This window comes from Phodopus roborovskii, unplaced genomic scaffold (genome assembly GCF_943737965.1).
Source record: "Phodopus roborovskii unplaced genomic scaffold, PHOROB, whole genome shotgun sequence".
NCBI lineage: Eukaryota > Metazoa > Chordata > Mammalia > Rodentia > Cricetidae > Phodopus > Phodopus roborovskii.
The window spans coordinates 15,165,627-15,371,153 of NW_026126482.1; the positions used below are offsets into that span (position 1 = coordinate 15,165,627).

A 205,527-nucleotide genomic window follows, 5' to 3' on the forward strand; every position below is an offset into this window, starting at 1 on the left:
TCCTTCCTGCAGAGAAGGCCTCCAACAGATCACACACACACACACACACACACACACACACACACACACACACACGTGAATAACATTGTATGTGTGTTTTTAGAATATGGCATATTTCTGCTTTTAATTTTTGGAGGAAACCCCGTACTGTTTCTCACACGGGGGATACCACTTTTCCTTCCCATCAACAACATGCAAGCTTTCCTTCCCATTTTCACTAATGCCTGCTAACTCTAATCTACCTGACAATATGCCTCTTAAGGGGTGTGGGGTGATGGCTCATTGCGGTTTTGATTGATGGTTTGTGATGCCCAGCACCTCCCCAAACCATTGGTCTTTGGGGCGTATCTATTCAAAGCCTTTACTCAGCCCTTTCTTTTCTTTTCTTTCTTCTCTTTTCCCCTCCTTTCCTTCCTTCCTTCTTTTTTAGAGGGGACATACAGTCAACCTTTTTTTGTGTGTGTTCAGTTTTCATTTTTACACACTGGCCTACTTGCTAAGACCTGTCCCCCAAGTCAATATTCAATATTTCCAGTGTTTTAAACTCATTGGCAATCAGGACTTTGACCCACCTGAAACACATTCATAGTGAAATTCAAACAGGGTGCCCTTTCGCAGCTGATCTAGGATTGAATTTTCCACACTCATTTTGCTCTTTAGAGCCTGTTGTGCATTCATTAATCAGCTCATTTGGATTTCAAGCAGGCCATTCAGATTTTTCTGTTAAGTTGTATTGAACTCTAATTCCTTAAAGAGCTCAGAGTCCAGCCTGAGAAAGAGACAATTAAATCAGTGTATTACAATGGGCCCTGATTGGTACAGCTAACAATTAGCAAACACTCACTATAGGAATGCATCATTCTAGGCACGTTATATTGTGTGATTGCTAATTTTATGTGTATCAACTTGATTGGGTCACATAGAGCCTCAGTATTTAAACAGACATTTCTGGATGTGTCTGCAGGTGTTTCTAAAGGGGATTAAATATCAGAACTAGTAGATGGAGTAAAGCAGGCATTGCTCACTGCTGTGTGTAGGCACCAACCTGGGAGTTGGTGGGAGTCTAAACAGAGTAAAAGGCCAGGAGGTTGAATTCACTCTCTCTGCTGAGAGGTTGGGCCCCAGTCTTCCATCTCCCACTGACACTAGCTCCCTGTTCTCAGAGCCTCGCCCTTGGGAGATGCTTTCCTGAGTTTCCAGTTTGCATAGATCACATCACCAACTTCTAAATGTCCATGACCTTAGCAACTGATTTCTTAGAACAGACGTCTTTGATTTCATTGGTCTTGTTCTCTGGAGAGCCCTGACTTTATCTCACTTCATCTTAATAGTAATTCTGTAAAGTAGTCTTATTATTAGTGACATTTTGTAGGTGAGGAATTGAGACAGCAAAGTCAAGCAACTTACTCAAGGTCACACAGCAGGTTCATATCTAATGCTGACCCAGCAGGTTCATGTCTAATGTTGACACAGCAGATTCATATCTAATGGGCATGTGTACATACACCCACACCACCGTGATAAATAATTCAATATAAAACAAAGCAAAGAATACCTCACAAACAATCTGGGATCTTTTTCTATTTAAGGAGGGGTTCAGGGGCTGGGGAAATAACTCAGTTGAGCAAAATTCCTGATTTTGATTCATGACACCACTATAAAAGCCTGGTATGTTATTGTGAGACTGTAATAGCAGCACCAAGAAGGCAGGGAGTAGAGCATCCTTGGCACTTGCTGGCCAGCCAATCTAGCCAAATCAGTGAGAGGCATTGCCTCAAATATTAAGGTGGAGAAGAAGATGGAGAAATATCCCTGACATTGTCCTCTGGACTTCACTTGTGCAGCACACACACACACACACACACACACACACACACACACACACACACATGAAATTCAAAGTCATCCTTGACTATATAATGAGTTTTACTATAAAGCCTGGGATACATGAAACCTTGCCACAAACATGCAACAAATAAATGGTGGTTGTTCCTGAGCAATGCTAAACAAGGTATATATTGCTAGATCTTTCTACACCATGTTGGAGAGTCATTCGACATGCTGCTGACTAATGGTGAAGCAAGTAAGAATCCCTGGAGAAGGAAGCCAGGGTGGCTGGGTATCCAGAGGAGCCCAGGGCATGTGAAGATGAGGCAGCCTCAGAGATGAGCTTCCCCAGCCAGGACTTCTTCCACTTCATTGAATTAAGGTTCAGGAACTTTCTGAGGTCACAACATTTTGTCTGTGACCAGTGAGTGACAAGACGGTGAGAGAATTTCCATCCTTTGTCCCATGTTTTCTAGACTCCCCCTCTTCATGTCCTTCCTTCCCCCTTCTCTTTCTTTTTTGGATGGTGTGTTAATATTGTAGCATGGGATGGTCAGGAACTCATTATGTGGTCAAGTCTGACCTTAGCTATCCTCCTGCCTCAGCCTCCTAAGTGCTGCCTATGCCATTTCTTTGCTGTTGGCTCTTCCCTCAACCAACTCCTTGAACAACACTTTTCAAAACATGGAGAAGTTCTGAGACAACAGCAGATTCCCTTTCCTCTCACGTGGTTTCCCGCAGCTCCTCCTTTCCCGTGTTGCTTAGGCATGATTTCCACCTAGAAAGGAGACAGCAGGCAGGATCCCAGGAGCAGGAGTCCCTGGATGACCCTGGATGACCTCACTGCTTGTGTGAGGGTGTTGTATTTGTTTTTCTATCAAATGAATAAGAATAAATGAACCTTTTGGAACGAGTTTGGCAGTAGGCTAACACAGCATGTCTACTGAAGCTCACTGCCCACTGCTACCACACACAGGGACTCAAACCCCAGCTTTCAGTCTCCCTCCTTCCTCAGCCTCCCCCTACCCTGACCCTAGCCTGCTGGCTGCATACCCAAGCCACCTTGTCATTCATTCATTCATTTTTCTTTTGTGTCCGTTTGTTTTTCTGAGACAGGGTTTCTCTGTGTAACCCTGGCTGTCCTAGACTAGCCTTGAACTCAGAGATCAGCCTGCTTCTAGGCCCTATGTGCTGGGAATAAAGGTTTGTGTCATCACACTTGGTTGTATGCCCAATAGATTCAGTGTTACCAACACGTTCGATTCCTCTATTTCTGCTGCTCTCATCAGCAACCCCTTCCCCTCACCCTCACCTGACTTGACTGACACAAATCCATTTAGAAGACAAGATATGACAGTTGACCTTTTGTTCTCATATGGTCCCCATCTGTGCACTCAATCAACAGTGTGTTAACGTATCTTTAAAAAAAAAAAAAAACTGCATCTCTACTGAATACATACAGATGCTTTTCTTATTATTATTACCTAAGCCATACAGAATAGCAATGGCTTAGATAGGATGTTATATTAGACATTTGTAATCTACAATTTACAATATATAGGAGGGTATGGGAAGATGGGCTCAATTCTTAAAGTGCCTGCCGCACGACATCAGGGCTGGAGTCTGGGTCCCTAGAAGTGATGTAAAAGCCAGGCACTGTGATCCCAGCACTGAGGAAGCAGAGGGAGGCAGCGACAGGGGTTGCCCCAGGGCAGGGGAGGTGGGCAATGGGGGAGGCTGACTAGCTAAACTAGCAGGAACTGGGCAGCTCTGGTCTCACCAAGAGATCTGCCCCTGTAAATAAGTGAGAGCGGTTGAGGAAGATGTCCAGTGTCAACTTAGGGCCTCTACACTCACATGGTCACATGCACCTCCCCACATGCGTGTTCCCCCCCACACACACACTAATTCACATGCATACATGAATACCACACACACATACACAAAAATGAGAAGTGTGGGGGGGTTATGTGAAACCCTGTTTCACATAAATGAAATACTGTTGTTTTAGATAAGCAGGAGTTTGTGGAATCAGTTCCCCAGGGAAACAAGACCTCAGCACAGGACATCCCAAGACCAAGTTCTTAGTACAAAGATTTTCCTGCCCCAGAGGGACAGAGGGCATGGACTAAGAGACAAAGAGAAGAGGACCAAGAGGGAGAGGAGGAAAGGGGCAAAGGAGAGGGGACTGAGGGATATTTGTCCCAGAGGAACAAAGGGCTGTCTCTGGATAGAGAGGAGACAGATGTGGTTCAAAGGCAAATGGTGGTTTATAGAAGTAAGTACAAGGGGAAACCCGTGTTAGGATGAGGTGTTTAATTGTAATTGGGAGTATTAGAAATGCCACAAGGGGGATTTTGATTGCTGGACCTTGGTAGTCAGCCTCAGGAGGGGAAAGTGACCAAATAAGCGAACAGACCTCGATGATCAGCTTTAGAAATGCAATCTAATGGTTTAGCAAGGAAGAGGGATGGGGAGGAAGTAAGACAACACCATAGGTGCCATGTTTGCTGTGCTCTGGCCTGCCAGGGCCCCTTCAGTGACTGCATGTGCTGTACTAATTAGCTGGTACCTGGAAGTGGAACAAGAAGGTCAAATACAAAGAGCCCAAGGCAGCTGGGCTTCTTCCTTAAGATGGCCAAACCCTGACGGGAGATGTCGTTCTGTAAATATGTTTCTCTTATTGGTTAATGAATAAAGCACTGCTGGCCAATAGGAAAGCAAGATAGGCAGGACTAGGAGACAAGGAAGATTGGGAATAGATAGAGGAGATTCAACATGTAGGACCAAGAACTCTCTCCCCAGTAAGATAAGACCACGTAGAGATACTTAGATTAATAGAAATGGGTTAAGCTAGCCAATAAGAAACACTAGTAACAGGCCAACAGCTTTATATCTAATACGGCATCTCTATGTGTTTATTTGGGGCTGGTGCGGCTGTGAAACCAGGCTGGTGGGAAAACATGCTCATAACAAAACCCATCTAGAGAGAGAAAAGAAATTAAACATGCAGAGAATGGGATAAAGGGCCACATGGCTAAAAGAATGAGGGCAGTAATTAAAATTTCCAGCTGTCCAGTTCCTGGCTGCAGTGCCCTACCACAGAGATTCCGTCTCTCCACAGCTGCCAGTGTGAGTGTGCCTCCTGCGGCTTGTAGGCCAGAGATTTCCTGATAAGGATAAAGCTGTGCCAGTCCTTGCCTCGACAAAGCCCCTCAGCATCCCCGTATGGCCATTAGTAGGTGCCCTTTGCTGTCAGATGTGGGGCCTGATGGCGGTGCTAATGGACGTGGGCAAGAGTGCATAATGACACGAACTCTTTCCTTCATTTATTCAGGTGCTTTCCGAGCTCCTGGCTGATGCCTTCCTGTTTCATGGGATGCCAGTGAACTTTCAGATTGGTGGGAGTGTTTCTAGAACAACAGAATGAGGAACGAATAGAAAGTCATTTTTAACCTTTGCTCTGTGGGGCCTCTGAGAAGTTAATTAATTCCTGAAACCATCAAGAAGAAAAAATGTGGGAGACACTGCACACGAATGTGGGAGATACCAAAACAGAAGTCTGTGAGAGGGTGCCCAGAATGTGTGATAATTTGGGGACTTTTTATGCCACTAACTACTATAAAATTGCTTTATATTTCATAGAAATATCAAGAGTTTCATGGTTCAAACCAGAGATCCCGCAGGTGCTGGAAGAGGAAGCGACATCATCTAGGGTAGGAAGACAAATACAGTGTCTGAAGCACCATGTTGGAAGTATTGTGTCTATGGTGACAATGGCCCCAACACCAACGTGTCTCAGTTCTTCAGCACATGGCAAGTACTTATATTTGAACATGCAATAAACGGTATTTGAAAACGTAATAGACAGTTTGGAGGTTTCAGGCAGAGATGTGTGCATTAAGAACATGCCAAGCCCAGTAGCTATATATACCTGGACAAATACTTGGCAACCTGCTTGTTGAAACACAACCATTGTGGTTTATCCAGTTTTGATCATGTCAGAGATTGTAATCCTTTTGATGCTTATGGTAACGTCATCTCCCATAAGCTCTTGATCCTCAGGGTAACCCCATAGCATTTACCCTTATTCTTAATCAATTCCGTACCGCTTCAACAGTCTTCTTTTTCCTCTGTCTACCCCTCTATCCAGAGTCTCACTCGGAGTCAAAGCAGGTCTCTAACTCTTGTCGTCCTGCCTCCATCTCCCCAGTAGAACTAGAGGCATGTACCACTATACATGGTTAGTAACTGAGTTCTCATTGGGGCAGTTTCTAACCTGTAGCCTTCAGGTCAGAATAAAAATCCTGAAAGAAAGGCTTGTTTTGTTTTGATCTTTTTTCTTCTTACATTGGTTTCCTTTTGGCCAGTTCCAAAGCATTCTAAGAGTCCACATTCAAGAACTAAGGTTCTCTTTTATGAGGTCTACAGTCAAAGTAACAGTGTAGCCTGGTCAAGTTAGCACTCTGCAAGCATGGGCTACTCCACAATCAGAGTGTCCCACATCTAGGAAAACTGAGGGAGAATTCCTGTTTCCACTGCTCCAAAGATGGCTCATTGAAATCTGAGCCTCCTGGTGAGGTCTGTAGGTTTATGTGGCTACTTAGGACCTCTGTCCTAGGAGAAAGGCAGCCCCTGTCTAGATAAGCAGCTGGTCCCCTTTCAAAAGAGGGCAGGGCATGAGACCTGTGAAATAGACCTCCATCCAGGAAGGTCTCTAAGCCTTCTCCTTTCCTCCGGCTTAAACAGCCGGTTCTCAGGTGATTTCCAACATCTGACAGGGATGGAGGGGTGTCCTATTGACTGGGAAGGGAGGCTGAGGGGAATGGGGACAATGGTATGGGGAGGGGCGGGGCCTAGGAGTGACCTCCTAGTGAACTGCATTAGTTACCTTTTAGTTGCTGTTCCAAACCAGACAGAAGCAAAGACGCAATTTAAGGAAGGGAAAGCTTAGTTCTGCCCACAGTCTGGAGGTACAGCCCAAGTATGATGGGGAAGAGACAATGATAGTGGCTTTGGCGGTGGCAGCAGGAACGTGCAGCTGTCACACAGCACCCATTATCTGGAAGCAGAGAGAGATAAACGCTGTGCTCACTCAACTCGCTTTCCCCTTTTTGTACAGACCGGAACAACAGCCCACTCAGATAGTACCCCTCACCCCCATTCAGGGCGGGTTCCCTCCTCGGTTAAACCTCTCTGGAAACTCCCTCATAGACACACTAGGGGTGTGTCTCCCGGGTGATTCCGAATGCGGCCAAGTTGAAATTCACTTATCAGTTCCTAAAGCATTCCTTTTGTCTTCCTGCCTCTGCGCTTATGACCATGCAGACTGTTCTTCTACGGCTTCTCCTGCTGAACTTTATCCTCCAGTGGCAGCAGTCACAGTCCCAGCTGTCATTCATGGAACATCTGCTAAAACATTAGCCACCAAATCATGTTTTATACACATATGTTTCACTCAGTCCTCACAACGATCCAAAGGACGCCAGAGGTTAGATACAGAGTAAGAAAGCAGAGGGGAGAGGTGGAACTGGGAAGGGGAGCTAGAATATATAATTATGGAAAGCCTGGAGAGACGGAGTGGGAAGATTAAATGAAGATGGTGAGGGAAGAGGGGGCTTAGGGAGGGAATTCAGGGAGGAGCAACGAACACTAGGGACCATTTGAGGGGTCATATGGAAACCTACTACAGTAGGTACTAGGTACAGAAGCTTCTTAAAATATAAACATGTAAGAAAGAAATCTATTATTATTATTTTCTGAGACAGAGTTTCTCTGTACTGCTTTGGCGCCTGTCCTAGAACTCACTCTGTAGACCAGGCTGACCTTGAACTCACAGAGATCCACCTGCCTTTGCCTCCCAAGTGCTGGGGTTAAAGGCATGTGCCACTAACTCCCAGCTCAGAAAGAAATCTAAATGGTATCACCAAATAATAGGGGAGAGAGTGCCCCAACTAGACATGTTTTAGCACAAATTGAACCCTCCAGTGCCAGGAATGGGTTACATCTAATTGAGTTGTTGGCTGATGAGGCCCCATAGAAAACCCTCAAATAACACAGGCTATCACGAGGCAATAAGCTGCTCTCCACAGACTGATAAGGCTCTACTGCTGAAGACATCACCTGTGTAACTCATTTAATATTGATAAATGGAGTTGGTGTGTAAGTAGAGCTTTCACTCCTACTGAATAACGTCCACCATACTGGAAAGCATTCTGCACACTACCAGAAAAGAAAGGTGACCACCCACATAGCTGCAAAACCTGCATGCTACAGTGGAGACCTGTCTGCATGAAATGCTGATATAATAGTGGCAAAAACATTGTAGGAGTAACCAACCATTAGCTGAGTGAATTTAAGCCCCATTCCACAAGATGGAAACCCGTGCTTGACACTGCTCAGGTGGCCAAGAATCTGAAACTAGATAAGCTATGGGCCTAGGGGAAAACACAAATACTATTGTTCTGTTAAAGAAACATAGCAACGAAAGGACTTCTAATGACATTCTGCTGTACCATAGATCAGTGTCTCCCTCAAGCTTGTAAGAGAAGCTTCCTCTTGCAGGGTATGGGGATTAATACAGGGACCCACATCTGCACCATATGCAGAGAATGAGAAACTTCGGAACACTCAGTTTTAAATGGGTTATCCTCATCAAACTCCTCCTCCTAGGGCTCATGGAACTATTCCCAAGAGGAGGTGGAAAGTGTGTAAGAGCCAGGGGACACGGATGATGCCAAGGACACAGTGTCTTCCAGACACAACAGGACTGACACTCATATGAACTCACAGAGACTGGCAGCGTGCACAGGGTCTGCACAGGTCCAAGGCATGCATAAGCTCCAATCTCTAACCAAGAAGATATATTCAATGACAACTTCTGACAAAAGAAAAATTAGTTTTCTCCAATGAAGTCTCACGCGCATACAAACCACACTTAAGATCTGGCCTCATGGTCAGCAGTAGATGGACAGCACAAAATAAACTAAATGGTATTTATGTCATTTTGTTGTTGTTTTTGTTTTTTGTTTGTTTGCTTGCTTCATATTGGTGTGACTGGGTGCTTTTTAATCTTACTTGTCTTTTGTTTGTATATAATGGTTTCTGATTTTGAGCTTTTATGTGATAGGGGATGTCCTCTATGTGCCGTGACTATGTGTTTCCCTTATTGGTTGATAAAGTTGTTTCAGCCAGTGGACAGGTAGAATTTAGCTAGACAGAATTCCCAACAAAGGGAGAAGGAAGTCAGAATAAATAAATTCAGGTAGCAGCTGGGAAGTCAATAGGCCCGGGGCATCACCAGTAAACCAAGGCCTTGTAGTGATACACTGATTAATAGAAATGGGCTAATAATCAAGAGAGAGCTAGCTAGTAAGAAGCCTAAGTCATTGGCCAAACAATTATAAATATAAATTATCTCTGAGTGGTTATTTCATAGCAGCTGTGGGGACCGGGTGGGTGAAAAGAAACCAGTCCAGTGGGACAGAGATTGATGGAGAAAGTCCCCCTCTACATTTATGAGTTTGTGTGTGTGTGTGTGTATCTTGTGCTTTTTCTTTTTAATTATGATTTTCTTTTACCTGTTTGTTTTATAAAGAAAGAAACAAGGTGTGGAAGAACTTGGAAGAGATGGTAGATCAGAATATACTATATGAAAATGTATTTTCAATAAAAAATTGTATGCCTAGTAAACAGATTTTCAGATATTGCTGTAGAAACTATTGAGTAAAGTTTTCACTATTCAGGAATAGATGAAGAGTCATCACTGAAGACTTGCAGCTGACAGGGTACTACTATGCTCACCTCTGCTGCCCTGCTGTGAGGACCAGCGTGAATGAGAAAGGTAATGGCGTCAGGAAGATGAGTTTCAATAATTCTCATGACATACATTAAATTTTGTTGAATTAAATATTGTTGAAAATGGCAACATTTGTTGAATAACGTTCAGAGGAAAATTAATTGTCAAAACATTAAAAAAGGAAACAAATACTAAAGTCTTTGGTGTCTGTTGTCGGCACAATGTGAAGAGACATTGAGTGATCTTTTCTTTTCCTTCCCTTCTGCACCAAAGCCAGCATTGTCTCAGCTAGGACAGCAGAGCCACACCCTGTGGTGATGGAATGAGGTACTGAGCTTTGCTTTTGAATCCACCAAGACTGGAAGCTTGCTGGTCACCACAGAGAACTCAGCCTAGACGGATGGATACAGTTGCTTAAGCTAGATTTATAGAAAGCCTCTTAGGAAGTATTTGCTTGCCCTGGGATTACCTTTTGATTTTCTGCTGACTTAAGCCATTAGCATTTTTTAGGTCACCCAGACAGCCCACTATTGACTGAAAAAGCTTTTGAATGTAGTCTCTCTCACAGAAATCAGGTGATCTGAGAGTCCCTGATGCTTGCTGTCAGTTGTGCTCAGAAACCACAGCCTCCCTGTTTCTAGAGTAAACCTGTACCAGCTAAAACTTTCCAGCTCATAAGTATATGTAAGAGCTTGTAGACAAAGGCCATCCTGCTGGCCAGTTCACATCTGCTACAATGGTTGGTCATGGTGGGCTTTAGGATATACACAGGTGATTTTGCAGAATGTCTGGGCCAGGTTGAGTTATGGAGAGCATTCACTGTTTGTCTCATAGCTTACTCCGGATCTAGGGCTTCTTTGGGGGGAAGACTACCTCTCCTCTACCCAGCACCCTGTGATTCTAAGCTTCCTTTCTTCAGACTGAATCAAGAATATGCTATTTATCTGTCCAGCCCCTAGGTCAGTGGTTCTCAACCTTTCTAGTGCTGCAAACCTTTAACAAAGTTCTTCATGAAAGAAAGAAAAATATAGTATGCACTCATTCATAAGTGAATACCAGACATAAAAGAAAAAGGTACTCAGCCTATAATCTACAACACCAGAGAAGTTAGAACCTTCTTCCAGAAACAGATGGAAGCAGATGCAGAAATCCTCAACTAACCATTGGGCCAAGCTCCCAAAGTTTAATCAAAGTGAGGGAGAGGTAATAATATGAACGAAGGAGTCAAGGCCATTATGAAGAAACCCCAAGAATCAGCTGACCCGAGCTACTGAGAGACAAGTCTGACAAATAGGGAAACTACATAAGACTGAACTAGACTCCCTTAATTAGGTGACAATGGTGCAAATGGGACAATATATGAGGCCACTGGCAGTGGGTCCAAGATGTAACTCTAATGCATAAACTGGCTTAATGGAGCCCATTCTATGTGGAGACATACCTTGCTTAGCCTAGATACAGGGGTGTGGAGGGTAGAGAGGTGCCTTGGTCCTGTCTTGGCAAGGTGATGAAGCAGATAGTAGACTTCCTAGAGGAGGGAGGCCTTATCCTCTCTGAAGAGCAAATAAGAGGTTGGGGGAGGGTACTGGGGGGAGCAGGAGGAGAAGAGAGAGGGGGAAGTGGGGTGGGAATATAAAACATAAATTAATAAAAAAAAGTGCCCAAAATTTTTTTGAAAAAATGTGCCACTGATCTGAGTGAGCATTTGGCCAGAGTGAGGGTAAACACCCTCTCCATCCCTTTGGAACTTCCTGGGATGGCTCTATGCATACTGAACCCCCCCTATCCATGCATGACCACCTTGAGCCTGCACTCACCTGATCTGTTGCCCCCATCATCTGCCCTCTGCCTGAGGTGAGTCAGGGACCAGCTCATGCCAAATCCCCCCACATTCTTTCCTGGGAACTCCCTGGGTTAGCTCTGCATCTCGCTGCCCCCTATAACCTTGGCCTGGGTGGTTCAATGCTGGGACTGTGGTCCATACACCACCCAGAGCCTACCTTCCTCTCATTCTTGGCCCTGCTGGGCCCATTGCTCAGGGTGAGCATTTAGCCAGAGTGCAAGTAAACACCCCCTCCATCCCCTTGGAACTTCCTGGGTAGTCTCTAAGCATACTGGACCTGCCTATCCACATGGGACCACCTTGAGCCAACACTCACCTGATCTTTGGGTCCCATCACCTGCCCTCTGCTGGGGTGCTTGAAACCATCCTGAGCCTGCCTGCCCCACATTATTAGCCCTACTCCGGCCTCTGCTTAAGAGATCTCCAAGAAAGCTCAGATCATCCAGAGTTACAGACACAGAACTCCTGACCCACCTACACGAGAGCTGGGTACTGAGAGAGAGACTTCACCTGCATGCACCCACTGGAAGAAGCAATGGGAAGACAGCAATACAAGAAAACACCCAACAATAGAAAGACCAGTATGACACCACCAGAATCTAGGAACTCTACACCAACTAGACCTGACCACACCAAAGCAGATGAAGCAGAAGAGAACGACTTAAAAAATAACTTCATAAAAATTATAGAGACCATCAAAGATGATATGAGAAAATCCCTTAAAGAAATGGAAGAAAAAAAAAACAAACAAAAAATTGGAAGAAATAGAGGAAAAGGCCAAGCAAAAATGCAAGAAATGAACAAATCTCCCAAAGAAAGTAAGAAAGGTCAAGAAAACAATCAAATAGATGAAGAAAACAATTAAAACAGTTCAAGATCTGAAAACTGAAATAGAGGTAATAAAGAAAACACAAACTGAGGGAATGCTGAAAATAGAAAAACTGGGTAAATGATCAGGAACTACAGATGCAAGCATAACCAACAGAATGCAAGAGATCGAAGAGAAAAATCTAGGCAGTGAAGATAAACTAGAGGATATAAATTCATTGACCAAAGAAAATCTTAAAGCCAACAAAACATTCAGGAAATGTGGGACACCGTGAAAAGGCCAAACCTAATAATAATAGGTATAGAAGAAGGCAAAGAAGACCACCTCAAAGGTGTAGAAAGCATATTCAACAAAATCATTGAAGAAAACTTTTCCAATCTGAAGAAGGACATGCCTTTGAAAGTACAAGAAGCATACCCAACATCAAATAGACCTAAATAAACAAATAAATAAATAAATAAAAAGTTCCCTTGCCACATAATAATCAAAACACCTAATATACAGAATAAAGAAAGAATATTAAGAGCAGCAAAGGAAAAAGGCCAGGTAACATATAAAGGTAGACCTATCAAAATTACATCTGACTTCTCCATGGATACTCTGAAGGCCAGAAGGTCCTGGATAGATGCTCTATAAATACTAAGAGTCCATGGATGCCATCCCAGGGTTCTATACCCAGCAAAACCCTTTATCATTATAGAAAGAGAAACATGATATTCAATGACAAAGCCAGATTTTCACAATACATATCTACAAATCCAATCCTACAGAAAGTTCTGGAAAGAAAACTCCAAGCCAAGGAAGTTAACTTCACTCACAAAGACATAGGCAATAGATAATTCCACTTTACCAGAACCCAAAAGAAAAAGCGGGGCAAATATACTCATAATACCATCACCCAACAACAAATCTAAAACAAACAAGAATTAACAATCAATGGTCCTTACTTTCCCTCAATATTAATGGTCTTAACTTGCCTATAAGAGACACAGGCTAACAGCATGGATATGAAGACAGAATCCATCCTTCTGTTGCATACATAAACATATCTAAGCTTCAAAGACAGACATTACCTCAGGGTAAAGGGTTGGGAAAAGATCTTCCAATCAAATGGACCCAAAAAGCAAGCAGGTGTAGCTATCCTAATATCTAACAAGTTAGACTTCAAACCAAAAATCAATCAAAAGAGATGAAGAAGTTAATTTCATATCCATCACAGGAGAAATCCATCAGTACAAAGTCTTAATTCTGAACATCTATGACCCAAATTCATAGGCACTCACATTTGTAAAAGAAACGCTACTAAAACTCACATAAAATCTCACACTCTCACAGTGGGAGACTTCAACACCCCACTCTCACCAATAGTCAGGACAACCAGACAGAAACTTAACAAAGAACAAAAGAACCAACAGAAGTTATGTCCCAATTGTGTTTAATAGACATCTATAGAACTTTCCATCCAAACACAACATAATACACCTTCTTCTCAGCTCCACATGGAATCGTCTCTAAAACTGACCACATACTAGGCAACACAACAAACCTCAAAAGATTAAAAAAAAATGGAATATCCTCCTGTATCTCATCAGACCACCATGATTTAAAGTTGGAATTCAACAACAACACAAATTGCAGAAACCCTACAAACTCATGGAAACTGAACAATGCTCAATTCTACCATTACTGGGTCAAGGAAGAAATAAAGAAACTAATTAAAGATTTCCTAGAATTCAACGAGAATGAAGACACAACATACTGGAACTTAATGGAACACTTTGAAAGCAGTGTTACGAAGAAAGTTTATTGTGCTAAGTGTCCATATGAAGAAAACAGAGGACAGTCACATTAGAGAATTAACAGCACAACTGAAAGCCCTAGAACAAAAAGAAGCAAAGTCATAGACTCCAGGAAATAATCAGTTTGAGGGCTGAAATCAATAAAGTAGAAACTAGGAAAACAATACAATGAATCAATGTAACAAAGAGTTGGTTCTTTGAGAAAATCAACAAGATAGACAAATCTTTATCCAAACATTCAAACTAACCAAAAAGCAGAGAGAGAACATGTAAATCAGCAAAATCAGAAATGAAAAGGGGGACATAACAACAGACACTGAAGAAATGCAGAGAATCTTCAGGTCATGCTTTGAAAACCTGTACTTCACAAAATTTGAAAATTCAAAGGAAATGGACAAATTTATGGATAGCTATCACCTACCAAAATTAAATCAAGAACAGATAAGCAATTTAAATAGACCTATGTCCCCTAATGAAATAGAAGCAGTCATCTAAAGCCTTTCAACCAAAAAAAAAAAAAAAAAAAAAAAAAAAAAGGACAAGGGCCAGATGGCTTCACTGCAGAATTCTCCCAGAAATTCAAAGAAGAGCTAATACCACACAATAGAAGCAGAAGGTTCATTACCAAACTCTTTTTATGAGGGTACAATTACCTTGGTACCCAAGCCACACAAACACATAACTAAGAAAGGGAACTACAGACCAATATCCCTCATGAATGTTCATGCAAAAATACTCAATAAAATACTGGCAAATCGAATCTAAGAACATATCAGAGAAATAATCCATCATGACCAAGTAGGCTTCATCCCAGGGATGTAAGGATGGTTCAACATACGGAAATCTATCAGTGTGATGATCCACCATATAAATAAATTGAAAAAGGAAAATCATATGATCATCTCACTTGATGCTGAAAAAGCCTTTGACAAAATCCAACACCCTTTCATGAGAAAGGTCTTAAAGATCAGGGATAACAGGAACATGCCTAAACATCATAAAAGCAATATACAGTAAGCCAACAGCCAACATCAAACTAAATAGAGAGAAGCTTAAGGCGATACCTCTAAAATCAGGAATAAGACAAGGCTGTTCACTCTCTCCATATCTCTTCAATATTGTAGTTGAAGTTCTAGCTAAAGCAATAAGACAACAAAAGGAGATCAAGGGGATACAAATTGGAAAGGGAGAAGTCAAACATTCACTATTTGCAGATGATATGATAGTTTACATAAGTGACCAGTAAAACTCTACTAGGGAACTCCTACAGCTGACAAACATCTTCAACAAAGTGGCAGGATATAAGATTAACTCAAAAAAAAAAAAAAAAAAAAAACTCAGTAGCCCTACTATATACAGACAATAAAGGGGCTGAGAAAGAAATCAAAGAAACTTCACCCTTTACAATAGCCACAAACAACATAAACTATCTTGGGGTAATGCTAACCAAACAAGTGAAACACCTATATAATAAGAACTTTGTGTCTTTAAAGAAAGACATTAAAGAAGATACTAGAAAATGAAAATATCTCCCATGCTCTTGGACAGGCAGGATAAGCATAGTAAAAATGGCAATCTTGCCAAAAGCAATCTACGGATTCAATGCAATCCTATCAAGGATAATACTCAATTTTATATGGGAAAACAAAAGACCCAGGATAGCCAAAACAACCCTGTATAATAAAGGAACTTCAGGAGGCATCACAATCTCTGACTTCAAGCTCAACTAGAGAGAGAGAGAGAGAGAGAGAGAGAGAGAGAGAGAGAGAGAGAGAGAGAGAGAGAGAGAGAGAGCATAATAGAGGTTTGAAGAGAAAACTAACTCTAGACAAATGTACAGAGACCTACAAGGATGACCCCAACTAACAATCTGAGCAATAGCAGAGAAGCTACCTTAAATGCCCTTCCCTGATAATGAGATTAATAACTAACTTATATGCCATTTTAGGACCTTCATGTAATAGTAATTGGAAACAGAAGCAGACACCCACAGCTAAACACTGAGCCAAACTCCTGGAATCCAGTTGCAGAGAGGGAGAAGTGATAAGAAAAGGGGTCAAGACCAGGCTACAGAACTTCACAGAGACAGCTGGACACCCCCCCCCCCAGACTGATAGCTGGGAAACCAGCACTGGACTGACTCAGACCCTCTGACATGAGTCTCAGTTAGAAGGCTTGGGCAGTCTATGGGACCTCTGACAGTGGAATCAAGATGTATCCCTGGTGCATGAAAGGACTTTGGGAGCACATTTGCTTGTCCAGAGAGGGAGGGTTCCAATTCCATACCTGACATCCTGCATGCAAGAGCTCCATCCACCCTCACCACTCTCTAACCCTCAGGTCAGGATCCCCAAAGGGGAGAGTGATAGGCTGTATGAGGCAAGAATTATTGTGCTGAGATGTGTGTGGGGTCACGTGGCACAAACACAGCCATACAAGGAACAAACATTTAGAAAAGTTTGGGTGGGGGCAGATCTCTCCTACAACAGCAGCAGCAGTTCCAGAAGACTCCAGAGGGAGGTGAATGCCACCTGCAAATATCTGAAGGATGGGTGTGTACAGGAGGTAGGCTGGAAGTGTGGAGCTCTGACAGACAGCACTTAGAGCCCATGTGGTTTTGTAGAGGAACAAATTTGGTCCTTCACAGAGGCTTTCTCTGATGACAGAATTTTCCAATGAATCACCAGACTCTGCTTGAAACTGAAATTTCAAGAGGAAGATGGATGGCGACCTTGGGGGAACACTAAAAGAAAAATCTAGCAGATTTCCAAAGATACACTGCAGCTCTTAAAAGTCGTAATCATTTTTATTATGTTTAGTGTGTGTGTGTGTGTGTGTGTGTGTGTGTGTGCGCGCGCACACACACACGCGCGCATGCGTGTGCGCGTGCAGAGGTACATGTGACTGATACTCAGGGGAATTGATTCTCTTCTTCCACCATGTAGGTCCTGAGGATTGTACCCAGGTTTTTGAGGCTTGGCAGAAGACATCTCTTCCTACTGAGCCATTTCACTGTCCCAAAATATAATTCTTTTTAAATTTTCTTTTATGGACATGATTATTTTGTCTTCATGTATATAGGTATACCATGTGCATGCCTGGTACCTGCAGAGTTCAGAAGAGGGCATCAAATTCCCTGGAAACTGGAGTTACAGATGGTTGTGAGTCATCATGTCGGTGTTGGGAATCAAGCCTAGGTCCCCTGTAAGAGCAACAAGTGCTCTTAACAACTGAACCACCTCTCCAAGCCCCAAGAATGATCCTAATCCCTAATAAGTGAGGATAAGAGGCTCTGAAGAGCACCTGCGTAGCAAACTCTTCATAGAAGAGGTAAAGAGTAAGATGAAGTCATTCATGTCCAAGAAGACTGTAAAAGTAAGACGGACCACTTTCAGTGGACCTGTTTGGCCAGCGGCACTTAAATCACACCCCTCTCACCTGAAGTCCTCTTCTTACCCACTTATGGCCTTTCCTAAGTGTGAATTCCTTTGCTTTCTTCATGCCTCACATCCCAGGACTTGCTACATCACTCCACTTTCATCTCCACAGTAAGCTCCCTGCCTCTTTCTTCTGGTCCATTTGCAGTGCCATTGGCTTTCTTCACACCATCATGGCCTGTCATCTGGAAGCCTGCAACAGCCCTCTCAATGGAGAAAAGGCTGCAAATGGATCACCTAAAGAGATTGCCCCCACTGGGTCAGTGTCTGTTTCCAAACTTACTTCACTTAGTGTGATGGTGTGCTTAGACCCTGGGTTCAGTTCCCAGCCTTGCTAAAGATGTTCATGATCTAGCAGAAAATGAAAAAGAGAAATGGAAATGGATAAGGAGAACTCTCTCTCTCTCTCTCTCTCTCTCTCTCTCTCTCTCTCTCTCTCTCTCTCCCTGTCTGTCTGTCTCCTGAGACAGGGTCTCACTGTAACCCAGAGTGGCCTGGAACTTTTGCTGACCCTCCTGCCTTAGTGTCTGGAATTCTGAAATAATAAGTGTACATTACCATGTCTGGCTTCTTGCACTCATTTCTTACAATTGCCTTAATATGGCCAGGTAGTGGTGGCCCAGCCCTTTAATCCCAGGACTCAGGAGGCAGAGTCAGGCAGATCTCTGAGTTTGAGGCCAGCCTGGTCTACAGAGTGAGTTGCAGACTAGTCAAGGCTCCACAGAGAAACGGTGTCTTAAAAAAACCACACACACACACACACACACACACACACACACACACACTCACACAGACTGCCATTGTAGTGTAACACAAGCAAATATATTGTTTCCTGGACCTAGGGACTAGACTCCCAAATTCCAGGTGTTAGCAAAGTTGTAATTTTTCTGAAGCCTGCGGCAAAGAATTCTTCCTTGATTTTCCTAGCTTCTGGTAGCTCCTAGCAGTTCTCTGCATTTCTTGGCTTCTGTCCGATACTGTCTAGTCATCTTCATCTGTGTTGGCTTCCTTCCTGCACATGTGTGTGCCTGGACACACACATCTTTTTCATAATGGCGTCAGTCATTGGATTGAGAATGAATTCTAAGGCAGTGTGATTGCATCTTAACTTCTTTCTGCAAAGACCTTATTTCAAATGAGGTCCCATCCACAGGCTCTGGGAACAGGAGTTCAATGCATTTTAAAAATTAAGGACTTATTGTTTTTATTTTATGTGCATTTTTGTTTGTTTGCATGTATGTATGTATATATGTATGACAGAAGAGGGAATAGGATTCCCTGGAACTGGAGTTACAATTGGTTGAGAGCAGCTGGGTACTGGTCTTCTGAAAGAGCAAGTGTCTTTAAACCATGAACTACCTCTCAGCCACTTGGATGTATGGTTTTTTGGTGTTATTTAAAGATTTTGTTTTTATTTTATGTGCAGGGGTGTTATGCCTACATGTATGTCTGTGCCCCATGTGTGTTCAAGTGCCTTCAGAATAGAGACCAGAATCATTGGGAACAGGAATTACAGATGGTTATGAACTGGTTGTGAGATGCCACGTCTGTCATGTAGGTGTTAGAAATTGAACCCAGGTCCTCTAGAAGAGTGCAGTGCTTTTAAATGCTGAGCCATTTTTCCAGCCATGGATGTATCTTTTTTGATACTCAACACAATTGCCACTGTTGAAAAAATGCCAGAAAATTGTAGCTTAGGGAAGGTGTTTTGCTTATTAAACAGCTTTGGATGAAGTGAACAATTTTGAGAGTAACGGGAGGTGATATTCGATAGGGTCAGCCAGAGGGATTAAAAAAAGTACAAAAGCATACATAATCAAAGAATAGAATTTTAATCTCCTGGCTGGATACAGGAGAGTACAGGAAGTAAAGCTAGGAGTTTAGGGAAGAGGATATCTCAGTAATCCAAAGGTGAGACTGAGATGTCGAGCTAGACTGTGAGCCCCAAAGGCTTGTGAATCCCGTTGCAGAAATAACCCAGGGCATCTAGCCAAAAGCCTATAAAACTGTCCGTCCGTCCGTCCGTCCGTCCGTCCGTCCGTCCGTCCGTGTGTGTGTGTGTGTGTGTGTGTGTGTGTGTGTGTGTGTGTGTGGCCAGAGTAGGCTTGTAGCACCAGGAATGGAGGAGGCAAACTGTAGTAAGACCCTCCTAGATGGCCTGAGTTAATTGGTCCTGAAACAAGGTGGGGGTGACTAGGGGACACTTCCTGTGACCTGGAGGTGTGATTCAGTGGTCCAGCGGTAGACCGCATAAGCCAGTCAGTCGCATCTCTGGGCCCCAGTTGGTGACAGACTAAATCCCTCCTATTTACACCACCTGCCACACGTGGTTTACCATAATAAGTATCTCTCTGCCCTCAGTATGGCCTCTGCAGAACAGGGCGAACAAAGCTATTCAAGCTTGTGTGGTCTCTATAGCACCGCACACAGTGCGCGCTCAATAAAATGTCCCATAAAGCAGTTCGTGAATGAGTGAATTTGGACATTCACGCAAAAATCGAGATGCTCCGGAGCCAAGCACTGGCTTTTAGAGTTGAGCACGTTTCAAAAGGCCTGGCACGAAGTAAGCGCCGCCCTCCAGCACTTGTTGAACCAAACAGAGTAAATCTGCTTCCCTCAGTTCCGCCCAGGCAGGGAGGTCTGGCTTTGGCCAAAGCACCGAACGCGTTGTGGTTACATTCTTACGTAAGAGTTGGTGAAGCCTCCCGGCCCTCCAGACCCCTCCCATTACAAGGGAGCAAGGGAAAGAAAATGAGCGTAGTATTTACAAACACACGGTTTTGGTGGTCCACTTCAAATTCATTCCTAATCTTGGTTTACCACAAAGATCTTAAAATACCACTGCAAAGCTTGGTGTGGGGCGCCGAGGGGTGGCGCGCTGTGGATTTCTCGGGAGGCGTATGGATGGCGCGGATTAGGCCTGCGCACCGGGCACCGGCTCCAAGCCCCTCATACCGCCCCAGAGGCTTGGCTGTGAGGGTGACAGCGGCCCCTGAAGGTGACTCGAGCTCCATGCGGTGTCCTTAAGATCTCCGTAGGCTCGGGATCAGGGAAAGCAACGGTCCCCTTCTCCAGGCCCAACTGCCCGGAGCCCAAGACCGATCGCCTTTGCAGGGCTCCCCTTCCCGGGTCCCCGCTGCCCGGAGCCCAGGGCCGATCCTCTTTGTAAAACGCCCTTTCTCGGGTCCCAGCTGCCCTGAGCCCAGGGCCGATTGCCTCTACAGGGCCCCCTTTCCCGGATCCCAGGTGCCCGGAGCCCAGGGCCGATCGCTTTTGCAGAGCGCCCCTTCCCGGGTCCCAGCTGTCCGGAGCCCAGGGCCGATCGCCTTTGTAAAACGCCCCTTCGGCTCTCAGCTCGCGTTTGCAGGGGCTTTACATCCCGGGCGCGGCCCCCCGGAGCGGAAGATGGCGACGCTGCCCGGCTCCCAGCGGCCGCGAGGGGCCGCGGTGCTGCGCTCACGGCCCGGCCCGAGCAGCTAGAGCGGCGCCTGGGCCCGGGGCCTCCTCCCGCCGCCGCGCCCCGCCCCGCGCCCGCCCCTCCCCGGGCCCGGCCGTGCCCCGCGTCGCGCTCCCCCGGGATGGCCCGCGCGCCTCGGCGCTGCGTCTCGGAGCTCTCGGCGGAGCGGCAGCGGCCGCGCTCGGGGGGCGCGCGGCTGCGGCTGCGGCGGCGGCGGCGGCGCCGCGCTTGAAGGGGCCGCGTCGGGCGGAGCAGGGCGCCGCCAACATGTCGGATACGAAGGTAAAAGTTGCCGTCCGGGTCCGGCCCATGAACCGAAGAGGTGAGCCGCTTTCCCCAGCTCCTTTTGCATTTCTGCCTGGGCCGGGGGCGCGCGGGGGTGGGGGTGGGGGCAACTTTGCAAACTGCTGGGCGGCAGGGGTCGGGGACACCCGGGTGGCCCGGCGTGGCCCCGGGTGGAGGCGGCGCTCAGGCTCCGGCCGCGGCCACTGTGTGCCCGGGGCGCCGTCTTCTTGCCTGCCGGGACTGAGGCACGCGCGCCGGCAGGCTGCGGCCACAGATGCTCCACTTTGCAATGTCTCCCTGCCCCTGTGCTTTCAGAGCTGGAACTGAACACCAAGTGCGTGGTGGAGATGGAAGGGAACCAGACAGTCCTGCACCCTCCTCCTTCCAATACCAAGCAGGGAGAAAGGTAAATCCCACCCCGCCGCCGGCTCCTGCCAAGTTTGAGCCAGGAAAATCCGAGTGCGCTTTCCCATTGTTAGCAAGGGTGGCTTCAAGTTTGTCTCACGCTCATATGAGAAGCGGTTGCAAAGTGCAGGGTCTCCTCCGCTCCCTGTGTTCCCCCTCTTCTTATCCCCTCGCATGCAGAGCGGTGTCCTCCAGACAAGGAACCCTGGCCAGAGTCAGCACTTCTGGCTTGAGGCTCCCAGAACATGAAAGGACCGGATGGAGCCCTGGAGATGTGTAGTTCAGGCCACATTTTACAGATAGGAAAACCGGTGTCTGAAGCGTGCAAATGACCAACCCAAGGCCTTATTGATGGAGCCCAGCGCCTGCGATTCTTACACTGGCTTATTTGCCCGCTTTAGCAGAACTGCTGAGGGATGTTGTATGTGGAATGGGGGCCAGAAGCCGATAAATCAAACACCCTGGTACAAGGCTAGATCTTTAAAAGTAATTTTAGGTTTTTTGGAGGTGGTGAGTTGAGATGGTGTCTGAAAGTAATGCAGGGATTTTGATTTTCAAGGAAACAAATAGGGCCCTGATCTGGATCTGGTTAGACACAGGGATGGGGGATGTCTAAAAGGGGGTTGCATTTTCTAGATGGCAAGACATTTGCATTTGAAAAGTCGTAACTGTGGGATCCTTATTAATTCTGCTGTGTTCCATGCTACGGTATGGGAAAATGCCCTAAAATAATGCGAATATTTGGCATTTTTCTGGTAAGCCCCTGAGAAGAAATCGGTTAGAATTCATTCAGTATGGCATTGTAGGAGCTAGTAAAAATAGAAAAGAAAACCGAGATTCAAACCCAGCTTGGAAATGAGTTTGTCTCTGAAAATCACCTGTTGATTGATGTGCTACATAATGAGTGAAGTTTGCTCTTTGAGTTCCTGGAAGACAGACTGTGAAGTAGGACTTGTTACTTTATTGCTAACTGAGGCAGCTGCTTTCTTCTATAATCGAACTGCCATGCAGCCCTGCCTTGCTAAATTCGGGGTAAGATTGTTATGAGGGAGAAGATTGGGGATTCTTTGCTTGTAGTATTGAGCCTAGGGTGTTTCCATTCACTTTGCAAACATTCTGCTTTTCCCAGAAGAGTCTTATAGTGACATTTAATGGCTGAGTTATTTTAAAGATGTGTCAAATACTTTTATAGTAATGGATGTATCCTTGGACAATATTTTTAGACACGTTAAAATATTTTACAGTATATTTAGACGTATGAATAGCAGTGTGATGATATGTTTTCTGGTGGGCATAAGTAAATTTGTTGAGTAAACTATTTACAGATTTAATAGATGCCTCTCATGTCATGTTATTATTTTTTCAAAACTGGATCTTGTTATACCATTTCAGAAGACTTTCTTTGGCTCTGGTTCTTCAAGGCAGCCTGGGGAACAGGTGGGCTATTTTAGCTCCTACGAGGAAGCTAAAGCTTCCGTTTTGCTTCATGGCTTGGTACCCACTCATCACTAGTCCCTGTTTTTTAAATTTTTTTTTCCTTCGAGACAGGGTTTCTCTGTATTGCTTTAGAGCCGGTCCTGGAACTAGCTCTGTAGACCAGGCTGGCTCAACTCACAGAGATCCACTGCCTCTTTAAGTATTTTTAACCATGTATGTGTTTGTTTGTGTGTGAGCCAATGAATGTGTTGAGTGAATGTGTTCATTCATTCATACGTTCACTCACCCATTCATTTTGTGGTGCTGGGGATGGAACCCAGATGCATGCTGGGGATGTGCTCCCAACCACTGTCATCAACTCTTCTTGCCACTCTTAAACCCTAAGGAATGCTACTGCTCTCCACTGTTGAGTGAAATGAAGCCTCATCATTTGTGTAGGAAAAGTTTTAGTTTTGTGGGACTTGAAGAGAATTGATAACTCTGTATAGTCGGAGGTAAATGCTAAAATATACTTGGCCATTCTTAGGGCCGTTGCATTAGATATTTTAAGTGAAGACTTGTGGAGTGTGACCTGGGCATTTATCCATCGGCATGCTGACTCGGGTAGACCTTATCTGGAGCTATAAGAATTGCACCGGACTTTGGGGTGTTCTGTTCTTCTGGGCCGACAGATCCAACTTTTTTGTGTGGCGGGTGGTCGTCTCTGCCCAGGTACTTACTGAGATGAGATAACAGAATGACTGTCTTTGCCAGAATGAAGACACCAAGTGCATTTTGATGTCCACTCTGCAGCTGGTTTCATATTTCTTTCAGGAACTTCCTCTTAAAGCAACAGTGCCTTTAAAAATAGAAACAATTCCTCCCTTGGGCTGTGGCATGGAAATCACATCTGTGCTTTATGGTGTATTTGCCATTCATTTCTGTTGATCGTGTCCGTTTCCTCCTCCCCACCTCCACCGCCCCCCCAGAGCTCAGGCCACAACAAGGGTGAGTGGGTAGAGTACTGAGAATGTAATTAAATCTTCTGGGACTTCCCAGGTTTGAAATGTAAGAAATCCTTCAATAAATGTTGTCAGCTTGTTGTCAGACTGACTAGTAGTGTTTTTCTGAAGTTGCAAAAGATTACCCATGCATTCATAGATGCTCTGAGTTACTGGGTCAGTTTTTAGTTTTACCAGAAAGAATAACAAGGGAGAATAAATACATTGACTTCTAGGAAAGTTAACAGGCTTCACTTTCATACCTTTCTTTTATGGGATTGCATTAGCAGAGACCAAAAGATCAGAGGACTTCCCAGGCTAAAGATGTTTGTTTTGATGTTGCAATCCCAGTATTGTAATCCTGCATAGGTCCGGGTTCACAGCTGGCCTTTTGAACCATTCATCTACTTACAGTGCCAAGACTCGGGTGGGTTCTTGTAATGCCATGGCATTACTATTAGAGACACCCTTACAAAGTTCTTGCTAGTGCCAGGCTTGGCCCAGGGGAACCAAAGACAACTGCAGATCCGTACTTATGCCAGGTGTGGGAAGGAAGAAGAAATACTTCAAGCGCACTGTGATAATTGCAGAATTGTGCTTTGCCTTTGTGTACACCACCTTATTTGTCAATTCCCCACTTCTGACTTGCCGGAGGCTGTGCACTCCCTGAAGGCAGGTACCTCGCACTGGTTCTCCTTGTGCCCAAGTCCCCACACAGCACCTGACACATAACAGCTGCCATATGACAAGGGCTATAGTTGCCACCCAGGGTAGGCAGCCTGCTGAGGCAGCTGGCATCAGGCTGCTCTTATGTAGGTTTACTTTGCAAGATGAGGCCAAAGTCCTTTATTAAGGAAAGTGAAAGCATTCCTGCGACAGATTGCTTCTGGGCAATTTTCTGTGTAGGAATGTGGGGCCAGGAGTGGGATGCCTAGGCAAGGCAATTTGCCTCCGGTGGGGATTGAGTGAGAATCCCCAGTTTGTGCATGTGGGTGAAATATCCACACAGAATTTACTCCTCAGCTTTCCTGGCATTTCCCTACCCTTCCATCCTCTTACCCTATTTAGTTTACTTTATTTATTTTGGTTTGTATGAGACAAAGTCTTGTGTAGCTCATGCTAGCCTTGAATGTGCTAAGTAATGGAGGCTGTCCTTGAACTCTGGGTCCTCTCTGTTTTCCAAGTGCTGGATTATATGCCTGTGCCACCATGTCTGGTTCTTTTCTCATTTATTTATGATTCATTTTTCTGAAAGTATAGGAATATATCTGTAGATACACATAGAAGCATGTCTCTTGCTTATCTATATTTAAATAAATATTTTTGATATCTTTTAATATTGGTGTAGGAAGACTCATTTGTTTTGCCTCTACCCTGGACAATAATAGTAGTTTTTTAAAGATACAGGTTGTTGGGATATGAACCCGATTCTTACAGCTGTCAGCAAAATAATATAATAAAACACACTCCTTGGGAGATGTTTTAATTTTGTGTCAGTGAATTGGAAGTGAAGCATCATAGTGCAGTTCCTATGTATTCCTAGCTGAGAGAGAAAAGGGTATTTTGGCTGGGACTTTAATCCCAGCTCTTAGAAAGCAGAGTCAGGGGAGCTTTGTGAGCTTGTAGCTAGCCTGGTTTATATTGTGAGTTCTAGGCAAGCAAGGGTGAATGGTGAGATCCTGTGAGTAGAATATAGGCTCTTAGTAAGGGAGCATCAAAGTTGTGCATTTCCTACCCATTCTCCCCATATTGCAAGGTGCACAGTGGACCATGGAAAATGTGTGAACACTTAGCCGATTACAGTGCGTGTTCCAGTTACATTTCACATATCATATGATGGATGTTTCCAGAATGGTTCCTCTGTTCAAGAAATGTTAGGTATTACTGAGAGTCATCCAAAATTAGCAAGACAGATCCGTAAGAGTCAGTAGCATTCCACATCATGAAGTCATTTCGAGGACCTGAGTTCTGGCCTATTTGTGCTGTTACTTCTCTCTCTGGCTTTATCACAGAGTTGGTTATATGAGTGCAAGGTAAATTTAGGTACAGGAGGGGCACAGTCTTCTTGCATGATATTGGAGTCTGAAGGAGAATGACAATCAAATAATTTCATTAGCTGTCAACATGCCTAATTGGTTTTAAAATAAAGGTTCATTGACATCTTACTTTTTTTTTTTTAAAAAAAAGAAGGCTAAAAGCAATTATTATCTGGCATAAAAGTGATTTAAAAATTATTTGGGGGTGGGGCTGGGAGTGGCGGTTCTTAACTTTGAGTTTGAATCTGTTGTGGATTTCAGAGTGAGTTAGTCCCCTGGTCTGAGGTGAGACTGTCTCAAAAACAACCAGAATAATGGCTGGCCGGGGGACATGGCCCAATGGTAGAGGGCTGGCTTGCATTTGTGAAGCCACAAATTGGTTCAATTCCTAATACTGTCTCCCTCACTCCCAAATTTTATTGTGGTGAAGCCCACACTTCAGACTGGAGTTTGTATTATGAGCCTGTATGTACGGATGTATTGTAAGGGTTCGAGTGAGGACATTCTTGACGTGTCCTGGCCATCTTGTTTCCAGTTCTAATAAATTACAAATGACTAATTTGAAGAAACCAAACAAAACACAGGTTCAGTAAGATTGTGGCCCCTGATCTTTGTCTGCCTGCCTGCCTGCCTGCCTGCCTGTCTGTCAGAGATGGCCTTGCAGTGTAGTCCATGCTGGCTTACTCCTGCAAAGTGCTGAGCTTGCTGCCCACACCCACCTGCATTCTGAGAGATGTCTTCCAACACTTTGATCCTTTTCCTTTTCTGCCATTCCATATTATTTAATTTGGTCTGTTTTCTAGAATAGCGACTCGTTTGCTTGTGGTGTCTGTCTGAGGATGCCAACTATCGCTTGATGGCTTTCTCTGACTCCCTCCTCCACCGTGTGTCATTTTGTTTGTTTTGGTCCCTTGTGTCAAAGACATCTTAGGTATGCAGCCTTTCCTCATCCAAACTCTGGGGTCTGTGGGACACAGGGTCTTAGGTATGCAGCCTTTCTTCATCCAAACTCGGGGGTCTGTGGGACACAGCGGCCAGGCTGTAGCCTTTGTCTTTGTTTCCAGTGCCGTCTTCCTGCCTTCGCAGCAGCACACGGAAAGCCGTTGGTAAATTCTCTCTGCTGGTGTGATTATTTACTATCAAAGCTTTGCTTAGCCTCCTTTCTACTTAAGTGAGTGCATAGGTAAAGGCTGCAGGTGAGCACGGTGGCTGCTGTGCATAGTTCCTATTCCAGTCACCCCTATCCATGAGCACCGTGAGTTGTGCTTAGGATGAAATGCCAGGCAACAAAACCCCCTTTTCATCATGTTTTTGTATCACTGTTGCAGAAAAATTCATTAAGATGTTGTTTTATCCCTGTTAATTTAAGAGATGTGTGCCTCTTGGCCTGTAAGGAAAAACAAACAGACAAACAACAACAAAACAAAAAACCAAGATAACCAGATAAGATAATCAGAGTGACACCAAGCTGGCTAGTATACTGTTGTACCAGTCAGCCGTTTTGGGCAAAACGGAGAGATAAATTGGAAACTTGAATTGTTTTCAACTGTCAGTAAAAATTTTCACATGCCCTGTACTCACATACTGAAGGAAAATTACGGTAATTGGTTAAGTCTAATAGTAGATATCCCAGAGACATCAGCATTTTCCAGATTTATACAACCAAAGCTGCCTTCCCCCAGATCTTTCCTGGGAGCTGTAGCAGAGATGGTCTTTATATGTGTAGAATTTTTTTCCTTTTTTATTTAAATTTGAAACAAGGTTGTTTTACATGTCAATCCCCATTTGGGGCAGGGCCTAGGCCCTTCCCCATGTGTCTAGGCTGAGAAAGTATCCCTTTGTGTGGGATGGGCTCCCAAAGTCCATTTGTATACTAGGGATAAATACTGATCCATTACCAGAGGCCTCACAGACTGCCCAGGCCTCCTAACCAACACCTACATTCAGGGGGTCTGGGTTGGTCCTATGCTGGTTTCCCAGCTATCAGACTGGAGTCCATGAGCTCCCTCTTGTTCAGATCAGCTGATTCTGTGGGTTTCTCCAGACTGGTATTGACCCCTTTGCTCATCACTCCTCCCTCTCTGTAACTGGATTCCAGGAGCTCGGCTAGTGTTTAGCTGTGGGTGTCTGCTTCTGCTTCCATCAGCTACTAGATAAAGGCTCTAGGATGGCATTTAAGGTAGTCATCAATCTCATTATTGTGGAAGGGCATTAAAGGTAGCCTTTCCACTATTGCTTAGATTGTTAGTTGGGGTCATCCTTGTAGATCTCTGGGCATTTCTGTAGTGCCAGATGTCTCCTAAAACCTATACTGTCTCCCTCTATTATGGTATCTCTTTTCTTCTCCTCCTCTATTCTTTTCCTGTCAATCTTCCTGTTCCTTCATGCCCACTTCTCCCCTTCTGTTTTCCCCTTCTCTTTCTCCTAACTCCCTCTCCTCTCTCTTCACGCTCCCAATTTGCTCAGCAGATCTTGTTCCTTTCCCCTTCTCTGGGGGACCATGTATATTTCTCTTAGGGTCCTCCTTGTTTCCTAGCTTTTCTGGCAGTGTGAATTGTAGGCTGGTAATCCTTTGTTCTATGTCTAAAATCCATATATGAGTACATACCGCGTTTGTCTTTTTGTGATTGGGTTACCTCAATCAGGATGATTTCTTCTAGTTCCATTCATTTCCCTAAGAATTTCAGGATCCCATTATGTTTTTCCACTGAGTAATATGTACCATATTTTCTCCATCCATTCTTCAGTTGAGGGGCATCTAGGTTGCTTCCCAGTTCTGGCTATTACAAATAATGCTGCTATGAACAACATTAATGGTCTTAACTTGCCCGGAAAAAGACAGATGTCACCTCAGTGTTTAGAATTTAAAACTGCTTCCAGAACATTCTCTGCAAACGAAATAGACTAGCTGAGAAATGGCCAGGACACACTGAAACACTCAGATCACTTTGTATTTCAACAGTGTGAGAAATTAACTAGAACCAAGAGCAGAGTGGTCAATAAGGAAGCCCGTGCTAAAGTTTGTATGCAAACATCTTCAAAGAATCAAGAGTTGACTTAGTTAGGAGTGGCAGGACATGCCTGTAATCCCAGGGCTCTGGAGGTGGAGGCAGGAGGATTAGAGTTTTTAACCTATCCTTCCCTACACAGCATGGGTTACACAAGAACCTTCCTAAAAATAAATTTAAAAATCATTTTAAATAAACAAATGGGTTGACCTGTGAGATTCATCAGTGGTCTTTTAAAAGAAGACCACAATGTAAAATCTTTCAGGAAATTTACACTGGAAAAACATGAAAAGAGGTTCCTCTTTGGAAATTAGATTAAATGGCATTACCACCCAAGGTAGTTGCACATATAGAGTCAGGTTTTCATATCTTTCGCTACAATTTTATTTGGAAAAAGTAGTAAGTCTTGGATTTGTTGATTTAAGGTTCAGAATGGAAAGTGGGGTGATCCATGTAGATTCAGGGAAAGTGGGGTGGTCGGTGTAGACACTCAGGACTAGTATTTCTCTTTGGAGTCTCTGAGAATCCATTTGTCCTTCCTGGAAGTTGTCATCTCTCCCTGATCATTCTGTCCTCTTTGGCCCAGCACCCTCAATTCTAAGTTCTAAATGGAAGCCCCACCTAAACGGTCAAAATGTTAACAGCTCACTCTTTCTTCAGATTCATAGCACTCAGGGCAAGATTGCTCCCAAATACTGGCCTCTGAGCGGTGGTCAGCATCACTGATGCAGGCTAAAGATCCTGAGATTTCAGCAGTCCAAGCACCCTGTTAAACACAGTTTGTGTAGTTGCTATGAACAAAATCCCTGGCAGGAACAAGGGAAGAGAGAAAGTGTTTATATTGTGTAACAGTTTCGGAAGGTTGCAGTTGGTGTGGCAAAGGAAGGCATGGCAGAGGTCCCAGCAGCAGGGATGTATGGCAGGGTGCAGCAGGCGCTAGGGCCTGGGCTCTAACTTGCTTAGGCCCACCCCCAAGCCACCCACTTCCACTGGCCAGGCACCACTTCCTAAATCTCCCCTAGTAAATCGCGACTTGTGGCCTTCCTGCCCTACTTCTCCTTTCTCTGACCGCACGAGCCCTTTATGCCCCACCAGTCCCCCAAGGTGGAGCTTTCACACCAAACTCCTTTCTTCTCAATAATAAACCTTCCATTAATAAACCGATGCCTTCTTACCAACTCCTGCGTATCAAGTAATTGGCCTTTTAGTGGCCTACTTACTCCAATCACATCAGAGTATGAGATCTGAGAGTTAGCAGTCTAATCCCCTTCTTGGTTGTATCCAGGGATGATACCATGTTACCATGGTTGTTCAGTCATTGACAAAGTAGAATTGTTTCCCAGACCATCTTTACCATGGCTTTTCATATTAAAGCATACTCGCATGTTTCTATAGGATTGCTTCAGCCAAAGTTCCAGTCCTAACAAACCGGTCATTCTACCTTTATCCTTGCTTCTGTACACTTTTGTGATAAACATTTCGGAGTCCACAGTGCTAACCATTACACGTGGAACCTGTAATGAACTTCTCTTTCATTTGTACTTTGCCATGCTACATGGCTTTCGCAGTTTTAATTTTAATAATTCTAAGACATTGGTTCTTAACAGCAAGTGCACATTATACCCTGGGATGCTTACAAATAGATGCCTGCCATCCTGCCTTCTGAGCTTCTGCCTACATTCAATGTCTTAGTTAGGGTTACTATGGTTGTGATGAAACACCATGACCAAAAGCAACTTGGGGAGGAAATGGTTTATTTAGCTTGCTCTTCATCATCGGAGGCAGTCAGGGCAGGGACCTGGAGGCAGGAGCTGATGCAGAGGCCATGGAGGGTGCTGCTTACTGACTTGCTCTTCATGGCTTACTCAGCATGATTGCTTATGGAACCCGGGACCACCAGGAACCCGGGACCACCAGCCCAGGGGTAGCCTACCCACAGAGAACTGAGCTCTGCCACATGTATGAATCAATAATTAAGAAAGTGCACTGGCCCGATCTTAATTGAAGCTTTCTCTCAATTGGCTTCTCTCCTCTCAGATGACTCCAGCTTGTGTCAAGTTGGTATAAAACTAGCCAGAACAAAGAAATAATTTACCTGAGACACCCATGAAAAGGCTTTCCAGGCATTCTAGTGACTTTTGTTTAGCAAACCTCTTTCAAGCAGGCTGAACCAGCCATGCTGTTTCGTCCACGGATTCTGTAGGTCAGGAGTTGGAAAGGGCAGAGTGGATGTCGTCCTTGTCTGTGTTACTGTGTTTGGGGAGTGGCCATCCAAGCTCAAATGGTTGACTGTCCAAGGGAGTTAATAGCGTCAACAACTATCTTTAATCAAAAAACGCCTAATAAAATCGCACCTCCCTTACCTCACAAGCTTCTCACTTCTCATGAGTAGTCACTGTTGTAAACTAGCAGTCTAGTTTTACAAGCCATGTTTTAAGCCCAGTTTTACAACCCAAGGGCTCGCCAGCTACAAATCCATTTTACTTGACTTAGGGAGAAGGGGGAATTCTGGGTGCTGTGAACCTGCTGGATCCTTAATTGTGGGGGAACACAGGTTCTTTTTCCAGGTTCAGACTCATGGGCCCGTGCTCTTGGCTTCAGGACTTCTCTGGTGTTTCCAGTTGGGGGACAATGGTCAGATCTGCACTGTGGGGATGTGAGAATTCTAGGTGCTGACTGTACTGCTGTGATAGTGCCTGTATCTCTGGGCTAGCCTCTGATGGACCATGGTTGCCTCGAAGTCCCTTCATTGGTACAGTGGAAGTCTGGACTAGATCATCTGTAAGGTCATTCTGTTGTTGTTTCCCAAGTTCTAACATCCAGATTTGTCCGTGTACAATAGGAGAACCAAGTCAGACAAAGTAGGCGGCAGACAGCGGCTGGAATGGGCCGCCTTTTAATTTATGTCTGCATCTTGCTGGAGGGTCAGGAGTCCTGCGGAGGACAGGGAGGCTCAGTTGGTTTGTGGTAGCTGAGGCTCGAAGGTGTCAAGTGAAATGAAACAGCCCCTAGCTCCAGGCATGGAGGTTCTTATCAGCTAGCTGGCTGGGGGCCTAGGGTGCTTCCAGATACTCTTGTTCCTTTCATGGCTAGAAAGGTGGCTTTTCTGGGTGCCTATAGGGACATTATAAAAAATTTTTTTTTGATTTGAACCTTCTAATTAGCTAAATGCCTTCTTGTACAGGGGTGTGTGTGAGCGCATGTGCACGCAAACACCCCCCCCCCCCCGCATGCATGCACACTTCTATTTCTTTTTTTGTTTGCTTTGGACAGGGTCTCATGTAGCTGGAGCTAGCCTTGAGTTCTCTACGTAGTCAAGGCTGTCTTGAAATTCAGAGCCTATTGCCTGTACTTCCTGAGAGCTGGAATGAGAGGCCTTTGTCCTCTGTCTTCCAGAAGCAGGATGGAGGTTTTGGTTCCCTGTGGCCTTTATGAATCTGGCCTGTAGGTGCGAGGAGCTTTTCTGCTCAAGGAAGACATTCTGTGAGGGAGGAAGCAAGGTCTGAGCCTTTTTTTTTTTTTTTTTTTTTTTTTTTTTTGAAGTGGAAGGAAGCTTCCCAGGAAAGGGAAGCTTTTCTCTTTGCAGCTGTCTTTTGGTGCTGGCTCTGGGAGACACTCCCTAGACGTACACCCTTAACCAGTGACCACAGACATTCCCATCCCTCAAGCTGGGAGACTCAGAGGAGAAGCAGGGTGGGTGAATGCTGGTGATCTATGCAGGCCTTCTGTTTTGAATACTTTTATGAATAGATTTAGTCTAAGCTCTCTGGGTGCAGCCACAGATCTTCCTGTAGGTAGTTGAAAAAGGTAAACAAGCCTTTAAATACTTTGCCTTCTAATCTGGAGTTTGGTGAAACCGTTACAACTGATGCTCTTCTTACCTGCCCAATTGATGCTCTTTGTACCCGCTTACCTTACTAGCTCAGCGCCACAGAGAATGTTTAAAGATCTGTAGTTGAGAGCCACAGAGACAGCTCAGCAGTTCTGAGTGCTTGATAATCGTCCAGAGCACCCATGCTGTGTTGCTCACAATTGCCTGTCAATCCAGTTCCAAGGGATGGAGGGTGTCTTCTGGCCCTCTTAGGAAACTACATACACATGGCATATGCTCACACAGACACAGACACATGTACATAAACAAAAACGAAAAGTAGGAGCGACTGAAACGTCATCAGCAGTGAAGAAAATGTACGGGTCTTCCAGATGCTCCAAGTTTGGTTTTGTAAGACCCACTTTAGGCAGGCTCACAACCACCTGGAACTCTGGCTCCAGGGGAATTGGCTACCTCTGACTTCCTCAGGAACCTACACACATGTACACACCCACACACAGACATGCACATATACATAATTAAAAATAAGAAAGGTAAATCTTTTAAAAATGAATTAAAAATATAAAAAATAGACATTTGCAGAAGGCCAGAGTTCCATTCCCTGCATCCGATTTGGATGGCTCACACCTACTTATGACTTTCGCTCTAAGAGACTTGACACCCTCTTTTTGGCCTCTGCAGACACCTGCAGACACCTGCAGACACCTCCACAGACATGCTCGTATACACACAGACATGCTCGTATACACACAGATAGAACCCCAAATCACCAGAAATAAAATATAGTTTCCAGCTGCCCTTAAGTTGTTCCCAATAAGCAGCATTAAGACAAAAATGTCACTTGTCTTGATACCTCACTTACTGAGAGTAGCTTAATACCCAGAGAAGGGAACAGCCTTAGAATTTAACATTAGCCAAGTCTTCTTTCATTGAATTATTTTGTTTTGTTTTATTTGTTTTTCCAGACAGGATTTCTCTGTGTGGCTTTGGAGCATATTCTAGCACTCACTCTGTAGACCAGGCTGGCCTCAAACTTACTGAGATGTGCCTGCCTCTGCCTCCCAAGAGGAGGGATTAAAGGCGTGCACCACTACCACCCAGGTAGTTTTATTGAATTTAAAAAAAAATTTTTAAATTTTCTTATCTTTGGTGTTTTGAGACAGGGTCTCTCTACATAGCCCTAGCTGTCCTGTAACTCAATGTATAGAGCAGGCTGGCCTTGAACTCAGAGATCCTTTCCCTCTGCCTCCCAAGTACTGGCATTAAAGTTATGCAAGATTATGCCTGGCTCCCTTTATTGAAGATTTTCACATTCATTTTTTCCTCTTCTGGACACTGACGGGAACATCAGGGTAGATGTCATAGACTGTAGCTTGCAGTTGGTTTCTCTGGTGTCCACCTTATTGACCAGAGGAGTTTTGTTTCTTGCATTCTATGGGTCCTTCTGGCCCTTGCAGAATACACTGTTACTGGAGTTCACCCCCTTCAAACACTGACCAGTTTGGTGTTGTAGCACATGTCTGTAGTTCTAGCTACTCAGGAGTCTGAGACAGAAAGATTGCTGGGAGCCCAGAAGTTGGAGGCCAGCCTAGGTTTAAAAAAAAAAAGTTGAACATGGAGTTACTTTTATTCTGGTCTATATTGAATTTTCTTTTAAAATTTTACATTTACTTGTTTGTTTTTGTGTGTATGTGGCCTAACTCTGCATGCATATAGAGGTCACAGGGCAGCCTGGGAGAGTGAGTTCTCTCTTTCCATCTGTGGTATTGAAGCATGCTCATCAGGCCTAGTGATGAGTACCTTTACCCATCTCTCCAGCCTGACTTTGGATTCTCTTAAGAGGCAGGCTGTGTCTTTCCATTTGTAATTTGATGTATTGAGCTAATCTATCATTTGCAAAGTTAGCCTAAGCAGAACTTTAAATTTAATTTTGTTTTTAATTTTCTATGCATTGGTGTTTTGTCTGCCTGTATGTCTGTTTGACAGTGTTGGACCCCCTGGACTGGCATTATAGACAGTTGTGAGCTGCCATGTGGGTGCTGGGAATTGAACTCTGAAAGAGCAGCCAGTGAGTGCTCGTATCCTCTGAGACCTATCTCCAGCCCCTAAGCAGAATATTTTAAAAGCTTAAATTATTATAAGCTACCCATGGGCAGTTGAACATTGCTTGTTGAAAATGCTTGGGACTAGAAGTATTGCAGCCTCTGACTCTGTCAAACTGCAGAGTATTTATGTACAAGTACAGCCTTGCCACACAATGAAGAGATGGGTAAAGGTACTCATGGGGATGAGGCCCAGGTCTAGACACTAAATTCATTTGTTTCGTCTACACTTTATACACATAGCCTGCAGCTAACTTCATGCAGTGTTTTTACTGCACATGTGATCTGCCTGTGACCTGTCTCATGAGGTCAGGGGTGGAGTTGTCTACTTGGGACATAGCCACCCTCAGGTTTTGTGTTTTGGAATATTTGGATTTCAGCTGTTCAAATTAGAGCCACTTAATCTGCATCTGAGCCAAAGCTTTTACCCTGGATGAAGAGAAACTCCTTGTTTGTCTTTTGCAACGTTGAGATCAGTGAGCTGTAAGACAGGCCTTATGCAATGCCCTCAGGTGTGTGTGACCCAGTTGCATGTTAGCTTAGCCCCTGGAAGTGTGTTCAAGCTTTTGTCATTGTGTGGCAAGGCTGTCGTCTACAGAGTTAACCCCTGAGAACCACACAACAATTATAAGAAACATTCATATAGAAACGGTTCTGAGTTGGGCCGTGTTCAGTCATCCTTGCCACAAGCAACTGGAGGCAGGTTGAACACATCTGGGTCCAGGAGTGTGGACTTGGGAGACAGGCTACTTCAATAAGCCCGATTCTGCCACTTTCTAGCTGGAAAATCCATGACAAAATGTTAGCTTGAGTCTCGGTGCCTCAGTTTCTACAACCGAGGGGAGTAGTGAAAGTCTAGGCAGTAGAGGGCTGTGAGGCAGGCCCGTGAGGCATGCTAAGTGATGACAGTTGTAGTTTTACTACCCTGGGAGCCGTGAGGGTCGCCAAATCTGGCTTTGCTTCGCCGGTGGGTTCTTATTCATTTCATGCTTAAGGAAAAAAGTTCTCTAGTATCTAAAAATAGCAACGAGAGAGAAAGAGAGGCTCAATGTAGAATGGCCGGCTCCTGTAATCTAGGCACTGGGGAAACTAAGGCAGGGGAGTTGCTGCCAGCCCAGGGCCAGCTTAGGCCACACACTGAAACCCTGCTGTATGGGCCTCAAAATAAGGGTTGGGATGACTAAAGAGAGTCTCGCAATTTTGTTCATAAGTCTTGCAGTTTTCTGATATCTTTTATTTAGACAAAGCATGCATTTGTTTTATTATTTTTAATTAAGAATCAGTTTATTATTTTTAATTGTGTATATGTGTACGGGAATATACTTACTGAGCACTGATACCTGTGGAGGGTAGGGGCATTGGGTCCCTCTGGAACTGGCGTTACAGGTGGTTGTTAGCCGCCAGTGTGCTTAGCCACTGGGCCTTCTTCTTGGCCGACAGCATGCACTTTAAGGACTTCCGTCTGGTCTGTGACCAGGCACATTGCACTTCTCAGCTGCTAGGGTACCAGGCACTCGGCTCCCTCCAGACTGGCACAATGTGTGTGGAGAGGGACCCTCCTTGTTTATGTCTCTGTGGTGTTTGGCAATCATTCTTTCAGGTTGTGAATTTGTAGCTACAATCTGCATGTGAATACCTGCCAGAAGCAAGTGTTCTTGCAAAAAGACTGAAGCTGGGCGTGGCGGTGCTGCATAAAAGCCGTGGAAGAGTGTGGAGGGAAATTTGGGTGCACCACAGCCTGTTTGGTGTGCAAAGCACTCTGTACATGCATGTTAGGGTCTCCCTTTCATCTCTGCCATGTGCATTGTCTTGGCTGCATTCAAGCTTTGTGGTTTTGTAAATGAAGAGCTCAGGTGTACTGGCCAGTTTGTTTTGTTTTGTTTGCCAGCTTGACACAAGCTGGGGTCATCTGGGGAGTGGGAACCTCAGTGGAGAAGATGCCATCAGATTGGCCTGAAGGCCTGTCTGTGGAGCATTTTCTTGATTAATGATTGTTGTGGGAGGGCCCAGCCCACTGGGGGAGGTGCCACCCTTGGACAAGTGGCCCTGGATTGTGTAAGAAAGCAGATTGAGCAAGCTATGAGGAGCAAGCCAATAAGCAGCATTCCTCCATGGCCTCTGCATCAGCTCCTGCCTCCAGGTTCCTGCCGTGACTTCCTTCATGATGAACTTAAAGCTGTAAACAGAAACAAGCCCTTGCCTCCCTGTGTTGCTTTTGGTCATAGTTTGTCACAGCAATAGAACCCCAGCTGATAGATAGGACAGATGTCTGGCTCTTTGATTCATTTGTCCCTCCTTTCTCTGTCTGAGCTGTCCCTCCTCAGTCTCACCTTGGAAGCAAAGAAATAACCTGATGGGGAGTGGGGACAGAGGGTAGAAGGCAGAACATGGAAGGAAGGATAATTAAGGGAGAGAAGAGGCCTGGGCTTTGATGATGTTGACTTTCTAGCTGGTTCTCAAAGCTGCCATCCGTGGGCAATAGCAGGCTGGGCTCTGGGAGGTTGAGGTTGGGTTGTATCTGGTCCTGCAGCTCAACAGGGTAAGGCATCCACAGTTTGCCGTCGGATGTTGGGTTCCAGATCAGAAAGAGAAAACCTTGAACTTGTCCAGTTATCCTCACCAATTAGCTGCTGAGCAGTCTGTCAGAAACTGTTTCAAGCATGACACAGAATGCATGTGTATGTTTGTGTGGCCAGATCTGAGAGGACACCCAGTGGTGGTGTGGAAATAAATGAGTTTGATAGCTTATATATCCTCTGTGGTTTGTCTGTTCCAAAGACTTTTTTTTTTTAATTAATCAAACTGTAATCTCTGACATAACACATTTGCAACTTTGATAACTGTAGACATGAAGGTTAGTGATGGGAACCCCTCCCCAAGCCTCTTATTTGCTGAGTTCCTTCTAGTCAGGTCAACAGAAGGCTATGTGGGCACACTAAGCAGATAGAGCCGCTAAAAATCCATGCACTCATTCATTTGAGCATCACTGCGGCCCTCCTCCAGCCACATGGCCAAGCCCTGTTGCCTTTGAATAAAAGATGATAGCCCTCTCTATGAGAGAAGAATCCCCTTCTAGAGCCTCTGGCAGGTGGAATCACCTCTGCTTTCTCTCCCAGCAGTTGGTACACACATGCGCATAGCAGGTGCCTTTTCTAGATGCTGTGAGATGGAGTACGGTCAGCCTTACAAATGCTGTGCCCAGGACCACAGGTCTGTGGCGGAGTTATCCTCAGGCTGTCTGTCATGTCACTTGTGGCTCTACATGAGTATGGACCGTTGGAAGCCTCTAATTTCTGCATTAGATTATTACATAATAATAGGTTCTGCGCTGTTCTTTGATTTTCCTGGTCATAGCAGTGTGGAAGGCTGGTAGCTTCCTTAGGCTTTCTGTATTGCCGGGGATTGACTCCAGAGCTGTGTGCATGCTTGGCGAGCGCTCCACCACTGAGCTAGTTGGAACGCGGCCCTGCAAATGTTGCTCTAGAGCCTTATGCCGTTGACAGTCACTGCTTGGGTGACAGGCAGAGGCTGACACTGCTTAACACTCCATGATATAAATGATGGTTATTCCAGCCAAAAGGTTACCCAGTGTTTGGCAACAGTTCACATTGTAAAGGTTTACTGATTTCACAGCCTTATGTGGCAGCCCCAGCTTGAGGTTTATATAGGAACTAATGGGAGAGAATTGTGCTCTAGGCAAATTCATGAAACACAGGAATTGGTTTCCAGAAATGCCCAAGTCGATGATGTCTTCTGACCTAGAGGTGATATGTGGTCTCACACTTGGTGGGGCAGGGGCCTACATCTTTTTGGCTTGGGCTTTGAGGGGAAAGAGAGGGGAAAGAGTTGTCAACATGCCCAGCATGCTCTACCTGGAGTCATGGCCTGTGAATATCATGCCAGCTACCCATCTTCCTCCTGGGGGATGAGGGCATCCCTGGACACATGTCACCCTGCAGTTCCCAGGTAGCAGTTGGATCTATACTGCATATTGTGCTTGCAAAGTCAGCTTGTCTGGAACATGTGTGCCGGTGATGCTCCTGAATTGGTCACTCCCCAAGGTATTCTCAGCATTGTGAGAAATTCTCAACGTGTAGTCCAAAAGCGCACATTGGTGTGGAAGTCAAGTGAGGATGGCATGCTGCAGGAAGAACTTAGAATCTGTATTTGTATTCTTAAGAAAGTTGTTGGTAGACTTTATCAAGTCTTGGTTGGTACTTTACAGACTTGATCAAGCAGTTTTACATTTTATTTAACAAGCCCCTTGCCAGTAGGTTGCTGCTGATGCATTATACAGTGGTTACCAAGTGTAAGCAGAGTCCTATGGCTGGAAGTCACAGCAGGAGGGCAGAAGACTGACTGGCCAGCTGAGGGCAGGAACCACACTGAGCACTCTGGGAAGTAAAACTTGCTGGGACATGGTGGCCTGAGGTACATCCTGGGTACATCCTGATGGTGGAGACAAGTAAGCGGGTGTCTTGGCTCCTGGCATCTACAGTCTTTGTTATGCAGTCTTTGATTGTTTTTCCTCTGCCTGAGATGAATTTGATTTTCCATCTTTTCAGGGTGGTTGAGTGTCAGTTGGGATCCCTCTGTCTTCCCTTATTCCCAGCGCTTTTCAAATGACAAAGCAGTAAATGAAATGCTGTCGTTTGTTGTCCTACACTACAACTCTGGTCTTTTATTATTACTGTTGTTGTTATTATTATTATCATTATTATTATCACTAGTATTATTATTAATGATGCCTGAGTGACTTTTCTGGAACTCCCAGCTAACATCTGCCTGTACAGGGAATATGAATGGCACATCTCTCCTTTTTTTCTTTTAACCACAAGTAACTTTGTTTTTAAATGTCATTCGTTCTCATTATAATCATGGCACCTTTGAAAACTTACGAAATATAGGTTGGAGATAAAATACAGTTTTCGAATCGGACTGTCAACCATGTAATGCATTCCATGATTGATGTGCAGTAATTTATACCAGTGGGATGCATAACTCCTTTTCTTACAGCCCTGAGAATAGTTGCTCTGCACAACCTGTAGCTAGTAACAGTGTCTAGCCGCAAAAGACATTTCGCCTGAGCCACAATTCCAGCTCCTTGAAGTTTTCTCTCACTCTTTGGTTAGCATCTTCTTTCCATAGACTTTTCTTCTCAGACTCCTTTGCTCCTGAAAAAGTACTCATCCCACAGCCCTTGCCCTCGCCGAGCCGGATTGGGAGAACTGTTGAGGGGGGGGGGGTGTTGTTCTGTTGCCCCTAGTGAAGCAGGGTTAGAACAGTGGCCATCTGCCCACCTGGGTGTGACTCTTGATACGTGACCTTGCTTAAGCTGGGTGACCTCGGGTGAGCTGCTTCCACTCACTGTGCTGTCCTCTGCAACTTAAAGATTCAGCTAAAGCACCAATGGCTTATGTTGGCTGTTCTAGTGGTTCTAGTGACTTACTCCACTCGAGAACCAGAGCCCCGAGGCAGGGGATGACACAGAAATGGAACAATGGGAACAAAAATTCTTTGAAGTAACTTCTCACACTTACCAAGTGGGAGGATGCATCCAGGTGACTGTGCTGGGCCCTTGTCCAAACCGCCAGGCCTGTCATGTTTATAGTGGATGTCATAGATGCTCTGTTGATTAGTCACACTCTCCTTTTATTTTTAATGCACAGGTTGCTATGCTTGACCAATAAGACTCTTGTGTGTGCGTGCACGTGTCCTTTGTTTTTTTCCCCTTCTTCCCTTCTTCCTTTTCACCCCTCCCCTTCTCCTTCTCTCCTCCCTCTTCTCCTTCTTCTCTCCTCCCTCTTCCTCCCACTCCACTCTTTGAGACAAGGTTTCCTGTATCCCAGGCTGGCCTTTCACTTACTGTATAGGCTAATTTCGAACTCCTGATCCTCCCAAGTGCCGGGATACAGGTGTGCCTGACCATGGCCACCTTGAGTGTCTTCTTAAGTCTGTTCCTCTAGCTAATCCTCAGGACTTTCGGATTTGCTCACTGTCAAAGTCATGCTCCACGATCTTGAATGCTTACTTTTTCACAATACAAATCCTTCTAGTGAAAAAAAAAAAAAATGTATGTATGTATGTATGTATGTATGTATGTATGTATGTATGTAAATTAGAAACTGACCCTGAAGGGGCATGCCAGGATGTTCCCAAGCATACTCAAGTCACTCTTTGGGGCCACCTTAGAGGAGATGGAAAAAGTACATGTAATTTCATGACTTAACATTGTTGGTTTATGTTTTATCTTCATCTCTGTTTTTCTACCTATGTAGATATAAAATTTTAACCTTGTACCAAACTAGTACTTTAAAAAATGACTTCAATTAGTGTGTGTGTGTGTGTGTGTGCGCGCGCGCGCGCGTGCGCGCACACCTGGAGAAAGATACTTGTTACCTTGATGCACCAGTGGAGGTCAGAGGGCAACTTGTATCACTTGGATCCCAGGGATTAAAAATAGGCAACAGATGCCTTAACCTGCCGAGCCATCTCTCTGGGCCCAAATCAGTACCTTTTAGTTTGTTGAGTTTGTGGTTATTACATAAATTTAAAGTTAGTACTAAAATGAACGTAACTGTTACTATAAAGACAAATCAGAAATAAACGAACAAGGCCCAGCCCAATGCTAGGTCAGTCATGAGGGTTAGCATCACAGGCATCTTGAGTTACCCTGGAAACGGCTGCTAATGAAGCATGGTCAGATTGCTTTGTTTTGAGTCACTTGTAATTTTTTCCCCTCTCCAGCTGCTAAAAAGAGAATGGAACTTTTGACTCAGTGAAAGCTATGTGAAATTTTGTAAAGACCAGAAACTAGTTTCTGCATTCGAAGTCTGGGTTCTCTCAATGGTTGCTGAACTGCTGGCTATTGAAATGGGCTATTGGAGACATGGCAAGAGACAACAGCTCTATACTTCCCACATTTAATTTTTCATATGCAAAATCTCTGTTTTTGGAGAGTCAAGTTTCAGATAGTTTATATGCTTGTCATTGGTGAAAGCATTTCTTCTTCCTTCTCCCTCCCTCCCTCCCTCCCTTCCTCCCTCCCTTCTTCCCTCCATCCCCTTGTCTACTCTCTCTTTCTTTTCCAGTACTAGGGATTGAACGTAGAGCTAGCTGGTGGGTGCTACGCAAGCATTCTGCTTGTGAGTTCTCTTTAGTTATTTATTTTTAACTTTGGACAGAGTCTCACTAAATTGCCCACACTATCCTTGAATTTATAACCATCTTCCATCAGCCTCCCAAGGGCTGTGATCCTCAGAGTATACCACCACCAGGCATGGTGCAAAGTGCATTTTTCACCAAGTTGCATTTGTCCAAATATCTAAAGATTCAGCTTGTCTTAGATATAGCCAAAGCAACATTGAGAATGTTAGAGGAAATACTTAACAATGGATTAAGTATCCAATTACAAATTAAGTATTTATTTTGTAATCCAGAATCCTAGGAAGGAAGCCTGTGGTCTTTCATGTAGGACACAAGCACCTTGGTGGGTCCCTCTGTTTTTTAGGTCTCTAAAACACAATTAGATAGGATAAAGCCAAGATAAACCTGCAGCTGTGCAGACAGCAGTGCCCCTATGTGCATGCGGAGTCTGCCTGGAGTACCATGTTTGCTTGCTTCTATTTATTTCCCTTGGAGAAAGCAGCATCACCCTATCTCAATGGACCAGCACCTCCCTTTGTTTTATTTCTTAGAATAACTGACATTTTCCATGGCTTTTATGCATTTGTTTTCTTTGTGCTTTGCCCTAGTAATTTCTCATTGTCATTATCTGATCATTTTTCTGTGGTATAGAATAATATACAGTGGGCCACACCCTCAGCTGATGATGTCAACCTTTAAGAGGCACAGAGAAGATTTATTAGGCCACCTTTTCGGGCCAACAAATGATCACGGCTTGTGAAAACTAGAAAACTGGATTTACCTCAACAGCATTGGCGGTTTTGTCTGTTTCTTCTCGCTTTATGTTTGATGTGGGAATGGATGTAGACAGTTACCAGAATGAAAACAGTTAGTGCACCTGATTTGCCCTGAGCAGACCAATTAGGTCCTGGAAAACAGCTTTAAACCCAACCCTACTAGGGTCTAATTTACCTAAGATAAAATGCGCCCATTCGGGGGTGACCTTCTTGAGTTTTACAGTCGATGTACCCCGTAGCCACCACCAGAATCAGGGTGTTGGACACTGCTGTATCCCGATGGTTTCTGGGACCCGTATGAGTCACTGGTGAACCATTGTCTTGTAAAAACTTCTCCTCCCTTGGCCCTCAATACGACGCTGTCCTCTCTCATTGTCTCGTGGGCATGGCCACTTTCTCTTGTGTTCCTTCACTTTCTCTTGTCATCTTCTCTCTTGTGCTAGGGACTGAATCCAGTGGCTTGCACATGCTGGATGCACTTTACCACTGAGCTTCATTCCCAGCCTCAAACAACTTCCTCCCCCCCCCCCTTATAGGTCTTATATATCCCAAGCTGGCCTAGAACTCACTTTGTATATCAGGCTGGCCTTGAACTCCTGACCCTCCTGGCCTCTACCTCCCAAAGGCTGAGATTCCACCACCATACCCAGCTCCCTCCCATTTCTTTTGGTCTCAGCTTGCTGTGAGAAGCAAGCTCTCTCTGTTATCTAGACTTCTTGATTATGTAAGCAAACACTGTGAGATAAAGATTGTCTTTGTGCCCATTGAGCAGGGTAGCAGGTAAAGGGACAGAGAGATCTGCAGTTTAAACTATCAAATCCACTGCACCCACATAAGAAGCTTTGGGCTGGCAGATAACATAGGCCCCGTTCTATAAATCACATTGCCATTAAGAAGCCAAAACTAACGGAAGAAATCAAATGTGAGTCAAGCAGGGGTGAGTCCAGCCGAGTGGCCAGCTGTAGGGTTGGCTGTGCTTTTCTTCTAATATGTGGAAGCCCAGAGAAAAGTGAAAATGGGGAGCAGTCACCTTATGGTTCCTAGCACACATGCTGACCGAGGTGGGCATGTGGTCCACCCCTTTCCAAGCATGGTTATATTCCCAGGGCTAGGTGGGTGTCCACGTGCCCTGGAATGTCCATCCATAGACACAGCCCTTTACATCCCGGCTCGCTCCTCTCATCGGGTAGAGTCACTGGTACCCACCCCACACCTGCTGCCCTTTCTCCCTCTAGACTTGCTGCTGCTTCTAAAGTCCCAGTGTTTCTAGGAACATCCTGGCTTTTGGTGGCTATTTGGAACCTGTTCTCTAATTTATTGCCATATGTTCACCATCAGTGATAAGACGTATCCCACAGAAGAAGGAACTTGCCAGTGGACCCACTGAACTTTCTTAGTTGTTAGGTGCACACTGTTTCCACACTGTTACATTGAACTTTGATTGTTAGGTACACACTGTTACAGGGCACCAAAAAAAAAAAAAAAAAAAAAGAAAAAAGAAAAAAAAGATAATAAATACCGTCTGAGTTTCCCTAATCTGGAACGCTTAGGACTAGGATTGTTTCAATTTTGGATCCGCCCCCCCCCCCACCAGATCTTTGGATGTTTGCTTGTATACAAAATAAGACAGGAATTGTAGCCATGTCTAAACAGGAAACTCACTTATATTCATTTCCACATACCCATAAGGCAGTTTTATAATTTTTTTTTTTTAAGGCAGAGTCTCACTGTGTAGCAGGGTCCTCCTGACTCTGCCACCTGAGTGCTGGGGTCAAAGGCGTGTGCCACCGTGCCCGTGCCTGGCCTTAGAGTGTTTTTAGTGTGCCTGCCTGCATTTGGCAGCAGCAGGGACAGAATGCAGTACTTCCTCTGTGTGAGGGCAAGCACTGTGCCCTCCTGAGGTCCAGCCCCAGCCGTGTGTGATTTCTACCCCATGAGGTCAGGAGCTTGAAACTGGAGGTGCAGCTCAGCTGTGGAACTGGCGCTTTGTGTTCACAGGTCCTAGAGTGAAAATAAATAAATAAATAAAGGGGGAAAGTTTCGGGTTTTAGGTATGTTTCAGATTTTGGATTGTGGATGCGCATCTGGTTGGTGCTGTGACTTTATCACTTGATGGTGTCGTCAGCCCTCAGCTTCTATCACTTTCCCTTTGCTGTTTCACTCACAGGCCAGTCTCTGAGAGTGACAGGGTGTAGCTCAGTGGTCCAGCACCTACCCGGAATGCAGGAGGCCTCGGTTTAATCCCCCTACTCTAATAAGACAGTAAAGTCTCATTTTATGGGTGTGAGTGTTCTGGCTCCATGTCTGCAAGCGCTCTGCCCCAGTGGGTTTGGTGCTGATGGAGGATGGAAAAGAGTCCCTGGAACTGGAGTTATTACAGATGGTCATGAGCCACCATGTGGGTGCTAGAACCAAGGCTGGAGTGGTAAGTGCTCTTCACTGCTGCTCTCCAGCTTTTTTAAGGCAAACTATGCCCTGCTCAGCGATGATAATCTAGTGTATTCACTAGGGAAAGGGAGGTGGTTTCCTTATACCCAGCCCAACTGCGGCCGGTGTTCCTTCAGCCAATACCATTGAAGATTATGTCTCTAAAAAGGTCATTTGTTTTGGCTAGTCTGATCACATTTATGAAGTTCATTTAGACGAAAAGTTGCTTATTAGGGGGAGAGATTTGCTTAGCAAGACATATTGATAACTGCCTTCAACACTGTTTTTTCTAGTTAAGTGCATACATGTGTAAACAAAGACACATTCATCAGTATTCCCAGTCAAAAAGCCAAACCTGACTCCCTGTTCAAGAATGCTTTATTGGTTTTTAGGCTGGCCTCTAACTCACAGAGATCCACCTGCCTCTGCCTCTGCCTCCCGAGTGCTGGGACTAAAGGTGTGTACCACTGCCTCCTGGCTGCTAGTTATTTTTTTAACTTTAAAAAAATATAATTTATTTGTATATGCACTGTTGTTTTGCCTGCATATATGTCCGTGTGTGGGTGTTGGGTCCCCTGGACAAAGCATTACAGACAGTTGTGAGCTGCCATGCAGGTGCTGGGAATTCAACCAGGGTCCTCTTGAAGAGCAGCCAATGCTCGTAACCATTGAGTCATCTCTCCAGCCCCTGTTTTTTGTTTTGTTTTGTTTTACTTCTAAAGGAGTACTTTGCCCTCAAGTACTACCTTTTCTTTAAGATTCTACCTGGTGGGCAGCTCTCACTCCCTGTGGTTGAAAAGCCGTAGATGTCACTTAAAAGGAATGCATGATTTGGCTGCCTAACTGCTGTTTTAGCCATCTGGAGGGCATGTTGGTTGGTGGCAGCAGAGAGCTTTTATCAGCGAGGACACCGATTGCAGATGTCTCTGAGTTTTTAGGCAAAGGCAGGGTGTTAGTAAATTCAGTTAAAAGTGACCTTACCAACTCAGATGATGAGTTCTCCTGACTAAAACAGACCTCATCGAGACGGCTTGTTTGGGGTTGTTTACACTGCTTGCCTGTTTCTAGCCAGTTTATTTTTCTAAGAATACATTCTTTCCTCTCCTGCTTTCCAACCCTTGACTCTCATGTGCTTATACAGAGAAACATCTGGTATTCCGAGAATTTTATTTTTGGTGGCAGTTGAATGTTTCATGAAACCTTTCGTGTGGTATCTTTAGATATAACGGAGGGCAATTGGTGGAGTTCTCCAGATGCGAAGAAGATGCTCGACTTTGTAAAGGGCATGCCTACAAATGATAGTATCAGAACCTCTTACGAGGCTTCTGGCAGCCTGCCAGTTTGGCTCGTATACCTAGAACCAAAGTGTCCAGTCAGCACCGAATGAATGATGAAGTATTTGTTGCTCCTTCTACGGTTACCTTGTGAGGTGACACAAAGGCTTAGTAAAATGTGCTGTTATAGTAATTCTTTTTATAGTTTAATATTCTTATTTATATGCATGAGTGTGTGTGTCTGTGTCTGTGTGCAGTACCCATGGTGACCAGAAGAGGGAAGAGCCGGCATTACAGAGGATAGGGAGCCACCAGATGACAGTACTGGGAACTGAACTTAGGCCCTCTGAAGAGGGGCAAGCCCTTACCCTCAGAGCCATCTCTTTAGTCCTGTGTTTGTTTATATAGTGGCCTGGATAAAGGTCTGGGAAAGCCTGCTGATAGACAGTCATTTGTTTTTCTTTTTTTAAACAGGATGACATGAAGGCTAAGCTGGCTTTCAACTTTCTATGTAGCTAATGATGGCCTTCAATTCCCTTTGAATCCCATATTCTGGGATTACAGGCATCTGCTACTATGCCTGGGTATAACTTTTTATTTTACATATAAATGATACAGAAATGTTAGCATTGTTGCATAATGTTATGACTGACTTTTTAAAATTGTGTATTAGATATATTGAAGAGTGTCAGTAATAGGTTAAAATCAGTTTAGTGTTTGGGGGAAAAAACTGACAGTGATGAGATAGAGTAATTGAAATTGAAGTATGAGAATAAATTGCACAAGAGAAATGAATTGGGAACATCACATTGCATAGTCAAAACAGAGCTGAAGGAGTAGAATTAAATTTTCTAATTTGAAATACAAGAATACTTGATAAAAGAAAAAAACAAGTATTACTAGAGTACCCAAATGTAGTCCTTGCCTTTCAAAATTCAAATAACAGCTGTTCTATATTTATAGAAAATTCTTTACTATTTATAGCTTGTGAACTAATGTTATAAGCAACAACTATGTGTTTGGATAATTATGGGTGTTTTATTTAACAATTTCAGATATTCAAAGCTCTCATAATATCTAGGTTTTAAAGAATTAGATAATGTGTAATTGGATACATGCTTCCTGAGACACTGTACAAATACAGACATTCTTTTTTAACATTACATCTTTCTGTTTTCTTGGAGGGGGATGTAGCATGGGGAGGTCTGAGAACAACTTGCAGGAGTTAGCTCTCTATTTTTGCTATGTGAGACCTGGAGGAACTAATACAGGCTGTTGGACTGAGTAGCGAGCCCTTCTTTTCCACTGAGCCATCTTGCTAGCCCCTAGTATAGACATTCTTTAATTTGTCTTTTAACTGTTTCTGTGTATAGGGGGAGAGGTTATGTGCACATACCTGCAGTGGCCAAAAGAGGGAGTCAGATCCGTTTGGAACCAGTGTTACAGGCAGGTGAGAACCACCCAATGTGGGTGCTAGGAACTGAACCCCAGTCCTCTACAGGAGTAGTATGTATGCTTATCTAGTGGGCCATCTCTCCCCAAATTCGAACATTCTCTTAAAGGGCTTTGGAACAAGTTTTTCCTCTGAAAGCAATGCAAGAGCTGGGGGGGGGGGGGAGTTTGGCAAATGAGCCCTGTCCAGAGTTGAGGGACTTGGGTTGGTTTGATGATCCTGAAGCAATAGCTGATGGAGTGACTGTAACCAGATACAAGCATCAGTGGATGGGCGTGGTTGGCGACTGTGCTTTGGTTGACTTTCAGTGTGGAAGACAAAAGACATGGCTGATGAGCTGATTACATTTGCTAGGATATAGGCAGCCATGAAATTGATGAATAGCAAAGTGGTATAAATTAACCTCTTAGGTTAACATGGGAAAGCAAATGGTTTCCAATTCTCCAGGTTGACCTAGGACTTTGGAAACAGTCACTTGCCAGGGGATTGGCAAGTACTCGGCATGCAGCATCTGTGGTTTAACCCACAGCTGAGCCCAGGGATCCCAGCACTTAGGAAGCCGATACAGGAGGATTTTGTGAGTTCCAGGCCAACCTGGCTACTGGATGAGGCTACCGCAAACCAACCAACAAACTCTAACCTGCCCAGCCCTAAGCAAACAAATCCAGACGGTTTCCCCATGTTCTGTTTTCCAAACAGCTAAGCCATGGTGATTACACCACATTGTGTACTGAAATGAGACAACATTTGACCAGGAGGGATTCTTTATGTGTTACATATAATTTAGTGAGTGCATGCTGCATGTGTTCAAGAAAATCATTTGTTCAAGTATATTTGTGGAAATTAAAGGCAAGTTTAACTTGTGTCTAATTTGGCCAGACTGGGGCAAGGGTAGAAGGGTCCACGGGAAATATTGTCTTTTCGGTGATTTGGCTAAATGCTTTGAAAGCAAAAGCAAACAGATTACCCAGTGAATGCCTTGCATGGTAGATTTGTTGTTAAGCTTGAATAAAAGTGCGCACACACACACTCTCAGACACACTCACACACACATATACACACTCACATACACACATACACACACACACGCACACATACAGTATACATGTATGTATGTGTGTGTATATATATGTACATATAACTTTAATAAACATATATGTGCATATAACTTTAATTAATAAGTAAAGGTTTAAAATTCCGTGGCACCCCTCTAGCAGGTAGCATTTAGGAAAGGAATGTATGCAGGGTCTTCTGTCTGCCCCTGTTAGTGTCAGAAAGTAAATTTGACTGGTGAGAACCATAATCACAGTGCTTTACTTGGTAAGTTGTTAATAAATCACTTTATCACATCACGCACAGTTCGGTAGTTGTAATTTTAATCTTCTGTCTGTCTAACCAAACACAAACGTTTACCTTCAGATTCATTGAAATCCCTCCTCACTTGTAGAAACTGAATCAGTTTGCTCTTGGCTTTTCTTGTATTTAAAGTGAGAAAGCAAAGATTTTCAATTTTATGTTTACTGAGCTCAAGAGGAAAAAAGCATATACTCTGCTCTGGGGGCCTCTGCCAGATGTAATTTACATTTGAAAAAGGATCACAAAGGGATGGAGATGAAGGGAAACAATTAGTATTGTAGCTACAGACTCCCTCCCCCCACTCTATCCCCAGGAATTATCAGGGTCACTCCTTCTTCTCAATGGACGCTTGAGTTGTGAATGGCCAGTAGCTGATTGTAATTAATAATTGTTTTAGTGCAAGGCTTGGTTGAAGGAGAGAGAGCTAGCCACAGTAAATTTGTGAAGGCATTTTGCAGGAAATGTATCATGACAGTAGACCATAAAAGCCGTTGTAATTATCAGTATCAAAGTCCCAACGGCAGCGAACTGGCTGCCTCTCAACTGCAACTCATTTCAGCCCTCTGGCTTGTCATTCTTTTGGCATGAAAGGGTCGCTTTTTACAGTTGCAAAGTGTGTGTGTGTGTGTGTGTGTGTGTGTGTGCGCGCGCGCGCTTCCTTAAAAGGAAAGTTCATGTGCTTTTGTCAGGGTCCCAAAGTTCACGGGTGTCAAGGTAGTCTATAGTTGTTTTCTTTTCCTAGCCTAACGACTTTCCTTCCTTAGGAGGCACGCACTAAAACCCAAAGTGTATTTAGAGTCCTATCTCTAGCCGAGGTCTCTAGACTATCAGAGTTGTTTCTACTAAAGTGCTGGAATGTGTGAGTATTGACCTATCATACCGGTAGTCTCTGCACAGCTGGAATTAAAATGTTATTGGTGGCTTTAACTCTTGTGGCTTTTACCACAAGAAACACAAAGCAGAGGCTTCCTAAAGCTCTAAGTAGGTGATCTGTCTCACTAGTAATTAACTCACCAGTGAGTGATGGTACACGATGGAGAATTTTTCCGTAAAGATTTATACTTACAGCCATCCTGGGCATGATCCGTTCTTCTATGCAAAGTACTTTTTGACCCAGAGGAGATCAATGCAAATTTTTAACGAGCTGTGGTTTGTGGAGGCAGCAAACTTGAAGACCTTCTTGATTCTGCACTCCTCCCTCGGGTTGTGTGTATATGAGACTTGATCACAGAGTTATTAGCTGCAGGAAGCTAGGTTTGGTGACTCGTGTCTGTAAACCCCACACTTGGGAGACTGAGGCAGGGGGATTGCTAGGAGTTCGAGGCCAGCAAGGCTAAATACTGAGTTCCTGGTCCAGAAACCCTGTCTCACAGAAAAGAATAAGGAAAGCCCAAAGTTACTATTAGTTGAAAAATACCCACTGTGGGTTTTACTTTCAAAGAGCCCACCCTCCCGCCTGCTCTTGCCCAGACCTGATATGTCAGAAAAGAAACAAAGAAGATTCATGGCCAGTCTGTGTAGCACTGGGATTGTCTTTTTCAGCATCCATACACATCATACCTGATTTTACTGGAGAGAGCCTTCATTGTGGAGTGAATATATTGATTCTCGTCATCTGCTCCACCCCACCCCCCATATACACACAGTGAGCTGTTTGACTCCTTGCATTTTCCATTCTGAGAAAAAAAAAATGATTTTTTTTTTTAAATCAGGAATTTGTGGACCTCAGGTTCCTCTACCCTGCGGTGGGTCTGTGGTGCCTTCTGAGACCACATGTGAGAACTTGCATGCCCTGGTGCATGTGTGCAGGTCAGAGGACAACTTTGTGGAACCAGCTCTCTTTTCTAGCCCCGTGTGGGTGCTAGAGTCTAACTCGGGCCATCGGTGCATTCACTGCCATGCCATTGCCACCCTTGTGCTTGGTTTGGATTTCTGTGTGTTGTGTTTGTGTGTGCAAATGTGTAGAGGTGTGGCGGTCGCCAGTGTCCTTCTCTATTGCACTCTGCCTTAATCCCTGTGTCAGCCTCTCACCGAAGGCCTGCTAGCCGGCTTAGCTGAAGCCACTCTCTTGTCTCTGACCCCAACCACAGCATTAGGAGTACAAGAGACCAGCTTGTCACACCTGACTTTTTATGTGGGAGCTGGGGATCAGAACTCAGATTTTTATGCTTGGCCGCTGAGTCATTTCTTCAGCCTCTGAGTTTTATCTTTCTTAAAAATATACAAAATGAGTGAAATTGTACTTTTAGTACCTTCTACCACTTATTGAACAAATATTTATTTAAATTAACTTACCATCTACTTGACCCGCTCATATATGCGGGTTGAATGTCATTTTCACTTTCTTTACTGTAATTAGACAGGCATTGGCAGGTCAGACTCCCTGAAATGCAGCCAGAGCGAGCCGGCTTTTTAATGGGTTTATGAGGATTGCATGCTTGAGTCGCCTAATGGATTCCATCCTTGAGACACTAGTTTAAAGTTTGCTGTACAATTACATATGCTAAGCCGTAGCCACTTAAAAAGTTTATCGTTAAAACCTACAGAAATTCTTGTTGGAGAGAGAGGCTTAAATGTAAATAATTGTTGTTTGCCATCAAGTTAATTATATGCAAAGCCCTGTTTATACAGCACGATGTGAGTATGTTGTGAGTCTGTTCTGGGAAAACCGTCCACTGAGTCTGGGGATGGGAACAAGGAGTTCATCTGAATTCCGCAGGTGTGTACTGGAAGTGGGAAACAGGAATTGGGAGGAAAATGGCTGTGTGAGTGGCCTTTGACCCCTCTGAGGTTGATTGCAGGCAGCACTTCCTCCCCAGTGTAAAATCAGCTGGTCGGTCACATTTTGTCCATAGCAAACGCTTGCCATGCTCTAATCCCTCAGGCCCCACCCCAGGTGTGCTGAACAAAAATGCAGTATTTTAACTCATTCCCGAGTAGTCTACACACTCCCTTCTGAGAGGCACAGCTCTGGGTTCAGTGATGGCAGCACTTTAAGTGACCCATTGCCGTTCTGTTCTTGTGGGGGTCTCATGTAGCCCTCGCTAGCCTTGAGCTTGCCATTAACAGAGACTGGCCTTGAACTTCAGATCCTTGGGCTTCCTCCTCTGGAATGCCGGCTGGTGTGAGCTACCATCCCTAGCTTTTAATTGTTCTTTTCAGAAAATGTATCCATGCTGGATTTTGTTTTATTTCCTTTCAGTTGTAATGAATTTTTTAAAAAATACTTTTATTTTTTAAAGTGTGTGTGTGTGTGTGTGTGTGTGTGTGTGTGTGTGTGTGTGTGTACGTGAGCACAGTACCTGAAGAGTCCAGAAGAAGCTGTCCCATCCCTTGGATCTGGAGTTGCTTGACATTAAGTTCTGGGAACTGAACTTGGGTCCTGGGCAAGAGCAGCTAGTGCTCTTAATTGCCTCGCCATCTGCCATCTCTCCTACACCTCTACCGCTGTGCTGTATAGGTTTCTTCAGCTGCTCATGGCCCTCTCTTCTTTCCATTTGCCCACTCTAATTGAAGATAGTACTTTAGTGTTCAAAGATTAAAGGAGTGAATTCTGGAGCGTTCTTACAACAGTTCAAAGCACAGTGTTCATCATCTTGGTGTCTATTATTTTCTCGTTATTAGTACCATCATCATCGCTGCTGCCATGTAATCGACCCAAGCGTCTGGTTCTTGGTCCAGGAAAATAAGCACAGTGAACACAAGCAGTAACTGTAGTGATTTCTTTCCAATAGTCAAGTCTCACCATGAACACAGATATGATACCCCAAATAACTCACCCCGATGTCTTTAAGATTTGATTTTTTACCTTTATTATGTCTATCTAAATGCGTAGATAGCTACAACTATAGTTATAGTTACGTGTGTCAGTGCATATGTGCACATGAGTGCAGTGCTCTTAAAGGCCAGAAGAGGGCATTGGGTCCCCTGTAGCTGGAGTTACAGGTAGCTGGGAGCCACCTAATGTGGGTGCTGGGAAGCAGCAAGCACCCTTATTTTGTTTTAATTGAAAATAAAGTTATTTTCATAAGCTATATTTTGATGACAGTTCTCCCTCATCTCTCCCAGAACCTCCCCACCTACTCACTCTTACAATCCCAAACCTTCTCTCTCTCTCTCCCCCCCTCTCTCATTTATTTATTTGTTTGTTTGTTTGTTTGTTTGTTTGTTTCATTGTGTAGCTTTGGCTGTCCTTGAACTAGCTCTGTAGATAGACCAGGCTGGCCTCAAACTTAGAGATCAGCCTGCCTCTGCCTCTCAAATTCTGAGACTAAAGGTGTGTGATGCTCCCCCCCCCCACCCCAATTAAAGGTGTGCGCCCGACGCCCGGCAGTTCCCATCTACTCTTAACTACTGCTCCATGTCTGCAGCTCACCTCACCCAGATTTTTAAACTCTCTGAAATCAAAGCTTCACATAACCCTTTCGGGTGACAGCTTCCTGGAGAACTTATTTTCACTTATTTAACATAAGGACACCGGTAGAACGCTACCCTCTGAGAATGGCAGCTGTCACCTTGGTTTGGTAACTGTTGGTATTCCCTCATATCAGGAGGGGTGAGGAGAGTCTCTCGGCCTCTGCTTGAGATTCTGGCCCCTGCCACTTATACCACTTGCATGTGGTTATGCCCTAATAGCTTGAGGCTCATGAGATGTAGGGTGTATAGACCGCAAAGGTAATAAGGGGAACTGCACTTATGAGGAAGTCATCATCCATGCTGGGGGTGAGGCTCAGGTGATGCTGAGGTCCCCGTGCTCCCATAAGTAGGGCAGCAGTGCTCTGCAAATGGGCCAGTATTAGATGGCTCCTATTGCTGACAGCATCACATGCTTTGGTGGCAGGACCTGGAGAAATCAGCCTGAGCCTCAAGTCGTCCCCAGCACTGGACCTTCTATGCTACATTCTAGAAGTGCCAGGCCAGATGTGCCAGATGCTACAGTAGTGGCATAGGGCGTTAGGGATGTAACTAATTTTCTGGTTAAATTTAAGGCCCACTCTGAAGGGGGAAATTCACATCTGCTACTATGATATGAGTACAGCATAAGACTGATGGCTCCTAAGGGGGAAGCAATTGCTATTGTCTTGTTAAATGAATGTGATGCGCCTGTCAAATTATCTTCTAAATATTTGTTCATCGCTCTCAGCCCTGGCTAGGGAAGCTGCTTTTCACAGTGAGTCTCTCCAGAGCCTCATAACAAGTCAAACTCCTGAGATCAGATGTCTGGTGGTGTGTCGTGGCAGCCCAATGCCCGGCTAAAGATGAAAGAGAATCATTGGCATTGTTGTCCTCCTTCAGGGCTTAGGAAACTCACTCATAATGGGGAGATAAGAACATAAGGACGGGGAGGGGAAGGGCAAGGGGCATGGTGGAAAGATGTAGAACCCTATCATCCAGTTAAATAGCCACTGTCTTCATCAAGAGACCCCTGCAATAGACTTGTTAACAACCCAGCATTCTCTATAGAAGGAGGTGGAGAGCATGCTTGGGCTACCTCACCTGAGATTTTGGCCACTCCCTGCTGCACCTCTTGGCCATTTGTATGTAATTGTGTCCTAATTGCATGTGGTCATGTGGTCTCTGAATATCTTAAGGTACATGGACTGTGCAGGGCTAACAGGAGAGAGAGCTCCATCTCTACAGCTGTGGGGAAGTCATCCATGCTGAGTGGTGTGGCTGCCTTGGGGTCCCCTATACTCTGTAAGTAAGCCCAATAGACTCATTAGTTCCCCAAGTTGGGTTGGTGCAGTCATACATTGGTTTGTTGTTGGACGTCGTAAGGAGCATATAGACATTTATGTCTCTCAAGGGAGGAGTTCTCCAGGATTTGGGTCCTAGTCAGGACTTTGATGGGAGTTATTGTCTTCTTATCAAGGGAGTCCTGGTCATCCTGTGGTGACAGCAAGTACTTACAGTCCCCAAGCCTGGGTTCTGCCCTGCCCAGCTGGCCACTGACTAGCACTAATTGCTTAGGGTGTCATGCACACGTGAAGAAATTTCAGCCGAGAAACTGTTAGTGTTCTACCTGTGTGTGGAGCACTCCCTCACAGCCTCTGTGGGACTCATTTCCATTTCAAATGCCTGCACTCTCAGACTCTTAAAGATCTGTTTAGTGACAGCACATGTTCAAGGAATAAGCAGCTCGAATAGAATGGCCTCGAGGGGCTGTTACAAATACAAACACATCAAAAGCAATGTATTTCTCTGTTGTGTTGCATGAAGTATATCCTCACCGCTGAATACTGGATTTCAGAGATTGAAACATCTGTTCAGAAGATACGCCCAGAATGCTTTCTGCCTTCCTTGTAGGAAACGCTGTCTGCAGACGTCGTCTGTTGTTAATATTTGTAGCAGATGCATGGGGACCAGGCCGCAGAGAGGGCAGCCTGGCATCCTAGTGCCTCTTAGAGTTTTTGCATGGTTTAAACTGTGTCTCTTTTCTTAATTGGAGCAAATTAATGGGAGTGTTGAAGAAGTTTGTGCCAATTCAATTGCTTAACCATTGCATTTATATTAGAGTTAAATGACCCATGTCCCTGTCTTCATTGGAGTTTTGTCATGCTGGGCTATAACATTTCATGAGATGGGTTGGTTGCATTGAACTGGTTTTATGGGATGAGTAAATAAAAATTAACTGCGTACATCCCACTTGTAGAGAATAGCACGCACATACACCCCACCCCTTTTTCTGGCTGGGTGAAGATGCAGATTCCGAAGGGACCTGGATTCCTAAGGCTTTCCATCCTCAGCCGACTGAAGAAAAGCTTCTGCACATGCTCAGAGTGGAGGAAGAAGAGATTTTTTTCCCCCTTAAAGCACCATTTTGAATCCACAGTTGCTCAGAAGACCAAGATATTAATTTCTGACATTTCACTGGATATGGCTGCCAGATTCATGAAAGGAAAGGTTATCTAAGCAGCATGTTGTATAAAGTCAGTTTTAGGTCCACATCATAGGCACGCTCCTCAAGCCTGCCATGTTGTATACTATAAGCTCAGCCAACCAGTATATGAAATATTAGAGTGCAGATGAGGGGTTCCTTTATTTATGAGTTTTTCTTGATTTTTCTTTAGTTTTATTTGTGTGTGTGTAGGAGGGAGGGGAGGTAAGAGAGAGAGAAAGAGAGGGAGAGAGGGAGAGAGAGAGAGACTGGTGGGTCCTGAGGTCAGAAGAACACTTTGTGTGTTGGATCTCTTGGAACTGGAGTTCCAGGCTTTGGTGGCCGGCTGACGTGTGGCTGCTGGGGTCTGTGCCCTCACCTCCTGTCTCCACCCTCCAAGCTCCAGGAAGATGACCTTCCCTTCTCAGCCTAGTCAGACCATTTTGGATGCGTGTTTCTTTACCACCCCTTCCTCCCTTAATTCGTTCATTCCAGTCTCGGGTGTCTTTCTTGAACATTTAATTGTGTGTCAGTCCCTGTGCTCCATGATGGTGTCTCATCTCCTGATTACAGTGGACACGAATGAGTAGCGGTGTCTGAAGTATGATGTCCGTCCCTGCACTTCCAGAGTCCTGCTTCTCAAGCCGAGTCACCCAGGGTTGTTTCTAAGACACCGGTGCTTCCTCTGTCTCCATGAAGAGATCACTTGTCACATCATCCAGGCAGCTATTCACATCCACTGTGCCTTTGGGACTACCGGGTGGGCAAGCTTGGCTCAGAAGTTGCAAAAACCATAGGGCCAAATTTGAAGTCACTTCCAAGGTCGCCCCTACTCCCCAGGCTGTTCTGGAGTCACAATGTGCTGACCCCTGGATTTCTGAACTGACTGGCGGTGACTACTCTTGCAATTACCGGATCTTTCAGAGGCTGTTTTCCACACGGGATGCTCGGTGATCAGTCCGCCTTTTCCTTTCTGGGTACTGCTGTGCTTTCATTGTGAGGGGATGCACTCACCTTACAAATGACACATACATCTCCATGGAACCCACACCCATGAATGTCAGATGAGTGCCATGCTTCTCAAGAATAGCATTTTTATGACTTATTGATGCCACAGGAATCCAGCATTTGCCTTTATCTCATTGGCGCTTTGCACAGTGTTTATTTCTCTGAGCCTCACAAGGACTCCACCTTTTATTTGTTCTGTTTGTGTGATACTGGGGCTCAAACATAGGGCCTCATGTATGCTAGGCCCTATTACCCCTGAGCTGCACCCTAGCCCACTGAATCTCATCTATAAATTGGGATAATGGCAGTGGTATTACAGGATGGCTGTGCTTTAGTGAAATGGGGTGTGTGGGTACTTGGCACCAGCCTGGCCCCAAACCTGCAACTCCTTCTACCCTCTTCCCATTTCCTTCTTGCAGAACTGCTTGGAAGTATTATACATCCATGTGTGTGAGTGTGTGCATGAGTGCATTCATGAGTGCCTGCCTGTGTGCATGTGTACATGGGTGCACATGTCTGTGTTTTCCCACTGAGACCCCCAATAACAAATATCCCCTGTGTACTTAGTATAAAATGAAAGTAGATAAGGTCTAAAATTTTGAGGTTCCTCTCTTCTGCTCTGCCCTCTCTCTTAGTTTTTTTGAGATGGGGCCCCACAGTGTAGGCCTTGAACTGGTAGCAGTTTCTCTGCCTTGGCCTCTCAAGGGCTATAATTATAGGCATGAGCCACATGCTTACCTCTTAAGGGTCTCTTTCAGGCTAGTTAAACATTCAGATTTTATCTTACATTCTCATTTGGCTGGAAGTGAGTAATTTGTCTTCCTAAAAGCTTTATTTGTAGTAATCAGTGTAAGAGAAATTGGCTTTTGGTTATATACCTGAATAATGTAAGAATTATTTTTGTTTATTAGGCAGCAGTCTTACATGACTGAAGGGGAGCATCCCCACCCCGCCCCCATTTCCTCTCTTACATGCAAGAGATGAGAGCTGGATTTTAGAGAGTTAATATTTCTTTGCCTGTTTGTTTGTCGTTTGCTTGTTTTCTCTTTGAGGCAGGGTCTCTCTATGTAGCCAAGCTGCCCTTGAACTTGTGGTATTCCTTCTGCTGCTTAGACTCTTAAGAGCTATACCACCATCCCTTTATTTTTTTAACCCTTATTTACTTCTTGGGGGGGGGGCATCGTGTGCCATGATGCATATGTGGAGATCAGAGGACAACTTGTAGGAGTTGTTTCTTTCCTTCTACTGTGTGGGTCCTGGGTATTGAACTCAGGTCATCAGGCTTGGTGACAAGTGCCTCTACATGCTGAGCCAGTTTGCCTGCTCCTTTCATTCGGTTTCTATGGAGAATAATGATTTACAGACCAGTTAGGGCTGTGTGTTGGAAGCTTCAAGGAAGTTCACACTATTCCCCCTGAAGGTTTGGTAATTGATTTTGTTGTTGTTTTTCAAGACAGGGTTTCTGTGTGTAGCCCTGGCCGTCCTGGAACTTGCTCTGTAGACCAGGTTGGCCTCGAACTCACAAAGATCTGCCTGCCTCTGCTTCCTGTGTGCTGGAATCAAAGGTGTTTGCCACCGTTGCCTGGTTAATTGATTATTTTTTAAAAATCAATTGACAGGAGAAAGGTCACATTCACTTATTAATATACATAGGAACCATACAAAGTGTGAAACTCAAAAGTCAGATGGTTAAGGTATAATACATTTCTTATTAGGGGAAAGAGACACAGGGCATCTTTGTGAGTGTGTGTGTGTGTGGGTGTGTGTGTGTGTGTGTGTGTGTGTGTGTGTGTGTGTGAATTTTTAGGGTGGCTTAGTGAGCTAGAGAACAGACAGTGGGTTGGACAGAATCCCTCTGAGCCCCAAGAGTGAAGCTGGGGTATGACCCTCCTACATCAATAAGTAAGGGGATTTGAGGACAATTGTGTCTGTCTTGGTGGATCTGCCGTAAATCTAAGGTAAACAAGGGAAATTCCCCACCCAGCAATCCCTGTCTGTGCTTCAGGGGAAAAGGAACCAGAGACAATGGAGATGCAGGTTAGCTAAAGTTAGAGATGACCCGTTCCGGTGTGTCTAAATGCCGCACGTAGAGCCCCTGGATTTCTAAGCCCAGGAGAAGACAGCTGAGTACCGAGGATGGCTTTCCCTGAATTGAGGTGGCCAGCAGGAGGGCCCGGCAGAGGCTGCTTCCAGAATCTGCTTGCAGGACAAGGATGCCCATCCATGGCAGCATCAGAATTGCTCCAAGGGAGCCTGACATTGAACTCCCCTCAGTGAGCTGACTATATGAGGGTTCAGCCTAACACACCCAGGGCTTGAGCTTCAAACTGCCTGTGACATTTCCTCAGGACGACAGCTGGTGTGAAAAAAAAAAAAAAAGTATATAAAATCACTGAAAGATTTATGTTGGAGAATTTGATACCTATGGAATAACACATTAAAAGGAAAAATAGCTTCAGACTTACCCCACTCCCAGAGAATCACCTCTAACAGTTTAACCCCTTATTCAGGTCAATGATTAAGATAACCAAAATGGCCCCAAATCAACTTGATTTATTGATTGTTTATCTTGGGTCGACAAGTGTAGTTGCTGCAGACCTTAGAGAGGTGGCCTGCTGTGGCCCAACTGTCAAGGAGTTTTCTTCCAGGTTTAAGTCCATACTCTAAGAGATTCTGATCATAAGGCAGAGGAGACTTGTGAGCCTCATATTATTAGTGAAGTTTTAAGTTCCAGGCCTGCCTAGGCCCTGGTAGCCACAACAAGGCAGACAGAGCCGCCAATTTAAAAAAAAAAAAAAAAAAAAAAAAAAAGAAAGAAAGAAAGAAAGAAAGAAAGAAAAGAAAAGAAAAAGAAGTCAGCAAATAAAGGAGAGTTTTTCGGTGTGGACATATTGGGAAGCTAATGGTGTCATCACATCAAGGTTAGGTTTAAATAGAGGGCAAGAGGTATGCATAGCTAAGCAGTACTGTTCCAGATGTGGTCCTGCCCACCCCAGGGCCATCATTGTCCTGGCTTGTGTTAGTTGTTAAAATGTGAACTCTCTTTCTGGGACACATATTCCTTCTCTGCTTGACAGCAGGTTTCAGCCTCTCCCAGTGTTCTGGGGAAAATTCTGGCTGCTTCGGTTGTAGGATGAGAAGGACACAAGTGTCTTGCTTTAGAACAATTTCACTCCTTCCAGGGCTATTCGAGATGGAGTCGCACATTATGTCAGATGGTCTTGTTCACATGCAGTCAGCATGGAAGTATCATCTTTTTGCTGTGATGATGAGAGTCTGTGTGTGTGGTAAGAATGCTGCCTGCCCGCCCAGTGTCCCTTCCCTTTGACTTGGTAGTTTCAGGAGCGTGGAGGACAGGGAGAGTTCAGAGTTCCTGACTAAAGAGCAGGGGCCACCTAGCTTGATTACAGAGCACTTGCCTAGCACACATGAAACATGTGAGATCCAATGCAAACACTACCAAAGCAAAGATCCTATTTAGAAGTGGGATGGCACCGGGCGATGGCGGTGGCGATGGCGGTGCATGCCTTTAAGCCCTGCTCTCAGAGGCAGAGGCAGAATCTGGGTGGATCTCTGTGAGTTCGAGGCTAGCTTAGTCTACAAAGTGAATTCCAGGACAACTAAGGCTGTTACACAGAGAAACCCTGTCTCGAAGAAAATGAAAAGAAATGGGGTGGCATTCAGCCTCTTATCCCCATGCAAGCTCTGGCATAGGCATGGCTCTTGCCCAAGGGAAAATGAGTATTGCATGCTACACCCTTTGCCCCCACCTCACAAGGTCACTTTGGGCCAATTCTCTGTGGCCAGCACACAGGAGTGTAAGAGATCAAACACAGCTTTCGTGATCATGATACAGAAAATCTTCCCTGGATTTTCAAACAACAACAGCAACAAAAACCCCTTCCTTTTGTTCTTTTCACTTAAATGCTTATTTACTAGTAAGTAAATAAATAAACCTCAGCCCTGAATGACACAGTATAGATAAAATTGCATTACAAAAAGTCAGCTCTTGGTTTCTAAGAGAAAAATGAAACTCTGATGCTGTGTTGCCATAGTTACGCTGCATTGTCCTTCCATAAGACAGGGCCCAGGGATATTTCAGAAAGGCACTTGATGAACCCTGGAAGGTGCTGGTGGCTCTGAAGCCACCTGCGAGGGTCACTGCTGAGCCAGCTCAGGGCAGACTAGTCAGAATTTTCCACCAGAAGACAAGCATTTCTGATGCTTTGTGTTGTGGGTAACAATGAGTGAAGGGCGGGATGTGCTTGCTTCTGCGATGAGGCTTCAGGTTCACCAGAAACCGAGACCGCACCTGCAGAGGGCTCTCCTGCTAGGACTGCCCTGGAGCTTCCCAGTAGACTGTAAACCTGCAAACATTCCAATTTTTGCGTTATTTCCATTTCCGTCCCTGCTTTAGCTGCCATTCATCCAGTTACTTTCTTTATTCAAACGTAGTACTGGAGACTTTAGGTTGAGTGGTCTTGGCTTTCTATTTCTTCTGTTTGTATTGGCTGGGTGTTTATTTGTTTCTACCGGTTACTGAGCCTTTTGTCCAAACAATTGCTTTTTCATTTTTGGAGGCAGAGTCTGTGTGTGCCAGGTTGGCCTCAGTCTCACTGTGTGGTGAGGATGGGCCAGCACTGTGACTCTCCTGCTTCTGCTCCCGAGTGGTGGCACAGCAGCCATGCTCACACCCTTCCTGGAAGTGTCTTAGCCCAGGTGGAGGTACGAGTTTGAACTCAGGTTCTGTTAAGAGCCATACTGCTGTGGCTTTTGTTTGAGCTGCTCCGAGTTCTTGGTCCCTGGCTGCCGCCCCTAGAAAGACACAGATGTAGTGCTCACTGTGGTAGTCACTCACTGCTAGGATTGTCACTCACTTAATTCTCACTTTGTTTAGTTTCCTTAAAATTCAAGGGCGGGGCGTACACTCACGTGTTACGTGGAGGCAGTTGAGAAGATCTGATTCTTTCCTTCCATTGTGGATTGAACTCAGGTCATCATCAGGTTTGCATAGTCAGCATTTAAAAAAAAATGTTCCAAACCATCTTGCTGGCCCAATCCTCATTCAGCCTAAACCACCTTTCTGATGATGCCAAATCCTGGTCCTGTAGGAGTATTTTGTGATTTCTGGAATACTAATGATGTTTGCAGGCATTTGTGTGATGCTTGGGATAAAAGCCAGGATCTGATGCATGCTAGGCAAGATCTCTGCCCCAGACTTTGGCCACTCTGTCCTCTGTGTCTTAGGTAAGGATCTCTGGTATTCCCAGTATTCCTGTCGCTCACAGCAGACGTTTACTTGGACCCATGCGTGCATAGACATGCTGTTGCTCCAAGCACTTCATGCAGCCATTTAATCCCCACAAAGCCCTGGAAAACCCACTGAATGGGGGAACGAGGCTCCGAAAGCGCTGTAATCAGCTCTGAGCCCTGGTACTCAGCTCTGTGTGAGGTTAACCTGGAATGCCTTCCCTTCTGTGTCTGCCTTGCTGTCTTGTGCTTCTCTGGAGTTGCTAATGCCAGTGGGTACAGTTGGAATGTCTTCTTTTTGTTAAGAGGAAAATTGCTCAGTGGCACATGCTTTACGTGTCCCATCTAAAAGCCGCAGCAGCTGTCGTGTCATGCTTGAAAAACAAACAACACAAAAAGGCAGGGTGTTGATATGCAGCCCAGGCCGGACTTGCTGAATGGTAAGACTTGCAGCGCGCACCGCCATGCCCGGCATTCTTTCCTCTTCCTTTCATTCTTTGTTGTATTGTACTGTATGATGCTGTGCTATCCCCGGTGTCTTAGGCTGTGGTCCTGTCAGCCTTGAACTTGGTATCCACCTGACTGCCTCCTGAGTAGCTAGAGTACAGGTGTGTACCGCCTCAGTCACTCCAGTTCATAAAGGAAGAGGAAAGGGAGGCCTGGAAAGGTTTAATGACAAGGCCAAGCTCACGAAGCTTGGTTTTTTTTTTTTTTTTTTTTTTTTTGTAGTTAGTGGCTTCTGTTTTCTTGTAAACTAGCAGTGACATACTCGAGTTTTCTTTTGCATTGGTCCCTTCTTCCAGTTAGGATAGGTTGTTTGGAAAAGAAAACAAAAATTTGGCCCTGTCCTCAGCTTAGACGTTAGAGGACATGCCACCCTGGAACTAGGGAAAATAATTTGGCCAAGCCAAGCACTAAATCTCCCTGAGGCTCTTGCTACCTGCTCCCTCCCACCCCATTTTCTTCCTCTCTGGGCTCAGATATCCTCCTTCCTAAAGTCTCCTTCTGTGAGCCCCACCCGAGGACTGGCCCACCCAGGACTGTGCAGTGATGCCCTGTTGTGCCTGGGGAGTGTGACACAGCCAACGTGTTTAGGGGACAGTTCCCATGTGTCACATTGATGAGCCAAGAAGTGTTTGTTCAGTGCCAGAATGTTGGACAGCAACTCAAGTTTCTAAGGAACCAAAAATAGATCCTGGGCAGGGATCTGGAGAACCAATGCAATGCTCCTTATTTTAAAAACAATCCGAGCACCTTATGTAAGTGCTTAGACATGACTAAAATGGGTTTCGGTGGATCCTAGAACTGCTAATGACTTGTGTATTCAGCCTACAGTGTTTTGGTCTGGCAGGCTCTTGGTGTTTAATTGCATTTGCTATATGAACCATTTTGCAATACTGCTGACCCGTGTTGCAAGGCATTCAGGCTTACGGTAAAGTGTTTATGCAATATTTAGGTGGCTTTCAAAATAGGACTTGGTGCCAATGGTTAAATTTTAAACACTATGTGCTCCACATTCCCATTTTGTAGAGGGAGGAGTTATATGCACCTGTATCTGCATGTGAACATGTGCGCACAAGAGTATAACATGCCATCATAACCTTGAGGACTTGTTAAAATACATGGCTGTAGAGCAGGAGAGATGACTCATTGGTTAAGAGGTCTGACTGCACTTCCAGAGAACCTAGGTTCAATTCCCACCACCCTCATGGCACCTCACAACTGTCTGTAACCCCAAGAGCTGACATCCTCACACAGACACACATGCAGGCAAAATACCAATGCACATTCAAAAACAAAAACAAAACAAACAAACAAACAAGATGTGACTGTGTCTCATCCCTGTAGTGTCCAGTAGGTCTGCAGTGGGCAGATGTGTGATTGAAGAAAACTTGCAGTTGATGCTGGTGTGATTCATCCTGGTGACCCCTCGGAGAAGCACCATGGAGGAGAAAGAAGTCTAGAGGGAGTATTCACCATGGTATCATTAATAGTTGCTCACCTCCAGGTAGTAGGATTACTAGGGCTTCTTATTTTGCCTTTGCTCTTTTCTGCATTTGTTGTTTCCAGTGACAGGGTGTGGCTGTTATCATCAGAAGGAGTATTGTAGTTATTTTGAGGCTGTGTCTTGACATTTCAATGAGCACACACAGTGTTTCTTGGCCTCTACTGTCCAGTCTTATCGTATTGGCCTCATAAAAACAAAGACTCCATGTTGCAGTGTGTTGTCCCTGGTCTTGCCACAGTGTAGCTGTATTGGAAGACCTTACTTGAGGCTGGAATGATGGCTTCGGGGTTAAGAGATCTTGCTATTGGTGCAAATGGTGGCTCACAACCACCTGTAACTCCAGTTCCAGGGAATCTAGTGTATTCTTCTGACCTCTGTGGACTCCTGCATGCATGGGATACATACATTTACACTTAGATACACACATATAAAAATAAAAATAAGTCTTTTTTTAAGGGACCTTACTTCTCCCAGGGGTCTTCTATATCAGTTCTTGCTAGGGAGTACATATGTTCAGTAGCTGCTTCATAACTCCACTTAGAAGAGACTCTTGGCCATGCCCTGCATTTCTCCATTAAGGCTGTTTCCTGCATATGAATCATCTTTAATAGCCCTTTGAAAGAGTGAAGCCTTCCTCAGAACATGAAAGAAGGGTGAAGAATCTGCCTAAGGTAGTAGAAGAAGTCATGACCAAGATAATAGTTCTACTTTTAGTCTCAAAATAACCAGTAACCAACGAGCCAGTAACAAAGCCCCAGCACCAGAATGGCACGGGTATGCCTGGCCCTGTGGTCCCAGGGTTTGCATGTGTCTAACACTGCACTTGAGAATCCCTCAAGAGCGCATGTCTCCCACAGGCCGTGTGTATGCGTGTCTCATTGATATTTTTAGGAAAGCCCCATCTCAGTTGGAAAAAGCTTGTATGTCAACTCATTGGGAAAACACAGGACTTAGAGTCCAGAGAAGTAACATTTAGGTTTGAGTCTATCAGATTTCAGGCCAATCAGTTGACCTCTTGATTTTGGCCCTTGTCTAGCTATGGAGATGGCACTTTGTGGATGCCGTGGATTGTCCTAAAGACCGGGTGATCCTGGGCCAGAGAGGGCAGGTTAGGAGCATGTTAACCCCTCTGAGCTCTAAGTCAGGGAGTGACCTCAGCAGCAAGGTCAAGCACACACTGCCACCCCCTTTATAGAAATTTTATTTTCCCAGCCCCTGTCTTGAGGAAGGTTCTGGCAAAGCTTGGCAGCTCTTGGGTTCTGGTCTGCTTTGCACTCCACCCAGCCAGCCAGTTTGGCAACGACACTGGCTATGGAATGACCGCTGAGGTCAGACAACTTGAGGAAAAGCAAGATAGCGTCTGAGCTGTGTTTTCCCCGATAGCACTAAGTTTTTTTTCCTAAGCGGTTCTCCAGGAAGCTAAAGTATTTACTGTCTCCATGGAAATCCCTGAGTCTTTTCCATAAAAGTGATCCCTCACCTGGGGAATGCGTTTGTCATTTCCTTGCTCACTGGCTGCATCCGGAAGCTTGGAACTTGGTGAGCAGTCTGTAAGCTCACAGTCTCAGGCCAGCTGACAGTTGGTCGACTTCCCAAGTACATGCTCAAAGTGGCCTGATGACTGTGGGTGAAAGTTTCCAAATAAACTGCAATTTAAGCCCTGGTTTCTGGCTTGCATTGCACACAACCATCATCGGGCAGCAGGTCATTCATTCCAACCTCCACAGGGCAGAAGGCCACACATGTCACACATGATCTCTACCCTTCTTGCAGGTGAGTTCAGTTCCCCTTTTTTTCTTCTCTTTAACTTCAGCCTCCTTAGAATCTCATGTGGCAGCTACCGCATAGTCCCCTCTCTTGTACCTGTGTGTCCTTGATGGCTGCCGGTCGGTTGTCATGGTGATGGTGGGCGTCATCGCTGACAAACAGGACAGGGAAAGACCAGGTCCAGGATTCAATCTCCTCCTAAAATGGATGTTGTGCTTTAAATGTGAACCGTCCCCTAGGGTCTCTGTGGTGGTTTGAATAGGAGGAGTGGAACTGTTTGAGAAGGATTAGGAGGTGTGGCCTTGTTGGAGGAGGTGTGTCAGAGGACAGGGGTGGGAGGTGCCTCTCAGTCTGCTACCTACAGGTCAGGCTGTAGCTGTCAGCTACTGCTCTAGTGCCAAGAATGTGCCCACCAGGATGATAACAGACCAAGCCTCTGAAACTGGAAGTGAGCCCCCATTAAATGCTTTCTCTCGTAGGCGGTTCCTTGCTCAGGTGTCTCTTCACAGCAACAGAGCAGTGGCTAAGACAGGCTCACATGTTGGAACACTTGGTCCCTGGGTGGGCGCACTGTTTCGGAAGGTGGTGGAACCCTTAGGAGTCAGAACCTCTCTGGAAGAAGTGGGTCACTGGAGGTAGGATTTGGGTTTGATAGGCCTGGCCCCTCTGTTTGCTCGCTCTCTGCCTTCTGAGTTCTAATGGCACGTGACCAGCAGGCTCTGCCCCTGCTCCATGCCTTCCTCATTACCGTGCCCCATACCTCTTCTTAAACTCTGAGCCAAAATGAAGCCTTCTTCCCTTAAGCTGCTCCTTGCTGGGTATCCAACACAGCGACAAGGAAACAAATACAGCGTTCTTGATCCCAGGGACAAAGCAGTTAACAGTAGAAAATCCATTATGGGCTAGATGTGGTGGGGCATGCCTGTAATCCCAGCCATTAAAAGGTCAAGGTAGGAGCATCAAGAATTTGAGGCCAGTCTCTAAAAACCGGTGATAATGATGGTGGTGGTGGGGATGGTGATGGTGATGGTGTTGGTGATCATGATGGTGTTACTGTTTTGTTTTGTTTTTCTTCTTAAAGAGTTGTCTTGTTTGTTAAAGAAAATTTTTGAGTCACTGTTTGTGACAGGAGATCATTCTAGAACGCTCATGAAGACCCAATTGTGCGTAATCTTTTTTATTATGTTTTCTCTAATGTGTCTGTGTTGCATGTGCGTATGATTGGTCCACATGTAGAGGTGAGAGAACAACTCTTAAGGAGTTGTCTTTCTCTTTCTACCGTGTAATTCCCAAAGGTTAAACTCGGGTGGTTGGTGGGGGCAAGTTCCTTTACTGTTGAGCCATTCATTTCTCAGCTCGTAATCTTTCCTGTTATCTTTAGTATCCCCATTCCGTCACATTTCTATTATCTGCCAGTCTTTCTAAAATCACACTGAGTGGTTATTGTGACTCAGGTCATTCTGAAGTTGAAGTTCAACGTTTGCTGTGACCCTGGCTATGAGTTTTTGCTGCAGATGTCCTTTTAAACATGAGAACGTCTTTGAAAGGTTACCTTGAAATGCGCTTTGACCCTCATGTCCTTCCTCTAAGCTGGAGGACACCTTTTTTACCCTGGTGTTCTATTATCCCAGTGTCACGGGCATCATGACACAGACCACAGAGAGCAGGCATTGGTAGGGAGGCCCAGTGTTGTGTGCAGTGTGCTAATATGCTTCTAGTGTACAAGATGTAGCAGAAGAAAAATAGATTCTGAGTTTCCTCTTCCCTTCTTGGTCCTGAAAACTACTTTGGTCAGTGAAGTGTAATGTAATGCGCCATTGCTCCTGTGGCCTTTGGTAGTGACATGGCTGCTGGCTAAGGGATGTCCCCAGGTCCAGAGCTGCTGGGTCCTGGAAATACTCATTCTCTCCCCCTCACCCACCCAACAAGGTTTCTCTGACTAGTGTGGAAGGAAGATTTCTTTAAACCTCATCTGAGACAGGTTTGTGCTTTGGGCATTTTGGAAAATAAACAGTATGTTCACACACCTATCTGAGCTACAGAGACACACAAACGTGAGCGCATCATGGAACTTTACAGGAATCAAATCTTTCAGCCGCCATGTCTGTTAACAAAAGATAAATGTTTTCTTGGCCTGAAGACCGAGTCTTCTGTGCTCAGTCCTGCCACCTTTAGCGCACCGTGATTGCTTTATGCAGGCTGTAAGAACGGCAGCCTCTCGTGGGGCAGTGTCAGTCAGCTGGCGTCAGGATAGGAATGATTGATGTGTTTAATAAGCACAGCCATTTGTGCAGCGGCATGGGTTTTTTTCTTCATTTGCTTCTCTTCTTCCAAAGTATCTTCTTCATTAATAACTAATTTCCACGTCTGACATTCTGGGGTCTCCTAATTCACGAATAGACTCTTAGGACAAATAGCACTGCCAACCCTTACTGTTAGGTTAGTAGCTGCCTTATTCTGAGTGAATGACTGCTGTTAATCAAACATGTCCCTTAATTATCGTGGTGGAAAACTTCATTTAAATGCAGTGTACACTACACGTATGCATGCACACTCACACGCATTCACACACACATACACACACATTCACACACATACACTCAGAGACACAAACACTCACACACACTCACACTCACACACACACTCATACACTTTCACCCATTCACACACACACTTTCACACACACTCACATATACTGACACACACACACACTTTCACACACTCACACACACATACTCACAGTCACACAACACTCACACACACATACTCACAGTCACACAACACTCACACACACTCACATACACATTCACACACACTCATACACAAACACTCACACACACACACTCACACACACACACACTCACACACACCCCACAGATAACCTGCTCCTTCCCGTGGATGTTGTTTATATTACCTCCCAATCAAGCATCCAGGAACCAGATACTTTCTCTTGGCAATCTCCCAGAGATGGTCTCTTCAGAGTGAGAAAGCCCTGTATGTATGTATTCACCTTGTGCTGCCGCCCGGTAGGCCAGAGCACTCTATCCAGGTCCAGGACCCTACACATCTTTATTTTGACTTCTTGCATACCTACACTGGCTGCTTCTTTCATCGTAGACCTATTTAAGGAACCCCAGGGTTAGCGCCTTTATAACCAAATGCCTCGTTTGCTCCGCGACCTTCACATTTAGTAAAAGACTGCCCCACTCTACATTTCCGTCAAGAAAAAAAAAAAAAAGATTTCTTACTTTTATTTATATTTTCCCTGAAGAGAGATTCCTCTGTAGCTCAGACTGGCTTGGAACTCACCACATAGCTACCCTAGCCTGCAATTTATGGCGACCCCTCTTCGTGCTTTCAGTCTCGTAGGTACTGGGATTATGAAATGAGCCACTATGCCCAGCTTCCGTGGTTCTTTTTGCCCTTGTCCACTCCATGTCACTTCGTCAGCAAATCTGTTTGCTCGGGCCTTGCACGTGCGTGGGATCAACATGTCTTCTCGCCTCCACGCATTAGCCTGTTTGCACTCTTCCGCTCCTCTGGCTTGGGTCTTGTTCTCCCAAGACAGTACGGTATGGATGGGTGTGACACCCTGTTGATGTTTTCTTTCTTCTGGAGAGTATGTTTAGAGGGCGGGAGGAGGATAATTTGAATCAGATGTGAATCGTGTATGGGTGTTCTCTTAGGAGTATATCCGTGTATCCTTTGCTGTCTTAGATGCCATATGGTGTACAGCTGAACAGGTAACCTAGGTTTTGGTAAAGATTTATTGCTGTTACTTCTGAAACAGCAAAACTTTCTTTATACCTAGGTGCAGTCAGAAAATATGGACCTCCATATGTAGCCCATGCTAGCCTTGAACTCACAGCAATCCTCCTGCCTTAGCTTCCTGAGTGCTTGGATTACACTGCCTGTCCGTACACTCTGCTGGTTTTTGCCTCTTCTGAACCACTTCCTCCCGGCTGTTAATGTTGTCCTTCCCAGAGGTCTTTGTCCTTGCTCACTAGTGTTGATAACCGTTGACAAATGTGTTTATTAAGTCCACCATCCATGCAGATTTTATTTATGAGGGACTGCCCTTGGTAGAAATTTTATTTATTGTTATAGATATTTCATTTGACCTATCAAGTTCTATTACTACAGAGTTTACTTTGAAAAAAGCTCCTATCGATTAATTCGAGGGGAGATGTCAGCTTTTATACCAGACAAAGAAGGTCACAGGTATACATTGAACTTCAAGGTGACAGGGTTCCAAATATCCTGTGGGCATCTCACAGTTCTATGTTGTACAGAAAAGTCCTCAACTTACAAGCAGCTGTAACTTGTCTTGTAATTGGTCATCAGGAACACATTCCCAAGACCAGGGTCCTGTGTCTACCTGACTATTCGACATTTCTTGACATCCTAATAAGACATATCCCAAATGTGTAATTAGCATCTCTGCCCATAGTACCTTACAGTTTCAACATATAAATTTTTTTTTTTTAAATTCCAGGGTCAGACATTAAAATAAAGTGCTTTATGCACCTTGGTGTATGGGTGTTGAAGGCTTGCGACACAGCCTGACCTGTCGCAATTGGAGGCAATGGCCTGGGGGGGGGGGGTGCATCTAAGCTGGTGCATCTGAGTGACTCTGGGAGTTTCATCTTCACTGACACCTGAGATAAGAAATGAAGAAGTCTATCATGCTTGCAGCTCAGATGTGGGTTAAAGCTGACTGGAGATTAGGGGATTTGGGGGAGTGCTAAAGGGCTGTGTAGAATCCTTGGATCTTTCAAAGAGTCTGCACCTGCCACTTTGGGCTGGCCCAGGTAGTTGAAGCCGTTTGTTGGAGAATCCGTGTTCTTTTCTGGAGTCAATGTGAAGAGGGTCCCCTTTAATCATCATGTATTGTCTTTCCACATATCTGGAAACAAAAAAAAAAAAAAAAAAAAAAAAAAAAAAAGCAAATATAGACTACCTACTGCCACCACAATCCTGGTACCCTCCTGGTATTTGGACCAGAGCAGAGTTGGTAGAATTTTCTGCCTTAATTGTGAAGACTCACCTAAATCCCTGGGCCATTCTTGACCTCACTGGAATTGACAAATCTCTAATAACTGAATTCTCCTGATCCATCCACTGTATATTTTAAATTTGGTTTCTTCTGAAGACTTAAGGAGAGTCACTAAAGATTTTTGGAGAACGTTTTCCTTGAAAGTGTGTGAGCAAGTGAAGAATGACACCAGAAACACATACCCATGTAACCCTGTGTCCACTGAAGAAACAGCCAGTCTTCAGGAAAGAGGAGTAGACACTAAGCTGAATCCCCATGCCCCCACCTGATAACCTTGTTTTCCTGACTTTGGCATCCATCATTCCTTTGTTGTTCTTAGCAAAATGGTTCTACATTGAACCAGAATCCCCCAAGCGATTTAGTTTTAGTTTTGACCTGCTTTATTGAAGTCTTATGTAAGTAGAATCATACTGATTATGTCATTCAAAGACTCCTTTCATTCAACATTGGTTTGAAGCTCTTGTCACATTCATTGGGGGCCATGATGTAAATAATTGTGTTGTACACAGGATCAGGTAATTTTCTGTCCTCTTGAGTTTGGCTTTTCAGTAGTTTTGTGCAAAATAGTATGAACCCTGAATTTTTCATGTTGCGTGGCCTTTTAAGCCTTTAAGGCAGTTGATTCCTCTATGGTCAAATCTCTAGCATGGGGTGGGAACTGAATTTCATTACTATAACTATGGGCATTTCTTTTTTCTTTCTTTTTTTTTTTTAGAGAAAAGGCTGTTTGGGATTTTCTCCAGCTCTTGATTTGAATGCCTTCAATCTGAAAATGAACTCCCATTTCTGAAAAATCTTCCTCATCTTCTTCTCTTTTTAGTAAATGTGCATATGTGTGTGTACAGGTGTATGTGCACGTGTGTGTATAGGTGTATGTGCTCATATGAGGGTACAGGTGTGTGTGTACAGGTGTATGTGCATGCGTTTATACAGGTGTATGTGCACATGTGTATACAGGTACATGTTTACATGTGTGTATACATGTGTATGTGCTTATGTGTAAGTACAGGTATGTGCACATGTCTGTGTACAGGTGCATGTGGACATGTGTGTACAGGTGTATGTGCACATGTATATGTGTACAGGTGTATTGCTCATGTGAGGGTCAGGTGTGTGTGTACAGGTGTGTGTGCATGTGTGTATACAGATGTATGTGCTCATGTGAGGTTATAGGTATGTGTGTACAGGTGTGTGTGCATGTGTTTATACTGGTGTATGTGCACATGTGTGCATACAGGTATATGTGTTCATGTATAAGTACAGGTATGTGTACATGTGTATGTGCTCATGTGTGTACATGTATACGTGTTCATGTGTGTGTACAGGTGCATGTGCACAGGTGTGTATCCACATTTGTGTGTATAGTGCATGTGTACAGGTGCATGTGTACTGGTGTGTGTACAGGTACATGTGCATAGGTGTGTATACAGGTGCATGTGTGCATGTGTGTGTGCATGTATGTGTACAGGTATATGCCTGCATGTGTGTGTAGAGGTGCATATGTGCGGGTATGTATGCATGCCAAAGTCAAAGGTTAGCCTTACCATCCTCTGTTTTTGAGATAAGTTCTCTCACTGGCCTGCTGCTTGCCAAATAGGCTAGGCAGGATGGCTAATGAGTCCCTGGGATCTGTCTGTCACTTCCGCCTCCCTAGCATGGGAATTACAAGTGGGTGCTACCACACCCAGATAAGAAAATATTTATCTAGTGCGTGTGTGGGGGTGTGCATGCCAGAGAGCAAATGTGGAGGTCAGAGAGCAGTTGTGGGAGGCAGTTCTCTCCTTCGACCTCGTGTGATCTGGGAATGGAGCTTGGCTCACCAGACTCCATGGCAAGTGCCTTTCTCCGCTGAGCCATTTCATTGGCCCTCACACAGGGGTTTTTAAATGTGGGATCTGGGGTGGAGCTCAGGTCCTCATGCTGGCACGGCTGGCACTTCTGCCTAGCCCAAGCCCTTTCTTTTTGCATCATTCCCTTATAGAGTTATTACTTAGCTCTATGTTTAAGGTAGTTAGGGGCCACTGGGAACCCCAGAGATGCAGGCTAGGTGCACAGGAAGACAGTGAGATCTTTCTTCCTGTACTTGGCCTGGCTGGCTTCTCCTCCCTTCCTCTCTCTGCCTTGTTTCTCCTTGATTTTGGCAGATGTCCTCTTCCATTGTGTCCTCTCTGAGGGCGCAGCAAAGGGGGCACACCCATTGTTTCGTTTTGAAGCACCCCATGGAAGTCACCACAGCACTAATAAAACATTCAGCTGTTTGCGTTTATTTTCAAATATAGAAAATTCCAAAATGATTACATGAAGGGGTTACTTAGGTCATTGTTAAAAAGTAGTTCCATACATAAGTTTTTTTTTTTCTTCTTTATAAAGCAAAGACAGGGGATATATTTTCCCGTATGTGTTATCTGGAATTTCTTCAGCTTCTCTTCTGTTGGCTCTAACTCCTTACTGTATGGCTTTAAGGTAAAATAAAATTAAATCAGCTTATTCACTGCAGAGCTTTCCAAAGCCTTTGGTATACCACCCAGCTTTGTGTGGGTTCAGTGGGGGACAAATGGAGGAAGGTTTTAAAACCTGTTTGCGGAAGGGCCCCCCTCCCCAGCCTTCCTGCCATTGGGCATCCTATGCTGGGCCCTCCTCTGAAGGAGCCTCACAACAGACATTGTTTGTGTATCTTCTGTTATTCACACCGTTTCCTCTGGCGAGGCCTTGGGGTTATCTGGAAAAATGTGAACCTTTCAGAGCAAATTGTTTTCAGTTCACTTTTGATTTAGACTCTTTATTCCAAACGGTATTTTACCTTTAAAATGGGAATGGAGTGAAGATGTCGTTATGCATATTGATGAACACAATGAAGTTTCAGCTTCTAAAGCATATCCAGGAGCTGGAGAGATGGCTTAAGGGTTAAGACTGTTTTCTGCTGTCCCATAGGACCCAGATGTTACCAGCACCATTCAGCGACTAGCAAACACATGTAATTCTAGTTCTAGGGAATCGGACACCCTTTTCTGGCCTCTGTGGGCACCAGGCACACATATGGTATGCACATACATACACATAAACAAAACATTCATGCACATAAAATCAAATAAGTCTTCAAAGAATATTCATTCTCTTTGGACTGCTATCCCCACAGATGTAGAAAAATCACAGATGTAAAAAAACAGGACTTGATGTAGTCAGATGTTTTCTGTCCCACCTGCCAGTTCCCAAATAAACTTTCCGAGGATTAAAATTGGTTATAATTGTCTGGCCAATGAATCTGGCATATTGCTGACTAGCGCTCACGATTAACTCATCTCTATTATTTTTTATTTTACTGGGAAGCTTGTGGCTTGTTACCTCACATCTTGCTTCCCTAGCAGCAACATGGCTATTTTTTTTCAGTTTGTGAATATCTAGAAAGGAATTTTGTGCTAAAAACTGATGAAGATAACTATTCCGTGTGTGCATGTGTGTGTGTGCGTGTAGATACCTGTGTGTGGATGTGGAGCCCAGAAGTTGTCCTCTGTCACTGTTACGCCCTCTCTTTTTGAGACATGCTCTCTCACTGAACCTCAAGCCCACGGATGGTCTAGGTTGGGTGCCAGAGAGCTCTGGGGCCCTGCCTGTCTCCATCCCTCCGCTCTGGGTTGCAGGCTCATCCTCACTGGCACACTTGGCATTTTATGTGGGTACTGGCAATCCTACCTCAAGTTTTCATGATGGTGCAACAATTACTTTACTCTCTGAACCATCTCTCCAGCTCTGAGTTATCTTTCTGTTGTTGATTTTGAAAACATGCTAAAGGTATGTTCCAAGCCTGGTGATTCAGGAGTATTAGATCACATCTTTTTATTTTGTGTTGATATATATGCTTTTCTACATTTTCTTCTTTTTTAACAATGCTCTTCTGTTATTTCGCTTATTTGTTTATTTGGTGTTTTGTCTACATATATGTCTATGTGAGGCTGTCGGTTCCTCTGGAACTTGAGCCACAGACAGTTGTGAGCGGTCGTGTGGGTTCTGGGAATTGAACTCAGGTTGTCTGGAAGAGCAGCCACTGCTCTTAACCACAGAGCCATCTCTCCAGCCCCCTTTGTCTATTTTCTTGACTTTGAACTTGTAATAGAGCCTGAAGTTGGGTGAAACGCATGCAGAAATACCTTTTTGTTTCAGATACTCAAATATGAGCCCAAGAAGCTCACTCATGAGCAATTGAAAAATGGCCTGCTATCTTCATCTAATGATTCTTTTTCCAGTAAGACTTCATCTCCACGAGCTGTTCATGTTCCCTCACCTACAAGTAATTTGACATAAATTAATTTTCCAAATAACTGAAGTGTATTCCTTCAAATACCAGTTGTTACCTGGTTTGCCATTTTATACATCTGAGACAAGAGTTTGCTATAGCTGGTTGTTCTTAGCCTCTCTCTCTTGTCCGTCTGTCTGGATGGCAGCGGGCACCCTGTCTGACAGTCTCCCTGGCAGTCTCCCGTGCTGTGTGTGCTGGAAAGCGAGCGATGAGCAGGTGGAGTGGGCCTAGCAGCCACTCTGCATCTGCAATGGAGGCCGGTTGTCCCCCGGGGCTGTGGAACATGTGTTTCTGGTGCTCAGGGGCCCTTGCTCGAGATGCAGTGGTCTCAAGTCCTTGGAAAGGGGGCAATTACTCATCAAAGCCATAAAAAACTAAGTCTTGGAGCTTTGTAACCCACATTAGCAAAGTATTTGGAGTCCTGGAGCCCCCTTAGAGCAGAGATGCTTGTGGATGGTACTGTACAGGACTGAGCACCACATGTGGGAAAGGCTGGGGAAGAGTTTGGGCTCAGCTTCAGTTGTTCTCTGGCTGCACATGCGCGCGCGCGCACACACACACACACACACACACACACACACACACACACACACACAGAGAGAGAGAGAGAGAGAGAGAGAGAGAGAGAGAGAGAGAGAGAGGGAGGGAGGGAGGGAGGGAGAGAGAGAGAGAGAGAGAGAGAGAGAGGGAGAGAGAGTCTTTCACTGACAAACTGCCTGCAAAAACAGCACAGCATTTTGTCCTCCTCTGTTGAGACAGGGTTTGTCTGCCCCGGGCTGTGGTAGAACTCATTCTGTAGAACTGGCTGGCCTCCAACGCAGAGACCTGCCTGCCTCTGCTGGGATTAAAGGTGGTCACTACCATGCCCAGCCCTACAGCAAGAATATTTGACTGGGTTTCAAATAAAATTGTCACTGAAGCCTCAGATGTTACTAGGAAGTCAGTGATGTGAACCAAGAAATTCATCTGTATTTAGCAGGCATGTGTTAGGTAGTATGAGCCATGTTTTAGGTACTAGTAATAAAGACACGATGCACATACAATCATACACACACACACACACACAGTGCATGCATGTTTACATATATATGTATGTGATATATGGAGAGAGAGAGGAAAGGAAGGAGGGAGGGAAAGAGGGAGAGAGAGAAGGAGGGTCTTGGGGGGTCTTGCTTATATAGCTCAGGCTGGTCTCAAAATTACTGTATAATTGGAACTTGTGATCCACTTGCTTTGGCCTCTCCGCTTCAAGTTGGGTGACATATGTGAGCCATTATTCCTGGCAGCAGGGAACAAGGCGGATGAAACGCCAGCCTCCATGGCTGTAATAGCTATTGGGCTGGGATGGAGTGTTCTGTAGTCAGGTAAGCAAAGAATGCAGTGAAGTGATTTCCGGTGCTGTAAAGAAAACTAAGTGCAATAGCATGAGGATGAGAGTGAGCGACAGGCCTGGCGGGGATGGGGGAGGTACATGGGAAGCCCCTCCCCCCAGAGGTAAGGCTTGGGAAAGGGAGCACAAGCTTTGGGGAAGGCACTGGAGGCAAAGGGAGGCTGCCTCACAGACAGGTGCCCTCAGCACCAGAACTGCCTTCTCCCCAGGAGCGAGTCAGCTCCCGAGGACAAGAGGTCATTTAGTTCATGGGACGAAGAAGCCCACTGAGGGCAAGGACTGGGCATTGTCTGCCATCTCATCTGCTGACTTAATAATAGTGGAAAATCCAGAGCGAGCTAGCAAGCAGGTCCTTACAGAAAAGAATTTTTTTTTAAGCTGGGAACTTGTAGGGAAGAAGTCGGGGGGGGGGGGGGAAGAGAGGTAATGGGTGTATGTGTATGATTAAAGTGCTCTGTGTGTGTGAGAGAGTGTGTGAGTGTGTGTGTGTGCGCGCGTGTAAGAGAGAAGCAGAGAGAGAGAGAGAGAGAGAGAGAGAGAGAGAGAGAGAGATTGTGAAAGAATAATTCTTTGAAAATTTAAAAAGACTATAACCTGGGTGGTTATCCAAAATAAAACACTTTTTCTTTTCCTGCATTGATAAAATACACACTCCTATTCTATATCAACATGGCTGCTCTGCACTGGGAGGCGGCATCCTTCTGATACACAGTTCTGAGACTCCTTTTACCTGTGCATTTATTTTCTGTAACATTCTCTCCCACACCCAGGCACTGAGCCAGACCCAACGGGCCAGGGCCCAGGGTGAGTATCAGCCAGCCTTGTCTAAGCAAAGAAGAGCTAACCCAGCCATGCCCACCACCTGCCTGGTGTGGGACAGGCTAGGGCTCCCAAGAAATGCTTGTGTGTCCCAGGGTTTATAGGTCCACAGCTATATAAGCCAGGCACCGAGAGTGAATAACAACTGTGTTCAAACAATTCTTTGTGTGTGTTTGTGTGTGTGTGTGTGTAAAATTTTCTACATATTAAAGCTGAAAGCAACTTTGTGCTCTGTTGAGACTGATTGACTTGTGTGGTTTTTCATAAAGAATTAACCCTTTCTGGATATTTGATTCAGGGAGTCCTCTACATTGATTTCCAGGGTTGGTCAATATTGTGATTTTATAATTGTCATCGATGAGAACATTGCTTCGCATAAACACTCGATGCGGAATAGCAGCTGAATGTTTGGAGCCATTCCAGAAGTAATTGAAAATTCTCTTATAATCCCATGCCAAAATTTATTTAATGATTTAAAAAGAAAAAAAAAAAACCCTGAAATTCATGCCAGCAGCTCAAACAGCAATTTTTTAAACCACGCATTCTAACATGGCACAATTCAAAGGTATTCTCATGTGATACTCACATGATGAGGAAAGATAGCAAGAACATGACATAGTTTAACCCACATTCGGGAGGCAGAGGCACGCAGATCTGTGAGTTCGAGGCCAGCCCGGTCTACAGAGCGAGTTCCAGGACAGCCAGGGCAATTCAGAGAAACCCTGCCTTAAAATAACAAAATAAAAAGGACATTGCTTCCCTTTTGTTTCTGTAAGAGCAGGAAACTTTTCATGTGCAATAAAGAGATTTCAATGCCCAACACACAGTGTTTCCAGCAGAGTGCTCTGGTATTGTGAGGCTGGCTGCGTGCTCCATGCAGAGTTTTATATTGTGTGCTCAGAACAGAGGCTGTGGCGAAGTCCCGGGATGCAACTTGAGCAGGCCCTAGGAAAACAGATTGATTACACATTTGACTTTGAGTTAATATTAGTAGTTGCATGTTCAGAAACTTTTTGCTATTATCAAGCCTTGTCTGACCCCCATATAATGTTATGTAACCACATGCAGGGTTGTGACTTCATACAATTCAAGACACTGGAGACAGATGACAGACAGCCAAGCAGACCTGATCTTCACCCTGGAGCAGCTAGCTATAAAGTGGGTTAGGGGCACAATGAAGGGACAATAATCATGTCAGAGCCCAGGATGGGAGCTTGAGGAAGGTCTCAAGGGAAGGACCTTTGTGTCAAGGCAGAGAGAGATAGTGTGGGGTAGAGGGGTGTGTCGTGGATTGCTGGCAGAGAGAGCAGAGGGTGTGAGAGCCGAATGGTAGGAAAGTCTGATGAGTTCTCAGTTGGTAAGTAGATGTGGAGGACAACTGTCTGTGGACACAGTTGGGAATTTGGCTGTCCATTCTCCTAAAAGAATAAGAGGCTGTTGCAGGGCCTTCAGCCAGGAGAATGGTAGAAAGGCATTCCGAGTGGAAGAGTAGCCCAAACGATCTGAGCTAGGTTTTAATTCCAGCTTTGCTGTGTGACTACTCTTACTTTATTTTTAAAGAGGTTCTCTTTTTAACATTTATTTATTCATTCATTTTGTGTGTGTGTGCATGTGTGTGCGCGCGCGCGCATGTGTGGAAGCTGGTGTTCTACTTCCTTCATGTGGGTCCTGGGGATTTGAACTGAGATCTTTGGGCTTGGTAGCAAGTGCTTTTACCGCCTGGGCCATCCTGCTGGCCTTCATTCTCTTACTCTTATGGGCAGTTTATTCATCTGAGAAATGAGGCAGTAATTTCTACTTCCTGTTCAAGTGAGGACTTGATAAATAATGTCAGTGTCAAGCTCGGAGATGGTGAGGTAGGTGAGGAAATTTTCAGTTGTCATGGGTACACAGCAGTCTCTGGTGGCCTCATAGCCCCCACTGACAGCCCTGTGAAGTTACGAGTGCAGTGTCCAGCTAGAGAGCTTAAACAAACGACCTTCCTTTTTCGTCAGGGCATTTACTGGTCTTTCTTTCTCTTGATACTTCTTAAGGTGGGATGGATGCTGCCCTGTAGGTTGTTTGCTTCCTGTGCTCAGATGACTAGCTCAGGTCCTGGTGGAACAGTGGCACCTGCTGAGCTCTGTGCCCTCAAGCTTGGTTAGACAACAGAGTTCTCCTCAGCTGGGAGTCTACGTGGACTTTCAGGGGCCTGGGCAATGCTGAAGAATTCCATCATGAAGGCTTTCTTTGGGTTCGTGTTTGCAGTTTGCCTAATGGGCAAATCACTTGTTTGTTTGTGTTTGACCACATAAATAGCATGTGCAGATGAGATGCTTGCCCTTCATATGGAAGTAATAAAAATAATGTGGGTGTCACAGCTGGTGTGCCAGGGTGCGTGGCATAGCGGGAAGAGAAATCTGCAGCTGCCTTTTAGTGATTCTAAATCTTTGCAAATTGGCCGCAGACTTCCCTGTGCATGACTTCTGCTGGGCCTCGGGTTACTCTCCATTCATTTTTTTTCTTTTCTGCTGTGGGTGGAGTTTAGAATAGACCAGTGGGTCTCTCCTTAACCGTTTTTAAGCATATTTAGGTTTAAAATCACGCTTTTTGCCCCTGTTGTGTTGTCTTGATTTTTTTTTTTTCCATGTACCTTCTAACCTAGAGGACAACATTGCAGTAAATGCTAACTTGCTAACTTCTAGTGTGACGTATGTCACAGACATATCATTGGCATTTGCAGCTCCCAGGTCTTTTTTTTGGAAATAGGCTGAAAAATGACATCTTTCTCGGTCAGCATGCTCCTAAGAGCTCATCTTGTAATAGGCATAATTTCCAGCCTTGGTGATTCAACTCAATGTGACCTTGAAAGTAGGTGGTTCTGCACAGACAGATGCCTTGCAGAGTGAGCGGGTTGCTGAGTCAGGGGCCTCCTAGTGTGGAGCCCTCAAGTGGCCTGTCCTGCAGGCTGTCAAAGTTAAGCAGCATCTGGCACCAGCAATGGCAGTTGGCGGGTGGAGAGAAGGCATTTTTGAGTAAAAGGAGCCACTGATAGGGGAGGTGCTTGTAGCCTGTGTGTTAAGCTGATGCCTCCAAGTTCTTCCTGAATATTCAGTTCACTCCCACTGCGCCTTCTATGTGACAGCTAGGGAGCTGTCACATAAGTACCATGTCCAGTGTCAGCTTGCTGCAAAGTAGGGGGTGAGACCGAGTGAAACCCGGCATCGGCATCTATGCCCATAACCATCACGCCGGTGCAGGCTCTCGCAAAGGCCCCTGTGGGTCTTAACTAGGACTTACAGGAGCTGTTTCATGGATCCCGGTATGGTTTCTGACTCCTTAATGGAAGAAAGTCAAAAGTCATTCAGTGGCAGAGTGATTTGCCTCAGAAGTAGGAGGGTCCTGGATTTAATCCCCAGTACCTATTGCAAGAGGGAAAGAATATTATTGTTACTGTATCATGGGCAAGTGGTACATGATTTCTTGTAAATGGAAAGTTAGTTTGGAAATAAGAGTAACAACAGAAAATGAAGAGCAGCCATCCCTCCAAAGTCTCCATTAATTGGAATCAAGTCTTTAGTAACAGCACATAGACTGAGATACATTGTATTCTAAGAATGACCTCAGACAATGCTTCACTCTTGATCTGTGGTAATGATAGTCATGGTTTTGAGATGGTATTCTCCTGGAACTCAAGTAATCCTCCTGCCCCAGCCTCCTGAATACTGGACCGGCAGTCACATGAGCCAACACAGCCAGTGCACTTGTGGCTTGAGTCTAGCATATGTGCTCTGCTCTCAAGTTTTGCAAACTCCACTGTGTGATGCTTTGGGAGAGGGGCCAAGAAAACTGCACAAGACCCATGTTTTCTCTGCTTAATTTTGTTTTGGTTTAGCCCAGTGTGAGTTCTTGCTAGGTTTCTCCATCCTTGGGGAATCGTAGCCATAGTGATCAGAGCAGGAACTTGGAAGTCACCGGTGAACACACCAAAGGGATGCCCCTCGGGGACAGTCCTGGCCTTGCACGTGGGCTCACCTGGCACCTGTGACTCTCGCTGTGCTGCCGGAGGACCACTTTGGGTGTTGCTACATTTGATAATGTTTGGGAACAAGGTAGAGAAACCAGCCTTGATGCCATCACACAATGCAGTGCCATATAAATAACCGCAAAAGGTCCCATGGGCTTTGTAGATCCATTTCAGTTTTGGAAAACTACATAGAAGACAGCATGGTCCTCTTTATTTTAAACTAAAATCATGTGGATGTATTTGTACCAATTCACCCATGGCTTGAACTTTATTATACATTTTACTTATTAACCACCTGAACACAGATAAGTCAACAAAAGAATTCATTAGCAATTTAAAACAAACAGCAGCACCAAAAAGTTTGGGACAAGACAAAGTTCCTTTTTTGGTATAAAGCAAGAATCACTTAGTGTGTCGGATTATGCAGCTAAAGTCTATTCGGTCCCAGATGTTTGAGATTTGCTCTGTTCTTTCTTTCATTTCTTCTTTTTCATACTAGTCAGCACAACCTGATAATTTGGAAGGTTTGAGAGGAGGGGGTTACTGTGGCAATTCACCCATGACAGAAAGTAGAGAGTGGCTAATACATAGGAAGAGATTCATGCATTCTCTAGATCTGTCACTCACACTGCACTAGGTGGGGCTTCAGTATTTCATCTATGTTGATCTCCCCAGCCCTCCTTCCTGTCTAGTTTTGTTTGTATCAACCATTTTTATAGTTTGTTTACAGTTTATCTCCAAGTTGTTATATGACAAAATGTCCAGCCCCCAAAGATGGCATGTCTACTGCATTTTATTATGGTATCAGCATTACTCATCAGGGGTTAAGAGCACATACTGCCCCTGCAGGGGACCCAAGTTTGGTCCCTAGAACCCACATTGGACAGCTCACAACTGCGTGTAAACTCAACCCCAGATGATCTGATACTCTCTTCTGGCCTATGCAATCACATGCACCCCCCACATACACCATATACCATAATTTAAAAAATAAACCAGTATGGTGACACATGCTTTTAATGCCAGCACTTGGAAGGCAGAGGCAGGCTAAACTCAGAGTTGAAGGCCAGCAAGGTCTACATAGCAAGATCTTGTCTAAGGAATCAAAAAAAAAAAAAAAAAATCACAAAAGAAGAAAAAAATGTTTTTTTCATAAGCACAAATGAATGACATGCAGCCATTACTAGTCAAGTGGTTGAGTCTGTAAGATATTATCTACCTGGATAGAAGTCATGGTAGATGAGGCAAAGCTCTTCCACTTTGGCAATCCCAGTCTTACGTGGCCAAGACCTACAGTCTACACTGACAGGCTCAGAAGCTTATAGCTTCAAGTGAAGGGTTGTTTTCAGGTTTTAAATGTTTAGGTTGGAGGCTTATTCCTCTGGGCTTCAGTCACTACTGGCCTCAATACTTGGCAGATAATTGCAATCCATGGCTTCCCACAGCAGGATTGGCGGCAGCAGGCAGCAGCACTGGGTGGTACCTTCTAGTGTCAAAGCTCTTGAACAGGCAGGCCTCAGGTTCTGAGATCCTCAGTCTTACGGTGGTTAAGTGTTCATACTCTAGGCGACTAGTGTTAATTCGGCTCACTTCTTCAACGTGGTATCATCAGCGATTGACAGAGGATATAATATATATATATATATGTATATGTATATGTATATGTATATGTATATGTATATGTATATGTATATGTATATGTGTGTATATATATATATATATATACCCACCCTTGGTGTTTGAGATGCATCTCCTTGGAACTGGGGCCCAGAGTTCCCTTCACCCTTTCTCATTTTATGTCTGATGTCCTTCAATTTCTCTACTGTGCTGTGTCCCCCCCACCCCCAGTTTGCTTATATAGCCAGAAAGCGGGTGTCAATCATCTTTGCAGAAATCAAGGTGAGCCTCCATGCAAATGAAGGGGTTTGTTTGCACCAATCACAAGCAGAATCTCATATGCAAATAAAGGGTCACGTTTGTCCGTCTTGGGCCTTGTTCTGGGCCCCAGGGAAAGTGACCCCCTTTTGGCTGGGGTGATAGCCGCTGGACTTACTGGGCAAGGATGTTTAACCCACTGCTCAGAGGCTGGATGAGGCCCAGGGTAGCAGCTATAAAAGCAGCCATACATGTGTAGTAAACTTCCTCAAAACATTGTAAGATCTGTCTTGTACTAGATTTCATGGTTCTCCAGCGTGAACATTATAGATGTATGGATATGACCCAGAGAAGCCAAGGGCTGGATAGCTAGGCTTTGTGAGCATTTTGAAGCAGCTGTGACTACAGTGTAGCTTCCTCAAGGTGTGCATGGAATGTTCTGAGCAGCCAGGTTGACATGAGGGTGGAGGCTAACACCTCGGCAGGTAATCAGTGCATAGCCTTAGCACCAGGGGACGATCTGACAAATATCAGTCAAGGAGGTAAGCCTTATAGAGTCCAATGTCTTAGCTTATTTACAGGAAGAACGAACAATAAAAGTGACATTTATGAAGCCAAGTATGGTGGTGCATGCCTATAATCCCAGAACTAGAAAGGCAGAGGTGGGAGAATTGCCAAGTTCAAGACCAGCCTGAAGTACATGGCAAGACTGGTTCAGAAAAAAACAAATCAAAAGCGCGCAGGGCCTGGACTGCTGGCTCTTCTTATACAGCACGGGTTCAGTTCCCAGCAACCACATAGGCGCTCATAACTCCCCCTCCCAATAACTCTGGCTCCAGGGCTCTGGGCTCCCTCTCACCTCTGCTGGCACTGCGTTCATACGTGCACTCAGACCTACACACAGGCACATGAAATAATATATAGAATGAAACATATAAATAAAACTGTTTATTTTTGAGAGGCGGGGTGGGGGGGGGACACCTTGTGTATACAACAAAGCAAAATGGCTGGTTAGCATCAAGTGATCTAAGGGGACCTAATGGTGTGCTAGCAGGTGCTTGGCCCTTCCAGTTTGTCTCAACCTCTGGGGATTCAGGTGTCTTGGCCACCCATCACCAGATTTGCACTTTCTGAAAAACTTGTCAGTTAATAGTGTGCAGTATATAGTGCGTTAGAAGGGTTGCTTTCTTCTCTAATGAGGTTCTGTTTTCTAGACTAAATACTAAATAGTGAGTCAGTGTGGGTAGCCCCACATGAGTTTGCGGCCCCTCTTTCCCTATGGCCCAGTATACATTCATTCTTAAACCACTTTTCATCACAGCCCAGAAAGTGGCTGAGTTATGTTGTTTTTCCATGTTAAGTTCTTGTCTTCCTAAGTGACAGGAATGAACTTTTCATAAAAGGCTGATATGAGATTGGTTTTTCCAAGAGGGGAAAAAAAGTCCAATCGGAATGTCAGTGAAGAAAGGAGGGAGGTATTTTTGGCCCGCTAAGTACCACTGGCTACAAACCAACACGCTGTTCCTTGTGCTAGCCATGAGCATGAGCATTGTGGGACTGTAGTGAGAGTCATGCTGTGATAACTCTGGAGGGCTCCACAGGATCCCTTTAGCCTGTCTCACCTCATTAGGTTAATTGGTCGACCATAGCTAACATGAGAAACTGTGTGCTTGGTCCTCAATAGATTCTACATCCTCAGTCAGATTCAACTGAGTATAAATGCAGGAAGGAAAAACCGTGCCTGTACCGACTGTGTAGACACTTAGACTATTATTCCCTTAACAATCCAGTGCAATACCTATTTACCCAGCATGCAACTGTATTAGGTAGTCTAGAGATGGCTTAAGTAGATAGGAAGGTGTGTATAGGTTATATGCAAGCATTGTACCATTTTATGTAAAGTAATTGAGTGTCAGTGGGTTTGAGGATCTATCCACCTGGATATGTGAGGACTACTGTATTTTATTAACTTGGCTCATGCTGTTTCATGTGACTGCCTACAAAACCCAAGAGAATTCCCTTTGTCAAATAGAGGGGTGGTTGAAAGAACTTTTAAAAAATAAAGCTATAAAACAAGAAGCTTCATCTAATGTGCAGAGAAGAAGCCCTCACTCTTGTCCTCCTGCACAGAACATGAATCCAGACAGTCTCTGCTTAAGGAAAAGCTCTCGCCAGAAAACTCAAGCTTTGTGTATAGAACGAAACTCCTGCCCCTTTTAGAATTAAAAACACTTGTGCGTTTTTATGGAGACATCCACACTACCTGTCTCGTTTGGATAGGTGGACTCGCTCCTGTGTTGGGACTGGCCTCATAACAGCTGGAGATAACCGCTCGACCAGACAAAAAACCAGAACACAAAAACCGAATTCCAACTGTTCTTTGCTGGCATAGCATACAGGCCATTTCCTCCTGGCTAGTTCATGAAACTCCAAGAGAATTATGCTTCAGTTTCAACTCAAGTAGAATGTCACCGTTTTCTTTGCTTGCATTCACAAGTGTAGAACTGCCCACCTGTCTATGACTCCAAGGACCTCCTTTGTCCACTTCTGAGCTCTGCACTTTTAAAGGGGCCCTTGGAGTTCCATGGAGATTGTTGAACCTAGTGCTGGAGAAAGTGCAATGTTATTTTGCCTGTGCCTTTTGATTCTCATGCCTCCTGCCTTGAATTTAAGTTAAATTAATTAACCCACCCCATTTTGAGACACAATCTTGCTTTGTAGTCCTGACCACCCTTGAATTTGTATAGATCAGGCTGGTCTCAAACTTGTGGCAATCCTCCTGCCTCTCTGAGTCTTTCAAATACTTGTATACAGGTGTGAGGTGTGTGCCAAAACATCTCAGCTTAGTCTTCTGATCCCCATGATTCTGATTGCTCCCCATTTCCTGAGAATTATTTATGAATTGATATTAGGACTTTGATCAAGAATAACTGCACCAAGAAAGCTAAGGACTGTCTATTGTAGGATAGCACACCCTAGAAATAAAAATTCAGGTCCTGAAATCACACATAAGGAAAGTATTTACAAAGCACATCACCCTCATATATTCTTACTTTGAAGCCTTCGATTTTTGGTATTTTTTCTTTGAGTATAATTTCAGTCATTTCTGGGTTGTGGACATTCAAAAGTGAACATTTTGGAGCTGGTAATGTGTCTCAGTAGTAGAGAATTTTCCTAGCATAGGCCAACCCCTGGGTTTGATTTTTCAGCACTGAAAAAAAAAAATTAACATTATGAAAAGTCCTATGTGGTTGACGTTGGAGAAAGGCCAGAACTTGTTCTAAAAGTTCTCTTCAGTGTTGAAATGGGTAGAATTTGTCATGTAGAATCGTGTTTTTGAAATCTGAATCTTCATATATACTAGAGTATAGATGCCAAACAATGGAAAACATGTATGTACTTTAACACTAAGCTACAAGAATTTAAATATAGGGTTGGGGATCTAGCTTAGTTGGAGGAGACTGGGTATGTTCAGGGTGGTTTGGTCCTAGACATAGCTCAGGTGGTAGAGTGCTTGTCTATTACTCATGAAACCCCAAGTTTGATCCCCATTGGCACATAAATCAGCTGCAGTGGTACCTGCCTGCACTTCTAGCACTCAGGTAGTAGAGACCAAAGAATCAGAGGTTCAGGGCCATGCCTTCTCGTTCCCAGTTTAAGGCCATCCTGGGTTACATGAAACCCTGTCTCAAAGAAATAAGGTGGGAGCCAGGAAGAAAATTTACATGTAAAACTGGTTTAAAAGAATTTAGCTATGTGCAGTAATGGTTATAGTATTTCTATATCTCCACATTCTTTCCCTGCCCCTTCTTAGAATCATTAAAGATATCTTTCAATGAATGTCTAGATCCATTCTATTAGGGCTGAGTAGATGCGTGTTTTATGTGCCCAGATTCTGAGCGACAGTGAGAGGTTATTGCTGCGGGCAGTTAGTTGTGTGTAATTTTTCCCGATCCCATTACAAAGTTGCTGAATTTGTTTTTTGTTTTTTTTCTTTTCTTTTTCTCTTTCATTGTTTCCCTCTGATGTGGCCATTGTGTTGACAACCTTCTGTATCTCGGCTATTGAATTTTTTTCTTTTCATCATGAAGAAAACCTCCCAAGGTAAGTACTGGCGTGGAACTGGGCATCAGTACTGACTTAGTATGCACCTAGGATCCTAACTCATCACTGGAGCCCATGGATAATCCCTGGCCACCTAGGACTTCAGACTAGCATTCTCATTTGAGATTTAAACCCTGAGTCGACAGTTGGTGCTGATGTAAAATCAGCATGTTATTTACAGGGTGCTCTCACCCCTTGTCGCATTCTTAGACGATGCTTGAATCTGTAGACCTGCCTACCAGCGATGGGTTCTGTCCTGTTGGCATTGAAAGGGAGCTTAGCAAGAAGAAGAAGCAGGTGCTGGTTCATAGGCTGGGAGTAGAGGAGCTGAGGTTGTTGGCATGAATGTGCTGGCTAATTTTATATTGACAATACAAGCTAGCGTCATTTGGGAAGAGGGACTCTCAATGGAGAAAAAGCCCACCCCTTCCCCATAAGACTAGCCTATAGGCAAGTCTGTAGGGCATTTTCTTAATTAGTGGAAGGGCCTATCCTGTTGTGGGTGGGGCCATCCCTGGGCGGGTGGTCCTGGGTTCTATAAGAAATCAGGCTGAGCAAGCCATGGGGAGCAAGCCAGTAAGCATCACTCCTCCATGGCCTCTGCATCAGCTCCTGCCTCCAGGTTCTCATGCCCTGACCTCCGTGGATGATAGACTTCAAGGTGTGAGCTGAAATAAACCCTTTCCTACCCCCATTGCTTTGGTCATGGAGTTTCACCACAGCAATGACTAAGACAATGGCCATTCAAGAAAGCAGAAGAATAAAAACGGGCCTTCCAGGATGAAACTTGGTAACTTGCTGAGACAGACAGACTGTCTTCTGTCTTGCTAAGAAGAATTGAAAGGTTTCCCTAACATTCAGATAGTCATGCTGCATCCCCAGAATGATGTTCTGGTTCTGTCGGAGTTCTTAGCTGATCACAATAACTACTAATTAAAGCTGTCCTGCTTCCCCGGCCAAGTTTTCTTGGCATTTTTACTGGTGGAATCCCCAAAAGTTCAGGAGTAAATGGAGTGGGCATAAGGTGGTGTTTGAGTGACAGCCCTTAATAAGTGAAGGTGGTGTCATCACCAGGGAGCATATTGCTGAATGTTACAGAGACATTTACTTCCACACGTCACCAGAAAGTTGACCAGCCCTGGCTAACATCACAGCCATGCTATCTAAGATAGGCCTAGGGCAAACTCTTTCTCCATGTGGTCAGAATCTAGGACATGTGAGCATGGAAGAGAGAAGAAAAAGGCCTGGGGCTATGGAAAAAAACACTTGATATAGCTCTTGGATTATGGAAAACTAATAAAACGTTATTTCGTGCTTTATATTTATTGAAGGCATCATCCATATTGTCTTTGGCACTAAGAATTTGAACTCCAGCAAGGAAGATGTGCACTGAATAAATAATAAAACACGTCTTAAGAAAGAGCTAGACCAGTCATCATGGTCAGATCTGGAGGACTGTGACAATTCTCCCTGAGTAACCGCTGGGGTGCTTATAATCACAGACTCACAACCTTCAAAGTTTTCTGCTCCTGGAGGACATATGTCCCCTTATCTTTCATCTTTGCTCCCAGAGGTCTCAAAGCATAGTCATCCTGGGAATAAAAGAACTTTGTTCCTCACCAACAAAAGCCAAAGCAAGTCAGGCAGTGAAGGAGCATGCCTTCAATCCCAGTACTTGGGAGACAGAGAAACCCTGCCTGCCTCAAAAAAAAAAAAGAAAATTATGGAAGTAGACAAGGTTCAGAAACACTTTTAACAATCACTATTACTTTGCACGTACAATATTCTGTTGTGTTCTAGCCTGTATACATAGTGAGATGCTAAAAATCATTCCTAAGACTAGCCATGAAATTCTCAAAACTAAAATTAATAGTAAATCACGATGATTAAAGAACGTATCTTTGTCAGGTGGCAGTGGTGCACATCTTTAATCACAGCACTCAGGAGGCAGAGGCAGGTGGATCTCTGTGAGTTCAAGGCCAGTCTGGTCTACAGAGTTCCAGGACAGCCAGAGCTTGAAACTGAATAAGTGATAGAGTAAAATATATTAAAGACACAGAAGTCGAGGCCAGCCTGGTCTACAGAACTAGTTCCAGGACAGGCTCCAAAGCAATAGAGAAACTCTGTCTCAAAAAACAAACAAACAAACAAAAAGAGGGTTAGGGAGGAATTACTAGACAAAGGCCCAAAGATTCAAAAGGACCCTGGAAACTTAGAGAGACAAATCTAATGTAAATAGCTTCAAGGTAGAGCAAGGTTGCTGGCAGCTTTATGGGTTAGGACAAGGTATAGGGGCTCATTCGCTCTGCCAGAGCTGAATTCCTTGTTAAACTCTCCATACTGGAGTCAGCACAGTGGGTTAAGATCAGATCTTGGAGGGGCATGTGCAGGTAAGACAAAAACAAATCAACTCTCAGATGGCTTACTGTCAGGTCTAAGTCATTGTGTTACAGTGTGGTGGTGCTTCTCTGTAATCCCAACACTCAGGATGCTGAGGCAAGCCAACCTAGGCAACACAGTGAGACAATGAGTTAGCGAAACAAAACAAAGGCCCATAAAGCCAGCTGTCCTATGACAGCAACCCCAGAATTCAGGTGACTAGAACCTACAAAAGGAAGCCAATGTGATTCCATGTCTGCAAGCATTCCACAGCCACCTTTAAGAACAGAGTCCAACCCTGGGTGTATCTCAGGGGCAGAGCACTAATCAGGTGTACACAAGGTCCCGGGTTCGATCCATAGAAACACAAAGCAAAACACAAAGCAAAACACATTAGAGATAAAGAACTTATACTCATGATAATAAGAACAAGCAGAAATAATGGTTAAAAAAAAATAGACAAGCAAGGGCTTCTGATATCACATTGTCAAGCCCAAACTTTAAACACACTTGTTATGTTTAAGGAGATTTTTAAAAATCAGATTGAAAAATGTTAGCAAGAAACGGATGTTATATAACTCAAGAAAACAATAACCCACTAAAAATTCTCAGTCTGAAAAGTCCAAAGCCTAAAATGGAAATTTCACGTTAGGATTTTATAGTAGTATAGATCAAGCTGAAAATAAAGATGGAAGGAAATGGAAGAGAAGTTAGTGGATAATAGTACAATGAGATGCTAATGAGACAAAGGATGTGGACACAACTGAAGATCCATTCTTTAAGAGGTAAACGCAGACCTTCCATTCTCCAGAAAAAAAAAAAAAATTCATTCAAAATGGATCATAGACCTCGATGTAAGACACCCAACTGGAGAACTTTCAGAAGGTAACAGGGGGGGAGGTGACGTGGCTCAGTGATGACCTTTCAGGGACAAAGCTGAAAGCATGACGTAAGAGAAGATGTAGAAAAAAGAAAGGAAGGAAGAAGAAGAAAGTCAATTTAAAAATGGGCAATATTATCTAAGTAGACATTTCCCAAAGAAGATGCCCAGGTGTCAAATAAATAAGTAAAGTTGCCATCATGTCATTAGGGAATTAGCATTAAAACAGTGACAAACCACTGCACACCTATAGGATGCCTAAAATCTCCAAGTCCGATAAAACCAGAATGAAGATGAGCAGTAGGACCTCTGCTATTGCTGGCAAAACGAGGCAGATGGGCCAGGCATTCTGGAAGACAGCCCACAGCTTCTGAAAAACCTAATTATATTCTTACCACATGACCCCAGTCATCAGGCTTCCAGGTATTTACCCAAAGCAACCAAAAGTTTCTATCTACTGCACACAAGTGTTTATGGCAGCTTGATTCATGATTGCCAAATACTAAAGCAGTGATGACCTCCAGAAGGAGAATGGATAATGAATCCTGGTGCAGGCTTCTGACACAGTATTGTTCAAGGATAAAAGAGAAGAGCACTATCCACCCACAAAAGGCACAGTAGAACCTCCAGTGAATATTAATAAGTAGAAGCAGCCAACCTGAGAAGGCTCGATGCTCTGAAATTCCACTGTTAATCCATGTTGCTCCGGAGTAGATGAAACTACGTGCCAGGACAAAAGACAGTGGTTCCTCAGGACAGTGACCACAGCTCAGACAAGCTACTCAGTGGAGCAAGAGAAGACAGACAAGTCAGCTAGAGTAGGTAATGCCTCCCTTGCTCATGGCCAGAGCCACAGACAGAACAAGTCCCCTTCCCCTCAAATGGATCGTTATGTATCTAGTCTTTTTGATTTTTCTGTCTGGTAAGTGTCAGATTTTATAATTTGTTCTGAGTGGAGAAGCTTCTATCTCAGATACTGCCCGTCTACATGTAGTCTTTTAATGCTTTGACCTGATGAACACTCCGCAGTGTTTTTGGGAGCAAGGTCTGTTTCCCTTGAGAACAATAGCCCTTTAGACAAACATGGAGACACTGGTTTATGTGTCTGTAGATTCAGAAGAAGAAAGAGCCTTTGTTGTATAAGCATCAGGGCCTGAGAGGTGTACCTGTCTGTCATAGAGGGAAGGTAGTATTGCCATTGCTTGTTGGTTGAGCCATCTTTACATAAACTGGATTTTGCTAGGCACTGGTACACGTGGAAAAGAAAGGTTGTTTTATCCATTGTGTTTTATTGGGCAAGTTAATAAGAAGGATGCATTTGGGAAGAAATAAAAAAATATCTTCCAATAATCTTGTTTAGGACATATCTCTTTTTAGGCAATTTGCTCATTGTAAATTTGTGAGCAAACAATATAGTTTATTTTCAGTTTTTTAAAAGAAATTGTGTAGAGGCTCAACCTCGGGGCTTTATACATGGTAAGCAAATACTTAGCAGTGAGCCATGCCCCTACCCAGATAGTTACTTATCAAAGCCCATATTGTTTAAAGGAACTCATTGAAGAACCAAATTTGGTGGCGTGTGTGTGTGTGTGTGTGTGTGTGTGTGTGTGTGTGTGTGTGTGTGTGTGTAATACCACTGCTGGGGGACACAACAGGGCATTTAGAGTTTGAGGCTAACCTGGGCTACATAGTAAGACCCTGTCTCCAAAAACAAAGGTATGCTGATAAACACCCGAAGTTGGCTTTATAAACACCTCTCAGGAAGGACGGGAGCCATGCTCTGCCATCTGAGATTTGGTCTTGAGGGTCTATGATAGTTTCCTGCCACCTATTCTGTTTTGATGGGAACAAAGTATTGAACCATGCTGTTGAGCTTACACTACATGGCTGCTGTGGCTTGAGCTGTGTCGTAAGTGTAAATTACACAGCAGTTCTGTAAGGTTTAATACAAGGGTAAAAGAAAAAAATCTGTAGCACAAATATTTAGGATATGCTAGGTTAGCTAAAACATGTTACTAAAACAATATTGTCTTCTGTTTGCTTATAAGTGTGTCCTGAAAACAGTTGGAAGTACATATGTGGTTCCCATTGTCCTCTTGTTGGACTGCTCTGCTCTGAACAAACGCATGGCTTTACAGTGACATAGCAGTCACAAGTACCTGGTCTTAGCTTGGGTTGGTTTCCTTCCTGGTTAAATTTCTGCCCCTGTGTCTGGGTCTTGGAGTCCTGCAGTCATGTGAGCTCAATGGCAGCCTAACCTTCCCCATCTACCTAGATCCCCATAGAGTGGTCAAAGCCCTGGTCTCCACTCTCCAGAATTCATCATGGCGTGAATGACCAGATGTGCATGTGTTTTAAGTAACAGAGGACGGGCTTTGCTGCATACCATTTGTCACCACTCCAGTCTTCATGACTTCACAGGAAGAAAAGCTCAGAGCTGAACATGGGCCTTCAGGATATGTGTGTGTGTGTGTGTGTGTGTGTGAGTGCGTGCGTGTGTGTGTGCGTGTGTGTGTGGTGTGTGTGGTGTGTGTGTGAGTGTGTGTGTGCGTGTGTGAGTGTGTGTCCGTGTGTGTGAGTGTGTGTGAGAGTGTGTGTGGTGTGTGTGTGTGAATGTGTGAGTGTGTGTGTGTGAGTGTGTGTGAGTGTGAGTGCATATGTGAGTGTGTGTGAGTGTGAGTGTGCGTGTGAGTGTGCGTGCATGTGTGTGAGTGTGTGTGAGTGTGTGTGTGAGTGTGTGTGTGAGTGAGTGTGTGAGTGTGTGTGTGAGTGAGTGTGAGTGCATGTGTGAGTGTGTGTGTGAGTGTGAGTGTGCATGTGTGTGAGTGTGTGTGTAGTTCCCAGAGGAAGAACTTCAGGGTAGGAATTATGATGTATGTAGGGGCAGAGAAAAGGAAGTAATGAGTGTAGCTTGGTGGCAAGGCCCTGCCTATGTGCGCTAGTCTTTGGGTTCAGTCCCCAGGGCTGGGGATGGGGAGGTGGGGCGGGAAGGAAGGTGTCATGACTTGTACACACTCTGGCTAGTGTAGGGTATGTGAAAGGGAAAGTTGCACATTTTTAAAAAAAAAATGAAGAGAAGCGGTCAGCTTACAGAGAATCTTAGAGTCAGATTTAATCTGGTAGGAGGGGAAGATTATTTAATGTTTACATGTATTCAAGTTACATAAGCAGCAGCATGTATGTAAGAAATTCACCCGGCTGCAGATGCAAGAGAGGACAGGGTAGATGGCCGTGCTGGTCTATTGCACTGTAACAGCCGTGTGTTGGCCAGCTCACGCCAGGTGATACAGCAGTGACACCATTAAATGCTCAGTGCCTTGAGACAGCAGTGGTCTTCTGTTTCTCTAAGGTTAGTGTCACTCCAGGTCACCTGTGGCTTTAGTCTACTTCTGTTTGGGACTTGTTAAGTGTGGAAGAGGCTTGTTTGTCCGGCCACTCACTCCTCAGAAGTGACAGTCAGTGGTTTGCTCAAATGCATGTGGCCAAGCCAGTGAGGAGGCCAACCTGGTATCAGTAGGATCGGGCATTACATTCCCCCTCTGCAGGTCCTACAGGTAACATGGCCATAGCAGGAGCATGCAACCCTTTCAGGGAGGGCAGGGAGTTGTTTGGAACAGTAGTACAGTTCTTTCACTCTTTGTCAATCTAACACATTTTTTAAAAAAAATTTCCAAAGACTTCAGAAACACATGTCTGTGTGTTTGACTTTTCTTCCGACTTTATGTACATCTCACCCATTTTGTGCCTGGCTTTATTTGGAGCCAAGTGTTCTCACTGTGTTCTGTGGCCGAGGATGCCCATAGATGCGGATGGTAGGGTACCAAGCTGCTCACTTCTCAACCCCCAAAGAGAAAATCATCATCTCCCTTGTCTCTGGGCCATGGTCCAGCTTCCTTTTCAGAACAGTAAAAGCCTCCTGAACCATGGAGAGCCTCTGGAATCCTGCCTAGGTCATCCCCAGCAGAGTGAATGTTCCCTCAGCCCCTGTGTCTGCAACCACTGAGCTGCCTCGAGTCCTTAGAGTCTGGGGACCTGGTGACTTGAAGCCAGCCTTGCTTCCTCTTCTCTCTGGTGTAGGCACTGAGCTTTGTCTACATCACAGGGTGTGGAAAGCACATTAGGTGAGCTCTTTGGAAGCAGGTGCAAATACCACCCGTGGTAATTGATATCTGGGTGGGTTTTGTTCTTTCTTTTGTGACAGGGAGCAGTGGCCATTTGTCAAGATGGTGGACAGGCTGTAAACTGCAAGCTCGGATGTTTGTGACTTTCGTTGGTGTTTACTAAAGCAATACCCTGTTTTTAGAAATACCCACATTGCCTTGCTGAGTGCACTATCAAAGATATTTAATCAGGGCACAAGAGAATCAGTTTAAAAAACCCACCCACTGAGGGTCACCAGTGAGGATGTGACACATCCTCCCCACCCCCTTGCAGCCAGTAAGTGATGATAAAGATGAAATGTGGGCTGAACAGAATATTCAGAAGAGTGGGCATTGACATCATGCTTCATTGAGTATGCACCACTAGTTTACACACACCAATGTTAAGTGGAAGCCCTGTGCTGCTGTTAATGTGGTAGAGTGGGATTTGGGAGAACTAGTTAGCTGCTATTTTCAAATTTCCTTCTCAGCTGGATGACAATATGGATGAGTTCCTGAAGAAGACACTTCCCATCTCCCCTCTCAGAATGTTGAGTCCCCATCTATGGGAGCATTTTGCAGAGCGTAGACTCCTCCCTAGGTGGGTGATGAGGTCCCTGAGCTTGGGGGGGGGGGGGGTGGCAAGGCCTTACTTCTTATGGGTGTTCACCAGATGCTGTTAGCTGCTCTGAATCGTCTGTCAGACACCGTTGACAGTGTAACCCAAGATGCAGCTTGTATGAAGGAAATGATTAATTACACCATGAAAAAGCAACAATGACTTGACAGACTTTTAAACAGGAAGGGAGGTCTGTCAACAGACCTGACTAGTAAGGCTGGCGGCTCTGGTACTCGCCCCCCCCCCCAGTGGTGGCAGCTGTGTTCAGACAGGCTGAAGTTCGTGGTTGGTCCAGTGCCTTCTACAAACAGCAGCAGGGAGGATCCTGCTGGGGTCAAACAGGCTTCCTGTGCAGTTTCAGTCTGAGATTTCTAAAACTGGGGTTTGACTTAAAATAATAACAACAATAAATACCTGGCGCATATTTGTTATATATATAGTGATGGGTAACTCTTTGATTTGTAATAATTCTGATGATAGGAAGGAGGAAAACGGGAAAAGCATTGAAATGTCAACATAAGATGGAATATAGAGTGTTCCTTGTCTTTTGGTGTGACTCCCTTCTCATGACACCATGTGATAAATAAGGGCACAGCAGAAACATCTGTCTTATTGTCGTCTTGTGGCGCTCCAAAGTTTTGTTTCTTTGAAAGGAAACAAAACAGGACCCCAGGAAGCCCATATTCCTACTGCTGGAGAATTGGAGGTTTGCAGAGCTATCATGGACACACATATGAGACAGAGCAGGATGGGCTGGGAATAGGGCTGTGTCTGCAGATGTGAACACAGAGTCCACTGTTCAAAGAGGCAATGAAGCCAGGGTAGAGGAGAGAGACCCATCCCCTCTTACAAAGCCGAGCAACTGCACACGCAACTGCACACGGAGCAGACTTCTTCAGCACTTAGCACTTTAGATTTGGGAGCTAGAAGTCACGTGGTTTGCACTATACAGAGCTAAACAGTTGCAGCAACATTTCTTGCATTAACTTTTTTTTAAAAAAAAATGTGAGTATTGCCATTCCTATAATTGAAATGAAAAATGGATCTTCACTGTTAGTGTTACTGAAGAGTTTGCCCTTGATGATCCATGCCATTGTATGTGAAAATATATGTGAAGATACAGACTTATAAGATTGCCCAGATAAGAGACCCTGTCTCAGTCAGGGCTACTATTGCTGAAATGAAACACCATGACCAAAAGCAACCTGGGGAGGAAATGGTTTATTTGGCTTACACTTCCACATCATCTCAGTCCATCACTGAAAGAAGTCAGGACAGGAGCTCAAACAGGACAGGATCCTGGTGGCAGGAGCTGATGCAGAGGCCATGGAGGGGTGCTGCTTACTTGCTTGCTCCTTGTGCCTTGCTCAGCCTGCTTTCTTAGAGCACCCAGGACCACCAGCCCAGGGATGGCTCCACCCACAATGACCTGGGCCTTCCTCCATCAGTCAGTACTTAAGACAATGCCCTAATGCCCTACAGCCTGATCTTATGGGGGCATTGTCTCAATTGAGGTTCCCTCCTCTCAGATGACTCTAGCTTGTGTCAAGTTGGCATAAAACTAGCCAGGCACATTCATCAAAAGGTATTCTAGACTAAAATGTAAACTCTTAGAGTCTTTGTTTGATGGGTCATAAAGCAGGAGAACAAAGCCCTTGACGTCTTGGTAGCTAATAATATAGTAGAACAAAGGGAACCATACATGAATGGACATATGTGTCTATACATGCACAGAGTGTGATCAGGCAGGCACGAAGTTCAAAGTAATTAGAAGTGTTTCTAGGCTCCTGAAGGCTCCAGGGGCAAATGTGCTTGCTGCCAAGCCTGATGTTGTGAGTATAATTCTGGATCCAGGCAATGGTAGATCACTGGTCCTCACTAGTTTCTCTGGCCTCCACAAGTGTGCTATATATTACACTGGCCTGCACACACATATCATGTATATACAGTTATGATGATGATACTGTATTCAGAAAAATTTAAAAGAAGTATCCTTAACAAAGCTTTCATAAAGGAGAGAGATTTAAGATAGCAGTGGAAACGTTAAAGGAAAGTTGAAGCAGGCTTTGACTCAGGTTGTAAAAATGGATGTTTGCTTTCCCTGTTTTTCTTCATGTAAAATTAAGTTATTGTGTCACAGTAAGCCTTAGATTAATCATGTTCCACCTAGGAAAGGGATGAAAAAACACATTAAAATTATTTTTAAAACAATATATGCATTTTTTCAGGAATGATTATTTTTTGTTTTGTTGTCTTGGGGAGTGGGTGGATGGGGTCCTGGGTCCCAAAGGTGAGGCTGGTCTTGAACTGCTGACCGACTCTCTTGCCATAACCTCAAGTGCTGGGGTTTCAGAAGTGCACCAGTATACCCAGCTATTTAATATTTTTAACTAGATTTAAGCAACCACGGGACAGAAAATACAACTGGCAAATGTTTGAGACTCACACTGAGAGTAGCTGCTGGGTCTTACTGGTTGTTTCCTAAAGTAAATACGTTGTGGTTGGAGACTTCAGTGAAGGCACAAAACCAGACAGGATTGAAGAAGACCACAGAGCAGCTGGAGAGGTGTCTCAGGGTTAAAAGCCCTTGCTAATCTTGTAGAAGCTCCAGGTTCCCAGCACCCACATCGGGCAACTCACAACTGCCTGTATTTCCAGTTCCATGGGAACCCGATGCCCTCTTCTGGTCTCCATGGATACGACATGCACATGGTGACTTACACTGTAGGCAAAACAGTCATACACATAAAATAAAAAATAGACTTTAAAAAGGGGGGGGGGAAGAGTGCCACAGAACACATATAACTGAAGTGCCTTCCCATTTGTCTTTCATTAGTTTGTTGAACTCGGGTCTTAGTCTTTCTATGTAGCTCCGGCTGCCCTCAAATTCTTGACCCTCCTGCCCCAGCCTCCCAAGTGCTAGAATCACAGGCCTCTATCACCATACCTGGCTCACATTTTTTTATGGGTTAGGTAAGTGGTTGTAGACTACATTTCCCAGAAGGCCGATGCCTTCTGCTCCTCCCCAGAATACGCAGAGTGCTCCTTTCAGCTTTTTTTTTTTTTTTTTAACCACAATTGAATTTTGCTGAAATGCCTTCAGAGATGACAGTTCTCAATATGCAGGGAGTTTGTGCAGCATGCTGCTCGCAAATTCTGGAACCTCCTTAGTTCAGGATATATGTCACTCAATGAGCCTGTCTTATTAAAAACAGCCTTAGCAGTTTCACTAGATGCTTGGTGGTTCACAAAAATGCAGAGCTGACGTTTTTTTAAGGGCCCGGCGGAGCTGAAGCAGATGTACAGCAGGCTGCTAGGAATTCAGCGCTGGCGTGAGTTCCACACATGGGGAGCTAAGAGGAAGAAAAAGTGGGATTTTGCTGAAGACCATGGCTCTCTGATTTTAAAAATAGCTGGAGAATGTCTGTGCATTTGACTCTTTTCTCTAGTTGGGAAGGTATGAATAACTGGTGTCACTTGGCAGTGATGAAATAAATAGAAGGCTCATTGTCTGTATCCCAGGCTGACCCAGAACTTGCTATGTAGCCCAGGCTGGCCTCAGAGTTAGGGCAATCCTCTTGCCTTGGCCTCCCAAGTGCTGGGGTTGCAGGTGTAAGCCCCACACCCAGCTCCCATCATTACCATTGTTGTGTGATTGCTCAGTTGCATCCAGGGTTTCATTGTTTTCCATCACCCACTTCCCAGTTAGGATCCACTCCACTTCCTAATGAGTAATTAGAAGACATTATCCCGGGAGCTCTAATGAAGCGAGTCAGTTCTAAGTATGGTATATGATGTCTTTGAGTTTCAGTGAAATGAGTCCAACCTCAGACTCCTATACTCTATAATCGACTTAAGGGATTGCTATCCCAAAGTGCCTGGGACTAACAATTGTGAAACTCAGGACATTGCACAGCTAAAGGAGAGGTCTGTATTTGACAGGCAAAGAACCCCTGCATCTTGCAATGCCTTCAGAGCCCCTTTATCCATGGTAGCATTTTAATATGTGTCCAGAATTTAAAGGGGAAATATGGAAAGTGAGCTTTTGTGTCATTTTTATTTGAAGAAACAATATCAAATAGTTAACTGTTACAAAGTGTTGTGGAATGGGCAATGATTGTTGCCGGCAGATGCACCCTCCAGCTTGGGCTGGATCTCATTGTATTTCAAGTAGTGGCCATGCATATCGAGACCAGTAGATTGACCTCTCAGTATGTAAGACAGCAAACTATTAAAAGTCAGTCAGAGATGGGTGTGACTGCCACTCTATATGGGAACTAATGAAGAGACTCTCTGTGATCCAGATGATTCCAGTTAAGATATTTAAGAAGTGGAGAAATAGCCTCTATTGACCATTTACAGTAAGGTTGGAGAAATGACTTAGGTGAGGAACAGGGCAGATGCCCCGAGGGTGAAGGATAGCTGTTATCTGGCTTCACAGAAGAGGGGATCGTAGAATCTCCATTTCTGGAAATGTTTTAAAGCAACCCAGATCTCGTGGGAGCCGTGTTGAAGTTCAGTCCTGCCCAGAGGCGGAAAGATTTGCTGAATTATGCCTGTGTGATCTTTCGAGTCACTGAGAACCCTCGAAGGCAGGAAGCAGTCTTTACTCTGCCCACTGAAACTATTGTTTCATAGCTGCTCATTTGAAAGTGGTTTTTTGTGGGTATATCGGTATCAAATTTGAATCTGCAGTCAGTGGTTTAAGTTATGTGTATTGTGTATGCCTGAATCTGTGTGTGGTGATGAAAAAATGGTAAGCATGAGTTAGTCTGTTATGTTTGTTTAATTCGAGTGTATGTTTCAGAGAGGGGGTAGAAGAGAGAGAGAGAGGGAGAGGGAAGAGAATGAATATGGGTCTGTGAGTTGTGGAGCATCATTCTCCTTTATTCCTTTGAGATTCTTTCACTGAACCTGGAGCTAGGCTGGTTGCCCCAGAAAGCCTCTTGACTCTACACCTGTCCTCCGTTGCTGGGGTTACAGGTACCCATGACCATCCCCGCTTTTCACATGGATTCTGGAAATCTGAACTCAGGTCTTCATGCCTTCAATGTGAACACCCTATCTACTCAGCCATCTCTCCAGCACATACATACATACATACATACATACATACATACATACATCTGCTTCCTTGCAAAGTTTCAACGCCACTAACCATCCAATAAGTAATTCCAAAGCAGTGAATGTAAATACCGCAGCTTCAAAGATGAATGAGATCTGGTTCCTGCCTTCAGGGAACATAAGGTACAAGCCGAGCTGAACCATTCACAGATAGATCGTCCACCTAAATGTCCAACCTGCAGTCCACAGGCGTATGCCTGCCAGAGGTGGTTAGGGATCCAGGCCCACACGTTTGCTGGTGACCGTGGCGTGTCACTGTATCAAACGTTTGGGCAAACCTGTGCCATGACTAGTAGATAATAGAGAAAAACTGAGAGAGGAGTAGAGAAAAGAATAAGCAGGGTTGCGAGATTTGAGGAAAGGACAAAGAATTGTTTTCCTTTGGTTGTAACCAATGTTTTTTGGAAGGCGATGTGTTGAGCTGCGCCTTCGGTACGAAGCATTTTTGAAGGGTGGAAGTGAAGAGAATGAGAATAGGGAAGCTTTGTGACTGCATGCTCCACTGGAGCGGGGGAGGGGGGTGGGGGAGTAGGGGTGGGGCGGGTCAAGACCACACTGGGGAAACCCACAGAAACAGCTGACCTGATCGAGTGGGAGCTCACGGCCCCAGACTGACAGCTGGGGAACCTGCATAAGACGGACCCCATCCCGAACGTGGGCTTCAGTTGCAGGGCTTGGGCAGTCATGGGGCCTCTGGCAGTGGAACCAGAATTGATCCCTAGTGCAGGGATGCCCATTCCCTATGGAGGGATACTCTCTCAGCCTAGATACAGGGGGAAAGGCCTAGGCCCTGCCCCAAATGATGTGACAGACTTTGATGCCCCCCTCCATGGGAGGCCTCACCCTCCCTGAGGAGTGGAGGGGGGTGAGATGGAGGATGGTAGAGGGAGTGGGAGGACGGGGAGGGGAGGGAACTGGGATTGGCATGTAAAATAAGATTGTTTTTAATTTAAATAAAAATTAGTTAAAAAAGAATCAAGAAGGCCAGACATTTAAACGTTTCTTTACTGGGGGTCTTGCAAAAGCTTTCGCCCTGGAAGCAGAGCAGTTAGTGAGCGCAGTTCTCAGTTTGATTTCTTCTTCTCACCTGGGCCATCCCTGGGAACTCGTGTTTCTTGGAACACAGTCTGGGAGGTATTTTCTGTGCATTTGATGATAATGGCTATGGTGGCATTTGTGTGGAAAGACAGAGAGGCAAGGTAGAGTCGGTACTCGGTAGCTGTGTGAGGGTTGGTGCCGTGCCTGCAAGAGCAGATGGTTGAGTTTCCAGCGATACTCGGCCAAGGATTGTGTGCTGGAACAGGGAGGAAGAAGGGAACCCCAGATTGTGAAGGGGGTGACCTTCACTGCGCTAGAGATGGCAGCATGAACAGCTAGCAGAAGGAACTGGTGTAAGGAAAAATCTAACTGTAGAGTGTTACTTGAGAAGGTGTGGCAGAGGCAATTTAAAGGTTTCTATGCACACTACTAGACTTGGAGTGGGGAAGCGGATTCTTATTAAGTGTGTGTGTGTGTGTGTGTTGTGTGTGTGTGATTAATATAGAGTGGTGAAGGGGATTTTTAGTGTGTGTGTGTGTGTGTGTGTGGTGTGTGTGTGTATGTATGAGTGATTAATGCAGAGTGGCGAAGGGGATTTTTAGTGTGTGTGTGTGGTGTGTGTGTGTGTGTGTGTGTGTGTGTGTGTGTGTGGTTATTATGTCTGCCTGTAGAATTCTGGAGAAATAGTAGTTTCCATATGAATTCATTACTGTAGGAAGTTGCACCTAAACCACTGCCATTTTATTCATCAGACATTAGTGAGCCCTCTTCACTGAGTATTTCCCCAACCTGATTTACCTCTCTGGAGCTAATTCTTAAGCTGAATATTTTGTTCTTTCATTTAGGTGTTTGCCTTTGATTATTGCTTTTGGTCCATGGATGAATCAAACACAACAAAATATGCTGGTAAGTTGGCTGCTTCATTTGGGCCTCTGGCCCCTCTGTGTGTCTGTTTTCTCTAATTATTCTGGAGTTTTGTTTTCCCATGTGTCTCACACCCACCGTCTAGTTCTAGTGGGTGTGTTTGGAAAGTTGGTAAGCAAGCTTAGACTAGGCTTGAAAACCTCAATAGAGAGGTGTGTACACTGGAGTGCACAGGTAACCCCAGTACTGAGGAGGCCGAGGCAAGAGGACTGTTCAAGGCCAGTTCAAGGCTGAGCTCTATAGCTAGTATTTGGCCAGGCAGTGCTATGTAGCAAGCCTCTGACTGCCCACCACACATGCCACCAAAATTTCAAAGCCTCATTAGTTGTTCACTTCCTAAGGTTGTCGTCATCCTCAGGGATACTCCCAGGTCAAGCCTAAACTTTACAAGTGTTAACTGCTATTGAAAACCTGAGGTGAGACAACATGGACCAATTACGGTTGCTAAGGGAGACATCATGGAGACGGTACTGAAAATGAGCATGTAATTACATATAAATGAAAACACCATTTTCCTTTTGTAAGTATTGAGGTTAGGCACGTGTTATGTCACCTGATGTAACCATTCCAAAATGTGTACATATGTTAAAATGTATATGTAACACCATGAATACCACTTTTACTTTTTAATTTAAAAAGGGGGAAGGGAGTTAAGCATATGATTTAAAGAGGGATGTAGGAGAAGGTACCCAGAGATGCAGTATCATGGTACCAAGGCAAGTCTATGGACCGTGAGGTCAGATCTGGGACTGGGATCTGCTTTGGCCCCTTGGGATAAGAGCTTAATTTCTCTGCACATCATCCTGCTCCCTGTAATGGAGAAATGGCAACTCCCGTGCCTATGCCATACGGGTGCTGTACTGGTTAACTGAGGACCATAAAGGCTGATGGAAAGTCCCTATAAATGATGCTCCATTTGGGCTTTTCATAGGGAGGGGGCTGTGCTAGCCCAGGCCTGAGCAGCCGGTGTAACTGGGGCAGTGTTGGCAGGAAATTGGAAAAGCCAAGCTTGAAAGTAGGGACCAGAGTGGGGAAAAATTGAAGCTGTTGGCATGGGCTCTTAGACAATGTGAAGAGGAGTCAGTTTTCCTCCCTTCCGAGACCCTCAGCACCCCAGCACGTGTCTTCCATTACTGCCTGCGTATCCCTCTGCAGCCTCTAGGCCCACGAACTTTCTTTTCAGCCAAGTACAACTTCACTGGATCCAGATGAGAAAATATTCGTGGACTTTGGGATCTGATAAACACTATGATCAGAGTTATAAAAAGATAAAAAAAAAGATTTTTAATGTAATGAATGCCTAGCATCGCTGCACTTTTTGGTTACACGATCACTTCAAACATGTTCCCATGACCCTAGAAATAAAAGTCTCTTGAATCACAGAGCAACGCATCTTTGCAATGCTAGAGTGGAGAGTCGATTTTTCTTAGTCTGTAGATATCTTCATTATTACACACCTTCTATGACACTCTTAGCAAAGGTAAAATCCGTGGTTGCTTTTCTCTCGGGTGTTTGTTTGACTTATACAAAATCTGCGTCAAAAAATACATTGCTTGTAGATGGGATTGTTGGTTTCTGTACTAATTTGAGTCCTGTTTTCTTCACATAAAAGAAACAGCAATTCTTAGCTGTGAATAGAAACATTAAGATGGAAACATTCATTCATTCATTCTCTGGTGAGAAATAAGAGACTTGAGGAGAGGGAAGCACAGATTTCCTGGAACAAACCTATTTGTCGGGCCCCATGAATAATGGCCTCATTGAGACTGGGTTGGGGCTCTCAAAGCAGCTCTCAAAAGTGGGGTCTGGCAGGCCGAGTGGGGGTTGGTAAATGCACGGGCTGAGCGAGCCAAGGATGCCAGGACCCTTGAGTGTCATGTGCTGTGTCAAGACCATTAAATCCTCAATGAAGTTTTGCTGTTTATTAAAAGCTATTGCAAGATGCTCTGCCCTCTGGCTTTTCAACCCGAAATTCTAAGTTCTCTGGAACTGGTCATGGCACTTCAGGGCTTGGGTGGAGCGCTGAAATTAAAAAAAAAAAAAAAAAAAAAAAAAAAAAAAAAAAGTGAGCTCTTACATCAGGCTGTGGGGTTCTCATTCTTGGCCCCCACCTTGGTGCTGTGTGTTTTACTGGATCTTTTTACCTAGTAGTTGTCCCACAAAACCTGTCTCGTTGTCTCACTGTGACAGTCACTAGCATAAGTACGTTGGCAAGAAAATGCTCTGGCCTGGGATTTATGACACCTGGCTTTGCTGCAAACTGCTAGGGCTGCGGTGAGATAAAGATAACCTTTCTCCTCGTCTGTGGACAGGATGAGGTGAAGGAGGAGCTCCAGCCATGCCTCCCATAAAGCTGAATCATCCATTTTGTGAGGGCGGCACAGCTGTGGCGACTTCTCAGAGGCAAATCAAAGGCTGGCTTGTTCAGCCATTTGCATTGCAGGGAAGTGTGCCTCGGGGCATTGTGCACTTGAAGTACGCCTTCCTCCTTTTAGCCTCTTGATGAGATTGGTATAATAATGTTTGGCGGGCATTTTTAAGTCAGAAGCAAACGTCTTTGTGGTAGGACTAAGTGGGGTCGGGGGGAGACAAATAGGCTGCAGAGTTAGAGACCCCAAACACTGCCTCTCTGCATAAACCTATCTCTTCCCCCACCCCTCAGGCAACCACACGTAAATCTCATTAAAAGATTATAAAGTGGCTGTATTAGAATAAATCACAGTGATAAACTTAAGCCATCTTAGTAAATGACTACATCATGCTAATGGTAATTAAGACCTTCTTGATGTGGAATCAATACATTAAAAAATATTATTTCCTAAAGTGAGCCCTGTCTGTAGATAAGTGATTTCCGTCAGCTTTGTTGTTTATATCCTGCCTGCTTCTCTTTAAATCTTACCACAGATATGGAAAGTGGTCTGGGGGCTAGAGAGATGGTTCGGGGGTTAAGAACACATACTGCTCTTCCAGAGGACACAAATTTGGTTCCCAGCACCCACGTGGATGACTCTCAGTCTCCCGTGACACCAGCTCTAGGGGATCTGATGTTCTCTTCTGGACCCTGCAGGCACCAACACATGTGTGGCATACACAGACACATTACCCATAATTAAAAATAAAATGGATATTTTTAAAGGAAAGAAAGACTAGCAGTCTGGTGGTGGTATATGTAGAGGCCAGTGTGAATAACATTCCTTAGCCTCGGAGATTATGGACATGGGCCTCGAAATTACGTAATCTTTCTTGCCATATGGCATGTTCCTCAAGTTTGCTGACTCCATGTGTTCTCGGGCATTTGTTGGTAATCCACAACCTGGAAGAAAAGATGTCCAGCTGACTCCTCACTTTGCTCATGCTGTGCAAGGCTCCAAGAGCACCTCCAGGACAAGCACTGGGCAGCTGGCTGGTGGCCATGTTTGATTCTGTTATCATCATGGGGGAGAGGGGTGTGCTCAGAGGTCAGGACGGTGAATTTCACATTGCTTTAAGGGAAGCAGGGATAGTAAGACAACAGAGCCTGTATGCACCAAAATTAATATTCTAGAAACCAGTGTTTGCCAAATTAGAACCAAATTGTCAGCATAATGGAATAATACGAATTTGTCTTAATATATTTAACTCTAAGTATTTGACCGTTGAAGTGTTCTCCTAGTAACGACTTGGAGAAAGCACAGGCTCTTGGAGTCAGGCTTCTTGGGCTCAGACAGTAGGCAGTCATAACTACTTCATTATCGTGAATCTGAGGATTAATCGAGACTCCCACCAAGTTCTGTGCATCCGGAAAAATCACTGATAATTGTTAGCCATTATTTCAAGCTCTAGAAGTTTTTCCTGAAGTTTTCAGGAGCTCTAATGGCTGGCTGTTTACACATCATTAAAGTAGACATGTACATGGTGTCTGCTGTCCCAAAAGCCACTAACCAAATGAAAAACTTGAGTGCAAACTCTTTCCTGGTTTTTTTTTTTTTTTTTTCCTTATAGGATTTTGTAAATTGTCTTATGCACATGGCCATTCTCATAGTGACTCACTTTCATCAGGTTGTTCCTAAGCCTTTGGAGCCTTCTTGAAATCAGCAGCTCTTTCTAGTTTTTCATTACATTTGGAATTGAGGGAGAGAGAGAGAGAGAGAGAGAGAGAGAGAGAGAGAGAGAGAGAAATAGACATGTGCACACACAGAGTGAATAATTCAGAGGACAGCTTGCTAGAGTCAAGTCCTTCCTTCCACCATGTGGGCCTTAGGTTGTCAGGCTTGGCAGCAAGCACCTTTATCTGCTGAGCTATCTCAGTGGCCCAGAAACCCTCTTTTGCATGTCACAAAGACATCCAATTGACATAAACCAGCTTGGAAACCAATACAGCAGACCCTTTATAAAGCATACCTCGACTGGTGAAGGCTGTGGGGTTCTGGCCTGCATGATCCTGTATCAGTTCAGGTAAATGATGTGAATCCCAAGAACAGATACATGCAGTTCAGTTCAGGAACGTTTAGTTGGTAAAGATGCCCAAAATATAAGTGAGTAGGTTATTCTTATGAATTTTTTAAAAAGTAGATATGGGCTGGAGATATGGCTGAGAGATTAAGAGCACTAACTGCTCTTCTAGAGGTCCTCAGTTCAAGTCCCAGCAACCATATGGCGGCTCACAGCCATCTATAATGAGATCTGGCACCCTCTTCTAGTGTGACACTTACATGGAGGCAGATGCTGTACACATAATAAATATTTTAAAAGTAGATACATATGTATATTTACACATACATGTTTTTTTTTCTTCCATCTAGTACCTGCCCTACCCCAAGCTCCCTTTTTAATTCTGGGACAGGTTCTTGTATATCTTGGGCTGACTGTGTTGAAGCTGAGGCTAGTCTTGAACTTTTAATCATCTTGCTTCCACCTCCAAGTGCTGGAATGATAACCAGACACCGCCACGACGGTGTTAGCCTGTACCAGTGCTTGGGCCCAGGCCTTTGTGCCACCAGACATCCACTATGCTGGCTGAGCTGCGGCCCTGTCTCCATGTCTTTTTTTAACCTGTCCCACCCTGCCTCCTTCATGCTTTCTGACCACATCTATTTCTTAAGACTATTTGCTGGCACCCAGAAACGCTGTTTAACTTAGTTGTGTTTGGAGGTACAGGTAGAAATAACTGTAAAGTACGGTCCATTTGCTACGTTTCCAGCACGGTGCTAAACTCGTGTGTGTGTGTGTGTGTGTGTGTGTGTGTGTGTGTGTGTGTGTGTGTGTGTGTAGGAGGGCATGTAATAACAAGAGCATACAGTTAGATAGGAAATACTATTGTCCCCATTTGTGCAGATGAGAAAATCGAGGTTCAGGGAGGTCCTGCTACCTTTTAGAGAGCGGTGACCACTGTAGACCAAGTCAAAACCCAGCGATGCATGTGAGTGATGGCTTGTGAATTGGACTCCTGTCCTGGACACTCCGCATGTCCCTCAGTCCTAGAAGGGCTTCTTAAGTCCTGATGGGGAGCCTAGCTGGCCATGCTGATCACATCCTCCCTCTGGCTAGTCTTGTCCAAAGTTCTGAGCCCATGTGCTCAGTTGAGTTTTACTTGAACACTTCCCCCACAAGAGCATTGAGTTCTAGAAGTGGCAGTAGGCCTGAGTCTGCTACTTTGTTGGAGAGAGCTGTTGGAGAATGCTCTGAGAGCCAAGGGACGCTTCTTTGTCAGGAGGAGTTTGTATGGTCAGGCTTCCCAGTCTAGCTAGCTTTGTTTTCTTTTTTTCATCCTTGGCACCGGTACCCAGGTAGGAGTTTTCTTGTCCCCTCCCCTGTGAGTCAGCCACTTTATCCAGCAACAAGAAAAGGAGCCCAGCTCATGCTGAACCTTAGCAGTGTCCCCGGGTTGGAAACATTGTCTGCATAAGTCACTCCCTGCTGTGGTACAAGCGACACTTCCCCGGACTGCAACACTGATAGCACTTGGAAGCCACGGTGGAAAATGGCCTGTAGTTTACTTTTAGCTTGTGACCCAGTTTCTCAAGTTCCCTTTACCAGGCCCCCTCATGGTAAACTGCTGAAGTTGATTAAGAATTGAAATTTGCACCTCCAAGTCAAACCTGACAGTCTTTGCTCCTTTATCTGAACTGTAGTTTGGGTTCCTTTAACTTAAATATGGCCTGAAGTCTCTGGACGTGAGAAATGTCGGGAGCTGCACTCCACACACTAAAGGCCTTTGAGGAAGGAATTTGCTTCAACTTCATCCAAATAAGGCCTTTTTCTCTCTTGGAGGTATGCAAGCGAGACCTGCCTGTGCTTGTAACATCCAGGTGTCCTGATTTGGAGCTGGGGACCTGCCAAGTCCAGACTCATCAAAATTGCTGTGGCCATCAACCCCGTGTAAAGGGGGAGGCACCTTCATAAAGAACGTGGCCCGGGAATTGGTGCTCCCCCCCCCCAACTCCAACTCCAAAGAGAAAAGATGGGGCTTGGGGAATGGATTAGATTTGGGGTTGTATTTGTATTGGTTAGCTTCCATAGCTACCGGGATCCCGAGGCCCACACTTTAGAGGCCCCAGCTCATGACTGACTGGTCCCATTGCTTTGGAACTGAGAAGGGCCACAGATAATGACAGAATTGTATGGTGGAAGCAAAGCTCTTACCTCAAGGCCAAGAAGTAAGGAGGGACAAACTGGGGTTCCAGATCCTCTCCAAGCGCCCCCTGATGGCCCAAGAACCCCTTCCCTTAGGTTCCTACCTCCTCCCACTAGTGCTACCCTGGACAACAATCTTTAACTTGTGGACCTTTGGGGACATTGAAAAATCTCAGCTGTAACATTGCCATTAGCTGATCTTCCATAGAGGAGATTCTGTTTGTATGTTATGCGTGCTGTGCCCTGCTTAAGAGTTTTGTTGGCTATGATGTGTCTATGTGTCTGCTTTGTGTCAATGTGGATTTATAAACAACAAAGGTATACCCTCTCTTTTCATTCCCCTACCTTCTAGGCCTGTGCTATTCAGTGGGCAGGTGCTGGGCTCAGGACTACTGTAGCTGACTTTTCCCTTTGTTCCCAGTTCTCTCCTTTAGTGCTTTGCTACCAAGACCCTGCCAAGTAAAGACAGCTGCCTAGGAGCCTTGCACAGTGACTGGGAGGCCATTGCTGCCGTTCCCAGGGGGTCAGGTGATTCCCACACATGGAAACCCAAGTGATGATGACTTTTCAAAGATCTGTATCACACGTGACTCAGTGTTGGGTGACTCAGACTGTGACTCTGCTTCCAGAAATCCCACGCAGGGGCTCCTGTTACTGCTCTGACATTGTGTTACAGGTTTCACTGGGCATGCCCGTGTTTTATAACCTGTCCACATGGTAATGGGAGGTCTGATTATAAACCCTGTAGGAAATTGGCATCGTCGTCGTGCTTGTTAACAGTGAGGTCAGAGGCGACGTGCCCTGTGGACGTACCACACCGGGCATGTGGAGCTGATGTCTCCAGAGACACCACCCCGCTGGTACGGGTTCTGCTAAGAAGTCACAGGCCTCTTGGGTTTGACAGTGTTGTTGGCTTTGCTCTGTTGATCTGGGTTGGGAACAAATACCCATAGATCCTCCTGTTTCCCACAGGACTTCTGAACCTCCCGGTAGGCTTTTCCCCAGGAAAACAGCCCTCCATTCTGCTTGAGTGTAAACTGTAAACTGTAATTGGGAAACATTCAGGGTGGGGATATTGCATCTTTTATGAGATCTGCCCAGGCAGGGTTTAAATTCCCTGGTTCCCACCGTGCAGTATAAACAGCTGCTTTTTTTTTTTTTTCCCCCCAGACAAGGTTCAAAAAACAGTGATAAGTCATTTTTCCCCCCTGTGCTGAGAAAGACTGTTTTTTTTTTTTTTTTTTTAATGGAAGTAAACAAAAGAAAATGTTTTCTAAAAAGTTAAAAAGCCTCGCAGCTGGGGATATAGCTGAGTGGTAGAGCGTTTATCAAGCGTGTGCAAGGCCTTACACTCGGTTCCCCAGCACTGCAAAGGGGGGAAAGGCCTTCATTTGTCTGGTCACCATGGGTGTCTTTGGGATGCCCTGTGTTCTAAGGCAGGGGGAAGGGAAGCCATCCCTGTGCTGTCTGCAGAGTCTGCCGCTGGCGAGGACAAGGGCTGGACCACAGATACAGGAAGGACTTTGAAGCTTGGCTAACAGTTTGGATCTTGGGCCACTTGCACGGCTATTCTTCCTATAATAGTGGTTCCCTGAAGGTTGCTGAACAAGAGAATTGGTTGAGCATAACTGCACCCCAGGGCTCATGTGTTCACACAGCCCCAGGGTGGAGAAATAATGAGAAGTCCCTAGAATTGGTCCCATTCACTGTTTTATTGACGCTAGCCATTATATTGTGTTCTTTCCCCCTGAAACCTCAATCCTGATGGCACAAAAGAACATGAACTAGTTTACTGGATCCTTTCCCTTAGCATGCTCTGAACTAAATTATGATGTTCTGTTTTCTCCTTGTCATCCTCCCCAGATGGGTGTATTTGAGTGTACACACACATGCGCGCACATACACGCACGCACGCACCACACCCTCTGCCTACCTCCTACCACTCCCTCTTAAATGTGAGAAACACTCCCCCTCACATTATCAGTGACACTTCACCAGGGGGACCATGAAGAAAGCTTTTTTTAAAAAATGGCAATAGATGGGTCCTTTCTAAGAACTACTGTCTTACCTTCTGTCTATTCTCTCACCCTTAGAAGTAGGAGGCCTCGGGACTCTTACTGAGATGGAAGGAAAGGTAGTTAGCTGGTGACTTCTTTCTTTGCACCAAACTAATGATGCGGCTCGTAGACAAATGACTATAAAGTCCATCCCAGGCTTTGCCCTGCATAGGTGCTGTGGCAGGTGCCTCTCTGACCCATCCTGACAACCCGGCAAGGCAGAGGAGCGCTCACTGTTTGCCACTGAAGACATCCGCGCTTCTCTTCTCAAGGTCACTCAGCTGGTGAGACACAGTGCTCACAATAAAAAACATAAGTAAAAAAATAAATAAGTGAATGGTTGCCTGCATAATCTGGGTGTGGAAACTATGAACAAAAAAAAATCATAAAGGAAAGAGAAAGGATTGGATTTGGGCATTAAAGACTTTGTTTTTAGGGCTGGGCAGTGGCAGCACGTGCCTGTAGTCCCAGCACTTGGGAGGCAGAGGCAGGTGGATCTGAGTTCAAGACCAGCTGGGTCCACAGAGTGAGTTCTAGGACAGCCAGGGCTACACAGAGAAACCCTCTCTTTGCTGGGGTGGGTATTTTTAATTACATTGTGGATGTCAGCGCACAGTCTGTGGGGTGTCGGTTCTTTCCTTCCCCGATGGGAGGCTCTGTTACCGGCTCGGCTGTTGCCAAGCTCTCTCACGGTTGCCACCAAGCAGCTCTTTTTAAATATTTGAATATGAAGCATCAAGCCTGTTTCATGAAAAAGTGGGGAAAGAGGTTTGCACCATGCGGGCTAGAGCAGCAGTTGAGTCTTTAACGTGCTGTAAGAAAAGGAACAACGGAGATACCACCTGGCTTATGAAGTAGCACGGGACTCGGACAGTCCGTTTACTAGGCATTAAAACGAGTGAGCAGAAAGAAAGGAAAATTGCCAGAATAGGGCTCTCCTCCCCCTTGATGTAGTCAGAACGAAGAAAAGCGATGGGTAGCAGTGGTGGGTCGAGGTTATCCCCTCTGTCAGAGAGAGGGTCTCACTCATGGTATGGAGAAACCAGCGGTTTAATTTGGGGAATCCCAGGCAAAGTTATTCTCTGACTTCTCCACATGTGTGTGCACGTGCACACGCATGAATTGTTGAATTGTTGAAAGCATATTAAATAAAACTAAAAAAAGTTTGTCATGGAGGGAACTATAAATTATTTATTGTTGTTGTTGTTGTTGTTGTTGTTGTTATTATTATTGGTCTTAAAGAGAGTAAGTTTCAGGCTGAAGAGATGACTCAGAAGTTAAGAGCACTGTCTCTTCTTCCAGAAGTCCTGAGTTCAATTCCCAGCAACCACGCTGTGGCTCACAACCATCTATTATGAGATCTGGTGCCCTCTTCTGGCCTGAAGGCATACATGCAGGCAGAACACAGTATACATAATGAATAAATACATCTTTTTAAAAAAGAGAGAATAAGATTCCTTTGGGATATGAAGCCATAATAAAATGTATTCCAGTATTTCTAGGAATCTTGTTAAAAATTTATGATCTTCACAGTAGTTCTTTCTACTTTTATCTGAGTTGTGTTTTAGCATAGTTATTTAGAGATAGAAAGGAGGAAAATCATTTCTTTCCAGAAACCCACTAAAAGATCTCTTTCATGTGTTTATGTATGTACATACACATAAAATATATGTACATATGCACATATATTCTACTGTTTTTCAATTTTTTTCTCACTTACCAGTTACTTACCAGTTGCCAGAATAAAACTTAATGGTTAGCAGATAAAGGTGCTTTCAGCCAAGCCTGATGACTAACATAGTGGAAGGGGAAAGAACTGTCTCTTTGTCCTTTGACCTCCACACACTCATTCACACATATACACACACGTGTACACGTATGTGGCAAGCTTGGGTTACATTCTACCATCAAGCATAGCATTTGACTATCTTCTAAAACCATATGAATATATTTAGTGGAATTCAGACTAGGTAATATTTTCCATGCGTGTTTATGGTTATGATGTCTAGAAAATGAATTCATCAGCACAGAAGTAATTTGTGTTTTTAAATTTTATTTATGATCATGAGTATGATGTATGCCTTTTCATGTTCCATGGAGCACATATGGAAGCCAGAGGACAATTTTCTGAAGTTAGTTTTTTTTGTTTGTTTGTTTGGTTTTTGGTTTTTTGAGAGGTTTTTCTCTGTAGCTTTGGAGCCTGTCCTGGAACTAGCTCTGTAGACCAGGCTGGCCTCGAACTCACAGAGATCCACCTGCCTCTGCCTCCTGAGCACTGGGATTAAAGGTGTGCACCACCACTGCCTGGCTTGAAGTTGGTTTTCTACTTCCACCCTTGCATGGGTTGTGGGGATTGAACTCGGGTCACCAGGCTTGTGTGCCAGTCAAGCATCTTTAGCCACTGAGCCATCTCTCCAGCCTGATTTGTAAGTTTTTAATTAAAAATTACTCAAACAATCCAAACATATTCTGTTGACATATCTATTCATACCTATGTGTCTTCTTTGCCAGAGACCTACTCTCATCCTTTGGGACTTACTGAAACGGTTGTGCTTTGATCAAAGTGTAAATGGAAACAATCAATTACTTAAGCATAAAGAACAATCTTCTTTTCCCATGGTTTTTGTTTTGTTTTGTTTCGAGACAGGGTTTCTCTGTAGCTTTGGAGCCTGTCCTGGAACTAGCTCTTATAGACCAGGCTATTCTGGAATTCACAGAGATCCACCTGCCTCTGCCTCCCGAATGCTGGGACTAAAGGCGTGTGCCACCACTGTCCAGCCCCATGCTCCCTCATCCTTGCTCCCTCCCCCGTTTCCCCTCAACCCCCACCCCCTTTCTGCTCCCCAGGGCGGGTGAGGCCTTCCATGGGGGAGCTTCAAAGTCTGTCACATCATTTGGAGCAGGGCCTAGGCCCTCCCCCATGTGCCTAGGGTAGGAGATCTCTTTAAGTTAGAAGAATGAAGGTGACATATTGTTGAGGGACACACAGAAAATTACCAATGTTGATGCTTTGTAGATGTATGATTAGATACAAAGTCTGCTATATATAATTAAAAATTAACCATGGTTTTATAGAGAATTTTATAAATTGTGTTGTTTTATTCCTCTTGAAATACAACAACAGAAAATGCAACACAGACATGCACACAGGCCAGTCTGGTTATGGAAACCCCCCAACTGAGGCTTCCCATTCTCAGCTCAGACTCTGTCTCAGTCTCTTTTGTGCTGTTATGAGGGAACCCCTGAATCTGGGTAATTTATATTTATTGCCACTTAGATGACTTAAGAAGTACAGAATTGAGGGGTGGTGTCTGCAGAGGGTCTGCTTGCTGCAGAAGGCACCCACCCAGCGGTGAGAGAGTGAGAAGGACTGTAGTAGTACTTTCTCGTCAGGACTGCCAGCCTGCAAATAATGACACAGAGACTTACTAATTATGAAAGCTCAGCCTTAGCTTAGGCTTGTTCCTAACTAGTTCTTATAACCTAAATTAATCCATATCTGTTAATCTAAGGCTTGTGACCTCATCTCCATACTGCCGATCCTGCTTCCTCCACATCTGGCTGGAGACTCCGCCTTTCTTCTTCCCAGAGGTCTCTTTCTGACCGGAAGTCCCGCCTATGCTCTCCTGCCTGGCTATTGGCTATTCAGCTTTTAATTACACCAATCACAGAATACATCTTCACACAGTATGCAAATACCCCACATTTCTCCCTTTTTGTCTAAATAAAAAGGAAAGGTTTTAACTCTAACATAGAAAAACTATATAAATTAGGACAATTATCAGGTAAGAATTACATTCACAATGTCCAGTCTATTTATATTTGGTTCATTTGGAGAAGATTCTATTAGATATATTCTACCTTGATGAATCTAAAGTTTTATATCATAACTTGTATTACTGTTCTAAAAATATCTTTTTAGACCTTAAAACATTTTTCATAAACAAATGAGCTTTTATGTCTTTAAACTTTTAAAAACTATATCTTTTCTCTTAAGTTTTTTTTTTTTTTAAATTTGGTAACCAAAAAAAAAAAAATGGTATAACTATCTAATCCTCAATCCCGATCAGAGACCCAAGAAGGATAAAATATTATCTGAGTTAACAGGAAGAGCATAATAAATGACTTCCAAAACTATAGAAAAAAACAGAAACATCTGGCTGCCTAGACAGTCAACCCAAGTTTTCTCTTTAATGTTGGGGCATCCATCATTAGCTTATCTCACAGACTGTTCTGTGAAGCAGAAATTTTGAAGGACCATCCTATCTTGACTTAGCAAAGTTTGGCGGTCACCTTCTTTTGTGTCCTGCTTATCCAATGTGAATAGCATATTGTCAGCAGTCAAGGCAAGGACAGTTTCTTTGCCCAGTTGCTAACTTTATCACAAAGAAAGCATACTCCATATGGAGGTTCTTGAATGCTCATCATCCTTTTTTGAAGTAAATTAGTGTTGCAGGAGCAGACATATCTTACTGTCATGAGAAGTCTTATGCTATTAAAACTTCTCAAATGCCTTATTCTGTAGGTCTCTGAAGTGTTTGAATACCATCTACTTACCTAAACTATATCTGTTTAATCTTGAGAACATACTTAACATGGCTACCAGTTGGAATGCTGTAGATGGCTAACTACTAATGTGTATTTCTTAATTATCCCAAGTAGTTTATGATAATAGCTTTTAAGGCCTAGAAATTTACATTGCATTGTTAAATAAACTGAATAGGTACAATACCTTAAATAAGAGTAGAAACATATATACAGTATGCTAAAACAAAAATAACCTTAAATGTGTATCACTATGCAAAAATCCATAACAATGTAAAATATTTGTTTTTGTAGTTTAAGAGAGGATTCAATAATCTACCCTTTTATCCTAGCATTTCTATATCCTTCCTTTTAAAAATCATTTTTAGGAAAAGATTGCTGAATCTAACCTCCTTTGTTTAGTTTTTTCCCCTAACCATGATCAGTAAGATCTTGTAATAAACCCCCCTAGACAATGACAAACATCCATAATCCACCAAATGACCAAAAATCTTCATCCCACCTCTTGGAAATGGGAGCATTGTGTTCTCTAGACTGTTTCCTGTTGTTTCAGGGTGATGGCATCTTTAGGGTGCCCTGAGAAAATTGGGATAATGGTCAAGAACTGAGAGAACCAGCTATGTTATTTTTTCTTTAGTCTCTGTGTGATGGGAAAGTGCACGATTTATCTGAAGTCTTGGCTGGAGTAGTCTGTGGGGCTGAACCATCTCAGCCAACAACTTTAAAGTTCTTTTGGATGCAGGATTTTGAGGAAACTGCAACAGAGGCATTCTGGGAGGCTCTACCATCTGGCCTACTTGTCTTCATTGGTATTTGATCCTTTTTTTTTCTTTTCATTTTGAAAATACAAACTTTTAAAGATAATATATGTATCTCCATTAACACAAGTATGGAATGTGTGGGGTGCCTAAGTCAGTTAAAGGTGATTTTTGTTGTTGTTGTTCTGTGTTTGAGCAGGTAAAAGGCATCTCTCAACTTTATAAGTCCATTTGGGCTGCATTTCCCCCCTGAACGTGGGGAAATCTATAGGTCCTCTGGTAATGGATCAGTATTTATCCCCAGTATACAAATGGACTTTGGGAGCCCATTCCACATAGAGGGATACTCTCTCAGCCTAGACACATGGGGAAGGGTCTAGGCCCTGCTCTAAATGATATGATAGACTTTGAAGATTACCCCATGGAAGGCCTCACCCTCCCTAGGAAGCAGAAAGGTGTTGGGATAGGGAGTCAGTGTGGGGGGGGGGGCGGGCAGGGGAGGAGGGAAGGGAGAGGGAACTGGGATTAACATGTAAAACAAGCTTGTTTCTAATTTAAAAACATGCCACATGAAAGGATGGCATGTAATAATAAGTCATGAGAACTCTGTAGCCAACAAGATTTATTATATTTCATCCGTCTCAGAGCTGTTCCCATGGTGAGGGATCAGCATTTATCTCGCCTGTCTTTTCTGGTTTCTTCCTCATGTCTGTAGCCAAGATCCTCAGGAGGTCTCCTCACAGTCAAATCTGATCTTGAGGAACTTTGAAGGTATTGATAGCTTTTTTTTCCCCTGTGGGATCAAAAACACAATCTTTCCCCTTATGCAACACATTTTCCCACCTTCCATTCTGAAGTCAAGGTATCACTAAACTATATGGGCTTTTTTAATTCAGCAGTCCCTCCCACAATCTAGTGTCTCTGAGCAGACTGTTTTCTATTCATTAGCATTCCAAAATTTCAAAATTAACAAAGCACAATATAAGATCCAAGCTCCCCATGTTATAATAATTCTCAGCCCTATGTGGCTTATTCTTTTCATATTTCTTTACTCTCTCTTTAAAGACTTTATTTTTTCCTTTTTTATTTTTAATTTACATATCAGTCCCAGTTCCCTCTCCCTCCCTCTCTCCCTCCCTCTTTCCCTCTCTCCCACCCTCTCATGCACCCTGACCACCCTCTCCTCCCATCCCCCTCCACTCCATATGTAGGGTGATGCCTTCCAGGAGGGGTCATCTAAATCTGTCAAGTCATTTGGAGTAGGGACAGGCCTTCTCTCCTGATCTAGGTTAAGGGAGTATCTCTCCATGGGGAATGTGCTCCCAAAGTCCTTTTGTGCACCAGGAATACATACTGGTTCCACTGTCTGAGGTCCCTTAGACTGCTCAGTCCTTCTAGCTGAGACCCACATTCAGGGGGTCTGAGTCAGTCCCATGCTGGATTCCCAGCTATCAGTCTGAGGTCCCATTAGCTCCTCCTTGTTCAGATCAGCTGTCTCTATGTGTTTCTGCAGCCTGGTCTTGCCCTCCCTCTCTGCATCTGGATTCCAGTTCAGCTCAGTGTTTAGTTGTGGGTGTCTGCTTCTTTTTCCATCAGCTACTAGATGAGGGCTCCACCATGGTGGATAAGTTAGTCATCAATCTCGTTATCAGGGAAGGGCATTTATAGTAGCCTTTCCACTGTTGCTCAAATTGTTAGTAGGGGTCAAATTTTTAAATTGTTTTTTTTATGACTGTCTAGACCCATTTTCTTTTCTTTCTTCAGCAACTAAGCACCCTTTTAAGCATATTGTACCACATGAGCCAAGCATTAAAACTGTCTGCTATACAGTTTTGCTTAGCACATGGCACTGTTGGCTAACGCAAACCTGCAAGCAGCAGGCCAGAGCCTATTATGCCATGGCCATCAGCCTGTCTGAGAGATTGTGGAACTAGGAAGCTATGTCTGGTTCCTTGTCCAGAACCTTTTTTTAGCTTTCTCAGTCCCTATGTTTGGATATTTAAACTCCACATTGGAGACCATATGTAGTGGTCCTTTGAAAAAAGTAGAAGATACTGTTGTATATGAAGGGAACCCAAGAGCCTTGTTGCAGACAAGGACTTAAGAGCAATGTTTAGAGTATGTGTGTCATAAACCATCATACCAACAGCACCTTGCATTGGAGGGTATCTGCACACACATTTCACAACAAACTGTATGTTTAGAAAAGGCTGTTATAATTCTGTTTGCTTTAAGAATCTGTGTATTTGGAGCTGGAGAGATGGCTCAGAGGTTAAGAGCACATTGTTCTTCCAGAGGTCCTGAGTTCAATTCCCAGCAACCACATGATGGCTCACAACCATCCATAATGAGATCTGGTACTGTCTTCTGGCCTGCAGGGATATATGCAAACTATATACATAATAAATAATCTAAACATTGAGCCAAACTCTTAAAATCCAGTTGCAGACAGGGAGGAGTGATGAGCAAAGTGGTCAAGAACAGGCTGGAGAAACCCATAGAAACTGCTGGCCTGAACAAGGGGGAGTTCATGGACTCCAGTCTGATAACTGGGAAACCAGCATAGAACTGAGAATCCCTGATTGTGGTATTAGTTGGGAGGACTGGGCAGTCTATGGGACCTCTGGTAGTGGATCAGTATTTATCCCTAGTTTATGGATGGACTTTGGGAGCCCATTCCACATAGAGGGATACTCTCTCAATCTAGACACATGGGGGAGGGCCTAGGCCATGCTCCAAAATATATGACAGACTTTGAAGATCCCCCATGGAAGGCCTCACCCTCCCTGGGAAGCAGAATGGGGATTGAAAGGGGCTTGATAGGTAGGGGGAACAGAGGAGACCAGGAGGGTACAGGAACTGGGATTGATGTAAAACAAGCTTGTTTCTAATTTAAATGAAAATTTTATATGTTCTACCAACATGTTTTGAGTAAGCTGTATACTAAGTGGTAGGTGTTAGAAATGGAGAAGTAACCATGTAAATATGGAATATTTTTTCTGATTTATTTTGCAAAGTTTAACATCCCCCCTTTTCCTCTCTGTGAGTATCTCATGCATTATAATGTATATAACTCTTTACGTTATATGTAGCTACTATAGCATGGCTTTTCTCTAGTTAGTATTGCTTCTTAATATCATAATTGTTGACACACAGAAGTACTTTTTAATTTTTAAATGTATTCTTTTTCTATTCTGCAATGTGTATGTTTAAGGCATCCACTCCCATACTAATAATGGGTATTTAAGTTGAGTGCAGTTTATAGCATGGTAATCATTGCTGCCCGGACATCCAGGGACATGTGGGGGAGCGTGTCACTAAGACTGATGCACACAGAGGAGGCTTATTCGCTTCCCCTGTCAGGTTTCCCTTCAGAGTGGCCGCTTGCAATGACCCTCTCAGCAGTGGTTTATACATGATGTCTTTCTCTACATCTCAGCAAGATTTGATGTTGCCGGAATTTCATTTTTTGGCATCTTAGTGGTTGAAGTGTTCGCTTTTGTCCCTTGTTGACAGTCTTTGAAGAGTGTTGTCCTGCGACTCTGACATACGGCAAGGTGGTGCTACAATCCTATCCAACGTCCCACAAAAGAGAATACCCAACCAGTGATAGCTTGCATTTGTTCTTTTTAACACGAGGAGATTTTTCAAATATACCGATGGACAAAATGATTAAAGTGACTTATCCTTTCAACAAATATTTATTAAGCATTTTATATGAGACAGTAGGATTACAAAGATAAAAAGATTGTCATCTCTGACATCAGGGTGCTCTCATCCCAGGGCTGGAAACAGCCTAAGCCAGTAGTGCAGTAAGAGCAAATGTTCTAGAAACCACAGGAATATGGAGTAAGGGAGTGTAATGTAATTCTCTTAACTGTTGGAAAGTCAATGTGAAGAAGGTACATGCCATCTTGAATGTTTAATAAACAGGCCATAGTACACTGTGTTCCACTCCACCTTAGTGTAGTTCATGGGAGAAGCCCCAGCAGCTGGGCTATGGCAAGGATTAATGAGAGAAAACTTATCCTCATGTGGGAACATGGATGAAGTGGGCCTGCAAGTCTACTGATGGCTAGGTATTAGTTACTTTTCCTATTGCTCCCGTAAGCACCCTGGTCAAAGCAGTTTGAGGAAGGAAGGGTTTCTCTGGGCTCACAGTTCTGGAGGAACTCCATCATGGCAGGAAAATGAGTCCCCAGACCACATCGCACTGGCCGTCAGGAAGGAGAGAGCAATGACTGGTGGTGCTTAGCTTGCTTTCTCCTTTTGATTCAGTCTAGGATGAATGCCAGCCTGCTTACATCTAAGCTCCTCCCTACAGTTAATCTAGGTCATCCCTCAAAGCCTTGCCCAGGGGCTTGCTGCCTAGGGGATTCTAGATCCTGTCCTGTTGACTGGTAGTCAATATTAACCATCACCCGTCCCCCACCAGTGAGCAGTTTTCCTGTAGCTGGCTGGCTGTGCAAAACACTTTGCACAGGGAAGAAATAGACATAAAGAAAATGTGTGCCATGGTTCTCACTAGTTGGAAACTGGATCCAGATGGGGAGACAAGACAGTTCACATTTAGTAACATCTAGATAGAATTTCTAAGGAGAAAAGGAAACCAATTCTGACAGTGCTTTTATACAGCCTCCTAACAAGGAGTAGAGATTTTAATCCCCAGAGAAATGTCAAAGAGGAAGCAACATGGAATCATGACTTCATCCAGATATTCAGCTCTGGTTTGGGAGCAAAACGGGTGTTGCAAGCCAGGCATGGTTATCCATGCCTAAAGGCTCAGCTCCTGAGCAGGCTGGGGTAGGAGCGTCGCTGGGATTTATGTGTTTGAGATCAATCTGGGCAATATAGCAAGACCTCATCTGCATAAAATTGCATTTCTTAAGCGCTTACATATAACTGTATAGTAAGCATTGCATATACCTTTACATTTTGAGAAGGGGGGACTGAGAGAAGGTTGTTACTAACACATCTGTGAGAGAGCTGGAGAGATGACTCAACTGCTAAGACCTGGGACCAGTTCCCAGAACCCACCTGGCGGCTCACCTCTGCCTGTAACTTCAGTTCCAGGGCTGCAGCACCCTCTTCTGGCCCCTGAGGGTACTGCACATGTGGTATACATACATACGCATACATATATCCAAACTAAACGAGTCTCTTAAAAAAACAAATAAAAACAAACAAACAAAAGCCCCAAAAACACATCTCAACACAAATCGCCCTTTTTACCTTACTTTTAAATGCCTGTTTGGGCAGTCAAGAGTGCTTGCTGCTGCCCTTCCAATGATACATCATACATCAGGCATCTCACAGCTGCATGAAACTCCAGCTTCAGGGAGTCGGACCCCTCTTCTGGCTTGTGCAGGGACCCACACATGGACATAAAACTAGTAAGTCTTAAATGTTTGTCTTGGTTTTTTTCCCTAGGTCAGGAAGTCGTTTTCAAGTGCCTCGGCGAAGGAATTCTAGAGAAAGCTTTTCAGGGATACAATGCCTGTATTTTTGCATATGGCCAGACAGGTAAGATATAGCTTTTATTGCAGTCGGTGATAAAAAGCAAGTATTCTGAAGGATGTAGGTCAGGGGACAAGTATTTTCCTAACACATGCAAAATCCTGGATTTAACCCCAGCCTGTAAATAAAACAATGCATAAGTGTTTTGTTTGTTTGTTTTTGTATTTGTTTGTTTTTGTTTGTTTGTGTGTGTGTGTTTGTGTGTTTGTTTGCATGTGTGCATGTGTGTGTGTGTGTGTGTGTGTGTGTGTGTGTGTGTGTGTGTTAGTAAGGATTTAATCCAGGACCTTCTGTGTGACAAGCAGGAACTGTGCCCCACTGAGCTACATCCACACCTTAGATATAATTTCCTCATATGTAAAAGGCAGGGGGAACTTAAGAAACCCAGAAATAGTCTCCTGATGTTTTGGACTGAACTGACTCATGCAATCAAAAGTGTCCCGCTTTTTGACAATGCATCAATTCTGGTAATTGCCTGATTCCAGTGTTAATAAGTGTAGCTAGTTCCAAACCATTAAGTGTCATTTTCCTAAATCATAGTCTTAACCTGGATTTTGAACTGGAAAGCTAATCACCAGTTTCTCAGTGTAAATGTTTTAGGTGAATCCATACAATTTTTTTTTAGAATCCCCCACTACTGAGCCTTCCACATGGGCATAAAAACGATGATGGATTCTACACTGAGGCAGGTGGAGTAAGTGGTCAAAACAGGCAGATCCAAATATAGTTGTGGCCCACGTATTATCGCTCTGAGATGTTGCTCTTTCAGAGTTGAAATGAGTAGTAATTCTTAAGAACGCCTCCTCCTACTGCACCACCCTACACACTATAGCTACAAGAATCCAGAGAGAGCGCAGACAATGTAGTGTGTGGTAAGTCCAGCCATGACACACTGTGTTGCTTAGTGGACAGCCGGGAGTTTACTGTGAATGCAATATCATATCCCAGTGAAATTTTATCCAGAACTAAGAAAACCGCTCATGTCGTAAAAGGCGTGCCGTGTAGGCATGTGGACTTCACTTTAATTACCAGAACCTGTATAGAAAAGCTAGGCATGGTGGTGTGCCCTTAGAATCCAGTGCTTCAGAGCCAGAGGCAGGCAGATTACTAGAGTTTGATGGCCAGTCTGTGTCATGCACCTGGCAAGCTCTGGGGCCAGAGAGAGACCTTGCCTCCAATAACAGGGAGACAGGAATGACTCCCCAAGTTGACCTCTGCTCTCTACACATGCATGGGCACTTGCGCACTCATTCATCACACACAACACTTTCCGTAGCACTTAGAGGACAGGTGAAACTTTACCAAGCACTCTTAAGGGTGCATTTGTAGAGATTGCATTCCTAGATACTTATTCCTACATAATGGACTTACCAACCTTCCAGAAATAGATGGGAGGTTCCAGTGTGGAAGAGAAGAGTAACTGAGCACTGTTGTTCAGGGGTCTGGGTTTGAGGTCAAGTGTACCCCATTTTTTTTCTGTAGAGCTTTGCTATCAAGAGCACCTTGTATTACGGAAGTGTCCAGCTTGCTTTTCCTCCTGCCCTTCCATCTCTCTGCTCTTTTCCAGGCTCTGGAAAGTCCTTCTCTATGATGGGTCATGCTGAGCAGCTAGGCCTTATCCCCAGGCTCTGCTGTGCCCTGTTTAAAAGGATCTCTCTGGAGCAGAACGAGACCCAGACCTTTAAAGTCGAAGTATCATATATGGAAATTTATAATGAGAAGGTCCGGGACCTCTTGGACCCCAAGGGGTAAGTGGGCACTTGACATAAAGCTTGAGTATAGGAAGCCTAAAGTTAAGTGATCTTAGAATTAAAATTGCAAGGGTGTATATGTATTTGAGCCATTGCTCACTGCTTTGATGTCATTTTGTGTGCCGAAAAGGAGGAGCCTCGCCAGACTCATCACTGTGTCACAGTTGTACACATTTTATCCTAAACATCCATGTAAAGTTGCTCACGTCACCGTGTGAAAAGATGTTTTTACCACTGGCATTAGTTTTTGTCACCAGGGACAATTCATCAAAACTAAGTTATAGGAGCTGGAGAGATGGTTCAGTGGTTAAGAAAGTGGGCTGCTCTTCCAGAGGACCCAGGTTCCAGTCCCAGCACCCACAAGGTGGCTAACAGTCATCTATAATTCCAATCCCAAGGGATCTGTCGCCCCTTTCTGGCATCTGTGGGTATTGCACACACATGGTGCATAGCCATGCATTCAGGCAAAACACCCATACACATAAAATAAAAATAAAGTGAAGTAAATATGAATTATAGAGTTGAGTGGTATGGTGCATGCCTATAATCCCAGCATTCAGAGGCCGAAGCAGGAGGATTACTGCCTATTTGAGGCTGTCATGGGCTACATAGTGAGTTCCAGGCCAGAGTTATGTAGAGAGACCCTTGCCTCAAAGAAACAATAGAAAATTGTGTTCTAATTGCACACTAGTCCTTGCATTCATAAATTGCAGCTCTAAATTGGAAGTAACCTGGTAGGAGGGTTGCAGCCACCGCCCCTTCTCTGGTTATGTGTTGGGAGCATGCAGGGAGCTCTTTAAGGGTCTTGACAAGCTTGAGTTCACACCCGCATTCTTGATGATTTGGGAGACACCGGTGAAACCCAGGCATTTGCCTCATTCAGAAACTAGGTGATGCTGATGTGGTGGTGCACACCTGTAATTCCAGCACTGGGGAAGCAGAGGCAGGCGGATCTAAGAGTTTGGAACCAGCCTGTTCTACAGAGCAAGTTCCAGAACAGTCAGGGCTATTCAGAGAGACCTTGTTTTGAGAAATCTAAACAAACCAAACCAAACAAAAAAACTAAAGTGTTAAAACCAGGTGAGTTTGATTTATAAATTCTTTTGGGGGGGGGTTGTTTTGTTTTTGGTTTTATTTGTTTGTTTTTCAAGACATGGTTTCTCAGTGTAGCTTTGTAGACCAGGCTGGCCTTGAACTCACAGAAATCCATCTGCCTCTGCCTCATGAGTGCTGGGATTAAAACACCACCACCCAACTCTTACATTCTTTTTTTTTTTTTTTTTTTTTTTTTTCATGCAAAAGTTTTCATTGATTTAAAAGTAATAGACTGGAAAACATACAGAAAACACATATATATCTTAAGAACTATAAGAAATGAAGTTGACATTTAATCATAGCACTCAAAAATAATCTTAGTTCACAGCTGAGCATGTCTCCCTGCTGTGTTTCAGATCTGTGCCATGTGTGGACATGCTCACATCCTTGAGTGTTTTGTATTAACAGTCCAGTATCCTGAATTTCCTGTGTAACCTGATGACCACTTTCCCCATCAGTAAATACTTTCCAGTTGTTTGAGTAGCTGTGTAATATGTAGCATTTCTGCCTACTTTCCATTCCTGTGATCTCAAATGAAAGTAAGAGTTTTAACAATTATATTATAGACATCAAGATGATCCCAGTTGCCGGGCATTGGTGGTGCACGCCTTTAATCCCAGCACTCGGGAGGCAGAGGCAGGTGTGTTTCTGTGAGTTCGAGGCCAGCCTGGTCTACAGAGCTAGTTCCAGGACAGGCTCCAAAACAAATCAGAGAAACCCTGTCTCAAAAAAACAAAAACAAAAACCAAAAAAAATGTTCCAGTCACAGAAAAGTGTGTGTTTACTCGAAAAATTTACTAACTGCTTATACAAAAGAATGTTTGTGTAAAAAAATATCAGTCCCTGCCTACTTACTGTCTTTAGAACATGGAGAGTGACCAGTAATTCCTAATCTTCCTATATGTCTCCTGGAGACTTACTCCTTTCCCTGCCGATCCCCAAGTCAACTACTATTAGGAATTTTACATTTACCATTCTCCTCTCCTGCAGCATTCAGTCATGATTTTGTACAACCTCTAACTTTGTATAAACAGCACCAGCGTTTATTCATTTCACTGGTTTTTACATATGGGACTATAATGTGATAGTTTGGGATATTGTGTAATATTCATTGCATGGTCACAGTTTGATCCTTTTCTCATCACGTGCACGGTGTCATATTTCCTCCGTCTACTACTGCTCTGAGCCTTCGTAGGCAGGCTTCCTGGCACATAGGTCCAGGAGTTTCTCAAAGGTTCACTTGCAGTTAGGACTGGAGTCACAAGATAAGGAGGCTCCTGCTTCGTTAAATAGAGCATCAACAGCATGCAGGAATTCCAAATATCAGCCTGAGAGCCCCTTGAGAGTATGCTAGCTTACTTCTTGCTATTGAGAGCATTGCAGAATTTGGCTGGTAAGGAGAATGAGCCCACTGCTGGGGTGTATGCATGACCAGCTATCTTGACGATCAGATGGGTTGGTCTCTGAGTCCAACAGAGTTGCTATAGTGACGCTGAATTCTCATCCTTAAAAGTGAGATTAAAGGGGATAACTGAAAAATGCTTCAGAAACTTTGCCAAGACTTTCAGAAGCACCAGGGATTTCCCACAGCTGAGAGGCACCAAGCGTTAACTCTTTGAAAGATGATTAAATACCCTGTGCCATGAAAGAGATGGCACCTACAGTACAGGAAGACTCTAGTAGCTCTGTTTCAAATCTCATTGGTCTGATAAATGTCTCAGATGGGTTCCAAATCAGAGGTAACCATTCAGTATTCTCAAGAGCCCTACAGAGGCAGTGAGATGCCTCATGGGACTTGCTGCTGAGCCCAGCAATGTGAAGTTGATCCCAGGGACCAATGTAATGAAAGAGGAGAACCCACTTCCCTCTGACATCCATATGCGCACACACTCACACACAAACTCACACTGACACACATACACACTCATACTCACACACATACACTAACACACATACATGTACACATATACACTCACATACACACACAAACACACACACACACACACACACACACACACACATTAGAGCCCCCAAAATTGTCATCAGCAGAGCCAGTTCAAATAGCAGAAATCAGTGGTTACAATTGTGTTTTACCTGACTTTCTATATAAAATCACCAGCATTCAGCCAACATAAATCAGTGAAAGTTGAAAAAGTAAATTAAAGTTAAAAAATATTTTATTATTGTTCAGTATTTACTCAACATTTTTAACCTTGAGAGAGAGAGAGAAAATAAAGCTGGTGTGTGGGGAGGATATGGGAGAAGTTAGGGTAGGGAAAGAATATGATCAAAATATTTTGTTTGGAATTCTCAAGAGAATAAATAAAAACTATCAAAAAGAATGTAAGATGTCCTTGATAAAGAATGTACAGGCTTCTCCATCTACTCACACAAGGGAGCCAAGTCTAGGCTTAGCTGCTCTGACTTTTCTTGGGACCAGAGAGATGTTTTAAAATAGTATCGATCTTTGAAATGCATTTCTTGTGTGGAATGCTGCTTTGTTAGTCCATGGATAGATTTACCTTCTAATCTCTGAAAACTCTTGGAAACTGTAATCTGAATTTCCAAAGGCTTAAGCAGTTCCCATTGTGTAAGATTCACTCACTGGGATTCTAATCCTACAGGAGCAGGCAATCCCTTAAAGTCCGAGAGCATAAGGTCCTGGGCCCATATGTAGATGGTCTGTCACAGCTGGCTGTCACCAGCTTTGAGGTAAGATCCTTTTGTTTTGTTTTGTTTTTCCCAATGTCATTAAAGAAGAAAAAGCAGTCAGAATGGGTGATGCTGAGCCTGATTTTGTATGGTTGTGTGATGGCACACTGATGCCATTCACAGCCTCAGGCGTACAGACCAGCACAGCTGGGAGAAATGTCCTTCCATCACGCTTCTGGCTACCTCGGCGTGAAAAGTTCACAGTGAGGCCTGAAAGTCAGGCAGTCAGGTTGCTGAGTGTTTCCTTCTTGCCTCTGTGGAACCCTCTCCCCAGGGCGGCAATTGGCAGCCTTTGAACAAATCTGGAAGTCTACAAGGCATTTGGTGGTTGACTAATGCCTTCTTGTAGGCAGACCCTGCTTTGACTTCTAACACTCTGCTGCCCCCTGTTTCCCTTATCCAAGGGGTCTGGGTTCCTCCCAGCCCCTGACTTTTATTTCTACTGTTATTTCTATAGTCATTACCCTGGATCCAAGTCTTGTAGCACAGATTGCTAGTTCTGTTGCTGGAGAGTGCCGATGAATGAGAGAATGAATAGATGAACAAACTCCTATATTTGCTTACGATGTATAAGAGATGTAGGAGACCCGTTATCACCTGAGACCAAGTAAAGCTCAAATGAGGGCCGGCGTCCAGCTACTTAAACAAACAATACTGTGTTTCTTGGGTTAGGTTTGGACTCATTCGCCACTTTAAGTGCACTCGGGCTCTGATAAGAATTAACAGCCCCTTCTCTCTCAGCGGTGTCCAGTCAGCACTTTGACTAAGCCGGTTTCCCAGCTAGTGGCGATGGAGCTGGGTCCCTGACATCATCTTGTCACTTACTACTAACAGCCAGGAAACTCCTTTTGCACCTGAGTGCTGCCTCCCCCTAGATACGGGGAATCTCAGATGACCTCCATCAGCGTCTGGGTGTGTGGAGAGTTTCTTCATAGCATTTATTCAGCAGATGTCTTCTAAGAGCCCACGGGCCCCAGGTGTGCACTAGGAATGAGGACACAAAGATGACAGAGGAAGTCCCCTGCTCTTGCAGAGCCACAGTTGTCACAGAGGGAGGCAGACAGCAGGGAACCGGCAGCCGCCCCAGGGTGACAGGCACAGGAGAGTTGGGATTAAATGAAGTGACCTGTTCTTGAGTGCAAGTAGAGCTCTTCTGGGGATGTGCGAAGGAACAAGTGGGGTGTTAGCAGCTCCGAGTTTGCTCATAGTGCTTTCTCGGTCTTTGCCTCTAGGACATTGAGTCACTGATGTCTGAGGGAAATAAGTCTCGAACGGTAGCCGCAACCAACATGAATGAAGAGAGCAGCCGCTCCCATGCTGTCTTCAACATCATCATCACACAGACTCTGTATGACCTGCAGTCTGGGGTGAGAGACAAGGCGGATCTTTCCGAGGTTGGGGAGCTCAGAGTGCAAACAGGGGAAGTGTTTCACAACTGGATTCAGTAACCCATGTCAAGTCAAATGTGGTGGTGCGCTTCTGGGATCCCAGCACTCCTGTAATGAAACGACGATAGGAGAACCCCCAGAAGCCTGTGGACCAGCTAGCCTGAGCCAGCCTGAGCCACTGCAAGGGAGATCCTGCCTCAACGAGGAGGAATACACACGTACCCTACATACATGCACAGTAGAAAGATTTAAAATTTCCTCTTCTAGGAAGTGATTTGCTGGCCGAGATAATTGTGATTAATGTCCTGAGCCCTCTGTGGTGTTGTGGATCACAGTGTTGATAAAAACGTGATATCCGTGCGGCCTTCCCTCATGTCTGCTCTTTCTCTCTTATTTCCTCCAATCAGAACTCAGGGGAGAAAGTCAGTAAGGTGAGCCTGGTAGACCTGGCGGGGAGCGAGAGAGTGTCGAAGACAGGAGCTGCGGGCGAGCGGCTGAAAGAAGGCAGCAACATTAACAAGTAAGGTGACTGGAGCGCCTTGGGTGACAAGTTTGTTTGCTTTGAGTTTGGGGGACTAGTTGCATTGTGAAGAACCAGAGGTTCTAATGCAAAGAGGCTTAAGCGATTGTAACTTTGGTAAGCCCGATGGTGATGAACGCAGTCTGCCATTGTTCCAATGACTAACATGTATTGAAGTAAAGTCATGCGGTATAGCCCAGCCACACCCCTGCCAAGTGGTGCAATGCTTTTGTGTATCGTCATGTGGACACCTGGTCCCCAGCTCAGGGTGGCTGTAGTAGTAGTTACTGTTATTGTCGCTTTGATTATAACTGGCTAAAGTGACTGAAGGGTGGGAACATTGTATGTGAGCTCACAGTTAAAAGTCCATTGTGGCAGAAAGCATGGGGACAGGGGTAGTGCCCTGGCTGTGGCTATGGGAGTTGGCTTTCTTTGGGATGGGTGGAGGGCAGAACACTGCCATAACCTAATTCCCAGGGTTCCACCTCCTAAAGGTTCACACAGCACCACCATCTGGGGACCTAATGTGCAAGCACATTCAAGCGTGAATCGTTCAACTCGGGATTTCCCAAGTTCTCTGGGAAGATGCATAGTCTGATTGTGTACCTCCAGGCTGAGCAGATGATGGCAACCCACAGGTCACTGGAGAAACGCATTCTGGGTTGCTAAACTGCAATGCTGCTTTATCTAAATCTAAGGCCATTGCAAGCCAGGGAGCACCTGTAATACCATCTTGGGTAAACATCAAGCTCAGTGTTACAAGACAGAATGTATCACAGAAAAGCCTGCCTTAAATTCCTTTGCAAAGCTGATGCTGTTTGTGTTTGAGTGATGTAGATAAGTTTAAATGTTACTGAGTAAATAAATACCATCCTGGACACTGGAATCTGTGTGTGTGTGTGTGTGTGTGTGTGTGTGTGTGTGTGTCCGTGTCTGTGTGACTGTGTGCATTGGTTTAGTGGTAGGAGACAGGTTGGAATTTTTCAGAGAAACAAGGAGGAACCTAAGAAGGAAGGACTCAGTCTACAGTAACCCAGTGGCTTATACCATGGGAAGGCATGCAGGAGGAAGTCCTCTCCAAATTGAAAGGAAAGAGGTTTTCTATCCAAACGTTGTTCAAGGACCAACCAGGCTGCCCAGAATTCATCCTGCATCCACCGTTTATTAGAGGCGTGTGTTGTGGGCAAATGACTTAGTTACTCTGTCTCATTTCCCTCAGCTAATAAGGGGATGTTGAAGAGTAGCTGCTTCCTCAGATTGTGGGAGATTAAATGCCATGTATTTAGAACAATGCTTGGTGTGCAATTAGTACTGAATAAATACTAATTACATCAGTACTGTTTTTCTAATTAGCATAATTGCTATTGTTATTCCAAGTTCTACAAAAAAATAGTTTATAGTTGTTATCTCTTTCTGATGATTAATTGCAATTTGAGGTCTTGTCTTGAACAGAGTGTGACAAGTGGAAATATATTCAGGAGCTGCGTGTTCCTGCAGCCTGACATTTCAGCATCATACTGGCACAGAAAGATTAATAAAATGAGATGTGAAGCATCACTCCCTTTATCAGACCAACACAGCTGCACGCAGCGGGAGAGTCTCTCCGTTTTAGGGGGTCACCTCCCAGTCATCCTATCTGGGGCTCTGATAGGGGGCTTTGTTGTGCTTCATGACAAGACATTGCAGGAGGCCAGGATGTCCCTGCATCTCTTCTCCCCAAGAGCTCAGAAAAGGGTGGGAAAACAGAGGCAGGAGCAGGGTTTGTGTGTGCACGCGCATGTGTGCACGTGTGTTCACATACACATGCGTGCATGCATGTGTGTGCATGTGTTCACATACACATGCACACAAATGTGGAAGGGTCCCCTAGCAACAGGTCTCCTGGAGTTGACATTTATAGGCAGTTGTAAGCCACTGTGTGGGTGCTGGGAATTGAACTCAGCTCCTCCAGTAGAGCAGCCAATGTCTTAACCTCTGAGCCATCTCTCCAGCCCTAACCTACTACCAACATTGCAAGATGGATTTCGTGTCTTCGTCTGGCTGATGAGCAAACCTAGGCAGACAGTAGTCAGGTCACTGAGCCCTAATTGTGGTCCCTGGGGTTGACCGTGAGAAAGCTTTATGGGCTGTGTGTTATTTTCCTAGATGAGTCGTCTTAGGTCCTAGCATGGAGCCTGATGATGCTCCTCATATTAGATACACTATTTAGAAAATCTGACTGGATTGAACTGGGTTGTTCCAGGGCCGGTGGTAACATAGTCTAGATGCCCTAGCAACTTATGTATAATGACCTATGAGTTCTCCCAGCATCCTAACCTTTTCCTAACCACCACACCACAGTCCCTGACCGATGGAGTGTGTAGACCTTCCTGCTGTTTCGTGAGGTGGGACTTCTGTGTTCAGTGTGCCCTATGGGCACAGAGCAGGTCATTTTTTGTCTGTTGATACAACAGGTAGTTTAAAGACTCATTAACTGTTGTTTGGAACTGTTTGTCACATAAATGAAAGCTCATCGAACATGAGTTATGAAGGACTTTGTGCCATCCCTGCAGTGCATGCTGGGAATGCAGGACTTGAAAATCACAATATACCGCATAGCTCCCCCATGTAAAGTCCAAACTCTGTGCGTGTGTTACAAGGCAAAGGGCTTTGGGAGGTGTGATTAGGGTCGGATCTTTGAGATGTAGAGACTATCCAAGTGGACCCTATGTGTCAAAGGCTCCTTACAAATCAAAGAGGCTTGCAGGTAAGCCCGAGACACAGCAAGAGAGTGAGAGACTTGACTTTGTCTCTGCTTGAAGACGGAGCAAGGGACAGTGAGTCATGAATGAGGGTGGCCTGTAGAAGGTAGGAGACAATAGAGCATCAAGACTCCCTAGAGCTTCCCCAGGTGATGCAGATCCACCGACGCCTTGGCCTTAGCCCAGTAGTATGCAGTCTGGGTTTCTGACCTGCAGTAAGATTATAAAGCCGTGTGGATTTAAGCCACGACATCTATGGTAATATGTGATAGCAGGATGGTAACCCTTGAGGGAGCCTCCGGGTCAGGTGAGAAAGAGCATCACCACCCCAGAAGCAGAAGGCACCGGGATTTTCTTGACTAGGCCAAAGCAAGACCACTCCACTCTCACAATGTGGCCTCCAGACTGTAGCTCTAGACTATTTGTACATCGTTTATCTTTATTTACTCACATCGTGGGTATTTCCATATTTATTATGGACACTGTCCAAGATCCTTCCAGGGGTCCCAAAGTGTATAAAACAAATTCTAAAAGACTCCAAATTTCAAGACACACGCACACTCGAGGATCTCAGATACAGACTTGAACTTTGCAGATCCGTTTTATCTTGTCGAGTGTGTGATGATTAGATGCTGATTAGAACAAAGGCTGAGTAAGTTGCAACCCTGGCCTTGGGTGGTAGAATGGAAATAGCTTTGGAGCTATGTGTTGGTACATAGGATTGCCATAGAAACCTGTGAAGAACAGTGAGAAGCCAGCAGAGGTGAATGACAGCTGGTGGAGGAGGGGTCAAAATGGCCTTTCAGGGGAGACCCTGCAATTTCCTGATTGTCCATACCAGCTATGTGACCTACCCTTGATTTCCTCCTCTGTAAAACGTGACTCCGGAAGCCGTCAGTTATGTCTGCTTCCTGTGAAGATCCTGCCAGCGGTTTCTCATAAGGTGCTTAGGGAAGTGGCTGGCACACAGGAAGCTGAGCGTGTGCTAACAATGTTTAATAAGATAAAACTGCTCATAGTTCCACAAAGGGCTTTCTAAGCCTCATGATCAGTGACCAGCCCAGATGCTAAAGCTAAAGAAATCGCTGATGTGTTTCCTAAGTGCTCTCTCAGCCTCTAGGCTGGCTTCTTCCTAAGCAGCATCAATAATCCTCTTAAGCAGGGCTGTCAGCAGCTTCATGGGGACATCAGTGTCTGCCTAATGTGCTGCAGATTCAGGGGCATCCCCTCTCCCAAAGCGCTTAAGTGCTATAAAGCGTGTGGCACTCCTTTCGTGTGAGTAGTGAAGGCACCACAGCAGCATGTGGCTGCACTATCCTGGGATGAGGGGATGTAGCTTATCTGTAGACATTTTTCCTAGGGAGCTAGGCTGAGAGGCTGTCCATCAGAATGCCAGGCTACAAAGCTACCTGTCTGACAAAAGTGGGATGGAGACACCATTTACCTGCCGCTGAACTCTGGCTGCCTCAGTTTCTCTACAAGCTGGCTCAGTTCATAGGTTGCTCTTCCTAAGGCTCCCAGACTTGAACCGTGGTTCCCTCATGTTCTCAACCTTGGCCACTGCATAGATGACAGGCCACTTTAGACGTACTTTTCCTAGTGTGGTCTCCATCTCTTCTGTTGTGGTTATGTGTCTGCATAGACCCATCACCGCAGTTACTCAGGAAGCTAGGATGGAGGACACAAGTTCAAGGCTTTTGTGGGCTACAGAGTGGGTTCAGGGCTAGCTCACAGCTCAGTGAGGCTGTCTTAGAAGAAAAGGAGAAAAAAGGCTTGCCATGCCAAGGTCCCCAGTTCTACAAAACTAAACAGTAGTATAATAATGATAATAGTCCTTTAGCATTTCCAAAATTGGATTCCACTCAAGAAATAGTCTAATATATTACTTGTATGATTAGGTCGTACAACTTGTGACTCACGAGCTTAATAACAGCCTTTTCATTTTCCCTCTTGGATACTTTTCTGGTTCATGTTCACTCTGTTATGGAAGAACCTGACCCACAAGCCAGCTGCCCAGGAGTTCGAGCATTTTCCTGACTGCCTGTCCTCTTGCTGGCGCCTCAGAATGAGTATTGCGTAGTCTGTGTTGGGTTCCGTGGCTGCTTCCCATGTGCTTTTAAGAGGACTGGCTTCTGTGGTCGCTCTCGATTGGTCACTGTCAACATCAGAGTGGACAGTGTGACTGGAACCTGGCATCAGGAAAGGTGTCAGTGGCCGCCTCTTCTCTCACTACTCGGGGTTTGCCTGTCACAGGCTGATTCCTGGAGTAACAGTTCAACTTCTGAAGGGCTCATTTCCTTTGCAAACTTTCGTTTTTCAACTTTCCTTTTATTTATTATCTGCATCTTTCACCTCATGCATCTCGATCCCCTTCATTTCCCCACCCCTCCTAACTATGCTCTGCCTTCGTAACCTCCCCCCACAAAGTAAAATTCAAGAGAAAAGGGGGGGGGGGAATCTCACTATGGAAGCTGTAGTGTGACACAGTGAGTCATCTTTGCAAAACCTTTTGACCCCCCATTGCTCTTTGCTCCTTGGCAGTTCCTGGGCCAGATGCTCTGTTGATACTGTGAGATGTCTCAGCTGCCTCTCCACTCATTTTGAGTTTGCATAAGAAAGCCCCTCCCAATTGCTTTTTGTCTAACATCGTTTCCAAGGTATAAAATAAATGGAAAATTAATAGCAAGAAATAAGTAATCAGAGAAGAAGGATTGCCCATTAAAATGATGTACACACATTCCAGTATCAGATGGCAAATTTTAACAAAGCAGAAATCTACTGGCTAGGGAAGAATTCTGGTGATTAAAGTTTCAAGGTATAGAAAAAAAAAGGAAAAAATGGAATTGCAACTCAGATTCTTCCCTTCATCCATTATATTTACTACAGCAATCTTTATTCTGCCTTTAATCCTCCCTAGTTTGTTTTGTCTTTAATTTTTTAAATTTATTTTTGTGTCTGTATCTGTGTCCATGTCTTTGTGCATGGTCCTGTGGGTGCATGGTCCTGTGGGTGCATGGTCCTGTGGGTACAGGTGCCCACAGAGGCCAGAAGAGGGCTTGGTTGCTAGTCTCACTGGGGATTCTTTACTGGAGAGGATGTGCTTAGCCACGGAGTAACCTCTCTTACCCCTGTTTGTTTTCTTTTTGATCCCAGCTTCTCTGTTATCATGTATTAGTAGGTTTTTAATTTTGGTACTTTTAAGTAGCAATGTTTGAGGGGAGACTGTGCACGGAGCTCAAGTAGGACAGCTCATAAGACCCTGCATCGACCCCCAGTGCCACAAAAGCCCAATGGAAACAAGCCAGCGCTGTTTATAAATGTCCCAACCTAAGGCTCTTCCTTCCTCTGCAGCCAGCCCCTCCCACTTCCCATCCTGCTCCATGAACTGGTAAGAGATCTACAGATTAGGAGGTCCCAAAAGGCAGACTAGGAGGTGGGTAGACTTAAAAAGGGCTCTAGTCAAGTGTCATCTGACATCGAGCAACAGCTGCTGTTCTTGGAGCAGCCCCTTGCCCAGTCCCCAACACTGCCCTTGGCCGCCAGCTTGAGACAGCACTGGTTCAAACCACCACACAAGTTAAGCACCAAAGCACTGCCAGCGTTTCTCAGGAAGCAGCCTGTGTCTGATGGCCAGGAAAGCTTGTCGAATGCAGGGGGTTGAGTCCTGCTGGAGTCCACCCTTCAGCAGGTTGGGGCGGGGCCTGAGAGTCTGCAAATCTGACAAGTTCCCAAAGATGGTGATGGTTGAGGTCCCAGGACTGCACCTTTTTCATGACGAGCCTAGACAGCTGAATGAATGTGGGCATCCTTGGGTATTGTCGGCTGCAAGTGCTCAAGCATCACGCTCGTGTGTGTGTGTGTGTGTGTGTGTGTGTGTGTGTGTGTCTGTCTGTCTGTCTGTCTGTGTGTATCTGTGTGTCTGTGTATGTGTATGTGTGTGTATCTGTGTGTGTGAGTGTGTGTGTGTCTATGTGTATGTGTATATCTGTCTGTCTGTGTGTGTGTGTGTATCTGTGTGTCTGTATGTGTGTAGGACCCTGAGAGACCTTTGTCTAATTTAGTAGTTCTGGGGAGGCTTCTGGGATTTTCTTAGAAGCCCTGAGTATTACCTGTGCTCCTCTCAGTTGCCAAGGCTGATGCTGAGCTCCGTTTGCGAAAGTCTTCCCTTTCGCGAAACCATGTTAACCGTACACTGAATCACATCACCAGCTTTAAACACTAAGATATGGGAAGGGCGGGTGTTCTGCAAGATGTAAGAGCAGAGGCCTGAATGTTCCAAATTTGACCTGAAAATTGAGTAATCCAGACTTTAATATTTGGAGTGAATGAGTACTTTCTAATATGATTTTATAATTGTATGTTTTGAGGTTTTAAAATGTACATTTTTGGGATTCTGTAATTAAGCATGTTTTTCTTATAGGAATTATAAATTCATTATTTTATGTTAATGGGTCACTTTTTCTTTGTTCTTGGCCTCTGGGGAAATTATTAGAGATTTAACATACTGTTGACTTAACTGTTTTGCACCTTTTATTCTTGCTTTCTAGAAAGACTGTTATTTTATGAAAACAAAGATCCTCAAAGCTTAATTCCATTCCTTTTGTGACAGATCGCTTACCACCTTGGGGTTGGTTATATCATCACTTGCTGACCAGGCGGCTGGCAGAGGAAAAAATAAATTCGTGCCTTATCGGGACTCAGTTCTCACATGGCTTCTTAAGGTAATTTGTTGACCTAGGATTCATTTTTATCTGAAGCTTGCTGTTTCCGGTGAGGAGGCTATGAAAGAAGTGTGCAGGGCTAATGAAGCACACAAAATACTGTCATCCTAACTCTCAGTGATGTTCAAGGAACGTGACTTCGTACTGTGTGGGGATGGCTCACCAGGTAAGAGTGTTAGCTTGAGTACACATGAGTACCTGAGTTCAAATCCCCAACACCCATGTAAAGGTTGAATGTGGAGATGGGTGGAGCCTGTTTACCAAGTCAGCCTAGCTGAAACAGCTGGCCTCCAGCTCAGTCAAAGACACTATCTCAAGGAAGTAAAAGTGACGGAGAAAGACACCCGACATCATTCTTTCCTTGTCATGGACACGCACCTGCACAGTCACGTGCCACACAACAGCGTGCATACACAAGTTAACACTACCTGTTATTTTAATTCTGTTACAATGTCTTTTGTCAAGAACTATTTATTGATATAAATATAAACAGGACACATTTCATCTTCTTATAAAATTATGTGCAAAATATTAACACATTTTGACGTGTACTTTTTTTTCACGAAGAACAAAGTCACATGTGGATATTTCCTCTTTTTGTTAAGTTAACATTTGACATGAAGTGGTCTCCAACAAGGTACAATCTGAAATTCTTTACAGGACAATTTAGGAGGGAACAGCCAGACCTCTATGATAGCCACCATCAGTCCAGCAGCGGACAACTACGAGGAGACGCTGTCCACGCTGAGGTATGCAGATCGAGCCAAGAGGATCGTGAACCACGCTGTAGTGAACGAGGACCCCAACGCCAAAGTCATCCGAGAACTTCGAGAGGAGGTGGAGAAGCTGAGAGAGCAGCTCTCGCAGGCTGAGGTAACGTCATCCGCCATGCCCCGTTCCTGCAGCCCCTTGACTCGTGTGTCTGATGGGTGAGGGCTCGCCGGCTTTCAGCCCTCGGTTATACCTGAGTGATTCAGCATTTCAGCGTATGCTGAAGTCTGCTCTAGGCTAAGAAGCATTGGGAAGAACAACGCGGCTGACACCAGCTTGCCCACAAGGAGGGAAGTGAGGTCATTCCTGTCACTACCTCATTCTAAGCTTCAGCCAGTCGCTTGACCCTTGAACTTCCAATGGGAAATCCTAGGAACAGTGTGTTTTTTTTTTTTTTTTAATTAAAACTGAAGATTGTTTCCATGCGGCTTTCATAGGTGCTGGGTATCCATTGCTTAGTCTCACTGATGGACAGGCTCCTAATTGGTTACTATTGGTTACTATAGCTACAGGAAATTTATTGATGACATTATTGATTTCTGTCTTACTGACAAATAAATCTGCCTAAACAACCTTTCTCCTACTTTGATATTTCAGAAATAAACTGTAGCATTTTTTTCCAGACTCTTAATGAAACACCCATTAGCCGTTATCGCTTTTTCTCTAAAGAGAGACAACCATGTTCTCTTCCGTTTGCTTTGATTAGCGGAATTCCAAGTCCCACGATGACAGTGCGTTACTTAATTGCTTCTGAAAGATTATTAATACTTGCATTAATATGGATGCTGAATGTAGCCCATGACTATATAGAACATGTACATAGCTGCAAAATGAATGTTCGGGGCCCTGTATTCAAACTCCAGTCCCACAGGCAGGGGTACCGTTATATATTTGCTGCACATAACGCTGGAAAGATTTTGAAAGCCGGTGTCTCTGGTTTCATTTGTAAAGGCCATGAAGGCCCCGGAGCTGAAGGAGAAGCTTGAAGAGTCTGAGAAACTGATAAAGGAGCTAACAGTGACATGGGAAGAAAAGCTGAGGAAAACGGAAGAGATCGCACAGGTGGGCCGCTGGGTTAGCCTGAAACATTAAGGCCTCCTTCCACCTAGTGTCCTCTGGACAGACACCTGCCTCCTCTGAAACCCTCCTGGGCCTCGTTCTGTCTGCTGAGCTCATTATAAAACCCCAGCTTGACATCTTCCAACAGTCTGTGTACGGTCCTCTACGACTACATTGAATACACAGGCTGGGAGTGGGGGTTGTCTTCCCTGCTTTCCGCTCTTCAGATGAACAAGGGTCCGCATTTTAATTCAGAGGGGTGTTTTTTTGTTTGTTTTTTATTTTTATTTATTTATTTATTTTATTTTGTAAATCGCCCGTAAAGTATGGCATTGAAAGCTCTGATTGACAGAAAGTGTTAAGACGTACAACACAACAGTCTGTGACCATTTGATTCTTTGTGCTTATTAGAAGATGATGCGTGAGCATTTAGTGAAATGGACCGGGCAGCAGGAAGGTGTGCTTGTGTTCACGCCACACTGCATTTTATGGACATTTTAATTCAATTGACACTGTCACAAGCTCTCACCACCACTTGTCTCCTCTCACAACAATGTATGTTTCCATGAGAGGAAGACTTTGCTTTATTAGCTGCTGTGTTCCCAGCCGTAGATCAGTACCCACCACATTCTAAACCATTGCTCAAGTCTTACATGGACAGGTAGGCTCAAGGCCTGTCACTCCGTGTCCTCCATCTTTTCCCCATTTGCCGGGAGTTCTTGTCCCCTGAAATCATCCTCTATGTCCAGAATCTGACTGTGAGTTCCTGTGACCAAGCAACCGATCTCACTTCTTGCTATGGAAAGCCATCTACTGTTCCAGGAATTATCTCACACATATGCTCAGCCCCTCCTGCTCTCTAACGCCATCGCCATCACGGTGCCCTCCTCGGAAACCACGCCACCCTTCATAGTCCTTCAGGGCACACTGCTATTCTTTTGCGTTCTAGCGATGCCATCCTGTCCCTTTCCCCAGACCTGTAGTTTCTTGAGAGTTGATACTGTTGTGTAATTCACCCTGGGTGCCCTGGGATACTGTCATATCTTGCACTGTAGGTGCTTAGCAAACTTAGTTTATCTGAGTACGTTGTGTCATCTCTTTGGCATTGTCCCCAGAAATAATGACTTACTCTTTCCGTGGATACTTCTTGTGGCTAGAACAACAAAGTGTCCCTGCTTTTGTCTGTTTCCCTGACCAGGAGAGACAGCGGCAGCTGGAGAGCATGGGGATCTCCCTGGAGACCTCTGGGATCAAGGTGGGGGATGACAAGTGCTACCTCGTCAACTTGAACGCAGACCCTGCCCTCAATGAGCTTCTGGTTTACTATTTAAAGGTGAGGAGACGTGTGTCTGAACAACAGACCATTGCACCCTACATCATCCCAACTGAGCCTGGATGCCTGGTCCCATGATTTTGCCTTTTGTGTCCAGCTTCACCCTGAGTAGAAGTAATATCATGGATGATGCAACCCCTCATCACTGATCAAGAAACAACTTTCGTTTCACCTGATGCCCTTGAGGACAGGCTGCAGAAGGACATACATGAACAACTCAGGGTATACCAAATATAAAGATGGCAGAATTCCAAGGTGTCTGGGGTCCAAGAGGCCATGGTGATTCTTCATTGTAACTCTAAAGGGATCTCAGGTCCCACACAAGCCTAGAGAGACCCTAGGCTAGATTCAAGAACAGAGTTCTTCCAAGTCTGTCTAGCTCTGACCCCATTATCGGGGAGGACTTTTGTCTTATGACCCTTCACCTATGGCCTTGTAGTATTGGCACCGTGACTTCAGTGTGCACTGGTTATGATGGGGATGTCTCAACAGTGGGTTTCCAACTTCCTGGCATAAGACCCAGTGTACATTCTTGGAAAGTATCAAGGACTCCAGTACACTTTCATGTGCCTAAGTTATAGCCATCTGTTTGCACGGCATTACAACTGGGAATGCTGGAATGCAAAAACACAGCTGACTGAGCAGCTCCCTGCAAAAGCCCTGCCGTTCACGCATGATAAAATGAGAAAGCAACAACAAAGAACATTTAATGTTTTCCCTAAAGTCGTTTTGACCTCTTGGGTCTCTTGAAATGTCAGAGATGCCAGGGGTCTTGGCTACATTTTTAGAACTACTGACCAATTTTATTAATGGGACATCAGCACCAGTTGTGACAGAACATACCTATAATCTCAGAATTTGGGAGGTGTAGGCCAGAAGGATTGGGAGTTCAGGCGCATACATATTCAAGGCCACCCTGGGCTATATGGGACGCTATCCCAAAGGGAGAGGGAAAAGAGAGAGAAAGGAAAAGAGATATTTAAAATAGGACACTTGTATACATTGGTACAGGATGCCCCAACTGACAAAGGGAATTCAGTTGATCATCAAAACATGTTTTATTATATCATACACAGAGAGAATGCGTGTGTTATGCTAGTTTATTTATATGCCAGAAGAAGGCATTAAGCTCCATTATAGATGGTTGTGAACCACCATGTGGTTTGCTGGGAATTGGACTCAAAACCTCTGGAAGAGCAGCCAGTGCTCTTAGCTGCTGAGCCATCTCTCCAGCCCCCTGTTATGGTAGATGGTGATCAAGGATTGGGTACCTGTAGTGTTTTTTTGTGTTTTTACATTTATTTGATTTGTTTGTATTTACATGTGTATGTGTATGCCTGCTTGTGTGCATGTGTATAACATGCATGCAGTGCCCACAGAGGCCAGAAGAGGGCATCACATCCCCTAGAACTGGAATCACAGGCAGTTGTAAGCCATCACATGGGTTCTGGGTTCCAAGCTGACATCTTTATCATGAACAGCAAGCACTTTTAACTGCTGAGCCATCTCTCCAGCCATGGACCTGGGTATTTTAAAGCAACTCACATACACTGGACATTGTAGTAGGCAAACCTGCCAATGCACAGGAATTTCCCTCTTTGGAAGGCTAAATTAAGTCCTCATTAAGAACTTCCATCCCCTGAGAGTATATAATATTCAGTGGAGAATAAACTGGAATTGAAATGGGGAGCTTCAGCCTCCTAAGATCTTTTTTCTTCCACTTTTTTCAGAGGTAAAATCATGGTAAAGGTATCCTTTGACCTACTGAGACATCATGAGTCAACTTAGGATCTGTTATTGAGGGAGAAGGACTAATTTCTGAACTAGGTCCTGTGTGTGAATGGTAGCCAAGTGCTATGCCACAGAGCTGCAGCCCCAACCACAGCCATGTTAATTTGAAAGGCCTAGCATTACATTCTCTCCATTGCATACAGAGGAGATTGTCACCATGATTAATAATTTATAGAGAAATGTGGAAGCTGCTCTGTGAATGAGCAGGGGGCACAGTAAATGAGTCTCCAAAGAGATTCAAAGACTCTGGATACTTAAAACTACTTGGATCTGCACATCTTATAACCACAGGCTTCACCACTAGTGGAATATTGACATTACAAATGTTGACGTGTGCGTGTGTGTGTGTGTGTGTGTGTGTGTGTGTGTGTGTATACACACCTGTGTACCTCATGAGTGCTGAGATTAAAGGCATGTACCACTAACGCCCAACTGAGTTTAACCATTTTTTAAAGTTGTTTCAAGGTAAGCTTTTGGCTTAAGAAAATTATTACTGCATCCATCCATCATCCATCCATCCATCCATCCATCTAACTATGTATCTATCTGTGGAGGGTGTGCACGCAGCATGTGAATAGAGGTCTGAGGATAATTTACTTCCACTATGTACGTTTTGGAGACTGAACTCAGATCATTAGATTTGGTGATGAATGCTTTTGTCCATTGAGTCATCCATCATGCTGGCCAACATTTGCCTTCTGATGCTCCAGATCTCCTGTGAGGTTCATTTCATACAGCCCTTTGTACGCTGCTGACTTATTCCAGTTGTGTGTGACCATATCTGGTGGAGTTACTTATGAACTTGGTTTCTTCTCTTCGATTCTGTGTTCTAGGATCACACCCGGGTGGGTGCAGATACCTCTCAGGACATCCAGCTCTTCGGAATAGGGATTCAGCCTGAGCACTGTGAGATCGACATTGCCGCAGATGGAGACATCACTCTTACACCAAAAGAGAATGCAAGGTAGGAGATGTGGAGGCTTCAACCCTCCCGTGTTCTCAGAAGGATGCTTGCCCTTTCCCTTTGCTTGTTTCAGTTATGTCAAAGGTAAGGATGTGCTGGGTACCCTTGAGGGTTTGCATTCTGATTCCAGAGGTCGTGTTAGTTACTATTCTCATTGCCTTAACCGAAAGCACCTGGGAGGAGGGGTTTACTTGGGCTCACAGTTTGAAAGGGTACAGTGCATATGGCTAGGAAGTCATGGTGGCAGGGATGGCTCTTGAGAGTGACAGTGACAGTGGCACCATCAGGAAGCAGAAGGAAATAGACCTCTCCAGACACAGAGTAGCTTGATCCCCATAGATCTACTCCCCATGACCCATTTCCTCCAGTAGGCTCTGCCTCCCGAATTCCACAATGTTTGGATACAAGGCCACCCACTGGGGACCAACTGTTCTAGACCAGGAACCCGTGGGGACATTGCATATTCAAATCATAGCATCGTGGTAACCTTGAGGAGTAATAGTGTTCTCTTAGGGTTTTTTACTACTCTGACCACAGCGACTCTTATACAGAAGACATTTAATTGGGTGGCTCTCTTACGGTTTCAGAGGGTCAGTCCATTATCATCATGACAGGGAGCATGGTGACATTCAGGCGGATGTGGTGCTGGACCTGAGAGTGTACATCTTGTATGCAATAGGATAAGGGAAACTTGAGCAAAAGAGACCTCAAAGCCCCCACCCACACTTCCTCCAACAAGGTCACACCTTCTAATAGTGACACTCCCTTTGGTGTCCATCGTCTTTCTAACCACCACACTCCACTCCCTGGCCCCCAAAGGCTTTTGCTATATCCTAATGCAAAAATGCATTCAGTCCAACTGCAAAAGACCTCATAGTCTATCACAGCCTCAACACCATTTAAAAGTCTAAAATTCAAAGTCTCTTCTGAGATTCATGCAATCTTTCAACTGTAATCCCCTGTATAATCAAAGTCAAAAAAAAACAGATCACATACTTCCCACATATAATGGCACAGGATAACATTACCATTCTGAAATGTAAGGGAAGGAAGCACAGTAAGGAAATACTGGACCAAAGCAAGACCAAAATCCAGCTGCGCAAACTCCAGTGATGTCTGATGTCAAAGTGCTCTTTAGATCTCCAACTTCTTTCAGCTTTGCTGGCTGTAACACATTTCTCTCTTGGGCTGGTTCACTCCGTTTGCAGCTCCCCTGGGCAGGTATCCCATGGCTCGGGCATCTCCAATGCAATGACCTCTCTAGGCCTCCATTCAGGGACAACCTCCCCCCCTCCCCCAGCTTTATGTGGCTCTGGGATCCTGAATTCAGGTCCCTCATGCTAGCTTTGCCCAATGAGACATCTCCCCAGCTGCAGTTTGTAAATGTCAACAACTCATCCTGTAGTGATGCTTAGTATCTCCATCAGAAGGACACAGAGGTGACCATCGCTCTTAGGGGAGTTGGCAGACCCTCCCTGGCTCGTGGCGAGACTGTGTTTCTGTTGCTCCTTCTTCAAATGTTCCCCAAAATGTATCCATTAAGAGAACGTTCCCTGTGACTACTTTGAGGCTTGGGACCACTGTCTTCATCCACCTGGCCTCTTCTTTTGTGTCCCTTCAGGTCCTGTGTAAATGGCACTCTTGTCTGCAGTTCTACCCAGCTGTGGCACGGGGACAGAATCTTATGGGGAAATAACCACTTTTTCAGGTAACAACTTCGTGTTCTCTAGTATTTCCAGTTACTTTTTCCCCCCTTTAATCCCAGCACTTGGGAGGCAGAGGCAGGCATATCTGTGAATTTGAGGCCAGCCTGGTATACAGAGAGAGTTCCAGGACAGCCTCCAAAGCAATACAGAGAAACCCTGTCTCAAAAAAACAACAAAAAAAAATTTTTTTCTGTTGCCTATTTAAGGATAAATCAAGTTGATTTTATCTAATCATGAAAATCCCCACAGAATTAATTTACCTAAGAGGAAGCGGCGGGATTGGCTGAAAGACTTTGAAAGAGAAGCAGATCCTGCAGAGCGTGACCTGGATGCTGCGAGCGAGGCTTCCTCGGAACCGGACTACAACTATGAGTTTGCGCAGATGGAGGTCATCATGAAAACCCTGAACAGCAACGGTAAGATGCGGGCTGCAGCAGCAGCAGCGCTCACCACATCTGTCCACAAGGGACAGGGATGTATATGCAGAGTCTTCCTAAAGTTTAGACACATAAAGCCAAAAGTTTCTTAGAGAGGCCCCCAGCAGGGAGCTGCATCAAGACAACATAGAGAATTTGGGTAGAGCCAGACGGTTTGCAGATGGCTCCCTCTTGGGCGCCTGTTGTTCCCAAGCCAATTGCGATAGCATTTCCATGGTCTCGGAGTATTCAAGGAATGGGTTTGATAAACTTTTTCTTTTAATCAATTTCTCCATCGTATTTTGCCATTTCTGGAAGAGTAAAAAAGTCCCCAAGAAGATATGGTTCCAGAAATTTCAAATAAAGCCTAATAGATATGAAAGGTAATGTTTACTATAAATCCAGTTGGAAATTATATTTCCAAAGAGACTTACTGAACAGATAGGCTCAAGTACCTTTGGTAAAAACGATGCTTAAAGTGAAACGTTCCCCCAGGCTCTTTGCCTCATGGCCCCCCACACCCTCCTCACCCCACCCCGCTTTCTGGGTCACGCTCCCCAGGGTTAGTTTTACCTGAGTAGAACAATGCCTCCCTTCCTCCACCAGTTCTCCTGAGCAATGCTTCCCTCCGAGGCACACGTGCTCCGTCAGGGTGCGGATGAACTGGCAGCCCTGATGTCCTCAGAATTCCATCTCCCGCTAGGTGGCTTCCCAACCGTAAGCCTGTCTGCCTGGTGGTCATCCCCATGGTGGTCCTACTTGAAGATTCTCTTCCCCCTCCTGTGGTTTCAGACGAAGCTGGTCCATCAACACTGGGACAGAGGTTCTTAACTGCTGCCTTAGCATGTGGGAGCCTGACTGGCTTTCTGCGGGGCCGCTGAGGGAACATTGCGTGCTGCGAGCTTTGGCAAAGTCTAACAGGGATGAAAGAAGCCTTTCTGCCTTCCAGCTGTCCTTTCCCCTGCATTCCCGGCAGCAGAGGGAAGTGCCCTCAGTGTTACTAATGGCTTCATTACTGTAGGGAGCATGGTAGCTCAGGGCAGTGGCGCCTTCAGGTGTAGCCTCTGCCATCTCAGAGTCACTAGAGTAAGTACTGACCTGAAGCCGAGCTCATTGGGATGCAAACGTAGAAGAGGAGCTGAGGAAATGGCTCCACAAGTTAGGCTCTTGCTGTGCAAGCATAAGGACCAGTGTCCGGGTCCATAGAACCCATATAAAAGCTGGGTGGGCATGGCAGCCCGCTGCCACCTAGTATGTAGGAGGTGGAAACAGGATCCCTGAAACAAACTGCCCTACTAAAAGAGCTGGCTTGGTGGGCTCTGGGTTCGAATGTGGAGTGGAGAATCATACAGGAAGGTATTTGCTATCAGTCTCGGGCCCCCGTGTGCACATGCAAATGGAGGCTGGTAAGGTGTCTCAGCAGGCAAGGGCGCTTGGTAACAAGCCTGACAGTCTGCATTTGTCCCCCAGAACATACACGATGGAAGGAAAAAACCAACTCCTCCATACATGTGCCAGAATATGTATGCATGTACATGTACTAAAGAAATCAATGTTTTTAAAGGCAGGTGGTCCGTAAGGAATTACACCCAAGATTTACCTCTGGCCTTCACGTGTACACATCACACATGCACCCCACATACAAATATGCTACGCACTTATATAAAATCAAAATTTAATGAAAAATAGGAGAGAGATATGTTCCCGTTACTGAGCCCCCGAGCCGGGCTGTGTGTGATGAGGAGGGGACCTGGGAGTCCCGCTTGGGAGGCTCAGGTGCAGAACCGAGTTACTCCTCTTTCTGTGTGCCACTGTGGCTGCTGGTGCCATTTCAAGCGGCCTCCGTCAGTCACTTGGCCTCTGCTTTGACAAGGAACCTGGCTTGAGATCCTGCAGCGTCAGCCGTAGGGGGGTCACATGTGTTTCTGCAACATCAGAAGCAGGGATGTGGATTAAATATGTTCCGAAGGACCTGGGCAGCAAAGCTGAGTGGTACAGTTCCTGCTTAGCGCGAACAAGAAAAAGACCCTAGGTTCGATCCCCAGTGTGACATTCAGGATCTCTTTACCAAACCCCGTAAGACAACCTCTCAGTGACAAAAACTGATGTCGCTTCAATGGAACAATGACTTTTAGAGCAATCTGGTTGGTTGTTTTGAAAACTCTGTCCTTTGATTAGGGCTGACATGGACCACTTTTGGGATAAGAGCATGGCATCAAGACCCGTTTGTCCAGTTGACGTCTTACCATCATTGACTAGTCAGCTTCCACTCTGAGCTCAGAATGTGGCTCTGCCATTATTGTCATTTGACCTTGTTCTCTATGATTTCTCTGAGCCCCAGTTTCTCCAACATTAAAATAGAGATGCCATCCCCCACAGGGAAGGAGGCGGGTCTGCAGGGTTCCTTGGGGTCGTGCATGCAGTGAGTTTGGTCCCTGCACTTTGGGATGCAGCCAGTAAAGTCATGTTGGCATGGTTCTGTGGTTTTTATTAATGACAACTTACAGTGTTTTGCGATTATATGAAACTGCTTGTCTTTGCTCTGTTAACTTTATTTTAAAGGCTAAGGTGTTCTCTTACATGCTAATATACATAAAGTATGATTGATGTTGATCGCACAAACTGATGGGGCAGTTTGGAAGAGTCTGTCAATAGCCATGACAAAAAAAAAAAAAAAAAAAAAAAAAAAACAAAACTCCTGCATCCCTGTCCAGATGCTTTCTGGAAACTAAACTGAGAACAACTGAGTAGGAGTATAGCACAGGTTATCAGGAAATCGTAGGCAAATGTGTAAACGTACAAGGAGGAAATTACATCCACACCAGTCTAAAGACGCATCTCCCTCAGTCCCATGGACTTCTGGGAGATGCTGACTGTGAAGGGCAGTCCTTTGCACCATGCGTTTGTCAGTGCATTGATTCAGTACACGCCACTCGCTTGTGTTGTGACTCTGCTCACGTGCCACTGTCTGGATCTGGCATGCAGCTCATTGGTCATCACCATATGAATGTCCTGCCCAGCCCGTTCTCCTCAGAGTCAGTTCCCACCAGCACCACACCCATCCATGGAGATTGCCCAGGCTCCATCTGTTGATATGTTTGTACCTGCTTGCGCAAATTGCAGGTTCTAGGTCCCTGGACCACTAAATTGCCCAAGGCATGCTTTTCTTTTTCATGGAAGTTAGTTGCCCTCTTAGGAATTCACACCCGAGGAATTTCCATGCCACCTTCCTAATCAATATTTTCCAACGTGTGCTGTGGTTATTTCCTCCCCATCAAGAGAAATTCAAGAGTAGGGTAGTTTGTGTGGAACAGTCAGAAAGCCTGTTTGTCACACACAAAAGCCACGTTAAATGAGCATAGAAGTCAAATGCTGTAAAGATCAACTGGTTCGTGCTTCTGCCACGTGCTGTCCTGGATTTCACAATGGTGTCACATCCAGTTCCTCCCCATCAAATGCCAGGAGGTTTGTGATACACACAGGTTAACGTGAGGATGCACTCTTGCCACAGAAGAAACAGTGAAGGTTTACAGTTAGCAGAAGTGTTGCCCGAAAGCAAACCAGGAGGATCTCCTCTGTGAGCACTCTCGCCGGGCACAGAGAGCACAGGACCAGGCTAGATTCTGAGGCAGGGGATGTTTCTTGCCGAGAGAGACCCTGACTGACGCTGGTGGGAGCTCCTGTCTCTATGAGCTGCTTACAGCCGCTTGCCTCTTCTCTCGGCTCACCAGATCCAGTTCAAAATGTGGTACAGGTCCTGGAGAAGCAATACCTGGAAGAGAAGAGGACCGCCCTGGAGGAACAGAGGCTCATGTATGAGCGCGAGCTGGAGCAGCTTCGCCAGCAGCTCTCCCCAGAGAGGCAGCCACCCAGCATCGTCTCTGACCGGCTGGCATACAGCAGCCAGACAGCCCAGCAGAAGGTGACCCAGTGGGCTGAGGAGAGGTAAGAATGAGGCCAGACCCTGAGTCAGGATCGGTGCTGTGGGGCTGGAGAGGCCTGTGAAGGAAGAGCACACCTGGAAAAAGGAGACTGTGGGCCCAGTTCTAGTTTATCCATTGGTGTTTTATTTTAGTGATATGTCCCAAGAATGTCAGCTATCACAGACCATCCCCATCCCCCATCCCCCATCCCTAGTTTCCCTAATCCTTTACCCTTCAGTAGAAATAGTAGCAAAGTAGAAGGCTTAGATTGTTGAGCCTTGAGATAGTGGTTTGAATGGTTCTTTAGCAACAATATGAAAATGCAGGCAGAAGGTAGGAAGGTCTTTTTTTCTTTTATGTTTTGGTGATTGAAGCAAGACCATTCCCCCATGTTAGCCATGTCCACTGCCCCTGAAAACACCCCTAGCCCCAGGCTGTAAATGGGTGGCTTGGCAGAAGGAAAGCAGTAAAGGAATGTTTGGATGCTTGTGGGCAAACTGCTTGTATCTGGAAGTGACTTATAGAAGAATGGGGAAAAAAAATCAATCTGAAAGCATTAGATTGGGCATGAACGAGGCAACAAACAGGGTGTAAGAGATGATACCCAGGGCATGTGAGAGATGGATGACAACCCAGTACATGCATGTGAGAGATGACAACCCAGGACATGTATGTGAGAGATGACAACCAGGGAAGCTAGACTTGAGTAGGGGGACTGTACCAGGAGTGGCCTGAGAAAGGACTATCATATAGAAACTAGGCCTTAATAACAAATGGATGGATGGATGGATGGATGGATGGATGGATGGATGGATGGATGGATGGGGGGGGGACAAAAGATTGTGGCAGCCCTGGCTGTCCTGGAACAGACTGATGTAGACCAGGCTGGTCTTGAACTTACAGAGACCTGCTGCTCAAGTCCTAGGATTAAAGGCATGCACTACCATGTGCAGTGCCTGGTGTTTTTGTTGGCTTGTCCCCAGCAGTGGTTCCTAGTGTCCCGCTACCTGTGGCCAGGAAAGAAAACTTCCTAAAAGGATTGTGTTGTGGTTGCTGGTATTGGTCATCATTTTCCGACAGGAACAGAACCCTAGCTCACTTTCACCTGTGTGTGCTTTCTTTTCTTCAACTCCACAGGGATGAACTGTTTAGGCAAAGCCTGGCCAAGCTTCGAGAGCAGCTGGTGAAAGCAAACACTCTGGTGAGGGAAGCCAACTTCCTAGCCGAGGAAATGAGCAAGCTTACTGACTATCAAGTGACTCTCCAGATCCCTGCGGCCAACCTCAGCGCCAACAGGAAGGTAGGCATGGCCCTAGGGGACGGGAGAGCAGGATGCAGGCTAGGAAATACTGCAGACTCGAGTTCAGAGCTCATCTCTGGGAGCAGGTCCTAAGGGGAGCCAGGTGTTGGAAGCCTTCGAATTGGTCTGTGCCCCCTGGGTAAGCACACTGTGTAAGCAGTGCCCTTGGAGAGAATGGAAGCAGAAGGCCGGGTGGTAATTATGCATGCTTTTCCTCGTGCAAATGCCCCTGCTGCAGAGGGTATATGTGTATGCTTAATTGCACTGCTTTTCTTTGAGTGAATTCTCTGAGAAGAAGTGATTTTAAAACCTGCTATTATTACACGTATGGAACTCCTTACAGCTATCTGGAAGACTCTTATCATTTCAACTTAAAGAAATTTTGCTGTAAGAGAGAAACCCGGAAGAAAATAACTTCTCATCCATGTTTTTTTCTACCCAGCCAACTAGCTAGAAAGGAAGTTGAGTGTGGTAAGCAGAGAGAGCTCACTCAGTTAACCATTTGCTGCTCTGGCACAAGACCCAGGTTTGGTTCCTAGCACACACGTGGTGACTCACAATTATCTGTAACTCCAGTTCCAGGCCAATGTCCCCTTCTGCCTCTGGGGGCACCAGGCACACACGTGGTACACATACATACATACATGGAGGCAAAACACACATAAACATACAATAAAAACTTTTTTTGGAAATTTAAGACAGGAAGTTAGGGAGGATCTTTTGGAAGTTGTAAGCCCACAGACCTTCAGGCTGTGTGCAAGGATGAGGGGAGATGTCATTCTGTAAATGTTTCTCTTATTGGTTAATGAATAAAGCATTGTTGGCCAATAGGAAAGCAAGGTAGGCAGGACTAGGAGACAAGGAATATTGGAGGAAGTAGTAGGGAGGAGTCAGCATGTAGACACTTGAGAGAACAGAGGTCCGAGCCCTCTCTCTGGTAAGATAAGACCACGTAGAAATACTTAGATTAATAGAAATTAGTTAATATTTAAGACAGAACTAGCCGGTAAGAAATGCTAGTAACAGGCTAACAGCTTTATGTCTAATACAGCGTCTCTGTGTGTTATTTGGGGCTGGTGTGGCTGTGGGATCAGAGCAACATGAAAAAATACTCATAACACAAGGATTCTGTTAGATAGTCCCTTTATTCTTTAAGATTGACTAATTGAAAACAGGGCACTGATGGTGCATGCCTTTAATCCCAGCACTGAGGAGGCAGAGGCAGGTGGATCTCTGTGAGACCAGCCTGGTCTACAGATCCAGTTCCAGGACAGGCTCCAAAACAATACAGAGAAACCCTGCCTCGAAAAACAAAACAAAAGATTGATTGATTATTCATTGACTGAAGCAGTGTCTAATAATCCCATGCTGGCCTCAAACTTACTTTGTAGCTAAGGATGACCTTGTACCTCTGATCCTCCTGTCTCTACATCCCAAATGATGACCTTACGGGCATGCTCTACCACATCTATTGCGGGTGGTTCTGGGGTGTAACCGAGGGCTTTGTGTATGCTAAGCAAACACTGAACTAACTGAGCCACCTGCCCAGCCCTCATAGTGGCCTTTATGTAACAAAACTTGAAGTACCCTTGCCGTTGAATAATAATTAGTCATAATGTGATAAATCTATACAATGAATTCCTATGCTACTTTAAAAAAAAAAAAAAAAAAAAAAAACAAGTTTATGAAGAGTAGTCAATGAAAGGCTGTAGACGGAGTTTCTGTCCTGCCTGGTCTCACAGCCATTTAGTCCCAAATACACAGAGGCTCTGATAATTATAAACTGTTCAGCTGATGGCTCAGGCTTCTTATTGGCTAGCTCTCTCTTAATTATTAACCCGTTTCTATTAATCTGTGTATTGCCACGAGGCTGTGGCTTACCCATAATTCTCCAGTGTGTTCTTTTTTCGGCAGCTGCATGGCTCCTCTCTCTCAGCTCCCTCTCTGTGTCCCTCTTCCCAGCATTCCTAGTGTGATAGCCCCGCCTGTACTTCCTGCCCAGCTACTGGCCAATCAGCATTTATTCACCAACCAATAAGAGAAACATATTCACAGCACACAGAAGGACATCCCCCACCAAAAGGAATTGATTGTGATATAAAAACTGGACAGAGATTGGTATATGTGATTTTGTGCTTACACGGGCTTGTGATTTAAAAAAGAAAATAGTGCGTGCATGGCATATCTAAAAGAGGAAAAGTGACCAGAATATTCCTAGGTGATAATGTTTTACCATCTTTTATAAACTTACAGCCTCACGATAATGCAGACAACCTTTAACTGACAAAAATCTTGATTTTCCTTCATTTTACAGAGAGGGGCGATAGTGAGTGAGCCAGCCATTCAAGCGAGGAGAAGAGGAAAGAGCACCCAGGTTTGGACCATTGAGAAGCTGGAGAATAAACTAATTGATATGAGAGACCTTTACCAAGAATGGAAAGAAAATGTCCCGGAGGTAAGAGAAACAAGGTGGCAAGGAGATGTGCTGTATTCAAACCACAGACAAAAATGCTCTCGTCATTTACCCAAGGGAGATAAAATGCCATCCTTACAGAGAGCCAGGCCTGCTAGGATCACACAAAATTCAGACGGGTGGAAGGGGATCCAGGAACACCCAGGCAGGGGGTCTCTCTTTGCTTTGTCTTCACTATTCTCCAGTGAAAGGAGAGGAAAGAAGTTTCCATGCTGGTGGTCTGTGTCCTGGAAAACCAGGCCGGCTGGAGTCGGTGTGAATTTCATCTTTATCTGCGACTCCGCATGTGCCCCTAGCCGTGTGCGCCCCTAGCCGTGTGCGCCCCTAGCCACGTGCGCCCCTACCTGTGTGCGCCCCTAGCTATGCTCATGGCTAGGTAGATTTCTAAATGTAATTGTAATGCACATGATGTTCCGTTTTGTTTTTAACATTTGACGTTAGTAATAGAAAGGAAAATTTGGTGCAAGTTACAGGGCATGCCATGAAACGGGCTGCAGGTGTGGTATGAGTGAAGCTAGGTTTCTCTACATGTGCAGCCCCCTAGTGGACACATCCGACTCATACACTGGGTTTATGTGGGCATGGTTCTGACTTTATTTCTTATTTATTTCTATAAGTGCGTCGTCTAAAGGTATGTTTAGTGCTGGTTTGAAATAACATGATTTAAGTTGATGCTTTGTCTCCTGACCTCTCACTCAATGAAGTGCCTGTCCTGCTTCTCAGGCCAAGAGGCTTTATGGGAAGCGAGGAGACCCTTTCTACGAAGCTCAGGAGAATCACAACCTCATAGGTGTGGCTAATGTGTTTTTGGAATGTCTCTTCTGTGACGTGAAACTTCAATATGCAGTACCCATCATCAGCCAGCAGGGGGAGGTAAGGACACACCAGCCCCTAGGAAGTGACAGGTGTGAAATTTTGTTAATCTCTGCCTTTAGGAAGATCAGGATACTTACTCTGTGCTTGTGTGTATATGTGTTTGCATGTAGGAACTGGTACCTTCTGGGATAGTCCTGCTCACTGTGCTAAAAATACAACTTAAGTGGACAGTGGGTCCAGTGGCTGAGGCCCTTTTGCTCAGGGGCTCTTAATCTGCAGTTCCTGGCAGACTCTGAGGACCTGAAATTACATTAAAAATGCACTCAAGGCTCAGCACTCAAGCATTTGCTGTGCAAACCTACTAACCTGAGTTCAATCACCAGTTCTCAGAGTGGAAGGAGAGAAAAGGCTTCCAAATGTTTTCCTCTGATCATCACACATGTGCTGTGGCATGCACACACCTGTACACACACACACACACACACACACACACACACACACACACACACACGAGTAAATACATGAAGATGTATTCAGTTTCAGGCAAGTATCTCGATCCCTCTATCCCCCTTTCCCTCATTCCTTCCTCCTCTCATTTCTCAGATACCGTCAGCTAATTTCTCTCAGCTCCTTGGCTCCAGTGACAGCTGCTCTGTTGAGTCTGAGCAGTAAGCATTATCCTTAGTCTGGTGTGCTGGCTCATCTCTATAATCCTAGCATTCGGAAGCTGAGGCGGAAAGATCATGTACTTGAGCAGCCTGAGCCATCTCAAAAAAGAGAAAGGAATACTGCCAAACTGGGCCCACTCCAGTGAAACACTTTGTCACTAGGAACTATAAATATTCTAATAAAAATGACCCCAAAAGAACAGTTATTTGGGGCTGGGGAGATGGCTCAGCAGTTAAGAGTGGCTTGCTGCTCTTGTAGAGGGCCCAAGTTCGAATCCTAGCTTCCCCATCAAACAGCTCACAACTTCCTATGACTCCAGCTCCAGGAGGATCTGATACCTTTACATATTTGGACACCAGCACTCAAGTGCAGGGACCCACACACATACACATAATTAAAAAATGAACTGGTTAAACAAAGGAATTGTTGCCCAGAGCCGAGAGTGGGGATGCATATCTATTATGGAAGCACACAGGGGCCTGAGGCAGGAGGATTGTGCAGCCTGGGGTTACATTGTGAGCCCTGCCTCAGCAAATCAAAACCTCACAAAAACAAGCAAACAAAAGAACTGCTTTCCCACGCCCGTCTGGCTTTGTTCATGTGATTCCTTCTGGAATAAGAGCCCGTTGCCACCCCACACAGTCCTTTTTCGTGCAGCTCCGTGTTACACACATCCACCCTTGCTGAGCTAGGGGCCATGTCTGCCTGGTGTACTGTCAGAAGCACAGTGCTTGGCACAGTTCCTGCACCCATCAGTTCTCAGTAAATACTTGCTGCGTGCATACATTTATCCCACGCAGAACCACTACCTGTATGTCAGCCGCTTTGTCCTGTTGTTACTGGGTTCTGATTTCTCTGTTGTCTTTCTGACTGTGAGTTCACTGGCAGCACAGCCCACTCCTCTCTTGGTGTCCCAGTAGGCTAGGTCTTTGATAGACTGAATAGGTTACCTAAGCACATGATCAAATAAATGAATATGTAACTATATAGACAATGATGAGACCAAAAGTAACAGAAGAATATGATCACTCCTTTGAAGTTGCTCCTTGCCTGAGCTGAGGAAAATGGGTACACCTAAGGATAAGTTCTAGATAGCAACTTGGGAGGGGACAAATTTGGCTCAGAGCAAGAAAAGAAGGTTACCAGGCATATCTGGCCCTGGGAGGGTGGGTTCTGGGTGTCCCTCCTGGAAATGGCTTGGGAGGAGGTTGTCATGTTCCCAGAGGTGGCCAGACAGAGTGCACGTCTGTCTCGGGCTGGTGTTGACCGGGTACACCTTTGAACTCTGAGATGCTCTTGTTCCTTGATCCAGGTTGCTGGGCGTCTCCATGTGGAGGTCATGCGTGTTACAGGGACTGTTCCAGAGCGCGTGTCAGAGGATGACTCTTCGGAGAATTCTAGTGAAAGCGGAAGTCTTGAAGTTGTGGACAGCAGCGGAGAAGTCATTCACCGAGTCAAGAAGCTGACATGCCGAGTGAGAGGACAGTGATCAAGGGGCTCACGTAGACCCTGGCAATGCCAAACCATACATAAGAAGTTTATGAGTTTTTTTATCCCGCACAATAAAAGCTAAAGTGTCTGACGGGAGATGCAGCCGTGAGCAGCACTTCTTCTAGAATAATTCTCTCATGACAGTTGTGTAAAATTCCCCCTCTACCTTCAGTATCTAGACAAAAGTGGTTCCATGATGCCCTCCACATACCCAAATCCACATGTGCACAAGTCCTTTGTACACAGTGGGCTGTGTTTGCATATAGTCTATGCACAGCCTTCTACACGCTTTTAATAATTGCCAATAAAATAACGTGTAGTGCAGTGTGAATGCTGTGTAGTAGTTATGTCACAGGTCTAGTTAGCTTTATCTTTTTATTTTTGATAGTTTTTTGAGGTGGGGCCTTTCAGTTATGTAGCCCTGGATGTCCTAGAATTCACTATGTAGACCAGGTTGGTCTCCAACTCACAAAGAACTGTCTGCTTCTGTCTCCTGGTGCTGGGATTAAAACCACTCTCCACCACACCTGCTTTAGTTTTCTGTTTGGCACGGCCTAGAGTTACCGGAGAGAGGAATGGCATTGGTGAAATTGGCTACTAGGCCTGTCTGTGGGGGTTTGTCTTGATTGTTAATTGATATGAGAGTCCAGCCCACTGTGGGAGGCGCCATCCCCTTGACAGGTTGTCCTGCATTGTAAAGAAAGCTAGGTAAGCATGAGCCAGCCAGTAAGCAACATTCCTCCATGGTTTCTGCTTCAAGTTTCTGCCTGGACTTCCCTCAGCAACAGCCTATGTCCTATAAACCAAAATCAACCCGTTCCTCCCCCAACAGGTTGCTTTGGGTCATGGTTTTTACCACATCAACAGAAAAGCAAACTATAACAGTTACTTAGAGAATAACAACAAGATAAAATCTACACATGTCAGTACGCTGTAGTTGTTTAGGGTATATCTGACCAATTGGCTAATCCATAGGAGTCAAATCTATAAAGAGAGAGGACCATATGGCACAGTATGGAGAATATGTTAATGAATTATGTTCTTCTAATAAAAGTTATATCTGTATCAGAAACTCAGTCACGAGTAAGATTATACAGGAATGTGGGTTTTTTTCCCCACAAATAAGTAAATACATTTCTTTTATTTGAAGATGAGCCCACGTATTAGACATGATAGTGCACACCTTTAATCCCAGCACTCAGAAGGCAGAAGCAGGCAGATATCTGAGTTTGAGGTCCCCATAGTTTATAGTTCTGAAAAAGGATGGACTAGGAATACATCTGAGTCAGTGTGAGGTCCTAAGGTTCTAAGTTCACTGCAAAATATAGATGATAGATGGATGGATGGATAGATACATAGATACATACATACATAGATAAATACATACATATGTGCATACATAGATAGATAGATAGATAGATAGATAGATAGATAGATAGATAGATAGATTAGATAGATGACAGACAGGTGATAGATCGATCAATTGCAATGAATGGTCTCAAATACTCTGAAATGGATGACTGACTGATTTCATCCCCTCTTAGAGATGGACCAAACTGTGGAAAGAGTTATAACTTCTTTTTTTTTTTAATCTCCCCAGGTGATAATTAAAGAGGCAACTGGGCTGCCCTTAAGCCTCTCTAATTTCGTCTTCTGTCAGTATACATTCTGGGACCAGTGCGAGTCTACAGTGGCTGCCCCTGTGGTGGACCCAGATGTGCCTTCCCCGCAGTCCAAGGACGCCCAGTACACAGTGACCTTCTCACACTGTAAGGTATGGATAAAATGAGGTTCCTGGCCAGGAGTAACATTCTGTGCTCAAGTGTATGCTCGAGGCCCCTGGGTCAGTCCCCAGCACCAAAATGGCCATGACAGAGTCAGCATCGGCTGCATGGTGGGGAATGGAATTGGACACGGACTTTGAAAAAAATCGGATTTTTTTTCTGCAACACTACATGTAATTCTTTTGCCATGTACTCTGCAACACTACATGTAATTCTAGTGTTTGGACAGGACACCTTCCAACTGTGTGGAGCTTTCTTTCTTTCTTTCTTTTTTTACAAGGACCCAAGATCCCTTATTAATTTTTTTAAATGCTTTTATTATTGCCTGGCAGTTTCAGAATTTTAGTCATTTTCATGCCGAGCTCCCTTTTCTCATCTCCCTCCCTCTTACACTGAAACCCTCTCCCCCTCCCCCCCAGTCACCTCCTACTTTATTCTACCTCTTCCTGTGTCTCTCAAGAGTTAAGAGTGTCTTGCCTGAGCGTGGCAGGGGGGATAAAGGTTGACACATCAACACCTTCTCATTGGCTGCAACGCTGAAGAAAATGACACTCCCCAAATCCACTCAACAGTACCAGAGGCCTGCTGTGTAGTTCAAACAGGCCTGGGGCTCAGTGTGTAGTCTATGCTCTCCAACTCATGGCTATCCCCCTGTGTCAGCCCCCCCCCCCAAGGGATGCTATTACAGGTAGGAGCCCCCAGACTTGGCTTACATCTACTTAAGTCTTAGACGTTCTCTGTGTGTGCCTGTAACCCTGGCACAGAGGAGGCTGAAGTAGCAAGATCACACATTCTAGGGCAGGAGGATCCTCTCTCAGAAAAGTTTTCACTATAAGTTCACTTTTTTAAATGAACATAGTATTTAACTGGACTAAATGATCTTCGTTATAAATTCAAATACCTGGAGAATATGTAAAATGAAATATGAACAGTCGCAACTTGAAATCTTATTCTACAAGATTTATAACCATGTTCCTTGTATAAATATATATTATCTTTATTTTCATTTTATCTTCTGAGATGGAGTCTTGCTGTATTGCCCATGCTGGCCTTGAACTCCTGGACTTGCCCTATCCTCCTGAGTAGCTGAGACATCAGTTGCAGGTCCCTGTGTCCTGCCACATATTTTAGTAAGCTATTTCCTATGTTCTTACCTGTTTTTGTCTTTCTGGCTTTCACATGGCACCATCACCTAGATTTCTCTAAGGTGGGCTCTGCCTTCTGAGGAGGCTTCTCCTAGACAGATAGACAGCTTCTCTGCAAATCCTGTCTGTTCCTTCTGACTGTAGCTCAGAAAAGAAATTCCTCTTGCCACCTGTAAAATTTCAGATGTGCAAGACTGCCAGATCTTTCTTTTGCTGAAAATAAATACCCCACATTTATTTATTTATGATTTATTTCCTCCTCCCTTCCTTCCTTTCTTTCTTTTTTAAATTAAAATTTGCTTATTTAGGGCCAGACAGTGGTAGCACTCACCTTTAATCGAAGCACTCAAGTGGCAGAGGCAGGCAGATCTCTGTGAGTTCAAGGCCAGCCTGGTCTACAAAGTGGTTTCCAAGACAGCTAGGACTACACAGAGAAACTCTGTCTCCAAAAACAAAACAAAATAAAGCAAGATTTGCTTATTTATCCGTTCAGTCTATGAGTGTTTTGCCTATGTTCTGTATGTGTGCCATGTACATGCCTAGTGCTCCCAGAAGCCAGAAGAGGGCATCAAAGCCTCTGGAGCTAGTGTTACAGGTAGTTGTGAGCTACCAGGTGAGTGCTGGGAACCAAAGTGGGTCCTCAGGAAGAATAAATGTCATCTCCTCAGCCCCAGGCCTACATCTCTTGACCCATATTTGCCAAACTGCATTCTTAAAATCTTTAGCTATTTTTTTCCACCTGTAATGTTTATTTTTAATACTTACGTTGTCATGCAAAGTAATCGATCTTATTGTGATATTTTCAAACACATGAGTCCTATAACCTTGTTCTAATTCATCCCTTCTCCTGCTGCTGCCTCTCCCATACCCTTCCCTACACACTGGTTCCTTTTTCCTCCTAAGAAATGTTCCCCCGTTTTTTGTTGTTCTCGCTGTTGCTGTTTCCCTAATGGTCTTTTAAATACTCCCCATCCCTCTTTGTATCCACAGGGCTGTTTGTATCAGGAAGGCAAAGGCTAGATTCTAAGTGTATGCTGTTTGACAACTGTTTCAATGAATTTGGATCCCAAAGTCCCTGGGTTCACAGTGTGATTTTAGAGGTTGTTAGGTTCTTTTGTTTTGTTTTTCACTTCTAGAGTATGCAGGTTAAACCCATTGACTGTTATAATTCTTTTCCTTCGAAAATTCTGGGTCTGTCTCCAGATGAAATAAGGAAGTAGACAGAATAAGGCTCAATCCATTTAGTAGCTGTTTCTGGAAACAAGTGTGGAGTAACTGCCCGGGTCTCTGCTTGTGCTCCCGAGGAGGCTGGTGGAAAGGAACGTGGCATGACTCTGGGCTTACTGAATGTTCTGGGTGACCAGCCACAGTTCTCAGGGAACTCTGTAAATTTCCACAGTTGTGGGTTTGTGTTTTAGAGGGAGGAATTGAAGTGAGACGCACGGAATCAGATAGTTTGAGTCCCTTACTCACTAAGTCTCGAAGTGCAGCAAGGGTCATCTGGAGGTCAGGGTGGTTCACTGGAGCTGGCCATGAGCCAAAGTAAGAGATTGCAGATCCCAGCTCTGTACCTAAAGCAGTTCAGCTCTCTTCATTGGGACAGAGTTATCTCCTAGATCCCATCCAGATACAATGTCCTGTGATCCTTCATGCTAGCCTACCGAGGAGATGGGGCTTAAGGTGGAGAGCAGATAAGTGGGTGCCATGATGCCTGACTCTCAGTGTGTCAGTGTGCCTTCTGCTTGTCCCAGGACTACGTAGTGTCTGTCACGGAAGAGTTCCTGGAGTTCATTTCTGATGGCGCACTGGCAATTGAAGTGTGGGGACACAGGTGTGCTGGGAACGGAAGCTCCATCTGGGAGGTCGATTCACTCCATGCGAAGACAAGAACACTGCATGACAGGTTTGTTCTTGCTGTGAGCCTTAGACCCAGGGGTCAGAAGCAACTGTCACAGTAAGTGAGAGTAGAGGCTTCAAACCCTGGGGCTTCGATCAAGTTGCTCGACCTTTGTTCCCATGTCCTCCTTTGTAAAATTAGAATGCTAGAAGAAGCCACCAAACATCAAAACACACTGTGGATAGAGTCATTGCAAAGAACGAGACTGAAATAATTGCTGCATGTGAAAAAAAATACTTGATTTTACTTAACACCATGCACAAAAATCACTGCAAGATAATTATATGTTTATTTTTAAAGTATTTATTACATTATTCTTGTGCACGTGTGCACGCGTGCGTGCGCACACACATGCACACACAGAGGTCTGAGGACAGCTTGCAGGAGTCGGTTATCGACTTCCACCACATGGGTCCCAGGGACTGAACTCAGGTCATCTGGTTTGAAGGCAGGCCCCTTTACCTACTGGGCTATCTTGTTGACCCAAATCATAAATTTAAATGCAAAGCAAAATCTATAAGTCTGGTAGAAGAAATCTATAAGTCTGGTACAAATTTTTTATTGCTTTTTAGGTTCTTTTGAGACATGATTTGGTTATAGGTTAGGCTGGCCTCAAATTTATGGCAGTATCTTGCTTCAACCTCCCAAGTATTGAAGTTACAGATATGAGCCACCGTGCCCTGAGTTTTTGTGGTTGTCATCATTAATGATGTTGTTTTAGGCAAGTGTTCCCTATATAAATCATCTGGCCTCAGTCTTGCAATCCTCCTGCCTCAGTAAATGCTAGTATTACTGGTGTGCACCATGCTGCCCAGATGCAGGTGGTGTCTTTACAACTTTTATATGGGCACAGGTTCCCAGGCCACAATAGCCATAGGAGTAAAACTTCCAGGTTGGACTTAATTCTACATTAAAGGCCTAACTCTGAAAATAAACAAGCAAACATTAAGATAAACCATTAAAAGAGAGTTTGATGTCTTTTTTTCTCTTTCTAACATTTCTGGAGACTGAACAAAGGCCTTTCCACATGCAAGGCAAGCATGCTACCATTCATCCCCAGCCCTAAAAATGTTAGTTTCTTATAAAGTTGATCACTTGCCTCTTCTATGACCCAGCAGCCCTATACCTGGGTGCTTTCTTGAGAGAAATGAAAAAGTTAAGTCCACAAGAAGTGTTCGTGGCAGCTTTGCCAATATACCCAGTGTCACAATGAACCCAGGTATCTTTCAGCAGGTGAATAAACAAATTACTGGATTATCCAGCCAAAGAGCACATTAGTCAACATTAAAAGCTACAAGAATCGGGGCCAGGCATAGTGACACATGCCTTTAATCACAGCACTTGGGAGATCACAGACTGACAGATCTCTGTGAGTTCAAAGTCAGCTAGGGCTATATAGAGATACCTTGTCAGGAAAAGAAAGCAGCAGCACCCCTCCATTGTGCACAATGAAATAATCAGACTTAAGAGTGCACACCACGTGGTTCCATTTTGAAAAAGGCAGAGCTAACTTGGGTTTGTCAGAGCCCCTGGAATTCTGCACCTGATCTGTATACATCACTGAAGGTAAGGTATGGGTCAGTTAAACAGCCTAAGAGTCCATACCACAGGGTTGTGTGAGCGCTCACTGAGGAGATAATCTGCGAGACACCTGGGGCACAGTGCCGGGACATGCTCAGGGATCGGCATTGATTTCCGGTCGCTGACGGTGGCCCTGGGTGATGCTTGATGAGATGCGGTTTTTCGCAGGTGGAATGAAGTAACTCGGAGAATAGAAATGTGGATCTCCATATTGGAGCTGAATGAGCTCGGGGAATACGCTGCGGTGGAGCTTCACCAGGCGAAGGACGTCAATACCGGGGGTGTCTTTCAACTGAGACAGGTAGGAAGCTTTTGTCTGTTTTTCGTGTCTCCTCCCTATTCCACTCTTGGAGTTTCTAGGCATACCCTGATGATTTTGTATTTCTGTTCTCAAATTATGTTCTCTTGTTTCTCTTCCTCTATCCCCATCCCCGGCATCTTCACTGCGTTCTCGTCTGCAGGGTCACTCCCGTAGAGTTCAGGTCACAGTAAAACCTGTACAGCATTCAGGGACACTGCCACTCATGGTTGAAGCCATCCTGTCGGTATCCATTGGTTGTGTGACTGCAAGGTCCACCAAGCTGCAAAGAGGCCTGGACAGTTACCAGGTAAGACATGGGTCTGGGGTAGCGTGTACCAAACACTGGGGGTGTAGCTTGGTTAGAGAGCATTTACCGAGCTGGTCTATACCCAGTACTCCAGATATTTAAAAAAAAAAAAAAAAAAAAAAAAAAAAACTTGAAAAAGATCAAGCAACTACAGAAATGGTTCATCAGTTAAATAATGCCTAGTGCTCTTACAGAGAACCCCAATGCAATTCCCAACACCCACGTTAGGAAGCTCGTAGCCACCTGTAACTCCATTTCCAGGAGATCCACTGCCCTCTTCTGGCCTCTGAAGGCACCTGCACTCACACTCGGACATACACACACACACACACACACACACACACACACACACACACACACGATTTTTAAAAGAAAAATATTCTAATTAAAAAATAAGTAATTTAAAAATCAGTTAGTGCAGACATAAGGAAGTTGATGTACAGTGGAAATCTTATTTGGGAGAACAACAAACAATAGTTACCTTAACTGCGTATGTACCCCAAGTCACATCCCTGTCTGTTGCCTTTTTTCTAAGTATAAAATGTTGTTTGCTTAGTGTTACTCAGTGATGTTTACTTCTTAAAGCCATAGCAGTCACCTGCTTTGGGCTGCTTTTATTTTATATCTGGCCCAGTATATGTGAATATTACTGCCCAGTCCTCTTGCATTGCTATCAGAAAGTCATTCCTGTATACCATCACTTTAAACCAATCTTTACTGCTCTTTTTTGTTACTATAAAAACTGTGCCCCTGATCATTTTGACCATTCAATCTCCATTCTCAAAGTCCATCCTTCTCATTAAGAAATAAAAGGATGCTGGCTATGGTGGCACATACCTGTTGTTCCAGCACTTGGAATGCGGAGGCAGGAGAATTGGAGTTCAGGATATCCTCAGCTTCAACTGAGTTTGAATTTGAGTTTGAGGCTAGCCTGGGCTACATGAGACACTGTGATGATGGGCAGTGCAGAAAGCTAGTCTGTGCCCTGGGAGAATAAACTTCAATAACTATCCTACTAAAGAATGTATGTGCTTCAAGGGACTGGGCACAGTTGAACCAGGGTCCCTCCATTGTCAAATGTGGTAGATAGCATCACTCTACCTTGCCAGAGAGAAAAGATCTCCCTCCATTTCTCTGAGGATTCTGGGTATCAGCCCAGGAAATCCTGAGTGATGATTCTTTTTCTGCCACAGTGTCTCTTTGGTTCCATGGTGTTGGGGCAGACTTTTCTGAAAGCTGGGCATGAATACAGTGTCCTGGACTTCTCCAGACAATGCCCGCTCCTCCTTTCTGACCAGACTCCCCTGCAGCTCAGAGTCTGCATGCTTCCTGGAGGGCAAGAACAAAGGGCAAGGAGATAGGGCATGTGCTCTAGAACACGTCTCTACGACCCTGGTGTGTTTATAGCCTGTGAGTAAGGAATTGAATTATGCATATCCTCACTCCAGGCAAGTCCCTCGGGGAGCCAGTAACTTCCAGGGTGAACACAAGAATTATTTGGTAGCACAAAAGTCATAGTCAGGAGACCCAGGTTCTCCATTCACTGCCTGGTTCACTTAAACATTGAATTCTTTCTTTCTTTTCTAAAGTGATGAAGTAGACACAATAATTCTCAGAGTTTCTTTTTGTAATAAAACTATGCGGCTCAATCAATCTCCAGCATAAGATAACACATGGAATTCGTGTAACTTAAGCTGTGGCTTCTAAAATGAAAATCATTTTGCTCTGCTAAATGTTCCCAATTCAAGGGCTTTATAAGAATTCTTTGTAGTTTTTTTTTCATTTTTTTAAATTATTTTCTTTTGTGTGTATGACTGTCTTGATAGTATGTATGTCTGTGCAACACGTGCATACGTGGTGTCCATGGAGCCCAGAAAAGTCCTTGAGTCGCCTGGGAATGGAGTTAAACATGGTTGTGAGCCACCATGTAAAGTGCTGGGAATCAAACCTGGGTCCTCTCTGAGAGCATCCAGGGCTCTCAACCACCAAGCCTCTCCCTAGCCTCTCCCTATTTGTAGTTTTTAAAATAGCTATACCCCTTGAGTTAAAACTGATTCTTATTTATTTTATCTTATTTTGGGGGTCTGGGCATGGTGAGGCAGACCTCTGCAGAGCAGAGATGCCCTGATCTTTTCTCTAAGTTCAAGGCCAGTTTGGTCTACACAGTGAATTCCAGGCAAGCCAGGGGACACAGTGAGCTACTGTCATATAAAAATAAGTAAGTAAATAAATAAATAAATAAAAGAACTGATTTTGTTGTTGTTGTTAAAAATGTGTATTTGGAAAAATTAATTGTAGCTCAGTGCTACATGCTATCATAAGAATGAACTGCCCGGGTTAGGGTAGTGTTGGCTAATCATTAGAATACAGGCTATTATAAATATATGTGAACTCCCAGGCTCAGTCCTCAGCATCTCAAGAGGAGAGCGTAGTATTAGCCATACAACGTCAGGCTGTGATTTTCTTACCCACTTCCCATGGTCAAGGTCATTATCTGCAGACTTGCTGCTGGCTCAGTGCTTTGCAATTGCTCTGTGCTGATTGTTGAAGCCAGTACAATGTACAACAGTGTTAAAGCCTGAAAGCTCTGGCTGGGTTTTGGTTGATGAAAGTACCCTTTTAGTCTTAAAATGTAATGTTACATTGTTGCCATGTATTCTTTGACACACATAAAGAAAATCAGTTCAAGATAAATTCTCTCAGCTTCCACTTAATACATAACCTTATAATTGCTAGTAGTAACAACTAGACTTAGAAGTCATGTATTTTGAAGTGTATGGGTAAAAATCATATTAACCACATTTTAATGACTATAATATTCTCTCCTGTCATTAAAATAGATTGTTACAAATTTAAATAAAAGATTTCACTGGGCATAGTGGAGCCTTTGTGTAATCCCAGAATATGGGAGAGGCAAGAGGATCTCTGTAGGTTCAAGGCCAGCCTGGTCTACATAGTGAGCTCCAGACCAATCAGGACAGCATAGTGAGACCCTGTCTCTAAGTTCACAATGATGAGGATGATAATGATGAATTGAGTGTTCTGTAGTCTCATTTCTAAGGAAAATTGTCTCTACTCAAACTCTTGTTTTCAGTGTGGTTCTTTCTCTTGCCTAAAGATTTTACCAAAATTGTTACCTTGTATAATTATTGCAAAATGCGGCTGTGCCTCTGGAGCCGTTGTGATCCATCTGCAGAGGACACTGGTAGCCTGCGCATTCCAGTAGCTCAGCTTCCCAAGCAGTAGCCAGCACAGAACCTTACATGCCCTTAGCCTGAGTCCCCAGGCGTTTCTATGGTAACTTCATCCCTGTGAGTGATGATCTCCAAGAAATGTCTCCTGGGGATGGAGACTGGAGGCCTGGCTTCTGCCCCGAGAGGCCACCATCCTTGTGAAGCTTAGATTAGTCATTCCATCCTCTAGGGTCTCTGTGAGAAGAGACTCTCTTTGTAGCTTAGCCTTCTGTCAAGCTAAGATCATTCCAAACCTCAGACAGCCTACCTGTCACCAGTGGCACAAGGCCTGACCCAGGGTTGTTGTCTCAATCCTTATCTAAGGGTATTCTCTTTTTTTTTAAAAAAATTGTTTTCTTACTTAAAAAAAATTCTTGGGGTGTTAAAATGACTCAGTGGAAAAGGCGCTTGCCTCCAAGCCTGACAACCTGAGTTTGAGCCCCAGAAGCCACATGGTGATAGAAATGATTCTCAAAAGTTGTCTTCTATTTCTCTCACACACACACAAACACACACACACACACACACACACACACAGAGAGAGAGAGAGAGAGAGAGAGAGAGAGAGAGAGAGAGAGAGAGAATTTATTTAATACTTCCTTACCTTTTGGGGTTCACTGAAATGATTTATGGGGCTAATGTTGGGCGAGGCATCCACTGTAACATGTGTTAAATTATTTTCCCTGTGTGCCGTTTGAGAAAACAAAATGCATGTCCTTTATGTTTATTTTTTCCCCACCAGAGAGATGAGGAGGATGGCGATGATATGGATAGTTATCAGGTATTGCTGCCACTGTCAACCCTGTGCATGGGGCACAGCTCTCGCTAATCGCCAGCCTTCGCAAAGCAGAGGCCAGGGAGGTGGAGACAGGGCCATGGAGTGAGAATGGGCAGCTTCTCACTTGCTTTTGGTTTGCTCTGTATGTGATCAAGGATGAAATTTTTTTCTCTTGATTTTCCTGCCCATTCCAAATCTGTAACCAGACACTGCTCTGATTGCTCTGCCAGCCCCAGTGACCAGCTAGCAAAGCCGTGCCACGATGGCAATATTAAGATGAATGGTCTCAAAATACACAATGTTCTCTGGTCAGTTTTTTGGTCCACTCTTGTCTTTCTTCTACTTAACTGCACATTGCCTCTCACTTCTGGCAGATTACTGTCACCCTAAATGCCGTTTGATTTAAAACAAAACAAGCCACTTTTATTGGGCAACAAGCTTGGAGACTGTGCACAGACCTTTGTGTTTTTACATAACCAGTTTCCCTCTCATTAGAGTCAAGCTTAGTTCATCATGTTGAGAATTTAAATAGCAGTGTTCTCTTGTTGGGAATGCGGGATAGATACCCAGTCAGCCTCAACTAGCCTGACAGCCATGGATGATGGCGGGGTCATGGTCCAAGTAGTCAGCCGAGATTACAGTTTCGGGCATGAGCTCTGAGTCTCGGGACATTGTAGGAAAAGGTTCCAAGTTCCCACTCTTAGGATCAGGTCATTCTTGTGAGGAAAGCTAAGACAAGGAGCATCTGGGGTAGAATTGATGGGTTTGTTTTTGCTGGTTTTTTTTCTCTCTCTACTCATAGATGAAAGGGAACAAAGACAGACCTGGGGGGGGAGGAGGTCAGGATCCCCTTAGATCTCAGCTGTGCCATCAACTAATGTCTTGTGGCTTTGGGCGTGCTTCCTGCCATGTTTACAGTGAAGTCTAGCAGTTGCTTCTGGGAGTTCTTCTAGCATGGCTGACTGCATGTGGAGTTTTTGCATGGGAGATCTCTGGTTATCCTTGTGGTGGCGGTTGGCTGTAAAATCTTTGCAGCAAATATAGACGGTTTTCTGCTGACCTGTTCTTTGCATTTCAGGGGGGGAAATTGTGTGTTAATAGTAAGGCCATTGAACTCTGAAGTACATCAACACCGTCTCTCGCCACCATTTGATGTTCTGTGCTTTAAGCTTTGCTTACGGGAGCTCCTGCTTGAAATCCACATCTTTCGGGGGATTGGGACCATGCAAATGCACACAGACATGTGTGCGCACACATGCAGCGTAAAATCATCTTGCAGCTTAAAGATCATCCTGCTCTAGCATCATGAGCTTGTCTTGCCCTTCAGTGTAACTATCCTTCTGATTCAGGGGCTCTGATTTCTGGGTACCAACATCCTTGGTCAGCATGGAGTAATCTATGACCTGCTTTCTCACATATTAATTAATCACTATGACATTCAATGGCCTTTCCTAACCAAAAAAAAAAAAAAAAAAAAAAAAAAAAATCCCCCAATCTATTTAAATACCTTTTTTATACTAAAGGAATCATTGTCTACACATTCTATAGAGAAAGAAAAATCTTCCCTCTCTTGTCATCAGGAAGAAGACTTGAACTGTGTAAGAGAGAGATGGTCAGATGCACTCATTAAACGACGGGAATACCTAGACGAACAGATTAAAAAAGTCAGCAATAAAAAAGGTATGTGATGGGGTCCAGGAGATGGTTCAGCAGATAAAGGCACTTGTCGTCAAGCCTGACAACACAAGTTCCTTCCCCAGAGCCCAAGTGATAGGCGAGAACCAATACTTACAAGCTGTCCTCTCATGTCCATATGTACTGTGACATGCTTGTCCCATCCCACACACAAAGTAAATAAAAGTAAAAAAAAAAAAAAATGTACCTGGGATTAAACACTCATAGGAGCAGCTTTTTCAGTATTGTACAGTGGCAGTCATCACCATCATCATCATAGTTATGAACTATAGCTTTAATCCTATCTCTTGAGAGACAAAGGCAAGTGGATCTCTATGAGCTCAAGGCAAGCATGCTCTACATAGTGAGTTCCAGACCAACCAGGACTACACAGTGAACCCCTGCCTCAAATGGATGGATGGAGAATGGATGGATGGATGATGGTTGGATGATGGATAGATGGATGATGGATGAATGGATGGATGGATGGATGGATGATGGTTGGATGATGGATAGATGGATGATGGATGAATGGATGGATGGATGGATAGATAGATGGATGGACGGACAGATGAATAACCTTGTATTCTCACCTTGGCTTCACAGTCACTCATGGTACTTAGTGCTGTCCCAGTACATGTGGATATTGCTTCCTTTCATGTCAACATAATTCACCTTGATAAACCATCTTAACCCCTATGTGGTGTAGGTTCATGTGTGTTTGCCTAGGTCACTGATGAAAATTCAGTGAGTGTACCCAGGGAAGCCCAGAATTGAGTTAGGAGCATGAAGATTAAAAAAAAAAAAATATATCCAGTAAAATCCTTTTCACAATGAAGGAACATGAAGGAAAACCAATGTTTTGCAGAGCAGGGGTATTTGGTGCTTTTAAATGTCCTGTCTTTGTAATGTGTCTTGTCTTTATAAGCTACATCATATCAAGTTTGTAAAGTAGATGCGGTGTGTATTCCTAAACCTTCCCAAGATGCAGCACCAGCAATGCCCCCTTTCTGGCCACTGCCCCTGCTCTGTGTGTTTCTTCTGTCTTCTGCTACCTGAAGCTGGCATCACATCTTATGTCTGTCTGGATGTTCATGCTTGATCTTCAGAGCCTCGTTCCTTCTTTGGAATAGGGAAGAGATAATGAACACTTTTGGATGTTCCAGAGTGAGAATCTTGTTGTGTTGCATTTAGCAGTTTCCCTTCTCAGTTGCTGTCACTCATGTCCTCCTGACATTCCACAGAGAAAACAGAAGACGACATGGAGCGGGAAGCCAGGCTGGTGGAGCAGTGGGTAGGGCTGACGGAGGAAAGGAATGCGGTGCTGGTACCTGCCCCCGGCAGTGGCATCCCCGGGGCACCTGCTGATTGGTAAGGCCACCCACCCTTTCTGCAGGTCAGGCAGGGTGATGAACATCACCTGTGACAAGAGCTGTGCATCTGGGATCAGCTAGCTACAGCTGAGGGAAGGGCCACCCATCTCCAGCATTCCATCCTCTCTCTAACGCGACATTCCCCTTTTCCTTTGAAGGGGTTTCTTGGGTCCTGTTTCCTCCCTCTAGACTGAGAAGGAGGTTTCAAATTATACTGGGTTAAGAACATGCAAAATAGAACTTATTTGCCCCGGCGCATGCTTAATGTGGCCAGTATTAATGGCACAGAGCAGTGGCCCTCAACCTTCCTACTGCTGCGACCCTTCAATACAGTTCCTCGTGTTGTGGTGACCCCAAACACGAAACAACCTTAGTTGCTGCCTCACAATTGTAATTTTGCTAAGCTTTTGTTAAATTTTAAGTGGAAGTTCTTATTAACCACGTGGGCGCCATTTGTAAGGAGTACAGTTTTTCCGCCTGCCGCCGCCTGGTCTTGTCCTGCTGCTGCGCCAGCCCCAAATAATACACAGAGACTCTGTATTAGATATAATGCTGTTGGCCCTGTTACTTGTTTCTTATCGGCTAGCTCTGTCTTAATTACTAACCCATTTCTGCTGATCTATGTTTTTCTCTTACCGGGGAGCCGGCGGCATACTGCTTTCTTCAGACTCTCCATCTTGACTCCTCCCTACTACTTCCTATTTCCTCCTTGTCTCCTAGTCCCTCCTATCTTCCTTTCCTATTGGCCAACAATGCTTTATTATTAACCAGTATGAGAAACATACAGAATGACATCTCCCATCAACTTTTATGAGTCATAAGCTTCTGATCGTCCTGCTTCCGCCTCCCAAGTGCTGGGATTATAGGTATTGTGCCAGTACACCCATTTTTATACAACGCAGGGGATTGAACCCAGGCCTTCGTGCATGCTAGGCAAGTACGCAGCCAACTTAGCTCAGTTTCTTATTTGTGTTTCTCAAGCTCCTTTTTGCCTTTATTCCTGGTATATAAGGGGAACTGTGTTTTTTGTTCTGTTGTAAGACTTAGAGATAATATATAAAGAGGCTTGTTCATCTGGATGTAGCCTGTATATTATAATGCATATTGTACCTATAAAATGCCTTCGTATATATTTAATGGCAGCTGTTTGTTTGTTTACTTGCTTTTGTTTTTTGAGACAGTTTCTCTGTGCAGCCCTGGCTGTCCTGGAACTCGCTGTGTAGACCAGGCTGGCCTCGAACTCACAGAGATCTGCCTGCCTCTTCCTCTGCCTCTGCCTCTGCCTCCTAAGTGCCGGGATCGATGTTGTGCGCCACCACTGCCCAGCTGCTCTGTTGACTCCAGTTCTCGTTCTCACTGTAAAACCATGTCTTGGACATTTGCTTATATATAATTTTTGTTGTTGTTTAGATTTCTTGTTGTTATTGTTGTGGGAGGAGTTGCTTTTTTGTTGTCACTACTTATGTTTTGTTTTGGCGGTGCTAGGATCAAGCTCGGGACCTCCATGTGAAGCCAGCACTCTACCCATGAGCTCCATCCCCAGCCTTTGGTCTTATTGGTTAGGAGAAAATCCAGCATCCCTTTTGAATGGAGAGGCACATAAGGGGTATCTCCATCTCTCTTGATAATGGAAGTAGTATTACTTTCATTGTCTCCTTTGAGGAAAAGGGCGAATCTGTGTCTGCAGGCACAGAGCTTCCGGCCTGCTGCTCATTGCAGCCTCTGCCTTTGTGTATGTAGTGTGCAGTCTCTCTGCAGACTGCTCCCGGTGAGGAGGCAGCTCATTCTGACCTTGTTGCTCCTCAAAGCCCTTCCTAGTAAGCTGTCCTCACCTGAGCCTGCCAGCCTGCCTCCCTCCTCTCTCTCTCTCTCCCCTCTCCTCTCTGATTTTTCGAGACAAGAGTTTCTCTGTGTAGCTCTGTAGACCAGGCTGGCCTCGAACTCTGCCTCCTGAGTGCTGAGGATTAAAGATGTGTGCCACCACCTCAGCCTCTCTTTTGTGATGGTTTCCAGCCTCACATCATCTTGAGTGTTCATAAAAATGTCACCCTGGGTCCCGTCCTAGATCTGATTCAGAAGAGGAAACACCTGCCCAGGGCTCTTGAAGAGCCCTCTGCAGTGATTCTAATGAAGCCGGGCCAGTTTGAGCAATGCCCTTACGTGGTCTCTGCTTTCATGGGGTGTACTCACTCCCTTGGAGTTCTCTGTGTGACTGTCCCTTTTGTTTACTTCCCTGGGTTCTGAGCCATCCCCTCCATCTAACAGTAGCTCCCTTGTCACTATGGCAGGGATTGCTTCTTTCTTTAAAAATACTTCATTTATTTCTCATTCCTAGGTGTATGTATGTTTTGCCTACATGTATTTTTTGCACACCATATGTGTCTCTGCTGCCCAAAGAGGCCAGGAGAGGGTATCAGATCCCCTGGAACTAGAGTTATAGAGAGTTGTGAGTCACAGTGGGGTGCTAGGAACGGAACTTGTGTCTCCTGAAGGAAGAGAAAGTGCTCCTAACTGTTGAGCCATCTCTTCAGCCCCTGGAGCTGTTTTTTTGAAAGGCTTTAAATAAATTTCGTTTTAGTTACTCACCTCTAATGCATATGACTAGTCGTTCTTTTATATAATAATAATTATAATATTGTAATAATACAATGATTCCCAGGACTTGGGTCAACATGGGAGTAAAAAAAAAAATGATATGTTTTTATAGCAAAGTTTTCTGTAGGAAATGAAAGATTAAAAATGATAGGGGCTGGAAATACAGCTTAGTGCTATTTGCTGTCAAGCCTGACAGTCTGGGTTTAATCCCAGGATTCCTGCAAGCTGCCCTCTACCTTGGCATGTGTGTCCCCTCACATACAGAGACATAACAAGATGAACATAATAAAGAAACGTGGTGGTGTGACATGTGTCGGTTCCACAACCCCACAGTGGGTCCCTTCCATTTCCATGGCTCTGCAGTGAGTGTTTTATTAATTAAAAACTATAAAGCACACATGTTCTTACGATTACATTTTGTCATTGAATTTAGGGTCCCACCTCCTGGAATGGAAACACATATACCGGTTCTGTTTCTGGATCTGAATGGTAAGTAGGTAAGAATTATCAAGGTCAACTAAGACCATCATCTCCTCAGCCACGTGTTCTTTTGGTGTATAGATCACTTTGGTAATTACTGATATGGCACACTAGGTGACAGTTTGACTCTGGACACATGTATAAGCATGGCCTATCATCACGGAGGAGGGCTGTGGGTGTCTAATCTCACAAAAAAGCATCCAGGACATTGCTCAGAACACATTAATGATTTGTGGCCCCTGGAGATTGTGTGTTAGGCTTGGCAAGGGCTGAGGAGCTGCATGTCTGACCCTCAACCCTCAAGGTAGGGAGAGGAAGAGAGGGTAATGGACTTCCGGTGACATGACAGAGAGGAAACCAAAGACAGGGGGTCACAGGAGAAAACGCTACCAGGAAACCCATTACCTTTAGGCTTTTCCTTTTAATTAGTAAAAAAGGTATAAAATAGCCGGGTGATGGTGCCACGCGCCTTTACTTCCAGCACTCAGGAGGTAGAGGCAGGTGCATCTCTGTGAGTTCAAGGCCAGTCTGGTTTACAGATAGAGTTCCAGGACAGCTAGAGCTGCTACACAGAGAAACCCTGTCTTGAAAATAAATAAATAAATAAATAAATAAATAAATAAATAAATAAACAAACAAACAAACAAAAAGTATAAAATGGAAAAATTAAGTTTAAAGGAATGTTTTAAAACATTAGTACTTGCTTAAAATCTGACTTTCTTTACTCTGTTTTCATCTTGTGCCTTGAACTTGATCAGCGGACGACCTTAGTGCCAATGAGCAGCTGGTGGGCCCGCACGCATCGGGCGTGAACTCCATCCTGCCCAAGGAGCATGGCAGTCAGTTCTTCTATCTGCCCATCATAAAGCATAGTGATGACGAGGTAATTTACCCCCAGGTCTCTGCTGAGGTCTTCACATGAGCTCTTAGCCTGAACAAAATGCTACCCTTGTCACCATTCAAAATAGATGAAGGAAGAAATGTATTTGGTAACAGCAAGTAGAATTGATTTTCTTTCTCTGGGGTGTCATAAACTGCTCTACCTGTCCTGGCTTACTCCTGTCCCCGAACATTCTGCTCCTCCCAGGTTTCAGCCACAGCCTCCTGGGACTCCTCGGTACATGACTCTGTTCACTTGAATCGGGTCACGCCACAGAATGAAAGAATATACTTGATCGTGAAGACCACAGTTCAACTCAGCCACCCGGCAGCTATGGAGTTAGTGTTACGGAAGCGGATTGCAGCCAATATTTATAACAAACAGGTAGTGGCAGGGCAATATGCTCTCCTCTGTGTCACATCATGTTTTGTAACACCGGTAAACAGGCTTGGTGGAACCCGTGACCATGGTGGCCAGGTGAAGACCGCAGAAGGAAGCGTCAGCCCTAAACCATTAACTTTACCATGTTGACTGGCTCAGCAGTTAGGAGCACTTGCTGCCCATCTAGAGAATTTGAGTTTTCAGATGCCTCACATCGGACTGTAACTCCAGCTCCAGGGGATCTGACTCTCTCTTCAGTCCTCCTCGGGCACCCACACACACGTGCAATCGTGTACCCACACACAGACACATACATACACAAATGAAATAAACCTTCTCTTCAAAAGAAAAGAAAAAGAACCTATTTCCAGGTGATGGTGGTGCACGCCTTTAATTCCAGCAGAGGTAGAGGCAGGTGGATCTTTGTGAGTTCAAGGCCAGCCTCATCTACTGAATGAGTTCCAGGACAGGGTCCAAAGCTACAGAGAAACCCTGACTCGGAAAACAAAGCAAACACACAAATAAATAAATATTTACAAAGAACCTATAGTCCTTGCAGGCAGCAGATATAACTATCTTAGCAGCAGCAGAGACAAGAGGCCCAGGCACGTTAGTGATAACACTGAGGCCGTGTAAATTCCTGCTGCTTTATCAAACCCCATGTCAGAGGTACTGTCAGCAGAGCTGACAGCGCTCCAGCTTGTTCTAGGAAAACTGGCTAACCCCTGGAGAGATGAAGAGCAGTTAGCACAAAGGAGGCTGACAAAACCCACAGAACTCCAGGGATGCCACACCTCTGCCAATCTAACCCCAAAATCACAGTTGTATGTTTGCTCTTCAAGGTATCGCCGTGCAGCTTTGGTTGGAACTCTCTGTATAGACCACAGCTCACAGAGACGTAAAGCCTTGAGCTCACAGAGATGCTCCTGCCTCTGCCTCCTGAGCACTGAGATTAAAGATGTGAGTCCCTACACCAGCCTGAGAGAAGAAGTTTTAGAAAGAGCTTTATTACATTTGTGTATTTACTTAGTGTATGTGCAGTTGCATGCTACAAAGCATGTGTGGAGATCAGAGGGCAGCTTGCGGGAGTCAGTACACTCCTTCCACAGTGTGTATGGGTCCTGGGGATCAAACTCAGGTCCTCAGGCTTGGAGACAAGTGCCTTTCCTCACAGAGCCATCTTGCCAACCAGAGACAAGATATTGAGGTTTAACTTTCTCCTTTGATTTTGTTGTTTTCTGCTCACTATTATTGATTTAATTATGTATTTTAGTGGGTTACTTGAGACAAGGTCTCATTCAGTAGCCGGGACTGGCCTCAAGCCCATTATATTATCTGTGCTACCCAGACTAGCTTTGAAGTTGATACGGAATCCTCCTGTCTCAGCTTCCCAAGTACAGGGATTTACAGACAGAACTTACATGGGAAGGAAGTTTTATTGGGGGAAGGGAAAGGAGTGGAGGAAGTGGGAGAGAGAGAGACAGACAAAGAGACCTGCCTCCACAGAGAAAGGTCGAAAGAGCAGGAGTAGACGGAGCCTGTCTCTTAAAGGGACCTCCTGTGCCTGCATAGTAGAGCCAGGTGCTGCTTGCCAGGAGCAGAGAGAGGGGGCTGACACACTGTGCCAGATTACCAAGGGGTGGGGCTAAGTTCGCCCGGATGACAGCGACCGTGCCCACCTCCTTTTACGTTTAGGGGTTTTGCTTGATTTTCTTTCTGTTTGGTTGAATTTATCTATACTATACTCCTTGAACCATTTGGTAATAATTCTTTCCTGGTTTGCAGAATATGAAGTAGATTTGCCACACAGTTTAACCCAGCTTTCCTTTCTTCTCCTACCAGAGTTTCACCCAGAGTCTGAAGAGAAGAATATCGCTGATAAATATATTTTACTCTTGTGGAGTGACCTATGAGATCGTGTCCAATATACCAAAGGTAACACGTGCTGCCCCTTCACGTGTCGTTGTGGAAGAGTGTAAGGAGAGCATCGGTTCGCCGCACTCCGCACTTACAAGAACGCCATTCACAGAAAAACAGTCGTCTCATTTCTGTGCCTTTAGGCGACCGAGGAGATCGAGGACCGGGAAACCCTGGCTCTCCTGGCAGCGCGGAGTGAGAACGAGGGCACTTTGGATGGGGAGACGTATATCGAGAAGTACACGCGTGGTGTGCTGCAAGTCGAGAACATTCTGAGTCTGGAGCGGCTCCGGCAGGTGAGTCGTGTCCTGAGGATGCAGCGCCAGTCTTCCCCAGCAGTGGGGAGAGACATGGAGTTGGAGGTTTCTGTCCCGACAGGTCCTATCACCCTTCAGCCCCAGATAAACACAGCGATGCTATATTAATTATAAAATTGTTGGCCAATGGTTAGGGCTTCTTACTGGCTAGCTCTCTCTTAATTATTGACCCATAACTACTAATCTATGTATTCCTACACGACTTTATCTTATCAGAGAACCCCTGGCGCATCCTGTCTTCCTGGCGTCTACATGGTGTCTCTTGGAGGCCTCTCTCTTCCCTTCCTTTTCCCAGCATTCTCCTTGTCTCCTAGCCATTGGGTAGCCATTTCCCTAGTGAAAGGACTCTGATGAGAGGAGTGTGTGTGTGTGTGTGTGTGTGTGTGTGTGTGTGTGTGACATGCGTGTGTGTTTCTATGGTGTGTGTGTTGTGTATGATATGTGTGTGGTGTATGTGGTGTGTATTGTGTGTATGTTGCATGTGTGGTGTGTGTACGTATGTGTGCGTATTGTGTGGTGTGATTGTGTGGTGTGATATTGTGTGGTGAGATGTCTGTGATGTGTGTGGTGTATGTATTGGTGTGGTATGTATGGGTGGGGTGTGTGTGTGTGTTCATCATGTAGGTGTGTGGTGTGGGTGATATATATATGGGTGTGTCTGTGCATGTGCACGTATGTATGTATTTATGTATGCATTCTTGGTTTTGATAATAGGGTCTTGCTCTGGAACCTGCCTGGCTTAGAACTCAATGTATACGTCTGTAGTTGGACTTTCCTTTGGACTGCCAGCTCACAAGTAATGACACAGAGACTTATTATTAATTATGAAAGCTTGGCCTTGGCTTAGGCTTTTTCCCAACTAGCTCTTATAACTTGACACAAACTCTTTCTATTAATCGACGGTCTGCGAGTGGCTTGGCTACCTCCCCTCTGTGTACTATATGTCCCACTTCTTCAGGTTCTTGCTGGCATCTCCCAGGCCTAGATTCATTCCCAGCTTCTCCCTCTGTAGTCCCACCTGTTCTTTCCTGCCCAGCTATTGACCATTCAGCTCTTTATTAAACCAATCGCAGTGATACATCTTCACCCAGTGTAAACAAATACCGTCTCCAGTTTGTGGCTGGCCTCCTGCCTCTGCCTTGCGTGCTGGGATTGTGGATGTGTGCTGCCACATCAGCCCCCAGGCACTGTGTTGAGATGATATAGCTATATTATGTGGCTTACTTGTCAAAATAACCCTCGGGTGAAAGTACTAGTGTAATTCATTTTTCCTAAGAGAAAGTCAAAGCCGGGAGAAGCTACACAGCAGGGCATTGGTGTAAAGCCAAGTAGAGCCCAAGTAGATTGACTCCAAAGTCCTTATGTTGAACCACGTTTTATCATTTTATTCCCAATATTCAGGCATCTAAGTTGCCAGTGGGACATTTGGTTTAAAATAGTGAATTCAGACTTGGTAAAGTGCTTGCCCAGCATGCTGAAGACTTGGGTTTGAACTCCAGTACTGAATAAACTGGGCATGGTAATGGTGTGTGCACTTGTAATCTCAGCATTTGCAATGTGGAGGAGCCAGGAGGCTCAGAAGTTCGGTTATCTTTGGCTACATAGTGAGTTCAAGACTATCGTAGGCTACATGAGAGCCTCCATGTCGAAGAAGAAGGAGGAGGAGGAGAAGAAGAAGAAATTACACTCAGCATTGGTGCGATGAGCAGGTGCATACCCCTTCAGAGCAGAAGCCTCCCAAATGCTGAGATTAAAGGCGTGCACCACCACCACCACCACCACCACCACCACCACCCAGCAGTTTGGAATTTTTAATGTTTTTGATAGGTTGGGTTTTCCTGTTTTGGGTTGTGAGCCTAGCCTTTTACAGCTGAGCTGTCCCTCCAGCCTGGTTTTTCTTTTGTTGTTTTAAACACATGTAGTCGGGGTACCGGTCTTATATATATTGGTTTGTGTTTGTGTACAATTGAAGGGGTTTTTACATTTGGGTTTTCTGAATCTTCTAAAAGTCACGTTTCGTTTATAATCTTATGAGGCAATCCTAGCTGTTGTCTTTGTGTTGCTGTGTGTTTACAGGCTGTCACAGTCAAGGAGGCCCTCTCCACCAAAGCCCGGCACATTCGGAGAAGCTTCAGTACACCGAATGTTCACAATGTGAGTACAGGCTGGCGGGACCTGCTGCTCATGTGACTCCAGGATTTGGGAATGGCGCACGGATCTGGGACATGAGTTTAGAGCTTAAATGGTAGGAACAGGAACACAGTCCTGGAGTGGGCACCCCAAAGTGCCTAGCCTGACTTTTGGTACTGGGGTGCCTACCAGACAGCCAGGCTCCCATAGACATTTGCCTGTACTGATCATCTTTCTCAACTAATTCATGTAGAAAATTCCCTTGACAAATGGCTTCTGCCAGTCGGGAAGTAAGGGCAGATTAGTGTAAGGACCACATCAAAGCACTCCCTTCCCGGGAGCAGCAGATGAAGGCGCTGCAGTGTTTCTAGGGAAAACCTGGGATTCCAGCTTCCTGATCTCAAGAATTGCCAGGAATGATTTCAAACTCAACAACTGTCTTAGACTAGCCCGCCGAGCAAATGTCCACACTCAGTACTGTATACAAGTAGATAATAGGGGGCTGGGAGACGCCTTAGTGCATGAGGACCTAGTTTGGATCTCTAGCATCCATAAAGAAAAGGAAAGGAAAGGAAAGGAAAGGAAAGGAAAGGAAAGGAAAGGAAAGGAAAGGAAAGGAAAGGAAAGGAAAGGAAAGGAAAGAGCCAGGCATGGGGTATGCTCTTGTAACAGGCGGATCCCTGGAATGTGCCGGCCAGCCAGGCTTGCCAAAAATGGCAAGTTGTGAGTTCACTTAAAGACCCTGTCTCAAAAATGCAAGGTGGAAAGCAACAGAAAAAGACACCTGAAAGTGAACTCTGCCCTTTACATGTGTGAGCATAGGCAGGCAGGCATACACACACGCACACCACACTTAAACACACACACAAGATAGATGAGAGACTCACAAGTGATAAATTGAAATCACTCTCTTAGGCTGGGGATATAGGTCAGTGTAGCGTGCTTGCCCAGCATATGCAATGCTCCAGATTCAATCCTCAGTATTACAAAAGAAGAAAAGAGGAAATGCATTTGTGTGCAAAAGCACACACACACACACACACAGAGTTTTGTCTTTTGGGTGTTTTGTTATGTAGCCCTAGGTGCTCTTGAACTCACAGAGATCACCTGCCTTTACCACCTAAGCAATAGGACTAAGGATATGTACCACCATGCCCAGCTAATTGAATTATTTTTAAAAGACACTCTCTTAATTAAGTTATTTATCAAGGAAAAGCTTTTAATACAAATTAAAACATATGTAGAACTAACTGATAATAGAAATTGCACAAACTAATACTTGTGGAATGCAAAGTGGTACTTAAATGGAAATCGTTAGCCTTAAAATGCCTCCTTTGCCACTTGCCAGTGAGAATTCTAGACAGAAGAGAACAATGGAAGAGTAAGAACTATTATTAAGAAACAGGGGTGAGACGTGCAGTGGTAGCTAGCCCATGCCTGTTATTCCAGCACTCTGGAGGCAGAGACGGAATTCTGTAAATTCAGGACCAGCCTGATCAATAAAAAATTGAGTTCAAAGATAGCTAGAACTGTTACACAGAGAAACCCTGTCTCAAAAAATAAAATAATATAAAATAAAATAAAGTAAAAGAGCATGGGGCCCAGTAACATTCAGGAGGCAGAGGTAGGAAGTCTCTGCAAGTACCAAGCTGGCAAGAGCCATAATGAAATCCTGTCTCAAAAAAAAAAAGATGATTATTAAATAAATGAATCATATTGATAAAAAGTGTTCATCTCTTACAGGTCTCCTCTAGCAGGCCAGACCTCTCTGGTTTTGATGAAGATGATAAGGTATGTATGTTAGGATGAGCTAGCTTATCAATACCATTAAAGTTCTTAAGAATAAGCCAGGCGTAGGTGGCACACACCTTTAATCCCAGCACTCTGTGAGTTCGAAGCCATCCTGATCTACAGAGCTAGTTCTAGGACAGGTAGGGCTGTTACACAAAGAAACCCTGTCTTAAAAAAAGCCAACCCCCCCCCCAAAGTTCTTACAAATATACTGTGAGTGCACAGGTGCATATTTTTGTGTTAAAGATTTATGTATATGTTTGCCTACGAGTATGTCCACTATTTGCATGCAGTACCCACAGGAACCAGAAGGTGGCACTGAAGCCCCCAGAACTGGGGCGGCAAATGGTTGTGAGTCAACTTGTGAGTACCGGGAGCAAAACCCAGGTCCTTTGATGAGTGTTTTTAACCACTGAGCCATCTCTCCAGCACCTGTGCTTATACGTTTCGTTTATATATTTGAGAAATGTAAACTTCAGTCCTTAAAGGCAGCGACTCCTAAGGTGCAACGACTCCTGTGAGTGTCCCGTTAGCCCACCAGTGGCTGTGGCTATTCATAGTTTAAAATCTCCGGTTTAGGTCAAATAACCATACCATTTAGTTTCCTCAGACAGTTCCAGCTTGGGCTGCTGTCCAGGCAGAATTATGGATAGAAGGGCCACCTTTTTGAAAGGGTTTTAGTCTGGCCTTTAAATCATTCAGTCACCACAGACATGTGTCAGATAAATACATAAACAAGTGATTGCCTCTAGGGAGGGAGGGAGCGAGGTAGATGGGGCTACATAGGATTTCAAAGATAGTTTCACAGAGAGCATGGTGACTCCTTTAATTAATCCCAGCACTCCCTAGGCACATGGCAGCAGGTCTCTGTGAGTCTGAGGTCATCCAGGGCTACGTAGTGAGAGTCTTTGTCCTAAAATAATATTTTTCATTATATTTGTAGTGATTTTATTAAATCTTAAAATATAAAAAAAAATGCTAACTTTGCTTACTGGATAGTGTTTTAATCATGTTATAATCATCATTACTATATATGTTGAAAATGTTTTGCAATAAAAGTAAAACAAGGGGAGCATATACTAAAATTAATTAAGAATTCTTTTTAAAAATTTACAGCTGGGCTATGGTGGCGCAGGCCTTTAATCCCAGCATTTGGGAAGCAGAGGCAAGCAGGGCTCTGTGGATTATAAACCAGCCTCATCTACTAAGCAAGTCCCAGGACAGCCAGGATTACACACAGTCACAAGAAACAAACAACAACAAAATTACAAGAGTTAGGTATAGTACATGCCTTTCATCCCAGCACCTGGGAGGTAAAAGCATAGGTAATATGCATCTCTCTGAGTTCGATGCCAACAAGGACTACATAGCCAGACCCTAGCTCAAAAACACAAAGCAAACAAATCAAAGAAAAAAATGAGGAGGGTAAAAGAGGGGGAGGGGAGGAAAGACAGAAAGAAACAGAAACTGAAACACTGGCTGCCTTTCCCATTTTTTTTTTTAAGAATGATTTCTTCGCAGTTGACCTGTATTTTCACTTTGCAGGGCTGGCCTGAGAACCAGTTAGACGTGTCTGACTACAGCCCCAGTTACCAAGATGTTGCATGCTATGGAACTTTACCCAGGGACTCGCCTCGCAGGAGCAAAGAAGGTAGTGGTGGTGGGATGGCTTGCGGTGATACTCCACTCAAGCAGATGTTCAAAACCTGTCTTCTTCACCAGAATACCCGCCTCCACTTCCTGCATTTCTTCTGTGTGCCCTACGTAGCAAAATTGTGCATGCATGTGCGTAGTGCTGGGGATGGACCCAAGAACATCATGCCTGCTCGGCAAGCACTCTCCAGCCTAAGAGAATACTTTGCTATTTAAAATTCCCCAAATCACTTCTCAGTCCGTCATGTTCTGACCTGGTTTTGAGACACACATAATTCTCATTCAGTTTTCTTAACCAAGAGAGTATTTACCTGTCATCTTTCTATATCCAAATGTTTAAGGAAATCTGATTTCTGATACCTAACACAGGTTCATAAATGATAGCAGAAATGAATTTGGTCAGTGGTAACATTATTATGTAAATACATAGTCTCCTAGTGCCTTGAGGAGACCATCAGTCTATGGAAATATAAATCAACTATTTGCTTCTATCTTGTATTTGACCTACCAAAAATCAAGAATCAGTGTATCAGGAATTGGAAAGAGAACAGAAGGAGATAAAGGCCAAACATGGTAAATCATTATGCTTCCACAGAACCAGTTGGCTTGAGGAAAAAGGGACATATACAAGAGAATGTTATAAACTGTTCATTCACTGAGTATACCTAATGAGCTTCTGGTTGCTTTACAATATAACCATGGGGGCCGGGTGTGGTGGCCCACACTTTTAATCCCAGCACCCAGGAGGCAAAGGAGGTGTCTCTCTGAGTTCAAAGTCAGCCTGGTCTTCTACAGGGCTACACAGAGAAAACCCTGCCTTAAGGAAAAGATATATATATGAAATAATATAGAGCAAATATAATATTCAGTGATAAATACATGCAGATTATAAAGACCTTGGTAATTCAGAGGTGAAGAGTCAGCTTGAGCTGGAATTGATCTAATAAATGGTGCTTAAGATGGATTATGAAAAGGGTTAAGGGGCTGGGGAGATGGCTTCTGCTCTATTGCAGAAGACCTGGGTTTGATGCCCAGCACCCACATGACTGCTTAAAATGATTTGAAATGGCCGGCGGTGGTGTTGCACACCTTTAATCCCAGAATCCAGGAGGCAGAGGCAGGCAGAGCTCTGTGAGTTTGAAGTCAGCTCTGTTCTACAGAGCTAGTTCTAGGACAGGCTTCAAAGCTAAAGAGAAACCCTTCTCAGAAAAAAAAAAACAAACAAAATCCCCCAAAACCAAAAAAAAAAAAAAAAAAAAAAAAAACCATTTGTAACTCTAACCCTAGGGGATCTAAAACCTTTTTCTGGCCTCTCTGGGCACCAGGCATGCATGTGGTACACTCACATACATGCAGATAAAACACCCATATGCATAAAATAATTACTTATTAATAATAATTTTTAAAAAGAAAATATTTAAAATTTTTATTTCTGATTCTCACTGACCAGCCCTTTAATAATTCTCTGTAACTTTTGAGGCTTATATTTGTTCTATTTTATTGTTATTATATTTATTTTGCGTATATTGCATGAGAAGGGGGAGTTGTGGGTGTAAGTGTGTCATAGCACATATGTCAAGGTCACAGAACAACTTGGGGGAGTGTGTTCTCTCTTTCCACAGTGTGGGTTCCAGGGACTGAACTCGGGTGGACAGTTTGATGGCACGCACTTTTCCCTAAGGAGCTGTCTTACTAGCCTAATTCATCCCTGTTCCTACCTCCATCCATTGGAATGCAGAACCAAGTGCTGGCATATTATTCCCACTATTGTATCAGGCATTGCTGTGGATGGGGGTATTAACTCTCCATCGCTGTGACAAGCTACCTGAGAAGAATTAGAATAAGGAAGGAAGGTTTATTTGGGCTCATGATTTCAAAGGTTTTGCTCCGAGATCAGCTTGCTTCATGGTTTAAAGCAAGGGAAGAGCAGAACATCATAGCAGGAAGGGGCTGTGATGGTGGCTGCTTCTCATCTCCAGAACGGAGGACGAGAAGAGAAACCAGGGGCAAGAAACCATACCCTTCAGAGACATAGCCCAGTGACTGTACTTCCTCCATTCATATGTGAACTCATCAGCGTATGTCTCCATTGGTGAGGCTGGCAACCTCGTGATACAATCACTTCTCAATACATCCTTCAGCTGGGGGCCAGCACTAGGTTATGGCCCAGCTTCCTGTGTGCCTGTGACTGTGCTCTGCGTTCTGCTATCTGTAAACTCGTGTCCTTTTTGTATCCCTCAGGTTGTCCACCAGAGAATCCTCATGCCTTAACAGTCAGCCCTTTTAAAGCATTCTCTCCTCAGCCACCAAAGTTTTTCAAACCCCTAATGCCCGTAAAAGAGGAGCATAAGAAAAGGATAGCCCTCGAAGCGAGACCGCTCCTAAGCCAAGAGGTAAATGCTTGACTTCTCTATACTGTGTCAAACAGAACGGAACGGTGCTGTCCTCAGAGAGCAGTGCCTTGAGGTCACATGTTGGATGCTGCATGTGAACATGCATGGGTTACGTCAGTCGTGGAGCCCATGCTCAAAGGCCTTTTTTTCTCAAGCATGTGGGGCTGTGGTAGGAGGTTTGATGATTACTGCCCAGGTTTTACTTCTCTGCATCAATCATGTTTTGGTCTTTCATATCTTCTGAGAGAGAGAGAGAGAGAGAGAGAGAGAGAGATGCCTGATAGATATTTTGAAGACATGACAGGCCTTTATGTATTTACTTGTTAATAAAACTAATGATGTGTCTTGCCACAGAATATGTGCATCCCGGTCAGATTTCACCAGTAGTTTAACTGTGATCTGTAACATCGGCTGCCGCGTGACTCACATGTAATGAAAGTGGTGTCGTTGCTATTGCTAACATGCATGTACTTAGTGGATATTTTGGCTGTGATCGTCTCTTGTGTGTGATGCATCTATGTGTCTTAACCTTTGCAGAGCATGTCTCCATCTCAGGCACATAACCCTGGCTGCATTGTACCCCCAAGAAGCAATGGCAGCAGCATGCCAGTAGAACACAGTAGCAAACCTGAGGAGGAGATTGTAAGTTCTGGAATGTTTCCGTCATATTGCCTGGTGGTGGGTTGGAAACCCTTTTTGCAATCTGCCTTGCAAATGCTTCCAAAGAACTTAAGACACGTGTTGCGTCTTGACTTTACAAATGAAATGTGACCCTTGATAATGACATTTTGCATGAATGTAACCTTGACCTGTGATTTTGTTTTGTTTTGTTTTGTTTTTCTAAGTGTTCTTTCTATTTTATTTAACTCATTTTTTTTTTTTTTTTACATCATCTCACGTTTCCTTAGATAAAGGGGAAAGGCATCTTTGAGGGCTGTGGTCATTATAAAGGAAAGCAAAACAAAAACCAGTTTAACTAATACCTAAAATCTCTCTAATGTGTCTGTGCGTATTGCCCAGATTCTGAAGTTAATCTACCTAGAAGAATTGCATTTACTCGGTGTAAGTAACCCTGCACTTAGCTGTGGGTGTGTCTGAAAGCTTCCTTGTGTTGCTGCTATCAGGATGACTGTGTAGTTTGTAGCTGCTCTGCTGCCATCATCATCAGCCCCCATCCACATCCCTCCAGGTCCAGTAGCTCTTGTTACCTACCTGGCAAAATACAGTCCAACCTGGCTGTTCTCAGCCTGACTTTTAGAGTGATTTATCTGTACACTCACCACAGGTAAGGCAGAACCCTGCCTGCAGAGTTCTAAAGCTGCATATTCAAAGTGCTAGAAGGGATAGCTCGCACCTTGAGATGGAAAGTTCTAGGCCAGCCTGGACTGTAGAGCTAGGTCCTGTCTCCCAGTAAATGAAATAAAATACTTGAAATGTCATTTTTCAAACACCATTATCCCTGGTACTTTTGATTATAAGTTAGATCTCAATTTAAAACCAACTTAAGAAAGGGAAAAAAAAAAAAAAAAAAAAAAAAAAGCCAAAAAACAAACCTGTAGGTTTGTAAGCCTGGAAAGAACCATGTGATTTTCTTTCTCTGCTTTTACTCTCCTATGGCTTGGGGGTGGGGGACACCAGCCTGGGACAGGAGGAGGCTGTTTGATGTTCACTGCTGCCTGTGGGCTGCCATGCTGAGCTGTGTGAGAAGTCTCATTCCCAGCTAGATCCATTCATGGGTGCATCGGTGTGAGATCCCTTAGCCACACCACACAGTGCAAACACTAACTGCATCTTCAACCTGGCCCGCAATGGGCCACTCATCTGCATGCTGAGCTGCCAACTGGGTCATAAGCAATGACTCCTCCTCCCTAAATGAGGAAGGAGGAAAAGGCATACCCTTCCTTATGCACCCCTATTTCTAAGTTCTGTTTGCCTGCCCCAGGTTCTGATGAGAAAGAGGGTACACACCACAGGCTGCTCCTTCTACTCCATGAGTCTTAAAGAGCCAGCCCCCATGTCCCCTGTCTGTCTGAGAACTGCTGGGTACACTAAAAGGCCCAGTGGCGTTGCCTTTACTGTCAGATTGTCTGGCTATGTGTCTGACATGTCTGTCTATTGGTTGACATGACTCTCAACCCTAATTGTAGAGACATAAAATTAAAACCATTTATTCTTCTACAGCACCCATCAGTGACTGCCCAGTGTTTCTTTTGGTGCAGTTCACACAGATGTGCAGTTCACACAGATATGCGGTTCTCACAGATATGCAGTTCACACAGATGTGCAATTCTCACACATGTGCAGTTCACACAGATGTGCAGGTCTCACAGATGTGAGGTTCACACAGCTTGCCCATGGTTACTTCCCTGGCTTTCCCTTAAAGACCTTAAAACAAAGCCCACCCCGGCAGGCAGACTGAAGGATGGCACTAGAGTCTCTTGACCCAAGAAACCTCAAGCAGCCCTTCGGTTCTGTGTGACCAAATGCATCTTGTGTGGATGCTGAGCAGGATTGAGCCGCACCCTTTCTGTTATTGGGATCTGACTTGAGAAAGCTGGCTCTGCTGTCCTTGGAAAAACAGCTGCTGCGCATGCGCTCTCTGGGCTGTTGCAGTACTTTGTTCTGTTGGTTAGGTTCTGGGGTGTTTTGGTAAAGTCAGTGCCTTGCTTGTTTGAGCTGGGATTTTTGTTTTCTTTGAGAAGCAGTCATTGTATTTCCCCTCTTATAAATGGGCACGAGCTGTTTCCTTCATATGTTGTTTTGTTTTGTTTCTTTGTTTTGTTGTTGTTGTGGTTTGGTTTGTTTTTTTTTTGTTTGTTTGCTTTTTTGTTTTTGAGACAGGGTCTCACGATGGAGCCCATGGTGGCCTCGAATTCATAGTCCTCCTACTTCTGCCTCTTGAACATAGGAATGCAAGGATCACTTTCAGTTTTTTATTTTTATCCCTTATTGTGATACAGGGTATTGGATCCAGGGCTTGCAACAGGCAGTCTGTCACTAAGTCCCTTTCCTGTTTTTTTGTTTTGTTTAATTAATATTTTGAAATAAGGTCTTGCTAAGTTTCCCGGGCTGGTGTTGGCCTCACCGTGTAGCCCAGGAAGGCCTTTTGACTTGCAATCCTCTTACCTCAGCCTCCCAAGAAGCTGTGGTAACGTGTGTACCACTATGACCAGCTTTGAGCTTTTTTTTTAATTATGAGGCATAGAGAATAGCAGTAAGCACTTTCCCCCTGTGTCCACAAAACCCTCTCTGGTCTGGCATAAGCAACATCTCATGGAAGAAACAGGTTTGGAGTGATAGAGCAATTTGTCCCAAGTCACACAGTTACTGAGAGTAGAAGGCACAGACCCACATCCTTAGCATAACTGAGTATGGTTCAGTGCTCTGCCTCCTAGCCCCTGGGCCCCTGGTAGAAGTGCTGGAGGCCCCTGGCAGGCAGCCCTGAACAAACCTCCACAAGCTAATTATAGTGGCAGCAGAAATTGTGTGACTCTCCCTGCTAAGAGCCACTGTCACTGCTTCGGTAATGGGCTTCGTCCCTTTTGTAAAAAATAATCAGAGCCTTTTGTCTATAGAGAAATGTCACCTTCATAGGTTAAATGGGAAAAACATCAAATCACAAGGGCAATAGTTACAGGGAAGCCCGAAAGCCTGACTCTGCTCCACATGGAGGTCAGGCTGTAACCTCTTTTGCTTCTGAATCATCTGTAGGCAGGTGCTCGGTTCAGCATCCTTTAAGATTCGGCAGTAAATGACATTTTTGTATGTCCCATCTGACTAAAGTCCCCCCACATGCATTGTAAGCCAGACAACTCTCTTATTTTCCTTCTTGGAGGCATCTCTTCAGAAAAATTTCAATTTGTTTTTAAATGTTGGGAAACATTTAATACCTCCTAAGGTTTTTTTGTTTTGTTTTGTTTTGATTTCTGGCATAAGTCATCCTTACGTCTTTAGCCTGTTTCCTACTTGAACTCCATTCCCTACTTGACCCTTCCGGTTTCCCCTGGGTCAGTCTTTACGAATCCTTTACGAATAAATCTTATCTCAGTGAGTCTGATACATTTCTACCCATTAAACTAACAGCTCCTTCCAGCAAACAGTATTTTAGAAAGATGAAAATCCCTGACCACAACCCATCATCTGCAAAATTGCTTTTTTTTTTTTTTTTTTCTTTTTGCTAATTGTATTGGGTACTCTTGGGCTTGGAGAATTACATTATTTTTGCTAGCTTAAATTAAGCAAATAAAGAATAGTAAAACTTGAAACTCAATTTTCAGCCTAAATATGATGAATACAGAATGTGAAAATACAGGAATGGGCTGACGACCGAGATAGTCTGCCCATGCTCTATTGTTTTATCAGCGTCAGTGCACAGGGAAAGAATGCCGGGCCCCGTCCGTCCCATCCCATATACATTTGGGGGAGGAGGGTGGGTTTTTTTTTTCTTTTCTTTTTTCACAGTGTTAGTGATCAAACTCAGTGCCTTGTATGTGCTGGTGAATACTTTACCAAGAGAGCTACACCCCTCTCAGCCTGCATTAGTTACTTTTCTATCGTTGTGGTAAAGAGCCATGACCAAGGCAATGCATAAAAGAAAGCATTTAATTGGGCTTACGGTTTAAGAGAGTTAGGATCCATGATGGCAGCATGAAGACGCATGGCAGGAAGAGCTCAGAGCGTACATCTCAGACCCTAAGCGTGAAGTAGAGAGAACTAGCCTGAAGTGTAGTTTTTTGAAACCTCAAAGCTGGCCCCTGGTGACACACCTCCTCCACAAAGCTACCTCCAGCCCTTCCCAAGCAGTTTTCAATCACATCCAAACCATAGCACAATCCCCTCCCAGTTTAAATAAAACTTTATTAGATTTACTTATCTGTACATGACGTGCATGCCTATGTGTGGGTAGCCCATGCCACAGCACACATGTGGAGGTCAGAGGACAACATGCAGGAATCGGTTCTCTCTATTCACTTTGTGAGTTCCTTTATCTTTACCCACTGAGCCATCTTACTGTCCTTACTTGTTTTTAAAATAAAAAATGGAAAGAAGAGATTTATTTAATTTAAAAAGCAATCAAAGATTAGGATACAAGGGTACTTACATCCTAACTGAGCCTGATGGCACAGACCTTTACTCTCTCTTCCCTGGGGAAGTAGTCTCTGTGAGTCAAGACCAGCCTGGTCTATGTAGCAACTTGCAGTCCCTCAAGGACTGCACAGTGAACCCTGTCTCGAAACGGAACAAAAAGATACAGGGGCAAAGTGAGCATTTCCTTGTCGAAGCTTTTGTTTTGTTAATTTCGAAAACTTTGTCATTGCTATTTGATAGTCACCTTTCAGTAGCCCGGGAACTACGATTGTTGATTTCTTCAATGAGTTTATACTCACTCTTTTCCCCTTTGGAAGAGTTCTGAGGATTGAACTGAGGGCTTTACATGCCCTAAGCATGTGTCACAAAATGTACCTCCAACTGTCAGTTAAATGTTTTAAAACTTTGTATATTAACTTTTAGTTGAAGTGACAATAAACAATACTAACTTTTGGCTGAGCGGTGGTAGGCCAAGTTCCAGGACAGGCTCCAAAGCTACAGAGAAACCCCGCCTTGAAAAACAAAACAGCAAAATATTAACTGTTTTTTTTTTTTTTTAAAGCCAGAGTCTTATGTAGCACAAGCTAATCTCCAAGTCACTATGTAGCCCAGCCTTTTCTCAAAGTTACTATGTAGCCCAGGCTTGTCTCAAAGTCACTATGTAGCTGAAGATGACCTTTTACTTCCGATCTTCCAACCTCGGAACTTGTGAGTGCTTGAGTGTAAGCATGTGCTACCACACCTGGTTAGGGAGGGCTGGAGATCAAGGGTATGCTAGGCAGAGAGGGACTCTATCAACTGAGCTACATCCCCAGCCCTATTAAACTATTTTGGGGGTGTTTAAATCTCATAAGATTATGTGATGCAAAAGAAAATATTGCTAATCAAATTCAACAGATGAAATTTATTTTTATTTATGAGTAGCCATCTGCCTCATTTTGATGATCTCCCCTTTTTCTCATCTAAATAATATGCCCCCTGTGCAGCCCTAATGAGGAAGGCGTTTGGGTCCTGGCTTTCTATAGTCATCTGGTTATTGTAATTGTACAGATGTTTTGAGTGGGACAGGGATAAAGCTATTTCTGAGATTTTTAAGTTAGTAGAGCTCAGGACTCTTCTTGGAATAAGAACTCAGGGTTGTACCTTAGTGAAGGAGGGACCATGTCCCTTCTCACTCAGCCCAGGCATTCCCAGCAACAGAAGGCACACAGTGGGAGCTCGCCTGTTAGTTCTTAAAACAAAGTCACATCTTAAAATCATTGCTTGCTGGGCATGACGGCTCACACCTCTGACCTCAGTATCCAGGAGGCCAAGGCTGGAGGATTGCCATGGTTTTGAAGCCAGGGTGAGCTACATGGGGAGTTCTAGACCATTCTGATTATAGAATAAGACCTGGTCTAAAAGATTAGTGTGTGTGTGTGTGTGTGTGTGTGTGTGTGTGTGTGTGTGTATTAGAAGTGATATATGCTGTGTTGCTGGGTATATAGGAGATTAGCTTAAGATAGATTAGATGGTGTCAATTATTTTTCTACTCTGTATAAGGCTAGCAATATAGATGGCACCACAGGTGAGGGGGCTTGCTGTCAAGCCTGACAACCCGAGTTTGATCCCTGGGACTGGCTGTCGAAAGAGAAAACCAACTTCCACACATGTGCTGTGGCATGCAAGTGCAAACACACACTCTCTACACACATACATAAAAAATAACTTTAAATGTCCTTAACAATATTTCTCAGGGCTGGAGAGATGGTTCAGCAGTTAAGAACTTGTTCTTTAGTTCAGTTTCCACATGGCAGCTTGCAGCCATCTGTAACCCCAGCTCCAGGACATTCCATGCCCTCTTCTGGCATCAGGCAGCAGGCACACATCACATTCATATACACAAAATAAATTTAAATACTTATAAAAAGAATTTTTATAACAAAATAAATGTATCATTTGTTTGGCAGAGACTGCGTTGATACCCACTTTTGTAAATTTTCCAGTCTTTGCCAGTTCCCAAGCTACCTAACTCTGGAGAATTCTCTTGGTAGTCACGCGCTAACTTCCTTGTTCTCTAGCTAAACCTCTCTCTGCTTCTCACAGATCCAGGAAAGCAACAATTGATGAATTGCTAGCATGTTTCCCTGTTACAGCGTTTACTGAAATGTTGAGTGCAAGGTTCAGGGTTTTTCTCTGGCCTCCTAAATGAGTTCACAAACTTCCCCAGATGGCCTGGATCTTCTGCACTCTGCTTCTGTGGGTTGAAGATCGTCAGACCAAACAAAGAAGCCCATTCCTCTGCCTTAGGCAGGACATGCCTCTGCTCATGACTGAGAAGAGGAGAAATGTCATGCTGACATTTGCCCATCAATCCAGTTCCTTTTCTTAAACCAGAGGAAGATAGCCTTCCAATGAGCATCGAGTAAATACAGAAAAAATAGATGCATTCCTGTTAGGCAACAATGTGTCTATATTCACAGTCTCAGAGAATAAGATGTTTACTTCCATAGGGGACAAGATTCGACTAGACTTAAGAAAGAGAGGCTAGGTCTGATGCTATATACCCATTCCCTGTTCTCAGGCGTAGAAGGCAAAGGATTGAGCAGTGGAGGCCAGTCTACATAAGGAATTCAAAGCCAGCATGAGCTTCATGAGAGAGGGAGGGAGGGAGGGAGGGAGGGAGGGAGGGAGGGAGGGAGGGAGGGAGGGAGGGAGGGAGGGAGGGAGGGAGGGAGGGAGGGAGGGAGGGAGGGAGGGAGACACAGGGATAGGAATGCCCTTACTAGAAGAGTGAAGTATGTCTCAATCAGACAGTTGCTATATGACTGGCCTTGGCTTCCTTGCTGTAGGATTCCGAAGAGGAGGAAAATGAGCTGGAAGCTATTAACAGGAAGCTGGTGCACACACAGCCTTATGTGCCAGTGGAGTTTGCTGACTTCAGTGTTTACAACGCCAGCCTGGAGAACAGGGAGTGGTCCTCTAAAGCAGGCCTGACAGACTCGAGTGTCTTGGAGAAAGCAGTGTCTCGGAGCCCTACAACCAGCAGCCTCACCAGTGGCTACTTCTCCCACAGTGCCTCCAACGCCACTCTGTCTGACATGGCAGTTCCTTCCAGCGACAGCTCAGACCAGCTAGCCATCTCAACAAAGGAGGTTGAGTGTAGTGAGCACCCTGGACCTTCCCTTGCACCTGACTTCAGACCAGCTTCAAATAAAGATCCTACAGAAGTAGAAAGAGGCTTGGGGAAGGATAAGACAATCACTACAACAGCCGAGGAAGACAGTGCCTTACCTAAGGGGAATGCATCACCCCAGAGCATCCCGGAGAAAAATTCCAGGATGCCGTGCAGGACTGCTTCATGTTCAGAACTGGATGCTGGCCTCAGCAAAAATGGTCAACCAGCCAGAGAATTCTGCCCAGGAGAGGTGACTATAGAACACACCACCAACATATTGGAGGACCATTCCTTCACAGAGTTCATGGGTGTGTCTGATGGCAAAGACTTCGATGGTTTGGCAGGTTCTGTTGGAGAGCCCTCTGGTGGGAGGGATCTTCCAAATGAAACAGACCATAAAAGTGTCCCAGATGGACTCCCAGATGCTGACCAGCTGCATTCCGAGATAGAGAACGAGCAGGTAATGATTCCCAGAGGCGGCCCTTTGGGTCCCACATTCTCAGTGAGTGCAGATCACAGGGTATCAGCTTCTCACCACAGTGAGATTTGCCGGAGAGCTCCATCGACCTCTGTGGTTGGGAAGATGGGTTCACTGCAGTGCACATTCCCAGCTGGTCCTTCTCAACTGCTGTGGGACAACAGCTCTGACTTGGGAATCAAAGCAGAACCACAGTTTTGGGGTTTTGTTGTCACAGTTTTGTTTTGTTTTTTTTTAATTGGAAAATGGGTTGGTTGACAGGTGGGCCATGTCCGACCCAACAGTAAATCTTCACATTCGTCCACTTGTTCATTGGTTAACTCAAGGCAGTCTGGTAGCACCGCCCATATTTCATCAGTTCTGTGATTCCTTCAGTTATCTTGTCTCCGTTAGAATTGTATCATGAGGACCCATGTAAAAGTTCAGGTCTGTGGCACCCATGTAAAAGCTGATTTATATATGGAGTTCCAGGACAGCCAGAGCCTACATAAGAAGACTCTGTGTCAAAACAAGCAAAAAGAAATATAAGGTTAGAATAGGTATAGAGGAAGACACGTGGTCTGCACTTTCCATGTTGCATTCATTGGTGTGTGTTCTCTTTCTCTCTCTCTCTCTCTCTCTCTCTCTCTCTCTCTGTGTGTGTGTGTGTGTGTGTGTGTGTGTGTGTGTGTGTGTCACAGAGAGAGAGAGAGATACACAGAGAGAGAAAGAACGGAGGGCTGGATTAGTGTAGCTCAGGAGTAGAGTATTAACCTAGCATATTTACCAAAGCAAGGCTTTGAGTTGTATCCCCAGCATCACAAAACATGTTATACTATGAGAAACACACACACACACACACACACACACACACACACATTTCCAGAGTGGAACTGACCTTATAAACATTGGTGCCCTTAGGTAGAAATGCACAAGTTTCCAGCCCAGCTCAACTTTGGGCTTTGGGTGCTTTACAGTGTCATTTAATTTTCATACTGGAGCAAAATGGGTTTTATTAAGGAAAAGCGGATTATATAGATTTTCACCTTCTAAGTGTTCTGTTCCTAAGTATTGCCATTTCTTCCCACTTACATTTCCTTTTTAATCCCATGCCAATGTGAACTACTGGAACATCAAGGCTCAGCAAAACATAGTTTACCAGACTGGTCAGAGACACCAAAGCCTGGTGAAGGAAGATAGGACAGCCACACCCATGGTGCCTCTCCCGGTTCTGTTGGGACTGTCACCTTTCCCCCATGCCTTCTGGACCAGTGCCCCAGACAGCGCAGTCACAGATTCTGTGGCCTGGCTACTACTGGCCTGGAACCCTGAAATTCAGAGACTTCCTGCCTCTGCCTCCAGAGTGCTAGATTACAGTCTGGAAACCCTATGCCTGAGTAAGGGAGGTCTGTTCAAGTCAGAAAAGGGCTTCCCCTGTGTAAGCATGCTAGTGGCTGGGAACACAGACTGAGCAGCTCATTGTTCATCATTGTGATTGCAAGCAAATGTGAATTTGTACCAAGTTCTCCATGTCCTTTATACTGATCTTGAAGCCAGTCTGATTTTCTTTTTCTTCTTTATTTTAGTTGTTGTTGTCCTGTTGCTTTGGCTTTTTGTTTTGTTTTGTTTTGTTTTTGAGACAGGGTCTCTAGCCCAGGCGGGTCTTAATAAACTCCCTGGATTTGAGGGTGACCTCACATTTCTGATCCCCCTGCCTCCACCTGTCCCATGCTGGGATTACAGGCATGTGCTACCACCTACTGTTTCTACTGTGGTGGAGGTGGAGCCCGAGCCTTCATGCCTGTTGGGTGGTCGCTCTGCCAACCGTGCTACATCGCCAGCCTTGTTGGTTTTGATGAATTTGTTAGATCTAAGGTAGGTTTCCTTTTCAGTCCTAAATACTCATTAGAGGACTGTGGAGAAACCCAATGAAACCCTCAGGAATTGCTCCACCCCAAGGCTCCACTTCATAAGGGGTGGGGCAGGGAACGTGAAGTTTGCCCAAACCCCAGGAGTAACAGAAGAGGAGATAAGGCTGTCTGAGGCCACACTGTAAGAATCCTGGCCTGCTGAAGAAAAAAAGAGAGGATGTAGTCCTTGCTTTGTTTTGCCCTGATGGATTGGAACACAAGAAGAAAGAGTTTCATTGTGAAACATCCTAGAATATTGAGTCCTTGCTGAAGAGCTTGGATTACAAATGTAATATAAGCCAGGGGTAGTGGGTGGGCACCCATCTGTCATCCCAGTACTCAAGACCAGTCAGGACGTGAGACCCTGTCCTCAAAATTCTAAAATAAATAATGTACAGAAACGTTGGTTGCATTAAAACAACGGCGGCATTATGGCATAGCAGTTCTCTCCCTCTCTCTCTCCCTCCCTCCTCCTCCACCCCTCCCGTCTCCAGCCCTGGCTGTCTTGGAACTCACTGTGTTTGTTGATCAGGCTGGCCTCAAACTCCCAGAGATCCACCTTCTACTGCTCCCAAGCTGTGGAACTAACAGTACACTTTACCACACTTGACTGGCAGTTCCTTTTCTTCGAAAAGAGTTCTGTGTGTGTGAGGAAGAGGGTCAGCTGGTAAATAAAGTACCTGCTACATTAGCATAAGGGACCAGAAAAGAGTTCTGTGTGTGTGAGGAGGAGGGTCAGCTGGTAAATAAAGTACCTGCTACATTAGCATAAGGGACCAGCTTTGGAAAGCCAGCACCCACTTGAAAAGTCTTGACATGAAGGAGCACACCTGTAATTCTACTACTCTGAAGACAGGCAGGCATATCTCCTGTGAGTTCGAGACCAGCCTGCTCTACACTCAATATCTTTCTCTGGCTTCTGTGGTGATATATTGTTTATGATTTAATAAAGCCAGTGAAGATCAGAATGCAAAGCCAGCCACACTAGATAGCCACAGAAGCTGTGCAGTAGTGGCACACACCTTTTATCCCAGGACTCAGGAGACAGAGGCATAGGGGTCTCTGTGAGTTCAAGGCCACCCTGGGCTACCTGAGAGTGAATCAGTCTAAAAGAGAAACAGAGCTCATGCCTTTAATCCGAACGCTAGAGAGAATGTATGGAGCTCAGTGAGGTCTCAGTGCAGTCTGAGATTTGGTGAGGAGCAGTGCAGTCTGGAGATGCAGTCTGAGGTTCGGCGGATCGACCCTTTGGTCTGAGCATTAGTGGAGGTGAGAGCTCTTTGGTAGCTGACTGCTTTGTTTCTCTGATCTTCAGTGGCTATATTAGATCATAAACAATGTATCACCACAGGCTTTCTCATGTACAAGCAAATGAAGTACACTTGTGTACACACACACACACAACATATACCATAAATACTCATATACAGCAACAGCTGTTTATAGGCTTGAGAGTGTAGCCTAGTGGTATAGTGTTTACCTAGCATGAATGAGGTCCTAGGTTCAACTCCAAATACTCAGAGGATATAAAAAGAAAGCAAAAGTCCATTTGGGAACCTTTTCCTCTAAAAGTTTGTGTGTGTTTGTTTTAATCTTGAAATTACTTAGAACATGGATCATTTCCCACAGATGCTTCACCCCGTTCCCTTAGATTCTGTAATGAATTCAATCTGGACCAACCCCTCAGGAAGCACCTTGGAGGATGGGCCCTGTGTGGGGGTGGGGAAATGGGGACAAGGAGCTTGGACTGACCAACCTCTATATTCCAGGAAGCCACGGCCACTTGGTAAGAGACAACCAAGCATCTGCAGGCATAGCTCGGCAGCTTCACGGATCCCACCATGGGACAGTACATGTCCCACCTTCAGACAGCTGTGACCCACCTTGACCTCAGACCAGCAAGGGGGAGCCCTGCACTTCCCCTCCCCAGTGGGAAAAGCAGCACTTTGTCCCACGGCGGCGGAATCACAGCCTCTGCTCTTTCCAGAAAGGAAAAGAACCGAAGTCTCGGCTTACCTGAGTGGCAGTATTTTTTGTTTGCACTTCCTACATGCCCTCTCTGTGTAAAGACCTCCACAGACTTAAACTTTATTCTTGTACATTTTTAATCAGTTCTTTCTGCAGACTCTGGAGTCAATGCTCTGATTTGTTTTATATATATATACATATATATATATACATATAAATAATATATATTATGTATGTGATTTGTGTATCTATGGTATGTCTGTTTGGAGACATATATCTGCACATTGAAATGCAGATAAGTGATTTGTCAAAAATCACAAGGTACTGGACTTTGTTACAAAGCGACCTGATGACTGCTTTGACACGAGCAGATGAAAAACTATTTTATTATCTAAGAATGAGGTTCTAAACCCCTCTTTGTAGAAAAGGCTGCAGGCGCTGTTCTTTATAACCAAAGCACTATGAGACTGAACGTCTTTGCTGTCCACTCTTGTTTTGTGTGAGTATATAATCTCACTTCCATCTGGTGCCATAGTACCCTTGGCTACCCAGCCATGTGCTGCCCTCTCCCCGGTCCCATTTCCTAAGCACACTGAGAAACAGCTATAACCTTTGGTCTTCCACCTAGCCTGATACCTGCTGACTTGATATTGACCGTTAACAATGGCTGGGGCTCCTACTCTAGCCTAGCATTTCCCATTCCCATCTAAGCAGGTGGAATGCGCAAGGCAGTATTACAAGCAGACACAAAGCTGTACAGAGAGTTGGGGATGGGTGCTGGGGGAGGAGTCTTGATTTGGGACTTCTCTATCAGTGTGTTTCAGCTTGGTAGATTCCATTGTGGTATGGTTTTGCCATTTTGCTTGATTCTGGAAAATGATGAAGAGATGGACTGAGCTATCAAGTTCATAGGTTTGCATGTCACCTTGAGGGGGGTTGATTACTGACCACTCTGTTGTCACATTTTTCCTTTCCAAACTCCCCTGCAAGTGGAGACATTATAGGATTGTGTGTGGAAATTTTTACAAAAAAAAATGTTTTATGGACTTATTCTGTAGATGCCTGTGCAGTGGACCTCTGTGTGTACAGCTACACGTGTGTTGTGAGAGAAAGTGAGAGAGCATGTGTGCAGTCTGCTGGTTTTTTTTTTTTTAAGTTCTTAGCATTGGTGAAGGACATACGGGAGATTTTACTGAAAAGCTGCTGTCTGTGTGTATAGTGAGCTGATGGTAGCATTTTACTATCATCTGTTTAAAACAAAAAAGGAAAACTGTAATTTATATTCCCTTTCAACTTTGTTGTATTTAATTGGTACAGCTCGTGTGTGTTTTAGAATACAAACTGTCTAATTCAGATTTTAAAGCATCGATTGTCTGTTCTTAATAACATTACAATGGAGCCGGGCGGTGGTGGAGCATGCCTTCCTTTAGTCCCAGCACTCGGGAGGCAGAGGCAGGCGGATCTCTGTGAGTTCGAAGACAGCCTGATTTACAAGAGCTAGTTCCAGGACAGGCTCTAAATCCACAGAGGAACCCTGTCTCTGAAACAACAACAAAACAAAACAAAACAAAACATTACAATGGGAGGTCAGAGTTCATGGGTAAAGTGTTGCCTGTCCAAGCATAAGGACCTACGTTCAGAACCCACATTTAAAAAAAAAGCTGGGCCTGGTGGCTTGTAGTGTGTGCTTGTGCTTAAACTCTCAGCTCTGGGGAGGTGAAGATAGTTGAGTCCCTGGGGCTCACCGGCCAGCCAGCTTCCTCTGAATCCCAGACCAGGGAGAGATTCTGTCTCCTAAAGCTGGGTGGGCAATGCCTGAGGAATGTCACCAACATTGTCCTCTAGGTTACATACCCACCCGTGCCATTAGGTTAAGGCCCAATGTATTTGTGTGCATAGCATACACACTGTTGCGGTGTCAGTAGGTCCGCTGACATGTATTGATTCACTGAGGACTTAGTGTCAACTAGGCACTATCCTAGGCACATCTGATGTTTACTTTGATCTCACTCGACAACACAGATGCTGCCGGCACCAGAGATACTAAGTGTTGAGTAAATGGAAAGCCAAGGCAGAGAAGTTGGCAACGGGGTTGTGGCAAAGCGGGGGATTCAGCCCACATTTCTGCCAGCCTCTTCCTCTTGTGTTCTGCCTCATAGCATGACGGGAAGGGCTCCTCTTGAAGAGGGCGGTTATAGGAGGTAGTAGTGTGTGGTATGATATGACAAGCTGCCGAACGACCAGCAAACCAGGGGCTTCTGGTGTAGGTAGGACATGAACCGTCTCCAAACAAATCTTTGCAACAAATTGTAGGACCCTGCCACCTGTGGACCAGTGCTAAAGATGTCTTTGCCGAGTCTTTGTAGGAAAGCAGCTTTTTGAATTTTCCAGGAAACAGAGCCAACACTCTCTACCAAGTACCTTATATGGACTTCCAGGAGAAAATAGACCAAGGGATTGGAAAACTCACTTAACTCTTACACAGTAGGCTAAGGGAGGGAAAGCAGCTGTGTGACCTGTTAGTAAACTCAATTTAGGTGCTTGAGGAGATCGCTCAGTCAGTGAAGTGCCTGGTGCTGAAGCATGAAGACCCAAGTTCAGATTCCCAGCATCCCTGTAAAAAAAGTTGGACACAGCATCATTGACTTATGGGAAAAATAATTGTTAATGAAAATACCTTTAAAAGAGGGCTGGAGAGGTGGCTCAGTGGTTAAGAGCTCTGATTGTCTTTCCAGAGGTCCTGAGTTCAATTCCTAGCAACCACATGGTGGCTCACAGCCATCTCCAAGGGGGGGTGGGGGTCTGATGGCCTCTTCTGGTACAGAGGTGCATGTGCAGATAGAACTCTCATACATTAAATAAATGAATCTTTTAAAAAAATTTAAAATACCATTAAGAGTCATTAATGATAGATAACATTATCTTCTAAATTATACTGCCCTAAGCAATAATTATTTTAAAAGACACTATTCAAGCCTTAGAACACTAGGGAGACAACTAGTTACCTATTTATGGGATTAACTTTATTTAAAAAGTCAGGCTTTCTGGTTGTGCAATGAAAGACTCTTGACTTACATGATTTATGTATATGGGTGTTTTGCCTGCATATATGTAAATGCACCACATGTATGCAGTGCCCAGGAGATCAGAAGAAGGCCTGACATTGGAGTTACAAATAGCTGTGTTAGGAGTAAGGTTTTTCCCTGCTGCTGGTCCCACCGCCATCCCAACCCAAAATAATACACAGAGACATATTAGATATAAATGCTGTTGGCCAGGTACTAATTTCTTATCAGCTAGCTCTGTCTAAAGTATTAACCCATTTCTATTAATCTAAGTATTTCCACGTGGTCTCATCTTACCAGAGAGTGGGGCCGTCGTCTGCTCTCTCCATTCTCTACCTGCTGATTCCTCCCTACTACTTACTCGAATTCTAGTCCCGCCTATCTTGCTTTCCTATTGGCCATCAGTGCTTTATTCATTAACCAATGAGAGAAACATATTTACAGAATGGCAGCATGATAGCTGTCAGCAGCCACGTGAATGATGGGACTCGAACTGTGGTCCTTTGGAAGAATGCCAGTGCTTCTAACTGCCAAGCCATCTTTCTAGCCCCCATTAAAGGCTCTTGAAAGAGGCCTTGAAAAAGAGTCCTCACTACCTTTTAGAGTAAATGCCAACAAGAGTCAGATTCTGGGACACAGTTGGATAGAAAGCTTTTTTTATTCATTCAGCCCAAAGTTTGTATGGTATCAGCGACACTCATCTTTCTGTAATGTACAGCTCATCTCCAAGATGAAGAACCAAAAGGAAAACTCGAAGGCAGGCATGGTGACACATGCATATAATCCCAGCACTTGAGAAGTGGAGGCAAGAGGATCACAGCAAGTTCAGAGTCAGCAAGGACTACATAGGAAATACATGTTTCAAAAACAAAAACAAAAAAACAAGCAAAACCAAACAATTGTTAACAGACAACCATTCATGGCAGATTTTCTCCTAGTCTAAAAAAGACCGAGGGTTCCAACAGCAACAGTTTCTTCAGCACAGGTCCTGAAGTTCCCTTTCCCCTTTGCCCATGGGGAGATGAACCCAGAAGGTGCTGGGGGAGAGCAAGAAGTAAGACTGGCCCTTTCATAGAGCCTAAATATGAGTGAAAATGAAATCCCAAAGTCTAAATTTAATCTGCTTGTTGTTTGTCTCTAATCCTCTGAGGAGAGGGAAAAAAGAATACAGGTTTGAAAACCAATTTTCATTGTTTTCAGAATGATATTTTTCAGGCATAATCTAACTTCTTTGCATGAATGGACGCATATGCACACACTCACATGTGTGCACTAATGCACGAATGCCTACCTTGTGTTGTGAGACACCCACTACTGTGCACTCTTGGTAAAACAATTCTTTCCCACCTGGAGGCTCATTGGGTGCCTGTATCCTTGCAAACTGCCCTCATGTAGAAGACATAGGCTGTGCCTCAGTCACTGTTACCTGAGGTGGTAGACAATAGCTGCCATCTTGGAGGTTTCCTCATGCTAAGGAATTCTCAAATCCTTCACGGGCCTTGTTCAAGAAGATGCTGGGAAACTGAGAGGACAAAGGATCTTGTGTTCACACACACACACACACACACACACACACACACACACACACACACAAATGACAGCTCTCATCTTAAAGGGAATAAGAGATGGAATCATTCTGAAGTTACCCCAAATTTCATGTTCCAGCATGAAAGTCCTTTTATGAAGTTTTATAGAACAGAGAGAGAGTCATAAATCAAGATAAGTCTGAAATACATCAGGGGTACATCAGAGAGGCAGGTGCAGTGAGGTGGGGAAGCTTTTCTATAGGCCCAAGATGCTATCTGATGACATTCTTAGATTTGGGCTGGTGGAAGCTCGTGGTCTGTTAATAGAAGTCTAAAAGGTTTTATCTATTAGTCACAGGATGTTAGTTCAGGCTCAGAGGTGGACAAGGAATGGCTGTTCTACGGGGTTAGAACTAACACGGAGATAAGGTAACTAGCCTTTGGACCGTCAACATTCCAATCTCTCCACAATACTGAAACCCTAATCATCAGGCTCTGTAGACACGGCTTTGTTTTAGAAATTATCATTCATAGTTGGAAAAAGTAATGTTTGGAAAGGTAAGTTTCTAAAGAGTTTCTGAGAGACTATTGAGTTGTTCCTCTGTGTTTGTCATAATATTAACCAACTGACCTCACAGTACCCCTAATACCTTGATCGATTTAAATCTTGTTTACTTGTTTTGTTTTTTGAGACAGGGTCTCTTAGTGTAGTCCTGGCTGTCCCGGAACTCACAGATCCTCCTATATCTGTCTCTCCTGGGGTTAAAGGTATACACCACCATGCCGAGGAAGCTATTTCGATTTTAACAACTGGAAATGGTGTTTATGGCAAATGAAGCAGTTATGTGTGGAAGTCTGAGGACAACTATCTATCATGTGGATTCTTGGCTAAGATTCGGGTCCTCAGTTTGGGGACAATCACCTTTACCTACTGAGCCAGTTTACTTGCCTGAGATTTTCTGACATTTCTCTATATGCCAGGCACAATGGCCCGAGGTTATAATTTGAGAGACTAAGGTAGAAGAGTGTTGTGAGGTTTAAGTCAGCTTGAGGTACATAGGAGTTTCAAACAAGGTAGAGCTACATGGTAAGTCCTTGTCTCAAGAAAAGAAAAAGACAGAAAAGCTGGGTGTGGTCTCCCACAGCTTTCATCCCAGAACTTGGGAGACAGAGGCAGGAGAATCTGAGTTTGAGGCTAGCCTGGTCTACTGAACAAATTCCAGGACTGCCAAGGAGGGCTACATAGAGAAACCCTGTAACAAAACACAGACGGGGAGAGAGGAATGGCAGAAGTTATATGCCATTGTCATTGTCTTCCTAGTCTGGGGGAAGTTTGAGGATCAACAGATCCAATTTCCTGGATTTTTGTTTTTCAAGACAAGATTTCTCTGTGTAGCCCTGGCTATCCTGAAACTTGTTCCATAGACCAAGCTGACCTCAAACTCAAGAGATCCACCTGCCTCTGCCTCCTGGGTGCTGGGATTAAAGGTGTGCACCACCACTGGCCAGGCAATTTTCTGCCTTTTTAATACTTTCTTTTTTTAAGTGAGCAAGTAAAGTTACAGGGCTGTGTGACTGGTTAAACTAACCCTCACTGAGTCAGCAGAATCTTTGCCGCATGTGGTTAGCCACAAATATGACAGTCCTACTCAGTTAACACCAGAGTTAGACTATTAAGCCGCAACAACTGCCAAGCTGAGAAAAGCTGCCCAGCAAAGAGGATGTGAAAGCTGCCCTTGGGGCTACCTGGGTATAAAGATGCCAATTTACATGCATTTTATGCTCATCCTGTGTGTTCTATGTTTTGCATTTGTAACCAATGCAGCATCTGAGTGACATGGTGGGTTATTGGCTCAGTGTGACACTTAACATCATCTTACACAATTTATGTTGTGTTTGAAACGACGTCTCATGTATCTTAGGCTGACTCCAAACTCACTGTGTAGTCAAGGAAAAGTATTTAGCCTAAGAATCAGTTTCCCTCCCTGAACAGTGGGGTAAATGGCAGCATTTGTCTCTGAAGAGCATACATTCGAATCTCCTGGGCTAAGTAAACAGATACTGTGCAAACCCTGGGACTTGCTGATATCAAACAGATGCACCTGTCCTGCTTAGAAAGCATGTCTTCCTGTGGTTTCCCACTTTTGGTGTAAATGACATACCTTTCTTCATGGGTGGCTTAGCTTTTAGTTGTCACCCAGCCGTACTTCAAAACAGAATCAAAAATGAAAATTCATCCGCAAACTGAATGTGTGTATTAATAACGGAATAGAGACTGGAAGAGAGCGGTAAGTGTGGAGTAGCCACCTGTTCCCAGTTAGCTGAAAATTCAAGAATGGGTGAAAAGAACATCTTCAGTAAAGACAAAGCATTAGCCATTATAGACACCCCACTCAATTTCAAAAAAAATCACACGGGAAGATAAAGTGATGGAAAATTATAGAAAAGAAGCAGGCATGGTGACTCACACCTGTAATCCCAGCACTCTGAAAGGCCAAGGCAGGAGGATTGCCAGGGCTCAGGGCCAGCATGAACTACACTAACAACAACAGGGAAAGAGACAAGGGAGAGAGACGAAAGACAAGGTTCACAAGAGTAAAAGGAAGCTACATGATTGAGGAAAAGCAAAGAGAGAAGCCATCTCGGCTGGAAACATCCAGGACCACGGGAAGGAATGTGTTCTCAGATAAGGAAGTGTTGTAAATCCCCCAAGAGAACTGTATGAAATCTCCGAACATCAAAGGCAAGTAAAGCACATTAGATGCATTCAGATTCCTGAAGTAGTGGCTCATGCCTATAATCCCAGTGCTCAGTAGGATGGGATAGCATGGTTACCATGTTCAAGACCAACCAGGCCAACATAGCAAGACAGTGTCTCAAAAGCAAAAGAAAAAAACCAATGTTATCCAGAGAGGATTAACTCTAAGTTAGTAACTCCTAGAATGGCAGAAGACCTCTCAAACGCTCCAGTAAGAGGGGCGCTGTGGTGGTACAACATCCCCTCATGAATGTATCTACTTGCAATTCAGGTCCTAGGTAGGTAAAAATTCAAGAATGAGCAAAAAGAGCATTTTCAGCTTAGACAAAGAGTTAACACATTACAGATGTTCAACTAAAACAACTGTTTGAACTACTGCATAAAAAAGGAAAAAAATACAAGGAAGTACTCAAAACACTGCATGGGAAGATAAAGTGATGGGAAATACAGAAAAGAAGCAGGAACGGTGGGTGTGGAAGAGCATTCACCTTGCTAGTTAAAAACTTAGGAATGGCACATGCCTTTAATCACAGCACTTGGGAGGCAGAAGCCAGCAGATCTCTGTGAGTTCAAGGCCACCCTGGTCTTCAGGACAGTTAGGGTTGTTACACAGAGAAATTCTATGTCAAGAAACAAAGCCAAGAAAAACAATAAAACAAAAACCTTAGGAACGAGTTGTCAAGTCCATGATTTCTTTGTCAAGAGATGATTTCATCTCTGCACTAACCTTTCAGAGAAAAAACATTCTGCTTAGGAGACTGTTCTTTATTCATGACAGCAGAGTACTGTAGACAG

General features: G+C 44.5%; 1 protein-coding gene across 7 annotated transcripts; it reads left to right on the plus strand.

Annotated features, from left to right (window-relative positions):
- Positions 1-21,103: 21,103 nt before the first annotated feature.
- On the plus strand, positions 21,104-198,745 carry Kif13a (kinesin family member 13A). 7 transcript variants are annotated; one of them, XM_051194333.1, is made up of 41 exons: positions 21,104-21,312; positions 21,591-21,681; positions 87,949-87,961; positions 102,986-103,046; positions 122,467-122,559; positions 124,121-124,301; positions 128,024-128,111; positions 129,344-129,478; positions 129,907-130,019; positions 137,370-137,481; positions 138,142-138,354; positions 139,204-139,314; positions 140,510-140,644; positions 143,269-143,399; positions 145,021-145,107; positions 145,355-145,521; positions 149,253-149,466; positions 150,582-150,744; positions 153,059-153,199; positions 153,941-154,090; positions 156,015-156,176; positions 157,794-157,967; positions 160,874-161,025; positions 162,769-162,901; positions 163,062-163,208; positions 167,184-167,222; positions 168,800-168,899; positions 170,138-170,264; positions 173,295-173,350; positions 174,100-174,224; positions 174,429-174,605; positions 176,445-176,537; positions 176,663-176,815; positions 178,913-178,990; positions 180,710-180,757; positions 182,303-182,408; positions 184,652-184,803; positions 185,341-185,445; positions 185,824-185,865; positions 192,723-193,508; positions 197,185-198,745. In XM_051194333.1, exons 1-41 carry the CDS (start codon positions 21,258-21,260, stop codon positions 197,203-197,205), a joined length of 5,430 nt encoding a protein of 1,809 aa, XP_051050290.1. In that variant the 5' UTR covers positions 21,104-21,257; the 3' UTR covers positions 197,206-198,745. The 7 variants fall into 7 exon arrangements, with proteins under 7 accessions (XP_051050290.1, XP_051050293.1, XP_051050294.1 ...); XM_051194336.1 differs by lacking the exon at positions 185,824-185,865; XM_051194337.1 differs by lacking the exon at positions 185,341-185,445.
- Positions 198,746-205,527: the final 6,782 nt, after the last annotated feature.

Bases quoted from the DNA above. Each gene is read 5' to 3' on its own strand.
- Kif13a (XM_051194333.1), top strand. From the start codon at position 21,258: ATGTCGGATACGAAGGTAAAAGTTGCCGTCCGGGTCCGGCCCATGAAC. The intron at 124,302-128,023 runs GTAAGTGGGCAC...CTAATCCTACAG, and splicing joins GACCTCTTGGACCCCAAGGG to GAGCAGGCAATCCCTTAAAG. The intron at 184,804-185,340 runs GTAAATGCTTGA...TAACCTTTGCAG, and splicing joins GACCGCTCCTAAGCCAAGAG to AGCATGTCTCCATCTCAGGC.